This window comes from Dipodomys spectabilis, unplaced genomic scaffold (assembly GCF_019054845.1).
Source record: "Dipodomys spectabilis isolate Male_0828 unplaced genomic scaffold, ASM1905484v1 ptg000178l, whole genome shotgun sequence".
NCBI classification, from domain to species: Eukaryota; Metazoa; Chordata; class Mammalia; order Rodentia; family Heteromyidae; genus Dipodomys; species Dipodomys spectabilis.
The window spans coordinates 731,940-1,020,297 of NW_024870855.1; the positions used below are offsets into that span (position 1 = coordinate 731,940).

The 288,358-nt window shown below is 47.7% G+C and overlaps 2 protein-coding genes across 2 annotated transcripts; one reads left to right on the forward strand and one right to left on the reverse strand.

Annotated features, from left to right (window-relative positions):
* Nucleotides 1–27,921: 27,921 nt before the first annotated feature.
* On the reverse strand, nucleotides 27,922–229,578 carry Tns3 (tensin 3). The gene is given in 32 exon segments (XM_042694968.1): nucleotides 27,922–29,249; nucleotides 30,691–30,717; nucleotides 30,809–30,877; nucleotides 33,612–33,780; nucleotides 38,004–38,081; nucleotides 39,058–39,135; nucleotides 39,956–40,051; nucleotides 41,885–42,016; nucleotides 45,020–45,106; nucleotides 46,058–46,355; nucleotides 46,357–46,696; nucleotides 47,591–47,762; nucleotides 75,413–75,493; nucleotides 75,579–75,693; nucleotides 76,657–76,826; nucleotides 85,944–87,203; nucleotides 114,177–114,281; nucleotides 116,088–116,153; nucleotides 116,951–117,080; nucleotides 128,418–128,493; nucleotides 129,179–129,239; nucleotides 129,840–129,952; nucleotides 134,414–134,497; nucleotides 137,698–137,762; nucleotides 143,207–143,329; nucleotides 146,266–146,316; nucleotides 148,452–148,623; nucleotides 150,468–150,520; nucleotides 182,076–182,114; nucleotides 199,560–199,597; nucleotides 215,619–215,730; nucleotides 229,513–229,578. Coding segments are annotated over 27 exon segments (4,359 nt in total). The 5' UTR covers nucleotides 148,620–148,623; nucleotides 150,468–150,520; nucleotides 182,076–182,114; nucleotides 199,560–199,597; nucleotides 215,619–215,730; nucleotides 229,513–229,578; the 3' UTR covers nucleotides 27,922–29,104.
* A 32,924-nt stretch (nucleotides 229,579–262,502) lies between these two features.
* Nucleotides 262,503–271,299, forward strand: LOC122120787 (heat shock factor-binding protein 1-like). Its single transcript, XM_042695021.1, has 2 exons — nucleotides 262,503–262,530; nucleotides 270,755–271,299. Exons 1-2 carry the CDS (start codon nucleotides 262,503–262,505, stop codon nucleotides 271,027–271,029), a joined length of 303 nt encoding a protein of 100 aa, XP_042550955.1. The 3' UTR covers nucleotides 271,030–271,299.
* Nucleotides 271,300–288,358: the final 17,059 nt, after the last annotated feature.

The window sequence follows — 288,358 nt, forward strand, 5'->3', positions numbered from 1 at the left end:
AAGTAACATTTTTTTAAATGCAGAACTATAAATAGCACTATCTAGAAAGCTAGAACCCATAAACCTAGATTTCATGACAAAAAAAAACAGGAGGCAAATTTAAATTAGGTGGTATTCTATAAAGTTCCTGACTAGCATGCCTCAGATTGCCAGCACCTTCAAACCTAGCTCACACTGGGGAGAAAGGATGACCAAATGCCATGTAATAAATATCTTGAACTAGATTCTGAAACAATCAAAGGGCATTAATAGCGAAACCGGTGAATTACAAATAACCAACTTTCCTATAGATCTAAACTTATTCCAAAGTGAAATACTTGGTTCAAAAAAAGAAATTGAGAAGTAGTGCTGTGGCTCAAGTGGTAGAGTGCTAGAAGCTCAGGGACAGTGCCCAGGCCCTGAGTTCAAGCCCCAGGACTGGCAAAAAAAAAAAAAAAGAAAGAAAGAAATTGAAAGCTAAGGCTAAGTATGGTGGTTCACACCTGTAATCCCAGCTAATTAGGAGAGAGAGGTAGGAGGATCATGGTCTGAAGCCAGGGAACATCAGCAAGGGACCACATTTGAATAAACAAACTAAGAACAAAAAGACTGATGGTATGGCTTCAGTCATGGGAATACTTATTTAGCAAGCACAAAACCCTAAGCTCAATCCCCAGTATTGAAAAAGAAAGAAAAAAGTAAGAAAGAGAAAGAAAGAAAGAAAGAAAGAAAGAAAGAAAGAAAGAAAGAAAGAAAGAAAGAAAGAAAGAAAGGAAGGAAGGAAGGAAGGAAGGAAGGAAGGAAGGAAGGAAGGAAGGAAGAAAGAGAGAGAGAGAAAGAGAAAAGAAAGAAAAAAGAAAGAAAGAGAGAAAGAGAGAGAAAAAGAAAGAAAAGAAAGAAAGAAAGAAAGAGAGAAAGAGAGAGAAAAAGAAAGAAAGAAAGGAAGGAAGGAAAAGAAAAGAAAGGAAGAAAAGAAAGAAAGAAAGAAAGCTCAACAGACAGACTACATTAATATTATGAGGTGATGGGGTTGGAGATTTAGCTCAATGGAAGAGTGCTTGCCTGACCAGTGCAAGGCCCCCTGAGTTCCATCCTCAGCTCGGGTGGGAGGGGGGAGAATATATATTATGAGGTGAGATTTAAGAATAAGAAAAATTACTAAGGATGATAAGGAATGAATTCCCTAAAAAGACTTAATAATTAAAAATGCAGAAGCACCTCACCTAGGATCCAAATACATGAAGTGAAACCAACTGACCTGAGAAAGAAGTAGTAGTCAATGCTACAGTTAAACCTGGAGACTTCAGAACTCCTTACTTCGTTATCAATGAAAATAAGAGATGAGAGAGTTGGAGGTGTGACTCGGGTGGTAGGGCACCTACCAATGAGCAACAAATACCAGATACCAAGTTCAAATCTGGTCTTGGACAAAAGCGAAAAAAAGAAAAAGAAATAGGAGACAATAATTCTCAAGACTTTAACAGATTTGAACATTTTTTTCTTATGCACAAACTTGACTTGATTGACATTTCTAGAGCACTTGCAACATTCACCATCATATAACTCACCCAGCTCCGAGAAAGAAACATTAATAAATGTGATAAATTGGAATCATACAACTTGCATTCCCTAGCAAAAGTAGAATTAACCTAGAAATCAAAAACAAAAGAAATCTGGGAAACGTCCCAAAAAGTTAGAAATTAAATGACACACTTCTAAATAATGCAGTCGTCAAAGCAGAAGTCCCCAGGGAAAATAGAAAACATCCCAAGTTGAATGAAAATGAAAAGACAACCCATAGACATTTGTCATGTTCTACTAAAAACTTTCTTAGAAGGAAATTTGTATTAATAAGTAATTATCTTAGAAATAAAAGCCAAGGAATAGCTCAAATGGTACAGCACCAGTCTAGAGAGATCCAAGCCCTGAGTTAAAGTCCCACTACCCCAGAAAATAATTTTTAAAAATTATTTTTTACAAACAAAACTAAAGAAATAGAAATCTCAAAGCAACAGTTTAGGCTTCTAGACAGGAAATACACAATCGCCCCATACCAAACAGAAAAAAGAAAATAAAAATAAAACCAGTAACTAGTGAGATTTAAAACACTATGCAACAGGGAGTTCTCAAGATGGCGACGGGGCAGTAGGGAAACGCCACAGCTCTCTCCAACCAAAAAGAGAGTTCGAGTTCCAACCTTTAATCTCCCCAAGAGACCGACAACAACAAAAAGACGAACACTCAGAGAAAAACCAGAGGTGGAAAATAACAAAAAAAGAAAGAGAGGAAAAGAAGAATTTCAGAACAGAGAAGAGCGAAGACCCCTCCCCCAACCTTTACTGGCCGCGCGGCAGTGCGCCAAGCCGCCGGCCAGCCGGCCCGGCAGGGGCTGCCGGAGCCACAGAGACACAGGGGGCTGCTTGCAGATCACCAGGTACCAGATTGCAGAACAGCGGATCGCCAGGAACAGAGAAACCTACCAGCCGGGAGTCTCCAGGAGGATCCCACCCCACCCATCACTCTCCACCGGAGCGGAGAGGCTCCATCCCGCCAAAGCCGCCCGGCACCAGCAGCGCCACAAAGGGACCTGTCGCAATCGCAACGACCCGGCGGGGGGCCGCCCTACCCAGCCCGCAACCACCCCAACTGAACTCGGACTGCAACAACAACTGACGGACTGCAACAACAACTGACGACCTACAGGGTGAGTACCCATCAGGGGACAGGGAATCCATCAAGGGAGACCAGAGCTGGAGGGAATCCCCAGACCCTGACCTAGACTCCCTACCCCAACACCCGGACCACAGGACCCACTAAAACTGGGAACTGTTCGAGAGCCCCACCAGCCGGTGGAGCACACTCTGCTGGCCAGGCCAGAGCAAGAGCGCCCCGGGAAGGGAGCTTAAATGCTCAAGCCAGGAACAGTGCCCCTGGGTCAAGACTACCAACAGTAGAAGAAATTTGAACTGTGTCCTCCAGGCTGCATAACCAAGGTGGTATACACATTAGCACAGGCCTAACGAGCGCGCTCCAGGCTGGGGCCGGAACCAGGCCAGGGGACCGGCGCCTGAACAAAGCAAAAAGGGTCAGAAGTGGGGCTGTGGCTCAAATGGTAGGGTGCCAGCCCTGAGCTGAAGAGCTGAGGGACAGCACCCAAACCTAGAGTTCAAGCCCACAACCAGCCCAAAACAAACAAAAACACATCAGGAGCCCATAGCAGACTCCAGTATTTGGGAGAGTGCATCCAGAGCATCTGATCTTCCCAAGAGCACCCGCAGGAGCAAACACAAGCAGTCTAGGCTGCTCAACCCTTCCAAAGGCGGGAATTGCTACAGCAGAGAGCTGAGAATCCTAAGTGAATAGCAGCTGGAAATAGGCTCCCAACAGAATCCAGATCAGACACAGACTCTCTCTACCAATAGAGAATCAGCAACCAAGCAAAGACAGACACACCAAAACAAGATTGAAGAGCAGTCTCCTGAACCCCCATGCGAAAATCACAGAGAAAAATCACAAGGTTTACCACTACCCAGGACAGCAAGCTCACCTCAAAAGCCAGCAGCCACGCAGGGGAGAGCCCCAGTGGGAGCAAAGCAGGAATGGAAGACAAAAACTACATCCAAGGGTTGCTGGAGGCAATGACTCAAGAAATAAAGCGAGAAATGGATCAGAAATTGAAAGAGCACAAGGATGAACTATCAAAAGATATACAGGATATCAAACAAAAATTGGATGCAAAAATAGAAGCTGCACAAACCTCAGTAAGAAGTGAGATAAACGCCAAATTAGAGGTAATGCATACTGATATCACCTCATTGAGAGGTGAGATCAGTACTCTGAGAACCAACATTGAATCCATAAAGGGATCCATTTCCATCATGCAAACCACAATAGAAGCCACGGTCAACAGAGTGAATGAAATGGAAGGTAGAGTGTCAGATACAGAAGACAGAATACACCAACTGGACCAAAAAGTGACAGATATGGAAAAATCACTCAAATTAAACCAAAGGGAAATTCAAGAGCAAGCAGATAATGCTAAAAAATTTAACCTTCGCATAATCGGAGTGGACGAAGGTGAGGAATTCCAGAGCAAGGGAATGCAACACCTATTTAACAAGATAGTCAATGAAAATTTTCCCCACCTCAAAAACGACCATCTTAACTACATCACAAAAGCTTATCGAACACCCAACAAGCAAGATCCCAGGAGAAACACTTCTAGGCACATTATAGTAACAATGATGGATCTGAATAATAAGGAAACAATCCTGCATGCAGCAAAAATGAAGAAGGAGCTATACTACAACGGGAAAAAAATTAGAATCACTGCAGATCTCTCCACACAAACAATGAATGCAAGAAAAGCCTGGGAAAGCACCATACGAGCCCTGAGAGCCAATAACTGCCAACCCAGACTGATATACCCGGCAAAGCTAGCATTCACATTCGATGGAGAACTGAAAACTTTTAATAGCAAAGAAAAACTAAATGAATACATAAACATTAAGCCAGCATTACAAAGAATTCTAAGAGGGGGGACACAACCTGAAGAAAGCAACCAGGAACTGGGACCTGCCCCAAACAGGCATTACTCAAAGTCTAACTGAGCAAGCACAGGAGGAAAGGAAAGAAGAAAAACTTAGGAAAACGGAATGGCAGGGACAACAATGCATCTCTCTATACTTTCTCTTAATATAAATGGGCTGAATTCGCCAATTAAAAGAAAACGAACTGAGGACTGGATCAGAAAACAAGACCCATCCATCTGTTGCCTTCAGGAGACCCACCTCTCAGCCAAACATACAAACAAACTCAGAGTGAAGGGGTGGAAAAGGATCTACCAATCAAATTCCCCCAATAAGAAAGCAGGTGTAGCTATCCTGATATCTGACAAAATAAACTTTTCATTAAAATCAGTACAGAAAGACAAGGACGGACATTACATATTAATAAAGGGAACAATCCAAGAGGAGGATATAACCATCATCAACTTATATGCCCCAAATATCGGTGCACCCAGATATGTTAAACAAATGCTCTCAAACTTACAGAATAAAATAGATCCCAATACGATAATACTAGGAGACTTTAACACGCCACTCTCACCAAAGGACAGGTCTACCAACCAGAGGATTGGCAAAGAAGCTACCGAATTAAGTGAGGCCATACTTCAAGCGGAATTAACTGACATCTACCGAGTATTTCACCCTAAAACAACACAGTACACATTCTTCTCAGCAGCTCATGGAACTTTCTCCAAAATAGACCATATCATAGTTCATTCAAGGAACTTAAGCAAATACAAAGGGATCGACATAATCCCCTGTATCCTATCTGACCACAGTGGAATCAAGCTAGCTCTCAATAACAAAGCATACCGCAGAAATTTCTCTAATACATGGAAATTGAACAGCACACTCCTTAACAAGGCCTGGGTAACAGAAGAGATCAGAGAAGAAATAAAGCATTTCCTAGAACTCAATGAAAATGAAAACACCTCACAAAGAAACTTGTGGGACACAGCAAAAGCAGTCCTGAGGGGCAAATTTATTGCCCTCAGTGCCCACATCAAGAGAATGGAGACAGACCAAGTAAATAATCTCATGTTGCAACTAAAACAGCTAGAAAAACAAGAAAAAATGGGACCTAAAGCTACTAGACGAAGCCAGATAACCAAATTGAGAGCAGAGATTAACCAATTAGAAAATCAGAAAACCATAACCAAAATAAACCAAACAAAAAGCTGGTTCTTTGAAAAAATAAACAAAATTGATGGCCCGTTGGCAAGATTAATTAAAAAAAGAAGAGAGGAAACCCATATTAATAGGATTAGGGATGCCACGGGAAACATCACAACACGTACCCAAGATATCCAAACAATTCTAACAGACTACTTTCAAAAGCTATACTCTCTAAAGGAAGAAAATCTGGCGGAAATGGATGCATTTTTAGAGAAATACAAGTTACCCAAACTGAGCAAAGAAGAAGTTAACCAATTAAATAAGCCAATATCCTATAATGAGATACAGGAAGCTATCAAAAGTCTTCCAACAAAAAAAAGCCCAGGACCAGATGGATTCACAGCAGAATTCTATAAGACCTTTAAAGAAGAACTAATACCCATACTCCTCAAGCTCTTCAGAGAAACAGAGAAGGAGGGAGCTATCCCAAACTCATTCTACGAAGCCAATATCACACTCATCCCCAAACCAGGCAAAGACCCAACCAAAAAGGAGAATTACAGGCCAATCTCCTTGATGAACACAGATGCAAAGATCCTTAACAAGATTCTAGCTAACAGAATCCAGAAACACATAAAAAAAATAATACACTATGATCAGGTAGGCTTCATCCCAGAGACACAGGGATGGTTTAACATACGTAAGTCAATAAATGTAATCCAGCATATCAACAGAGCCAAGGTCAAGAATCACATGATTATCGCCACAGATGCAGAAAAGGCCTTTGATAAAATTCAACATTCATTCATGCTAAAAGCTCTGGAGAAAATAGGAATAGAAGGAACATTTCTAAAAACAATAAAAGCCATTTATGACAGACCAATAGCCAATATTATACTTAATGGGGAAAAGCTACAACCAATCCTCCTAAAAACAGGAACAAGGCAAGGATGTCCACTGTCTCCACTCCTCTTCAACATAGTCCTAGAACCCTTAGCCAGGGCAATAAGGCAAGAAAAAGACATTAAAGGGATCCGCATAGGGAAAGAAGAAGTGAAACTATCCCTTTTTGCAGACGACATGATACTATACCTCCACGATCCCAAAAACTCCATCCCCAAACTTTTAGAAATCATAAGTCACTTCAGCAAAATAGCAGGATACAAAATAAACCCACAAAAATCAGTTGCCTTCCTATACACTGATAACGCACAGGAAGAGAGGGAAATAAAGGGAGCAACCCCATTCACAATAACCTCCCAAAAAATAAAATATTTAGGAATTAACCTAACCAAAGATGTAAAAGAACTATTTAATGAGAACTATAAAAAGTTAAAGAAAGAAATTGCAGAAGACACTAGGAAATGGAAAGACCTCCCATGCTCCTGGATAGGCCGACTTAATATAGTAAAGATGGTGATACTTCCAAAATTAATATACAAATTCAATGCAATTCCTATTAAAATCCCAATGACGTACATCACTGAAATACAGAAAACAGTCCAAAAATTTATATGGAACAACAAAAGACCTAGAATAGCCAAAACAATTCTAGGGGATAAAGACAATATGGGAGGGCTATCCATGCCGAACTTCAAACTCTACTACAGAGCTATAATCACAAAGACAGCATGGTACTGGCACAAAAACAGACCCGAAGACCAATGGAACAGAATAGAAGATCCAGATATAAATCCACAGGCCTACAGCCAGCTGATATTCGACAAAGGAGCCAAAGACATACAATGGAAGAAACACAGCCTCTTCAACCGCTGGTGCTGGGAAAACTGGGCAGCCACATGCAGAAAACTAAAAGTGGACCCCAGCCTATCACCATGCACCAACATCAACTCAAAATGGATTAAAGACCTTAACATTAAACCTGAATCTCTGAAACTACTGCAGGACAGAGTAGGAGAGACACTTGAACTAATAGGCACAGGAAGGAACTTCCTGAACAGAGTCCCAGGGTCACAACAAGTTGGAGAGAGACTCGACAAATGGGACTACCTTAAAATAAAAAGCTTCTGCACAGCTAAATCTATCGCAACTAAGCTAGAAAGACAACCAACTAATTGGGAAAAAATATTTACCAGCAATATATCAGACAAGGGGTTAACATCCTGTATATACAGGGAACTCAAGAAACTAATCCCTCCCAAACCTAACAAACCAATTACTAAATGGGCAAGGGAACTAAAGAGGGACTTCTCAAATGAAGAAATAAAAATGGCAAAGAAACACATGAGGAAATGTTCATCATCCCTGGTGGTGAAGGAAATGCAAATAAAGACAACCCTGAGATACCACCTTACCCCAGTCAGAATGTCCCACATCCACAAATCAGCCAACGACAAATGCTGGAGGGGATGTGGAGAAAGAGGAACCCTATTACACTGCTGGTGGGAATGTACACTTATACAACCACTTTGGAAAGCAGTCTGGAGGGTCCTTAGAAAGCTAAAGATTGACCTCCCTTACGACCCAGTCATACCACTTCTAGGCATCTACCCTGAACAACAGGAACCAATATACAAGGACACGTGCACCTCCATGTTTATTGCAGCACTGTTCGCAATAGCTAGGATATGGAAACAACCTAGGTGCCCCACCACAGATGAATGGATCCAAAAATTGTGGTATCTATACACAATGGAATATTATGCAGCCATTAGAAATGACAAAATAATGGCATTTGCAGGGAAATGGATGGAGCTAGAAGGAATCATGTTGAGCGAGGTAAGCCAAGAACGAAGAGACAAACGGTACATGGTCTCCCTCATAAGTGGATGCTAAATCCAAAAGGTTAGTGATACGACAAAACTAACAGGACTTAAGAAACAAAGAACTCCCGCTCATCTGGTTGAACCACTACTAAATATCCTCATGCTGCTGATCACAAATATGGTATATAACATGTGAACACTGTTATATATTACAGACTGTGGTAGACAATTTGCTCCAGGGAAGTTAGAATGAACTTGTGACTTTGAAATTATGTAATCATTTAATCACAATCAAAAAAAAAAAAAAAAAAGAACCTCGGGGAAGGGAGGGAGGGAGGGGATGGTAGGGGGAAAACAATGGAGGGGGTAACAATGTTCAAGAGGAAGTGTACTCATAACCTCACTCATGTAACTGTGACCCTCTGTATAATAGCTTTACAATAAAAAAAAAAAAAAAAGGAAGAAAAAAAAAAAAAAAAAAAAAAAAAAACACTATGCAACAGAAGAAAGTGTAAGACTTCAACTTCTTTGTTCTTTGAAAACATCAATAAAATCTACCAACAAAGAAATAAATGCAAATGAGCAATAATAAAAAATAAATTAATAATAATAAAATATATAAAAATCCCAACAATAAAAAAGATAAAAACAGGACAGTCAGCCTTTGCCTATATATCTGAAAAATCTATTTAGGTTATTTTCTGTTTACTTATTTTAGTGCTGGTACTGGGACTCGAACTCAGGCTTTCATGTACCTTCAGATTTCCCACTCATCACTGATGCTCTACCACTTGCGCCATGCTCCATCTCAAGAAATACATGTAGATATTACAAAAGACACTAATTCCTTGAGAAACATAAATACCTCACCCTACTTTAAAAATTGTCTAAGTAATTTTATACATATGAAAGAACTCAGTTGTTTTGGTAAAAAAAACTCTTCTAATCTATACCAAAAAAACTTGTATTTTTTTTAAAAACCTGTCAGACTAAACTAACTTATAAAGATTTCATGATGCAAGAGTAACATATAAACTTTATCCATATTCTATTACACTATAATATAGTATATTATATACTACTGCAATATGTAGTATATTGATACTACTTATACATAAATTTTATAAACCAATAATGAACAATCACAATAAAATTAAGAAAGTAAGTTATATGACTTACACTCAAAAAGAATAATATACTCAGAAACAAATTTAACACTGAACATTGAAGTCTGCAAAATACTGATGTAAAGAAATGAAATATCTAAATAAATAGGAAGGCTCTTCATGTTTATGGGGGACACACCATCAGATCTTCCCAATGTTAAGTCTAAAGAAGACAATTCTCTTTCATGTGCACTGTAGATTTAATTCAATTCCTGTCAAAGTTCTAGAAGGCTTTTCTGAAGCATTTAGATAATAGTACAAATGTATGTTGAAATGCACAGATTCTAGCTAATGGTTAACAACTCCCAACAGTCACCCACACCCTCCTATAAATGCTCTGTGTTCTGTAGTACACAGGGTTGGCTGTCACAGGAACTGAGAGTTGAGGCAAGATGGTCCAGAAGAGGCAAATGTCTCCAAAAATGAGAACGAGGAGGGCATTATGGTTCAAGGGGACAATGAGTGACAGATCACTTGCCTAATATACAAATTATGTTCAGCAGCCCCAATCTGGGGCAGGCATGTTTGCACAAACCTATAAATAATCCCAGCTACTAGGGAAATAGAGGTGGAAGAATCACAGCCCATGCCCAATCTAGGCAAAAGACTGTATCCATGGGGGAGGGTAACAAGATACCAGGAAACTGCCCATGGGCTACACTATGCAGCACTTGAATCACAAGCTGGGAATGAGGCTCCCCTAAGGTAGTAGGAGACCACTGTGTGCTGCATGCAGTGGACCATCTGGGTTCTGCCCATCATTACAGTACTTCTCTGTGCTCAGAAAACTCGCAGGAGCTGGCCCCTCCAACCTAGGCTAGTGGAGGTGGTAGTCAGTCCCGCAGCCAGGCATCCTGGACCGCAGGTGGTTTCTTGTTTGTGGGGTTGACTCTCATATTCTTTTCTCTGTGTGCAGCAGAGTAGACAAGAGAGCTAGCTTAAGATCCAGATTTGAACTACAAGTGTTTACTTTCTTGTAAGACTTCAGCTCCATCATCTGCTCACCTTCTCTATATATCAAAGCTCCATTCTGGAAGCCTCTTTAGCCTTTACTTTTAAAATGTATCTCTTGTATCACTCAGGATTCCTACTGTGTAGTCAAATAACAAAAAAATCTAAGCTATGGAAGCTTACATATTTTATAAGTTTGCAGGAGTCCAGGGGCAATGACATCATCTTCTACTACAGCATCCTCAGCTTGCACTCAAATTTCTGTATATGCCAGATACCCAGGGCACCTCCATGCCTCATGCTCTCCTTACAAATGGGAGAAAGACAAACAATCCAAAGACCAAGAGAGAGGTAGACCAGTTAGCTGTGCCAGCACACTCTCCTAGATTTCCCACTATAGGTTTGTTCTTGTATACTGTGGGCCAGAATTGCACTGAAAGAGCTTAGAGGAAGGCAGTGACCACATCCCGGGAAGCTCTGAGGGAAGAGGGAAGGCAGAAGCATCCCTGGGTGCCACTGTACTTCTGTAGGCCACCTAGGGGGTCACTGTGATTGTATCCCCATGAGGATCCTTCCATTCATGTCATTTAGGAGCAGAGTTCCGTTCACTAGCACCCTCCCCATTGGAATGCACAAATTTAACCAGGAAATATTATCTGCCTGTTCAGATATGAAGGTGCCTGAAGTCTTTTACTGAAACTACCTCTCTCCTACAGGTTGCCTGTTGCTCTCTACTGGCAGCACAGGGTGGTTCTGGGCAGAGCAGGCTGGGGTAGGGAGGCACAGATCTTACAGGCAGGTGAGACAGACACTAAACTCAAGCTTCATAATTGCAAGAGCCGTCGGCTTTCTAGGCAGCAGTACTGGAGGACAGAATTTCCCTGGATTGCTCAAAGCTGAGTGTTGGGCATAAGAGGTGGCAAAAAATACTCTTAAATTTTGGTATCAAAATTCTGTAATTTGACACAAATAAGTATCAGGATATCTTTTATGATTGCACTTTTGTATTTATCCATCCAACTTTAAAAAATGGATTGTCATATCCTCCCATCCATCATCTCCAGATGTTTTCGTTTACTTGGTTCCTGATGGTTATTCTGAAGCTGTTACTACATTTGACCTCTTTTTGTTGATTTTTGGAGGATCTTTATTTTAAAACTAAAGTAAAAATCAGGATAGTCAAGAAAGATTGCATGTATCCCAAACTATGAAGCTCTGTTATTTCCAGATTTGTTCTTTTTGTAAATGTGTTTTCTTTCTCCCTAAGCTTTTCTCCAGAGGTTATATTGTCCCAGATCTTTCCAGCACTTGGAATTGACTTGAACTGCACACTTAACATTCTTCTTTAATTAGGAAGTTGGAATAAACATCAGCGGATGCCAGAACCCAGTTGCTGATAGGGACCAAAGTGCACAACCAATGGGGAGAGGGAAGCCCATCTTTCTGTGACCACTTGCTGCCACACGAAATAAAAATGATGGATCATCTATATCCTCACCCTTTGAAAGGACAAGTTTCCATTTTGGCAATGGTTTTGTTTACAAAAAAGGAAAGGTGGGAGAGGCACGGGTTCCCACGGCACACTCAGTATTTCGTAACCTCTTTGCAAAGTTGCTAGGGAACCAAGGCTTTTGCTCCTAGTGAAGAGTCCTAAGGAGTAGTGTCACTCAGAGGGCCAAGGCTCAGTGCTTGCTGAACTCTGAGCTGGCTCTAGGTACTATCTGGAACGTGCATGGGTAGACAATGTGCCACGAGTAGTTATCAGTAGTCATTGGTCTCTAGTTCCAATACGTGGGGCATCCTTACCCCCTATAGTTACATGTGGAGTTGTGTCCCATGAAAATCACAGAGGGAAGCCCTAACCTTTTACTTATATCTACAGATAGGACCTTTGAAATGTAAGATTGAATAAGTTATGAAAGGGAAGGCCCTGGTTCAGTAGGACGAGTAGTCCTATAAGAAGAGAGATGTTGGAATGGGCGCTTTGAAAGAAGATTGTGTAAAGACACAGGTAAAATGTCTGTGAGCTAAGGAGAGAGGCTTCAGCGAACCCAGTCTGCAGCCTTCTCGCCCTTGGATTTCCAGCCTCCAGGCCAGTAAGATGATAAGCATCTGCCAGTGAAGCCAGCCAGGCTGTGGTGCTGTAAGAGCAGCCCTTGCCCACACACATGATAACCCCTCTCCTCCACAGTGGTCTCTCCTTCCATCAGAGGCCCTCACTTCCCAGGACCAGCAGCAGTGCACATCCTGTAGCCATGGTGATAGTGAAGAGCAGCAGCAGCACCTTCCTTGCTGCCTTTCGTGTTCTTGTCCTCAGTGGAGAAATCAAATATTCCTTGTCTCTCATGGTTCCTAAGACTCCCAGGCAATGAACTCACCCCCCCCCCCCACACACACACACATACCCGCCATCATCTGGAAGGCTTTGTTTAATGCAACATACAACAAAAATAAAACTAAAACCCCCACCAGATGTAGTAGAACCCAATGTGTGGCAGGGAATGGAGTCTGACAGTACAATGATGTGAACAAGCACCCTGCCTGCCAGTCAGTAGGTGCCAAAGCTCACCCCATCAACCAAGACCCCAGCGAGATCTGTGGCAGGACAAGTTATCGTTTGTTTCTTTGGACAACAAATGTCAGTGAAGGCCCAGCATGGGAAGGCCCTGGGCTCATTGAAGGAAACCCAGCAAGGAATAATACCAGCTCTAGGAGGAAGCAACAAGAATCCCATAGTAAATAAATACAGTTAGGGTGGTGGAAGTGAGCACTAGGAAGGAAAATGAAGCAGGCTGTGATACTGGCCCTCAACCCCTGCCTTGTACCAGGGAGCCACACTGGGTATTAGCTAACAAAGAGAAGCTGGAGGGGTGGGATTCCTGCTCCTGGTCCCCCAGCATCCGAGGAGTTCTGGAAACATCCAAATTCGGGACTTTCTCAAAAACAGATCTTAGTAAGCACAAACTTTGGCTAAACAGACCACTTTTTAAAAATTTTTAATAATTTTAATTTTTTTCTATTTTCTCTCCCTCTTTCTTCATTCACAATTATACCTTTTTAAAATCAAGCATCAACAGTGCTTTTCTGTCTAATAATATTTACAATGGACTATTACAGGATCGGACATGGATAAAACATCAGTTTTTCAAGAGCTTTCCCAGAGCAAACACATCTAACCAACAACAAAGGATATTCTAATAAATATTTCTTCATCTCTTTTTTTTTTTTGGGGGGGGGGGGTCCAGTCGTGGGGCCTGAACTCTGGGCCTGGGCACTATCCCTCAGCTCTTCAGCTCAAGGTTAGCACTCTACTACCTGAGCCACAGCGCCACTTCCGGCTTTTTTCTTTTTGCTTATGTGGTGCTGAGGAATCGAACCCAGGGCCTCAGGCATGCAAGGCAAGCGCTCTACCACTGAGCCACCTTCCCAGCCCTTCTTCATCTCTTTTTACTTTTACATTTTATGATACAGAACTAACAAGAATATGTCAAGCAGGCATGCGGTTTCACATGTATAGTCCCAGCTGCTACAGAGGTAGAGATTGGGAGGATCCGGGTTCAAGGCCAGCCTAAGCATTCCCTCTCTCCCCTTTTCTCGTAATGAATATTATGCCCCACACTACAGTGAAATGCATGTGGGGAAAACTGAATACCTCTGGAGCCTAAGTTTTTCATGATTCGTTTCACTCCCAGGGGGCGCACTGAAGCCATCTATTTATGGAAGTTCTTAAAAGATGCACATTAAACACAGGATAATTGTCAGCACAGGGAAAACAAGTGGGGATGAGCCTGGCCAAGTGGGATTGAGGCTCTATGTGGAATGCACAAATGAGAAGATGCTCAAAATAAAATTGGAAGGAAACTGTTGGCTTGGAGCTTCCTAGCAGCCAAAGCAAATAGGCATAAGGTCAGTTATAACAGGCATCATCAGGAATGGCCTGCCGAGTCTCATATGACTCACCTGATTTCAGAGAAGAGTCCTGGATGACTAGGTGTGGGATTCTCTGTCCTGTCACACACCCACTCTTCTCCTCATATTCCTCCTGGAGACCACCGTCCTTACACTACATTCTGGACTCCAACGGAAGGGACTCTGGCCTGGTCAATCAGACCATTCTCTCTGATCACAGCTGGGTCCAGCACCAGGTGACCCAATCAACATCAAGGAGAATGAAAAGAAATGTAGACTCCAAAGCAGACGAACATGAGTGCTAGGGGAACTGCAATGGAGAGAATGCAGGATCTACACAGCTGTAGCCATATTGTTTCTGGCGTAGGCCGTATGAACTGGCCTGGGCAGAGAATATGAAGCCAAGGGGAGAGATGGGGCAGCAAGGACAGGCTGGCCCTGATCTAGCCCTGACTAGACAAAGCAAAAGAACAGGATAATTTGTGAGGTGGATGACCCTCTACAATTTCTTCTTCTTCTTCTTCCTCCTCCTCCTCATCCTCCACTTCCTCCTCCTCCATTTCCTCCTCCTCCTCTTTTTCTTTTTCTTCCTCTTCCTTTGCTTCTCCTCCTCCTCCTTCTCCTCTTCCTACTCCTCCCTCCTTTGCCTTCTCCTTCTCCTCTTCCTCTTCTCCCTCCTTCTCCTCCTCCATTATTATTATTATTATTATTATTACTAACTTCCCCCCCCATCTTTAAGTTCATTTATGAGTTTTCCCCAGTAGACCTTGGAAGACCATGAGGGAGACTGCATTATAGGCTACATCAAATTACCACCCACATGGTGTAAGCAGATCCCAATCCATTATCATGTGGAAGGAACAGATTCTCAGCCCTGGGAGGGAGTAACAACTGCATGACCTGCTGTCACCAATGGGCTGTCAGAAGATGGGACAAGGGGTGGGGGGCGGTCTCACACCTGCAATCCTAGTACTCCAGAGGCTGAGATCCAACATGGTTCAAAGCCAGATCAGGCAGAAAAAGTCCACAAGACTCTTATCTCCAATTTACCACACCAGAAAACCAGAAGTAGACCTGTGGCTCAAGTGGTAGAGCACTAGCCTTGAGTGAAAGAACTCAGTGACAACAACCAGGCCCTGAGTTCAAGCCCCACAAGCAACAAAACAAACAAAGATGGGGCAGGATTGATGAACTTTCAAAGACAGGGTCACCACCATTTGTCACCACACTTCCTTTTCTCTTTGTTTTGAAAACAAAGTGTCCTAGAGAGACCCTTGGTCCCTGACTTCAGGAGGAGGAAGGATGGACAGAACCACATGGAGCAGAGTGGCCATTACCATGGCCCTGCAGGATAGAGGTGGACATTGGTTGGAAGGGACCTTTGGTGAATGATGGCACTGATTCATTGACCAATGATAGCTGACAATGCAGAGCCCTTCTGTGAGGGTGGTTGGGCCCAGACCCTCGCTGGAAGCGGATCTCCTGAGTCCTGCCCTCCCCCCCACCTCGCCGACCCAGGGCAGTGGGGTTTCCTGAGTGCCTTTCCCAGAAGGGGGTCTCCTGAATGCCCCCTGGAGGTGAGGTCTCCAAGTTCCACTCCCAGAAGTGGGGTCTCCTGAGTGCACCTCTCAGCCACTGGAAAGCAAGGCCGCCCCAGCTCTGTCTTGGATGCCTCTTCTGTCTTGGCACAAGCAGCTTTCAGAGCGGACTTCATTGGCAACATCAGCCGCTGACACTTTCCAGAAACGGGTCGTAAAAAATAAATGGCTAAAACTTGTCAAAGCTCTTCCCTCACTCTTTCCAGCTGCATGTTTTTATCACATGACACCAAGTTCTACCATCTTCAAATGGGTAGTGAGTCAAGAAAATACCTATTACTGCTGGCTGCGGACAGACACTGCCTTCTGAGGAGCAGAAGGAGCCCGAGAAAGGAGCAAAGCCCACCTTGAAAACCTTCGGGGAAAGAAAGGTGAAAGGAAACTTTTTAGGACTCTTGCAGGTAGGGAGCATGTCTGGACAAGCGACAAGTGTTTTACAGAGCCAAGCAAATGCACTGAACCCACTTTGGTTCATTAGCACAAATAGGGTCATGAATAAAAAACAGAGCAAACAAAATGGTTCTGAAAGGAGAACAAAACTCTAGGAAGACTTGTTTTCAGTATGCCACAGTGGTGAGCCCGGATCACCACTGAACACTTGCAGCCTGCGGTCTCAAGAGCTTCCTGGGAGGCGAGGGGCTAAGTGCCACCTGAGTCGTTTTGGTATTTGTTTTTGGTGTGTGTGCATGTGTGAGTGTGTGCGTGTGCGTGTGTGTGTGCGTGTGCGTGTGTGTGTGCGTGTGCGTGTGCGTGTGTGTGTGTGTGTGTGTGTGTGTTACATTTTTCTGGCAAAGAGGAAGAATAATCACTATAGGGCTGGTAGGTTTGACAGGTATCTGCTACTGTATACAGCCCACTGCTCAGGTGATAATTCTTAAGCACCAGGAAGAGGCCAGAGCTCAGCCTGCTCTGGTGGGAGCCATTCCCTCTCCTCTGGGGTGACCCTTTGGTCCTCCATAGATTCCTTCCAGGACCTCTGCATTGCTCGATGGCACGCCATCCCAGTTTTCCTGCAAACTCCTACCAGTAATCCTAGTCTGTCCCAGTTTTCCTGCAAACTCCTACCAGTAATCCTAGTCTGTCCCAGCAGGCCTGGAGTATTTTCACCAGCAAGCCAGCTTCCTGTCCTCCCTTCCCACCTCTGGTGGCTCCATTCCCAGCACTGATCTCCTGAGGCCCGGAGGCCCTGTTACTGTTGCCCTCAGGTGCAGACATCCTCCTTGCTGTCTGGTGTCTGAGCTGGGTGAGGCCTTCCCTCCTCATGGGCACCCAGATTTCTGGGACCCAGACTAATGCTTCCTGTTCTGAGCACAATCATTTCTACTCGCGGTCCTACCCCACCCCAGGACCCAGCCATCTTCTCTCTATAGACCAAAGACTCTTGACCACACCCAGCAGGTCCTCCATGGACCAAAGATGCCTGGCCACGCCCAGCATGTCTTCCTAACGGGGAGCCCTTGGTCATACAATGAGCTCACCATTGCTGCTGCCTTCCTGGAGCACAGCCCATGAACGCTGAGAGGAGACTAGAGATCACTACATGTGGATCCAGCACTGGGGACAGCTCAGTCTCACCTGTATCCCACAGTAAGGCTGTGAAGCCACCCGGAAGGCCACTCTATTAGGTGAATGTGGAGGCTCTTGGCCAGAAGGCACAATGGGAGAGGCTAACCAGAGGGGCCTAGGTGTTACCTGGGCAGCACCCAAGAGTCTCTAGGAAGAGCATGGGGGTAAAAGGACTCTGGGAAATGAACCTGCAGGCAGCTGCACAACTCATGGTTAAATTCTACATAGACTAGGTAAAGTGGTTCTTAAGGTCAATCTGATGAAAAGCCAGATTCATGTGTGTACTTTTAGGAGGCTGACAATGGGAGAATCAAGATTTGAGGTTACCTCAGGCAGAGAGGTTTACGAGAGGCCTCCTCCCCTCTTGTCCTAACCCAAGCTGGGAGTTGTGGCATACCCCTGTCATACTAAGAGGGAGGCTGAGATACGGAGGATCACAGTTCCAGGATAGCAAGACAAAAAAGTCTGTGAGATTCACCAGAGGAAAGCTGAGCATGGTAGTACACACCCCTCATCCCAGCCAAGATGACAGGCCTAAACAGATTGTGGTCTAGGAGTAATACACTTGAAAAGGAAACAAATCTCTATCTCAGTAATAACCAGTACAAATCAGGATTGGAAGTGTGGCTCGGTGGAAGAGCACCTGCCTAGCAAACAGGAGGTCTTGAGTTCAAATCCTAGGACTGACAAAATAAATAAACTCAACCTCACATACACCAAGTTCTCATCTCACCAAGCATTCAGGAGATTCATTCTAGATGGTGGAGATTCTCTTCCCTCATGCCAAGCAGTGGTGTCAGGCGCTTCTGATGGTCTAGGACACCTGAGAAGAGCTTCAGCTCCCTGCTCACAGGTACTCTGTGCTGAATCTAGCTCCTAGGCTATGGCCTCTTGAATGCTGCCGAGCATAGATGCTGCAGGCCAAGGGCCTGTGTTCAGCTCCAGCACCTTTCACAACTCAGAGAGGCAGGGGAGAGTGCCAGCTGTCCACCAGAAAGGCTGCATCAGCACCTCACACTCCTCTAAGACTGTCTCCCATGTCCCATATCTTCTAACTCAGACATCCCCTCCCCACATCTGGGACCCTTGAATGTCATCACTCTAAAGAGGGTACACTCTGAAAGACAAGTCAGCAAAGGAGTGTTATACTGTGAAGTGTGTGTGTGTGCGTGTGTGTGCATGTGTGTGCTAGTCCTGGGGCTTGAACTCAGGGCCTGGTCCTTGAACTTCTTTTGCTCAAGGCTAGCACTCTACCACTTGACTCACAGACCACTCCTGGATTTGTCTGTTTATGTGGTACTGAGGAATTGAACCCTGGGCTTCATGCATGCTAGGCAAGCACTTTTATCACTGAGCCACATTCCTAGCCCCAATGGACTTCTTTTTTTCAAGGCTAGCACTCTACCACTTGAACCACACCACCACTTCCGACTTTTTCAGAGGAGTATATTGGAGATAAGCGTCTCACAGACTTTCCTGCCCTGGCTGTCTTTGAACCATGATCCTCAGATCTCAGCTTCCTGAGTAGCTAGGATTATAGGTGTGAGCCATCAGGGCTGGGCTAACTGTGAAAATTTCTCCTTTCTGTTCCTCAGTCCAAAGTGCCCTGAGCACAGAGCACCAATGCTGCATCGTGGCCCCAGAGGAGAAAACACATCTGTGGCAAAGAAAGCAAGGTAGCAGCAGGCTAAAGCTCCCTAGCCTGCACTGTCTTCTACTTGTGACCACAAGGAGGCGTACTAGAGCCACCACACAGAACATGGTCCAACTCCCCTTCTGATAAACTAAGCACCTCACCCATGCAAAAGAGTATATGAGCAGTGCACATTGCTTGTAAATACTTGCAATAAAATCATTAAGTCCATCAGCATGACTTATTGGGAGGGTAGTTGTAGTAAAGTGAGTTCATTTCTTGCAAAGATTTCTCTTCAGTGTACTTTAAATTCACACTATTAAGCAGGAATTGCTTTTCTCACCCCTCCTCTGCAGAGCTCAGACCAGCACCCAGGAAGGGCTCGCGCTCCCCCTACTGGTCATATTTGGAGTCCTAGGTGGACAGGGCTGAGGCGAGGTGGCAGGCAGATCTCTCATTCATTCATTCACTCAGATCTCGGGGTGCAGATGAACCTCAGGGTGCAAATGCACAGGGCAGGCTCCAATACAGGAGTCCTGTGGAAATCAATTAGCTAAGCTCATGGTGGGCCTTCAAAGTGCTAACAAAGGGGACATTGTGCTCTGACCATGTTATTTCCATTTTCCTTTTGTTTTAACATATCATGGCAATAATGGACAGATACCTGCCAGGGTCTGCAAATCTTTTCTAGGATAGACCAAAACAGAAAAGATCCTTAGATACTGGATGGGGCAGATTGAGCTGACATTGACCCCAGGAAGCCACAGGGAATTAACTATCATGGCTCCAGGAATATACATGGGTTTTGTCTTCTTTTTGTGCTGGTATTGGAGCCTAAACTCAGGGCCTAGGCATTAGCACTCTGCCACTTCAGCCACACCTCTAATTCCAGCCTTTTGGTCATTAATTGGAGATAAGGGTCTCATGGACTGTTGCCTGTGCTGGCTTTGAACCTCAATCCTCAGATCTCAGTCTCCTGAGTAGTTTAGGATTATAGGCATGAGCCACTGGTACCCGGTGGTATTCTCTTTAAACTTAAATGTGATTTCAAGCTCACCATCTTCCGATCCATGTTAGGCTCAAACTCTGTCTACTGTTCTGCTGCACCCCTGTCTGAGGCACACAAAGGGACACAGGGGTCCCCAGCTTCCCCCAGTGAGCAGCATGGCCAATCACTGAGGAGCAGACCTTGAACATTAGTGGGTTCCCATTGATCGGGATCCATCACTTGTCACTGAGCCTGTTACACTTAGACAGTGATAAGGCAGACTCTTGACAGACATGCGCAAGCACGGGCATGCTCCCCCCCCCCGTAGATCAAGTCCACCAACTCTGCATGCCCTGCCCTCATTGGTAGAGAGGGGAGGAGAAAGATGAACCCTGGGGCCAGCTTGCAGTGAATTCTTATCATTTTGTGTGGCTTCAGGGATTGACTTTGAATCTAGGTTTAACTTGCTTATGCCACAAACAAGGTGTTTACCCCGAACAGTTTTTTCTTTTCTTTTTATTGTGTGTGTGTGCACATGCATGTTTGAGAGCGAGCGAGAGAGAGAAAGGGAGAAAGAGAGAGAGAGAGGGAGCCTGTGCTAGTACTGGAGGCTTGAACTCAGGGCCTGGGCACTGTCCCTGAGCTTTCCCACTCAAGGATAGTGCTTTACCATTCGAGCCACAGCTTCAAGCTTTTTGGTGTTCAACTGGAGATAAGAGTCTCACGGACTTCTCTGCCCAGGCTGGCTTTGAGCTGTGATCCTCAGATCTCTTCCTCCTGAGTAGCTGGGATTTCAGACATGAGCCACTGGTGTAAGGCAATGTCTCATTAACTCCCCACCACCTGCATATTCTTCCACATGTTCATTCTGGACATCTCTGATTTATTCAGCCACCTCCTAGTGGCCCTGTGGGACAGTTCTAGCCTCCCAGAGTCACTCCATACAACCCCCCCCCCCCCAAGAGCCATGCTACAGCAGCCCAGAGACTGCCCTGGAACACGGCATGACTCCCTTTGATTTCAATCCATCAGTCACAACTCCCCTTGGAAAACCTGCTTGGACAACACACAACAAAGGTCTGACCCTCAGGTCCTTCTCTGTCTTGCTCCCTGGGGGAGGTGAGTGTCCTGGACTGCTCTTCTTCTCCTTGGTCCTACCAGGCCTGCTTTCCCTTCCTCTCCATCCGTAAGGAAGACATAGCTTCTGTCACCTGACCTTACTTCTCTCCTGGTCTGGGATCTCAAAGAGCAACCATCTTGGAAAGAATAAACCACACACAGCTGAATAAGCAAGAGCCAGAGGTGTCCGTGTTCAAGGGACACCTGGTGGCAGGCACGTCAGCACTGGGTGGGTGATCTGCCAAGATAAAGAGGGATCTGGATAAATGAGTATTTGTGAAGATGTCTGTTGTAGGAAGCTGTGTGGACCACTAGGGGGCAGGCGCACCTCACTGCACTCTCAGCCACCACCTCTGGCCAATGGCATTGCCCACCCAAGTTCAGCTGGGGGTCTTGCTGTCAAAATCTCCCCTGCAGAGGGAGGGCACCATTTGGCAGGAAATGAGATGGGAGGAGATGTGGGTACAGAGCTGTCGCTGCACTTTAGCCAAGGGGTAGGACCTGCTATCTAGTGGGTTCTATGTTCTTGGAGTTGATCACTGCTGAGCAGATGCCTTGAGACAAAGAAATTAAACCCAACTACTCAGAAGGCTGAGATCCGAGGATGGTGACTCGAAACCAGCGCAGACAAAAAAAAAAAGAAAGCCTGTAAGACTCTTAGCTCCAATTAACCAACAAAAAAGCCAAATGTAGAGATTGGCTCAAGTGGTAGAACACCAGCCTTGAGCAGAAAAAGGCAAGCGAAATTACAATACCCTGAGTTCAAGCCCCAGTGCACACACACACACACACACACACACACACACACACACACACACACACACACACACACCACGACAGTATGGGGGGGATAATTATAAAACAATTGGGTTTTTTCCATGTCTTCTCCCCCCCCACTCCCCTTTTCTAGCCCCACCCTTTACGGTCTATGCAGAGGTAAGATGAGTCACGGCTAGGCAGCTCTGGAGAGGAAGCATGCCAGCGGCGTGGGCACAGTAGACTTCTCTCCTCAGAGAGAACTCGCCACCTACAATTGCTCCCATCCAAGCAGCCAAGGTCACCCAGCCTTCACTATGGGAGCAGCCACGGTGGCTGTAAAAAGTTAATCATTGAGCCAGATTCTGTCTCACAGGGTGCGGTTGTTTGCAGTCTTATCTGCCTGAGATAAACAGGTAACCATGCTGATTTGCACTGTGGGACCCTAAGAAGAGGGAAAATGCTTCCACGCACTCTGCTTCCTGGCCAGGCTGGAGATCCCAGGGCCCCTCAGCACGGGTAGTGTAGGCACATGTACTGCACTAATACCATAGCATACGACCTGCATTTGGAGAAAAGACCCTCTACTAAAGATTTAATATGGTCTATGAAGCTAGGTAAGAGGTGCTTTCCAGTATCTGCCCTGTGCTAAGCCCTACCTATAGGGCCTTTCTTTTTCTTTTTTCTTTCCTTCCTTCCTCCCTCCTTTCTTTTTTCTTTCTTTCCATCTGTCTCTCCTCTTTTTCCAACATGGTGACACTTGATCAACAGGTATCAATCACTTGCCTGCAAGAACCTTGATCCTGACCTTCCATGACAATCTTGAGGGCATTTCCAGCGAGAAGTCTTTAAGAATAAAATAAGGGCTGGGAAGGTGGCTCAGTGGTAGAGCGCTTGCCTTGCATGCCTGAGGCCCTGGGTTCGATTCCTCAGCACCACATAAGCAAAAAGAAAAAAAGTAGAAAGTGGCGCTGTGGCTCAAGTGGTAGAGTGCTAGCCTTGAGCTGAAGAGCTGAGGGACAGCACCCAAGCCCAGAGTTCAGGCCCCACGACTGGACCCCCCCAAAAAAAAAGAAATAAAGCCAAACTAACTTTTCTTTTAATAAATAAGCTGAGTACAACTAGACACAAGTACACACATAAGAGCTAATTTTCAGTCAACACACTCCAAGAAAGAGAATAGCACCAAGGTCTCCCTGGCCCCTCAAACCTGGTCCCCTTTCCACGATCATCCTGCCTTTCTTCCCCAAAGACCACCAGTCTGCCTGGCTGAGATGTTTATATTGTGAAATTATATAGTAAGCCCTCCTTAGCATATGGTTTTTCCCCCAGTTCTTGTGTTTCGGTCTGATCTTTACCCATCTTGTTACACAGACCTTGCCTGACAGTACCTCAGCTGGCAGGTCTCAGTAACTCCTGATCAAACACTGGGTATTTGAGCCTCCTTCACTAGATTTCTGCAAGTGCTTACAAATAAGCTATCCATTCCTCAGCCCTTGAAAAATGTAGGGTCCTTCACTTCCTGCTGGCCTTTGTAGTTTGACACAAACTCGCTGCCATTCAAATCAGTGGTCACACATGCAGCCATTGTTTCTCTCTAGACAACCTTTGTCAGAAGTTTTATCATAATTGTTGGTTTGGTTTAGTTTACTCAGCTTCTTGAGCCTATAGATCTGTCATTTGCCAAAACTTGGATCTATTGTGTTTGTTATGGTACTGGGGATTGAACCTAGGGACTCATGTTTTCTAGAATGGTCCTCTACGCCTTCAGCTCAAGTAGATGGTGTTAAGGAAATGGAATCTCTCTGGCTTTCCTGCTCAAAGCAACTTTGAACTACTCTCCTCTTGATCTTCAACTATGAAATTGAACCCTCCCCCCCATTTTCAGATTGAATGGATTCTATTGGTGTGTCACTAATCAAATCTCTCACCACCATTCTATGCTGCTGCTGAACACATCTAGGAAGTACTTTGTTATTATACTTTTTATTTTTGCAATTCGGTCTGGTACTTCATTGTTTTTTGTCTTTTTATAATTTAAAAATCCTTTCAACAGAATTTACATTGGGTTGTGGAAGCCTTTTTGTATTTAAAAGTCCTAGCTGGGTATTGGTAGTTCATGCCTATAAGCTTACTCAGGAGTCTGAGATCTGAGGATCATGGTTCAAAGCCAGACCGAACAGAAAAGTTTGTGAGACTTTTATCTCTAATTCCCCACCAGAAAACCGGAAGTGGTGTGGCTCCATGTGGTATAGTGCTGGCTTTGAGTGTAAAAACTCAGGGACAGCTCTCAGGCCCTGAGTTCAAGCCCCATGACTCATGTTCTTCCCCCACTCCACCCCCCCAAAAATAATTCCAGCATCCAATTTATTTCTATCAATATCAAGGTGTTGATTACAGTGCTGACATCAGCCATCTTGCACTCACGTTAAATGTAATTTTCTCAGAATCCTAAATGGTGGGTCCTACCTTTTTGGTACCAGACCTGGGTACTGTGTCTGAGAACCTACGACTCCCTCTTAAGGCAGCGAGCAAGAGCCCAGCAAAGTCCAGCTCCCATCCACTGGGACATTGACCATCAGTCTCCTGGGGAGCTAAGGCCAGTCAGGAGCATGTGAGTGTCCTACGAGGCCAGCATTGAAGCTAATGGATTGTTCTGGACATCACCTCCATCTGACCAGCACTACATCAGTACCCTCCAGACCTCACCAAGATCATGGCCAAGACTCAGGTGGTGGCCAGCTTAAGGGGGTGGGGGTCCACTGGTACCCTCCTGCTGGACAACACTGCATCTGCCATTGTCGGCATCATCATGCTGTGAGCATCACCACGACCTGGACATCTCAGGCCCATGTTTCTAGAGTGGAGATGAAGTGAGAGGCTGAGCTCACAGTGGAACTGGGGTCTCCAGGGCCAACAGTGCAGAGGGAACACTGACCACCGAGACAAGCAGCTAACTGAAATCTTGATTACTGGTCGTAATTGGCCTGGGCTCCACATGTCACTTCTTTCCAGACTGAGAGCTGAGGGGATGAGTTAGTGGATAGACTTGTGCCCTGCTACCTGACTCGGGAGGGAGGAGACAGCCCTATCGGGCAGAGAGCTAGCAGGACCGGCAAAGCCCTCCACAGACAGCAGGGAAGGACCCTGCAGGAGGAAGGTCTCCAGTATCTGCTTAAGGCTAAATTCACTGAACTTTCAGTATTCTGAGCGGAGGCCAACACCATCAGGGGATATCCTGTCACAAAGTCATCCTCCTCCAGCCAGGGGAGGAGTGGGTAGTTATAGAGCATCAGAAATGTATCATAGCCAGGCACCAGTGGCTCAGGCCTGTAATCCTTGCTACTTAGGAGGCTAAGACCTGATGACTGTGGTTCAAGGCCAACTCTGGCAGGAAACTCTGTGAGACTTTTAATTAACCATCAAAAAGGCAGAAGTAGAGGTGCGGCTCAAGTGGTAAAGCACTAGCCTTGAGCAAAAAAGGCTCAGAGACAGTGCCCAGGCCTTGAGTTCAAGCCTCAGGTCTGATACACACACACACATTATAGATAAAGATATAGACAGATCTCTCTCTAAATATATATGGAGAGTGTGTGCACGCATATGTATACATGCACCAGTACTTGAACTTGGGGCCTGAGTGCTGTCCCTTAGCCACACTTCCACTCCCAGCTTTTTGATGATTAATTGGAGGCAAGAATCGCATGGATTTTTCCTGCCTAGGCTGGTTTTGACCCATGATCCTCAGATCTCAGCCTCTTGAGTAGCTAGGATTTACAGACATGAGCCACCAGTGCCTGGCTATAATATATTGAGTGCCGAATGTGAATTGATTATCTGAACACACGTCTTTTAAAAACTAAAACACACACACACACACACACACACACACACACACACACAGAGATTTAAAAATAAAGCAAAATAAAAGTCAGGCGCTGGTAGTTCACATATATAACCCTAACTACCCTAAAGGCTGTAATCTGAGGATCAAGGTTCCAAGTCAGCAGTCTGTGAGACTCTTAGCACCAATTGGCCAACAATAAGCCCAAAAGGGAGCTGAGGCTCGTAGTAGAGCCAAGTAAGAGAGCAAGATGCTGAGTCCAAGCCTCAGTACCAGCAGAGAATACAAAAAACAAAACAAAAACAACCAGGCACACACAGAGAGACATATACAACACATAGTGTGAGTCACACAAATGCCTGTCTCATGAGGCTTAGCAAGGTCATAATTTTTATTATTATACTCTGAATAGAGATGGTATTTAAAGAGCAGAGAAAATGACTATACAAAGGATTTATAGAACAGTCATTTACATACTGGATATATATTCTTTACAATATCAGAAGAGTAAAAATAAACGCTAACAAGTAAGGCAGGTGAGGATACAGTACAGGGTCTTGGGCACTGAGGGTAACCGTAGTGAACATTTAACATGGCTATCACTTACCACTGGAGGAATATACGCTTGAGTAGGTTAATAAGGACCCTGGTGAGTACAAGTGTTGGTAGGACATGGTTATTGTGAACTCACTGCACTGACTCCCAGGACAGTGTTTAAGCCGGACTAGAGCTCCAGGGGCAAAATGCCCAAGGAAAGGTCCTGAGCACACAAACGGGAAAGTCTGAGACTTGTTCCATCTAACCCACAGTCACTCGAGGAGTAGAAAACCTGCCATACCATGGGAAGGAAGGTAGCTTCCCATGGTTCATCAGAGGGAGCTGTGTGTGCTCAAAGGGAATTCCTAGATGGCCTTGATCACCTTTACCTTTGAATCAAACTCACACCTGGCCGATCTGGTGGAAAGGCAGTGAGGGTTGCTTCTTGAGTGCACTCTACAAAGGCCTTCCTAGAGGTCCTGGTGTCTGAACACAGCTGCACACTCCTCCTGCTCTCACCATTACCAGGCCCCCGTCTATTCAAGAGGGATATGGGACAGGGCCTGGGGTCTTGGGTCCCCTTTGGGTAGAAATCATCAGTGGGCAGACTCAGCTTCCCTTGTCAGGTTGTCTGCAGTGGAAGAAAAACTGAAATGCTAGGAGCCTCAGGGAAACATATCAGGGCCTTCCAGAGAATGCCAGAACATTCTCTAATAGCCACAAGGTGGTCTGTGAAGACCAAGGCAAACATTTGGCACAGAAAGGAGGCACTTGGCTTTTGGTGCATCAAATAGGAGCTAAAAAGTGGAGTAATCCTCCAGTTCACGAACACCCTCACACTCACACACACTCGCTCGCTCATTCCCTCACACACACACACACACACACACACATACCATCCTCATGATTCGATTGCTTCCAGCTCTGCCTGAAGCTGTACCTTCCTCTGCCCATCACTGAAAACCTACTGAGCCCATTCCCCCAAGCCCATCTTGGTAACCTGTGTGCCTGTGGCCTTCCAAACACTAGGAAGAACAGGAATTTCAGAATGGCTCATAATGGGGGTGGGAGGCAACTGAAGCTCCCACAAACCACAATGGGTTGTGCGGGAAGGAGCCTGTAGCTTTGGCTCCACACGGCCTGGTTCCGTCTCTCAATACTGGTAAGTCCCAGGCTCACCACAGCTCCCAAACCCATGACAGCTGCAGGTGAGCAAGATGGCTATTGGAAAATGCACTTGAGCATGATCTGTCACTGTCACACCCAATTCCATGGCCAGGATGACACAGAGAAGTGTCACCGATCAGAGCCTGTAAGACTGGTATTCCTGTTTTGTTTTGTTTTTTTTTTTTTGATGGGTAGTGGGCTTGAACTCTGGGCGCTGTCCCTCAGCTCTTCAGCTCAAGGCGAGCACTCTACCACTTGAGCCACAGCGCCACTTCCAGCTTTCTGGTGGTTTATTGGAGTTAAGAGTCTCATGGACTTTCCTTGCCAGGGCTTGCTTTTAACTATGATCTTCAGATCAGCCTCCTGAGTAGTTAGAATGATAGGCGTGAGTCATCAGCGCCCGGCTGGAATTCTTGCTCTTTTCCCCGAGTGTCATGTGACACAGGGAAGCTGCAGGTGCCACCCGAAGCAGCAACGGGGCACCTTACAAAGGTCATTCAGGCCTGCACAGGACTCCAGCCAGGACCACAGTGGGTGAGAGGCTCACCCCAGCATTCCCAGGACTCGAGGCAATCAGCCTGGAAAAGGCATGTCCATATACAAAGCACAGGTTGGGCTTCTGAAAGCAAAGCCGCCTGTTCGGAGTACCGCAGGTGGGGGACTCTCAGGTCACCCCCATACCACTGCTTGTCTTCTAGAGGTCAGGGGTCGGGGGCCCATGAGGGGACAAACATCTTGAACACTGCAGCTGCCGTCAAACAATGGCAAACTGTATAAATAATTTGGCATTAAGTAAAATATAAATTATACAGAAATGGCATTTTTGCTTCCCTCTTCTCCCTTCTCCTTCCAGGTCCTTCCGGGCTCTCTCCAGTCCAGCGCTCCATCTATGCACAGAGCCAGAGTCTCCCCACGAGCGGTAGGTAGGTCTCTTGACTCTGCACACTCCTCCATGCCTGGTATCCAGCCGCCCTCATCCTCGTAGCCCACAGTGCTGTCCCCTAGTCCACGGCTCCTCCATTTCTGGAAGGGTCTGACCTGCTCGAACCTTCTTCAAACATGCGTCCCTTTCTCAGTTTCATCCGCATCTCAGTGGTGGGAGGGAGGGAGGGAGATGCCGGCCTAGGGCGTTGATGCACAAGATGGCTCCTGCCCAGTGGGTTCAGTACTCTGCCCTCCCCGAGGCTGGTGTGCCAGAACACGGGGTACCTCGCATTCCATGCTCTCTCCTGGCACAGCACTTTCCCCTGGCTTTCTGGCCAGGAACCCCTGGGCCAAGTTCCTTCTACTCCAAAGTGCTTTACAGACAAGTGGCGGATAAGTTCCTCTCAGGAAAAGGTCAACCCTTGCTGACATTGTTCTTGTTTGTGTGGACTGTCAGGATTATTGGGGTGTTACAAAGTGAGGGCCTTGCCTCATCCCACTGCCATTGTGAACATCTCAAGAGGCATTTGGTGGGGGTTCTGGGCTAGGAGGGGCTCTCAGATCTTCTTTGGGGAGCCAATCATGACCTTTGACACGAAATTGACTATGGCGCTGGCTGGCTGCTCCGGGTCGTGTTCTGCAAACAGGTGGCACACGTTGTCTGTGGCACTGCCCTGCTTTCGGGCCACAAATCCAAAGACTCTGCAGGAAGAAAAGCTCAGATCAGAGGAGAATCTGGAGCTGGGGAGAGCAAACTACATCCCCTGCCCGAAATCAAAACACACACTCATCTTAGTGTACTCCACCCACAGCTTGCCCATGGGGTAGGAACCCAAGTTCCTAGGCGCCGGTGGACATGGGGGACTCAGGGTCTCAATGGTGGGGGTCCTACAGGTCTGGGAGATGACACAGAAGTCCCATCCCACCCAGTCTTGCTGTCCTCACCCATTGGGGCCCCAGGGAAATAGGCCAAGACTTCTCCTCAGGTCTCCTAAGCCTCTTTGGCCACATATACCCAGTTTAGGAAGCTGTACCTAGTTCTTTCTCTAAGAAATTCATTTCTCTAAGAAAACCATCATCTTAATAGGCTTTTCAAAGTCTGAAGTTTAACACAATCAGGATCATTCCTTCCCACCCCCCCACCCCCCCCCCCCGCCAAAAAAAAAAAAATAATGCCTATGATCTCTCTGCTTTTTCTAAGAAAAAAAAAGGAGTTTCTGTTTCAGCTTAGTTTTCACACCACGGAAGGGTTAGGCCACTGACACCCCAAATTACAAGCCTGAGGCCCAAGGGTGTTGGGAACATGGTCCTTTGGAGCTCAGAGGAGGCTACCAGCACTCACCACACTAATGGGGAGTTCTGGGAAGAGATCAAAGGGAATGAGGCCCACAGTGGACAGTGAGGTTATTAAAACTGGGCAGAGGACAGAACTGCAGATAGCAGGGTAGGACAGAGTCCCTTTGTTCCCCCCAAAGGCACATTTCCTGGGAAAGAATCCTCCCAGAAGAATGTCTGAAGAAAACACACCTCAAGCTGTGCTCTTCCTCCCAGCTCTGAGCACCACACCCCACACTCCCACCTGGCTGGAAAGGATGAGCGATCTGTTTTATTACTCACGTCCTGGCCAGCAGGCACAATTAGCTCTATCTATCTATCTATCTATCTATCTATCTATCTATCTATCTATCTATCTATCTACCTATCTATCTACCTATCTATCTATCTATCTATCTATCTATCTATCTATCTATCTATCTATCTATCTATCTATCTATCTATCTATCTATCGTCAGTCCTGGGACTTAAACTCAAGGCCTGAGCACTGTCCCTGAGCTCTTTTGCTCAAGGCTCACACTTGAGCCACAGCTCCAGTTTTGACTTTTTAGAAGTTCATTAGAGATAAGAAAGAGTCTTATGGACTTTCCTGCCTGGTCTGCCTTTGCATTGTGATCCCCAGAATTCAAACTCCTGAGTAACTAGGATTACAGGTGGGAGCCACCAGCACCTGACCTGTTTGTATTTTCAAGCAAACAATCTTACTGATCTGACTCTGGTTTTCATACAAGGAATCTCTTTTGGAAAGCTGGAACTAAATTCAACTTTGGACTATGATTCTATGTGAAAAATAAAGGCGGTGACTTACTTGGAGGAAGGGCCATCTTTGATCCACCTTGAGAATTAAAGAGAAAAGAGGTTAATTTTTAAGTTAAAAAGGTAAAACAAAGGATCTGTCTCACTTAATTAAAATGTAAACTTCTTACTTCCGGTCTTGTGGGTCCAAAGCACAGAAAATCACGCTGCTCACGGGGTAATGCCTCCGGAAGAAGAGCCTGTGGGGTGCGTGGGAACAGAGGGATGCTCCTGTTACTGGGGTACTAGGAGGGATGGGTGATGTGATGGCTCCCCATCTCCCCATAGGTGAAGATCGGTGGGGGTAGAAACCATTGGATACTTCCCCCTTTGTATTTTAAGGAGAAAGGCAAGCTTTGTGCTTGGGAAGAGTCAACAGGCCATGTGGTATGTAGGACAGAATCAAGGAGCCCCAAGGGGCTTCAGGGGAGACATGGGCAAAGAGAGGCATCCTGGGCCCCCAGACCTGTCCAGCCTCAGTCTCATGGCCTATGAAGACAGCATCCTAAGACATCCTGATGCTTTCATAGCATGGTACCCACACGGACACAGGGAGTGGTTGACACAGCTTCAACTCAGCTCACGAGGCCAGGCCAAACCTGGCGTTTTTCCTTTGCTCTTCTTATTTGTGTTGCTGAATTCCCAGGTTTCCTTTTTGTGTGTGTGTATGTGTGTGTGTGTGGGGGGGGGGGGGTCTTTTGGTGCAGGTACTGGGGCTTGAACATAAAGACCTGGGTGCTGTCTCAGCTTTCTTACTCAAGGATGGTGCTCTTCCACTTTTGAGCCACAGCTCCACTTCCAGTTTGGGTGGTTAATTGGAAGTAAAGAGTTTCAAGGACTTTCATGGCCAGGCTGGCTTCGAAATGGGAATTCTCAGATTTCAGCCTCACAAACAGGATCATAGGTGCAAGCCACATGCACCCATCCCCAGGTACTTTTGTGTAAATGTGAAAGATGAAGAATTCCAGCACCAGAGAAGGAAGCAACTTGCCCATGTTCACTGCTGGTAAGCATGGAGAGAGAGCACTGAACTCGGAGTCAACCAGCTAAGCCCAAGGCTTGTCTCTGATTCCTGTCTTACTGGGTGAAGGAATATGAGCAAAATCTGCCCAAACTTACTTCATCCATTCTAAAATAATGGTTGGAAGACTCCGTCTTCAAATTCACCCAGTTTAGGCAAGTGAAAACTATCCAGAGACAGACCAGGAGCAGGCACTGTTGGGGAAGGAAATGGCAAGGGAAAATCCTGTACAGAATGCTGTGGTAGGTCTGTGTCCTGTGCGTATGTCTGTCTGTCTTCTAGGGTTCCTGCCACCTCCCTGTGACATGGCTAGCAAGCTGCCTTCCTTGTTAATCACACAGGCTAGGACCCTAACTAACACCTGACAGTTATGTCCTGACCTTGGGCCAAAGGCACCATGCACCTCCCAGATAACTGTGGGGGGTGAGGCAGAGGGGCGTGAGCCTGTAACGGTGTATTCCCCACAGCCCTGGGGATCAGTCAATGCCTGCACCAGCATCACCAAAGCAGTAAGCAGGAACAATGAAGGCCTATGAGTTCAGCCAAAGGGAACAATTTGTACCCAGGCCCCACTCTCACTTGAAACACTATGAGCATCAACTACTCACTAGACACTACATTGAAATTGAACTACACAACTTAAAGGTGGGGATGGGAAGTAAAAACTGGGAGAGAGGGAGGGAAGGAATGACGCCCAAAAGCAAATGTTCTCTTTACCTGACTTACATAAATATAACCCCTCTGTGCATCACCTTTATAATACAATTTTAAAAACAACAACAATGTTAGCCAGGCATGCTGGCTCACATCTGTAATCCTAGCTACTCAGGAAACTGAGATCTGAAAATCAAAGCCAGAACAGGCAAATTAAAACCACCACAAAGCCGGGCGCTGGCGGCACACCTGTAATCCTACCTACTCAGGAGGCTGAGATTGGAGGACTGCAGTTCAAAGCCAGCTCTGGCAAGGAAAGTCCGTGAGACTCTTATCTCCAATAAAGCAACAGAAAACCAGAAGTGGCGCTGTGGCTCAAGCGGTAAAGTGCTCACCTTGAGCTGAAGAGCTGAGGGATAGCGCTCAGGCCCAGAGTTCAAGCCCCACGACCAACCAAAACTAAAAACAAAAACAAAAAACTACCACAAGACTCTTATCTCTAATTAAGCAGCAAAAGGCCAGAAATGGAGCTGTGGCGCAAGTGGCAGTCTTGAGCAAAAAAGCTAAGCTAGAACACTAGGCCTTCACTTCAAGCCCTAGTACTGGTTCAAAGAGGGAAAAAAAATAATGATGCTGAAATGGGAAATACCTTTGATCAGTCTCACAGTGTTTCTAAAATAATGACTAAAGTCAGGCACTGGTGGCTCATGCCAGTAATCCTAGCTATTCAGGAGGCTGAGATCTGAGGATTGAGGTTCAAAGGTAGCCCAGGCAGGGAAGTCTGTGAGACTCTTATCTCCAATTAACCACTAAAAAAGCTGCAAGTAAAGCTGTGGTTCAAGTGGTAGAGCACCAGCCTTGAGTGAAAAAGCTAAGGGACAGAACCCAAGCCCTGAGTTCAAGCCACAGTACAGGTTTGCACATGTGTGTGCAAACCTAAAAGACTAAAAAGATCTATGCATTTGCATATGACATGGAATATTCAGAACCCCAAATACTTTTTTAAAAAAAAAATATGGATTCTTAAGATAAAAACCTTTACATGTGAACGGCTTACATACAGTTCCTGAGACCTTCTTAGTAACAGGAACAGCCTAGAAGAGGCTGGCCACCGAAGACCTCAAAGGCTGCTAATGACTTACTTAAGACAACCATTCACACAAGAGAAGAGCAAGCAGCAGCTATGGCCCTGCAGGGAGAAGGACCCTCCCACCTCCCATAGGGATCAGGGCCCACCCCAGCTCCCTCTTAGAACTCACTTCCTCTGATTGTCCGTCAGGGTGATGCCCTGTGTGGACACTTTGAAGTGCACCACCGTGGACACCGGGGCTGGCTCTTGGGCCAAAGTCATGCTCAGGGCCTTCTGGACCGCCTGGTGACCTGTAAGGGATTCCATCTCCACAGAGTTCAAGTACCACACATTGCAGGCTGGAAGACAAGGGGAGAAGCAGGGGCCTGTCAGCCATGACAGCTGGTATACACGGTGGAGGCAGACAGGCACAGGGTGGCTCATCAACAGCCTGCACAGGTGACCCGGGCTTGGTGCATTTCACAGCAGGCATCGCGGGTCCGCAAGTCTGATGACATGCACAATAATGACCAAAGGCATTTACTTCAATGGCAAGGTGGTGAAGGAGCTTTTCCAAGACATTCTCAGGGAGGCAGCATGTGGTAGATTCCAAAGAATTCCCCGCCCCAGGTCCTATTGAGGTGACAATGCAGGATGCAGAGACAACACAAGCCCATCAGAGTAGACAGGTCTATCTGCAGATAGATCTGTCTATCCTTTGTTTTGTGCCAGTACTGGGGCTTGAACTCAGGGTCGCACACTCTCATTTGTTTTTTTTTTTTTGCTTTTCTCAAGATGGGTGCTCTACCACTTGAGCAATACCTCCACTTCCAGTATTTTGCTGGTTAATTGGACTGCCTTCAAATGGAGATTAGCAGATCTCAGCCTCCTGTATAGCTAGGATTACAGGTGTGAGCCACCAACACCCAACCCATTCTCTCACCAACCTTCTGAAATAAACATAGTAGCTAACAAGGAATTTTAGAAGTCAGTTCCCCAATTCAAAAGATGCTTGCTAGGGCTGGGAAGGTGGCTCAGTGGTAGAGCGCTTGCCTTGCATGCCTGAGGCCCTGGGTTCGATTCCCCAGCATCACATAAGCAAAAAGAAAAAAAGCCGGAAGTGGCGCTATGGCTCAAGTGGTAGAGTGCTAGCCTTGAGCTGAAGAGCTGAGGGACAACGCCCAGGCCCTGAGTTCAGGCCCCACGACCAGACCCCCCCCCCCCCAAAAAAAAAAAAGATGCTTGCTCTCTTAGGAAACAAAGCATAGCCAAAGATGGGGAATGCCCTCTCACAGAGAGCTTTGATAAAAGCTGGTGTCACTTGGGCCAACTTTGGCTGATAATGTGGCCAAACTTACCAGGAAGACCCTAAACACCTAGAACTAACCTATAAGTCCCAGTGCTGGGAAGACTGAGAAGGAAAATAGACCCCAGCCAGTGGTGTAAGTCAACTACAGAAGCTATTGGGACTATACAGCTATTACAGAGGGCAAACACTGGAAAGAGATTCTGTCCAAAAAAGAGAAGCTTCAATTTGTCCTCCGGGGAAAATACTAAGCAACCAGCAAACAGCAACCAGGAAAATTATATAGCAACATGGAAAAAGAAAAAAAAAAAAAGGCTCACAGGTAATTGGAAAAGCAGAAGAGTCTCTACTATGAATAGAACTGTAAAGTAGAAAGCATGTGTGCCCATAAAACCCCTACTAAATTGAAAGCAGGTTTTAAGAGGGTAAATATTTTACCTGTGTCTTCTACACAAGACAAGTTGGAGAGAAGAGAGGTGGAAAAAGAGAATTTTGACCCAACTACCATGAAAATGGCCCCATTGGTACAACCTGGAATGGCATTCACATGGACCCCACTGGCAAAACAGAGAGACAGAGCAAGCGTGGGTGCGTGCGTGTGGGGGGGGGGGGGGGGCGGGGAGGAGGTGGTGTGTGTGACTGGGGCTTGAACTCAGGACCTGGATCTTAGCTTTCTCTGCTCAAGCTGGTGCTCTACCACTTGAAACATACCTCTGCCCCTGGGTTTTTGGTGGTTAATTGGTGGTGAGACTCATAGACTTCCCTGCCTGGGCTAGCTTTGAGTCATGATCTTCACACCTCAGTTTCCTGAGAAGCTAGGATTACAGGTGTGAGCTATCAGCTATCCTGCTAAGGAGGGGATTAACTGACTGGTGCTGCAGCTGTCCTCGAGCTACCTGAGCGAGGCCTGGTCCAGGCCCATCCAATTCCAATTCCATAGACTAGTGCTGGGGCAAGGAGAGAAGATCTGGAAGGCAGTGTCTCATGGGACATTAAGCAGGGCAGTACTCACCAGGCCCATGGGGGGCGGGGCGGGGGGTGCTACTTCACAGTATGGAAGCAAGGCTCAGACCAACATATTCTGACCTTGGAATCTCACTTCTGCCAATGTATCTCAAGACAACGATGTAGAATGAAGAAAAACAAAGCCAAAGACAGATGAAATAGACAACCAGATAATTGAATTACAAGATGGACCATTGTATAATCATTAAGAAATGTGACCTGGATCATGATTGTAAAAAAAATCATGCAAAATTTGTAAGGGAATATGAAAGACCGATCCACTGTATATGTGTGTGTGTGGAGGGGGGGAAGGGGCACAGGAGGTCCAACCCCAAGAATGAGAGGTGACAAGACTGATCTGTGATGTTCTTCCTCCCAGTATGAGAAAGAGGTTTTCCTTCTTTCCTGTATTACCTTACAGAATACATGTTGCTTTTATAAAGAAATCATACTTACAGAACACCAAGACGAAAAAACACATCATGCCGGGTGCTGGTGGCTCACACCTGCAGTCCTAGCTACTCAGGAGGCTGAGATCTGAGGCTCTTGGTTCAAGCCAATCAAGGCAGGAAAGTCTGTGAGACTCTTATCTCCAACAACCAGTAAGAAGCTGGAAGTGGAGCTGTGGTTCAAGTGTAGAGCACTAAAAACTCAGGGACCACCCAAGGCCCTGAGTTCAAGACCCATAAGCGGCACAAAAAAACACATCACATTTTGGTACTAGTGGCATAGCCCTGTAATTCTAGCTATTTTCAGAAGGCTGAGATCCAGAGGATCTCAGTTCAAAGCCTGGAAAGAGAAGCATGTGAGACTCCATCTCCAAAATAACCAGCAAGGCTCAGGAGGCAGAGCACCAGCTGAGCAAGCAAGCTGAGTGAGTGTGAGGCTCAGAGTCCAAACCATGCAAAAAACAAAAAATACGAAGAACAACAACAAAACTCCCACCATGTTTATAGGAAACCTTAGATATCTGATAAAACCATTTTTCTTTCCAGGATTATCCTACATTCCTTCAGCACAAGAAGAAACAATTAAGAACAAGTTTAAAGCACAAACAGCACAAGAAGAAACAATTAAGAACAAGTTTAAAGCACAAACAGAAATTATACAGAGATTGGATCAAAGTCATCCTGGCCTCCTCAGTATCAAATGACGTGGGGTTAAAGCGAGTAGGATTACATTGATTCCCATCCTGTGAGCTGTCTGACTGCTACTATGTCTGAGTCTTGGCTTCTACTAGTGAGACTATGGGCCCGGGTGATTTCAGGGAACTTTCTATCCCAGAGTCCGGGATCCTGAGTGAAGCGGAATGCAGTTTTAGCAAAGAAAACCCACTTGCAGAGATCAGAGACACGGCAGCCTCACTGCTGTGATGCAGCAGCTACCTGGCACTGACAGTGCCCAACCACAGCTGATCCTGCAGGCAACGCTGACACTGACTGGGGCCCAACCAGATCCATGCTTCCCTGGAAGCTGCTCCCCTACTCCTTGCCTCAGCAGTGTGGCTTTCGATATGGTAGCAAAACAAGAAGATACCAAACTGAAGGTGCAGCTCAAATGATAAGAGTGCCAGCCTTGAGCAAACAAACAAACGAGAGTCCCAGAGTTCAAGCTAAAGTACCAGTACAAACAAAACAAAACAAGGAGATCTCTTTAGGCGTATTATACCTTATCATAGCGTTGTAGCTATAAAGTATTATATAGATATGTAATAAAACACTGAAGTATTTCTAATACAAACGTCCACTGGAACCAAAATTTCCAACATTTCTGCAACTACCTGTGTAAAGATCTCCTTTGCAAATGTCTCTTCCCCCCCTTCTAAACAAAATGTACAATCTTCCAAAGACACGCCCACAAAGCAGCCTGGTCTCTGCAGAGAGCTGGGGGTGGGGCCTCTCTCACCAGGCTGATGGCAGTGTGGGCCCCATGGTGACTCATGTCTACTGATGGTTGAGTCACACATCTTGGGAACGTTTTTACATTCACAGCTGGCAAGACAGGTCACCACATCCTGTCTCACTGCACTTCCCTCCCAACCCCGAACTAAATCCAGGACTCACCACTATTCTGCTGAATTTGGTCTGGTCCTAAAGTAATGTTTCCAGGCTGTGATACCCTGGGCCCGTCCCCTGACAACTGTACCCCACCCAGCTCTGTGCAAGCTTCTAAAAAAGGAAACTTCCTTCACAGTCCACAGGGAAGAAAGAAACCTGAATAAAGATGGTGCCCAGACACCAGGGGATGGGAGAGGAAGCTGTGTCCACTGACCTGCCCCCTGCTTCAACAGCTCCGCTGCTGAATTGGCTGCAGTCTGGGGAGAATTCTCTGTCATTTCCTCCAATGGATCTGCAGGAAGGAGCAAGAAAACACAGTTGTGAGTCCTCAAGAAAAGATCAAGACACGGATAACAGAAGTTCCGGATGGTGACATGAAATGGCTTTGCAGAATGAAGTTTCTCTTCAGGACAAATAGATGCTCAGAGAAACGGATCATATTCTGAGCCAAGTGAGGGAATTTAGCAATCAGACTATGATCTCTAAATTCATGGATATGAGTAGTCAACTTTTAAAAGGCAAATCCCAGTTGCCTAATATATTTTGGGGAACTCAGAACTCTGTGCACTTGCTTGGCTCTTTCCCTCAAGGCTGATGTTCTACTGCTTGAGTCACACCTCCACTGCTGGCTTTTTGCTGGTTAACTGGTGGTAAGAGTATCACAGACTTTCCTTCCTGAGCTGGCTTCAAACTGTGATCCTCAGATTTCAACCTCCTGAGTAGCTAGAATTACATGTGTGAATCATCAGCACCTGGCTCATCCATATTTTTAATTAGATAATTTTTACAGAGAATTATCTTTACATGGAATTAAGGCGGCTTGAGAAAGTTGGGCCATAGAGTCAATCACTAACGATATGTTCTGCTATTTTTAAAAAAATTATTACAGATGTTTCCGAACAAACATAAGAAAACAGTGGACCCATCACTAACATTCAGTGATATCCCATTTTGTCCATGTTTGCAGAATGACAGTTAAATCTAAATGGCCCTACGTCAGGTGTGCTATGTGTATGTTTGATATTGCCAGCTGCCGAGAGTCATCTCCATGGGAACCATGAGGTAACCCCAGGACATCTGTTTGCAGGCAGTGGGTGCATCTCCTCCTCTCCCCTCAGCTCGGAGGAACTCTGTGGCTCTCTTTGGGCTTACTCAAGAAGACATGTCAGAAGACAAAATCTAGTCTACCACCTCACAGCGTGCTCCTCCCACAACAGTGTACGGACAGCTCAGGCCATGCAACGCCGAGGCCCAAGCAGAGCACCTACCTCTCTCTGGAATAAGCAGCTTGCAGGGCAAGGCCAAGGGCGTGATGGAGTGCTGACATACCAGGGCTGTCAGGCTCCCTGAAAAGGAAACAGAGGCACACAGCATCAATAACCTCTTCTCTGCAGTATGCTCACCAAATGTAGGAGGGATGAGAAGGTAACTCCAACTGTGTGTGTGCATGTGTGCGTGCGCGCGTATGTGTGTGTGTGTGAAGGTAATTCCAACTGTGTGTGTGTGTGTGTGTGTGTGTGTGTGTGTGTGTGTACACAAGTGCCAGTCCTGGGGCTTAAACTCTGGGCCCTGTACTCTCATTTAGCTTTGTTTTACTCAAGGCTGGGGCTGTAACACTTGAGCCATATTTCTACTTCTGGCTTTTTGCTAAGATCAGAGTCTCATGTTCTTTTTCTGCCAAGTCTGACTTCAAACCATGATCCTCAGATCTCAGCCTCCTGAGTAGCTAGGATTACAGCCACGAGCCATTAGGCTCACTGGGTTAACTCTGACTCTGATCTCATACATTATCCCCACTAAGCAGAACTCAGGGCTTTGCTAACAAGTATGCTGGAGGTGTGCTGAGTGGCTCTCCCCTTTCCAGGAAGGAAGAGTGCCCTAGGCTGGGTGACTTGCCCTTCCCGGGAAGGAAGGGTGTTCTAGCCCTGGTGAGGCTCTGTGCTCCTTGTGCCTGGGTTTGGAGGTCACCTTGATGGTACCTTGTTAACACACATGATTTCTAGTCCTGATGTGGTGGTGTTTATCTGGCTTAACAACACTTGGCTCTCAGATCTGAGGACCAAACTGAGTGAATCACAAAGTGCAGATCATAAATCTTGGGTGGGCTGACAGAGGTATCTGAAGCATAGTGTTCAAGGATTCAAGAGCAAATTCGAGGGGACTCACCAAAATACGGCTCATTGGAGCAGCCTTTCAACCGCACTCCTTTTGGGGTACACTCGATCAGAAAGTGCCGGACAAGTTCATTAGACAAATCTCCAGCTGTGAACAGAAATTAAAGTAACAATTTTGCAGCCAACGCTGGTGGCTAATAGCTATAATCCTAACTTCTCAGAAGGCTGCGATCTGAGGATCAAGGTCTGAAGCCAGCCAAGGTGGAAAAATCCTTGAGACTCCTAATCACCAATTAACCAGAAAAGAAGCCAGAAGTGGAGCTGTGGTTCAAGTGGCAGTGTCAGCCTTGAGCCAAAAAGGACAGCAAGAGAACAATACCCTAAGTTTGAGCCTTAGTACTGGCAAAATTAAAAGGAAGAAGAGAGGGGAGGAGAAAGGAGAAGGAAAGGGAGAGGAAAAGCTCATGAATTCACCAGATACATTTGCTGGAGAACTGACTGCTGGAGAGAATTAACTAAAGAGTACAGTTTGTGCTCAGTTCTCTTCTGCATACCATTGTCAGGTGTGTGTGGGGAGAGGTAGGAGGGGCGGAGCTGGGGCAGGGAAGAGTGCAGAGCAAGCTAGAGAAAATGGGGCTGCTCACAGCCCAATGCAAACACACCCAAGGGCACTGGGACAGCCTAAAGGGCACCAAGGAGCCAAGTCTGGGGCTTCTGAAGTTTTCCCAAACAATGTGGATGATCCCGACACAGCTGGGAGGAGTGTGGAGACTGAGGAGGGGATTTCGGGCCCCGTTTGCTCTCCTGGGCTGCAATTCCACGTGCTTGCTTCAGAGTTAGTTAGTTGCAACATGTAAACTGGCCATGTTGCTTGCGTGCTTTTAATGGTGATCATTAAAACCCGTAAAGCTTTTATACATCTTTATGAATGGAGTTGTACTTCAAGACCAAAAGTGGCTTTAAGAAAGGAAAAGTACAGGACTGCCAGGACATCACTGGGCTCCTCTCTGCTCTCATCAATGGTGCAGGAGCAGCAGGCAAGGGCAGGCACGCACAGTCCTTTACGCCCAGAGCTGATCATGATCATCTCATGACTCTAGGCTTATATTCTCGCATCACTGTATTTTCGTGTTTGTTTTTATTTTGGCACCAGGGTTTGAATTCAAGGCAAGCTTTCTACCTACCACAGGAGCAACTGGTCCTTTTTTTTTTTTTTTTGTGGGGCGGTGGGTCCGGTTATGGGGCCTGAACTCTGGGCCTGGGCACTGTCCCTCAGCTCTTCAGCTGAAGGCTAGTGCTCTACCACTTGAGCCACAGTGCCACTTCTGGCTTTTTTCTTTTTGCTTATGTGGTGCTGAGGAATCAAACCCAGGACCTCAGGCATGCAAGGCAAGCGCTTTACCACTGAGCCACCTTCCCAGCCCGCTACTGGTCCTTTTGAGAGATCGTCTCAGTGTTTGTTTGGGCCTGTCTACACTGCAGTCCCCCTCTTAACACTTCCTACCAAGGCTGGAATGACAGGCATGTAGCACTATGCCCCTTTATTAAGATTACAGGAGTGAGCCACTGCCACCTGATGTTATACAGCTTTTAACCAACCTGAAAGTGCTCTATTGGGAATATATTCGAGTAGTACAAATGAAGTGCTACTTTTTCTAGAGTAAGAAGGGAAGTGGCCATTTGTCTGTACGGATGCCACCAGTGGAAAACCACTCAGGAAGTACCCTGGATGGGCCCCAGGGAGCAGGAGCTAAGGAGGTCGATGGGGCTGGTGACCAATGAATTTTTCTGAACAATGGAGTGCATTACCCACCATCACAAACAACAGATTCATAAACCTAACATTCTTCCTTGGACAAAGAGAATACTTGGGAAAATATACCTAAAAAATAAGAGATACAAAACAGAAAATCTGTGAGCATGGCGGTCAGTCACTTACTAACTTATTCCCCACAGACAGGATGATGGACGAGGCCCTTACCTTTCTTGTTCAGCTGCAGGACGGAGGGAGGGGGTGTGGCCACCTTCATGGCCAGCCCATAGGCCCCTCGGAAGGAGTGGCTGTCCCGCACAATGAATGAGCCAGGCTCTTTGTCCTTCAACATGGCAATGGCTAGAAGAAACAGAGGTCAGATAGATAAAAGATGTCACCCACTGAGGTCCTTGGCAAAGTTCCTGCTGAGGCTGAAGTATAGCCGGGTACGCACTGGGATGTGATCCTAGTGCCACAATGGACAGACTCCGTTGTCTGGGCATAGATGTCCACTCCAGGACTAGACTAGTCATAGTGAGTGATGGGGCTTTTACAAAGCAAAGGTTTCAGTGTTCTCTTCTCCCACCCCCCCCACCCAGCCCTGCACATGATCCCTGGACTTGATTCTCTACCCAACACAGTGAACCCTTCACAGACAGCCTGAGAAGCAATGGCCTGATACAGAACAATCGGAACTATAGTCATTTCTATTTTACTTTTTGCTTCCTCTTTCATCTGGAAGTGTTTCTATATTTACTTTACAAGATCGTAAGACATTAATCTTGGAACAGTAACATGCAACAAAGCATGGCTCCTTTCATTTTGTTTTTGGAAGTCTTGGCATCAGAACTTGGGGCTCACACTTGCTAGGCAGGCATGTTCTCCATTGAGCCAAGTCCCCGGCCCTTTTTGCTTTAGGTATTTTTTTCAGGTAGACTTTCATTTCATACTTGTTGCCTGGGTCTCTGATCCTCACACCTGCACTTCTCGAGCAGCTGGGATTATAGACTTGCACCTCCACACCTGGACTCTTAAATGTTCTTTTCTGTCCTTTTGCACATCCCTAAAACATCTTTGCAGTTTTTTCCAGGAGAAGCAAATCGCATAGTTATAAAAGAAAAACCAAAGAAGCCCAGGGATTGCCTTGTGGCACTCAGAGTAGCTGGCACACCCAGCAGAATGTAGACTATTACTCTAAGATGTGGAGGAAGTACATTATGTTTTCGAGTATAAGTGGAAAAATCACCAACAATGTACACACTGGGCACGTTAGATGAGAACAAATCTTTCTAAAATGGCCGCTAAAGGTCAGGCAAACCAAGATACTACTGTTTGTCTATTAATGTTCCCAAAGGCCCCTGTGGGTAAAGATTGGTGCCCACAGCCTGCCACTGGAAGTGCTGGAAATTTTAATAGGTAGGCCTGCCAGAAGGTGCTTCAATCACCAGGTGGGCTCTTAGAGGCTGGGACACAAAGCACTTTGCTGGGCACGCACTTCTTGCATGGGGGGACACCCATGCCAGTTGTGGGACAAAGCCAGAAAGTAATGTGATCTTGGATCAGAAACTCCAAAACCAAAAGACAAAGTAAACCTTTTTTCTTCATAAGTTAACTAACTGTCTGAGGTACTTCATTATGGTCATGGAAAGCTGACTAACACAGGTGACAGGGTGCCATACCATTTCTTGTTCATCTATCAGGTACCAGAAGTAGCCAGAGCTCCCCACTCAGTGCCTAAGAGGTACTCCAGGTTATCTCCCCGGTCTGTCTGCTGGAGGAGGCCTTTGCTGCTATGGTCCTTACACAACAGGAAAGAGTAGCTCAGCCCAGCCCAGCCCAACCCACCTCCATAATCCAGAAGACCAATGCTAACCAGCAGGAGGGTATACACAGAGCCCTTTAGAACATAACACCTCCTAGTCCATCTACATAGCGTTAAATAAAGTACTAGGGCCACCATCATGAAGCTGGGCTGGTGGCCAAGAGGACTCAGCCCCTAAAAGCACGGAGCCTTTAAACTTGGTAAGCAGATTTTCACAAAGGTCAATTCAGGGAAAGGCAAGACTATGGGACTGCTTTTCTTCTTTCCCTTCTCTCCTATTAAAAACAACAGCTTCATTGAGCTCATGGGAAGAAACACACATTCTCATAATTTCCATTATCTTTATAACCGAGTGGCAGGATTTCAAGGAGAAAGCCACTTCACTATTCATCTCTGGGCATTCCTGAGGCATGAGTGTAAGGAGAATGGGATGACTTTCTTCTGACCTTGAGATACCCAGGCATAGACTAGCCAGGTGGGTTCCTGCTGGCCACAGGTACAAACCACTTTCCCCCTTTTGAGTCCACCAAGCAGACCCTGGCTTTCCTTCTATTCCGAGGGGTCCAATCTGACCCCTAGTTGCTACGGACATAGCCACGGGCTTCCCACACCAAACTCTCTAAGGGTCACCCCCTCCTCCACCCTCAGACCAGAGCTCCACCCCCTGCCCACAGCAGCCTTCCATGGACCTAGCCAAAGGACAGCAGCTTCCCTAGGCAGAGGGTGGAGTTACAGGCACTTGTGAACTCAAGTGCTTGTCATCAGGCTGGGAATAGCCTGCCAGCCCACATTCAGTGATCAGAATTGGGCTAAAAAATAAAGGAGAAAGAAGTGGCAGTATTCCTCAGTATTGCCAATAACTTCATGATATACATTTAGTAAGGTAGGAAAGCGAATGGCCCCCTTGGTTCATGACACATGACCTAGGTGTATTCAGTATATTCACCCGCATAAACTATAGGGGTATTAGGTGTCAATTTAAAAAACATTGAAGACAGCACTGATTTCAATTTTTTAAAAACCATCTTGAGGCTGAATCAGGAAGATAGATGCTCTATCTGGTTTTGCATTAGGTTAAGTCCAAACAGATATTAAGTGCTTCCCAAAGGGAGCCAACCCAAGTGTCCAGAAAATAACGGGGTCTCTGACTTCCTCCAGCAGGACAGTGAAAGAGGGCATGTCTCTCTCCTTCCTGACCTTGTCCCAGCCAAGATGGTGACATGGGTGGTATGTTTCTCCCCTAGTAGGCAGCCCTGAGCTGGCCTTGTGGCGAGCTGGTGGCTGGTGGAATCAGCAGTGATTATACTCTGCACATGGCTGGGACTCATTCCTCACCAACTCCTCATGAGCGTGAGTTTTCCCCATAAGCCCCAAGGTTATGGCATTCCCTGAGAAACACACAATGAAGAGGGTCTGGTTCTAATCCACCGACACCTCAGGCGAGGTCCTCTCACAGTCCCACCGCAGGACCCCTCAACACCAAGCTGCCTGCACCCCACCCAGCACGGGAGAGGTCCCAGGAGGCCTTGCCTCCCACCTACCTTGCTCCCTTGAAATATCCGCCTTGTACCAGAACTTGGAAGTGTCTTGAACAAACTTCACCATCACAAGTTTATCACTTGGACTGTCTATGAAAGCAAAATGTAAAAGAGTGATTGTGACAGAAGTATGGAGGGACCTCCTGCCTGTGAAGACCTGCCAAGTCTGAAAACCAAGCCCCCAATAAAGGAAGAAGGGAATGTTCTAGAATGTTCTAGACCATACCTGATCTGGCTTGGGTTGGCAAGCTAGTCATGGGTCTACCAGACAACACTGGGCTTGGATACTTTATAACACACTTTTAACTGTACTTTTTTTTTTTTGTCTTTTCTTTTTTGGTACTGGGAATTGAACCCAGGATTTCACACTTGCTATATAAGTGTTTGCCACCAAGCTACATCTCAACCCTACAACACACTTCAAATACATCCAAAAATGGGTGTCATCTGACTGGTATGTCTTACCATGCCTTGCATATTTGTAACACTTCATAACTAAATTCTGGATAAATCTATAATATGAAAATCAAAGTAACTGAAAAAATCTGTTTGCAAGGCAAAGGGAAAAGGGGAGCAGGTGTTCTTTCTTCCATTGAGATGATTCTCAGGTAGACAATAGCAGAAGTAAAAAAATGAGTAGGCACAGAAATGGTGGGACAAAGGATGAACAAATACAGCAGTGGTACTCACTGGACACTATGCCAAAAATGAACTAACTGTACAACTTGTGGGTGGGGATAGGATGGAAAAACTGGGAGAGAGCAAGGGAAAGGGTGGCATTGTCCAAAAAGAAATGTACTCATTACCTGACTTAGGTAACTGTAACCCCTCTGTACCTCACCCTTTATAATAACAATAACAACATTTTTAAAAGAATGAATGGGAAATATTGAAAGCATATCTGGCTTGGGACCAGCAATATGGCTGAGACTCTTTTTAAGAACCCTGGCCCAGCCATGGAAATGCACACGCAGGCCAGCTCACACAGCAAACCCCAGACCCTTTCCTCCCAAGTGGTAAAACAGAAGTGGCAACACATACCTGGCAAAGGTGAGGCCACTTCGGAGGACTTGGAGAAGTCTGGAAGGACATTTGGGAAGGGGATGCTGATGGTGCTGCCGCTGTGGGGGCTGGAGAAGCCACTGGAGGAGGGGGAGACTGAGCCCAAAGAGCGATCACCCTCTGAGGCCCGCTTCTTCTCAGGGAGGGGTGGCTGCCCGGGCAGGGTCACTCCCTGACCCTGCAGGCCTGGGCTGTGGTGGCTGCTTCGTCCAGGGGACATCGTGAGGAAGCTATGGGGTGGGAAGCTGCCATCCACAGCCCCCGCTGAGGCCAGCGGGGGTACCAGGGGCTGGTGATGCCCCATGGCAATTGGCCAACAAGGTCCCTGGGTCCTCACCAGGCAGAAGGCCACCTCCCACAGGGGCAGTGCTGAGACCTAGGAAGGCCTGGCTCCCTGTGGGGGGGAGGGCATCTTGGGGCTCCACTGCAGACAGCTCATGGCTGTGCATCGAGGGCTGGGGCGCTGGCGAGGGAAAGCAGGGCCGCCCTGGAGAGTCCTTGCCAGAGCTGGAGAACTCGTTGGTACCCAGAGGGCTTCCTGAGGGCCGACGGCCCCCCAGCAGGGTGACAGAGGCTTTGGGGCTGCTCTCCGCCCACTGGCATTCTGCAGAAGGCAGACTGTTTGAAAGACAAAGCCAAATAGCCATTAGAGAAGGTGAGTTACCTGAAAATCTCTAACTAACCTGGCCTGTATCTACCTTATAGTTACTCAAGGAGAGCTATGGTTTAAAACTATTAAGTGGGAGATAGCAGAAGTGAGTTTCCAATCACATGCCATTCTGAGTACTGTGAGGAAATCTCACCCCTTCCTACCCCCATCTGTTATTCAGTGTCCCAGTAAAGTCACTAGGCATTCCTAGTGACACAGGCATTTTGGATCAGCCATCAAATACTTGTGTGAAGTTTATCACAGAGGCATAGGAGAAACCATAGCTGATATGGGATTTGGTTCTCTTCATGGTTTTAGACATGAGGCTCATGGACTGACCATCTTCTTCAGATGCAGGTGGAAGACTGAAGTGGAAACAACCACCCATTTAGGAATACAGAAAGATAGGTAAAAATACAACCCACATGACACACATATATTTAGATTAGCAAATAATCAGGTAAGTCCTTATTGTAATGAGAAAGGAGAAAGAATTAGGGGTGGGAAACAGAAAACCAGGTGCCCGGGGGTAACCTTTAAGGAATTTACTTCAACTCTGGCCAGTGGTCCCCCATTGCCTACTATGGACCTCTGCTGGGTAATGCAGGACCTTCTTGTCTTACTTTCCATTCTTGCCATCAGTCTCTCTGCCACTGGGTTTCTCATACTTCCTATAAATCCCATGTCCCCCTGAGCAGCTGGAGACAGCTACTCCCCAACCCTCAGGGTCACTTCTGCTCTGGGCTGGAACATCCCTCTGTGGGCGTTGATCTGGGCGTTGATTCTGGCCACAATCCAGAATCCTGCCTCTCCCCTTCCTCCCCTAGAGCCAGTGCCACTACCAGCTTACCCTACTGTCCTACCTCTCTCTCCTCTGGCCAGGGCCATTGCTTGAAATCGTACAGGAAGATGTGAATGCCTGCTGAAGGCTGGGTGTGGAGGCCACGTCAGCCCGAAGCATGGCGGCTTTGGGTCCAACAGGACTCTCTGACATCCCCACGGTGTGGCTGAGAATTTCTGGGCAGCCTCGTGGCTCTGCAGGAGAAAGCCGAAAGCGAAGACTGAATATGTGATCCAAGGTGTCCAACCTCAACCTTCAGTATGTGCTGTAAGGAATGGCTTCAGTATCTTAGGCTTTCTGGGACTCCTACTCCTTATAAAAGCTGAAGGGGGTAGCTTCCCATCACCATGCAGGATTGCCAGCAGTGTTTCCAGAGATAGCTGCTTGCTCAGGGCCTATACACAGTGCTTCCCATGTTACCTCAGCTGAATGAGTGAATGAATAAATGCCCCATGATCACCCAGGGTCACAACTGGTCTGTTTAGAGGAGAATGTCGGTCTCCTGCTGAAATCAAGTGCATTTGTTTTTAGTGCCAGTCCTGGGGCTTGAACTCAGAGCCTGGGCACTGTCCCTAAGCTCTTTTGCTCAAGGCTATTAGTACCAGTTGAGCTCTACTTCCAACTTTTTTTGGTGGTTAATTGAAGATGAGAGTTTCATGGACTTCCCTGCCCAGGCTGGCTTTGAACCTCAGTCCTGAAGATCTCAGCCTCTTGAATAGCTAGGATTACAGGCGTGACTCACTGGCAGCTGGCTGACATTTTCTTACAATGACTTGACCATCTCCTCCCAGAAAGACCACAATGAGCATTTTAAATTAAATGGTGAATTAGATAACTGTCTTCCAAGTTCATCCATCATGTTTCCCATGGTGCTGGGGATAAAAACACAAAACTATACAGTATTTCAAACTATGCTCTGCATGACTGATTTTCTTTCATATTTGACCTTTTTTCTCAGCGTTAAGGGGATCAAACTCTGGGCCTCTTGATCCATATCCTCAGTCAGTTTCTATTTCCCATCGAAAATATATTTGCTGAACACTAACTCTGCAAACAAAGTTTAGATCCATGGGAAGGTAGAAAAAGAAGGGCCAGGCGCCAGTGGCTCATGCCTGTAATCCTAGCTACTCAGGAGGCTGAGATCTGAGGATCTCGGTTCAAAGCAAGCCCAGGGAGGAAAGTCCATGAGACTCTCATCTCCAATAAACCACTAGAAAACTGGAAGTGGCGCTGTGGCTCAAGCGGTAGAGTGCTCGCCTGGAGCTGAAGAGCTGAGGGATAGCTCTCAAGCCCAGAGTTCAAGCCCCACGACTGACCAAAAAAGAAGAAAAAGAAGGAAAACACACAGGGGTGGGGGGGAGAGGGAGAGCGGGAGAGACAGACTGAGAGACACAGAGAGAGAACAGCACTTCTGCCCTTGGCGGGTGAGAATCAGAGGTGAGACAGCAGGTGAACACAGCCTGTAGGCCTCAGAGACGCATCTTCAGGAAATTCCTTTCTTCCTGGAAAGGCATTAGAAGGCTTCCAGGATTCTGGAAGCAGGAAGGACAGGATGGGTGGGTTTTTGATGAACACTATTCCACAGAAGCCACTTCACCATTCACTGCTGTGTTTCCAGCACTGAGATGGGCCTTGTAGGCATGCCATGTTGGGAAGGTAATGAATGAACCAGAGTGAATGAAGTGAGCAACAGCTAGCTGAGAGGTTAGAGGGGGGAAAGTTCAAAGCACTGTGCCCTGGGGCCTGACTCTGAGGAATGAGTAGATGAATCAGAATAGCTGTTTCACCCCTCAAGTCTCAGGCACCCGTGGGCCAATGAGGAACAGAACAGTCTAGGCAGGTGAAGTCAGTCACTCAGCAGCTCCTCTCATGATTGGCATCACTACCAGAGATCCCTAGTGCCTGTTTTTATTGAGCCTAAAGGCCACAGAGATCAGAGGAACCCATGCCAGGACTCGGCTGCCCAGAATACATTCACAAGGCATGCCAGAGGTGTTCACCAAATGACAAGAGACTAGCGAAGAATGAAACCCTACTTTGTTCCAATTATCACACTTTTTGGCTCAGAAATCAGCAAGCACAGCACTTCTCATGAAAGTGGCTTTGTTTATCTCCCTGTTAGCACCAGCTCTGGGGCAGGCTCTGTAGCTGTGTGGTTCTCTCTGTTCCTGGCCCAGAGTCAGAATTTAACCCTTTAGAGGAAGAAGACAAAAGCACCAGGTCCCGTGTTGATGCCTGTCCCTCAGCACAGAGGGGCTGGCTGCTACTTCTACTCCATCTGCAGAGCCCCAGACCCGGCCTGTGCTTACAAATGCAAGCAGGCAAAGGAATCTCTACTCGGCCAATGCCACAGCAACCAGTCATGTGCTAGATGAACCTCAATTATCACATCCATGGTTACTACCAAGTCCAGGGTGGGGTTGCAGGCAGTAAGAGAGAAATACTGGTGAGTGACCCCACTCTACACAGCACGGGAACCTTACACACCTCTGCCTCCCAGGATAAGGGGGGGGGGGGGGGGTAAAAGGGTTGGGTCCAGTCTCTGGACTGGAGAGCGGAGGACAGTAAATGCACAGGCATGGGAAGTGTCTGCAAATCTTACTCCCACAACTGGTATGTCCGGCAGGCCTCCCCTTCTGCACAAGCTGCAAGAAGTTCACTTGTAACGGAGCAGGCAAGGCAGGGCTATTGGCGCTGTGGCTTAAACTTGTATAGCTGAGGACATAAAATATGGAAAGTGCGAAGGGTGGGCAGGCTGAGCAGGCCACCCCAGGGCCTCAGTCACCCAGCATGAGCCTAAGGATGACCTGGAGCTGGGGCAGTGGGGACAAGGAAAAGCCATGACCTCCGACCTCCGATGCCTTGTGCAGAGCAATAGAGAGCCATTAGATGCATTGCCACTTTCAACTGAAAATGCAGTGAGGGGCCTCCTCTGCTCCCAGCAGCAGGGAACACAGGGCCAAGCACTGAGGGCATGATGGCTCCTTACAGCTACTATGAAAGGGCTGAGGGCCAGGCACCTTCCTTCTAAAGGCAAGCTCTGTAATATGGGTTTCCAACAGCAATGTGGGCACCCATAAGTCCGTTGCAGGCAGCGGGTACCTGATGCCCCCCACAGATCATGGGCCCTGAGCAGAAGCTTCCTGGCATCCTCCTGACACAATGTCACTTCTGTTCCTGATTGTCACAATCATCTTACTACTGGGCTACCCAAGCCCAGAGGCATTACCACACAGCTGGTGTTAGGAAACCCAATCCCATCTCACTTTCAGGATCTCTTTGAAGCCAGAGGCTGTCACTGGCACGCTGTGGGGCTGGAGATAAGATGCCCAGCAGAGATGCTGCACTGCGCCCAGTGGCCACTCCAAGCTGGGCTGGAACTGGGGGCTGGGGTACACCCAGTTCTCCTGGGATCTCAAGAATGCTTGCACTGCTCTCCTTTCTGCTCCCACTTCCTCTGCTTCCTTTACCAGATACAAGGGTGAGGGGGTCACTGGCTTCCTGCCAAATGAGCTATTTTTGTGCTTTCTTTCAAGCCGTGGGAGGAGGGCTCCGTGGGAAGCTGGACACTCCTCCCTGTCCACTGGTGCCTCCTGGTTAAGTCACCAGAGGAAATCACTGTACACACACAGCCCTGACAGGACTATTCGCGTGCACCCCTGCCAGCTAGGCTGGAGCCCCACAAACTAAACAGGAGAGACCTGCCACACACTAAAATTTATGAGTGACTTAGAGACATCACAGTCCATCCTTGGAGATGTAGAAACCTACAATACTTCCCAAACAAAACTTAGGCCCAGTGATGTTTAAAACAATCACAAAACTAACGTTTTCCTGTCTTCTTAATTTTTTAACAATTTTACCAACACATAAAAATTATCCACCCACACATATATTAGGTAGTAATGACAAATTGTCTTTTAATAGTTTACATCATCCTCAGTGAAAAACAAAATATATATATAGCAAGGGTCAGTATTAGAATATCCTGTCCAGGTAAAGACAGTTTGTTAAGTAACTACCTAAAAAGTCATTCTCGGCTGGGCACTGGTAGCTGTAATCCTAGCTATCAGGAGGCTGAGATCTGAGGATCACAGTGCAAAGCCACCTGGGGAAGAAAGTCTATGAGACTCTTATCTCCAATTAACCACCACAAAAGCTGGGAATGGAGCTGGGGCTCGTGTGGGAGAGTTCTAGCCTTGAGCAAAAAAGCTGAAGAACACTGTCCAGGCCCTGAGTTCAAGCCCCAGGACCAACACACACGCACACATGCACACACACAGGTATTCTCAAAACAGCCTTTTAAACACAAGCTAGACTATCCATCTCTCATCTATAACTATTGGTCTCTGCTCTACCACCTTCAATTTCTAGCACTCTTCTATCTGTATCTATCAACTGATTATCTTTCACAATAGCAATGGATATATCATATGTTTATTATCTATTACCTGTCATTTCTCTGTTTCTGGGACAAGGGGTGGAAGTGCTGGTACTGAGGCTGGAACTCAGGACCCAGACACTGTCCTTTAGTTTTTGTGCTCAAATTAGGGCTCTCCCACTTGAACCACACCTCTACTTCTGCTTTTTGATGGTTAACTGGAGACTAGAGTCTCACAGACTGTCCGGCCTGGGCTGGCTTTGAACCAGGATCCTCAGATCTCAACCTCCTGTGTAGCTAGGTTTACAGGTATAAGCTACCAGCTGGCTTGCTATTTGTCTTTTAACTACAGCTAGCCATCTATTTACCGTCTGTCTTTCACACATTTCTGCATCCACATCCTTTCCCTGCTGCTTGAGTCTCCCTTTCCACCATTGGAAGGAGTCCCAAAAAACAAGACATGAAAAATTTCTTTGCCTCCCCCTTTCATGCTGTTTCCAGGTGTGGATTTCAGGGCCACTGAGGCAGACAGCAGTTCTCTGGAGTCCATCAGTCTGGACTCCTTGGCTCAAGCAGCAAGGCCCAGGGCACATCCTCACCGTCCATAACCCCTTGTTCAATTACAGACTCCCACCCACTGGAGTCAGATGAGAGGATTTCTAAGGTCTCCTAGGTCTTCTGAACATTAACATTCAGTTTTTAAAAAGCAAAACTGTAGAGCTAAGTGTCAGAAACCTACCTACTCAACACTGAGATTTAGATCTAGTGCAGTTCAAAGCCAGCCAAAGATAAGTCTATAAAACTGTCTTCAACATGACCATCAAAATGCAGGGCTGAAGAAATGGCTCCAGTGGTAAAGCACCAGACATGTGAGCAACTTGAGGCCCTGAACTCAAACCCAGTGAAAGAAAGAAAGAAAGAAAGAAAGGAAGGAAGAAAGAAAGAAAGAAAGAAAGAAAGAAAGAAAGAAAGAAAGAAAGAAAGAAAGGAAGGAAGGAAGGAAGGAAGGAAGGAAGGAAGGAAGGAAGGAAGGAAGGAAGGAAGGAAGGAAGAAAGAAAGAAAGAAAGAAAGAAAGAAAGAGAAAGAGGAGGGAAGGAGGGAGAAAGAGAGAGAGAAGAAGAGAGGAAGGAAGGAAGGAAGGAAGGAAGGAGGAAGGGAGGGAGGGAGGGAGGGAAGAAGGGAGGGAGGGAAGGAGGAAGGGAGGAGAGAGAAAAAGAGAAAGAAAAAGAAAGCAACAACAAAACACCATAATTTGTAGGGAAGTTTGATAGTAGTAATAACTTTAGAGCCTTAGTAATAACTTCAGAAAAATGTCTTTAGAGCCAGGTGCCAGTGTAGCTTACATCTGTAATCCTTGCTAAGCAGGTGGCTAAGACCAGCAGGAAAGTCTGTGAGACTCTTATCTCCAATTAATCACAGAAAAGGCCGGAAGTGGCATCATGGCTCCAGTGGCAGAATGCTAACCTTGAGCAAAAAGGAGCCCAGGGACAGCATCCAGTCCCAGAGTACAAGCCCCAGAACCAGGGGGGAAAAAAAGAATGTCTTCAATTTATCATTCATCTGTTACCTTTCTATGATAAACAGGAATTTAGCCAATCTTTCTCCAAGAAAGAAAAAAATGAGTAGACAGCCAGACCTAATGAGAATTAATTCTTGGAGACTCAAAGAGCTATGTGCTTTCTTTCCTCCTTCTGCCTTCCCTTTTCTCCTTAACAATAATGGAGCTTGAACTCAAGAGCCTGATACTTGCGAGGCAGGTGCTCTACCACTTGGTCCCTAACCTCAATCCTTTATACTTTGGTTAATTTTCTTCAGATATGGTCTTGTATTTTGTGCCCAAACCAGCCTGGAACTGTTATCTTCCTATCTTTCTACCTCCCACAGTAGTTGGGATTACAGACAGCTTGTTTACTGAGATGATCTCTTGCCAACTTCTTCTCCCAGTTGGCCTTGAACTTTGATCCTCCCAATATCCTTCCTGAGGCGTGGTCCACCATGTCTGGCCCATAAATGTTTCTTGGTAAGAAGCAAAGTCCTACATTTCAGTCTTATTGATGCTCCACATTCCCAGGAACAGCCACCTGTAAGTGGATAAATGCTCGCTTTCTTGGTATCAAGCTTTGTTTTCCCTGTGTGTATATGGGGGGGGGGGGGGGGAAGGTCTGGGTACTCTCCCTGAGCTTCTTCTGCTCAAGGCTGACATTCTACAACCTGAGCTACACCTTTACTTCCAGCTTTCTGGGTGATCAACTGAATATAAGAATCTCCAGGACTTCCCTACTTGGACTGGCTTTGAAACTGATTTCAGCCTCCTGAGTAGCTAGGATTACAGGTGTGAGCCACTAGCTCCACGTGGCTTGAGCCTCGTTTTTGTTTTTGTTTTTTTCTAAGTCCTAAGGTCCATATCACATGATAAACTGCCTCTGTCCTCTCAAAGCAAGCCAAGTTCTCAGTCCCTCAGCAGGGCCGGGCTAGGATGGCCCAGCCATCACGGTAGTATCATTCCCATGTGTCCACAGCATCAGGAAAACCAGGCTACAGCCTTTCCTTCCACCAGCAACACAAAAGGAAGCCAAAAAATGTGGATCCAAGTTCATTAGGATTGGAGCCCTGTTTTCTCTGATTCTTTGGAGATGTCCCATTTACAGACCCAGGCTTTCATCCAACACACTGGAAGAACACCACCACCACCACCACCACCACCACTTACATTTACAGGGTGGTGTGCAGGGAATTTTAATATGAAGATGCTGAAAAGCTGTTCCCTTCAACAGCAAGTGTTCCCAGGGTAGTTATAGCCATGGGGACAGGATACGAAGCCACTTCCCCGTGAGGGCTGACAGTCCCTCAGGAGCTCACCACACAGCAGCCTTGGGAAACCTGGTGCTTCAGTTCTAGTTCTCAGGGGACGCTGGGCAGCTGCCCTTGGAAAGGAACAAGGGAGGCTACACGGTGCGCACACAGAGCCGAGGCTAGGGTAAAGGCAGCAGAACTGAGAGACCCACTTGCTTTGTGACAAGAGTCTTCATGAAACCCAACTGGAGGCCTGGACCCCTATGATGCTCACTCAGCTATATGGCCACTGTGACGGCTTTCTGTGACAGAAGAGCATGGCTAAAAACCAGCAGCATCTCCATTTTTAAGTGCCCAGTGTGAGCATATAGTGCATCCACATTGTTGCCCAGCCACTCCAATCAACAGCTACAGAACCCGTGCTGGCAAAATTCTGTCCCCCTTAAACATCTCCCCCCTACCTAGCCCCAAGCCCTCTTGTACCACACCCAGTCAGCTCCTATTCTGCTCTGTGGGTTTATAAATTCCACTGCTTCAGAGACACCCGCACTTTTAACTTTATTATTTCTCAGATACGGTCTTGCCCCAGCCAGCCTGGCCCATGGACCTTTCCCTGCCACCTGCAGGCGTGAACTGCCATGCTCAGCTTCTTGGTGGAGATGGGAAGGGGGTCCAGGTTAGCCTCAAACCCTAGTTCTCCCAATCTCCGCCTCCCAAGAAGCTGGCATTCAAGGTAGGAGCCACCACCAAGCCTAGACAACTGGTCAGATGCCTAAGCAATCCCCTAACAGGGACTTCCAGCTCTTATTGTGAGCAACAGTGTGGTACAGCAACACCCTGGTTAAGTTCACTTCCAACAACTCAGCTAACACTCTAGCTAACAAAAGGGTACAGTCTCGCTGTCAGACCTCAGCTGATGAGTTTCAGGTGGATGAGCAGCAAGTTAACATACACAGAAATAGTTCATAAATTATCAGTCAATTATGATCATTTACCAGTCACTATCGATCCGTATGGTACTTGGCAGGTGGTTTACTTAGCGGTGAGGAGAACTGGCAAAGGTCCTGCCAGCAGCCATCCAAACACACTCCCTGGGCATCTCCTCATGGGTTCAGTAGCAAAACCTTGATCCTGTCCCCTCTCAATGCAGCTCCACAGGTAAGTCTCATGACTTGGCACCTTAGCCAGCTCAGTTATTTGTTGAATTTGTGACAAGCAATCTGTGGTACTTGTGATATTTACATCACAGATGGACATGGGGAGGCAAGGGACAGCTGAACAGCTTGTGTTGTTCCTTGTCCTGGAGGCCAGAGTGCTACGGTCAGATGTTAGTGGGCCTTGCTTCTCCTGAGGGCTTGAGACAACTGTTCCTCTCCCTATGGCTGCCATCTGGCCATCCCTTTATCGGTGTCCCCCGGCCATCCTGGCTCGGGTCAGTAGACCCTCCCCCCGGAAGGGACCACTCTGCTTCTGTGTTGACTCCATCTTCAAACACTGCACATTTGGAGGCTGACTGTGGTGTGTGACTCTGGGCAGCTGTGGCGTGGGGGTAGGATGTGAGGAAGGGCAGTCTCATGGACAGCAACAGGATACTGGCAGGGTCATCAGGAGTACGGCCGGGCCCAAGTGGGACATGTACGTGTGATGTGGCTGACCCCCAGCATCCCTGCCAAGGGAAGTCATGCCTGCATGGGTGAAACTAGGGTGTAGAGTAGACCACACACAACTTCTTAGGTGTCCTTTCTGGGAGAGTGGTACATTCTGACCAGGCTGTGGTAGGATCCCCAAAGAGCAAAGTGTGTGCCGCGGGGGTGGGGGCTTTGGGGTGCCCAGAGGAGCTAGCTTCTTCTCACCTGATTTCTTGGGGCTTCCTGCCATGAGGTTGAAGAAGAAGCAAAGGAGGCCCTGAGTAGTGCATTTTGGTTTTCTGCATGCTAGCTGCTTTGGTTTTGGTGTGCAGTTCTGCCTGTTTCTAGCTTGTGGACTACCGGTGCTGACTGATGCAAGACTGGCAAGCTCAGCCCACTTTCCTGCATGCAGTGCAGGCAGTGCAGTGCAGCAGCCATGCAGGCACACCCAGCTCTATAACCCACAGAGACCACTGGCTCCGGGCAAGTTCAAACCTTATGGAGCACAGCCCCCCTGTGCTGCTAAAGGCCACCAAGCTGTGTCGGTATTTGGCTGGACGTCCAGTGAAGCTCTGAGCGTATCAAAATTGTTCCATAGGCAGCAATGAAGCTAATTTATAAAAAGCTGTAGCTTCTGCCACAGGCAGTCTTGCCCCTGCTGTTCTGGGCAGAATCTGTAAAGCCTGGAGGGCCTCCACAGCCTGAGAGACAAAACCACTCTCGCACTGGGTGCTAGAGGCTCAGAGCTATAATCCTGGCTACTCAGGAGGCTAAGATCTGAGGATCGAGTTTCGAAGCCAGCCCAAGCAGGAAAGTCTGTGAGACACTCCAGTTAACCTCCAAAAAGACAGAAGTGGAGCTGTGGCTCCAGTGATAGAGCAATAGGCTTGAGAAAAAGAGGGGGGGGGAGGGAGAGGGGAAGGGAGAGGGAGAGGGAGAAAGAGAGAGAGAGGGAGAAAGAGGGAGCTGAGGGACAGTGCCTAGGCCCAGATCTGGTTCAGGCCCCATGACCGACAAAAAAAAAAAAAAAAAATAGGGCTGGGAAGGTGGCTTAGTGGTAGAGTGCTTGCCTCACATGCATGAGGCCTTGGGTTCCATTCCTTAGCACCATAAGCATAAAAAGCCTGAAGTGGTGTTGTGGCTCAAGCCTGGAGCTGAAGAGCTGAGGGGCAGTACCTAGGCCCGGAGTTCAGGCCCCACGACCAACAACAACAACAACAAAAAAGCAAAACAAAAAACACCTTCAGGGATAGCACCTAGGCCTTGCGTTCAAGCCCAAGGTACCCTCCTCCAAAAAGAAAAAGTCATCCCTGGGGAAGGGGAGACAGAGGCAGACATAACCGCCTTGAAACAAACCAAACTGTCCTGCCTGCACCAGTACTCTTCTCTTCCACAAGGTCCAGCTGGTTAAAAGTCCCCAGCAGAGGATAGAACACCTGCTGTCTCAGGCATAGTCCAAGCAGCAACTAGGGGTGGGTAGCCTGTACTGAGGCCCTGCAACCCACAGTGACTGAAAACAAACAGTGCTGATGCTCCCAGGGAGAAGAGCACTGTCACGCCTCACAGAGAATGAGCGCATCCTTGGAACTGGTCCCCACCCAGGAAGCAACAATACACACTCACTCACTCACATGTGCATTCACACACAGAGAGAAAATGGGTAAAACTAAGCTATGAGTACAAGACACTATGTTGAAAACACTTTACAACTTGGGGAGGGGGAAGGGAGGAGTTGGGGAGGTGGGCAGGGAAGGGATGGTAGGGGAAAAACAAAGGAGGGGTAACAATGCTCAAGAGGAAATGTACTCATTACCTTACTCATGTAACTGTAATCCCTCTGTACAGTATCTTTACAATAAAAAAAAATTTTTAAAAACCTGAGTGATGAAACAGACATTAATCCCATCTCCTGCCCCCTCACGGAGAATTTTCAGAAGTAGGAAGGTGAGGGGAAATGTTTGTTAAAAACCTATCTGTGCAGTGGGGTGACGTGGATTAAGATGCATTGTACTCATAAACTGACATGTTTAACTGAAATCACTTTGTACAACTAAAATATTAAAATTTATATTAGTACATTTAAAAAAAAATCTATCTGTGGCCAGGTGCCAGTGGCTCATGCCTATAATCCTAGCTATTCAACAAGTTTGAAGCCAGTCTGGACAGAAAAGTCTATGAGACCCTTATCTCCAATTAACCAGCAAAAAGCCAGAAGATGAGCCGTGGCTCAAGTGGTAGGATGCCATCTTTCAATAAAGAAAGTTAAAAAAAAAAAAAAAAAGAAAGAAAGAAAGCTGAGGTACAGTGCCCAGGCCCTGAGTTCAAGCCCCAGTACAAGCACAAAAAATAAATGACAGGCTGGCTGTTGACAAACATAGAGCTAAGGGCTATGGCTAAATATTCTAAGGAATTTACAAAAATAGCAGTGGGAGATAATGGCAGGAGGTAGAACCTTTAAGGGGAGGGGCTAGTGACAGCTTTATTCATTAGGGGCATACCCTCCATGAATAGCCCTGTCCAAGTCCAAAATACAGAAGAGCGCACATACTCAAGAAAACCTAGCTTGAGGGGGTTCCTCGGGCTGAGGCTTAATGTAGCCGCAAACCTGAACATGGCCACAGCCCACACTGCAGGACCACTGACACACCACTAGGTCAACTTCACCTGCTCGGCACAGAGCCTGCCCAAGCACCCCACACACCTGCAGCTGACCTTACGATACACATCTGCAATGGGCATTCTCATACATGGCACACCATCTGGCAACACTCCCGCCCTTCGTGGTCCCTACGTGCCTTGGATAGGTGGAGAGCAAAAACCAAGGAGGAAGCTGGGCACCGTAGCTCACACCTGTAATCCCAGTTACTCAGGAGGCTGAAATCTGAGGATCACATTTGAAAGCCAGCTCAGGCAGCACAGTCCATGAGATTAGGGCCAATGACCCACCAAAATTTTAAACTGGAAATAGAGTTGTGGCTCAAGAGCCCAGACTTGAGCCAAAAGCTAAGGGACAGTGCCCTAGCCCTGAGTTCAAGTCCTAGTACCAGCATCAAATAATGTAAATAATTTTTTTTTTAATCTCAAGGAGGCCAGAGAGAGGAGGCATCGCACTGTTGAAGCACTGGAAGACTATATATCCAGCAAAGCACTCCCCAGGAAGGAAGGGAAAATGAAGACATGATGAGGAATTTAGTTGTTTGTGAATCTACCCTTCGGGAACGGCTACAGGAAATTTTCTAAACAGAAAGGAAATCCCAAGGCTTGGAACTTCCCAAAGGAAAGAACTCTGGATGGGTAAAGTCAGGGTAGATATAAAAATCTCCCTTCTCCTCATCAGTTTTCCATGCAGCTTTTATATATAGTTAAAGCACAACACTGGCCTGTGTGGCACCTGACATTTTCTTTTGGTAGTCCTGAGAATTAAACTTTGGGCGCACTTGAACTACACCTCTAGCCCCATTAGTACACACTGGTTATCTTTGATTAAGAGACTTGCTTTATGCCAAAGGCCAGCCTGTCCTATGATCTTCTTACCTGTATTTCTATGCATCACTGCACCCAACTACGAATTGAGATCCAGTCTTGGAAACTTCTTTCTGAGCAGCTGGCTTCAAGTTGTGAATCCTCTATTTCTGCCTCTCACATAGGATTACAGGCCTGTGCCATCACCGATTTAAATAATCTTAATGTGGGAAGAACTGAAACAAGATGTCTCACTTTCCTGATGTTAGCAGATTAGAATAACTAGCATATGCATGTTGTAAGCTACCACGAAGAAAAGATAGATTCCACCCCATCTCCCATCCATATTTCAGAAACACTCAAGGCAAGCTAAGACACAGGGAGAGGAAAAGAGGAACAAATACCTTGCCATGAAGAACTGAACTTATGTCATATCCTGATCCACTTTGCTGGGTGGAGCACCAATTCCCCTTTCTGAATGGGGACCTTCTCAACTAAACTGGGAAGACATGGGGCAGCTTTTCTCTACCCTCTGATCAGATCTGTGTGGATCTGTTCTACATGTTCACCTCTTTATCTGTTACTATACTACAGATCCCAAAGAGCTTGGCTTCCAGTGGGAGCTACTAACAAGTGGAACCTTTAAGGGGTGGGGCTAATGACAGCTTTGCTTTTTAGGGATATGCCTTCCAAGGGACTGTGGGGCCCAGTCCCTTACTCTTCCTATATCTTCTCTGTGTTACAGATACAAAATGAGACATTTTGCTCCACCAGAAGCTCCTGCCATGACATGCTAACTTGCCACTGAGCCAACCAATCAGCCTGGAACTCCCAAACAGTACCACACAAATAAACCTTTCCTCTTGCACGGTGATCTCAGTACTTGCTATAGAGACAGAAAGCCAGGGGACACATGGGCCGGGGGTGTGAACTCACCACTTGCTGAATTCTCTACCTTCATGCCAAGTCCTTGCATCTCCTCACATGCATCCTAGTGATTTGGATCTTTTTGTTGGTGGTGGTGGTCTTGGGGCTAGATCTTGAAGTCTGGGTGCTCTCCCTGAGCTTTTTCACTCAAGCCTAGCATTCTACCACTTTGAGCCACAGGTGCACTTCTGGTTTTCTGGTGGTTAATTGAGGTTAGAGTCTCATGGACTTTCCTGCCTGGGATGGCTTCAAACCTTGGTCCTCAGTTTTAAGCCTCCTGAGTAGTTAGGATTACAGGTGTGATCCACCAGTGCTCAGCTAGGAACTTTATTGAGTAAATTCTGAGTCAATTGACCAAGTTCTACTTCCACAAAACAAGTTGGTGTTTTTATTGGAAATGAATTAAATGCATAGATAAAAGTGAAAATTTAAAAAAAATCTATGACACAATCATCTGATCCCTGAAAATTTATTTGTAACTTTTTTTTTTTTTTTTGAGTCCGGTCGTGGGGCCTGACCTCTGGGCCTGGGCACTGTCCCTCAGCTCTTCAGCTCAAGGCTAGCACTCTACCACTTGAGCCACAGCGCCACTTCCGGCTTTTTTTTTCTTTTTGCTTATGTGGTGCTGAGGAATCGAACCCAGGGCCTTGAGCATGCATGGCAAGCGCTCTACCACTGAGCCACCTTCCCAGCCCCTTATTTGTAACTTTTTAAGTGTCTCCTACTAATAAGCTTTGGCAATCTTTCCTGTGGCTTCTCCACCTAAACCCAGTAACCCCAAGACCCCAGAGAGACATTCCACAGGTGACCACTGAAGAGCCCCACCCTACTGTCCCAGGCCCTTACAGACCCAGGCAAAATCCCAGGTATGTGTGAACTTTGATGTGCAGGCAGGGCAATCCACCTGAGCCCAGATGTAAACATCCCATTGTGGGCCCAACTGAAAGGCCCCCATCTTCCTTGACCTAGTGGCTTTTTCATTAACCTCTGCCTCCTTGCTTGGACCTCCTATAAAAACCCAGCTCCTGTCCCAACTCTCTGACACAACCTCCAAACCCCAGGGAAGGTCTGTGCCCCTTGCTGTTTCTCAATAAACAGTCCTCGCCTGTTGATGAGTGAGCCCGGCCTATTCCTTTTCCGTTCTCCTCCATTTTCCCAACAACCACGGCTGCCCAGGTAGAGTTCTGCTTTCCTGTTTGCAGACCAGGTACCCATCTTTTCCAACTGGACATCAATCTGCTCTAGCTGAGGTTCATCAAGAAATCACATAACTCCACAGAAGCCACAACTCAATACCAAATATGGGGCAGGGCTGGAGGTTGAACCCCCTACCCCCTGCTTCTCAGGCTTTGTCCTGGCAAAATGACAGCAAGCTATGGGACAAAAGAACACGACCAAGGTGAGACCTGTGTCTTAGGTATACCTTTCAGTCAGTCTCGGGTGTGATGAAAACAAATGAGTGCACGGGTTTCAACATACCCTAGTATGTGGGGCCACCCCAGACTCACCTCCTGCTGGCCATAGGACCAGGTTCTGTTTATCACCAGGCCCTTGTGGCCTCTGGACCAGATCCCATCTCAGTGGGATGACTTAGGCTGGGTTTTCAGCTTGTTTGTTTTCAATAGCACAGGGACAAGATGAACAGAGCAGCCACAGATAAACCAAACTCACTGCCAATCACTGTCAAATCCCAGAATCTGCGGTGCTCACTAGTTCCCAGCTCCTGGAAGTCTCACGGGATGAGGTAGGGGTGGGGGTAGGGGGAAGAAGAGCACTCAAATCTGAATACTGACAACTTTCAAATCACATAGTCCTCAGAATCACTGAGAAATTCTGGGGGCACTGCACACAATGTTCCCACAGAGAGAGAAAAGGGGAGGGGGGAGGGTTAGGAGGAGAGAGTCGTCGTCGTCGTCGTAGTAGTAGTAGTAATAGTAGTAGTAGTAGTAGTAATAGTAGTAGTAGATGGGAGAGTGTGTGCTCAGCCACGTGTAGGCGCAGTCTGCACTCTGCACGCCCTCCAGAAGGCATTTCCATGTGCTAATGACTGCTTCTAGCAACACGAACCAAGAGACAGAATCTGAAAGGTGAGGTTCAACCTGCTCAAAGATGCTATATAGATCTGTCTCCCAGAGGCGATACCTTAAAAATCAACCCCCACCAGAGCTATCTTTTTTTTTTGACCCCTCAAAATGTGATATAATTAATGTTTGTCTCTGAGAGGACAAAGAACCTGTCACACAGGTTTGTCCCACATTGAGGAAAGACACCAACCCACTGTGTCCTCTTAAAGATTTCTGGCCCTGTAACTATGGATGATGCTCAGAAAGCCTCAAGAAAACACAGCTCTGGGGGAGGGGGTCCCCAGCACCATGCTCTTGCAGGCTGAGCCAGAAAATATACAACTCTCTGCTGACACAGAGGAACCAAGATTTTCTTTCCATCTCTGTTGGACACAGAAAATGATTCCCATCCCAACCAGACCATTTCAAATCCAGGGACATGCATGCAGAATCCACAGAAAATGAGAGGACTGTATATAAATTCATCAACAGGACAAGAAGTCGGGTGCTGGTGGCTCATACCTCTAAATCCTGGCTCCTCAGGAGGCTGAGGTCTGAGGGTGGAAGTTAGAAGCCAGCCCAAGCACGGAATTCTGGGACTCTTAAATCTCCTAAGAACTGCCCTAAAGCCAGAAGTGGACTCTACCCTCGGGTCTTCGGAAAGGACAAGGCATAGACTTCCATCCAGGAAAAGCAGGCTGAACCCACCTCACCAAGAACAGTTGGGATTTTCTTCTTCTCTCCCCTAGTCTTCTCCCCATCCTTCCCACCCATCCACAAGCCTGCTCCACAGGGGCCAAAGAAAAGCAGATACCCAGATCTCACATCCACGGAGAAGCAGCTCCTGCCCCAGCCCAGCCCCAAGAGGAAACTGGCACGCTTTGGTATAGACAGGCAGTCAGTTAATATACTCTAAGCAGGTTATTTCAGCAAATGTCAAAGTCATATTTAGAAAGATTCCTTTTGAGTGCTCCAACCACAGGAAAGACAAGCCGACCTCACTGAAAACCCACTGTCTGCTCCAAATGCTTTCTTTCTGCCTCCAGGAGGAAGGATGGCTTCTGAGAGGTCCTGCTCCACAGAGGACTCAGCTTCCTGGGCCTGGGAGGTGTGGTGCCAGGGCCTTGGGCACAGAGCAGGAAGAAGCCGTGGCTCAGTGTAGCTGCACATCTGTAAACCAGGCTTGAGCCCCCCTCCCCCAGTGAATCTCTTCAAGAAAAGAATGCTTTGTCTTGAAGAGAAGTAGCCTTCCCCTCCTCCCCTAGGGGCTCAGGCTGGGGGGTATGTCCTAAAGCCTGGGACAGAGCTGTCACTAAGTGATGGGGATTCAGTAGCTCCCAAGCCCTATCCAAGAGGCTTCCTGGCCCCTCTACCATCCAGGACCTCTTGGACTATCCACCATCCAGCTGCATCCCCCACTTCACCACCCCCCACCCCAGATCAGATTTCAACAACTGGCCTTGACTTGGGAGAAGTGGGAAGCCCTAGGATGAGACACCAGGAGCAGGGGATACATGCAGAAAGATCCACCAAGTTCCTCTGCCCGACTTACCTGGGCACCTGGGGCCTGGTCAGTCCATGCGAGCGCCGGGGAGCCGAGGACCTGGCGGTGGCAGCCCTGGGATCTATCCCCAGTAGCCTGGGTGGGGAGTTTCTGTCCCCGCGGAGTCCCCCCACCCACCCAGGGTGTGCTCTGTGTTCTGGCCTGTCCCTGGGGGCCTTAGGGCTGGAGGCGGGGCAGCCACCTCAAAGAGGCCCATTCAGAGGGGAGAGCAGGCTGGGGAAAGAATCCCGGGATTGTGGGGCGGCGGGCCGCCCGGGCTGCTGCGGGCTGTCTGCCCAGTCAGTGCCTCCAGCACTGGCCCCGCCTGCTCCATGCTGCTCCGCTTCCTTTCATTCCCTTTCCCTTTTTCCTCCCCCTCCCCTGTAGCAGTGACTCTTCCTGCTCCGACCCACCACGCCTACCAGCAGCCCGCCAACAGCCGTGCCCCCCACACCCACTAGGTCTGCCCTCTCTGTGAACAGGAGGCTGGGGGGGGGGGGGGCGGCTCAGGCAGCCAGGAAGGCCCTGCAAGCACGCTGGGCCATCCAGGCACATGCATGGCCAAGTCCCAGCCCCAATGGGCCACCCACCCCTCAGGCCTCTCTCACACACTGCAGACTGCACCAGGAGCCCCAGGGGACCTTCAACTGCAAATCCCACAGGTCCAGCTCTACAGGCTTTTCTCTTGACTACAGCCAGGTCACCTTGCACTACACCACAGGTTGCTGGCAAAAGTCCTCTCTGTTGAAGTAGCCCCTTTCTTCTTCCTTCTCTACTCTAGTGCTTTCCTCCATCTGAAAAATCAACCTCTCAAGCCAACTAGTGAACTCCTTTACATTCTTCAAAACCCCTTGCAAATAACGTATTAAAAAAAAAAAAAAAAAACAGCGGGGCTGGGAAGGTGGCTCAGTGGTAGAGAGCTTGCCTTGCATGCCTGAGGCCCTGGGTTCAATTCCTCAGCACCACATAAGCAAAAAGAAAAAAGCCGGAAGTGGCGCTGTGGCTCAAGCGCTAGAGCGCTAGCCTTGGGCTGAAAAGCTGAGGGACAGTGCCCAGGCCCAGAGTTCAGGCCCCACAACAGGACCCCCCCAAAAAAAACAAATAAACAACAAAAAAAAAGCGTTTGGAGCCTGGTGCTGGTGGCTCACGCCTGTAATCCTAGCTACTCAGGAGGCTTTGATCTGAGGATCTCGGTTCAAAGCCAGCCTGGGCAGGAAAGTTCGTGAGACTCATCTCTAATAAACCACCAGAAAACTAGAAGTGGTGCTGTGGCTCAAGTGGTAGAGAGCTCGCCTTGAGCTGAAGAGCTGAGGGACAGTGACCATGCCCAGAGTTCAAACCCCACGACTGACAAAAAATAAAATAAAAATAAAACAAAACAAAACATATATATAGTATTTGGGTCCCAGTCTCCTTCAGTCAATAGAAGTCAGTGCTTGGTTCCGAAGGCCCCAAATCTGACCCTGACAGATTCACAGGTGACTGGGAAACAGGCACATCACTCAAGGTCCTACTGGGACTGGAGGTCCTACCCATCTGGAGAATCCCACACCGTCCCAAATGGTCTGGGCTTCCAATGCTAGTGTTTACTCCTTCCCACTGGAGGAGAAGGTATGAAGTACAACTCTCTCACTCTCTCTCTCTCTCACACACACACACACACAATGCTGCTTCTCCTGCATGTGGGCCAGCACTGCCCGTAGTGTATCTTGAGGGTGGGGGTGGGGTACACAGCCACCCATGCAGGCCTCAAGCCCCCACCCCCACCCCCTGCCACGTATGCATCTTGACATCTAAACACCCTCAGCACCCGCAGGAGGCTGCAGGAGGCTGGTCTCCGCTCACCAACCTGGTGGTGGAGAGCAGATAGCTATCTCTCGCCAGAAAAGATACAGCTTGCCCAGGCTTCTTGGGCCCCATGTCCAGGGCAAGGCCAGGAAGAGCCTAGCACGTGCCCTCCCTCCCACGGCCGGCACTGCACAGGGCTTCCCCACAGCTGTGTGTGTGTGCCCACTGGGCAGCTGCTCCCACCCGGGAGGGAGGTCAGGCAGCCGGAAAGGCCTGACTCAGGGTGGAGCAGTGACCCAGGATGGAGCAGGCTCGGCAGAGGAAGATGGACCAGCCTTTCCTGTGGCCCACTCCTCCGGAACAAAGGGAGGCAGGACCACAGAGAACCAGGCCAGGAAGGGCGGCCCTTCCCTCCCAGGCTGGTCCTGTCCCCTGCACAGATACCAAGGCAGAGGGATCCAGGGCAAACCCACGGGGAACAGTGGGGAAGGAAGAGACAAGCCCCTTGCATCCATGTCCATGTCAAGGCCATGACCCAAGCAGTTCTGCATGGGGCAAGAGTTTCCAAACAGTTAAAAATGTCCTATACACCCCCCCCCACCCCCACACATATATACACACACTGTGCTGCAGCCCCAGGCCTACATGCTTTCGTGGATCCATCTTACTGGGGAAGAGCAAACAACCAAAATGTTCCTGCATCTCCCCGCCCCATGCCAGGATCTGCACCCTTGATAGGATATGGCTGCTCCTTACCTGCAAGACGCTGGCCACAGGAAGACCACTAAGCCAGGTGCCAGTGGCTAGCTACTCAGGAGGTTGGGCTCTGAGGTTCCCGGATCAAAGCCAGCCCAAGCAGGAAAGTCCAGGAGACTCTTATCTCTAACTATCAGAAAACCGGAAGTGGAGCTGTGACTCAAGTGGTAGAGCGTTAGCCTTGAGCAAAAGAGCTCAGGGACAACACTCAGGCACTGAGTTCAAGCCTCAGGACCAGCTTGGGGGGGGGGGGGGTGGCTAAGGCCTGAGATACAGATTCCCAGAGGTCTGGAGCCCCAGGACAGGGCAGGGTCACCCTCCCCCTCCCCCTCTCCCACTCCCAAGGAAGAAGGCTGCAGTCCCTGCCCACCTGGGGTTCTCCTCCCCACACTCAGACTGAGGCCCTCTGCAAGGCTGAAGCACTGGTTCCCAGCAGTGAAAGCCAACTCATTCCGGTCCTCCTCATCCTTCCCTCCCTTCCCTTCTCCTCCCTCCCCTTCTCCTAGTCTCCAGAAAACAAGCCCCCCTCTCTTCTTCCCTTTCCTTTTTCTTCCTCTTGTGTGTATGTGTGCATGTGAGTGTGTATGTGCTCACACGTGTGCGTGTGTGTATATGTGATGCTGGTAACTGAACCAGGCCTTCTGCACTGAGCTCTATTCCCAGCCTTTGGTTTTTTTCGACACAGGATCTTACAATATAATCAGGCCAGCCCTGCCTCAGCCTCTCCAAAGCTGGGATTATAAGCAGACACCACTGCATCTGTCTCAAAAGTTAACTTTTGTCTAGAAGCTTCTGTGCTAGAGGCTAGGGCACAATCACTGCCCTTCGAAAATTACCAGGCTGACAGGCTGGGTACAAACTCCCTAAGATTCCCTCTGAGGTCACAACCACCTATCTCCCCCACTCCTTCCAGGCAAATGGGGCTGGGGTCCCTTCCAACATGGAACACAGACTCTGGACTCCAGAAAACTGAGGTAAGAAAGCCACAGAGTGTGGCAATAGGGAATGAGGCGTGCACTGGGGTGGCCTGAAGGCCTGGTCCCTTTATGGAACTGTGCAGGGAGAAGAAAGGAGGGAGGAAGGAGAGAGGCCAGAGGAGCTTACTTCAGTGGGGAGAAACCAAACCTGGTGGCCATGGATAGGGCAGCAATCAATAGGGAGAAGGAACCACACGGCCAGCTGCCAGGCCAGAAGTATATCTGAGCCTACCTCCTTGGCCCTTCTGTGTACCGCAATTGAGACACGAACTCAGGGCCTAGGCACCATCCCTTAACTTTTTCATTCAAGGCTGGCATTCTACCACTTGAGCCACAGCTCTTCTTCTACCTTGATGGTACTTAATTGGAGAAAAGGTCATTACAGACTCTGCTGCCAGGCCTGACTTCGAATCATGGTCCTCAGATCTGTGCCTACTGAGTAGCTGGGATTACAGGTGAGCCACCAGTGGCCAAAAGAGCCTGGCCTTTCGAAGACCCCATCTAACGCTAGCTCAGGAAGACACTCAACAGCCTGGCATATATCCCAGCACCCCACTCTGCTGAACTCAAGGACGTTCAGGAAATAAAGAGAATAGCAGCTCTGCCAACCACCCATGCTGCCCAGTTAGCAGGAACACCTTAGGCCTCAAGGTATGGCCTAGTGCAGGGTAGGGAGTTGCTTTGCATGCAAGCAGTCATGATTTGGTTTATGGGTATCTCTGTAGACACGGGGTGGCACTGGGCAGCATGGAAACCGGGTGTTTGAGGGGTGCAGGTCCTGTCTGCTGCAACAGGCTTGCCCCAAGTCAAGGACGATGTGGATCTTGTAACGTCCAGAATTACAGACACAGAGGACTGAACACCTCAATCTGAAACTCCTTGGAAATCATTTACCACCAACCTCAGGGGCGGCCCTGGGTTTCTGAGCACCACACAGATTGGGAGTAAATGTTTTCACATAAGATAGAATGCCAAAGCCAAAATCGGGCCTAGCTACTTGGGAGGCTAAGATCTGGGCGAATGTAGTTTGAAATCAGCCCAGGCAAGAAAGTCCAAGAGACTCCATCTCCAAAACAACCAGCAAGCAAGCAGCCAGGCTGGAGGTATGGCACAACTAGCAAAGCCAACAGCCAAGCAAGCACCAAAGCCCTAGAGCTTCAAAAAACAAACACACGCAAAAGCAGATCCCCACATCTCTATCTTCCCTATCCTATGGTCCTTGGCCAACAGTGAACTCACCCAGAGCCTCCATCGGGGTGGCTGAGACTGGGGGGGGGGGGGGGGGGGGGGCACCACATTCACCTGACAAGTTCCCCAAGCACTGGATCATTCCTACAGCATCAAGAATGGCTTTTCCCCCCAAAACAAAGGGGTTGCCATTTGTCAGCCTTTAGTTTGCTGTAGTCTTACTCATTAGCTCTTTCTGCATGTGCAGATGCATGGCATTTGTTCCTAAGATGCAGATCCCCAAGCCTCAGCCTGACAGGGGGTGTGCCTGCAGATCCCCAAGCCTTGGCCTCACAGAAGGGGGTGGGATGGGGGGAGGGGTGTCTGCAGACCCCCAAGCCTCAGCCTGAAAGGGGGGCGTGTACACAGACCCCCAAGCCTTGGCCTCACGGGGGGGGGGGGGGGTGGAGGGAGGGGTGTCTGCAGACCCCCAAGCCTCAGCCTGACAGGGGGCGTGCCTGCAGACCACTATACCAGACAGGCCCCTCCAAGGCCACAGCATGCAGCAAGGATGCTGAACACATTCAGGTCATTTTTCTCATCTTTCCCTCTTTTCTTGTTTATCCCCTGTATAAGACAGTGTAATAACTCAGGTATAACATCATCCAGAGATGACTTAAAGTCCACAGAAGGAGATACACTCACACAAACACCACAACAGTGTGCCCAGACACTGGGGTCCATGCAGGGGGGAGGGTTCCCAGAATTAACCCCATAAATACTGAGGGACCGCTACATGCACCAGCATGCAGTAAGTTTTAAGCCAGGTGGGAGTGGCTCACATCTGTGATCCTAAGCTACTCAAAAGGTTGAGATCTAGAGGACTGTCATTTGAAGCCACCCCCAGCGGAAAAATCCAAAAGATTCCCATCTCCAATTTACAAGTCAAATTCCAGACTAGAGGTAGGGCTCAAGTGGTAGAGTACCAGCCTCGAACAAAAAGCTGAGTGAGAGAACAAGGCCCTGAGTTCAAGCCCCAGTAACACTCCCCCCAGCCCCTCCCCTTCCCACACAATAGGATTTAAATAAAAGATACAGGCTTCTAAACACAATCAGGCTGGCCACACCACAAAAGTTCTGAACCAGCAGGCTCCAGACAAGCAAGGGCCACGAAGAAAGTGAACCCTGTCCTCATATCTCATTGTCCCAAATCCTGTGTGTCCATTTCATCAAGACATTCTGGCCAGAAATACCAGCCTGCAGGGACAATGGCCACCATGTCTGAGAAGACTGCAGAGATTTTACTGACGCCCGCAGCCCACCTACGTGATCCAGAGATTGGGGTTGGGGTGAAAAACAAATGGCACAGGTGAACGTCCGGTGAGGATACCGCCATCCAATTGTGTCTTGCTGGTCCCCCAGGTAACTCTTCCAATGCCATCAGGCCCTGGGAGGCACCACTTCCTGGGCACCACCCTTCCCTGCCTAGTGTCTCAGAAATAAAGAGGTTATGCAATGGGCAAACTCACAGAGGCAGAAGCGTGTGTCACCAGGCCTTCCCAGGGCTGATGAGAGCTGAAGGCCTGTTGGCAGCTGTGTCCCAATAGCAGTGACAGGATGTTATTTAAGAACAGCCCATCAGGAGGAGGTCAAGAATGGAAAACCCTTCTCGGAACCCAAAAGTAAGCAAATCAAAGAACACATTCAGCATGGACCAGCTCCCAGCCACTGTGTGTGCATGCATGCATATGTATGTGTACATTTGTGTGTGTGTGCCAGTAGTGACATTTGAACCTGGCTCTTTCTAACTGGCCTGCTCTAGCCCAGTGTCTGCAAAGTTTTCTGAGCAAAATTATGTTCTCATCTCACCTGACTCCTAATGGCACATGCGCCAGCCAGTGCTTTATCCTGACTCTGAGAACCCATCCCTGATATTTACTATACTGTTAAGCCCATTTTAGAACAGACTGTATTTCTCTATTCACATCTCACAGGAGGCAGGGTACGGCAGCTTGTGGTATTTGCTGTGTGAGTCATCCTTTACACATTCTCCTTCTATCTTCTTTTTTTTTTTCTTTTGGGCCAGTCCTAGGGTTGAACTCATAACCTTGGCACTGTCCTTCAGCTTGTTCACTCAAGGCTAGTGCTCTACTACCAAGCCACAAACTCCACTTCCAACTCTTTGCTGATTAACTGAAGAAGATAAAGCCTCTCACGACTCTTCTACCTGGGCAGGCTTCTAAGCTATAGGTGTGAGCTACAGGTGTGAGCTACAGTCACATGGCCCAGATCATGTTCTTTGGCCCAGATCAGAATGCACAGAATATCCTAAGCATGGAAACAGACGCATCTGTTGCTACCTGCTCCTGTATGCCTATTCAACATTCCTGGGGCTTAAACCCAGAGCCTGGGTGCTGTCCCTGCGCGTTTTTGCTCAAGGCTTGTACTCTATCATTTGAGCCTCATCTTCACTTCTGGCTTTTTGCTGGCTAACTGGAGTTAACAGTCCCCTACAGCCAGATTCTGGCTGGCTTTGAACCTGAAGATCTCAACCTCCTGAGTAGCTAAGATACAAACATGGGCCACTGGGACCCAATTGTCAATGCTTTTTTAAATAAAAATAAAGGCACTACTGTAAGACAATCTGCTTTTCTGCTCCCCTCTCTCCTCCTGTATTGCTTTCTGTCTCTGACTTCGTGTCTCTTTCTTCTGGCAGTACTAGAATTTGAACTCAAGGCCCTGAACTTTTTTTAGAGAGACATGCTCCTTGCAGCCCTTTGCTCTGGTTATTTTTTAGATGGGGTCATGTTTTTTGCCCAGGCCAGCCTGGAGAGTGACCCTCTTATTTTAAGCTTTTCCTCCACAGCTGAGATAACGGGCATGTACGTACCGAGCATAGCTTTTTCTGTTGAGCTAGTTTCCTTTGAACTTTTTCCACTGAGGCTGACCTGGAACCACAATCCTCACAATGTGAGCCTCCCACGTAGCTGGGATTACAGGTATGAGCCACAGGTGTCCAGTGCGTGCGTGCATGTGTGTGTGTCTTAAGAGGTTCCCAGACCCTCCTTTTCTCTACCTCTGTCAAGCAACTTTCCTTTCAGACCTTCAAGGTTTCTGTATGCAAGGGGTCCCTAGGAGCAGTCCTGAGACCAAGGTCCCTGCTCTGAACCAGCGAAGGAGTCTCTGCATGCTCTTGTGCCCCTAGGCCTGCAATGAACAGATGGACCATGTAGCCTTCAGGCTCTCCCCCAAGGCCTGGGTCCACCCAGGAGACAGGATTAGGAGCCACTTGGCAGCAAAACCAAAGCATTTTGTAGAAGCAAACAAACATTAACAGCAAATCATTTTCACGGAAGCCAACAATCCTCAGCCACATTACTGTTAAGCTGTTATGTGACAGGAATGTTATGGAACTACATAGGGGCCATGGTTGCGGGACCTTGTAGATGTAACTCAATGCTTTTGAATCACTCACTTTCAAGTAGCTAGTTTTAAGTTAAGAGATTTTTGCCTCCAATTTAAAAAAGAATACACAACAATTTCGCAAAAGCTCAGCTATGTTAGAAACAGATTTTTTTTCATCATGCTTTTGTCTTTATGATGAAACTATTTCATATTTTGAAACCATGAATGCTAAGTATTAGACACAAAGCATTTACAAAAACAGAAGAATGATTATTTTTTTCTTTTTGCAGGGGAAGCAGTTCTGGGGTTTAAATTAAGGGCTTTACACTTGCTAGACCCTACCTTGTACCTGTTAGGCCATTTGCTAGTGCTCTACCACTTGAGCCATGCCTCCAGCTCCTTCTGTTTTTGTTTTTTTTTCAGATAGGATCTTACTTTGCTTTTGCCAGGACCAGCTCAGATCAGATCCTTCTACTCACACTTCTTATGTAGATGGGGTAAGATGCGTGCATATCAGCTTGCCTGGCTTTGTTGTTGTTATTATTGTTGAGATGAGATCATGCTGACTATTTTGCCCAGGCTGGTTTACTGTTAACAATCTTCCCAATCTCTGCCTCCCAGGTAATTAGGATGACAGGCATGAGTCACTGTGCTTGGCTTACAAATAAGTTTTGTATGTTGATATTAGCTCCTACAAACTTGCTGAATGCATTCATTCAAATTTCAGATTCAATTTTCCTACATGATCACTTCATAAATCATGTCATTAGCAAATAGTTTTATTTCAGATTGCCCTCCAATCTGTGGTCAGATTTTGCTTTAGTGAATCATTCCTCTGTAAGACTTCTAACATATTGAATATAGTTGGCTAAAGGAATTTTTAGACATTCTTTATCCACATTTGACATGTGGATGAGGAAACTACCCTCCCTTCTATAAGGAATTGTTAGACTTGAATGGGTGTGAATTTAGACAAATTCCTCCTCTACCCCACACTTTGCATTAGTGGATATAATCATGGATTTTCTTGCTTAGTTAATACAGCAGGACACATGAGCAGATTGTCAAACGTTGAACCAGTCTTGCATTCCTGGAAGAAAGGCTACTTGGTCATGGTATGTGAAAAAACTTCTATAAACTTGAGTTCTGTCCATCATTTTTCACTTATATTCATGAGGAATATTAGCCTGTGGTTTTATTCTTTTCCACTTCTTCCTCTCCTTCCTCTTTGTCCCTTTCTTCATTTCCTTTCTGGGGAAAAGTTGGGGGAGCCAGTCTTCTCTGAGGGCTTTGGAGATACAAATATAGAAGACTTATTATATTATGGTGATCATCATCATCACTATATCTGCTCTTATATTTAAAAGCAAAAGCCCTGTCTTTTCTGCATGGATATTTATGTGCAGAAAGTAGGTAAGATGTGGGGTGTACTATTCTATGCTGGGATGCAGGGCCCCATCCTATTCTCAATAGCCCATTTCCAAGCCAGCATAAACCAGGCAGATCCTGGGCACCCCAAAGCCTTCTAGACCTTTCTACAGTCTAGAGGAGGCTCAGTATTCTCCTGACACTGGATACCAGGGGACCAGAGGTCTACATTGTGAGCTGTTACTGAGCTTCAAAGTTCTTTCTAGTATTTTCTTTCCTTGAGGTCATGATTCACCTTGTATACATGTTTGTGGTCTGGTGCTGAATGGAATGAAGAAGTCCAAACCAGAGGGCTGTTTCCACTCCAATCCAATGTATACACTGCCTTGAGGAATCAAGTATGGTTGACTGATGAGGAACAGAATGTAGCAAGTAGAGGGACACAAGACATCTCTATTGGCCTCCACATACATTACCAATGACTAGAAGAACACATTTGGTCTATGTGTGTGAGTGCCACAGACAAATGCACATCAGAATGTCCACTCTCCTCCTTATGCTCAGGCAATGTCCAAACAGAAACAAAGCAACACTCATTATATACCTTTTTTTCCCTTAAATTTCAGGTCATTCCTGCTAAGAAATACAGATAACTAAGTGCTCAATGATGTAGGTAAAAGAAGCACTATGGTCCTATGCAAGTAAACTCTGAAGTTTCATTAAAAGTCCTTTAAATGATCTATACACTAGATGTGCTATGGACAAAAGGGCCAGATGAGCTGACAGACATTTCTGTGACTGCTTCAGGTTGAAGACAAGGGTGACATGATTTAGTGAAGATCCTTCATTCTCAGAACTAATGGAATGGGGCTCCTCGCATGCCCTTCCCAGGTCAGCAGCTGCATGAAAAATCTGCACATGGGGCTTCAGATGAGTCACGATCCTCTACCTGTCAACCTTTGGCTTCCCTGAAGTGCAAAAGACCTTGGTCTTCATGTCTGTCCCTGTTACCACTCCCTTCCAGGGATGGCTGTGCAGATGGACACAACACACAATGCCAAAGGTGTCCCCAGGCTCTCCTGAGAAAACCCAGACTCAAGGATCACACATCAAGGGATCAGAAGAGCCACAGCAGGGTGCATGGGCAGCTTCAGCAGGATGCACACACAGAACCTGCTCCCAGTCCCTGGGTCCCGCGTGCTCTGTGAATGGGGTGGTGTGCTGGCCGCTGCCTCACTCCGACTCTGGCTCCATGCAATGCTGCATGAATGTTAACGTTGCCTCTGCCAGCTGATAGCCACAAGCACCCCGGCCTGACCACAAACGCACATTTTGGGGGACAAAGGGGAAGTGTTGAGCAGGAACACCTCTGCAAGATGGCTGGAAGCCACTCCACGTCCTATGGCTCCCACATGCACACACACATGGTGTATCCCTACCAACGTATTTCCTGGTGAGACAGGACCTCATCTGAGACTTCTGAGCTATGCAGTAGAAACAGAAACATTTGCACAAGGAGATGCCCTTGTGGCAATGACAACCATAGCACCAGGGCTATGTATACCACATTCCAGGGGTTCCTTACCAAGTCCTTTGCACAGATTGACTGGGCCGCTCAGCTGGATGTCAGGTGGGCTGAATGGAGGGTATCGTGGAGGTGTCTTCACTGGAAAGGAGAACACAGCACAGCTGCTGTCACTGGACTCTTTGCAGGGGCAAGTTGTATACACTTAGCTTTACTGGGTTCTTACCATAAGGTGTTTCTGGAGACACAGGAAATGCTGGGGTCGAACACGCAGATTCCTTGCTATTTAAAATCCTGCCATCGATCAGATCAAGGTCTGGGGGATAAGCGGCGACCATTGTCTGGAACCAGCATGGGGAGAAGAATGGAAGAATGAGGAATCCTTCTTTCTGGCCTATGTTGCTGAGCCTCTCAGAGTAGGGACAGGAAGAGTCCTGAGTCTTGGTGCTAAGACAAAGGCTTCTTATGCTCACTAGTAAAGGGAGAGGGAGAATCTTGATACCTGTCCTCTTTATCTGGCAGGTGATGCTTAAAATAAGCCAGCTGCTTCATCGTGACTGTTAACAGGGAAGTTAAAACATCACACAGAATAGGAGACATCCTGAATAGGAGTGATGGTTTTACGTGGGAGTTAAGACTATCAGTGACAGGTGGGCACCAATGACGGGCTCGTGCCTGTCATCCTAGCTCCTCAAGAGGCTGAGATCTGAGGATCTTGGTTTAAAGCCAGCTCAGGCAGAAAAGTTCATGAGGCTTTCATCTCCAATTCCCTGGGAAAAAATTAGAAATGGAGCTGTGGCTCAAGTAGTAAGAGCACCAGCCTTGAGTGAAAAAGCTAAGGGATAGTGTCCAGGCCCTTACTTCAAGTCCCAGTACCTACTGGCACAAAGAAAAACAAAAAGACTACTAGTTACCTTTTCACACAGTTCTGAGGTTTTAATTTTCAAGTTGAGAATGAAGCTCCAATTTGAAAGTGCTAGTCAGGCTGACCTGTCTTTCTGATTCTAGTAAGAAGCCACACCAGCCATCACAGAAGAGCTGGAGGTGCTCTTTCCTGCAGACTTCCAAGGGGTCACTGTCCTGGATGGAGAACTTGGGGCCGGGTATTTTCCCATTCTGCAGATCAGCTCACCAAGGCTCACGGAGAGGCGGCCTCCACAGAGCCATCTCTGGGGTGCAGTAGGACCCCACCATTGCCCATCAGTGAGGAACTATGTCTGGAGTTGAGATGCAGCCAGAGATGGGAGGCTATGGCACCTGGTACAGGCACCAGGCCCAGCCACTGCCCTGAGCCCAGTCCCTACCTCTTTCATGTCTGCTGGAGATGGAAATGGTGTCATGCTTGGCGCTGGATCCACAGCAGCTTTTCCCCATCCACACTTGGAGAAGGACAGCTGGCACGCAGCCTCATTGTCATACTGTCCAAGGCTCAGCTTCCGGAGTCTTCCACCCAGTGGCTCATCACTGGAAGAGCCTGTAAGGAGAGAGAGGGGTGGTCATGGCCATCACAGAGGAGTGCGGTCAGCTCCTGAGCGGATCCCAAGGCTCCTCAGGTAGATCCGAAAGCTGGGGCCATGTTCAGATGCACGGTGATGAGCCAGGCAGCAGCCACTGCCCCAAGTGGGCATCTTCCTTCCAGGGCAGGCTTCCAGGGGCAGGGCAAGGTAGCAGGACTCCCCCCACAGCACTGGGACAAGGCAGACAGGGCTGAGCCTGGAAGGCACCTGCTGTCACTAGCCTCAGGCCCTGGTCTGGGAATTCTTATGACCACTTATCTGCAGCGACAACCAGCAAACCCATGGCCCTCACCTGACAATCTGAGTCTTCACAAGGAGAACTCTGCTACGGAGAGCCCAAGGGGCCACCTTTGGATCACTGGGGTACCACTAACAACCCCGAGCCAACACCCACAGTCAACATTTCCTACCGGAAACAACACAGGCTTTCATTTCTCACACAGACACCATGCTGCCCAATTTAACCAAATCGGATTCTCCTTACATGTAGAAAGGCAGGGAAGAGGTGGGGGGGGGGGCGGGGGGGGCAGTGTACAAGAGTGACAGGAGCTGGAATCTCTTACCATTTGGGGGGGGGTCAGTTAAGGGCCTGGGTGCTGTCCCTGAGCCTCTTTGTACTCAAGGCTAGTGGTCTACCTCTTAGACCACGTCGCCACTTCCGGTTTTTGAGTGGTTAATTACATATAAGAGTCTCACAGGGACTTTTGTGCCTGGCGTTGGCTTCAAACCACAATCCTCAGATCTCAGCCTCCTGAGTAACTAGGATTACAGGAGTGAGCCATTGGTGCCCGGCTGTTACCATTTTTTAATAGGTGATACTGGAGTTGAATACTGGCCTTGTGCTCACTCGACAGGCTCTCCATCCCTTGAGCCACAGTCCAGTGCTGTCTGCTATGGTGACTTTTGAAATAGTCACAATGCCTAGACATGATCTTCCTATTTATACTTACATAGCTGAGATGACAGATGTCTACCACTATGCTCGGCTTTTTACTAGGATGGAGCCTCATAAACTTTTTGCTAGGGCTGGCCATTAACTGCTGCAGCCCTTCCAACCTCTGCCTCTTGAGGTTATAGGTGTGACTACCATACCTGGTATTTTGTTTTGTTTTGTTTTAAAAGCACTTCTTCCAGGGAATTCTTATCATTAAGCAACTGGGGAAAACCTGGGGCAGGCTAATAAGATGATAATGCTGCAAATAATATTGTAGTCTGAAAAGGTACACCCAATTCATTTCTCTACATTCTAGATTTAAGTTAGGAATACATAATCCGGCTCATGTCTGTAATCCCAGCACTCAGAATGTGGAGGCAGAAGGATCTCAACTTTCAGGACAGCCTGGGCGACACAGAAAGACCCCGTCTCAGGAAAATAAAAATCTGGGTGTGGTGATGCATGCCTGGAATCCCAGCTATGTATGTGGAAGGCAGACCAACCTTTTTGCCAGACCAGCCAAATTCCAGACTTTATCTGGAAAAATAAAGCCAAAAGGGCAAGGGGCTAGGGCAGTGGCTCACACCTGTAATCCCAGCAACTCAGGAAGCTGAGATCTGAGGCTTACAGTTTGAAGCCAGCCCTGCAGGAAAGTCTGTATGACTCTTATTTCCAGTGAACCAGCAAAAATCTGGAGGTAGAGATGTGGCTCAAGTGGTAGAGCACTAGTCTTGAGTAAAAAAGCTAAAGGACAGTGCCCTGGCCCTGAATTCACGCCATAGTACCATCACACACAAAGAAAACCAAGGATGTGACTCCTGTGGTAGGGTGCTTATTTGGCCTACTCAGTCCTGAGTTCACACCTCAGTACTGGCAAAAGAAAAAACATGACATGAGTTCATACCTTGGTATTGGCAAAAGAAAAACATGACATACACTTGTAATGGCATTCTAGTGACAGGCAAGGAATTCACTGGCAATGTAAGGACCACCTTAGGGTGACATTGCTCAGTACAGGCTGAAGGCAGGGCCCCAGGGAAGAGCTGTACCCAGCCCCTCACCTCTCTTCACTCACCCCAAGACTGAAACAGCTCTGAAGAATGCAGAACCAGCGCAGTGGAGAGAAGGTACCAGAACAGGGACGGGATCACCATTTGGAGAAGGAAACAGCTCTTGTCACAATCTGTATGGTGAGTTCCATCACCCAACCCTCCAGCTTCAGGCACTTAGATAGGCCTCCTGGGGTCAGCTCCTTCCCTGGGCTAAGGCCTGGCTGATGTCCTTTCTGCTACATGGGACACAGACCCAGTGCCACTGTGCTATGCTTGAGCAGGGGAAGGAGAAAGGGAGGCTGGAAGGGCAGCAGTCAGAAAGGGCTCTTTCTATCCTAGGAAGAAGATGGAGTTGTCCAAGACAGGCTGTCCGAGGTGGTAGCCTGCCAGTCCGGAGCCCATCCTGGGGGTGTCTCTCTCTCCTTCACATTTTACCTCATACCACGCATACTGGCCTGGCTCCAAGCCAGGTTGTACAGGCTGCCTAGATGCAGCCAGGGTCAGGGGCTGCGTGTGATACCCTCCACAGGGCTTCTGTAGGCCCTCACTTCTGGGTACTACAAGCTTTCTCAGGGTGGTGGAAACGTGTCAGGAGGGTGAGGGGCTGGGCACTTGTGCAAATGAGCTCCCTTAGAGAATCTTTTTGGCGCTCTCCTTCAAACAGCTCCAGGGACCAAAGCTCACCTTTAGAAAAAGGAAGTGGCAAATACAAAGCAAGGCAATAGGCCAGTACCCCTGGCCTTGACTTTTGGGGTTCCCCTGCTGCCTGTACCAAAAGGCTCTCTTATAAGATCTGGTCCTCCAACCTTACCTAGCTACTAGGAGGAACAAAGCAGGGGAGAAGCCCCTCAGAGGAAAGATGGCTGGCTCTGGGCTGACCTTGGATGGCCAGGGAGAGCACACAGTGCGAGGCATGCACCTGGGCACAGGTCCACTGAACGTGCATGCTGGGGTCTCCCCAACTCCCAGAGGACCCGACACAGACCCTGGGAGTTTCATAGCTGGGGGGAGGGAGGAGGCTGTACATATGACATGGAACTAGACGCATCCCATCCCCAGCAAACCCAGATGGTTGGCTGCCAAAGCCAGCAGGTGCCCTCATCTCTCCCAATGCCAGCTGCTCCATGCACAAGTCCCGTGTCCCCACACCCAAGTCCCCTCCAGATTCCTTCTTTGTGGAGTGGAAGCATGACCTCATGACAACCCATCTTGCCCAAATGCCACCCACCAGTGCCTGAGACACAACCACAGGCCCATAACACACTTGCTAGCTGCTGTGTCAAGTGGCCTCCGAGGGGCTGGTGGCTCATGCCTGTCACCCTAGCTACTCAGAAGGCTGAGATCTGAGGACTGTGGTTTGAAGTCAGCCCAGACAGGAAAGTCTGTGAGATTCTTATCTTCAATTAATCACAGAAAAAGTGATAGAGTGCTAGCCTTGAGCACAAAAGCTCAGGGATAACACACAGGCTCAGAGTTCAAGGCCCAGGACAGGAAGGAAGGAAGGAAGGAGGGAAGGAAGGAAGGAAGGAAGGAAGGAAGGAAGGAAGGAAGGAAGGAAGGAAGGAAGGAAGGAAGGAAGGAAGGAAGGAAGGAGGGAGGAAAGGAGGGAAGGAAGGAAGGAGGGAGGGAGGGAGGGAGGGATGGAGGGAGGGAGGAAGAGAAAAAAAGAGTGGCCCTCCCTGACAGGACAGTGACAGCCCAAATGTGCAGGCACACAGCCCTGTGTAGCCAAGACACCAGGCAGAGCCTGGCGGTGAGGCTGTCTGCTAGGCTAGCCTCACTACCTGCCACAATCACCTGGTACTCTGTGCTCAACACCAACCTCAACATAAAACTGCCAGTACCAAGGGCTACTGGTGCAGTTTGGTGGGTCTTAGAGAGAAGTCTTTTCCCAGACTGTGTCAGTGGAACAATGACCCCATGGGATCAGGCACAGACCTTTTCCTCTCCACATCAGGCCTCTCTCCCCACCATCAAAGCTGGCAGAAGTAGCCACTTTCTGAGCCCTAGCGCTCCTTCGGTGCTCACATTTGCATCCTCTGGTTGGATGACGGCCACAACTAATCAACTGTTAAAAGTGGATGGCACTGCTTGTTTCTTGGCTTCATAGGCCATGGAATCTGGGAGAGTACTAAGCAAGCAGACGCCAGGTCTGAAGAATGCTGCAAACCCTTGGGGCAAGAAGGCCCCGGCACGCTGTAGACACACAAGCACCTGCCAGGTTCCTGTCATCGCCGGAGTGATGGTGACGGAACATGAATAAAATATTTTGACAACACGAAGCCAGAAGCCCTGGAGGTATGGAAAAAGCAGCCCGCTCTTTGCTTCCATGGACCCATCCATTCCATAGGCCGTCACTGTTCTCCTGTCTCAGGTGTCACCTATTGAAATCTCTTCCACTGAACTCTCTTCCCACCTGAGAGCCCCATTCATAGGCAGCTGTGTCAGAGCTGTGAGGCTGTGAGGGGCAATGCAAGCTGGGGGCCGGACAACATCTGAGACCCTCCACAGGGGCCAGAGGAGGGAAGGGCCTTTAACTGAGAACATCCCTCCCTGCCCCCGCTGCTTTATGGGGGTCCCTCACTGCACCCACCCCTGGCTGGCCTCTCTGTTGCCCTGTGGTGGGGATGGGCGATCCTACATGTCCCTACATGTAGACACCTCCGTGTCTACATGGCAGCCCTGTGGGGAGACATGCATACTTCTACCTACCTGGTGGCCCTTCCTTTACTACACTCCAGGTGGCTCATGCCTCTCATCCTAGCTACTCAGGAGGCTGAGATCAGACAATCACAGTTCAAAGCCAGCCTAGGCAGGCCAGTCCATGAGACTCTTATCTCCAAATAACCACCAGAAAAAACAGAAGTGGTGCTGTGACTCAAAGTGGTAGAGCACCAGCCTTAAGCAAAAGAAAGCTCAGTGATAGCACCCAGACCCTGACTTCAAGACTCATGACAACAAAAACAATGGAGGAAGGTGAGGGTAGCAACAGCAGAGCAGCTGGGAGAGGGGGAGAGGGGAGAGGAGCTCTGTTGTAAGTACTGGGGGGGGCTAGAAGACAGTGAGCCAGTCAGAATGACATCATCACCATCATCACTATCACCACCACCATCACCACCACCATCACCATCACCACTACCATCACCATCATTACTATCACCAGCATTTTCTGGGAAAGGAAAAACTAAAAATACTGCTCCTTACAAATAATATGTTCATCTATGTAGAAAATCTCAGAGAATCTGCCCCCCCCCCAAAAAGAAAACATCCTACAATAAGGGAGTCCAGCAAGATTTCAGATTATAAGGAAGGTGTTAGCTTTCTATCCCGATCACAAATACCTGAGATATCTAGCTTATGAAGAGAAAGGGTTAACGTACAGTTTTTGGAGATTTCTGTCTGTGTCAGTTGTGGTCCCATTGTTTTCATCATTGTGGAGGATATGGCAAAGCAAAGCCACAACCTCATGACCAGAGAACAAAAGGGACAGGAGTTCTCCTCTCCTCTTCAAGGGTACAACACCGATGACCTGACCAAAGACCTCTCATTATGCTGAAGGCTCCACCATGTCCCATCAGCATCTTGCTGGGGAGCAGGTCTTCACCACACAGACGCTGAAAACCCAACCATTTGCAATCAGCGCCACTCCCATCATTGTGATCAGCTCTTCAGCTCAAGGCTAGCGCTCTTCCACTTGAACCGCAGTGCCACTTCCGGCTTTTTTCTTTTTGCGTATGTGGTGCTGAGGAATCGAACCCAGGGCCTTGAGCATGCAAGGCAAGCGCTCTACCACTGAGCCACCTTCCCAGCCCTGCTGGTTAGTTTTGATATGAAGTCCTTCAAACTGTTCTGCCCAGTCTGGTTTTTACCCACAATTCTCTGGACCTCGACATCCTGACTGGCTAAGATTATAGGCGTGAGCCTCTGGCGCCAGGCACATGTACTGAATGGCAAGCTAAAGATCAGGACTGTTCTATCTCCCTGCCAAGGGAGGAACATTCCTTTCTCTGCCCAGTTGGAATAGGTACATGAAGAAATATTCTCTGTCCAGACAAGATAGCCTGCAGTGAGATCCAAAAGCTAGCTTGCAGGTTGTTAGAAGGCTGTCTCCACCCCAAGGAGCTAAATTTTATCACAACAAGAACATGTAGTGTAAGGCTCAAGACCTACTCCATCTCCCAGCTGAGAGCTGGGAAGGTTCATTCTGGAAGAAGGGTGTCTAACTCAGTTTACTCCACGGCTGAGCCTTTCTGCAATGTCCACTCTTTTTGTGCTGGCACTGGGGCTTGAAGGTAGGGTCTGGATGCTGTCCCTCAGCTTTTTAACTCAGGGTGACACTTATCACTTAAGCCACACCTCCATTTGCAGCTTTTTGGTAGTTAATTGGAGAGAAGAGTCTTACAGAGGAGTCTTACAGACTTTCCTTGCTTAAGCTGGCTTCAACCCTGATCTTCAAATCTCAGTCTCCTGAATAGCTAGAATTACAGCTTATGAGCCATTGGTGCCTAGCTGATACCCTTGCTAGCTTATTTGCAACAGGATTCCTTCAGGAACGTCATTCTTGAATTTCAAAAGGATTTAGGAAGAGTAATAGCCAGTTTGCTTACATATAATCTCTATAGTTTTAGTATCAGAAAGCTGAAACAAAATTGTAGGGGAGCAACAGGGGTTGGGCAAAGTGGGTTAATGAAGGGAATAGGAGACAAATTCTGACAGACACGTGATGGATGAAGTGGAAAAGTGACATGAGTCTGGGGAGGGAATAGACGGGATTGGAGAGGATGACAGGAAGGTATGAACTACACACACACACACACACACACACACACACACACACACACACACACACACACACACCCACCACCCCCACCCCCACCACCCCCACCACCCCCACCCCCCCCCACCACCCCCACCACCCCCACCCCCCCCCCCCCCACCACCACCACCACCACCAGGAGGGTGGGAGAGAGGGAGGGAATTTAAAAAGGGTCAGGATGCTTTAACATCAATGGATTAAAACCTTTTAAGTTTGTATGACAAAGTTGTATTACTTTTTTTTTTTCCTCTACTGATCCTGAGGCTTGAACTCAAGGTCTGGGAGCTGTCCTTGAGCTTTTGTGCTCAAGGCTAGTGCTCTACCACTTGAGCCACAGCTCTACTTCCAGCTTTTAGGTGGTTAATTGAAGATGAAAGTCTCATATACAGACTTCACTACTTGGGCTTGCTTTGAACCATGATCCTCGATTTCATCCTCTTAAGTAGCTAGGATCACAGGCGTGAGCCCTTGGGCACCTGGCTATAATTACTTAATCACCTGATCTCCCAGGTTTATGCCTGTTTTGTTTCAGCAAGAAACAAGAATGGACTGAAAAACACATTAACCTAGAGAGGCCACTGAGTGCTGACCTGAGCAAAGTCCTCTCCCACAAGCACTGACATGCCACAGCCGCTTCCACATTGCAGGAGGGATTGTACCTGGGAGAAAAGCCTTATTGCTTAATTCTTTCAAGCAAATTCTTTCAAGGTTTATTGTCAAGCACTGTAATAAAGATAGTTTTATTCTTACTAATATCTTTTTCTTAATCTCAAGAATGTCCAGAGTATATTAGATTCAGTGAGAGGCACTGAATAGAAAGGCACTGTTACTATTGCTGTAGTGATGGTCATGTGTTATATTACAGAGGCTATTCAGGGGAGACACCCCCAAACCCCAGACGGATTGGCCACACCGTGCCCAAACCTCAGGGCCATGAGGTTTTTCCATCACTGTTATCTGGACACTTGACACAAGAAACAGAGGGAGAAAGCAGGAAACAGTGAACACTCCCTTTCTTGCAGGGCCATTGTGGTCTTTTACCTGTACAGGTGATCCCTCTCTAGAACCAACCTAGATGCAGACACCTCTTCCCAGTGTCCTACACCTTGTGAGCCCCTGCTCCAGAGGGCCTGATTTCCATCCCGTGCTCCTCTGCCTTCTGGGCCTCCTCTTTGACCAGCAGCAACCACAGCCAGTATGCACTGCCTTGGCCTTTTGCCTCCCCAGCATGAGAAGCATCTGACAGTAACTCAATCCCAAAGTCCTCACTGGGACACAGCCAGTAGACTCAGACAGAAATCACTGCCATCCACTACCACCAACCTTGGGCCTTCCCAGGTCTTTCATCTGGGCAAGAAGACCCTACCTGGTTCCCAGTTTGCCCTGCTTCATGGGGGCACATACAACCCCTCCTTGCAGTGACCTGACTCCCACATTCAGGGGATGCATAAAGGTGACCCTCACACCTGGCTATCACCCTCTACCACACACACACACACACACACACACACACTACACAGAATGCCTGGCCTCGTGGTTCTGGCTAGAGTTCCTAGGCCTTATGCTCCTAGGCCTGCTTTCTCTGAGCCTCCCAGGGGCCTGGGTGCCCTTTCAACCTCCCAGCCCACACACCTGCCTAACTTTCTCTGCCCTCTGGCCTCCTATGAACAGCCTCCCTCTCCAGCACAGAGTCAGCTCAGATGTAACTCTTTGTCATCAGGTCATTTTTCTGCCCAGGCTGCCTTAAGGACCAGATGCTTCTGTTCATTCCCCAAATCTTCAGACCACCTAGTCAGTTTCCTGACCTGTTTCCAAAAAGTATGAGCCATAACACACACATCCTTTCCTTGCCTAGCCCAATTCCTCAGCAAGGAAGCTTTCACCATTAACCTCAATTGGCAGAGGTGGAAACAAAGGTTCTGAGAACAGAGAGCAATGGGCATCAGTCAGTCTGGCTCCAAACGCTCTCTGCTGATCGCCTGTGAAATAACAACTACCTATGAAGTGAAGGCATGGCCATCCCCTTTGAGCCAGCTGGACACAGTCCCTGCTCTATGCCAACGTCACAGGAAGGCTTTGGGCCCCATCCTTCATCCTTTGCAAATCTGCTATCCAGCTCCCCTGGTGGCACAGGTGCCACATTGATCCAGAGACAGTATATGCTGAGAAACAGCAAAGGGAACATCCCACTAGGGTGGGCTTTGGTCCATGCTGGCCTTCTAGTAGGCTGATTTCTTGTCAGATGTCAACATTCCACAGAAAGCTAGCTTACCTTGCCTCCCAGGACTCCTGCCAGGGCCGTCAGCAGTGCTGGGCAGCCTGCCACTTCCCCGGAGCCCACCACCCATGCTGACTGGACACACGGGGCCATTAGCCGAGCTGCCCAGGGCATTCATATGGGTGGGGATAGGCTCAAAAGTGGGGTCCAGCTCTAAGATGAGTCTATTGAGTTGCTCGATTGACTGGTCAATATCCAAGGTAGGTGATCCCGGGGTGGGGCCAGAGCTCGGCTCTGGATGGGCTCCGTTCACAGCTCTGGCCTCTGGGAACCCAGTGTGGAGCGCTCTGCTGGGGAAGGATGGTTGCATGTCAGCAGGGCTGGGCCCATGGTTAATGCCCCTCTGGACGGCCACTCTGCTACTGGCTCCACGGCTGGGGGTGACTGGAACCTGGGGCAGGGGAAGCTGGCCAAGGCCAGGATTATCTGCCGCACCCTGGTCGCACAGCCTGGCCTCCCCATTGGGGGCAAAGCTGTAGTGGTGCGCAGCCACCATCTGCTGCTGGCGCACCCAGGTCTGAGTGGAGTAGCTGCTTGGCCCGTAGGCCTGCCCCGGGGCGGGCACCGAGGGTTTCCTCAGCACAGGCTGCAGCTGCTTGGGCTCCCGGCCTCCAAACATGGGCTCCCGCTCATAGATGGGGTCCCCACCGAGGCCCAGGTCAAGAGCCAGGGCACCACTGGAGTCATCGCCAGCATTACTGTTGAAGCCGTCGGACAGGAGGGAGTTCTGGCTGCTCTTGTGGCAGGTGAAGGCCCCCACATGGGCAGACTGCGGCCCCTCTGACGACGACAGTGTGCCCAGGCTGTCCACACTGTGCAGGTCGTGGTGCGGCACTTCATCATCCAGGATGTCAGTCTCCCGGTCCTTCAGGGAAGCGTCTCCGTTCACGTGGACCTGCGCCGGCACCACATGGCGGGTCCCACTGTATTTGCTACGAGCATCAGTCATGTCCTTGAGGGAGCTTCCCGAATCTTCCAGACCAAAGCCACTGAGCAGCTGGTCCAGCTCAGCCTTCTCCTGGGGGCTGAGGCCTCTGCGGGTCCCTGGGGCTGGACGTTCTTCTGTCTTATCAGTCCTGGCCGAGGCAGTGGAGTGGCCCGAGTCGCTGCTGACAGACAGGGTGTGGTCACTGTGGTCGGGGCTGCTGGTGGCTGGCCCGGCCTGGGAGATGCCAGGTCCACCAGGATCTGAGGCGCTCTTCTTCCTCACCTTGGCATAGAGGCTGCCATCCACTGGGCCCTGTGTGTGCAGCACTGTAAGGAGAAAGCAGGAGACAAGCCATGAACCGGGGCAGAAATGACACCACACAGCTGGAGGAGATCCCTGAATTCACACAGGACTTACAATCAACAGGGACAAAGACTTACCTGTATCTGCCATGTTCCATGATCTTCTGCAGAGTGACAGCAGTGAAAATGAGTTCAGATCATCGATAGAATCATTTCTACCTCTCCAGGTTGAACACACACACATACACACACACACACACACACACACACACACACGGACACCCCCCCACACACCACCACCACCACCACCAACCACAACCTTCCGTGTGTGTGTGTGTGTGTGTGTGTGTGTGTGTGTGTGTGTACCAGGGCTTGAACTCAGAGTCTCTTGTTGTCCTTTTAACTTTTTTGTTCTAGGCTGGCTCTCTATTACTTGAGCTACCCCCCTAATCTGGCTTGTTCCTGGTTAATTAGACATAGGCATCTCATAGACTTCCCTGCCCAAGCTAGATTTGAACAATTAACCTTAAATCTCAGCCTCTTGTAGCCAGAGTACATGTGTGAACCACCAGCACCTGGCTTCAGACTCGTAGCCTTCCAGTGATGCTCTAGGATGCAACACCCTTTGAATCATGAATGCAACATTATATTGAATGCAGAGATCATAAACCCCCAAGAATCCACTGCATCAATCCATTCATGCATCGACCATTTGCTGAGTGGTGGCTAAGTGCAGGGTAACCAATTCTCATTCAATGGAATGTCGCATGAACAAACTTGCCGTCCACTCAGCATTCTTGGATCTGTTAAAATTCCAACTATGTAACTCACCCAAAAAGAAAAGGGCAGAGGTGGATCTTGGGCTTTTCTGTTTAGCATATGGGCCATGGAGGTGCTTGATGGCTGTGGCTGGTCAGAACCACATGCTCCTGAGGCTGAGCCTCATGCGCTGACTTCCAATCAGGCACACAAAACCCAGACCTACAGTGTGGGCAAAGGACACAAACCCTCTGCTGCTATTAATTAGGGCCCTGGCAGCAGCCCCCAGAAACTCCCAAGCCACAATCTGCTGACTGGCAGCCCTTCATGGCTGTAGCCACATGGCGCCTCACAGCCAGAGCTCCACAAATACACTGGAGCAGAGCATGCAGCCAAGCGGGCCTCTCCCATTTTGACTTTCTGGATTGTGACATTGCATACATTCCACAACAGGGAACTGCTGATGGCTGCATACCCAAGCTGAGGGGGAAACGTGGATTTGGAGAGACATGAGCCAGGGTAACTGACCCAGATCCTACTGCATTCTCAGAGAAAAAGTACCAGGACAGTCAGAGAGGGTAAGTACAGGACAAAGGCTTGGACTAGATTCTGAAGCTACCTGAACACCAGCCCCAGGACATGTGACATCCTTCTGACCCTGGGCCGGGCTTCAGTGCAGACAGTACCTCTGTGGTCCCGCTATCCAGACCAAAGGACAACTGGAAAGAGGGCTCTGAGTTAAAGAGCACATACAGATGTCAGCTGTCCAGGTCCTTGAGTCTACATATAACCATTTAGGAACCATTTAGGAAGCTCAGGCATCAGATAGACCTGGGTTCAAGCCTAGGATCTACCTAACACTCAACGCAAGATCCTACCAGCCAGCGTGCTCACCTGGAACTTCAGTCTCCCAGTTATGAAACTGGGGTGTAGATGGATGGCTCATCTGAGAAGTAAATGCACCACAAAAGCCTCCAGTAAATACCAACTTAATAAGTACAGCCTTCTGTGCAGGAGCTCCCCTGCCAAATACCTGGCAGCTCAGCCCTTTTATTCTGTACAGCATGAGAAGCAATGGCAGCAGAGGGGACTCTAAGGAACAGTTTCTGTTATGTAATAATCAGAGAGGGTGCTGGGGGCTCTCAGACAAGTTCCTGAAGCAAGGAAACAGCCACAGCACAGAGCACTGACCACATAGCCTGAGTCTGCTCAGCACAGGAACACATTTCATCTATTAAAACTGTACACTTATGACTTCCATACGTTCAACATAATTCTCTACATCTGAACTAACTAGCACAACAATTTCAAACAAAACAAACACACAAAACAAAAGCCAAACACTAGGAATCCAAGAACATTCTTCTAATGTAGCCTAAGCATGCCTGTTTGCCATCCTTTGGCTGTGTCCACAGCTGGAAAGTCATGAATAATCCTATTGAGGGTGTGTGTGTCTGTGTGTCTGTGTGGCACTGGAGATTGAACTCAAGGATTCCTGGCTTGCTAAACAGGCATTCAGTCACTTGAGCCATACCACCTTCAGCCCTTTTTGCTTCTTTTTTTGTTTATTTATTATCTTTAAGTAGTTGTACAAAGGAGTTGCCATTTAACAAAGCAGTTTATGAATACAATGCCTTCACCATTCTTTATTTTTGAGGTTTCATCCTGGCTACAATTATCTCGAAAGGCAGAGATGGGTGACCACTCAGATTTCTGTGTCAAGATGGGGGTCTTTCATTATGTTCCCCCCCCTAGGTTAACTTGAATCCATAAACTCAGCTTCCAGAGCAGGTAGAATTATAGGCATGAGCCATTGGTGACCAGGTCCTATTGTTTTTCTTACTTGTGCTGTGGTAGAAATCTTAAAATGATAGCAGACATACTAGAAATAACACGTTTTCACCCACGATGCCCTGGGCACTATGGATCCGAGCAGAGCAGGCAGGGGTACAGTATGTTCCCATGGGTGGAGGGGACTGCCCTGCCCTTTCAGAGACCCTGCTGGGCTTTCTGGAACTTCCTGCTGGATACCCAGGCAGCTCTCAGCATAAGAGAATGTCCAAAAAAACCTATAGGAAATGCTTATGAAATACAACTACTTATTCATAAACAGCTTATGACAGATTCACCAGCCCTCTGGACCACCTGCTAGGAGCACAGATGTTCCTGGAAGGATGGAGTCAGGGATATGACCTAGGCATCAGCATTCCTGCCCTACTTGCTCTCCACTAAAGCTACCATCAATAAGATGAAAAGACTAGAACTGGGCACGAGGGCTCATGCCTGTAATCCTACTACTCAGGAGGCTGAGGAATGTGGTTCAAAGCCAGCCCGGGCAGGAAAAGTCTGTGAGATTTTTATTTCTATTTAAACACCAAAAAACCAGAACTGGAGCTGGGGCTCAAGTGGCAAAGTGCTAGCCTAGAACACAAAAGATCAGGGACAGTGCCCAGGCCCGGAGGGTAAGCCCCAGAATCCACATTAAATAAGAAGGGCTTGAACCTGAGCTTTAGGGGTTCCTCCATCTCTCTTCATCCTCAAAGACAGGCCTCCCAGTCAGCCACATCTTTGTATGTTCCTGGTCATGACATTCAGAATATTGGAGCCCCTGGCTCTCCACTGACAGAGTAATTATCCTAGCCGTCAACTGAAGTTGTAAGAACTATAGAATACATGTGTCAAGTTCCCAGCTCATAACCCCCTAAGAAGAAGCCCTTAAGTACTAATAGAAGCTCCTTCCTGGTCAGGCATAGTATCACACATGTGTAATTCTGGCTTTATAGGTGACAGAGAAGGGAGGATCATGGTTTTCAGGCCAGCCTAGACAAAAGTTATAGACTTCCCACCTCAACAAAACCAGTCAGGCAGGGCGTAGCTAAGGCCTGTAAACCCCCACTCCTTGGGAGATGAGAGTTTGTAGGATCATGGTCCCAGGTCAGCACTAGGCCAAAAGTGAGAGCCTTTATCTAAAAAACAAAGTTTCTGGGAATGCAACTCAAGTGGTAGAGCATGTGGGAAGTGCTGACCTCGTGTCCCAGCGATGCCCCGTTGCTCACAGAGCACAGAGACATGAGCCTACCCCAGGGCCTTGCCACCCTCTGCCTCCAGGGAGCTACCCCAGCCCATCTCCTACCTTCGCTTGTCCCTAACCTGCCGCCCTCTGCGGAGCCTGAGCCACAGCCCTCATCCTCCTCTACTATGTAAGGTATGCTCGGATCCCAGGGCTCAGAGGTAAGGTCTTTGCTCCCTCTGCTGCCCCAACATGAGAGAGAGAAGAACTGTGGCCCCTCATGAACACACAGTCATAGAGACCCAATGTCCCCGCTTCTCACACGACACAACCAGAAATGCTTCTTTGCAAAGTCTCAGGTCTGGATCATATATAAGGAGACCAGCTGCATCTCAATGACATGCTTTCAATTGTTTTTGCTGGGGGGCTCAGTGAGAGACTGCCAGTAGCCCAAACCCCTTGTTCTACAGCCAGGGAAGGGCCTCACCCATCAACTACAGCTTTGTAGCTGCAGACAGAGCCAAGATAAGAACCTAAGGCCTTCCCATCCAAGGTAAGCAGACCCAGAGCAAGCCTGCTGATGTTTCCCCCATGGCCAGGGCCTAGTTAAAAATCATACACAAAACACACATCAATCAGTGTGGAATAGCTTCCGGTGCACCACATGCTGGGGAGGTTTCTGATCTGGAACAGACCCAAACGGAAGAAAATAGAGACTGACCTCCTCACCTCTACCTGTAGAGACCACTCCCACATCCCTAACCCTACCTTTAAAATGTGGCTCTTGCTGGATGCTGGTGGCTCATGCCTATAAACTCAGGAAAGTGAGATATGAGGACTACAGTTCGAAGCCTGACTTTTTTTTTTCCATTTCCTGGAGTTCATTTCGATTAATATTATTTAATATGATCGGAGGCAAAGAGGCATTGCACCTTTATGTTCCTAAGAGTATCTCCCTTTTCAGTGAGACTCTCATTTCCAAAGAACCACACCAAAATGCCAGAAGTAGAGCTATGACTCAAGTGATAGAGCGCCAGCTTTCCCATAATAAGAGTTCACCAGTGATCAAAGAAAGTGGAAAAGACCAAAAGTAAGAAGAACAAAAGATGAAAACATCCCTTCCATCCTTACTTATGTCAACCTGTGCTCACAGACACTAGTCTTTATTTCTGGTCAACATCATCAGACATTGGAAAACAATGTACCACTGGCTTGTAACAAATTAAGTACCCACTGACCAGACACTGGCAGCACACAGCTGCAATCCTAGCTAAGAACTGGAAGATCACAGTTAGAGACTCCATTTCCAGTAAAAAGCTGGGCTGGAGTTATGGCTCAAGTTAGAACATCATCTCAGCAAGCCATCAGAGCAAGTGTTCAAGCCTGATACTGGGAAACATACACACAGACTTGAAACAAAAGAAGAATTAGAATAACAGATCCATGAAACTGCCAGGAATCTTTGTTTCCTCTAATTATACTTTATGGGTCTTAAGTTCTATCTATTTTTGTGACACATTTGCTTAAAAGGCAACGTTTTCATTCAAAAGAAGTTAGTCCTTGCAAATCTTCAATGAAGAAACCAGAACCCTCTTGTCCATGAGAGTTAGTAAGGGCTGACTAAGTACACGCTCGCTGCCAGCTGGATATGGGATATATCAAGAACCTCACCTTGCCCTACTGTGTGCTGTAAATGGCCTGAGAAACAGAGAGAAGCGAAGGACCAATGGGCAGTGGACTCAGGGACCATGGACGTATCCACAGAAGAGGAAGCTGGATGCAGACAGAATAAACCACTCAATAGGGCCATCGACCCAGTCTGCCTGTCACCAACCGTCTTGTCTGCCTGTTATTCTCAAGTGACTCATACAGCTGGATCAACTCCCCATATCCCATGCCCATGCAGGACCCTGGCACTGCAGCCCTGCTCCCAGGCAGCTGAGGAGACAGTACTCTTGTGAACAGGTAAGGCTCAGTCATTCATTGGCTGAGACCCAAAGGCTCCACCTGTGGGACTCTAGGGGAGGCCTCCTGGGAAGGCTGGCCTGGACACAGGTTGGTGTGGCTAGAAAGGGGAAGGGCTTGCATGGAGGTGTTGGCATGGCCTGGGCAGTGGATCTTGTGCTAGGACCATCCATGCAGAATGTTATCGAACTCACCAAAGTGAAGCTTACTGGAGGAGGAGTCACACCTCAACTAGAACAACCATCAAGAGATCCAGGCAGTTCCCTAGGAACCCCTCCTTCCTTCCCTCCCTTTGCCCTTGGACCTCTTCCCTGCTTCTTCCTGTGCTTACCTCCTTCTTCCTACATTCCTGAAATTGTAGAAATGCTATTCTCCTCGGATAGCTGACCTGGGTCCCCTGGGTCTCCCTTACAGGCCCAGAGCGTGGGGGAGGAGAGAGCCACTGAAATGGTTTTCTTTCCCTCCCTTCTAGACTGGCATTATCCATCTGGACTTGAGAGTCTTGGCCACAGCTGTGTAACATCAGACACATGACTCAATCTCTCTGCACCCCACTTTTCTTGTGGCTAGACCAGGGATTGGAGAGGAGAACAATCCGTGTCAGTTCCTGAGACCAGAGAAAATAATGCAGAGAACATGGCCCACACAGGCACCGGGCTGACAGGAGATTCTGCACTTTGCTCCTTGTTCTTGGAGTGAAAAGCTACCAGAACTCACCTATGATTCATGGCTGTGCCCTGAGGGGTGAGGCTGGAGCAGAAGAATGTTTGCTAAGTGTGTGGTTAGTGAGTCCTCACAGCTCGGGTCTGCTGACTTCGTGGTTTGGGAATTATATGGATGAAATGTTTCCTAAGATATATCTATACTAAAAGATTAGTTTACTTTTCAGTTTATCTGAAAGTTCTATATATCATGGGTTGACTTGATTTGAATTATTCTAGGCATACATTTTTCTGTCCATACTATGTACCTTTATGGCCGCTCTGCCAACTTTCTCACAGCTGGCAACTAACTGGGTTTCAGTTTCATACTGTTTCTATTTCCTAGGTGTTAGGTGATTGCAAGGCAGCCATGGTGTGCTGGACACTCAAGGTCATGCCTCCACTTCTGGCTTTTTGCTGATTAGAGATGAAAGTCTAAGACTGAGCTGGCTTCAAGCTGTGATCCTCAGATCTTAGCCTCCTGAGTAGCTAGAATGAGAGGCATGAGCCAGCAGCACCTGGATCTAACTTTATGCCTAATGCCTCATGCAGTGACTCTACATGCGGATCCTGTGAGCTAAGAGGGACTGAGACCATGCCTGGCTCTCCAGGAGCAGGAGCAGCATGACCCAGTGTGCCTCTATCACAGGCCAAGGTGCTGTGTCATCTGACCTCTCTGCCGTTTCCCAGCAGACCAGATGGCTGATGGATCCAAACCTGCAATCCACAAAGCAGTCAACAGCAGCTCCGGAGCTCTGGAGCTGGAAGGCCCTGTGCTGTCATTTCTGCTCATGGAAAAGCCACGCCCACACCAGGTGGGCTACACTCAGAGTACAGGTCACAGCAGAAGTGTTAGCAGGGGCCTTCTTGAATCTGAGATGGGAGGTGCAGGTGGCTCTGGTCATGTTCCAAAGGTACTGATCCCTGGGGCTTTTTGAGGGCTGCATGTGGCAGAGGCCTCATCCTTAACCATCAGGAGACACATACCAGGACATTTCCTCTAGAAGGGAGTTGGTGTGTCTCACTGGTCATATTCCTGGAAATCCTTCTCTTTTTCCATGTGGGCATGTATAATTAAAGTCTTTATAATCTCCAACAAACAAAAAGTTAGGTTTTATTTTATAGCAATAGGATTCTGCCTCTGTGCTAATTAAAGATTTCTCTCATGTGTACTAAAGCATTTTCCATTCTACATAAAAAGCAGGAGTTGAGCCTGCCTTTTAACAACACTATTTCTAGAAGTGGAGACATGGCTCAAATGGTAGAGCACCAGCCTTGAGCAAAAACAAAGCCAAGCTAGAGTGCAAGGCCCTGAGTTCAAACCTCAGCAGTCCTTACCCCCAAAAAAGAATTCTACCAGCGGGGCACCAATGGCACGCCTGTAATCCTAGTTATTCAGGAGGCTGAGATCTGAGGGTCGAGGTTCAAAGACAGCCCAGGCAGGAAAGTCTGTGAGACTCTGTATCTCCAAGAAAAACCACTCTGAAAGCCGGAAGTGGTGCTGTGGCTCAGGTGGTAGAGCACTAGCCTTGAGCTGAAGAGCTGAGGGACAGCACCCATGCCCAGAGTTCAAGCCCCACAACCAACAACAACAACAAAAAAAAAAGAATTCTACCTTTAATTTGCAAAATCAGACTATGGCTTCGATGCATTTCAGGGTAGAATGAAATGTGTCCTTTTTATCTAATTCTCTCTCTACTTTTCTCCCTAGACACAATTCCAGGAAGAACTGCCTTCTGAGACTTCTTTCCCTGGGTGGGTCAGCCTTGCTTTCCCAAGTCCCCAAGCTACCCTTCAAAAGCTACAAAGTAGGGCCTGGGCATGTGGCTCAGTGGTAGAGTGCTTGCCTCACATGCATAAGGCCCTGGGTTCGATTCCTCAGCACCACATAAACAGAAAAAGCTGGAAGTGGCACTGTGGCTCAAGTGGTAGAGCATTAGCCTTGAGCTGAAGAGCTGAGGGACAGCACCCAGGCCCAGAGTTCAAGCTCCAGGACCGACCAAAACACAAGAAAAGCTGCAAAGCAGAAGCAGAGAGGGCACCTGCAGGTGGCAGTAAGAGGATACCTGGCAAGCAAAAAGACCTCCCCAAGAGCACTGGAAATTTTCCCCTGGGGCACACAGCACAGTTTTGCGCCCACAGATGCAAAATCAGGCAGCCTGTCAACTTGTGGAGAAATACCGAACAGGAAAAACATAATGAAAGCAAGGCATGGGCCTTCCATACAGACACGCCCACTGGCCACAAACTGCCTCCCGGAAAGGGCTGCACCCCACTTCAGCCACATGCTCAAGTCTCCTGGGTGAGGTTCTAGAATGTGACCTTAAAGGAGGGCTCTGGATCCCAGGGGCTTAGAACAGGCCAGCCCAGAATGTGACCCAGCTGGTCCCTGCTAAGTGATACAGGCATCTGGGCTGGCCAGAACAGGATACATTCTCCGCCCCCCTCCCCTCCCCCCCACACACCTGGTGACCAATGCAAGCTGGCTACAGAGCTGCCTCACCTGTCTGACCATACAGCCCAGCTCCCATGGACACTCTAGCTAACTGGTGTCTTGGGGACACCCAACTAGCTGGAAGTTCCAGCTTAGGCAGAGAAGCAAGCAAGAGCTCTTTTCGTCTCAGGAAAAGCCACCTGAGCAGGCCAGAAGATCTCCAACCCCAGAGAAGCAGGGAAGTTAGCCTCCTCTGCTTGCAAACAAATACAGCATTCCCAAACCAGTCCTGCAGGTGCACTGGCCTGAGCACCAGGTCCTCCCCCACCACCACTACTTCATGCCACAACCCCCATGGCGCCACACCAGCCCCATATTTCTTTCCCACTAGGAGTCTTGGCAAGTCTCAGAGGGCGTGAAATTTGGCTTCCGGTACCTGGAGCCTTTCCAAAGCCACACTTGTTGTGTGCCATGGACACAAGGGCAGGCATGTGCGCACACGCACGCACACACACGCACACGCACACACACACACACATACACACACGCGCTCACTGCTTACCTTCCTTCACAACACCCAACAGCTCTCTAAGTCAGGATGGTCAGCCTGTGTCCCTTGGGACACGCCTTCAGCAGCATCTTGGGTGGGGACATCCACCTCCCTCCCCTGGGTGCCTGCCTCCCAGCCCCAGCTAGTACAAGTAGTAAGATCAGGCCGCCAACACCGGGACTTGGAATCAGCCAAAAAGAAAAAAAAAAAAAAAAACACACCCAGCACAATGTAAACACGAGGGCGGGGTTTGGTGCAATCAAGTTTAGGGAAATCTGAACTCTGCAGGCTTGAGAGGCGGGGCAAAGGCTCCCCCAGGCTCCCTCAGCCTGACTCCGGCTTCTACTCTTTCTCTCCTCCTAGGAAAGGGGTGCTGGAGCCAGGACACAAACCACAGTTTTTTTTTTGTGGTTTCTGTAAAAAGGTGTGTATGGGGGGAGGGGGGGTGCGTGCGCTGGTGCATGAACACCAGTACTGGTTGAACTCAGGGCCGGGACACTGCTCTGCTCAAAGCTGGTGTTCTATCATTTTAGTCACAGCTTCATTTCCAGCTTTTTGGTGGTTAATTGGCCATTAAAAGTCTCACAGACTTTCCTGCCCCAGCTGGATTTCAATCCTCAGATCTCAGCCTCCTGAGTAGCAGAGATCATAGACCTGGGCCACCAGCGCCTAACAGTAGATGATTCTTTTCTTGTCAAGCCTCATTACAAGCACCTTGGGTGGACTCCACCCCTTTACTTGGGCTGATTATCAGTCATGGGGCCTCCACACATGGAGGGAAAAGAAGCTGACACAACAAGGAAAGCCCCTTCTAATATTCATCAGATTCCCAACACTCCATGTCACCATTCAATCAGCAAGAACAGGGGGAGCTGCCTGGACATTTCCTCAGTAAATCCACCCTAAACATCAGAGAGGTACAAACGGCTTACAAGGTCACAAGATAGACTCCTCACCCTCCCAGCCCCAGGAGAAAGGGTCTGTAAGTGTGCTCTTATGCAAGAAGTTCTGCCAAGCTGGCACCTTGCTATCAAAAAACAGCATATTACTAGCTCCCACTCAGCAGATAGAAACACTGCATTAAAGGCAGGTTCTAACTTACCACACATTCTGTTTCTCTTCCAAAGATAAGCTTGGGGGAGGCAGGGGGAGTGGATCACGCCTTGTAACACTAGCTCCTAATAGTCTGAAATATGATGGCCATGGTTCAAAGCCCGCCCCAGCAGTAAAGTCCATGAGACTGTTATCTTCAGTTAAGCACCAAAAGGCCAACAGTAGAGCTGTGGCTCAAGTGGGAGCCCCAACCATGAAGGGAAAAACCTAAGGAACAGCTGTAGGAAAAATGGAAAAGGAATAGGCTGGACTTGATCATCAACCGGCAACAGATGTTTATTGAGGAACAGCGAGGGACAAAGACCTTTCCACAGGATGGGAGGTTGTGGATTTGGGAGTGGGCTTATATAGAGCTTAACAATGAAGCAGAAAATGAAAAATGGGCTATCATCTCCTTGGGATCAAGGGCAATGCCCTTGGCCAGGCCCACAGTGGAAGCTGGGTGTGGGGGCTATTGTCTCCTGGAGCCAAGGTTGGAACGGCCTGCCTTTGGACAAACACATAAGCATGCACCTAGTGCTTTGCTTGACCCGGGGGAATAAGGCTGGACTCAATCCTTCATATTCCATCTTTAGATACATAAAAAGACTGGTCCTAGAGAGGAGAGGCAGATCCTTCAACCCAGGCTTTGAATTCAAGCCCCAGTATTGGCACAATAACAATAATTAATAATAATAATAAGACTAGGAACAGAATTTGAACAACCTGGCTTGAAGATGGAAACAGACATGGTTGTTCCTCAGCATATGTAACCAGTCTACATCCAGTAGGGGCAGGGCCAAGCCTTAAACACAGATCTGACTGCACAAAACAATAGCTCAGGTACCACTAACATGAGAGAACAAAAAATAGTCTTCTATAGACTGACAAGTGTAAGGTCTGCCCGGGCCATGCAGACCCTGTGCAGACACTTCCCCACCTCTTGGCTGTTTCCACCCAGTATCTGTTACCTAGGTAACACCAGAAAGCAGTCACCTCCTCTGGCTAGGTTATATCCTGGGCCACCTCTGGTCACAGGCCTCCCATCTGACCTTAGGAGGGTCCCAGACCCTGAGGTCACATCTGGATCCAGTGTGGCCACACCTTTCCCCACCTGGCCACACCTCTTCCTGTCCCTGGCCTGGATAAGTCCTGGCCCAGAGGTGGGTCACCCCTTCCTTTTTCAGTGATGCCTCTCCACCAAACATGGCTGGTGCAGCAGTTCGGTAAATAAACTTCTTTTCCTGCCTGAATAGCCCATGGTGTTCTCTTCACTGGCTACCTAATGAAACCTACCTATTTAATATACCTTACAACAAGTAACCTCCTTTGTACACTTTCAGTAGAAAGGAATGTCAGGGTTATGTTTCCTGAATGGGGCATTTTCCTTCCATGTTGGCTGGGCTGGGTTATTTCAGGGTTCAGAATTTGTCACTTTTTGTTTCTGTTTTTTTCTTCAGTACTGTTCACCTGGAAGTGCTAGAGCTTGAACTCAGGGCCTCTTACTCTTGCTTATCAGCTTTTTTGCTCAAGGCTGGTGGTCTACCACTTGAGCCACAACTCCATTTCTGGCTTTGTGACGGTTAATTGAAAATAAAGAGTCTCGTAAGCTTTCTTGCCCAGACTGGCTTCAACCTGAGGTCTTCAGATCTCAGCTTCCTGAGTGGCTAGGATTACAGGCTTTACAAGCATGAGCCACCAACACCCATTCTTGAGGACAGCTTTATACATGAGGTATCATGGGTCCACATAAAGTATCTGTCAGCTTGGCTGATCTAGGCTCAGCTCTCCCTGCTTACATTGCCACAGCACAAGGAAGTACCCAGGTTCCCACCAGGTGGGCTATGATTACAAGGCCTTCCCTGGCTGTTAGTATTAACTTCTCATGAAACAATTTGGTATTGTGAAGCATTGCTGAAGTTTAGCCAGAAGGTAGCTCTGTGGATCCCAAGGTTTTGAAAGGCTTCAAACCTTTTAACCCTGAAAAGTTACAATTATGTGACTGGGATTATACCTAATGAAGGGTGTGGGGGGGGGGAACAAAACTGGACTGGCTTTTCTCAAATCTGAAAGAAGCTTGCTGAATTAGGAAGAGACCTGCAGTGTGTTCAATGTGATTCTTGTTTAGGACTCTGGAAAGGCAGGAGAAACCCAGCTGAACAGATGGTCAAAGATGGGAAGGTAAAGGGCCTGAGAGTCTCCCATGTAGAAGAATGTGCATAAACAACCCTATTCATATTAGTTAAAAAAAATTCTAATACTTGGCTCTGGTGGCTCATAACTGAAATCCTAGCAACTCAGAGGCCGAGATCTGACCATGCAGGTTCAAAGCAAGCCTGGGGGACAAATTAGAGATTCATCTCCAATTAAACAGGAAAAAAAAAAGTCCAGAAGTAAGAAGTGTGGCTCAAAGTGGGAGTCAGCCTGAAGTATGTGGTTTTTTTTCTTGTTGGTTTGTTTTTGCAGGGAGTTAACCCCATGGCACAACAGCTGAAGAACACAATGGTCCATCATACAACAGAACGTTATGAATTCCCAGCTGATGCTAACCTGGGCTCACATCAGTGAAAGGAACATCACAGCAGGAGAGGTCATTTGACCTCTCTCTAGTGGTCAGGATTCCCTATTCTAATGCAAGTCTCAAACTCAGTGGGGTGTGGCTCACCACCCGCCATCAAGAGCTTGATAGCACCTGCCAAAGGGCCAGGGTAGAAGTGTGCTGGAGTCCACAGGGAGCCTTTAGCTCTCCATCCAGATCCATCTCACTCAGCTCCCATCTGTAGCATCCAGCATTGTCTCAGCTCTGCGGGAGAGGGAGGAGGAAGTCAGGGTATCCGGAGGCCTGCAGAGCATGTGGCCCCAAGGGTTTTCTCAGGTCACTTTTCCGGGTGGCTGCCCATGTCTTTGGACTCTCGCAGTCCAAATAGCAAAATAGGGTAACTCCAACATGTCTAAGCTCCGCAGATTTCTTATCATCAGCACCCAAAATTGCTCCTGCCCTAACCACTTAGCCTAACTTCATTGAGAACAGATTCTAAGTAACAAATCAGCCCACTGGTAAAAATAAACACTATTCCATTTCCAAGCAATGTTCTTACCATCAAGCCTAAATTATTTTAGCTTCCCATAATGAAGTAGCAAACACCGTAACATCACAAGAAACACCATTTTTGCTACCTATTGTTTGCTCTCTAGTTTTTTGTTTTGTTGTTTTTTTGTTGTTTTTTTTTTTTTGCTCAGCCCCTCTCCCTCATGAGATTCTCCAGACTTCATCAAGAGAGTTGTCTCCTCCAGACTTCATCTAAGGACTCACACCTACCAAGTGACAGCTGCTGCCTGCTGCCTTCTCCCAGGGGACCATATCTCATCCTCATACCCCTACTGTCTTCGCCCCTAGCCAGCAGGAAGTAGCCAGAGAGAATCTTTGCACTTTTTCGTAATCATGAAAGGCTGGAATGTAAGGTCTGAACAGAGACACCTCCCTCCCTCTTGGCTAAGTTTCCGCCCAGTATCTGTTACCTAGGTAACTGGCAGACCTGGAAGCAGTCACCTTCCCCTCCTGCTAGGTCACATCCTGGGCCACCTCTGGCCACATGCCTCCCATCTGACCTTAGGAGGGTTCCAGACCCTGAGGTCTTATCCAGATCCAGTGTGGCCACACCTTTCCCACACCTGGCCACACCTCCCCCCTTTTCCTTTTCAGCCATGCCTCTCCACCATGCATGGCAGGGGCAGCAGTTCGGTAAATAAACTTCTTCTCCTGCCTGCATAGTGTGTGGTGTTCTCATCGTTTACCTAATGAAACCTATTTAATATACCTTACACCTATGAATTACTATATTCACAAAAACAAACATCAAATGGATGGAGCTAGAAGGAATCATGTTGAGCGAGGTAAGTCAAGAGCGAAGAGACAAACGGTACATGGTCTCCCTGATAAGTGGATGCTAAATCCAAAATGTTAGGTGATACGACAAAACTAACAGGACTTAAGAAACAAAGAACTCCCGCTCATCTGGTGGAACCACTACTAAATATCCCCATGCTGCTGATCACATGTTTGGTGTATAACATGTGAACACCATTATATGTTATAGACTGTGATAGACAATTTGCCCCAGGAAAGTTAGAATGAACTTGTGGCTTTAAATGAGCATCATTATTCCACAATACTGTGAAATTCCAGAAATTATGTAATCACTTAATCACAATCAAAAAAAAAAAAAGAACCTCGGGGAAGGTAGAGAGGGAAGGGATGGTAGGGGGAAAACAATGGAGGGGGTAACAATGTTCAAGAGGAAGTGTACTCATTACCTCACTCATGTAACTGTAACCTTCTGTATAGTATCTTTACAATAAAAAAATAAAAAAAAAAGAAACAGCCACATCGCTGGCTATTGGTATATAAAAGAAATATCCTGCCAGTACCAGTGACTCAACACCTGCAATCCTAGCTATTTAGGAGGCTGAGATCTGAGGATCATGCTTCAAAGCCAGCCCTGGCAGGAAAGTCTGTGAGACTCTTATCTCCAATTAACCACCAGAAAACTGGAAGTGGCACTGTGGTCTCTAGCCACAGGATGGAGGGGGGGGAGGGTGTCGGGAAGTTCAGTGACGGCACCAGGTTGTGAGTTCAAGCATGGAGGGGGGGGAGGGTGTCGGGAAGTTCAGTGACGGCACCAGGTTGTGAGTTCAAGCAGTGGGTAAGTCAAGCCTATCCAGGCCTGTCAAATGGACAGAAGTCATCAGATTTGGCACCTACCCCAGGAGGCTATGGGGGAGGGCATATCAGTATTTCTCAGGACATCCCCACCCTTGTTCATGAGCCTGCTTCCCAATCTCTTGTAGCCAATGGCTTTCCCTGCATTTCTCCTTCAGCTCTCAGGCCCTCATTGATGCCTTGACTCTGTGTCAGCCAGAGCACCTGCATGGCCCCCAAATCGGCTCCTTCGTGCCAGGACTCCCTGTAGGGAAATTAGACACACAGGAACATAGCTACACTGGGGCCACACAGTTCGGGGCAAAGGGGAGAGGTGCATTGTGTTGTTCTGTCCAATGTGCACCTTCTGAAGAATGCAACACCCACAGGAGAAAGGAATCCTCTAGAGAAATACAGCTTTACTCACAGAGCAAAACCACGTCCATTCACAAATAAACCAAGCAGGTCTGAAGAGCCCAGAGGCTCACTTTTCTTATACAGCATTAAATAATGCTATTAAAGTCACCTGGTTCTTCAAAGAAATAGCTGGTTGCTTTACCAAAAAATGTTTTCCACAGTCCGTGCTGAATCTGTTCAGTCATTCAAGTGAGCAGTTGCTCCCTTGGCTGTCCTGCTCTTTGTCTTAAAAGTCTCAAACCCTGCCAGCCCTTTAAAAACATCTGCCTTTCAAACACATGTTGCAGAACTGCAATGGAATAAAGTTACATCCATTTCCAAGGCTTATGGTGGGAAGCTAAGACTTTGTATACAATTGGGTATGTTTGACAACAAGGGTTTGTGTGTTTGTGAGTGTATGCACACTCATATGCTGCTATTAGGCTTATACGCTCACTTGGCTTTTTCCCCCTACTTAAGCAAGAGCGAGAGGCCCTGAATTCAAGTCTCAGTACCAGCACACACCCAGTGCCCTTGCCAGGCACTGGTGGCTCATGCCTATAATACTAGATACTCGAGAGGCTGAGATCTGAGGATCAAAGTTCAAAGACAGCCCAGGCTGGAAAGTCAGTAATACTCTTATCTCCAATTAACCACTAGAAAACCAGAAGTGGTGCTGTGGCTCAAAGTGGTAGAGTGCAAGCATTGAACAGAAGAGTTCAGGGACAATGCCCAGGCCCTGAGTTCAAACCCTGTGACCAACAGAAAGGAAAAGAAAGAAAGAAAGAAGGAAAGGAAGGAAGGAAGGAAGGAAGGAAGGAAGGAAGGAAGGAAGGAAGGAAGGAAGGAAGGAAGGAAGGAAGGAAGGAAGGAAGGAAGGAAGGAAGAAAATAGTCCATGGTTGGATCACAGCACCTAATTCAGAAGGTTAGCCTCTCGTATTTGATACAGAAGCAACCTTTTATACCGTACCACGCATGAAACCCTGCTCAAGTGCTACTGCTAGAGCCAGGGCTCAACTGGGGGGCACCTTCGGGACTCCAGCTACAGAGGCTTATAGATTTGATTAATAACTGAGGGAGGAAAGGGAGGCCCAGAGCAGGGCAGAGGCCAGACGGCACTTACCATGGCCTATGATATATGACAAACCATTTCCCCTTAACTGTCCCTCTCAACATGCAGCACCTCAGGGAGCTTGCCTGGGAATGTGAAAGTTGTCCAAATGAATCAAATAGTCCCCCATGTAAACTACATAGAAAAGAAGGGAGGTTATGAGGAAAGAGCTCTCTTACAACACTGCTGAAATGGCTGGGCTCTACCTTCCTCAAGAGTCACCACAAACTTCCTAGAGCAAAAGTCCTGCAAGGATATCTGCCCCACAACTTTCTGTTCCACTTCAGACCTGCATCACTTCATGTTCTTAATGGTGATGGCCAGGGATCAGGGCCTCAAAATGTTGCACGTTGCTTTAAAACCCTTCCCCCTTTAACAGGTATGGTGGCATACACTTGTAATCTCAGCACTTGGGAGGATGAGTCCAGGGCAGCCTGGACTATATACATAAGGGGTTTTAAGGCCAGCCTCAAAGAAACAGTGATTCCCTGTTATAAAAACCTGGAAACAAAAATCAAACCAACCGAAATATCTCTTTACTTGTAATTAACTATGGCCATTTCTATCCCCAAATAGCTATCATTATTCTTTGGTGAATCATACTCTTTTATTTATGTCACCGAGGTAGATCTAAGGAAAGCTTTCCACTGGCTGGTGCAGGGTCAAACATCCGCTGTGTGGCCACTGGGGCCAGACACCAGTGGAGAAGGATGGGCTTCTGGACACTGGGGTAGTGCACCAACCTTCCTATAGACAGGAGGACTGTGCATGCCCAAGTAGTGCACAGAAGGCAGAGCTTGGCATGAGGCATATGTGGCAGATTCCAGTGGCCTTCCTGCCAAAACTTACTTTGCTTTCCCAAACCTAGAAATCCTCCAATTTGGGGGAGGAAAGCTTCTAAATCCACTTTCAGAACAGCAGCACGTGAATGATTAGAGCCCATGGCTAACCTCAAGCACAGCTCGGTCAAGCACACCTCAAGATCCAACTTGCTCTCATCAGCAGCCCAGTCCTGGGAGCCTGGCAGGGCATCCTGAGCGGAGAGCAAGGTTATTTCAGGACTGCACCTTACAGCAAAGATGCAGAGCAATCCCGAGCCCCTCAGACTGTCTGCTCTGCAGCCACCTTGAGAGTTCTAGACAATTGTGGTTGTCTGGGAAGCCAAGCTGAGTGCTTGGAATGATTACAAAGGTATCCATTTAAAGTGGCAGAGCCCAAACCCAGTAAGGCAAGGTCCTTCATGTTGCTCACCTTTGAACTACAGCAAGGGGTTGTGGCCAGAAAGCCTTAGGTCAAGACAAGGTACTAAAGTAACAGAGCAGTTCTGCAAGCCCCATGTCCAACAGTATGGAGGGCACTCTTGACATTTCCCTGCCTCGCCAGGCACCTGTGGCTCACACCTGGAATCCTAGCTACTCAGGAGGCTGAGATATGAGGATCACATTCAAAACTGGGCTGGACAGATGAATCTGAGATTCTTATATCCAATTAACAACAACAACAACAACAAAATGGAAGTGTAGTTCAAATGGCAGAGCCACAATACCATATGAACAAACAACAAAGCCCTAGTACTGTAGTACTACACAAAAAGGGAAAGGAAGGAAGGAAGGAAGGAAGGAAGGAAGGAAGGAAGGAAGGAAGGAAGGAAGGAAGGAAGGAAGGAAGGAAGGAAGGCAGGCAGGCAGGCAGGCAGGCAGGCAGGCAGGCAGGCAGGCAGGCAGGCAGGACGGCCTTTTGGACCTGTGGTCAAATCTTATTCTCCATCTCCTGGGGAACTAAAGTCCCACTCCCCTGCATCCTCAGAGATGTCTTGCTCTATTGTGGGATGGGGGGAGGGGCTTACTCCCCCTTCACTACCCTCCCTACCCTCCAGACTTGGATGCTAGAAGGACATCCTCTGGTCTTCCAGCACTGTGCTGTCCTTCTGGGTCCCCCAGCCCTGCATTTTCTCCCAGCATATACCAGGCCTGACACATCCCTGCTTGGTAAATATGACCTGCTGAACACCCGTCCCCCATCCCATCCGCCTTCCATCCTGTATATGAACATGCTCCCTACAGTACTTCCTGCCTGGAAGGGCTGTCTTCTTCAGAACTCTCTCTACATGGAAGAAGTAGAGCTGCTCTCTTCTACTCTTTAATTCCTGACCATATACCTCAAATTATGGCCCATTCTAAGGAAACCATAGATAGATAGATAGATAGATCGATAGATAGATAGATATAGATAGATAGATAGAGAGACAGACAGAGAGACAGATAGATATAGATAATGTACAGTCATCCTGAAGGCTCTGAATTCATAGATTCAATCAACTGTGAAGCTAGGCACCGGTGGCTCATGCCTACAATCCTATATAACTGAGGAAGCTGAGATCTGAGGATTGTAGTTTGAAGCTAACCCAGTCTGTGAGATTCAAAAAGCCTTCTGGTGTGACTACAGCTCAAGTGTAGAGGGTCAGACTCAAGTGAAAAAGCTAAGGGCCCAAGATCAAAACCAGCACCAACACAAATAAACAAGCAAACAAAAAGCAACTGTGAGTAGAACATACTAAAAACAAACAAACAAACAAACAAACAAAAAACACTTGCATCAGTACCAGACATGTGGACTTTTATCTTGTCATTACTCCTTAAGCAATCCAATGAAACAAGTATTTACATTGTACTAGATCAATGTAACTGTTAGTAGTCTGGAGATGAGTTAAAGTCTATGGAAGGGTGTGTGCAAGTTCTATACAAGTACAATGTCATTTTATAGAGGGGACTTGGGCAACCATGTGTGTTGGCTGGGGGGGGGGGGGGGGGAGGGGGGAGGGAGGGAATGTCTTAGAAAGACTTCCCTGAGGATACTGAGAGAAAATTGTACATTCAATGTGTTCGTATTGATAAAGAATGCAAATGGCATGCACAATAATACAAATCTCCAAACTGGCTGAGCACCAATGGCTCATACCAATAATCCTAGCTATTCAAGAGTCAGAATCTGGGGATCAAGGTTCAAAGCCAGCCTGGGCAGGAAAATCTGTGAGACTCTTAAGCAATTAAGCACCAAAAAAGCTACAAGTAGAGCTATGACTCAAGTGGTAGAATGCTAACCTGGAGCAAAAAAGCTTATGGACAATACCTAGGCCCTGAGTTCAAGCCTCAGGACTGGTACCCCTTCAAACAAACAAACAAAAAAATCTCTGAATTGAAGGAACATGTGTTTAGACCATCTAACTAAAGCCAGTGTGGAAATGAAGGCATGGCTCAAAGAAGACAGCTAAGCTTTCTGTGGGCATGGCCAAGGGTATGGACAATGTGGAGATCAATGGAGGTGAATCTTGTTCCTGGGCACTGGTGATGTGGGATCTGAGAGCGCCACACAGAATCACTCAGAGCAATGTGGGAAGAACGAAGTGTGGACGCCAGAAGAAGGGAGGAGAGACAGCAGGACTTGACTCTCATGTAAGAAAAGACCAGATTGAAGGAACAGGAAGGAGATGGGATTGTAGCACGGCACCCCAAACAGCACACTGCATGTTGGGGCAGAGTGAAGCTTGAGTCTCCACTACACTGGGCCACAAGAGGAGACAGGACCTGTCCTGTCTATTGCTGGTGGTAACATGCCATGTTGAGAGCCATGAGCTCTTCTGGGGCCAATCACTGATTCTACTAGCCAAGTAAAAGCCCCCACCCCCATCCCTGCTGGTTGACAAGAAAGTATGAGATCCTGGGACACTCAGCACAATACCCAGCCCCAAACGAGGAAGTACACCAACCAAGAATCCTGTCCTGTGCCACCCTGAACCTAAGACGACCCTGTCTGTGCCTGCCGTCGGGACCCCAGGCCTCTTTCCTTCTTGAGCTTCCAATTTCTCTTGGAAACTGCTTCTTAGCCTTTCAAATGGAGCTCCTTTAGCTTTAAAACTGTCCTGAGACAATCTTTCTTGTTGAAGGGGAGGGTTTGGGATAAGCGTAGGGGGTTAAGCACCCCACCGCCTGCAAGCAGAGCAAGCCACAGCCCTCCAGGATGACAGAGTTACAGGACAAAAGTGACCCTGACCACATTGTGCCTTCAAGTGGAACCATTGGGCTGGATGGCCCATGTTAGAATAGATTCAAGGCCGGTTCTTCTCTTCATTTAGAAAGTAGGGCATCAGGGGCTGGGAAGGTGTCCCAGTGGTAGAGCACTTGCCTTGCATGCCAGAGGCCCTGAGTTCCATTCCTCAGCAACACATAAGCAAAAAGAAAAAAGCCGGAAGTGGCGCTGTGGCTCAAGTGGTAGAGCGCTAGCCTTGCGCTGAAGAGCTGAGGGACAGCGCCCAGGCCCAGAGTTCAGGCCCCACGACTGGACCCCCAAAAAAAAAAAAAGAAAGAAAGAAAAGCAAGTTGGGCATCATGCTCAGACAGAAAAGTCTGTGCTTTTCTCACAGAAGGCAGCAACAGAGGGGCCCATCCCAGAGTGACAATACTTTCTAGAGATAAATGCAGCTTATGTCAACATTTCTGTGTTTTTTATAACCAGTAAAGATTAGCAGTAGAGGTGGGAACAGAAACATTTTCCAGCAAACAAAAGGCATTTCATAGGCTGCCAAACCTTTCTCAACTCCCCAAAGCTCCAGACAGCTCTTAGGACTAATGCCACCATAGGGTTTTGGTTGAGTTTGACAATCCACTTTCTGCTTGCCAGGGCCATGCATTTACCCAGGGACAGAGGACAGGAATCAGACTCCAAGCAAGAGTGGAAACTACAGTCAGCTGGAAAAAGCCAGTCTCCCCAGACCCAGGGTTCTGGGGAGAGCTGGAGCTGGGGAGGGAGAAGAAAAGGCAGAACAAAATTCTCCATCATGGGTCACAATTCTGCTCTAGCACTGGCTGTGGCCTTGGTGTTACAATGAAAATGCAGAAGCCCTGGAAAAGCACAGCAGTAGGATCAAACGCACTGTTGGTCACCATTTTAGTGGAAACCTTTTTTAACATGCACTTTTATGTTTACATACATGGGCTAAGTGAAAATTCAGGTTCTAAAATAATACTGACCTGCTCCTGTCCTGATCCATTTAAACAGGATTTGGAGACCAGGTATAACATACCAAAGGTAAGTGTTTTATCTAGATAGGGATTTTCCTTCTTTCTTTATCATAGTTTGCATTTCCCCAAAATCTCATCAAAACACCAGCTAATAAAAAAAAAAATCATTCCATTGAATTCCTTTCCCAACCCAGGTTTCTGGAAAGTTAAGTTGTACTGGAACAGCCAACAGGATACCACAGCTGCAGGGGTTCAGAGTGGCCTCTAGTGAAGCCTTTCTGCTGTGCCCTGGGGAGGAACCAATGGGAATCACGGGCAGGGGGACCCCCAGAGTGTGGGTAAGGGGTTCGTGTAACATGTCTTCAACAGCTCCCTGAGCAGACTTCAGTAAAACACCACACAAAGCCAGGTACCAGGGCTCAGGCCTGTTCATCCTAGCTACTCAGGAGGCTGAGATCTGAGGATCAGAATTTGAAGCCATCCCAGGCAGAAAGTCCATGAGACTCTCTAATGAACCAGCAAAAAGCCAGAAGTGGAGGTGTAGCTCAAGGAGAAGAGCACCAGCTTTCAGTGAAAAAGCTATGGGACAGCGCCCAGGCATGAGTTCAAGCCCCAATATATGTACCACACCATCCTACAACCTTCTGATCAAAGATCCCCATACACACATATGTGTTCTAGCACAGCCTCACTTACATGTGTAAGTACTTTATGGCATTTGCACAGCCAAATCGAAATGTGTTATATTGAGATGTGTTAGGTGGAGACACACCCCTGATGTTAACAGCTATGCGTGACCAAATTTCCATGGAGGTAAGTTCATTCACAAGAACACTGATATGAAGGATTGAGTCCTGCCTTATTCCCTAGGGTCAAGCAAAGCACCAGGTGCTCACTCACGTGCTTGTCCACAGGCAGGTCATTCCAACCTTTGTTTTGCCAGTCTGAGAAGTCTTAGGCCAGCGCACTGGAAGAATGGTTGACTCAGATGGTGTTTTTGGTAGGGACGTGGTCTTTCTCAGCAGCAGCCTATTTTCCCCCAGTGGCCTGATATTTTTCCCCAGCTATCTACTTCCTCCAGTGACCTGACACACAGGGCACAATAGCCCCTCACCCCAGGTAGAGCATTGGTTTTTTTTAATTTTCTGCTTCCTTGTTAAGGCCTATGTAAGCCCACCCCAATATCCAGTCCCTCACACAACCTCCAAACCCATGGAAAGGTCTGTGCCCCTCGCTGGCAATAAACAGTCCTCACCTGTTGAGGATCGAGTCCAGCCTACTTTTCCATTCTCCTCCATTTTCCTAACACTGAGATTTAAGGTGAAGAAGCAGGGCTATCTACCCCCATTCCCAACCCCCATGCTATCGCACAAGACAGCTATGAATCTGGCTGCAATGCACATTTCTCTCTGCCTGGCACCCTTGCCACAACCCCACAACCCCACCCTCTCCCATGGGCATCTGTCCAATTCTCCCAGTTTCTTTCACACACCGCACATCTGCCCCTCCTCTGATTGCTGTTAGCCCTTCTGTACTCACACCCAGACCTACCTGTTGGCAGTTGGTACACCTGTGTGGACTCTCTGGGGCATCCATCCTCCTGGCCCCTGATACCTGGCAGTCTACCTACACAGCCTGCAGCATGGGACATCCATCCCATTTATACTGGCCAAACCCATTCCACGGGGAACTGCCACTTGTCACATCAGAAGGCTAGTATCTGTTTCCCTCCACATTTCTTGTATCGAAACCTTAGCTCCAATTAGATGGCATTAGGAGGTAATTAGATCAGGAAGGTCAAGCTGAGGGGGAAGGGGGGGAATGGGGAACTGGTAAGTAAACAGGGATTAAAAGAGGCAGATTTGTGCCTGATAATAAGGGGCTCATCTCGGTGCTTCTGGTCCGGTAGTGCCTCAGCTCAAATGCTTCTTCCCAAAATGCCCTAGGTGCCCTACTCAACCAACAAAAAGATCCAGCTCAGCAATATGTGTGAAGCCCAGGGGAGAGGACGTGGGAGGAAAGCCCCCATACTAAAACAAAACAAAAACAAATGCCCCCCCTCCTCCCCAGGACTTCACTTGAAGCCTCTTTAGGGCAACTTTATACTCAAGGCTCTCCTTTCACTTTCAAAACCGACTTACTGTTTAAACACTTCCTAGTTTTTCATTCTTTAATGGCTGGAGAAAATGACAGCCTCAGAGACCTGGTGAAGAGGTTGATGTACTTTTAGAATAGGCCTCAGTGAGCTCTCTCACTGTCTTCCTGCCACAGAAGACAGCAGCAAGACCTAGTGATGAGTGACCAGAAGAGGCCCTCGCCAGAACCCGACTGTGTGGCCACTTCGCACTTGAACTTTTGGCCTCCAGAACCAGGAAAGCAATTCTTCCTTAAGCCAGAGAGGCTATTCAGTGCAGCATCACAGAGTGAGACCATGCCACATAAAAAGAGAGATGAGGAGACATTTCTGGGGCCATGAGTAGTGTCCACTTTCTGACTACTTCAGCGGGGTATACAAAGGGCAAGGCTCTGGTAATGCATGCAGGTATCTGCTGTCATATGGATCTGGAATGTTCTGCTGAATGGTGTGGCTTTAATATGCCCCCTGCCCCAAGGCTTGTGTGTTGAAGGTCTGGTCCTAGTGTAAGCACTGCACAGTTTGGGGAAAGTAATTGGATCATGAGAGCTCTGCCTTTGTCAATGGGCTCATCCTGTCATGGACTCAAAGGGTGAACAGAAGTGTGAATAAAGCAGAGGGAGATGCTAGAACTGTGAAAGTGTGGCCTGATCCCAGGAAGGGTTGAGCTTGTGAAGGATGTGTCTTGTTGTCCCCTGCTCCTCTTTCTCTCCCTCTCTCCCCATTTCCCCCTCTCTGCTTCCTGGCTGCTGCCATGAGAGGAGCAGCTTTCCTCAGCCAGGCCCACCCACCATATGCTTCTGCCTTGCCAACAAGCTAAAAGAAATGGGGCTAGCTGATCATGGACTGAAACGGTGAGGTTTATAAAATAGATAAAAGTCTCCTTTGAATCGTTTTTCTTGGGTATTTGTCACAGCAATGGAAAGTCTGAGTGATATATCTTCCCAAAGGCCCATGTTTTGTTAAAGGCTTGGCCCCCCAGGGTGAAGCCAATGGGAGATGGTACCTAGTGGGAGGAATCTAGGCTGTTGGGAACTGCCCTTGAAGGGAACATTGGGTTCCCCTGGTTCCGCTGGTTTCCCTCTCTCTTTTCTTCCTGGCACCATAAGATCTCTTTGCCAGGTATTCCATCTCACAACAGGGCCCCAAACAACACAGCCAATTAAATGTAGACTGAGAGTCCCCCACCCCTTAAACTGTGAATCAAAATAAAATTTATATTCAGTTGTTTGTCTCAGGTATTTTATCAGTCACAGAAAAGTAGCCAACACAGTACATACATATGCACTCGTGTGCGCACACACACACACACACACACACACACACACACTTCCATACATTTTCTATAAATTCTCATGTAAATCCTAAAGGGCAAAAGAACACTCAACTGGTTTATTGTCTTTGTTCTTTCTATATAAAGCCATATGAATCTTTAACAGATTCTGTATTATATGGCCCTGGGCCCCTGTCAGTGCTGAGTCTCTGATTGTAAAATGATAAACCCTGGCTCCAGGTGGGCCAGAGGCTCAGACCCAGCCCAGAGACAAGGCCAGAACACCTGCAGAGGGGCTCACAAGAGCACATCTCTGCTCTACAGCAGATTCCTCACCCAGATCCACATGGCCATGCTGCCCACCAGACATCTACCACCAGCACATAGACTGCCCTAGGACCTGCACTTCCAGACACCCCTTCCTGTGGTCATGACCCCTCCCAAGCCACAGCAGTAAGAGGGCTTCTTAGCTGGGTTCTGAAGACTTGTAATGCCTTCTATGTAATATTATTACCTCACCAATATTACCTCCTAGGTTACATTCATTACCTCACCAATATTATCTCCTACATGGTATTCATTACCTAGGAAGCTGAGATTGGGGGTGGATCGTGGTTCAAGATCGTTATAAGTATAAAGGTGAGACCCCTTCTGAACCAACAGCTGGGGGTAGGTGGTGTGTACCTGTCATCCTAGCTGAGTGGGAAGCTAAAAGTACACCTGGTGGCTGGGATTGGCAGCTCATGTCTGTAATCATTGCTACTCAGGAGGCTGGATCTGAGGATTATGATCTGAAGCCAGCCCAAGCAGAAAAGTCCCTGTGAGACTCCAATTAGCCACTCAAACAACGAAGTAGCGCTGTGGTTAAGTGGTAGAGAACTAGCCTTCAGCACAAAGAGGCTCAGGGACAGGACCTAGGCCCTGAGTTCAAGCCTCAAAACTGACCAAGAAAAAAAAAAGTATACTGGTAGATTTTATAAAGGCTCATCTCCTCTCCAGCTGCCCCCTGACCTCCAAATTTTCACACCTATAGCATTCATACTCCAGCCCTGAATCCAACTCAGGTTTATGTGTATCTAATATCCCAACAATTCCCTCTACTAAAATCTCAGCCTGCACAGCCTGGGAAGCCACATGCATTTCCCTGGCACACGCTAGAGGGGAGGCTGCTGTCCCATCCAAGGACACAACCAGCATCCCCTGCAGCGGCCACAAATGCCACCTTCCCGAGTCTCTGTCAGCTCAGAGACACACAGGATGTGACACGCCTCTTCCCACACCAGCTCCTGAGCATCTGGCAGTGGACGGAATGGAGTTCTCCAAGAATCTATTTCGTGGTAAGTCATCCTTTGAATAACCCCTAGATGCAGATGATTGTCCATTCACTCTTTTTCTGCCTTGAGGTGCACATTTTATACTCTGTGGACAGCAAATATGTTCACCAAGACAGACTTATACTCACAGAGGCTGAAGTGGTATAGTCCCAGGAAGGTGACGCCCAAATTACAAGCAATGAGGACCCAGCCAAAGAGGTGCAGCTCAACAGGAGGCAAGAGGCTGAGACCAGTGCTTGTAATTCCTCACACACAACCATGACAGGAGAAAAAGAAGGGCACAGGCCCTTGACCAACGGGCCCTACCCCTCTCCTCCCTCACACCACCTCAGCAAGGAGGGGTATGAGTGTTTTTTTACTGACGATCCACTCGCTATGACAGAACCAGAGTAAGCCCTGACTTCCAAGCCCCACGCCTGGTCTTCAGGAACACATGCCCTGTGCCTTCTGACTCTAGAAGGATGCCCATGCTCCCTGCCCCTCCCCATCAGCCCCTGCTTGTGGGATAAGAGCACACACCTTCTCCGTCTGCACTCAGGTTCTCGTATGAGTCCCAGCGGATGAGAGGGTCAGCCGTGTTGTAATCCACAATTATCCCGTGGTCGCTGTGCAGGTGCTCAGACCCTGTGGGGCACATGGGAATGTCAGTCCTGGCAAGGCCCAGCCCCTTTGGCCTCCTGACACAAAGAGTAAAGGGCTGCTAAGGTTCTGGACTTGAGTGCACAATAATGACAACTACACTTGCCATCTCTCCTCCCACAGCAGGGAGCTAATCACAGGCAGAAGGCAGGATTTCTGACAAATATAACAACAGTTAAGACAGCTCAGGGAAACTGCAGGATGGACAGGGGTCATTTGTGGACTGTGGTTCAGAGCACAACTTCGGGATCATCTGACAGGTGAGGACAAATGTGCCTCATGCCAGACTCTGAGCATGGCCCTGAGAAAGCCTTCAGTCGGTCAACAAACACCAACAGGATTGCTCACATAAAGTCTTGGGTTTGTGGTTCCTGCCTAAATCTATGACAAGAAACCTGGGAAAAGGGTAATTATTACCTAAGGTATTAAAAATGGAGGGCTGCAGAAACGACTCAAAAAATGAAAGGCATCAGTGGCTCATGCCTGAAATTCTGGCTACCTGCGAGGCTGAGATTGGGAGAATCATGGATCTAGGTTTGCCCAAGTACAAAAGACTCTGAATGATAGGCACTGCATGTGGTGGCATGCACCTGGCATCCATTCCAGTGGAAAAAAAAGGAGGATTACAGCTTAGGTGTACAAAGCCAGGCAGGAAGCAAGACCCTAGCTCAAAATTAACCAGTGCAAAAACAGAACTGGAGGTGTGGCACAGCAATGCAGCACCTCTAGCAAACGTATGGTCCTGAGTTTAAAGCCTAAGTGTATCTCCCAAGAAATCTCAGCATGAAACATTCACAAATAGGATCCCCAGTGTCAGCTGACCTAAATGACAGGGTTTAGTTTTCATTTATTTGTTTTGTTAGCTGTGGGGCTTGAACTCCAGGGTCTGGGTGCTGTCCCTGAATACCACTTTAAGCCACAGCACTACTTCCCTGTTTTCCGGTGGTTCATTGGAGGTAAAAGTCTCAGGGACATTCCTACCCAGGATGGCTTTGAACCATGATCCTCTGATCTCAGCCTCCTGAGTAGATTACAGGTGTGAGCCACCATTGCCCAGAATTTCGCTTCTTCCAAAATGGGCTTCTATGAGACAGGTGAGAATCTGTCTTGTACTCAGGTATTTGCTGTGTTCTGTCTTGTAAGTCCCCTTTTTAAATGTTGTTTGTTAATGTAAACATTTGGCACAAGCTCATAGGAGGTGGAATGTAAAGCCAAAAAACCATCAGAGCCCCTTCAGGACACCCCTGCCTGAAGGGGTCCCTGGGTTGTTGGCAGGTGACCTGAAAGGGTCACCAGGGACATGGTAGGGCTCCCCCAATCTGAAAGGGTCCCTGGAGCATCCAATGGGTGACAGTCTCTGTGAGCTGCCCAATATCTGCTTGTCTTTTTGTTTTTTTTTCTGCTTGTCTTCAAAATGTTATTCAACAACTGGGCTCTGTGGCTCATGCCTGTAATCCGAACTATTCAGGAGGCTAAGATTTGAGGGTCACGGTTCAAAGCCAGCCCAGTAGCAAAGTCTGTGAGACACTTATCTCCAATTAAACACTAGAAAACCAGAAAAGGAGCTGTGGCTCAAAGCAGTAGAGTGCTAGCCCTGAGCAAAAAAGATCAGGGACAGCACCCAGGCCCTGAGTTTAAGTCCCAAGATGAACAAAATAACTAAAATAGAACACTACTCAAACTTTCCACATACTGCAAAGGTGGGAGTTCGTATAGCCCCCAATGCTGCCAGGATCTTTATCCGCTGAGGACAACACCCAGCCCCGCCGCTGCGTCCTTCCTACTACCTACCTTGGATCTTCTCAGGTGTGGCTGAGAACACTAACTCAACCTTCCCGTAGTCAGGAAATCGATCATCTGCATAAAAGAAACAAAAAACACATTACAGCATGTGGGGAGATGAGGACCCCCAAGTATGCACTGTATGTGTGCTGCCACATCCATCAGTACAGCATTGCACCCAAATATGAATGTATAGTAGCTGTGCTTCCATGCTGTCTTTGTGGTCTTCCTTCACAGATCAACCATCAGCTTAAAAAAAAAAATTTTGTGTGTCATTCCTCCGACTTTTTTTTTTTTTTCCAGTCGGTCATGGGGCTTGAACTCTGGGCCAGGGCGCGGTCCCTGCACTCTTCAGCTCAAGGCAAGTGCTCTACCGCTTGAGCCACAGCGCCACTTCTGGTTTTCTGGTGGTTTATTGGAGATAATAGTCTCACAGACTTTCCTGCCCAGGCTGGCTTTGAACTGTGATCCTCAGATCTCAGCCTCCCCAGTAGGTAGGAGTATAGGCATGAGCCACCAGTGCCCAGCTTTCTCGGATTTTAAATCTGGACCTGAGCTTTGTCCCTTAGATCTTTTTACTCAGTGCTCTCCCACTTGAGCCACAGCTCCACTTCTGACTTTTTGCTACTTAATTGGAGATAAGAGTCTCATAAGACTTTTCTTTCTTGTCCAGGTTAGCTTTGAACCATGATCCTCAGCTCTCAGACTCCTGAATAGCTAGGATTATAGGCATGACCATCAGTGCCCAACAGTTTTTCTTTATATTGGTAAGAATTTTGTCAACAAGCATAATGTGAAATGAAGAGAGTGTAGGAAGGACAGAGAAGAGCATCCCCAGGATTCCCCGTGGACAAGGCCAGCTCCCCACATACCTATACAGGCATTGTCCAGCTCCTCCTTCCCAAACAGGAGCCTGTAGCCCTGCACAGCCCCAGTGTGAAACTGCAGACGGAAAATTACGTCACGAGTGGCCGACCTGTACTTTTTATGGTAGCATTTCACCTGAGAAAGAGAGAAAGAAAGGGAAAACAGGTGAGGAAGAGCCTCATGGGAGAGCCCACCACTCAGAGGATGGGCTATGTGCCTCAGCCTCCACCTCGGAACAGATGCAGCCAATGAACACTGACATGTGCTGGAGTTTTGTGAATGTGAGTCTGAAGATGCCAGGACGGGAGAAACACAAGCACATGGCCTCTGCTGTGACAGCGAAGACACCCGAGTCACCTCCCTGAGATCCTGTGTTGTTTCAATGGAAGCAAAGTTCCAAAATACCAGGATCAGCTCAATGTGAGACAGGCCCACCTCCCTGTGAACCACAGAAGCGGCCCCTAGGGAAGTCTGAGCAGATAGTCTGAGCGTTAGCATCCTGTGGTTTCTTTATTTCCAGATTCGAACAACCCATTGTGATGAAGCTTACCTTTCATCGAAAATCTTGTTTTCAATTCTGATTTTCCAATTGAAAACATTTAAGATTTTTCTGCTTTCAGATACACTGCAGGGCACCAGTGGCTCACACCACCAGGGCAGAAAAGTGCACAGCAGAAAAGTCCGTGGGACTCTGATCTCCAAGTGAGCTTAGTGAGCAGGACAGCACTCTGCACATGGGAGATGGACAGGATGCCTCCCTGATCAGCCCCTTCCTGAAGACCACATTTGATGGTGCCAGGTGGCTTGGAAACTTCACAGACTTTACAAAGCTAAATAAGAGGCAGTATAGCAAAAACATGACCCACAACCAGCCATGCTGTTCACTCCTTGGGTGACAGCATCATCGCCCAGTCTCCAGAGAAAACATTCCACAGAAGCAACAGAAAAAGATGCCCAGGAAGCCAAGGAAGCCAGGGAAGCTGGGCACCAGGGCTGGCAAGCAGGCCCAGGACTTGTGTACATTGTGCTATCAGCCAGGAAACAGGTTGATAACAGACATACCCAGGGCCACACGCAATGTTCCCTGTTGACAAACACAAGCTGATCGCTTGCTGCATACCAGGCGCCACTGGACTCCTGTAAACATGTAGGGATAGACACAGGCTGGCCCTCAGGGTCTGGGCTTAGCAGACTGCCATTGGCAAGCAGCACTGGGAGGAATGAGAAGGCCTCTATTGGCTTCCCAATGGCCGGTGGCGTCCTGACTACAAGTCTTTTCTCCTCCTCTGTGTCCTGGAGTCTGACTTTTCAGGAGAACTCAATCAAAGACTGCTCTTGCAGCCAGCTATCCTTCCAGAATGTTCTGGCTGCATCCGAATCCTCCTTAAAACCCTTATGATCCATACTTGCCATTGGCCCAATGCTTCAGCCCAGGCATAGGAAGGAGACTAAATCCACACTCACCACCTCCCATGGATACATGGGTACCAGCAAGAGTGGGAGATGACACTGGGGAAAGGAAGAAAGCCCAGATCTGAGCCAGTCTTGCTCTCTCAAGTTTTTTTGTGTGTACCAACTCAGGACTTAGGCACACTGTCCTTTAGCTTTTTTTGCTCAAGGTTGGTACTGTACCACACGAGTCATACATTCACTTCCGGCTTTCTGGTGGTTAACCGGAGATAAGAGTTTCACAGACTTCCCAATGGGTCTGGCTTCAAACCATGGTCCTCAGATCTCAGCCTCCCAAGTAGCTAGGACTTCAGGCATGATCCACCAAGGCCTGGTTCAATTTCTATTAATACATGGGAGAATCAAAGATTGAAAAAACAAGGAAGTTTCAGATTGCTGACAAAGAGGAAAAGAGGCAGACTCGAGTACAACACCAAGCACAGCTCTGAGTGGAAGCTGGGAGGACCCCCTGGAGGAGGTGACAGCTCATTTCTTCGAGAACATTCCTCCTCTTCAACCTGCTCTGAGTGACAGGGGCTCACTTGCTCACTCACCATGCAGTCGCCTCCCCAGCCTGCACAACTGTTTCTAAGTCTGAGCCTCTTGCAGGCCCGCTGGGTCCTGACCACCTCCCCCAGGAGCTCAGGATGCCTGGGCAGTGTAGTTTCTGCTCCAGGTGCTCCAGGTGCTCCTGGCAGCTACTCACAAACACTGAGACTCACCCCATAGAATCCTGACACTTCACACCCCAGGCCTGAAGGGTGAGGCGTGGATCTGCACCCCAGAGTAAAGAAAGACAAGACAGTTCCCAGGTGCCTCACAGGAGGCACCCTCCAGGCTCTATGATGCTCCTGCTTGCAGAAGACTATGGGTTGAAATCCAAAGTCTGTTGGCAAATCCCCATGCCAGGAAATACCTGCGGTGCCATATTCCGGAAAGGTCCACAGGTAAGATGGCTGGCATGCACGCCTGCACACACTCTCTGCCTCCCACCCAACTTTCCTTCCTGGCCAGCAGGTGAGCTCTGCTCACCATCACAGCAGCCCCACCACACCATGGACCAGTCCTGGAGCTGAAACCTCCAGCCAAAGACCCTGCCCTGGTGCCCTCCAGAGACTGCAAAGTCGAGTCATTATCAATGTCAAGAAAATTTTGTGGCATTATTGGCCAGAGATCAGAAGTGAGCCCCTTACACTCAGCAAGCAAAGCAAGGCTCTGTCTGATATAGGAACCAGGAGCCTGTGACTCACACCTGGAATCTTAGCTACCCAGGAGGCTCAAATAGGAGGCTCATAGTTCAAAGCCATCTAGGACAGAAGATGCTGTGAGACACATTTCCAATTAATCACCAAATATCTGGAAGTGGAGGTGTGGTTGGGGTGGCAGAGCACCAGCCTTGAGCAAAAGAAGTCAGGGAAGAATTCAAGGCTCTCAGTTTAAGCCCCAGTACATGTGAACACATGTGCGTGCGTGCACACACACAGAGTCTATACTAAACATATTCCGATATTGCTGCTGTCGTTATACCCTAAGCAACACAGGATAATGATTATTTATGTAGCATTTACATTGTATTAGGCATTGTAAGTAATTGAGGGATGACTTAGAGAGGGGTGTAGATAGGCTATGTGAATACTGCCCCATTTTATATATGATCCAAGCATCCTCAGATCCATGTGGGTCTTGGCACCAACCTTTGTATTTTGAGGAACATCTACTGCATTATCTAAAGGGTCTCCAGAGAGCAGGTCCTTGACATTCAAAACTCTCTCTGCTGAGAGCCCAGAGGCCATGACTCACACTTATAATCTAGCTACTCAGGAGGCTGAGATCTAAGGATCACTATTCAAAGCCAGCCAGGGCAGGAAAGTCTATAAACTCTTATTTCCAATTAACTACCAAAAAGGCCAGAAGTGGAGCTGTAGCTCAAGCAGTACAGTGCTAGTCTTGACTGAAAAAGCCCAGGTATGGAGCCTAGGCCTGAACTGAAGTCCTCCTCGATCCCCCTCCAAAATCACTGCCGAGTAACAATGTCCACCAATGCTCTGAACACACCTTGCTCCCTTTCTGTCTAAGGATACAGTGTGGAAACCTTGGCCTAATCTAATTCTCTTATAGTAGTAGAGAGACAAGCCTGGGCCCTTCTCAGGATGTTAAGTTAATGGTAACAAGGTGCCAGGTCCTGCTTTGGCCCCTGGAAGTACACCAAGTAGAAAAGGCAGGCACGTGGAAGTCTCAAGTGGAGGAAGAGCCAGCCCACTTGGACATTAGGGAAAGCTGAAAGGTCAATACCCATGCTTAATTCTTAAACCACAGGGATACATTTTTATTTCAAACTCTCCAAGTGCAGGAGAAACAGCACCTAGCATCAAGGACATCAGCACTAAGGCAGTAATCCCAGGCTGGTGGCCTTGAGTTCAGAAGTTAGCTCTCCCATGTGAGTGCCGCCTCCCTGACTCAAATCATCACCAGTAGCCACTGTTAAGGACAATACCAAGTTAGAGGCACTCCAAGCAAAGTCACAAAGAACCCTTAACAGAAACGGCAGCCACACTCTCATCCATCTCTGCTGGTGGGGCTGAGCAGGCCTCAAGGAAGAGTAAGACTAGTAATAGTTGAAGGTCAACTGCAGTTAAACCTTAAGACAAAGCACCTACCTGGTGCACACTGACAAGAACCATGATCATCCTTAGAGCTGGACAGTAATGATTTTAAATTGCCTCCACATTGCAATTCGCAACCCCAAAAATGTACGCAATCCCAGCTGTTGGGGGGGGGGGGTGTGGATGGGGAGAAAACCTACTGAGCTCATAGTATGGAGTGGACAGAGTAGAGGAAGACCTACTCAGGCTGAGGAGACGCAAAATAATCATAAAAGAATGCAATGGTCAGCCTGGGAATATGGCTTAGGGGTACAGTGCTTGCCTAGCATGTACTCAGTACCACATAAACAGAAAAAGCTGGAAGTGGCACTGTGGCTCAAGTGGTAGAGCACTAGCCTTGAGGAAAAGAAGCTCAAGGACAGTGTCCAGGCCCTGAGTTCAAGCCCCAGGACTGGCAAAAAAAAAAAAATTTAACCCCTCTGTGCACTATTTTTACAATAAAAAACATATTTTTTAAAAAAAGAAAAAATATATCAGCTGGAAATAGCCAATTTTTTCTTCACAATAAAACCTAAGAAAATATTTTTCTGAAAAAAAGTGAAACTACTTAAAGATAATAATAATAAAAGAATGCAATGGTAGGTACAACAGCTATCTTCCCACACAGTTTTCCTGGGGTAGAGAGGGGACATTTCTACTCTCCCTGGTTTCCTACAAGGTAGAAACAACAAACAGCATTGTTCTTCCTCTTGAGGACACTTCATTGAGTGAACAAGTCCAGGGACTCTGACAAGGTCCCAGAATAGCAACTACAAAGACAAAAAACAAGTGGCTATGGTTTGCCCAGGTAGGGAGCAAGATGGAGCATGTAGGCAGAAAAGTGTTTACAAGCCCTTGACCTAAGATGTGCGCTGGGAGGGGGCAAGCTAGATCAGGCCCTGGGCTCCCAGCCAGCCCCTGCTGGACCTGAGCCCATGCGAATTCCAGAACAGGGTTGCATAGTGAGCAAGCAGCCCTCCCCAAAGTGCCGCCTCTCACCTGTTGACAACTGAGCCGCTCCAGGTCCTTCCTATCTAGGGAGGGGTGAACTGGCCTTTTATGAAAAGGGAGTTATAAAGACAGGAGGGAATCCAGCGCCAGTGACTCACATCTGTAATCCCAGTAGGCTACCCAGTAGGCTGAGATCTGAGGATCAGAGTTTGAAGTCCAGCAGGAAAGGCCATGAAACTCATCTCCATCTATCCAGGAAAAAGCAGGAAGTGGAGCTGTGGCTAAAGCAGTAGAGCTCCAGCCTTGCAAAAAAGCTAAAGAAGGGGCTGGGAAGGTGGCTCAGTGGTAAAGCACTTGCCTTGCATGCTTGAGGCCCTGGGTTTGATTCCTCAGCACCCCATAAGCAAAAAGAAAAAAGCCGGAAGTGGCGCTGTGGCTCAAGTGGTAGAGTGCTAGCCTTGAGCTGAAGAGCTGAGGGGCAGCGTCCAGGCCCAGAGTTCAGGCCCACGACCGGACCCAAAATAAAACAAAACAAAAAAGCTAAAGAATACCATCTAGGCCATAAATTCAAACCCCAGTACTGGCACATGTGAGCGTATGCGTGTGCGCGCGCACACACACACACCAGAAGGGGTTGGGTGTAAGAAGGGGCAGAGGGAATGCGCCAGTGATGTGCAGGCCAATGCAGACAAAGGGTTAATGTCAGCTGCTGTTACCAGTAATAACACCAGTTGCTGGTTTCTAAAATCAGACAAATAACAAATGGATTTCTGCTTTCCCTTTGCATCCTTATGAACTTAACGACACCAACCTGATCTCTACCAACATACCGGAGGGTACAGTCTCTCATGAGCAAAGATAGACAAATTTACCTGCCCATAAGACAGGTATGATCAAATCAAGGGGGCCCTGCTAGACTGAAAAGGACAAGACGCTGGGTGGAAGTGGGAAAATGAAGGCTCAGAAGTCAACCGGGAGATGACTTTGACCTTACCCAACAAGCCAGCTTAATAAGCAAGCCAGAGAGCAGAGCAGCCAGAGACAATGTGTGAGAGCAATGGGGTGTGTGTGTGTGTGTGTGTGTGTGTGTGTGTGTGTGTGTGTGTGTGTGTGTGTGTGTGTGTGTGTGTGTGTGTGTGTGTGTGTGTGTGTGTGTGTGTGTGTGTGTGTGTGTGTGTGTGTGTGTGTGTGTGTGTCCCCGTCCATTTGGGGGCAAGAAAAGACTACTCTTGCATTACACTTCAGGTCAGCTGAACCAATTCAAACATCTCTCCCTAGAGAGCCATGACAACAAGGGGCATGTGCAAGCACAGGCATTCTTTCTTCCTGGGCTGACCTCTGAGGTCCTTCTCAGGTGGATCCATGGCATCAAGATGTTTGAGTTTGGGCACATCAACTATAGAGCTGAGTAACTGCTGACTGTGACAACCTGGCTTTCCTCTGAATCACAGCTGCCAGCTCTGCCCTGAAGCCGCTCCCGGTACAGCCTGCAGGAAAGGGTCTCTTTTGCCCCACATTCAGTTCTTTATGTGTGAGTTATGTCCCTGCTCATCTGTTAAACTACTAGAACCTCGATTCAGGGAGCTGGGCCTGAGTGTGTCCCTACATATCCAAACCCCACAGGCCACAGGTTTTGGATATTTGCTCATCAGTACTTGCTGGTAACAAACCATAGCTAAAGTAGCCAGGTAACCAACAACACTAGGTCCCTGTCTAAGCATTCTAGAATAGCTCAGTTAAGGAGCAGAGGCATATGGCTGAATTTTGTCTTCCTAGACTTATAAGTAGAAAGGCTCAGGAAACAAGATTTTTATAAAGCACTTTTAGTTGACATAGGCCATTGGCATGGGTCCCTGGGAATTATAACTGCTGTCCTTAGGACTCAGAGACAGAGGGTAGGTCGTGGAGAGGGGAAGGGACTGGCATCCACAAGCACAACGGAAGGTCTATGGGGAAACCTACTTTCTGATACCTTGACCTAGAACTTCCAGCTCCCAAAACTATGAGAAAATAAAACCTTATGGTTTAAGAAGCCCAGTATGAGCTGAGCACTGGTGATTCATGCCTGTAATCCCAGCTACTCAGGAGGCTAAAATCTGAGGATCATGGTTTATAGCCAGCCTAGGCAGACAAATCTGTGAGACTATTATATATAATTAGCTGGCAAACAGCAAACATTGGAATTGTGGCACAAATGGCAGAGCAGCAGTCTTGAGCAAAAAAGCCAAGAGGAAGGACAAAGCCCTGAGTTCAAGTCCCAGTAGCGCGCGTGCGTGCACGCGCGCACACACACGCACACACACACACAGAGTAATGTTGTAGTAATGTGCCTCAACATTAAGCAGTCTAAAACAATACAATGGGTTAAAAGTGCATTTAAGTTTTCCAAGATCAAGACTAAACCTCTTGGCCACATCTAAGAAGGGTACCTGGAAACGTGCCCCTCTACGATGGAAACATGCCCCCTCAGCTGTCACCCACATCACCCAGCTCCCATCTGATAACACTGCAGAGAGCAAACACAGAGTGGACAAAACGGAACCACAAACACAGGAAGCATAAATCAAACCATAATGCAATCCTAAAAATATTCCATGCGAGGAATGAAACTGGGTGCAGGAAGGAAATTATCTTATCAGAAGCTATTATCTCCTGTGCAAAGATCTACAATCTCCCATTTGCCAGCATTTCTAATGGAAACAAGCCATCCATGGATGAGGTGCCCTGTGGCATGAATTCACCTCCAGAGACACCTGGCTCCACCCTATGCCCAAACTCCAAACCTTTGGCTCCCCAGTTCTACCAACAGGTCTGGTTTCTGCTTCTCTGTGGACAGGCCTGGGCTCTGCCACCAAATCACAGCCATATGGCCACTGAACAGCGGGTGCTCAACGGGGAGGCCTGTAATATCCCTGGCATAAGGCTGGCTAACATAAACATTCTTCCAAGAAACCGGCATGGCTAACTGGCTGAGAATGTGGCCCTAGCTAGTTAATTGTCTACTCAGCTACAAGGTGGTCCTGGATGCAGAAGGTGATCATGGCAATTATGGACAGAGTAGGGACCAGCCCTGAGTCCAAGTAACAACCATTCCTCTCTTCTTGTGTTTCTCAGGTCTCTCAGAGCATCCATCTCTTCCTTTGACCTTGACCTTGACCTTGGATGAAGGAAAGCATTGAATCAAGCCCCGCCATTACAGAGGCCATAAGAGGCATGATTCATGGAGTGACAAATCTGCACAGCTGAGATTTGGGCTAGTGGGGTATCAGAGATGAAGGAAGTTCAAGTTTCGAGTTTAGGTGGGCAAGGAGTCTCAAAAAACGGCGAGAGAGTGACAGGGTTAAGTGAGGGTGGCAAAGGCAGTGGGTAGAACTCAGTGGCTGAGGATATAAGAGTCTGAAGCAAGCAAAGACAGGGCAGCTGAGAGCCAGACAAGGTCAGAGGATGACAGTGTGGACAATATTAGTTCAGGTGCAGCTGGGAAAAATGACCAATGGTCTCGGGGCTGGAGATGGGGCTCAAGGTGAGGGCCACAGGCCAGTTAGAGGATCAAGCCACTGTTAGCAGATGAAAGGAAACTGGGCCAAACAGCAGGCAGGGGACATTAGATACAAACTGTCCTTTCATGAGCCTACGGCAGATAGAGAAAGAGGACAAAGAAAGGCCAAGTGCTGATTAAACCAGAAGCAAAGAGGCACAGAGAAGAGCCAGAAAGGACTCAGCCAAGTTAGGCAAGGAAAGAGCACAGAGGAGATTGACAGGCACTGCTGGAGACTGAAAGGCGTATTCCTCAAGTCCAGATGCTAAAATCTTCAGCCCCAGGGTGACAGCATTAGGAGGTAGCGGCCTTGGGTAGTGACTAGGTCAGGAGGATAGACTTTCATAAATAGAACTAGCACCCCACAAGAAAGGCCCTCCACCACCACGTGGGGACACAGGGAAGATGCCCTCTCAATCAGAGTAGATCCTCATTAGATTCAGACTTCTGGCCTTAGAACAATGAGGAACAAGCTGTCCCTTACAAACTCCCCAGTCTATGGCATTTGATAAAAGCAGCCTACGTAGAACTAAGCTAGCTTTGAAGATCACCATAAAAAGGAATGGGTGGGACCCTGTGTGTACTAATACCCATACCAACACGGTCCTTTCTTCCTGAGACAAAATCTGCACGAGGCTCAACATCAACTCACGCATGACACTCACTCACAAGACGCCCATACTTGGCCTGCATACCCCTCTCTGTGCCTCAAAGAACTCACATCTGGGATCATCTGGAACTGCCAGCAACTCCCACTTCCTGCTCCTAAAGCACTCCACATTGTACTGCTGCTCCCTCCAAGGCAGAACTGCACTCATGGCGTTCCATTCTAAATGGGCTCCTGCCCCCTCCCATGACAACTAGAAAATGGCACGCGGGGCCTGAAAGTGGCATACAGGCCCCACACAAGGACCTCAGAGACCTCAGATGGTGTGAAGAGGGATACCCACCTAGCCCCACCCACAACTGCCCTCAAATCCCAATCCTAACTCAGTGCCTCACTCCTAGCAGAGGAGAAAACAGAAGCTCACTGGGATGTCCCTCCCATCCATGGCCTCACAGGGTCTCTCCTCAGTACCAACTGGACTTTCGTAAGTTCAAATGAGAGCCAGGCATCAGTGGCTCATGCCTGTAATCCTAGCTACTCAGGAGGCTGAGAGCTGAGGCTCAAGACTTGGAAGACAGCCAGGACAGGAAAATGTGAGAGACCCTTTATCTCCAATTAACCACCAAAATGCCGGAAATGGAGCTGCGCAGAGTGCTAGCCTTGAGCAAACCCAGAGACAACACCTAGGCCATGAGTTCAAACCCTTGTACTGAAACAAAACAAAAAAAGTTGAAGTTAGAAACTAATTTGGGAGGAGAAGATTCAAATATCATTGATCCAGACTTCCTGCCAAGGACCAGAGCAGTTACTGAATTCAGGCAAATGGGCTCTTTAGCCCAAAGAGGTCGTAATACTTAGGAAGAGCTTCTGGTCAGTGACTCGCGATGGGGGCTGCCTTTCCCATAGCCTCGGGTGCCTCTGAGGAGGCCTCATCTGTTACCGGGACAAAACCAGCTGCAACACACAGCAGCAACTGAGCTTTCCCGATCTTGAGCAGCAGCTGGCTCCGTGAGCTCCCAGATGCCCCTAGCCAAGTTTAGGGTGTCTATCTGAGAAGCTCTCCTTCACCCACTCCTGGCTCGTCTCCTCTCCAGCTCCACCCCCACTCACTCCAACTCTAAAGAGGCCCCCACATTCCAGGGGCCACAGCCAGGCTCACAGGCTATTTCATGTACTCAGGCTGAGGGGCCCACTACAGGGCAGGACAGGGCTGGAATGCAGAATGATGTGAGCAAGAATGTGGGGGAACACTGCCAGAGTCTCACCCGGCAGGAGGAGGCGATGGCTGCCCAAGGCTGAGTCATGGTCTCTCTGGTGGTGATGATGGATTGCCATGCTTCAGGGCCATATGACATGGCCTTGAACTTCTGGGTGTCCTGTTCTAGATTTATGTGAGCTCACTCACTTGATCCTCACAAAACTAAATGTGTGCTGGGCACTGGTGGCTCACGTCCAAAATCTTTCCGGACTTAAGAGGCTGAGATATGAGGATCCCTGTTTGAAGCCAGCCCCAGCACAAAAGTCTGTGAGACTCTGGTCTCCAATTAACCAGCAAAAAGCCAAAAAGGTAGTTATGGTGCTAGCGGCAGAGCATCAGCCTTGAGTGAAAAAGCTAAGGATAACTAACACCTAAGCCCTGAGTTCAAGTCCCAGTACTGGCACCAAAAAAAAAAAAATAAAATAAACCTTTCCTAAAATTATTTTACATGTATGAATTCTTCTTTATTCAAGACAGATTAAGAAGAAAGTAAGTCTCCTTCTCTAAGAACTAACACACCCAAGAAACAATATTATCTAAAGAAATCACTGTTGTAATCATAGCCAAGTGGTAACAACACCTTTTGTACTTGGCTCCTAATGCTAAACACGTATTTTAGTTTTCCAGTGGCACTCTGGGAGGCTGACAGTCATGTGACAATTGCAAATTAGGTCAGGAACCAGGAAAGCTCACCAAGGTAGTGGCAGAGTTAGGATGTTATTTTCAAGTTTACATATATCCAGTGTCTCTATAATAACTGATAGTCAAGAACAGTGGGTTTTTTTTTTCCTTCTCCTTTAATTAAAATACTTTTACTCCAAAACTAACCAAAGGCCTTGAAATGAAAAGCTAGGTACTTTTCTTATGCCTGCAGGGTTGTCTTTTCTCTGTGAGTGGGGGGGGGGGGGGGGGGGGGGGGGGGCGGGGCGGGAGGGAGAGGGTGTTACAGTTCTAAGATACAATCGCTCTTTCCTTCAACGTCACCATTTACTGGAAGGCGAGCATGGCTGCAGACATGGGCACTCACCATGATGTCCCCCTTCAGCAGCTGGGCTGGCTCAATGACCATGCAGATCCTGCTTGGGTTTTCTGGGCCAACATTGCTTTGGGATAACAAGAAGGTAGATTGTTAGGCAATGCCACGATTTCATAGGCAGAAGACATGTTGAAAAACGAACCACACATTTGAAAACTCCTAAATTAGGCCCAACATTCCCCTTGTCCAAGAATCTCCTTTCAGAGAATCTACCCAGTGGAGATGAGATGAGAAGGTTCAGAAACTTCCTGGGCCAGGGTGGGTCCTGACAGCATCAGCAAGTGTTGAGACTGACTGGAAGGCCCCAGCAGAGACTGACATAGCTCAGACAGAGGAGCTAGAGCTGGGGGCTGATGGCATCCATGTGCACAGGGTCCAGTTCGAACCCAGTGATGGGATAATGGCTCTTTTTTGAGGGTAGAACACTGGTTCTCTTTATTACTCATTTTCCATTCATGCTCACAAATCACATAGAACAAAAACTCAGACAAATCTGAGAGTATGTATGCCTCCTTCATCTAAAATGCAAAGGAGAGAGAAATAAAATCCAGAAGGAAACCCTTTCCAGTATCTCCACTGCCAATCAGCAATGGCCCTCCCTCCCTGGAGGATCCAGGGCCACTAGAGCAGCAGCCATGGGACACCTGTGTGAGCCGGGGGCAGAGCTACCCTAGGGCTTGTGCCCCTGGCATCCTCCACAGCCCATGCACCATCATCCCTGAACCATCCACAGACCACACTTGGGCACTTACTAGATTCCCGACGTGTACACAGGCTGCATGGCCTGGTAGAGCTTCAGGAAGGGCCGGCATGCTGAAAGAGACCAATACCCCTGTAAAAATCAAATCACTACTCCCCCACCCGCCCCCCGCAAGCCCAGCTCACAGACCTTCATCTAGAGAGCAACTCTATACAGGAGGGAGAGAGGGTCAGAAAGACAGAGAAAGAGAAATACAGAGAGCGAGAACACACACCTATCTGGATGGAACCAGGGGAACAGGGTCTTGACCCCATCCCTACACTATGGGCTTCCTCATGGCATCAATCTAAAGAGGAAGGAGGTTGAGCTCTAAGGCCTTGTCATGGTGGGTCACACAGAAGAACCTGGAACCAAGTGCATAGATGACCCAGGACAGCACAGGCCTTCTGGAGTCCCTGTCCTGGGTGTGTCTGGGGTCCCTTTGCTGGTTGCCTGCTCCTTATCTGTTCAACTGCTTAGTGGGGTCCCATCAAGCCTGAGCTCCATGCACATGGAGAAGGGCTGCCATGTCTATGGCCTGGGAGCCCAGACACAGAGATAGGCATTGCAGACAGGAATGGAAAGCTTGTTTTCAGCCCTGGGGACCAGGATCAGCCCCCGCTGGGCTGGGTTGGGCTAGAATTTGGCAGACACCAGGCATGAAGGCCACTCACCTCCCCCTGTGTCGAAGCTTGGGGCACCATGCAGGATGACAAAATGCAGGAACAGGGGAGAGGCATTCATCTTCACAGAGCCGGACAGGAGCCCGCTGAGAAACTGCACGTACCTGCAGGAAGGGAGTGATCAGCGTCCAGCCACAACTCCCACCGCTGAGACCAAAGCAAGCTGGAGGGGCCGCGTAGGTCACCCTGTCCACTACACACAAATCATGTCTCCCAACTCACACCCTGGCAGGGGCTCCATCCACACTTTTAAGGGACACATGTCCCATCCGCAGGTGCCCACAGAAGCCTCTTCCTCTACTCATTCTGGCAAGGCCAGCACCTGGGACCCAGGCCCTGCTGTGTGAGAAACAGCTGTAAACCACTCCACCCTATGCTCCAGCCAAGAGGCTCTTTAACCTCCAAGACCCTAGGGCTCTTGCTGTATCTCACATCCCCTCCTGTGCTGTCCCCTGTCTTTATATCCTGCCTCCAAGCCTGAACCACTCAGGGGAACCATGGCAGGGAGTATGGGAATTTTCCTCTCTGAATTTCAGACTCGGACCTCATGCCTCCACAGATGAGATGAACCCTTCCAAAAGGAAAGTTTATACCAGGATTACTTGGTCACAGGTGCTCATGAGGTGTTATGTGGCAACAGGGGTGGAACACATTTAGATCCAGATCACACTCTCAGCTCCCTGTGCTTTTCCCTCATTTCCTGTGCACTGGGGAGCCAGAGCCAGCCTCTACACCCAGGTCACTCAGGATGGGCCCCGTTCCCCAGGTACAACCCCCATCAAAGCCTAGATGCTGCCTTTTTTTTTTTTTTGGTCAGTCATGGGGCTTGAACTCTGGGCCTGGGCGCTGTCTCTCAGCTCTTCAGCTCAAGGATAGTGCTCTACTTCTTGAGTCACAGCGCCACTTCTGGCTTTCTGGTGGTTTATTGGAGAATAAGAGTCTCACAAACTTTCCAGCCCAGGCCGGCTTTGAACCGCAATCCTCAGATCTCAGCTTCCTGAGTAGCTAGGATTACAGGCGTGAGCCACCAGCACCCAGCTCCTAGATGCTTCATTATCTTCCTCCCCCAGAGTCTTTAAAGGGGGCAGGGACCCAGATTCCAAAACACCAAATCCATTCACCACGTATGCATCTCTGAGACTGACAAGAGCCCTACACAGGAAGCAACAGACACCAGAACACATCCCGGAGGGAGGTTAGAACCATCACCTTTCAGGATGGACGTAGTCACAGCCCCAAGCTTACCTACATGAACATGCACTAATGTGCAGACCCAGTTAAGATCCAAGAAGCTGAATCTGCAGACAAAGCTAACTAAGCAATAGGAAATAGCTAGTACATATATTCAAAATGGCTAATACCACACGTGGTAGCACATGTCAGTAATCCCAGCCTCTTAGGAAGTGGAGATCAAAATATCCTGATCCAAGGCCCATTCCAGGCACAAGCACGAGATCCTATCTGAAGACCAAATTTAAAAAACAAAAAGGATGGGGTATGGTTTAAGTGGCAGAGCTCTTGCCTAACCAGTGTGAAGACCCAAGTTCAATTTCCAATACTGTCAGAGAAACAAAGAGAAAGAGATGAGAGACAAGACAGAGGGAGAGAGACCAACTTATAGTCAATGCTCTAAAAAAAAAATCTTTATAGAGAAGTACATCTGTTTAATTGTAGTATAACTCGCAGAAAAAAAAAAAAACAGGATGTTTTGGCCTTTGTGGCAGCAAATTGCTCTTCTCTTTTGGAACCATAAAATTCACACAGGAGCCTATGCCTCCAGAAGGCCAGATTAGCAGCCTATGGCAGCTTGGCCTCCTCCCAGCTCCTTTTGGGCTTTCCCTGTGGTGTGCTTTGGAGCTTGGCTCCAAGCTCCTCACCCCCATTGTACACACATACAGAAATGGGAACCTGTCTACTTTCGTCATCTAAGTCTCATACTGAGGAACTTTTGGCTATCTGGCTCAGCGGCCATGAGCAAAGGGAATGGAATTGGAAGAGCCTGCATGGAACACCGGAGTCACCCCTAGTAGGACATTCTTCCCTCCCTTCAGCACTGGCAGGCCCTCAACTATGGGAAATGCACATCCAAGGTCAATCTTGGCCATGAGAATCCCCTGGGCACCTGGACTAGGTATGGGCAGGAGGTCTGCAGGGAGCAGCAGGTAAGACAGCCCTTTGTGCTCTGTGTCTGCTCAGGACCAGTGTGCACCCAGACCAAGAGATCGGCGTAGACAAAGGGCTGCTGATGGTTCTGTACAAACACTAAGCATTCGGAGACTCAGGAGGCTGAGGAGTCACCTGGGGGTAGAGCCAGGCAATCCTCATGCCCTGAGGTAAGCCTCACGCCACCTTAGGATGTGGAGGCTGGGACAGAGGCCACTAGCTCCTGTCCCAGGCTTAGACAGCAAGTCTCCCTCTGTGCCCTCTGGGACTGTGGTCCACTTATCACACTGCACAGAGTGGTCTCTTCCAAGGAGGAGTAGCAGGGTGATGGCAGAACTGTTTCCTCTCAAAGGAGAGCCACCTGTTCACTGATGGCTGGTTACACAGGAGGAACGAGGCCACCAGGGCCAGACTGTCCTCTGAAACTGGCTCTGCAGTCACCACCTTCCCAACTGTCTGCAGATTCAGTTCACAGCATAAGCTATGCAGAAACAATCACAGGTAACCCTATGAGTCTAGAAGTTGCTACATCACAAATTCCACCAACCTCAGAACAAAAATATTAGAGAAAGAAATGTGTGCATACATGCGTGCATGCGTGCGTGTGCGTGTATGCATGTGTGTATATGTGTGTATGTGTGCTGGTAACAGTTACACTGCAGGAAATAACTGGAAGATGGTTTAAAAAGTATATGGAGTGGGGCTGGGAAGGTGGCTCAGTGGTAGAGCGCTTGCCTTGCATGCATGAGGCCCTGGGTTCGAATCCTCAACACCACACAAGCAAAAAGAAAAAAGCTGGAAGTGGCACTGTGGCTCAAGTGGTACAGCGTTAGCCTTAAGCTGAAGAGCTGAAGGACAGCGCCCAGGCCCAGAGTTCAGGCCCCACGACCAGACCCAAGGAAAAAAAAAAGTATATGGATAGGTAAGGTACTGGTAGCTCATGCCTTTAATTCTAGCTACTCAGAAGGCTGAGATCTGGAGATCAGTTTGAAGCCAGCCTGAGCAGGAAAGTCCATGAGACTCTTATCTCTAATTAACCACCAAAAAGATGGAAATAGAGATGTGGTTCAAGTGGTACTCTAGCACCCCCATTGATCAAAAAAGCTTAAGGACAGTGACCTGGCCCTGAATCTAAGCCCCAGTACTAACACATACACATATGTGCATGCGGCACACACGTGCACACACACACAGAAGATGCTTCCATCTACTTAGAGGTTCTGTAAAACTCCTCTGCTATTTCATATGACTTGAGAATATGCAATTGTTGGTATTATGAATATTCTAGAACTAGATTTTTTTTTGGGGGGGGAGGGGGCTGTGGGGCTTGAACTCTGAGCCTGGGCACTGTCTCTGAACTCTTCAGGTGTGGAGGATCCAAACTCCTCACACAAAAGGGTCAGGAGGACAATTATCCCATGCCCAAGATGGAAACTGTTTTGCAACTATCTGAGCAATTCTTGGGTCAATTCTCTAATGTTTGGCTTAAAATAAAACCGCAGGGATGTGAGCTCTGTGCTTGGCTCCATGTATGCAAAGGAAAGGCACAGAGGGAGAAAGTACTTTCCTACTGCCTATCACCTCAGCTCAGAAGGGCAGGCAGTACAGGAGAAAATTCTGCTACTACCTGGCTATTATCGCCCCCCTCCCAACAATTCCAGGGGCCACTTCAAGCAATATTCCCTGAAAAAAGAAAAACTCTCCTTAGCTTCAGGGAGAGCTGCTATAGTACAGGAGGCCTATGATGACAATAAAGTTTTTTTATGTCAATAAACTTTATGTCAATAAAGTTTTATTAGAACACAACCACATCCACCCATTTCCATACTGCCTGTGGTAACAAAAATATCAAACTATAAGGCCTGAAGCATCCACCCTCTATCCTCTGATCAAATTCATTGATCTCTGCAAAAAGAAGTTCCAGAACCATGGAAATCAAAACTCACTCACTCCATTCAGAGGACTGAATGGAATGAGAAGAGGGTCACCTGTAAGGCAGGTAACCATTCTAGATGCTGGATGGCTCATTCCTCACTTCTGGTGTGACCAGCTCCCTCCCCTCATTTTTTTTTTTTTTTGGTGGGAGGAGTGTCAGTCATGGGGCTTGAACTCCAGGCCTGGGCAGTCACTGAGCTCTTTTTGCTCAAGGTTTGCACTCTACCACTTTGGGCCACAGTGCCACTACCCATTTTCTGGTAAGTCTCACGACCTTTCCCTCCCAGGCTGGCTTCAAAGCGTGATCCTCAGATCTCAGCCTCATATTCTTTAGCATCACCCAAAGGTTGTGTTGTGTGAGGATGGGAAGCAGGGTAGACAGAGCACTCAGCCTTCAGTCTTCATTTGTTTAAAGGTAAAATCCCATTCACTTTTCCCCTCCTTTTATCCAAAGGACAGATACATACCGCTTCTGGGAAGGCTGCATTAAAGCTGAAACTTTATCATCATAAAACTTCTTCATTGCAAATCTATCCAGGGCTTGGTCAGCACTGGGAATAGAGGGGGTTGGGAGAGAGAAAGAGAGAAAATGTTTAAGTCTGTAGCATCCCGGCCTGTCTGGAGTCAGGGCTAAGACAGGACAGGACATAGCCCATGGCTATTCATAGCAACCAGCTGCGCCCCTACACCAGTCCCCCAACTCATCCTTGGTCCCTCAGGACCAAGAGGACATAGGGAGCAAATTTGGAGCATGCCCATCCGTGCTTACAAACATGCCCATCCATGCCCACCTCGTGATTCGGACCTGTGAGCCACTGCCAGGAACAGGCAGGACATGGTTCAGGATGGGTAGCTTCAAAGGCTGAATGGCTCAAATGGCTCTATGGAAGGTAACTTGCCTTCCAACGGCCCATCTGCCCTTCAACTCCACCTCCACTCAGCCACATGCAGTGTCCACAGAATCTTCTAGAAATCTGATTGCAGAGCATTACTGGCTTTCAGAGTAAGCGGTGGAATGTGATTGCATTTAAGACTTAGTAACTCAGACCTGTGTGAGCCAAAAGCTTTTTGGAAAATCTGATAGGCAGGAGAGCCTCTTCAGAAACATGATCCATTCAGCAATTGTGGGGCATGACAACAAAGATCCCAAAAACAGCAGACATAGGCAGAAGGACAAAGGGGAAATATTCTAAATGAATGTGATTGCCTTTCAGAGAAAGCTACGTGGCTAACTTGCTGTGTGGATGTGTCTGAACTAGGGGCTTGGCACAAATGGACGGAGCCGATTAGGCAGCGGTGTTTTACACACTTAGCGCACACACTGTATCTTTTAAGATGAGATGTGCATTTACATGTCCACCCATTGACTGTGCTCTCTTTTCCAAAATTCACTGGGTTACTTTAATGCTGACACATCCTTATGGCCAGTGTTTACCTTGAATAGCATCATTGGTATTAATATTAGTTCTTTCTTTGCGCTGTTGACAGCTTATGATAAAGGCTTAAACAGGAAGTGAGCAAGACCTCATTTAAGCCAATAATTATGCTGGAGGCCTACCTGCCCCAGGCAAACACAAGACCCTATCTGAAAAATAACTGACTCAGAAAGTGCCAGGGGAGTGGCTCAAGTAATAGAACACACCACATGTATGCACACATGCAAACACACACACATACACACACACAGAGTAGATCTAAGAATAGGTTCAACATGACAAGCCCTGAAGAAGAGAATAATAGGAAGCAACTTAAATTTTAAAGAAAAACTGTAGCAACCCAGATTGCCAAATTGTCAAGTGCTTAAAAGAATGATACAATATCCACAAAACAGAAACCTGGCCAGCAGGAGACACAGCACAAGAACGTCTGTCCATTGAGCTGAAAAGCACTTACAATGGCACCTAGCCCTCAAAGCACCAGCATCAATGACTGCTGGTACCCAAGTTGTCCTACAGGGAGCTGCCAGAGAGCACTCAAGAGAGGCCTGGCTCTAATGCCCACCATCCAGGGACTAAGGCTCAGAGATGCATGCATACTTCCTGACACGTGCAACTGGAGGGAAAAAATGGGGTTTCCAGACAGAGTTCCAGGGACATGATGTAAATGAGTCAAGTTCTTCTCCTCTGAGTTTCCCCAGCTGCAGCTCTGCCCACAGTTCAGGCAGAACTGCATTCTGGGAGTGGACAGAAATGCTCGGGTGGTCTCTGTACAGAATCAGCCAGGCTGCATGTGGTTATGCCTTTGGCAGAACTGAGGGGTCACTGTCTCCAGGAATCTCAATGTGTCTGGCACACACACAATGCTTGCTCTCACCCAGCAAGGGGGGAGTGGGCTCTAATTTTCACTGGGGTGGGGGGTTGCGTTTCCTCCCTGGCAGGCACCACCAGCTCCCCAATTTGTTTCCAGAGAAAACATTCCAAAAGTCAATTTTCCCTCAGCGCTGCAGAGAAGGTCTGTGAGGTAGGATGAACAGGCTTCCATTTGCTCGGGTGCCACGGCTCACACTCACAAAGCTGCCATAGAGAAGTGGGGAGGGTGCCAAGGCAGACCTGGGAGGGGTGGTATTTTCTTTTCTTTTCTTTTTTTTGGTGTTGTTGTCCTGGGGATCAAAGCCAGATCTTTGAGCTTACTATGCGAAGCAATCAAGCTACCACTGAAGAACCCAAGGAAGTTGTTTTCTAAGTGAAATTTCTGTTTGAGTGGAATAGATCTTGGCTCCCCAAGGCAGGAAGACTGGACTAAGACCGAGGTCCTTATGCCGTCTCAGAGCCCAGCTGAGGGGAGGCAGGTGGCTCCTCAGAAGTTCTCAGCATTACTTCTCACCGCCTAAGAACTGAGCCAATCCTGGCTTCCCTCTCTGTCTATTCAAGGGCATAAGATCATAAGGATCTACCAACATCTGAGCCTCAGTTTCCCTATCTGCACCACAGGAATGGTAATAACCGCCTCACAGGTTCACTGGGAGAATAGGCAGACATTCAGTGCTACAGCATGAAAAAACTGATGTCACCCATTATTGGGGTGTGATGTTCAGAGACAACTCTGTTCTTTGTGTGTGTGTTGGTCCTGGGCCATGAACTCAAGGCCTGGGCACTGTCTGTAAGCTTTTTCTCTCAAAGCTCCACAGCTGTGGAGCCACAGCTCCACTCCTGGCTTTCAGTGGTTCACTGAAGGTAAGAGCCTCACAGAGGGGCTGGGAAGGTGGCTCAGTGGTAGACTGCTTGCCTCACATGCATGAGGCCCTGAGTTCGATTCCTCAGCACCACATAAGCAGAAAAAGCCAGAAGTGGTGCTGGCTCAAGTGGTAGAGTGCTAGCCTTGAGCTGAAGAGCTGAGGGACAGTGCCCAGGCCCAGAGCCCAAGCCCCACAATTGACCAAAAAAAAAAAAAAGTCTCACAGACTTTCTTGCCCTGAGCTGGCTTCAAACTGTGATCCACAGATCTCAGCCTCCTGAGTGGCTAGGATTACCGGCAAGCGAGAACTCTGTTTTTGTCATCAGTAATAGTATCCAATCTACTTCATAACTGCCTGAGCTTACTTTTTTTTTTCCTTTCTGGAAAGTTCTTATCAACACACATAGTAGGGCAAATCAAAAGATGCCATTATCTCCAGTATAAACCTAGGATCTGGGGATGAGACACAGAGCAGTAACTGAGGGACAGGGGAACATCCAGGAGGAAAACCACCCCCAACCCTGTCCAGTCTCAGCTTCCACCACCCCAAGAGAGCCAGGCCCTGTGTGCATCCTACCTGGCTGAGACATTGGTGAAGTGCATGTAGGAAGATATGACCACTCCAATGCGTCCTTTCCCGCCCTGAAAGAGACAAAAGTTGCACCCATGTTGTCTAGAGGCAGACAGACAATTCAACCATGAACAGAATGCCAGAGGAGCCTGCATCCACCCCTCCGGCTCCCTGAAACTGGAGTGTGAGCCCCAGTACAAGCGGAACTTCCATGGTAGAGAACCTGCAGGCCAGGGGCCCCTAGCAAGAGCAGGTGCTGTTAATTGGGGCGTCTGTGAAGCCCCAGAAGGCACAAAGAACCCTTCATTTCACCACCTCCCAATTAGGCTACTGCAGAGTGCCAGAAACAGCAGTAATTAGCATGACTTAATTACCCAAGGGAAAAAGGAATGCCTGCCTTGGGGGTAACAGTGACAAGAGTGGCAAGACCAGTACTCCAATGCACCAAGCTCCAAGGGGCTGCCCTCCCCAATCTTCCCACCCTCCCCTGCCAGTACAGGAATCCTGTCCCAGGCAGGTCTTCATGGAAATGGAAATCCCTTAACCCATAACCACGAACAGGTATAGCCCCTCACAGAACCAACATCACCACCAGCAGAAGGGGAAACTACACAGTAGGCTAGCATCAGAATCACAAATAGACCATGCCTTCTAAAGCATTCTGTGGTGACTCACTACAGAAAAGTCACAGCTTGCAAGCCAGCTACAACCACCACCAGTTCTTACCCTACAAATTGGTAAACTAAAAATTCAGATTCTGAGATATGGAAAGCAGATTCTGAGATACATAAACATTACACAAAATTTTTATGTCAATACCCTCCTTCAAGTCTGCTTGGACTCTGGCTAGCCTCATTACACACACACACACACACACACACACACACACACACACACAAACATGCACTATACTCTACCCCACAAAAGCAACAACAGGTGTGAAAAATTTTGGCAAAACCACATGGCCTGCAAAGATTACTTGGCTTTTAAGAAGAGTTTGCCAAACCCTGATCGAGAGTCACAAAACCAACTAGCAACTTCCTAACTACTCTTTCCTCCCTCCCCCTAGCAATGCTTGGGTGGAATCTGGGCCTTGTGCGTGTGAGAAGCTAAGCATTGAGCTGCTCCCCTGCTCCCTAATTGTATTCTCAAAGAGGAGTAACTGATCAAATTCGTCAACATCCACAAAGGAACATCCTTTCCGCTGCACTTGGCTAATCCATGACACAGGAATTGTAGTACATAAAGCTACCAACCTGTTTCTTGCATGAAACAATTTGTTTTAAGAAGAAAAATTCACCTAAAACAGCCTATCAGTCAAAAGCCAGGAACTATGGGGTGGCATTCTCCACTGACACCTTTAACCTTCCACTTATGCAGCAGTCATTAGATGTATGTAAAGTAAATGTTAGAAGATAGAAGTGTTGCTCAATTAGTAGAGTGCCAGCCAAGCAAGCATGAGGCCCTGAGTTCAAATCCTACTCTTCCTATGCATGCAAGCCACAAGAAAACAAACACTAAGAGGTAGAAAGCAATGGTGGAGACCAAGTCAAGAGGCTGAGCAGGAGGAGCTCAAGGTCAAAGCCAGCCTGAGTGACATAGTAAGACCCTTCCTCAAATAAACAAAGACAAAAGCCGGGCATGGGGGCTCAACCTGTAATCCTGGCTACTCAGGAGACTGAGATCTGAGGATTGTGGTTCAAAGCCAGCCCAGGCAGGAAAGGCCATGAAACTCTTATCTCCAATAAACCACTCAGAAAACCAGAAGTGGCACTGTAGCTTAATTGTAGAGCACTAGCCTTGAGCTAAAGAGCTGGGGGACAGTGCCCAGGCCCAGAGTTCAAGTCTATGATCTAAATAAATAAATAAATAATTAAATAATGAAATAAATACGGCCATCAATATACCATTTTTGACAACAGACAGATGAACCAAACAGGAAATCAATAAAGAAGCATCAGGTCTGAATTGTACTTTGGATCAAACAGATCTACCAAACATACAGAAAACATTCCATCCAACCACAGCAGAATGTACATTCTTCACAAGTGCGCCCAGAACATTCTTCAGGGTGGATCTTATGTTAGATCACAGAGCAAGTCTCAACAGATGTAAGAAGACTAAAATCATATCAAGCATCTCTCTGACCACCAGGCATCAGTTAACAGGAGAAGTTTTGGAAAATTCACAAGTATGCGAAAGCTAAACAAAGTGCTTCTGAACAGCAGTGGAGAGCAACAATAAATTGTGAAGGAGAAACATTTTAAACATCCAGAGACAAACAAAAATGAAAACAACATTCTAAAATTGATGAGACACAGCAAAGCAGTCCTAACAGGGAAGTTAGAGCAATGAATGCCTAGAAAAGAAAAATCTCAAGTAAACAACCTCACTTTTACCTCAAGGAACTACAAAAAAAAAAAAAAAAAGTTTGGATGGAAAGTTACTGGAAGGAAAGAACTTGCAAAGCTCTAAGCAAAAGAAACTAGAGACTTGGAAAATAGTAAAGGTTAATGAAGCTGGAAGCCCATGGATGACACCTATAATCCTAGCAGCTCAAGAGGCTGAGATCTGATGACCATGATTCAAAGCCACCTGGGCAGAAAAAAGTCCATGTGACTCTTATCTCCAATTAACCACCTAAAAGCCAAAAGTGGAGCTGTGGCTCAAGTGGTAATAGTGCCAGTTTTGAGTGAAAAAGCTAAGAGAAGGCCTGAGTTCAAGTCCCAGTACCAGCACAAAAAGAAAACAAAAACAAAAACAACAGGGAGACAGGAAAAGAAACTAGAGTTAGTGTATTAAATATAAGCAAAGCAAACAAACTTAAGATGAGAGAGTCTCTCTGCACATCACCTCACATACCCTCTGAACTCACAGGTTGTAGGAAAACAGGTGTTAGGTGGAATTGCTCTCGCTGTAATCTTTTAATACAAGCAGCAAGCTTTTGAACTTGAATCTATTGGTCTGATTTCCACCAAAGTCACCAAACCACAGAACACTATTTGCTGTGGTTAGTGGTCATCACAGATCCCAAACTAGGGATGACATGAGGAGAAAATTTCCAGAATAAATGGGAGCCTAGCCTATTGCTGCTCAACCACCAGTCAGGTGCCTGCTGAGGGAGGGTCAACTTGAGTACACCCAGCAGCCCCTCTGTGGTAAGTGGGGGAAGGGCCGCTCCTGCCTGAGTTGAGGAGGCGGACCCAGCTATGTCAGTCATCCCCGGCATGTGCAAAAGGAAATGCACTCTGCAGAGCAGGCAAATTCCAGCCAATGTCAGCAAGTCCACCCCCATGTGAAGATGATGATGAACTTCTGTGAGTGTTGACATTCCAAGTTTCAAGAGGGCTTATCTCTCGTAACATCTTTAGTTGTGTGTGTGCCAATACTGGAGGTTTAAATCAGGGCCTCTCACTCTTGCTGAGCTTTCTGGCTCAAGGCTGATGCTCTCCCACTTGAGCCATGCCTCCAGTCCAGGCATTTTGGAAATGATCTGTAAATGGGAGTCTGGAGAAAAGCATCAAATTGTAATATCCAAGCACCTCTTTACCTGTATATAAAATAACAGGCATACTGAAAAGAACCCCAAAGATAAGGAAACAAAGGACCTCTTCTTAATTTGTCTTATCATTTTTAGATGACGGTATTCTTTTGTTGTTGTTGTTGGTGGTGGTGGTGGTGGTGGTTATGGGGCTTGAACTCTGGGCCTGAGTGCTGTCCCTCAGCTCTTCAGCTCAAGGAGAGTGCTCTACCACTTGAGCTACAGAGCCACCTCCGGTTTTCTGAGTGTTTACTGGAGATAAGAGTCTCACGGACTTTTCTGCCAGGCTGGCTTTGAACTGAGATCCTCAGATCTCAGCCTCCTGAGTAGCTAGGATTACAGGCATGAGCCACCGGTGCCCGGCATGGTGTATACACATGCACATCTGAAGAAAGGTAGGAGCAGAGCACAGAACCAGTGGAAAGCGGGTGAAAAAAATACAGCAGAGGGGCCCATCATCTGCACTGGATATTGATGAAAGCGAACTAAGCAAGCAACTCAAGGGCAGTGAAGGGAGGGAGAGAATGAGGAGGAACAGCTGATACTAAGTAAAAGGGAAGACATGTACATAGCATCTGATTTGTAAAATAAACAGTTTCACTGTTAAAGGTCATAGAGTTCATAAGCAGTGTAGATTAAGATAATGATGACTATCATTGTGAAGATTAAAAGGTGTTTTTTTACTTTAGCTAAGTAGAATTATGCCACAGTATTGTGAAAGTTGTGTAGTCACATAATCTCAATAAAGAAATATTTGGGGGGGGGGGGGAAGGGGAGTCTCACCAACTTTTCTGTTCCAGCTGGCTTTGAACCTCAGAGGCCTCTAGATAGTGTGCCAAGCAGCTGAGATTGCAGATTTGAGCCCGATTTCATAGCACATGGTGTCTCAACTAGTGTCAAGCAATAAACACAGCACTGTGGAAAACTTTCCATGTGCCTGAGAAGTTGTATCAGCTGAGAGACGAGTTGCTTAGAGAAAGGATGCATTTTGGAGATCTCTTGATGGTCACCACATCACTCCTGTTCCCCACATTTTGGGGGGGGGGGGGTCACTCATGGGGTCATACATTTTAATTACTACTACAACTTAATTTTTTTTGGTGGGGTCTGGTTGTGGGCCTGAACTCTGGGCCTGGGCTCTGTCCCTCAGCTCTTCAGCTCAAGGCTAGCGCTCTACCACTTTAGCCCAGCGCCACTTCCGGCTTTTTGCTTATGTGGTGCTGAGGAATCGAACCCAGGGCCTCAGGCATGCAAGGCAAGCGCTCTACCACTGAGCCACCTTCCCAGCCCACTAGTACAACTTAATTTTAACTTCATTATAACTTGAACAAGTGGAATGGAGTGGATGAAAAAACTAAGGGCTTAAAAAACTTCCCAGCAACACCAATGACCCCAAGCCTATGAATTGTAAAGACAAACTTTGCATACATGCAAAGTCTGGGGAAAAGAAAAGGGAACTGTTCGGTAGACAGGAATAAGAAGTGGCAGACACAGCACGTGGAGATTAACACATGGCCTGTCATGGAACATCTTGTTCTCACAGCACCTTGGGCTCCTGCCCAAACACAACGTCCCACAATGCTCTTGGTGTCCATTCAACCATAAGAAGAACAGGGGCAGGACGTGCACCAGCCATGAAGCAATCAGGGGACTCTGGAGCTTCACTCTTTGGGGCTCCTCTGGCCACTTTTCCTGGCTTGCCTTTCACTTTCAAATTAACTTACTTTCTCTGCTTAAACACCTACTCATCTTCTGATGTTGTAATGGGTGAAGAAATAAATCTGTACCCCCAGATGGCATTGGCCCTTTTTGTTCCACCTTGAGAACAAATAGGAAAACCTAGTAGTACACCCAGGCAGAGCACGTCCTACCAGTTGAAAGTGACCCCTGAGCCCCAGCTCCTGCGCTCCTCCGTTCTGCACACTGCAGAGGCCCAGCAGGAGCCCCGAGCACACAGCAGGGGGCGACACTCACCCTGCAGTGGATCACAACCACGTGCTGCGGGTCGCTGTTCAGCCAGGACTCCTGTGCCTTACATATGGTGCACATCTTGTCCAGAGGTGGTGCATGCAGCTCTGGCCAGCCCACGTCCATGATCTACAAGGGAGAGAGAAGAGCTGCCTCAGTTTCTACCTGCTGGAGCCTTCAAATGTAATCTTATGATGACTTTCTTCATTTCCTACAATAATTCACTTGAGAATAAAGAAGGTTGCCAAGACAGGTAACAGTGGCTCACACCTGTAATCCTAGCTACTCAGGAGGCTAAGATCTGAGGATCATGGTTGGAAGTCAGCCCGGGCAGGAAGTCCATGAGACTCCTATCTCAAATCAACTATTCAGAAAAAGTCGGAAGTCATGCTGTGGCTCAAGTGGTAGAGCACTAGCCTTAAGTACAGAGAGGCTCAGAGACAGAGCCCAGGACCTGAGTTCAAGCCCTAGGACTGGCAAAAAAAGGAGGAGGAGGAGGAGGTAGAGGAGGGGGAGGAGGAGGGGGGGAGGAAGAAGAAGAAGGAGGAGGAGGAGGAGAAATAAAGATCTGAGGGACATATGCACAAGCCATTAGTGCAAGGCCCGGGGGGAAGATATGAGAGGAGACCCCTACTCTAAAGCCACCCTCCAAAAGGACTTGGCTGTGGGGCCTTCTCTGGAAGGAACTTTGCTTTGTTTGCTTTCAAATAATTTTTTTTAAGATGTCTTGTATTCCTTTCCTGAAACAAATGAAGAGTCATAACGGCCCAGGCACACAATTCTTCTAGCTGTTGATCTGCTCTTTTGTAGTTGGTTAAAATTCCAGAAAGGCCTTTCCCAGGGTTTCATTGTACAAGATCAAGTGGGGAGGGACCAAGGACCTCCAGATCTACCACAGGGGCCCTTGATCCTAGCCACTGCCAAATCTTGCCCTAAGGGGCAGGGCACTCTGGCGTTTCCCTATTCTGTGAGGCAGGTCACAGGGACAAAGGCCTCTCCTAAAAGCTCAGGACACAATGTCCCTGAAAAATAGAAATGTTCCCAGGAAGGAGGAAGCATCTTCAAACCCTGACTACAGTTGGGTCCCCAAACTGAAAAATCACTGAGTTGGCTGTGCTCAGAGCAAAGCTCAGAGCAACCCAACATAGCCCTACAACCCACAATGGCCACAGGGGGGTGTTGCTTTGCTTTTATTTGCTTTTCTTAAGGCAGTGGAAAAGCTGAACTGTCTGTATCTCAGAATGTAAGCTGTGGACATAGTTTGAAATGGGATGGAAACTTAGGAAAATATCCAGAAAGCAAGAAAAGTCAAGTACTGCCCGATCCATCAGAAGTAAGTACTATAACATATCATAAATTCCTTGGTCCCTTTTTGTAGACAGATGAGCCACCACTTGAGCTATGTCTCCTGTCCTCTTTGGTGTCTTCTCCTGGGTGTATCTAGCAGAGATAAGACTTGTTTTGTGTCTGTGTTTGTTTGGTAGAATGTTTGCATGCACATAATAAAGTATGTTGAAGATGACAGATAAGGCTAGGATTCATTTGTTTTATATTTACTTTATCCACACAGCCTAAAGCTAATTTAAATAACCAGCCTTTTAAGAAAATAATTTGGTGGGTATGACGACACGTGCCTGTAGTCACAGTACTTTGGAGACTGAGGCAGAAGGGTTTTGAATTTGAGGACCATTTGGGCTACAAGAGAGTTCCAGGGGCTGGGAAGGTGGCTCAATGGTAGAGCGCTTGCCTTGCATGCATGAGGCCCTGGGTTCGATTCCTCAGCACCACATAAGCAAAAAGAAAAAAGCCCGAAGTGGTGCTCTGGCTCAAGTGGTAGAGCACTAGCCTTGAGCTGAAGAGCTGAGGGACAGCGCTCAGGCCCAGAGTTTAGGCCCCACGACCCAAAAAAAAAAAAGAGAAAGAGTTGCAGCTATGAACTCCAAACCATGGAAACAAGAGTTCTTCTCTTTGTTACCATTTTTGTTTTCTTTATTTGTTCATTTATCTGCCTTTGGAAAGGAGGAGGGCACAGAAATAGAAGGTTAACAAATGCAACAGTGATACTTCCTAGACACTATGTTGAAAATGAACTATACAACTTATGGGTGGGAATGGGAGGGAAAAACTGGGAGAGAAGGAGGGAAGGGGTAATGCTGTTCAAAAAGAAATGTACTCTTTACTTAAGAAACAGCAGCGGGCTGGGAAAGTGGCTCAGTGGTAGAGTGCTTGCCTCGCATGCATGAGGCCCTGGGTTCCATTCCTCAGTACCACATAAATAAAAAAGCTGGAAGTGGCACTGTAGCTTAAGTGGTAGAGTAATAGCCTTGGAGCTGAAGAGCCTCAGGGATAACACCCAGGCCTAGAGTTCAAGCCCCATGACTGACAAAAAGAAAGAAGGGGAGGGAGGGAGGGAGGGAGAGAAGGAGGGAAAGAAAGAAAGAAAGAAAGAAAGAAAAAAAGAAAGAAAGAAAGAAAGAGAGAACAGCCCCTCTGTATATCACCTTTATAATAACAACAAAAAAATTAAACAAAAAAGAGAGAGAGTTCCAACCAACGAAGGAACATGTTGGTATAGAAGGGCCAGAGCCAGAGCTGAGTGGTACAGCAATTGTGGGAAGCCCAGGGTTCAATCTCAGTACTGCAAAACCAAACCAAGCAAAACAAATAGAAAAAAAAAAAAGTTTATGTAGGAAACCAAGCTTCACGGTGGTGGGATTTTCCACTCATAGCATCATTACAGAAGCTCACAAAGTTCCTGATTTTGAAGCCTTACAAATTCCAGATTTTCACATTAAAAACTGCTGTCCCTGGGGGAAACTGGATGAAGCATACTCTGGGGTCCCCATTATTTTCAGAGCTTCCGAAAACTATATAATTATTCCAACTTAAAATAAGGTTACTTAAAGAAAAACAAACAAGGAGGCACAAGGGGGTATGAACAGTTCCTATTACTTCTTATTCGGTCACATTTCACAAAAGCTTTTAACAAAACACTTTTGCATAAGCAAAGCAGGTTATCATTTACATTCTACCAAATTCAGGATTTAGAGGAGTAAAATTCATACCTTTGGGTTAAGTTTTGCAAGGTCATATCTCTTTTCTGAAAGGTTTAATACCTAAAAAAGAGAGAAAGAAAGCTTTTAGACCAATCACCCATCCCCAGAGACAAAACAGGAATCAGAACTGCATTTTAAATATGTTTACCTTCAAGGCAGGGAGGTTCGGGAAAGGTGGAGGTAATGTACAGATATATGCATTGTAACAATTAAAAAAAAAAGTAATAGACAAGTATGGCACAATAAAATCCATATAAATCCTACAAGAATTCTATATTGTTTTGGTTAAGCAGAACAAAATCAGAAATCTGTTATTTTTGTTTCATTGTGATGATTGCAAATATTCTACTATAATAAAGTATCTATCCACTGAGCAGGACTTCTGGTCATGTTCAAGATAAAGTGCCCCAAGGTGCACAGGGTCTCCCTCTGGGATGTGGGTAAGGCCCATACAAAGCAAGGCCTGAGTTTCTGATCAGACCAGAGCCTCCACTCAAGCTCTGTGTGGATCTGTACTAAAATAACCAAGGAAAGCAAAAAGCCTCAAAGAGGAACTGAACATCCTTCTCACCCCAGAAATAGGGCCTGTGGGAAATCTTGAGGAGAATCTTTGCCAGCCTACCCTGTGAGTCCTGCCATGTGTGCCTTGCAAGGGTACCCAGCTCATTTTTCACGTGGCCTCTGCTGTCTTTTGGGCCCACTCAATAAACACTTCCAGAACCACAGCTGTCAAACACCCGGGTCCCAGGACGCTAAAGTGTGACAAGATACATCACCAAAGAAATCCTGCCTAAATGCCTGCAGTGTGGGGACTGTTTTGTTGAAAAAAATCTAATTGTCAAGTATATATGGAAAAAGAAATGGCTCAACAAGACACACACAGGCGTCTTTCTGTATAGTTTTCAAAAAAGGCCCTGTCCCCAAAGCAAGCTAATGATCCCTGCCCCAGTCAGTCTGAAGGAGAACTCTGTTCCTGACAAATTCCACATGAAAAGAAAATACACTCAGATAGGTCCAGTGCCCAGATCCTGGTCCTTCACATGATCTAATATGGATGGCAAAGGTGGGGGCTTGAAGAGAAGTCTTGGGGTGCCCTGGCCAGTCCAGATGTGGCTTGTCAAGGCTGGAGTCCTGCAGAGCCTACCTCAGTGGCAGGTTTGTGCCAATGGCTCTTGCCTGTCATCCTAGCTACTCAGGAGGGTCAGATCTGAGGATCACATTTCAATACTGGCAAGGGCAGGAAAGTCCAGAGACTAGCAAAAAGCCAAGAGTGAAGACATGGCTCAAGTTGTAAAGCACCAGCCTACATCTACAAAGTCCAGCAAGAGCTGAAGGCCATGAGTTCAAGCCCCAGTCAGGGCTCCAAATAAAATAAACAAACAAATGTGAAGGCAGCCCTGGAGAGGAAGGAGTCTTGAGGAGTAGTGTGGCTATTCTAAGGGATTGAACACCACTACCCTAAGTCAACAACCAGCCCCATAGCTAGGATGAGCCTCGGGCAGAGAAGGTGCAGAGCCTCTAGGAATCTAGGGACAGGAAGGGGTCTGAGTATGCTCCTACAGAGGAAACTTCTGGAAGCAGTGCTGCGCCAGGTCGGCTGCTAGGAGGTTGGAGAGAGGCTGCATCCCATTATGTTCCAGCTCCAGTCTAGTCACTGGGAAAACAGATAAGGTGACAATGACTGCCTTGTTGGGTAGGGTGGGATTAGCTGGAGACAGATAAGGTAACAATAACTGCCTTGTTGGGTAGGGTGGGATTAACTTGAGGCAGATGAAGCGGCAACTTCAGAGAAACTGCAAGGAAACAGCAATGTAATCCAAACTGTGATTACAACACACAAGAAAAAAACAAGAGACTCAGCACGGGCTCCTAACCCTGGGAACGAAACACACGGGCCCAACTGGGGTATGGGGGTGGGGGGGAGCCGTTCTTGTACATTCTACCCAAATGTACCACCTGTGTTTAGAGACTGAGCTATCAACCAGGCTAATCCTAGCTACTCAGGAAGCTGAGAGCTAAGGATCATGGTTAGAAGCCAGGCCCTGCAGGAAAGTCTTAAGCAAAAAAGCTAAATACAGTATCCAGGCCCATGGCTCAAATCCCAGTACCCACACACAAAAGAAGGGAGGGAATGGCTATCACTACCCAGAGTGACCTATGCCATGTTGGAGCTAGAGTGAGCCCTACCCACTCACCAGATAGTTGTCCCCATGCTTGGACTTGAGCATGCGAGTGACCTCCTGTAGGCTGTGTAGGTAGGACTCCTCAGAGCAAGTGGAGGGGAAGGACACCGCGATGATGCGCTCTGTGATGTAGGTAAGATCCAGCACATGACTGTCCTCCATGGTGGAGCTCAGGATCATAGGCCTGCAAGACAGAAGGGCCGGCTGGTCAGCAAAGGGGAAAAGGGGAAGAAGACGAGCATTTGCACTCCCAGGTTTTCACAGAGAACCTGCAGCATACTTGGAATCCAGCTCTGTGCATCTTCTACACTTCCTCTACCCCCAGGAAAGCACAGGATGAAAACTTCCTTGCAGAGTGATATAAGCTACTAGCTACTATGGAGTAAGCAAAGAACCAGAGCAGTGGTGGAGGATGCAGGCACCTGGGGCAGGTGTGCAAGTGTGAGGCAAGGAGAGATGGAGGAGCAGGGAGAGCAGGTGGCTCACATCTGTAATCCAGCTTACAAGGCTGGGATCTGAGGATCCTGGTTCAAAGCCAACCCAGGCAGACAAATCTAAGGGATTTGTCTTATCTCTGATTAACCAGCAAAAAGCTAGAAGTGGAGGTGTGGATCAAATGATAAGAGCACCAGCCTGGAGCAAAAAAGCTCAAAGACAGTGCCCAGACCCTGAGTTCAAACCTCAAGACCAGCACACACACAGAGGAAAAAAAAAAAAAATCAAGACCCTACCAGTGAAGAAAAGGAATGGAGGCATGGTTCACATGATCGAGTGCTTATCTAGTTCAAATCTCAGTACCATCAAATATAAAAAAGAAGTTCTCTGTTGATTTTTACAAGCTAAGAACATAGTTAGTAAAATCTCTACAATGCCTTCATTGTATAATTTGATGTTATCAATAGCACCAAGTGTTCAACATCATAAATTTGGTTTATTACAGCTGACTTGTTCAAACATCTCCTAAGATGTTTCTCCCCACCTTATCTATCAGACATTCATCTTAAAAAGTTTTGATTATTAAAAAAAAAAAAGCAAGTTGAGCCAGGCACCGGTGGCTCCCCACACCTGCAATCCTAGGTACTCAGGAGGCTGAGATCTGAGAATCACAGGTCAAAGCCAATCTTTAAAGATTCTTACCTTTAATTAACTACCAGAGAAGCCAGAATGGAGGTATGGTTCAAGTGTTAAAGCAATTGCCTTGAGCACAAACAGGGACAGTGCCTATAAGTTCAAGCCCCAGGACGGGCACAAAAATAAAGCAAAATAAATCTTGGGGTATTTTGGAACACTGATTGAATACCATACTGTGCACTCCCACAGCCATGACAATCTAGAGGACTTGCATGTGGACTCGAGTGCTGGCTGCAAGCTCCTCCCCAGACCTGAGAGGAAGGGTCATCCTAGCAATGCACTCCAGCCGGTTCTAGAACCCTCCTCAGAAGGCCACATACCATCAAGACTTTACAATGTAGCCATCCACAGACACAGTGTGTGCAGAATCCAAGCTCCAAACACCACAGGTAATAAGAAAATGGAAATCGATGCCATGGCTCACACCTGTAATCCTAGCTACTCAGGAGGCTGAGATCTGAGGATAGAGACTCCAAGTCAGCTTAGGCAGGAAAGACTGTGAGACTTACCTTTCAATGAACCACCAATAAGTCAAGAATGGAGCTGAAGCTCAAATGGTAGAGCATCAAGCCTTAAGTGAAAAAGCTCAGGGACAGTGCCCAGGCCCTGAGTTCAACCTCAGTACTGAGATAAAAGGAGTGCGGCAGGGAGGAAGGAAGAACGGAAGGAAGGGGAGGAAAGGGAGGAAGGGGAGGAGAAGGAAGAGGGGAAACGTGAGGCAAGGGGAGAGGAGAAAGAGGTGGAGAGGGAAGAAAAAGAAAAAAGAAGAGGAGGGGGCACAGAGGAAGAAGGAGGGAAAAAGAAAAGGGGGAGGAGGAAGAGGAAGAGATCACCATGGAATGACACACTGGTCAGGTCTTACCCTCTCCGGGGAGATGGCTACCCACGAGCACTCACCGTGGAGGCTTATCACAGTGGAGAGCTGAGGACAGAGTGGAACTCCCAGGAACCTGCAGAAAACAAGACACAAATCACAGGACACCTGCGGGGACGGGGAGAGGGGTGACGACAGGGGGGCGTGATGACAGTTTCCACAGCTTAATCATCAATGGGAAGTCAAACATTGTCACTGCTGGCCAACTTTATCACCTGGGGAAGTCAGATCACCTAACTCACCCACAAGCAGCAAGATAGAACACCATGGGAGACAGCAAGGCCGCCCTCCCACCAGGGCTGGACAAGCACAGGCTCAGTGCTACCAAAGCCTGCATGGGAGCCACCCACAGGTCGCCTGTGACAACCATGTCTGATGCTACTCAGAGGAAGGTAAGGGGGGCGGGGAGGAGGGGGCGCACCACAATCTGGAGTCATCTTCCAGCTCTCATCAGGCAACCACACCAAGGGGGAACAGAGCCAGGCAAGAGGTCACAGCACTCTCGGTCCAGTCTGCAGTCCACTGGCACTGGCCCACAGAGACCCCAAAAGCAATACACACCCTGATGTGCTCGTGGGAGCCCCACGGAACAGAAAATAAACTGCACAGCAAATTCAGGGACCAACAAGATGGTTTTTTTTCCTAAATCCTTCCCAAGGCAAAACTTCACATGGGCACCAAAACCTCAAGAGGCTCACCTGGAGTCCCCCATACACCCACTCAGTGCTGTACATCAAGGAGAAGTCACGTGACCATTCTCTTTACTCCTTTTCCCGGTGTGAGCCCTGCTGTTCCTCACCAGGATCCCTCCCTTCCAAATGAGCCAGTGTCTGAGCCAGTGCTGTCCCAGTGGGCTTGCTGGGATGTTTCCCAGGATCAATGGAGCTCTGCCCCACACCAGAAGTCCACAGCTACCACTGGCCAAACCTGGTCAGGGAAGTCCTTCTGCCTCACATTCTACCACCTGACCTCTGAACCCATGCTGACCTCTGCCCACCCTGCCTGTGCCCTCAAAGCTGTGCCAGACAGATCCTGAGGTCCCTCCAGACTTAAACTAGTAGACTTCAAAATGATATTACAGGCTCATGCCCGTAATCCTAGCTGCTCAAGAGGCTGAGATTTGAGGATTGTGGTTCAAAGCCATTCCTGGGCAAAAAAGCCCATGAGACAATTACTAACCACCAAAAAGCCAGAAGTGGAGCTGTGGGTCAAGTGGTAGTGCACTAGCCTTGAGTACAAAAGCACAGGGACAGTATCCAGGCCCTGAGCTCAAGCCCTGGGACTGGCGTACGCGTGTGTGCACATGTACAGACAGACAGACAGACAGACACACACACACACACACACACACACACGGGGTGAGGGGACAGCACTCATATAAACATCCAAAATATTTTTCCATTTCCAAACAATTATTATATCAGACTGAATATTTTGTTTGAACATTAAATATATCTATCTACATTTGCAATCCAAAGTTACTGAAATTTGGCGCGCACGTGTGTGTGTGTGTGTGTGTGTGTGTGTGTGTGTGTGTGTGTGTGTTTTCTTTAACATACTTCCGTTTTCTAGACCCTTTGGCATAATTTTCTGAGGGTGTTCAAACTGCCATGATACAGGACAGGAGAGAAAAGGGGGACAGAGAGACCCAATGACCTGAACACCCCCATCTTCTCTGCAGCTGTGATCTAGCCACACTTCTGGACCACTGTCCCCATGCCACCCTCGGGCTCTTTCCCACCTTCTGCTCCTGTCTGTCTGGCCCAGGTGTGAGACACAGTAAAGTTCCTGAATTTTCTCTGTACTGGGCACCAGGGTCGAGTAGGGGCAGACCATGTTGTGTTTCCAGCTAACCAGGTGATGGCGGTCATTGCCTTTCTGGAGACCAGGCCTGTGGGATTCCCTTCATAACTGCAAGATGGACGCATGAATGTGTGGGAGCACACGCAAGTCCACATCTGCCTCTCCAGCTCCGAAACTGCATTCATGTTTGTGCTTGAGCCACCATCCTCATGAATATCAGCTTCCCCGTTGTATAAAGCAGGCAGTTTGGAGGGAATATGGATTCTCCACACTTGTTCCAAGGGTTTGACAGTTACTATGTATCCACTGAATTTTAAGCTAAGTATACACTATCTTTTATACTATTGTTTGATAATGTAAGAGTCAACAGGCCCAAATGAATGCACAGAAATGAGCTCCAAGTAAGCAAACAAGAGGGCTTGGGGTGTGGCTCAAGTGGTAAAGCACCTGTCTGGTAAATATGAAGCTGTGGGTCCAAACCACAAACTACAACAGAAAAGAAGGAGGAAGAGGAGGGGGCAGACAAGTGATTGCAGCAGAGGCTTATTTTGGCTGAGTTGATCTATCTGAACTGGTAAGGCTAAACATCAAAGCAGAATCATTCCTCATACAACTCTCACCTTACCAAGAGTCTCAGTCAGCTGTACTGAGCAAAAGAAAAATGGACTGATACTCATTGTCCATCAGAAAATAGACTGACACTCTTTTTCAATTTCTTCCAGTATCTAGTAGTTTCAGGATTTACATCATGCATGCAGTTTTACTTTCATAGAACTTACCAACAAGCATTGTAACAGCTCATTGGTCAAACTTTATTCTCACCTAGCCCCTCACACCAAGGTGACATCTGCACAAACACTGTGACTGTCGAGTTCCAGTGCCAGCATGGCAGGGGCAACGGTGTGACAGGGGGCACTCTCCCTTGAAGGTCTCTGGAGGCAGGAGGGTCAAGGGACCATGAGGAAATACAGGGCTTGTTTCTTAGCTTAAAAGTGAGGAGAATCCGGTCATCAAGGACTCACTACTGTAATCCTCGCTACTCAGGAAGCTGAGATCTGAGGATGGCAGTTCAAAGCCAGGCAGGCAGGAAAAGTCCGTGTGACTCTTATCACCAGTAAACTACTCGGAAAACAGAAGTGGTGCTGTGGTTCAAGTGGTAGAGTGCTAGCCTTGAGCACAAAGAGGTTCAGGGATATTACCCAGGCCCTGAGTTCAAGCCCCAGGATCAGAAAAAAAAAAAAAAAAAGGTGAGTAGATAGGTCAAACAGAGACAAAGTCTGTCCTGTTCCAATATCCTCTGAATTCAGCGTCACACTACACACAGTCTAATAGAGGGTGTGTATGCCAAATGGCATACAAACTGAATCAGGGACAGCATAATTTCCAAGGTAAGAGCCAAAAAGAAGAAATACTCAGCTATCACCACTAGAAGTCTAAGCCTGACTGGTACAAAGTCAGAAAGAGTTTAACTTCATGTAGGTGGCCTGCAAGAGTCCATGGGAGCTCATCTCCTCTCTGACACTGACCAAAGGAAGGCTGCACATAACTTCTCTATAAAGAAATGAGCACAGAAAGAAAAGACTCAGCCCACTTAGGACTAAAGCAAAAGCCAAACAACTATCAGTGACTCACGCCTGTAATCCTAGCTACTCAGGAGGCTGAAATCTGGGGATCAAGGTTCAAAGTCAGCCCAGGCAGAAAAGTCATATGAGACTCTTATCTCCAGTTAACCACTACAGAGCTGCAAGTGAGGTTGTGGATCAAGTGGTAAAGTGCCAGCCTTGAGTGAAAAAGTTAGGGATGGAGCCCAATCCCTGAGCTCCAGCCCCAGCACTCCCACCACAAAAACAAACAAGAAAAAATCTGAAGCAAATCCCAGCACTCCTCAAGGTCATCTTTGGGGATCACAGAGAGTTGCGTGCCCATGTGAATCCACAGCCCCAGCCCAGCAAGTGCGGGTCACTCAGCTTCCTCTCAAGGCACAGCCCAGGCCTCCCCAAGTCGTGGACCAGCCCAAATCCTCTGATGCAGACAGCAGCACCCTTGGGTCAAAGGTCAGGTCTGGTGCACGCTATGCCTAAAACCACACAGCAAAGCTGACCCATCCTAGAGCCCCCAGGGCTCACTAGCCAATCCTGGAGGGCCTATCTCAGCTCCACGAACCCTCAGACAGAATAGAGACCTTCACTGAGGGACAGTCCAGCCCTATGCCAAAGAGAAGAGACAAATTGTGCCAACCAACCCATCTTTTCTACACCCACTTCTTTAGTCTTGTGTGCAGAGCCATTCCTCTGAATCACTAGGGGGTGTCACTGAGGTGGCATCACTTTCCTGGGGTCAGGGCAGGGCTCTGACATTCCTTGAGGAAGCTCTGACATAGGCTGAAATGACAAGAATGGAGTCTTAGCTCCCTGTTGCCTGAGGATGGTTGCCAGCAGTTTCTGAAGCAACCTGCTTGATGACACTATTGGATAGGAAGGACTAGACCTAGATTTGAGATGCATTTATCTAGCACACAATACATTGCTCAGCTTCCAGAGGGTGACATGCGAACATGTACTGAAGTGTTCCCAATTCTGACCATGACCTTGGGAAGTCCCTACTTAGAGACACCAGTCTTGCAGATCTGCATGTCAAGTTCGCTTCCTAGGGTGCTCAGACAAAAAGGTCTGCAGAGGCCTTCCCTAAGGCCAGGCTGACCTTCCTGAACCCATTAGCTGCCCAGCACCCTCAACAGTGCTCCCAGGAGAAGGGAGCCCCAGGGCCTTGCTAGGTCAGGAGGAAAATCCACAGGCAGCCCAGTGCCCTGCCAGCCTCCACCGGCCCATACCTCCCTTACCTGCACCCTGCTTGGCAAACACTTATCACAGCCTTCATTTTCCACAGGTACCTGGAGAAAGGGAGGGGGATGGGAGGAGGCTAACTCCACGGTGAAGGTCAACCCTGCAAACCACAGACCTGCCAAGCCTACCCTTTCCAGCTCCCAGCCTGTCAAGCCAGTAGCCTTGCAGTCTGAGGCTCCCCCACTGTGTGATCACATGGCCCCGTGGACCAGAGTCACCACCATACTAACACTAGTAAACTTACACCAGTAGCTCAGACAGTTTAGCCTTCCCTCCACCCCCAAGAATGCACAAGTTAGCTAAGATGCAAAGAACAAAGAATTTAACCAACGGTAATTTTCATTTAAACATTAATATTTTGGGAAGTCATTCATACCCAGTCCTTGCTAAGGATTTTACTATTTGGAGGAAACACAGCAAAAGGGATGTGGCAGCCCCATGAGCTTCCAAATTAGTGCGCAGACTCCAGCCAGGCACCGGCAGCTCACGGCTTCGAAAGCTAGCTAATTAAGAGGCTGAGATTTGAGGATCGTGGTTTGAAGCCAACCCAGGGAAGAAAAGTCCATGAGATTCTTTACCTCCAATGAAGCAGCAAAAAGCCAGAAGTGAATCTGCGACTCAAGTGGTAAAGCCTGGAGGGAGAAAAGCTCAGGGATAGCACCCAGGCCCTGAGTTCATACTGGTACACATACACACAAAGAAAAAAAGAAAAAGTATAAAAAGAGGCAAAATCCTATCTACGCTTCGTAAGTTACAAACAGAGGAGAGGATCCAGGCTGGAAAGTAAAGGGTATGGAAAAAACAAACCCACCCTTTGTTGGCAGAAACTAAGTTTGGCCTCCGAGTCTTTTCAGTCCCCAGGTAAGGTCCTCTGCCTAGATTAGAGGTGCCATGATCCTCCCAGGGCTATTGTCCAGTGCTGCCTCAGCCTAGGGCTGCCTCCTACATGGCTGATAGAAAAGCTGCTATTCACAGAGTGACCACCAGCACCCAACCTGCACAGTGTCACAACCCACAGTGAGACACCATCCTACAGAGATGCATCCTCTGGGCCTGGCCCTTTGCCCCACCTTACAGGGCCCCACTGTCAGGATTAAATAAGGAAAGATACAAAGAGTGTAGCACACACCTGGCTGGTAGGTAAGTGCTGGGTAAATATTAGATACGGAACCAAATCATCTCACTGTATACCAAGCAAGTGCTGGGCTTCTAATATGCACTTTCCCTACCAATTGTTAGGGTTATGTAGTCTTCTGGGTACAGTCACCAATCCACTGCCTATTTTGCAGATGGAGGAATAAGAGAGATCGATAGTAGGTAGCTTCCTAGCAGTCACATAGCCTGTAAAATGGTTAACTCCCGTAAGAATTAAAACCCTGAAGTTTGAACTCCAGGCCTGGGTTCTGTCCCTGAACTTCCTTTTGCTCAAAAGACAGTGCTCTACCACTTGAACCATGGCACCACCTCTGGATTTTTCCATGATTAACTGGAGATAAGAGTCTCATGGACTTTCCTGCTCAGGCTGGCTGATTGTGGTTCAACACAATCCTCAGATCTCAGCCTCCTGAGTAACTAGGATTATAGATGTGAGCCACCAGCACATGACTACAAACCACTGTGTTTTAATTAATAACAATTCAAAAGGAAAAAACCCAAATTATCTTATTACAAATTCCTTGACTCGTACTTGGTAAGTTACCATCAAGACATTAAACAGATGGCCTAAAAATTATCTCTAAGTAGGTTATATATCCATGACTGTATTGGTGTGGGGAAAAAAAATGATGGTAGCATGAAAAAGCTGCAACTTAAACTGTTAAAAACAAAAAAGAATGAAAACCCGACATAAATTATCAGAATTGTCAATCAGGATGTTTTGTGTTTCTTAATTGCTCACGAGCAATGATGATAGAATAGTCACATAAAGTAGAATAGAACAGAATAATGTCATTTTATCACTGAGCTCAACTATGAAAATGAAAGTCATGCCCAGACTGACTCATCTGCTGACTCTCCCGGGGTCCTGTCCCCCTCTGTCCTGAAGTCCTCACTAGGTTACAGCCATATGGTAGGGCAGGCCAGGGCTGGCCAAGAAGAAGACCCAGTGTGAATATTTATAAGAAACCCCAGGACTCGCCTTTGTTCTTTGCACAGAATAAACTTCCCAGGAAGGAGCCATCAGCAACAGTGGGTGGCAGTGTGGCTGGCCACCCTTGGGGAGACAGCCAGGGGCAGGGAACTTACTGCGCTGGGCCTGGGCAGCATGGCTGGTGCTGCTTCTCCTTCCATAGTGGCCTTGTCCTAAGCCATCACTGCTGGCTCCTCCTACTGCTGATAGTCACACTCACAGTCCACTCAGAGCAGAAGGGAAATGGGGTGGCCAGGCAGGCGGTGGAGCCCTGCAAGAGTGAGAGGCTCAAAGCCACAGACTGGAGTTGCAGGCAGGTGCACCCAGCCAAGACCAGACCAGCCGGCATGTTTGCTCATAGGCAAGGCTGCGGGCCAGGCTCCCAGGGCTTCTAGAATAAGAGCCTAGTGACAAAGAGAACCTTTCTGACCCGGAAGCTGAGCCCCTGTCCTGGGGAACAGCCCAGACCTGGCCACCAGGAGATCCGCCCTCTGGGGTGCACAAACAGTGGGCTTGACTATGCAACTTGTCCTGGGCACAGGAGGGTGGGGAGGTGGGGAGGTGGGGGAGGGGCGAGAGGAGGGGAGGGAGGGGGGAGAACAATACTAACAAAATAAAGTAAACCTGCTGTGAGCTCCAGGGAGGGCAAGAACTTGCTTCAGTGCCCTTAAACCACACACAATGCCTCCTGCCAGCGCCCCTGCCACCCTCCTCACCTCTCATCTACTTTCCATTCCTTGACTGAATCTCATACCAAGCTGAATTTGAGAGGACTTTCCCAATGATGACAAATATAATTAAGCAAAAATAGTAAAATAAAAACAAACCAGTGAACAAGTAGACAGAACCAAGGTCAAAGACAAGCTGGTTAGACCAGAAAAGAAAGAAAGGTCTGTGTGGTAAAATCTTGGTACTGAAGGAAATTGGTGCTCAACCGGTTCCGACTGGCCTCCAGGCCAAAACATAAAAGGGAGATTGTGGCTGAGGGCGACAGAGCTTGGTGATAGCTAGGATGTTAAGGACACTCACCTGAGGGAGGGGAGGCTTAGCTGTCACCTGGCACTCAGGGCTGGGAGGAAGGGCACCAATCCTCCAGCTCATTCTGGTCACCAGCTGTCAGACCAACCAAGCTCAAAAGCAGCTTCCTTATGACAGGTCTTCAATTCACAGTGAGGTGGGTGTGTACATACTCATTTGATGATGGGCCTTACATACAGTGCTGTTCTTCTCATTTTATTATTTCATACAAAAGCATGTATTCACCTAAAAAGAGATGGAAAGCCAGGCACTGGTGGCTATAATCCTAGCTACTTAGGAGGCTGAGCTCTGAGGGTCGTGGTTCAAAGCCAGCCTACGTAGGAAAGTCCATGAGACTCTTATTTCCAATAAACTACTCAGAAAAAGCTGGAAGTGGCACTGTGGCTCAAGGGGTAGTGTTAGCCTTGAGCACAAAGAGGCTCAGGGACAGTGCCCAGGCCCTGAGTAAAAGCCCAAGGATCTGCCAAAAAAAAAAAAGAGGTGCAAGGGACCACCAGTGGTTCACATCTGTAATCCAAACTACTCAGAAGGCTGAGATCTGAGGATTCATGGTTCAAAACCAGCCGGGGCAGATAAACCCAACAGATTCTTATCTCCAACTAACCAGCAAAAAAACTAAAAGTGAAGCTGTGGCTCAAGTGGTAGAGTGCTAGCCTTAGCAGAAAAGCCAAATGAGAAGCCCCCCCAAGAGAAGAGAGGAGGAGAGAGAAGAGGAGGGGAGAGCTTGTTTGGCCCCTAACCCATCTCTGGGCATTTGAAGGCACCTGCAACACAGGAATATAGCTTTACCTTCCTGAGCTAATGAAAGATGCCCCACTGTCCACTTCAGGGCAGAAAAAGCCATAGTTTTGGAGTCTAAATAGGACAGTTAATTCCTTCAGCAGTCATGGTGGCATTAGATTGGGGACACCAACTCCTCTGAGCATGACTTTTCACATCTGTGCAATGAGTTGATTCCCACTAAGAAGGATGTCTTCAATGCCCAAAACCCAGGGCCCCGGGTGGCCACCAGCCCATCAGAGGGAAGGTTCTCATCTTACATCCTAGCCTCCTTCACTTTACCAATGAGCACCAAGGCAGTAACCAGAGTGAACAGGCAGGACCCTGACGACAATCTGGTGACAAAAAATGAGGGGCTGGGAAGTTGGCTCAGTGGTAGAGCGCTTGCCTTTCATGCATGAGGCCCTGGGTTCGATTCCTCAGCACCACATAAGCAAAAAGGAAAAAGCCGGAAGTGGTGCTGTGGCTCAAGTGGTAGAGCGCTAGCCTTGAGCTGAAAAGCTGAGGGACAGCGCCCAGGCTCAGAGATCAGGCCCCACAACCGGACCCAAAAAAAAATGAGTTCTGGAGATCCAGGCTCTCGCAAATGCCTGGTAGAGAAGCACATGGGAACAGGTATAAGTGCTAGCTAACAATAACCAAGTGTACATCTCAAAACTGGGGAGGAGGTTTCAAAAGTTCTCACTACAAAGACAGGATGAATGGATGAGGCAGAGAGAGGCTAATTACCCTGATTTGTTGGTTACAAGCGGTATACAGGGGCGGAAATATCAACCAGTATCCCATGAATAGGTACAATGATTATATGTCAATGAAGAAAGGAAAAAAAACCAGCAAAGCATCCTCACAGCACAGATAAACCTGAGGAGGGCTGCCACCCACAGTGTATGACCCACTCCAGAAGGAAGAGAACGTTCCTCACAGTGCTATAATCTGAACACTCTGGTGGCAGAGGTGGCCACCTACGCTGAGTCCTTCAACATCCTAGCAGATGGCCCTGCAGAGTGCCTGGAGACCCATCTTCAGGCAGAGTGCAGGTGGCCACCATGGATGAAAACAGTAGTCTCCAGCAAGTAGACGTGGAGACTAGTTGCATGGTATATCAAAGCAGCTTACTAGCTGAGATAGAGTCTTGCTGAGGGGAGAGGAGAGAGTCTGCATGATGTAACAGGACAGCTTATTGGCTAAGAGGGGGTCCTGCCAACTTTTTTTTTTTTTTTTGCCAGTGCTGGCCATGATCTCTAGTTTATAACTGTTGCTTTCCCCACTCTCCAATAATTTATTTACCGCTTCTGCAAAACAAGTTTCCAGAAGTCCATTCACCATCATAATTTTCAGCTACTCAAGCTCTGAATGCCAGTGGCTCAGGCCTACAATACTAGTTACTTAGGAGGCCAAGATCTGAAGATCAAAATTCGAAACCAGCCTAAGCAGGAAAGCCCATGAGATTCTTTTCTCCAATTCACCGGGGGGGTGGGGGTAGGGGGGAGCCAGGAGATAGAATGCTAACCTTGAACAGAAAGCTAAGAAACAGCACCCAGGCCCCAAGCTCAAGCCCCCGTCCTGCTACAAAAACAAAACCCCGAGAATGGTTTCCTTCGCTCTGTGGAACTTCAAATGAGTTGCACTGTTAAGATGTGTCAGCTACTACAGATCCCCACCCTGACCCATCTGTCCCCAGGCCATCATTTCATCACAGCACAAGGAAAAGCCAGAGGGGAGGAATGGGAGAAACGCTGCAGGGATGAAACCAGGGCGTAAATGGGATGAAACCAGGGTGTAAACACTAGCTCGGCCTCTCAGGACTCAGCCAGAACAGCTCTGTTCACCCCATGTCCTTTCTGAGAGAGAGAGAGAGAGAGAGAGAGAGAGAGAGAGAGAGAGAGAGAGGGAGAGAGAGAGCAAGAAACCCCAACCCACAGCGGTCCTGGGAATGCCATGCCCTTGCTCCTAGCCCTGGGTACACAGACATTCTTGCCCTGAAGCCTCCTGCTGGTTTTTCTGACGAGTGCCTTGTTCTGTGCCCTGGGACCTTTGAATGCAATTCTTGTCTACACTGTCCCCTGACAAAGAAGAGCCAAGCAAGGGTCTTTGAGAAGAACATGGAGTTTTAGATCCATAGAACACTGATACTCATCTAGAAAAATATAACTTCTCAAATCAGCCTCAAAAGTTACGGGTGAAATAAATCTCATGGCCCAATAATGTCAAAACTGCACATACACTAGTTAAGAATCCCCAAATCAGTTCTTTACTGAAACACTCCTTTTTTTTTTTTTAGGGAACAAAGTCCCCTGATGAATCAGGAGCCACAGCTGCCCTGGATGACATATGCATGAAACAGCAAAGCCACCTGCAGCTTTGCATCAGGGCAGCCCAACCAGCTAGGCACCTCAAGGTGCCTCAAGCCACAGGCACAGCTGCGTCCTCTGAAGAGTTAAGACCAAGGATAGAACAGCAGTGACTAGGTTGGCGGATTTTTTGTTTTGTTTTGTTTTCATTTTTCTACTGTCAGAGAGCCCAATATAAACTTGTTCTGAGAGCAATAATAAAATAAGAGAAAGCCAGGTGCCAGTGAAACACACCTGTAATCCTAGCTACTCAGGAGGATGAGATCTGAGGATCATGGTTGGAACCTAGTCTAAGAAAGTCTTCAAGACTTTTACTTCCAATTGACCACCAAAAAGGCAGAAGTGTAGGTGTGGTTCAAGTGGCAAAGAGGAAAAAAAAGTAATGGACAGTACCCAGGCTCTGCATTCAAGCCCAAGTACTGCCATAAATAAATAAGCAAACAAATAAGATGAAGTCAACCTTCCTGGAGTTACAGAGTCAGAGCAGGCCGGGTGCACCAGAACATGGTACAGAGGTGAATTGCAAAGTGTGACCTTCTGCAGGGGACCAGTGATCGCCCTAGTCCTTCCTGCAGGCGCCCACCCACTGCTCTGGAGGGAGGCAGAACGCCTCTCTAGCCAGCCCAGTGCTCAACAAGGGCCAGCTGTAAAAGATCCACAAAGGCTTTGTTTTTGGGTTTGAACTCTGGGCCTAGCACAGTCCCTTAGCTCTTCAGCTCAAGGCTAGTGCTCTACCACTTGAGTCACAGCACCACTTCCGGTTTTCTGGTGGTTTATTAGAGATAAGAGTTTCAGGGATTTTCCTGCCCATGCTGGCTTTGAACCACGATCCTCAGATCTCAGCCTCCTGAGTAGCTAGGATTTACAGGCATGAGCCACTGACGCGCAGCTCACAAAGGCTTTTAAAAAAAACAAACAGTCCTCTGTTTGCTTTCCTATGATATACATGTTATTTTCTCATAGGAAATTTAGGAAATGAAACTGAAACAGAGTTGGTCCACTGCTCCCCATACCAAGACACTCTGCCGAACCACACCAGGTGTGTAACTCTGACTTTATTCTGTGCATTTGTATTTAGAAGCAATGTTGTACCACACATCCACACCATACCATTCTCTTATGCTATGTTTCTTGTTTGCATGCTCTATAACTCCTGGGGCTTGAACTCAGGACCTGAGTGCGACCCCGTAGCTTTTTTTTTTTCCTCAAAGCTAGCACTCTACCATTTGAGCCACAGTTCCACTTCTGGCTTTCTTGTTTGTTTATTTGTTTGTTACTGGTTAATTAGGAGTAACAAGTCTCATAGACTTTCTTGTCTGGGTTGGCTTTGAACCAAGATCTTCAGATCTCAGTCTCCTGAGTAGCTAGGATTATAGGCATGAGCTACCCGTGCCCGGTTTCAATGTAACTTAACATCTGAGACATGTAATGGTCTAGCTGAACCAGTAACTCCCTGTATCTAGGGACCATCTGGGCTCCAACATTCCACTCTTATGATAATGTTAGGGGAAGGGAAGGAGCATTCTAGTGCTCAAAGCCTTCAACACCCTCACAGCTATCCAGGGAACAAGCACTTGGTGGTAGCATGTACTTTGAGATCTCATCACCAAGACTCTTCTTTGAGAGAAGTCATGTCATTTCTAAGACCATGCATGTTACCACAGAGCATATGAACTACCCAGAAAGCAAAGAGGTCCCTCCTTTCCTCTTTTCTGCCTCTTAAAAGAACTTAGGAATATCTTAGTGGTCATGAGTCCAAAGTCCCAAAGAAAGGGGCAGGGAGGACAGAGTAGCAACCCTATCGTCTGCCTGCAAATTCCTTCATTCCTTCCCAGGATTAGAGCTCCAGGACAAGATGCTCTATGCCAGTAGAATGCACTCTATCACCAGAGCCAGGTACAACTGGCTCAGGTCTACAGTCCTAGCTACTCAGGATGCTGAGATCCAGAGGATCAAGTTTAAAGCCAACCTAGACAGGAAAGTCCCCTAGACTCCATCTCCAACGGGGCAGAGCAAAACCTAGTAAGTGTGAGGCCCTGAGTTCAAACCTCAGTACCACCAAAACAAGTAAGTAAGCTCCATCACCAGAAAGTCATGCTGCCCTTCATATCCCCAGCACACAGCTGAGCATCTGACATGTGAAACCCTCAGGAAGTAGTGTGCATCTGATATGTGAAACCCTCAGGAAGTAACTATTTACAAACTTCACCGATTAGTGAAGGAGGATGTATGCAGGGGTGAGAGCATTTGCTCCTCTAATCTTTTCTAAGTAAGACCATACTGTCAAGATGCTTACTGCCAGGTGCCAAGGGCTCACACCTGTAATCATAGCTATACAGACAGCTGAGCTCTGAAGACTGTGCTTGAAGTCAGCCCAGGCAGAAAAGACCATGCAACTCTTATCTCCAATGAACCATCAAAGGGCAAAAGTGGAGAGATGGCTCAAGTGGTAGAGCACCAGCCATAAGTAGAAAAGCTAATCATGAAAGTGAGGCCCTAAGTTCAAGCCCCATTACCAGCGCATACACACACACACACACACACACACACACACACACACACACACACACACACACACACTATGAATCACTGAGGCCCTAAGTTCAAGCCCCATTACCAGCGCATACACACACACACACACACACACACACACACACACACACACACACACACACACACACACTATGAATCACTGCTTTGCAGTTTGTGAGAGTATCTGTTACCATTTCTTAAATACTGAAATACATTCCCCACACATTCATTCACATCTGTCTAGAGATAGCGCCCAGATACAGGGTGTTAGAAGAATCTCAGAATGTGGATTGTATTCAAAGATGTGAGTTTTAGGGAGGTGATGCAAGTTTTATTGTTGTTGTTGTTTTGGGGTTTTTGCTGGTCTTTAGGTGAGCCTCAACTGAGGGTCTGAGTGCTGTCCCTGAGCTTTCTTTTCTTTTTTTTTTTGGGGGGGTCCGGTCGTGGGGCCTGAACTCTGGGCCTGGGCGCTGTCCCTCAGCTCTTCAGCTCAAGGCTAGCGCTCTACCACTTGAGCCACAGCGCCACTTCCGCCTTTTTTCTTTTTGCTTATGTGGTGCTGAGGAATCGAACCCAGGGCCTGAGGCATGCAAGGCAAGCGCTCTACCACTGAGCCACCTTCCCAGCCCTCCCTGAGCTTTCTTACTCAAGGCTAGTGCTCTACCACTTTGAGCCACATTGCCAATTCCAGTTTTCTGGTGGGTACTTGGTGATAAGAGTCTCCTGGACCTTCCTGCCCAGGCTGGCTTTGGTCCTCAGATCCTCAGATCTCAGGTTCCTGAGTATAGTAGGTAGGGCAGCCTCTAAGCCAGTTTGACTGTGGTAGTCTATACAGAAAAGGAAGAGATTAGGGCACAGACACGCGAGAAGACACTTATCTACAAGCCAACAAGGGACTGTCAAAAGGAACCAGGCCAGCCCACATATTCAACTCCAGTTCCAGCCTCGGCACTGTGAAAAGTAAATGCCTGCTGTTTACACTGTCCAGTGCCTGCCCAGTGCCTGCCAGGTACTTTGTTTCAGCTGCCTGATTTGAGATACCATCTTAAAGATTGGAAAAATCCAGCAGTCATTTGGAAAGTGACTAAACAAACCAGTCTCCCAAGGTGTCTAGAGGGGGTTCCCCTACTTTCCCCCTGCCCCAGGGTCCCCTGATGTTGCACAAAAGATCCCCTTCACCTTTCTGAACATGGGTACGAAAAACTAGCTGGGGGAGAGACGTGTGGAGGGGGAGAATGGCTGATACAATTAGGAAGATCCAGTAGACCTGTAAAATGATGAAAGGGAGGAAGGGGCTAAGGAAATAGGACATCCAAGTGCTCAGAGCTCTTTCCGCTTCCCATGGCCTCCGGCTTAGGCCTAAGGACCATCTCTGTGAGACTGACACCAGGGATCACATTATGCTTTTGCTATCTGAGACCTGTCACAGCCTCTGCAAGAAAGCTTATTCATAGAGCAATACTATCACTTTATTTTCCAGGACTTATGGGTGTCTGGTTCACTGCCAGTACTAGAGTTGAAATATCATTGTGAATAATAAGTCCTTAATATCACAAAATATCTAGTCCATATTCAAACTTCTCTGGCACAGTGGTTTTGCTTTTCATTTTTGTGTCAGTCCTGGGGCTTAAACTCATGGCCTGGGGGGCTGGGAAGGTGGCTCAGTGGTAGAGCGCTGCATGCATGAGGCCCTGGGTTCGATTCCTCAGCACCACAGAAGCAAAAAGAAAAAAGCCAGAAGTGGCACTGTGGCTCAAGTGGTAGAGCGCTAGCCTTGAGCTGAGGAGCTGAGGGACAGTGCCCAGGCCCAGAGTTCAGGCTCCACGACTGGACCCAAAAAAAAAAACTCATGGTCTGGGTTTTGTCCCCTGAGTTTTTTGTGCTCAAGGCTAGCTGTGGCTCAAGCCACAGCTGTACTTCTGGTATTTTGCTGGTTCATTGGAAATAAGAGTATCATGAATTTTTATATTATGAACTTTCTTTCTCAGGCTGGCTTCAAACCTCAATCCTGATAGCTCAGCCTCTGAGTAAACAGGCCTGAGCCATCAGCACCCAGCAGTTCCTTTTCCAAATAGTTCTTCTTCCTCCTCCTCCTTCTCCTTCCTCTTCCTCTTCCTCCTTCCTACTCCACTTCCTCCTCTTCCTCTTTGTCCTCCTCTTCCTCTTCTTTTGCCAACTCGTTTTAAAAGACTGAGATTTTTTTTTTTTTTGTCCAGTTGTGGAGCCTGAACTCTGGGCCTGGGCGCTGTCCCTCAGCTCTTCAGCTCAAGGCTAGTACTCTACCACTTGAGCCACAGTGCCACTTCCGGCTTTTTTTTTTCCTGCTTATGTGGTGCTGAGGAATCAAAGCCAGAGCCTCATGCATGCAAAGCAAGCTCTCTACCACTGAGCCACCTTCCTAGCCCTGAGATTATTTTTGTCTTTAGAATTTCCCCATTCCTGATGTTGCTGGCCCTCTCTTGTTACTTCATAGATTGTTCTGGGCCCTGGCTTCCTGCCAGAGGCTTGCTGCAATTCTGGGTTGATTTCTGGTAAGGATTAAAAAGGAGGCACATGACTTGCACCCACTTCCCTTTTGCAACTGTAGAGACCACTTAGGATCTTAGGGCTGCAAAGTCCATTGTCCAGTTATGAGAGTTCTGCAGTTATTTCTCAACTCTAAGAGCTGAAATTCCTCTTTCAATACAACTTTCCATCGTCCTTCATCTGGAAAGCCCCGAGGTAAAGGAAAGGAAGCGTGGCTGAGGATATAATAGAGTTAAACAGAGCTGAGCTCAGTAGTAGAGTATTTGACCTAGCGTATACCAAAGCCCTGGGTTCAAATTCCAGCCTCCCCACCAAAAAAAAAGAAAAAAGAAAAAAAAAGAAAAGATAAAGCTTTCATTGCTTCTCTTTACTGACTGATTTTTAGAGTGAGTTCCTAGCATCCTTCCAAAAGGAACTGAGTGTTTAACTTTTTCAGGGCTTGAAATCAGAGCCTGGAGTCAAGCTTTCTTTTTGCTGTCTCTCTCTTGCACTCTTACCACTTGAGCCACGGCTCTGCTTCTGGCTTTTGGGTAATTAATTGGAGATAAGAGTCTCACAAACTTTCCTGCCCCAGCTGGCTTCAAACCACAATCCTCAGATTTCAGCCTCCTGAGTAGCTAGGATGATAGGCATGAGTCATGCACACCCCAGCAGGGAGCAATTTCAAATAAAGTCTTTTGTAAATAAAGTCTTTATTTTTAAATAAACTCTGTTGTACCAGTCAATTTTGTGTCCCAGCCCCAAACAACAAAACTATCCATCATTACAAGCTGAGCCTAGGTCCATCCTGTCCCTCTGAAGGCTTGGTTCTCTGCTCAGAGCCTGCTCTCAAGCCCCCTTCATTTTAGAAAAACTGGCCAAGACTGCCTGTCCTGCATGCAGGCCAGGGGAAGGCAGAGGTGGAGTGTGTCATGGTCACCCCGTCACCCGGCTGAGAAAGAAACTGCTGTCCAGATGGAGAACACTTCACCCAAATGGAAAGTACAGAAGCGATTACACATGCAGTTGAACAGAACGCTCTGCATTCCTTCTGTCTGCTCAGCCTCCCCATGTGACTATTTCCAGTCAACACAAAATTATCTTTTTTTTCTCTTCTGCAGTGAGTGTTTTTCGAGGGGAAATACACATTTTAAACAAATTTGTTACCAATGCACTCGGAAAATGCCATTGTTCCAGCAGCCAAGCCAGGGCTAGGTTCCTCAAGCAAGCACCTGGCTTTCAGAACTGACAGAGGGACATGATCCCAGCCCTAAGCAGTGGACAAACAGAGAGAGGCCTTGCAGGGGCTCAAAGGCCTCTTGGTGCCCAAGGAAACAGCCTCTGCACCTGCTTCTGAACACAGGAGCCCCAATGTCAGGCTAACAACCACATGAGACAAAAAAACAGGGCCCCAGGTCAGCTAGGGAAGATCCAGCGAATTCTGGCTCCAGGGCTGGCTCTGAGTTGTGGATGCAGATTCGGAAGACAGAGTTAATTTTCATGCAGAGTATCCTCTCTGATAGGTAACACATGCTCAGGTATTTAAATGCTATGCCAAACACAACGAGCCCGCTGATCTGCAGTCAGAGTAGCACTCAGCCACATGCTGAGAGGTCTCCAATTTGGTCTCTTCTTTTCTTTTTCTTGGTCCAAGACCAGGACTCAAACTCAGTACCGGATGCTTTCACTCATTGGCTAGTGGTCTACTACATGAGCCACTCCTCCAACCCTGGTCCCCAATTCTAAGTAATAGAAAGATGCAAACACCTAGACACCAGTGGTTGACACCTGTCATACCTGAAAGGCTGAGGCTAGGAGGCCTGTGGCTCCAGGCTAGCCTGGGCAAAGAAGAAGCTGTGGAAGAAGCTGGGCATAGTGGCATGTTAATAGGAGAGTCAGGGTCTATCATAGACCAAGGCATGAGGTGAAACCCTATCCCCAAAACAACCAGTGCAAAAAAGGGCTGGAGGCATGGGTCAGGAGTTAGAGCACCTGCTTAGCAAACTCATGCTCCTGAGCATATACCGCAGCACCAAAAAAGGAAATAAAGCAACATTTGGTTTACCTGGTTAGTATTTATAGGATATAGCCACCCTCCACCTCAACCCTGCATCGTGTGGCCACTACCTTCAAAGCCAGTCACATGAACACACATGATTCCTTTTTCCTTATTCATTGTGGACAGTAAGCCAGCCAGTGGATTTGGAAGCATTCACTCATTCATTCATTCAAAGCACTGCTTCAAGGCAAGCACCTGTAGCTCACACCTATAATCCTAACTTCTCAAGAGGCTGCGTTCTAGAGGATCATGGTTCAGAGCCAGCACAAGCACACACACACAAAAAATCAGACTCTTAAATCTCCAATTAACTAGTCCAGCAAGAAAACTAGGCAAGTATGAGGCTTTGAGTTGAAAGGGAGGAAAGAAGGAGGGAAAAGAGGGGTGAAAAGGGAGAAGGGAGAAAAAATTGGAGAGGAGGGAAAGGGAGGAAAAAGAAAGGGAGGGGCCAGAGGGAAGGGGGAAGGAAGGGAGGGGAAAGTCATTGGAGGGGAGGGAGGGAGGGAAGGAAGGAGATTGGCTTCCAGGCTTCCTGTCCTGGGGACTCAAGTTGGTATTTTAATTTTGCTTTAGCGAAAGTGACTCTGGATGACACCCTCTTGAGGGCCCAGGAGAAGGTGGGTCCAGGGTCCAAAGAACTCAGATGTCCGGCTGGGAAGGTGGCTCAGTGGTTGAACGCTAGCCTTGCATGCATGAGGCCCTGGGTTCGATTCCTCAGCACCACATAAGCAGGAAAAAAAAAAAAGCCGGAAGTGGCGCTGTGGCTCAAGTGGTAGAGCGCTAGCCTTGAGCTGAAGAGCTGAGGGACAGCGTCCAGGCCCAGAGTTCAGGCCCACGACCGGACCCCCCCCCCAAAAAAAAAAAAAAAGAACTCAGGTGTGCTGGCCTCACCTCTTACTTCACAATGAGGGTCCCCAGGCCCAGGTACGAACATCAACCCCAACCCCACAGACACAAGTGAGCTACCATGCCTGTGGGAATTCTGCCACAGACTGGATCTGCTGCACCACACACCTGGTGACACAGAACGTGGTCACCACGGGTGTGACTCAGGCCTGTGGGCTTTTAATCATTAGCTAAGGCTGGGTGTAAGGTAACACCACCCAGGTCACCACCTTCTTTGAGTGGAGGCCTCTCCATTCCCTTCCTCTGTGGAGGGGGACAATGGCTGTGGAGGGGATCAGTTACAAAAGGGGGGGGGGGGAGTCCTCAATGCCTTTTCTTTCAGGTGTAGAAGGTTTTCCAGATTTCCCTGTAGAAAGTAGACTGCAAGCGGGAAGCTTCTGGCGACAGAGGATACCAGTAAGGCTGCAGCCAAGGAGCTCAAAACAGGGTGCCTTTCCCAGAAATCCAGACAATTCCCGCCCTCCAAGCTGGAAACAGCCACAGGCCGGCTGTTATTTTAGGTGTGGGAGGGGATGGCAAGATCAAAGAAAAGTATAGATCAAAGTTTAGCCTGCAGTAGGCGAGAGCCACAGACATCCAGAGTTCTGCCTGCTAGCTCACCAGGCCTCAGGGCGGCCTAGCTAAGACCCTGCAGGAAAAGAGCTGAACCCTTCTAGAATCATCCATCAAAACTGGCCTGGCTCCAGGAGCCAATGGCTTATGCCTGTAATCCTAGCTACTGAGAAGGCCTAGATCTGAGGATTGTGGTTCACAGCCAGCCTGGACTGGAAAGTCTGTGATACTCCTATCACTGGACCACCAAAAAGGCAAAAGTGGAGCTGTAGCTCAAGTAGTAGAACACTAGCTTTAAACAAAAAAGCTCAAGGATGGCACCCAGGCCCTGAGTTCAAGGCCCAGGACTGGCACAAAATAAAAACAAAAACCAAAAAACCACTGGCCTGACTCCTAAGCAAGCATTCTCTGCTGCTTCTTGCTAGGTGCTGGCAAGCTCACACCCATAATCCTAGCTACTTAGGAGGCTGAGATCTAAAAACGTCTCAAACCAGCCTGAGCATGAAAGTTTAAAAGAACTTTATCTCCAGTTAACCACCAAAAAGCTAAGAATAATGAATGCACAAGCTTTGAATTCAAGCCCCAATACGGACACCAAAATTTTTAAGGTCTCCAGTCACTATGTTTAAAATGAACTATACAACTTGTGAGTGGGAACAGGAAGGAAAAACTAGGAGAGAGCGAAGGAAGGGGTGGCACTGTTCAAAACGAAATGTATTCTCTTTACCTAACTTACATAACTGTAACCCTTCTGTTCATAATATCAATGGATTTTTTAAAGTCTCCAATCAGAGAAACAATTAAGTATTGTAGTTTTCATACAACACCCCCACCATCCCTACCCTAGCTCTCAGTGTTTACCTTAATATTAAGGAATGCTGACTAAACCTCCCCAAGAGACTTGCTCCAGGACCCAGAAGAAGTTGGACCCTGGTCCCATTTTGAAAGACCAAATGGGACTCTGGTCTCAAGGCTGCCTCTAAGACCCAGAGCTAGAAAAAGCCCTGAGGTTCTACCATGCGCAGGGACAGCACTCTAGGAACTCTGGGCTTACATTAACTCCAGGCATGGCACACCTTAGTGAGCCTAACCTAATCATACTCTCCTAAGCTTTTCCATCCTGTCTGCATCGCTGCATCTTCCTAGTGTCTCCCCACCTTTTTTTTTTCTTAAACTGATACTAGGGCGTGAACTCAGAGCCTGAGCACTGTCCCTTAGCTCTTTTGCTCAAGGCTGATGCTCTACCACGTAAGCCACACAGCCTCAGCTTTTTGCTGGTTATAATTGAAGATAAAAGTCTCTCAACCTTTCATGCTCAGGCTGGTTGGGAACCACAATCCTCAGATCTCATCCTCCTGAGCAGATAGTATTACAGACGTGAGCCACCAGCACCTGGCAAGTCTCCCTCTTACCGAAGCCCTCCAAGGTACCTTCCAACGCGCCCATACTTCATGCTCAGGTTAACAATAGCATTTCTCTACGATAACTATGATGTGCTGAGTTACAATATATATTTGTTATTATTATATTGTTGTTGTTGTTGTTATTATTACTTTGAGGTCTCACTTGGCTTTTGCCAAAACAGAGATGTGCAATTTGGTTCCCTGAGTCAAATGGAATGCATGGTCTTTAACCTAAGAGGCCCCATGAGCTCAAGATGACTGTAGCCAAATCCATTCATGTGTTGACACACGGACACATGTCCTGTAGGGCAGTTTCGAAGGACAGTGGTAAGCACATAGCTAAGACTTTGCTGTGTATGATGTGCCAAGTTTTTGTGTGCTAGAAGTTTGCCGTGGTGGTAGAAGACACTGGCTACCAAGATATGACCGATGTCCAAATAAACACATGATTTGGGAGGCAGAAATTCATACACAGGGATTTTTATATGAAGGCATTTGGGATAAAATTCACACAGTAAAACCACTGTAGGAGAGACCTCCTCAGGCCTCAAGCTCTGGGTCACAAGGCTGACCTCAATGACTCGTTCCAAGCCCAGAAATGTAAAGCTTAAGTGCTGGAATTTGCTGTTACTATATTTCCTTCCTGCCTTCCTTCCTTCTCTTTCTTTTCTTTCTGGTGCTGGTACTGGGTCTTGAACTCAAGGCCTAGGTGCTGTTCCTTAGCTTTTTTGCTCACGGCTGGCGTTCTATCACTTGAACCACAGGTCCACTTCCGGCTCTTTGGTGATTACACTTCCGGCTCTTTGGTGGTTAACTGGAGATAAGAGTCTCACAAACTTTCCTTTCCAGTTGGCTTCTTACTGTGATCCTCAGATCTCGGCCTTCTGAGCAGCTAGGATTACAGGCATAAGCTGCCGACAGACGCTCTTTTCACCAATTTACAGCCTCTACCCAAGCACCTGGTGGCCATTCTTTCAGAAATAACCGGGGACCTTAAAGAGACTAGCATGGGTTTCTGGAAAATGTAAGGAGAAGCAGATTTCTGAATAGTCAGTTTGTCCTTCATGTGGGACAGCAGTTATACGTGGTCTTGTGAGTTTAAACAAACCTTCATGAATAACGTACCAACAGGCACATTCAACACACATGCATTTACAAGAGTGACACAGACACAGAAACATACACACCACGCACTGTGCGACCATCTCAAGGACCACACAAAAGACACAGACACGGAAACACATGCCAATCGTATACACCCATCTTAGGGACTTCACTGGCAAAGCCAAGTTTGAAAACTCTAGCCTTACCCTGTGTAACTCTGGGTTGCACAAACAGCCTGGCTCATTAGCTTCCCTTGAAGAGAACTCCAGTCATTGTGACTTAGAAACTATTCTCATATGCCTCTCTTCCACATGACAAATGAGAAAAGCAGTCTGTGTGGGCATGCTCCTGACCTGTGGCTGCCACTGGCCCACACACGGCCACCGGGAGGCCACCAGGAGGCCACCGGAAGAAGCCAGGAATATAGGCCAGGCCTCTTTCACGACCACTCTGTAAATAGTATACTTCCGCAGGGCTGATCCAGCAGTGACGGTGGAGACTGGACCACATGCGTGGACTGCAGGATATCCGCCCAAAGCCCACATCCACATCCCGGAGTGAACTGATACACATCAGCTCACTTGGATGGCACATGAAAACAAACACAAGATGAAGGAAGAACTTTGCCACTGAAACTAGATGAAGATCTGTCAGGCCACTGTCAGCCACTGTCGGAGGTCTGAGGAAGGATCATGGAAACCAGCAACTACCAACTGGGGGTGAGGGAGGGTGCAGGCAGAACATGGGTTCTGGAGGATCGCAGGACACAGAGCAATCTAAGCCTGCTCAGTGATAGCTCACCCCCTCAGGAAGCAGAGGATGCAGGCTGGAGCTCACCCCACTGGTTCTCTCCCATCAGATGGCAAGAGAAGAAGAAACAGAAAACATATGGCAAGGCTGAAGAAAAACTTCGCTATCCTCCCAACTCCAAGGAATGGCTTATCAAGCTCTCTCCGTCCACCATGTATTTCCTGCATGCATAACCGTAACCCACACTGGGGATCTTAATACATTGTTACATGCGATGGAAGAGCAGAGCAGGAGCCACAAGAGTGAAAGGACTCAGATCAAAGTCACAGGGTTATTGCAGGCCTGCATGTGATGTGAGGAACTTTCTCTTCCATTCACAGAGAATCCTATTTTCTAGAACACCTCCACAGTGTGATGTAAGCAGGTGAGAAAGCTGCCCTGGTCCCTATACAGTTCTAAGATGCGGTCACTGAAAGAGAGAAGCTCATTATAGCTTTTGCTAAAATAATTATGGCAGCACACCTATGAACAGACAGAAACATCTGGCCTATAGCTCTGAGCTCAGCGCCTACTCACAGCAACTGAGTCAACACATTCCAGACCTGCCTACCCACAGGAGACATTTTCTCTGCTGGTTCGTGCTTTATTCTCTCCTTTCAGATAAGATGCCTGTCCATAACAGAGATTTCCTTTTCCCATTGGCTCCCAAACAACTCAGTGCCTGGTTAATTGGCAAAGGCAGGCCTGCTCCTGAGCTCCTATTACCAATCACACTGATTGACAGCCTTGCTCAAACCTCAGCTTTACACTTTCATAAGCAACAGCTATCAACCAAAGAAAATTCTGCCCCTGGAAAAAGAAACAGAAAAAAAAAATGTCCCAGGTAAACAGCCACAGGATCAATGCACCACTCCCTTGGGAAAGGTTTCCTCTCAAGTCATAAAGCCTCCCTCCTCCCTCCCCACCCTAGATGCTTATGGGGACACTGCTGTCCTTACAAGTAAGTCACAATACATCAACACATCTGGCTGGTGGGGGTCCTTCACTGCCTCTTCTCTGTCAAAGACCAAATGATGACAGTTTCCAAAATGTTGTACCCCAAGCCTGGCAGACCTAGAAGCTCCCTGTATTTGGAATACATGCGGAGGAAGGTGGCATGAAGCAGGCACAGGACCAGGCAGAGGAAGGGCCAACCAGGGTAGAACAGAGCAGGCAAACAGCTCTTAGCATCCAGTAGCTCACTCAAGGGAGTTCAGATCCTTGGCAGCAGAAGCACGTCCACAGTGCTGAACACTGGCCATGGCTGTGATGGGACATCAAGCAGGAACATGCTTCCTACTTGCAAGGCTGGGGAATCACAGAGCTGGATTAGCGCATCAACATGACCCCCAAAGGCATCAGAGGTCAGAGGGGAAGAGAAAGGGGGCCGGAGGAGGCACCTGCCCACCTCAGCACAGGCAGCACAGAGACCAGACCATTGGCTGGCTGGCTGCCTGTCATCAGCAGCCAGAAGCAATGCAACCATGGGCAAGCTTTCCAACCCCTTGTCCATCTCCGACCTGTTCAGAGAACTGGCAAGACACAGAGGCCCAGAAACTCAGTGATTCTTACTCACTGGATACCGGGTGGGGGGGGGGGGGGGGGAGCACCAATGACCAATGGCAGCATCTTTATCTTTAGAAGTACAGCCACAGCCCGGCACCAGTAGCTCATGCCTGTAATCCTAACTACTCAGGATTGCAGTTAAAAGCCAGCCCAGCAGGAAAGTCCAGGAGACTCTCATCTCCAATTAATTAACCAAGAAGCTAAAGTAGAGCTGTGGCTCAAGTGGTAGAGCACTAGCTTTGAGCCAAAACAGAAAGAAAGAAAACTCAGGAATGGTACCCAGGCCCTGAGTTCAAGTCCCAGCGCGCGTGCGCACGCGCACACACACACACACACACACACACACACACACAGGTGCAGCCATGGCTGGGCCAAGGAAATCAAAGCTGGGCCACGGCTGGCCATGTGATTGGCCTGTCTCACTGGCTATGACCTTGGAGACTTCCTTCGCTTCTCTGACACAAGGCAGGCACTCATTGGATGGCTATCAAGGAAGATAAAACCCATTCTCAGGTAACCTAGCCAGGACCCACACAAGTCCAGTGACTCTCAGGTGCCACGCCAGGATATGGGTGTCAGACAGTGTGCCAATTCAAACTGCCAGGGCCTGTGCCAGAAGATTCTCAACCCATTCAGTGCCAGGAAAGAAAACAAGACTGTTTGCTCTCTGTCCAGAGAAGTAGCACTGGGCAGGCAAGAACCCCTTCATCCTAGTTCATCTCAATGTGAGAAGACTCCACCCACCCACAGAGACTCCCTCCCCACAAGGCCCATGCAGGGACACCACACCACAGGGGCGACTGGGCTGGGGCTACCTTCTCCACCTGTGTTGATTCCTCTTGCAGCTAGGAGGAAGCAGCTTTAGGAAGAAAAGCTACGTGGAGGATAAAATATAAGAGAGCTCATCTCATTCTTAGGGTGACTAAGAAGGCCTGGGACACCCCGTGTCCCCGCCCTCCCTCCCACCCCCCCAAAGCTGGTGGAAATAGATGTCTCTAGCTCCAGAGCTCCAGCTGCTGCAAGTTAGTTTTGGCTGGCCTGGGGAAGTATATTTCATTTCTTGCAGTTCCCATGCAACACTGAGATGGCTGGCCCAGGGCTATCCTTTAAGAACTGCCAGTCACAGAGAACTATGAATGGCCAGTTCACACATGCTGTATAGTGACACATCAGTCAGACACAGACCACCCTGGTTCCGAGAGGCTACACTGGAACAGGCTATAGGAGCTCATACCTATAATCCCAGCTACTTGGCAGGTGGAAATAAGGAGGACTGTGGCTTATGCTGGACCAGAAAAAAAAAAAAAAAATAAGAAAGGACCTCCCCTTCCTCAACAAAAAAGCTGGGCAAGGGAACCTCATAGCTGTAATTTTAGCCCCTCAGAGGGATAAATGGGATCAGGGTCAGAAACTGGCTACAGTCAAAAACCTCAAGATTCCATTTGAAAAACTAAACCAAAGCAAAAAGGGCTGAGAGCAAGGCTCAAGTGGTAGAGTAGCTGCCTTTCTGAGAGTACAATAGAGTCAAAAAATTCTTATTTTGGGCTGGGAAGGTGGCTCAGTGGTAGAGCGCTTGCCTTGCATGCATGAGGCCCTGAGTTCGATTCCTCAGCACCACATAAGCAAAAAGAAAAAAGCTAGAAGTGGCGCTGTGGCTCAAGTGGTAGAGCGCTAGCCTTGAGCTGAAGAGCTGAGAGACAACGCTCAAGCCCAGAGTTCAGGCCCCACGACCGGACCCAAAAAAAAAAAATTCTTATTTTGGGGGGCGAGGGGAGGATGGGAAGGGATGGGAAGGGGAAACAAAGGAGGAGGCTACAATGCTTGATAAGAAATGTACTCATTATCTTGCCCATGTAATTGTAACCCCTCTGTACAGTATTTTCACAATAAAAAAAAAATCTTATTTTCTAGTGATACCCCAGCCTTCCTAACATACTGATTTTCAAGGAACCCACATATGTGTAGGGCTGCTGGTATTAAAGCAGAGCACATGCCACCCTGTACTTCTCACCATGTTCTATATGCCCTCTGACTTCAGTGTCACCTATAAAACCCTTCCCCCAGCACAGCATGCAGAGGGCCCTGAAGGCATATAGAAGGCCAGCAGACCCGAGGTGGAGGGGATGTCGATATCCTGACAGGGGACAGGCCTGGTCCTGTGTGTGTGCGTGTGTGTCTGTGTGTGCCAATTCTTTTTTTTTTTTTTTTTTGGTCGGTCGTGGGGCTTGAACTCTGGGCCTGGGCGCTGTCCCTCAGCTCTTCAGCTCAAGGCGAGCGCTCTACCACTTGAGCTACAGCGCCACTTCCGGTTTTCTGGTGGTTTATTGGAGATAGGAGTCTCACAGTCTCTCCTGCCCGGGCTGGCTTTGAACCGCGATCAGATCTCAGCCTCCTGAGTAGCTAGGATTACAGGCGTGAGCCACCAGCGCCCAGCAAGGGCAGTTGAAAGCATGAAAGCATTCTTATAAAGTAATAATATAAGCCAGGTGCTAGAGGCTCACATCTGTAATCTAAGAGGCTGAGATCTGAGTATCATGGTTTGAAACAAGCCAGAGCAAGAAAGTCCTTGAGATTCTTTTCTCTTAAAAAACACCAAAAAAGCCTCAAGTAGAGAGAGCTGTTGCTCAAATAGTAGAGTAGCCTTGAGCAAAAGCTCAATGACAGCACCCAGACCCTGAATTCAAGCCCCAGGATCAGCAAGCACGCACGCACGCGCACACACACACACACACACACACACACACACACACACACACACACACACACACACAGAGCAATATGACCCAGCCACCAGACGCCTGTAATCCTAGCCTCTGAGGTGTCTGAGATCTGAAGATCACAGATCGAAGCCAGCCTGAGCAGGAAAACCCAAGATTCTCATTTCCAATTAATCACCAGAAAAGCTGGAAGTGCAGCTGTGGCTCATGCTAGCCTTGAGCAAAAATGCTCAGAGACAGCACTCAGGTCCTGAGTTCAAGCCCCAGAACTGACACACAAAAAAAGAACAGAAATGATGGGAGTAGAGGTGTAGCTCAAACAGTAGAGCACCAACCTTAACCAAAAAAGCCAAATAAATATGAGGTCCTCAGTTCCAACTCTAGTACTGATACATATATACACAACATAACAGTTACTATGCTATAGTCTAGGAGCATAGTAGGCTACACATGAGTACACTCTATGTTAGCACATTAAAATCACTCAAGTACACACATCCCAAAAGCTATTCCCATCCTCAAGTGACATACACATAGCTTCATAGAAACCATAAAGATCACATGCATAATAGGTACACGTAATAGATGGATTACAATTATATACAACACATAGAAACTCATGTACACAGCCATCAAAAATCACATGCTAAATGCATACACATATATATATATGCAAAATCATATACAAAATCACATACAATATATACGCAGATATATCTAATAGTTACAAGCATAATATAAACATCTACACATTCACATGCAGAACTACACACATATATCCACACACAAAAAACAATTACTCAGAACACGTTCATATATGCATGCGCAGCACATGCTTGTCTATACAGCGAAATACAAACAATGGCACATAGTAGACACACATTCACTCATTCGCACACTGAGTGGCCAGAATGTGTGCAAAAGCTGGGCCAGGCCCCTCCCCTACATAAGCATTGAGGTGTGTCCTGATGCAGAGAGAGGTCAGGACAAGCTCCTCACCTTTGGGCAGGGCATCCTCAACTCAAGCTGCCAAGGCTGGTAACCAGTCTTGTAGAGACCCCTTTTTTGTTTTGTTTTGGTTTGGTTTTTTGTGGGTCGTGGGGCTTTAACTCTGGGCTCTTCCCTCAGCTCTTCAGCTCAAGGCAAGGGCTTGTAGAGACCCCTTTAGGCCTGGATTATAAATACAACTTTCCACCAGGGATGACATGATGTGGGGGGAGGGGGGCCGGAAGAGTTGGGGGGGTTGGGGGGAGAAAGAGACTTGTGGACAAATCTGGACACAAAAAGCCTTTAGGCAGGAGCAGAGCTGGAGCATTGTGGGAAAATGAGAGCAGCACCCCTTTCCCCACCTCCCATCAGTCACGGGGGCAAACCACAGCCTGTCCAAGTCGAGTGCTAAGCAGTCTTACTCTGCACCCCCCACTTGAGTCCAGAAGGGAGAGGGGAGGTTACCCAGAGCAGGGCTGGACACCATGGGCAGTGTGGATGGGAGCCAGTGCCCTCCACCCCCAGGGCCCTCAGCTCTCAACACTACAATGTATTTGTATAACCGGGCTCATGCCTGTAATCCTAGTTACTCAAGAGAGTGAGGTCTGAGCATCATGGTTCAAAGCCAGCCACGGCAAAAAGTCCATGAGACCCTTATCTCCAATTAATTGCCAAAAAGCAGGATGCGGAGCTGTGGTCTGGCTTTAGTGAGAAAAACTAAAGGACACTGCCCAGGCTCTGAGTTCAAGCCCTAGGACACACGAACACACAAACACACGCACAATTTTCATCATTTTTAGATACTTAAGCTTCCCAGTGAGTTTTCTTTGGTCTCTCTTGTGACCTAAACTGCACACTTTGTGTTCCCAGAAGTGAAGAGAGGAGGTAATAAACCCCAGACTGTGGATGGGACATTTGTAACATATATCACCTGTCCTTCCTCTACCTGTCAGCCAGGTTAGGAGGATCCCATTCCCATGGGAAAAAAAAAAAAAAAACAACTGGTCCGGCGCTGGTGGTTCACACTTAATAATCCTAGCTACTCAGGAGGCTGAGATCTAAAGATCATGGTTCAAAGCCACTCCTGGTCAGGCAGTCCATGAGACGCTTGTCCCCAATGAATTATTCAGAAAACTATTCAGAAAAAGGCAGAATTGGGGCTGTAGCTCAAGTGGAAGAGTGCTAGCCTTGAACACAAAGAGGTTTAGGGACAGTACCCAGGCCCTGAAGTCAAGCCACAGGACTAGCCAAAAAAAAAAAAAAAAAAAAAAATGGGGGGGGGGGGGGGATGAGGGGGGGGGCTGGCAGACCAAGGCTCAGCAGTAGGTCCAGGATCTGGGCTCAACTTTGTCAGGAGAGCTAGGTGTCTGTCATACTGCATCCCACAGGGACTGTGCCCATGAAGGACAGGACCAACATCATCACAGACACAAAATGCCCAGCAAAACCAAGTGGATGTGGTATGTGACAAAAATCAGTTCTGAAGGCCTGATGCCCTGTCATAAGAGAGACAGCAGCAAATAGCAAGCTAAGGGAGGTCCTTCTTCGGTGGGGGGGGGAGGGGGGAGCAGTGAGAGGAGGGTTCCCAGGTCTCTAGGTATTATCCTGGAAGCAGGTAAGTCATCAGGCACAAGGGTTAAAATGTGGGACAGATGCGGGGGGGGGGGGGGGGGGTGGCCTGGAGTTTCATTAAAAAAAAAGTAGATCAGAATTCGTATTTACCTAACAACAACCCCAAGTGTTATTGTATGTTTACCTTTCATCAGATAAAAATATGGCATCTGTCAGGGCTGAATGTCTACGAATCATTGCATCATGCTCAACACATTGCCACCTGTGACACAGGTTCACTGAGTATGTTGCTTTATCATGAGGACAGGAAGGAGAAAAGCTAGGGAACTCAAGCCCTGAAGGTTAATTTTACTGAACCCAAAGGCAGTTCCTACAAAGGGACATATGGATTCTCTCCTTTTAAGGAAAAGAAGTCCAAGTGTTGAGAGGCCAAAGGACCTACAGAGCTCTGGCCTAGGGAAAAAAAGGCTCCAGAAGATACAACTTATAACTTAAAGAGAAACATCTCTGAAGAAGAAATAAGAATGGCCAGTAGACATATGAAGAAATGCTCAACCTCTCTAGCCATAAAAGAAATGCAAATCAAAACAACATTGAGATTCCACCTCACCCTAGTTAGAATGTCTATAATCAAGAATTCGAATTCAAGCCCACTACCGACAGAAAAAAAAAAAAAAACTCTAATAACAACAGATGCTGGAGGGGATATGGACAGAAGGGAACCCTCTGCATTGTTGGTGGGAGTGTAAACTTGTTCAAACACTTTGGAAAGCTGTAGGGAGGTTCCTCAAAAGACTCCACATAGAGCTCCCCAAGACCCAGCAATCCCCTTTTGGGCATTTACCCAAATGATCACAAACAAGACCATACTAAAGCTACCAGCACAACTATTGTTTATTACAGCATTATTTACCATAGCTAAGATATGGAACCAACCCAGATGCCCCTCAGTAGATGAATGGATCAAGAAAATGTAATACACACACACACACACACACACACACACACACACACACACACACACACACACACACACACACACACACACACACATATGGAATGCTATGCCTCCATCAGAAAGAATGGCATTGCCCCATTTGTTAGGAAATGGAAAGACTTCGAAAAAATTATATTAAGTGAAGTAAGCCAGGCCCAAAGAAACATAGGTCCCATGGTTTCCCTTACTTGCAATAACTAGTATATGTCTGGGACAAGCAGAAAAGGTCAAAAGCTATGTACATATGACCAGATAAGATGATGTTAAGTGAAATGAACCCCAAGGTAAAGATACAAGTGTTTTTTTCTTTCTTGATATTGTTCGTAAGTATTTATAATGTACCATGTGATTTTTTTTTTGTTTCTTTGTATGTTCCTCCCCCACAGTATAATCTGTTTTCACTGTATGTGATGTCAGTGTCCTGCATCTTGTATACACTTCTCTAGCTTAGGGAGGGGAAGGGGGAAAAAATGCTTAAATAGGGACAGGTTAACCCATTGTAACAATGAGATGTACAAGACACTATGTTGAAAAATGAACTTTACAATTTAGGCGTGGAGGGAGGGAAGGGTAGAAGTGTAGTTGTGGAGGTGGGAGGGAAGGGATGGTAGGGGAAAAACAAAGGAGGAGTTAACAATGCTCAATAGGAAATGTACTCATTACCTTGCTCATGTAACTGTAATCCCTCTGTACAGGATTTTTACAATAAAAAACGTATTAAAAAAAGATACAACTTATAAAGACAGTCCAAACAAAGCATCTACATTGCTGCTCAGGAAGGAGGCTACAATCCAGAGGATGGCAATTTGAGGCCAACCAGGAGAGAAAAGTTGGCTTGACTCCATCTCCAAAATAACCAGGCTGGAGGCATGGCTCAGATGGTAGAATGCCAGCTGAGCAACAAGGCCCAGCAAATTTGATATTGGTGAGGGGACACGACAGACAGACAGACCTACCACCAAAGTAAAAAGGCCCCCAAAAGAAACACAAAGGACTGACCTGTTCCCGGTGGACTTGTACACAGCAGGGTGTCACCACCTTAAAGGGAGAAGAAAGAGGTAAGCCAGGGGATTCTCAGAAAACTTAGCTTGAGAAAGCGCAATAACTGAAAACAACAGAATCCAGGTTTTGTTAACTTTGGGGAAGTTTGAGTTCTTTTTTAAGGCTTTCAGAAAAAAAATCACAGGGCCTCCCATGAACAAGGCTATCACTCAGAGTGCCAACTTCTACTGCAAGCAGCTGGTGGCCCCAGGGCAGAAACTTCCAGACCCATCAGCCCTTTGGCACTGAAGCACCTGGGAAGCTGCATTCAGAAAACATGGAGGGATCTGCACAGTGGGATTCAAGCTGTCCCCAAGCCACCCCACCTCAGACCCACACCCGCGCACACTGCTCTCCAGAGTGGACTGCCCTCTGCAGGTGGAACTGAGAGCGGACAACAGGTCCTTCCGGTGGCTCTACCACAGCCCTCTGACAGCCAGAGAGCTTCTCATTAAGAGGGGCCAGAGGCTCACGCCTGTCATCCTAGCTACTCAGGAAGCTGAGACCCTGAGGATCACAGTTTGAAGCCAGCCCAGGCAGGAAGGCCCATGAGACTCCATTAAACTACCAGAAAGGCCAGAAGTGTGTTGCTCAAGTGGAAGAATGCTAGCCTTGAGCACAAAAACTCAAGGACAGCACCCAAGCCCCAGTACTAGTATTATAAAAAAAGAAGTAAAAATTAATTAATTAAAGGGTTAAAATGCAAGGGCTGGGGATGTGAAACTGTCACCAGATGCAAGCACAAGGCCGTGAGTTCAAAACCCAGCTGGGGGTTTGAGGGCAGAGGAGCAGGGGGTAGGAGAGGAGGCTTACATATATCAGGTCAAAATGGTAAGACTCAGGCCTGAAACCCAAACAGAAAAGGTCACCATCAGGCATGACTGAGCCAATGGAGACAGAAGGCAACTTACTCTAGCTAATTGCCATGAGCCTCAGTTTTCACATCTGCTATGGGGAATATCAGTCTCTTCCTCTGCAATGTCTCTGTGAGGCTCAAGAGAGTAGGCTCTGAAGAGTGCTGACACAGAGCAGGGTCTCTGCTCATGAGAACACAGAACATCCCATATTCATGTGGGGTTAGGGGGTCAGACTAGAACCTGACCAGAAACAGCATCTGCGGGAAGGAATCCAAGTCTGGCTCCCCCGCTGCTGTGCTCAACTCATTTTCTTTCTAAAAATGTGGAAAGGAGGGGAGATGCCAGGGAGCTGACTAACTGTCACTGCAGCTGGAAGTGGGCGGCAGCATGACCCTGCCTCTTCCTTTGGCAATTATTTATAGCTCTCTTGCTTATCTTCCTCAATTAAGTTCCTCAAGGAATATGTGAATGGTCATTCTTCTGTCTGGGACACATTGCTCCACCAGGATTATGACTCATGTTAGCTGGGGGGCAGGGATCTTCTGTCCTGGCACCTGATCTTCCCTCTAGCTAGCTATCCCACCTGCGCATGCACACACATGCGCTCACATACACACAGCACCTAATAAGCAGAACACGTGGATTTTTATCTGTGTGTTCTCAGTTCTGCAGGAACACGTTGCAGTTTGAGGAAGGGAAGAAGGAATGAGTTTCTAAATGGCTTTGGAAACAGACAGAGCCTTCTAAAACAGAAGCCATTAAGAGATTCAGCCCAAAGCCCTTATGCGTGCTGCATCCCAGATGGACCACATTCCAGGACCAGAACTAGGTGGATCTGGACAGCTGACCAAGGAAGGGCATCTCGTAAGAATGGAGAGCAGGTGATGGATCCAGGGTGGCACATCACCTGCTTGCTCCATCTCCAATTCTGGCTCTGGCTGCGACTTTTCACTCGGCAGAAAGGAAGTGTCATGGGCAAGGTTTGTTTGACTAACCTTCCTTGGCATGAAGATGCTGATGTCCCTTTAGGGTCTCAACCCAGCCATGGACAGACCCTGAAAACTCAGCAGTAGCTGGCTGACACTGAGAGCCAGTGGGAGGCACCTAGCTGGGCTCTGCCCAGGCCACAAGGCAATTTTTTTTTTTCAGTTGTAGAGCTTGAACTCTCAGCCTGAGCGCTATCCTTCAGCTCTTCAGCTCAAGGCAAGCACTCTACCACTTGAGCCACTTCTGGTTTTCTAGTGGTTTATTGGTGATAAAAGTCTCACGGACTTTCTCGCCCGGGCTGGCTTTGAACCATGATCCTCAGATCTCAGCTTCCTGAGTAGCTTGGATTACAGGTGTGAGCCACTGGCACCTGGCGGTAATCTCTTTTTTTAATGTCAGTCATGTTGAACTCAGAGCCTGGGCAATGTCCCCCAAGGCTAGCACTCTATCACTTTGAGCCATAATGCCACTTCCTGTTTTCTGGTGGTTAATTAAAGATAAGAGTCTCATAGACTTTCCTGCCTGGCCTGGCTCTGAATCATAATCCTCAAATCTCAGGCTCCTGAGTAGCTAGGATTACAGGCATGAGCACCAGTGCCAGGTTGATAAGGATAAGGCTGTCCTGTCCAGGGTCCCAGAGCTCCGTGACCACCGCCCCCTCCCCTCAATGTAGCCCTTCTGAGCAAGCCACATCAAAGCTGACAACTAGCTGAGAACACATCAGGACAAACCCCCAGGAAGGCCCCTCCATAGATCAAACCCACAGACACGTGACCACAGGCCCAAGCACTGTCTGCAAGCTTTCATCCTGAGTCAGACAGGGGTTACATGCAAACCCTCGCAGAGTCTGACCAACTACAATTCTCCTAAAGTCCTTGGAAGTCAGCGACAAGAGGTGACTGCAGTGGGGGTGTGGAGAAAGCACAGCGCTCTCACTGGCAACCAAAGCAAAACCTCCAGAGAGAGCCCTGGACTGTGAGCTGTGAGTAGGGGCACTGGGCCCTGGCACTCCCTCTCCTGAGGGTGGCCAGGCTCCTTGGAGAGGCCTGCGTAAGAGCCACTTTATGGCCTTCTCTCAGCTCTGCTTGGGGCCTAATCTATAGTTACCACGGACAACCACAAACAAACAAGGCTGTGCCCAACCCACACCTGCTTATGTGGGCGCCTGGATCTCCTGATGTCGATAACTCTTGTCTCCCAGCCAGCAGGTCAACAGGAGGGAGGAGAGGAGTGGGGGGAAAGGGACAACTGCACCCCAAGGGTGGGCATGTACATCAGGGGGAGTGTCTGAACATGAGAGTGGATATTTAAAGTGAAGCAAGGTCCCTGGGTCTGATCTCTAGCAACACAAGAAATAAAAGTGAATAGACCTGGAAAAAATTATATTAAGTAAGCCAGACCCAAAGAAAAGTAGGTTGCGTGATTTCCCTCATTTGTAAGAACTAGATAGAGTATGTCTATGATATTCTAAACAAGATCTCAATAACCCAGCTGCTTAGTGCATGAGACCATATGTAATGAAGTATGTCCACATGAACTACAAGATATGGAAACAAGAGGTTCTTATTAGACCCTGTATGTTGTTTGTTCTGTTTTTCTTTTCATTTCCCTTAGTTTTCTGTCCCTTGTGTCTTGCATATAAGATTATCCAATATGCGGAAGGAAAAGGGAATTGCAGAAACAGCTGGACAAAGTATGAACATTGATACTCACTTGACACTATGTTGGATAGGAACATTACAACTTGGGGGGGGAGAGGGGAATAGGGAGGGGTAAGTGGGAGATAGGGAGGGATGGGGTAACAATGATTAAAAACAAATGTACTCATTACCTTACTTATGTAACTGTAACCCTGCTCATCACCTTTTCAATAAAAATGAAATATTTTTAAAAAGGGAATAGAGTGGGTTAGTATAACAGTGTGTTAGTGTGCGCATGCACACACGTGTGTATCTGCATATCTATATGTGAGGGGGGTTGAGGGGGGTTGCAAGTTCTCAACAGTGAGTAGCTGAGTGTCTGTGGCTGTGTGAACGGGTGACCATGTGTTTGAAATGTGTTTCTGTGTGTCTGTGTCTATATCTACAACTCTGGTGAATGGCAAAGCTCCACCCTACCCCACAAGCACACTCTCCTCTCAAAAAGGCCTCAGGTTCAGAGATAGGGCTACCTGGCCTACTCCCTCTGGGAGACCAAAGTCCCAGGGGAGAAAGGACAATTCCATTCAACACAAGCTTGGCAGACACAATTAAACTATAAACTATGCTTTTGTTGTTACTATTAAATTTTACCTTGGACAAAGCCATACAAAGCTGGATGCTGGTGACTCACACCTATAAGCCTGGCTTGATGTTTGAAGTCAGCCTGGACAAAGGGTCTAGGAGACTCTTGCAACCAATTAAATAGCAAAAAACTAAAAATGGATGTAGTAGAGGGCCAGCCTTGGGGGGGGGGATGTCAAGGGAGAGAGTAAGGCCCTGAGTCAAAGCCCCAGTACCAGCATTTAAAAAAAAAAAAAAAAAGTACATAGCAAGAGTGAGATTTTTTTCTAAAAAGTCTCTAAAACTTCATGGCTATAATCACTAGCATTATGAAAAGAGTCAAGGTAAATTTGAGTTTGTTCAGCCATCTGTGAATCATCGAAAATTCCAATCATGTTGGGTCATATAAATGAACTTTCTAGAACCCCACAGAAATCTGAGAGAACCCACCAATTCCCAGCATGTTTTCACTCGTCCCCACACTACAATGGAAGCCGGAGGGCTTGCTTCCTCCGCCTGTTACTTGGCTGCTTGTTCTCCACATAACTCTGTCCCACCCCTCGGCAGAGCTTTCCCCAAGCTGGCATTGAGCAGGCAATAGGCCAATCGTGTGTTCATGCCAGGATGGTAGAAGGTGAATCAGCTAAGGAGCCTCATACAACACTCAAAAGCATTCAATAACTACACACAGAAACTGATGTGTAGCTCCATGAGAGAGCATGATGACAGACCCCAGAGTCTGGAGAGTTCCAGAGCACAGAGTCTGATCCCCAGCACCAAAAGAAATACATAAATAAGGGGAAGGTGGCTCAGTGGTAGAACGCTTGCCTTGCATGAATGAGGCCCTGGATTCGATTCCTCAGCACCACATAAGCAGAAAAAGTAGGAAGGGGCACTGTGGCTCAAGTGGCAGAGCACTAGCATTGAGCTGAAGAGCTGAGGGACAGCACCTAGGCCCAGAGGTCAAGCCCCATGACCAACAAAAAGAAAAAAAAAGAGTGGGCTGGGAAGGTGGCTCAGTGGTAGAGCACTTTGCCTTGCATGCATGAGGCCCTGGGTTCGATTCCTCAGCACCACATAAGCAGGAAAAAAAAAAAGCCGGAAGTGGCGCTGTGGCTCAAGTGGTAGAGCGCTAGCCTTGAACTGAAGAGCTGAGGGACAGTGCCCAGGCCCAGAGTTCAGGCCCCAAGACCAGACCCAAAAAAAAAAAAAAAGAAAAGAAAAAAGAAAGAAAGAAAGAAATACATAAATAAGCCAGGCAATGGTGACTCACCCCTGTAATCCTATTCAGGAGGCTGAGATCTGAGGATTATTGTTCAAAGTCAGCCCAGGCCCAGGCAGTAGTCTGTAAGATTATTATATCCAATAAATCACTCAGAAAAAGCCACAAGTGGAGCTGTGGCTAAAGTGGTAGAGCAAAGCTCATGAACAGTGCTCTGGCCCAGTGGCTCACTCCTGTATTCCTATTAAGGAGGCTGAGATCTGAGGACTGTGGTTCAAAGCCAGCCCAGGCAGGAAAGTCTGTAAGATTATTATATCCAATAAACCACTCAGAAAAAGCCAGAAGTGGCGCTGTGGCTAAAGTGGTAGAGTGAAGCTCATGGACAGTGCCCGGGCCCTAAGTTCAAACCCTAAGACCAGTTTAAAAAAAAAAAAGGTTTAAGGTATATAACATATATATATATTTATATTATATATAGTTTATATATTATAAATATAATATGTATGTTTATATATTATACAAATTTATATATTATACATATGTAATGTATATATAGTATTATAACCAAATGCACACAGTAAGAGCTCCAGCGGCTCAGGCTTGTCATCCTCACTTCTCAGAAGCCCCAGGTATAAGAATTATGGTTCAAAGCTAGCTCAGGCAGAAAAGCCCACAGGACTCTTATCTCCAGTTAACCAGCAAAAAGCCAGAAACTGAGGTGTGGCTCAAGTGAAAGAATTCCAGCCTTGACTGAGAGGGTGAGGCCCTGAGTTCAAGCCCCAGTACCCTCACACAAAAATAAATTCGTTTAATTTTTTTTTAATTCACATAGCCCTAAAACAAATTCATCAGCCACCATTCACATACAAATGGGGCAAAGAAAGAAGGATGAGCCAACAGCATGTCTCAGCCTTGCTTTTTTAACTGTGACTTTTTTTTTTTTTTGGTCGGTCGTGGGGCTTGAACTCTGGGCCTGGGCGCTGTCCCTCAGCTCTTCAGCTCAAGGCGAGCGCTCTACCACTTGAGCTCAGCGCCACTTCCGGTTTTCTGGTGGTTTATTGGAGATAGGAGTCTCACAGTCTTTTCTGCCCCAGGGCTGGCTTTGAACCGTGATCCTCAGATCTCAGCCTCCTGAGTTGCTAGGATTACAGGCATGAGCCACCAGCATCCAGCTTTAACTGTGACTTATTTAATGACTTTTTGTTGTTTATGTAGTACCCAAGGACCGAACTCAGAGCCTCATGCATGTTAGGCAAACACTCTACCACTAAACCACAATCCCAGCCCCCTCTCAGCCTTTTGAGGGGGAGGAGAAGCAATTCAATGAGTTAAGCCAAGTAAACAGACGTTGCTATGCACAAGTCCTATCATGACATAAAACAGAAAATCTGTATGATAAGCTGCACAAAACTAGAGGTAAGGTTCATTTGTGGTTTATCTTTATGAAGAAACTTCATCATGAAGCCAGAATGGCTGCATTCTCCTTCCCAAACCATAAAAATAGGAAGAGAGCTAGCTGGGCACCAGTGGCTCACAGCTGTAAGCCTAGCTACTTAAGAGGCTGAGGTCCGAAGATCGTCTGAAGCCAGCCTTCAAAGCCAGTCCATAAGACTCTGTATCCAATTAACCAGAAAAAAAGCCAGGAGTGTAGCTCTGGCCCAAGTGTTAGAGCACCAGCCTTGAGCAAAGAAGCTCAAAGAGAGGCCCTGAGTTCAAGCCCTGATACCCACAATCAACCAATCAATCAATAGATAACAAATACACACGTGTACATATATATAAACATGTACATGTATGTACATTTATATATATACATGTGTACACACGCATGTGTAATACATATATGCACATATGCATGCATGCATACACTGAGAGATGACCTACCCCTCTCCTAGGCCTGGGAGGAATGTACACAGACTGCAGTGTTGTCTGACCCTGGGTCCCACAGGGTTATGGTGATGGAGGTCACCACTCCCATCTAAACATAGAGCAGCAGTGTGAGTGGAAGGAGGGCATGGTAATTTATAACTTAGGTTATCGATTACTGAACAGTGAAATAGCAAGAGGTCTTTATTTGCTCAGTATGACAGACTGGAAAAAGATAAACTACTTAACAATCCTCATTTCAGTGGTTATCATTTATTATAAATAGGGAGAGGATGGAAGTCAGACCTTCCTCTAATGCTGTCACTAAGGGAAGGGTCACCTTTGTCTGAGTAAAACCCCCAAGCCCCAGACTGGGTGCTTGAACAACAGGAATTTTATCTCCTTAGAAACTTAAAGACTCTGTAAGACTGAGGCCAGGTATGGGTGGGCAGAGTGGGTTGCTCTCTCCTAGGCTTGTGGATGAAGGCATTGTCTCCCTGCTTGTATCTCTCTTAATCTCTTTTTGCAAGGACACCAGTCAAATCCAACCCTAAAGACTTCATCTTACCTTAATCACTTCTTTGAAGGAGACCCTGCCTCTACACACAGCCAGAGCCTCAGATCCACAGGGCTGGGAGGGGGCGGGGGGGGGGGGGTGCAGTCACAATTCAGCCTCTAACAATAACCAAAGATCTAACAGGTTGAGAACGTTGGCAGGGGCTGAGTCCCTGTGCAGGCATCGTGGTTGGGGCAGTCTGTTTCCCAGTTCAAGGCTGTCGAAAGCATTTGTGGAGTAGAGGAACTCCTCCAAGGAGTGGGAGCCCCCCACTGCCCCACCTAGGGTCAGGCTTTCATCCGGACCCCACAGACAACAGGGATGTGTACAAAGGAGGAGAGCTCAAAATGAGGGCTTTGGAGACTTTATTAACTTGCCTTGCTTCCTTCAAGAGCTCTCCCTAACTTTGCTTCAGGGTCCTCTTTGTCAGGCTTGACCCTGGGATCTCTAATTAGGTTCACATTCCTCTGGAAGCCCTGTTACCCCACCAGGCGTCAAAGCCCAATTTAGCCTGCTCTAATCCCCATGAGAAACACTGCCTTGCAAAGACAATTAACCTCCCCAGACTGCCAGCCACAAACCAGCAAAGCAGCCAGGGAAGTAGGGAAGGGGGCAATACTGGAATCATGTCTTTCTATTTTTCCTGACACACAGCTTGTGAAGCTCATGCTTTTGGCACAGAGAAAGAACTTAAAAAAAAAAAAAAAAAATCTCAATATGTTCAGCTGAGTTGGTCAATCCCAGCATTCTCAGCTCCAAGCTTGCCTCTCTTTGTCATCTCAGGTCCCTGCTACAGGTTAGCTCTGGGATGCTAATCACTTTCAAGAAAAAGAGTGTGTGCCTATTCCTAGCAGAATTAGCTTGATCCATCTAAAATCTCCTTTTTTCAATTCAGGCTGTGGCTTCCTCGGGGACAGGCCTAGAACTTTCTTGACTTTGGGCAAACAAGACACTGCCAGTAGGGAAAGCAATCAAATCAAAACTCAGACAGGTGCTTATTAACATGCAAGAGAGGCTGAGATCGAAGAATGTGGTCAAAGCCAGCCAGGGTAGAAAAAGTCCATGAAACTCTTAATTTCCAATTAACTAGCAAAAAGCTAGAAGTGATACTGTGGTTCAAGTGGTAGAACACTAGCCTTGAGAAAGCTAAGGAACAGAGTCATGGTTCTGAGTTCAAGTCCCAGTTACCAACTCATGTACGTGTACACACACACACACACACACACACACACACACACACACACACACCACAACCAAAACATGCTCCTTTGCATTCATTATATTACCAATATTTGTCCCAGATCAGAAACAGAACTGAGTCTATTACTTCAGGCAACTGTTGGGAATTCTTCTCAAAGTGGCTGGGAAATTTCCCCTTGAGACTGCTCCTGCACCCACTGGAGCAAACTTTGGTAAGAACTACAGGGCAAGATCAATTGCTCAATGACCTGCATACAAACATATCAATGGAGTCTGTCTCAAAGCTAGAGGGGACAGGAAACCCAAGGCCCTGCTAGACACTCAGCATATAGTTCAGAAGCTGAGGTATCTTGAAAGCGCAGGCCTATCCAAAAAATAGAGCTGGATGTGGTAGTGCATGCTTGTAATCCCAGCTACTAAGGAATTAGGAAGCCAGTTGTGGCAATGTTAGCAAGACGCTATATCAAAAAAAAAAGGAAGGGAAAAGACTGGGAGAGATGTGGCTTAGGCTCAAGTGGTAGAGCATCGGTGAGGTTGTTAAGCATCAGTGAGGTTCTGGGTTCAATCCCCAGTAGAAGGAAAGGAGAGAGGAGGAGGAGTATGGGAAGAGGGAAAGGGGCATAACCCCAATCATTAGATAAGACCAGAGTCAGGGTCTATATAAACTCTTGGGACAACACTTATAGCGTCTCATCATTTTTTTTTGGTTGGTCAAGGAGCTTGAACTCTGAGCCTGGGCACTGACCCTGAGCTCTTCAGCTCAAGGCTGTGGTACTACCACTTAAGCCACAGCGCCACTTCCCGTTTTCTGGCGGCTTATTGGAGATAAAAGTCTCACAAACTTTTCTGCCCTGGCTGGATATGAACCATGATCCTCAGATCTAGCCTCCTGAGTAGCTAGGATTTCAGGCATGAGCCATTAGCACCCAGCTTCATATCTTATCTTTCTAAAATGAAAAACAAAGATTGAATGATGATGGATGAATGCTAATGGCTTCCTAAAGAACCAGGAAAAAAAAGTCACAAATCTCACTAGCTTAAGTCTTTTTAAAATCTTTTTCTTTGGGTAGAGGGAGGAGAGAAGTAAAATATCAAGCAACTACATCAGAATGACTGAATCCATTTCTACAAGGAAAATGGGGATCTCAAAACTTATTATCAGCTACATCCTGATCCACCTAGAAATGTGTCATGATCGATTTGTAATTAATAATAAAGCATACTCGTGGAGTTGATGAATAAGTCATTTCAGCTAACTACAAGAGATTGACATTACCTCTATGGTCACACCCCATCCTTACTCCCTACCTTCCTTGAATAAGAAGAGCTCAGTAGGTTGTTACTTTCTACAATGTACTTGCAACATTAAGCCAGATGCCAGTGGTTCACAGCTGTAATTCTAGCTACTCAGGAAGCTAAGACCTGAGGATCTCAGTTTAAGCCAGCCCTGGCAAGAAAGTCTGAGAATCTTATCTCCAATTAACCACTAGAAAACTGGAAGTGGCACTGTGGTTCAAAGTGTTAGAGTGCTAGCCTTGAGCCATAAAGCTCAGGGGCAGCACCCAGGCCCAGAGTTCAAGCTCCAAAAACTGCACGCGCGCGCACACGCGCACACACACACACACACACACACACACACAAAGATGGCGACAGCATACAGCCTCTGTGATGAATCTTTGCCAACTCCCACGTGAAGAGGTAGACTATTTCTTCCTCTTGAATCTGGACTTGCCCCAGGTTTGACTGGTGACCTTTCATAACCAATAGAACACAATAGAACTTCAGAAGCTGAGCCCTAAGGGGCTGCAGCTGCTGCTTCTGCCTGAAGAACCCATTGGCACATCCAGCCACCATGATGAAAGAAAGCCAGAGTATCCACAGAGACATTCACCAGCCACCGCCAACCATTAGAAATGGGAGACAAGGTCTAGCAGTCCTAGGCTACCTCTACACTCCCCTCCTTGTCAGCCCTCCCCTACTCCCTGTGATAGCGTTATCTTCCTTAAGCCTCATCTCTAGGGCTGGGAAGGTGGCTCAGTGGTAGAGCGCTTGCCTTGCATGCATGAGGCCCTGGGTTCGATTCCTCAGCAACACATAAGCAGAAAAAAAGAAAAAAGCCGGAAGTGGCTCAAGTGGTAGAGCGCTAGCCTTGAGCTGAAGAACTGAGGGACAGCGCCCAGGCCCAGAGTTCAGACCCACGACCACCCCCACCCCCAAAAAAAAGCCTTATCTCTAGTTATGGCAGGCATGCTCACACACACTCTACACGGCAGGACATAGCTGCCCACGGGGAGACAGGGATGCGTGCAGCTGTGACCCCTCAATTATATGAGTCCTAAATAAGCAAGGGTGTGCTCAAGGTCATTGGAAGGGAAACAAGAATGTTCCAGAGCAAAAGATAGATATCATGTGGAAAAACCATGAACCCCAACCTGAGAGTTTTCTAATGACTCCCTTCTCAATACAAAGAAAAGTTGAAGGAGGCAATATTTTTAAAATAAACCACTGTTCTGTGTTTCCCCAGAGGCTGTAAGAGGAACATGCACAACTTTCCCTGTGGAGTACTCACGTGGGAGGAACTCCTGCCACAGTGGCTTCACTCAGAAGCAGTGGCTTCCGGTCACAGGGCTCCAGAGAAGCTATGAATCTGCCAACAAGTCCTCCAAGGAAGCAGCTACCCCTGAAGCTTGTTCAGAGGACACTGGGATCTGAGATTTTTACCTGAAACTGGCAGCTCTGGATCTAGTCATCTTATTATTTTAAGTGCTACTACTGGGGCTTGAACTCAGGACCTCAGGCTCTTAGTTATTTTTTTTCCGATCAAGGCTGGTCCTGTACTACTGGAGCCACAGCTCCACTTTTAATGTTTAGCTTGTTAACTGAAGGTAAGAATTTCATGGACTTTTCTGCCTAGATTGGCAGAACTCCAATAACTGGAATTACACATGTGAGCCACCAGCACTTTAGCACACTGATCTTCTGAAGGCAGGGCAGAGGCAGAGACCAGTCTGCCCCTGCTTTTCAGGGGCTTGTAGGAAATCACAACATGAATAGCAGACCATGAGGTGACCAAGCAGTTATCTTGACTGCATGATCAATAGACCGGGACCAGCATAATCCTTCCTGAGGCAGACTACGGCTGTGCCAAATGGGTATAAGAGCAGGACTCTGAGGAGGGATAAGCAGACAAGACAGACAGACAGACAGACAGACAGACAGACAGACAGACAGACAGACAGACGGAAAGCTGGAGGACCCAGGTAGGAGGACACAGAGCTGGACAGGAAGGAAAACATGGAGGAGGCTGGCAGATGAAAGAGCAAACAGTTGCAGATTTGTTTCAGGGATGTCCTGAGGCCTACCTTATTTTCTGATACACAGTGATGTGACAACTTAGCCTACACTAACTGGCAGATCTTCTCAGTATAGTATTGGTTTAAAGCTAACGTGTAATCCACATAGACGTTTACACAGACACGCATGGCTGCAGGATGGAGATGCATTCTGAGAACTGTAAGCTCCCGGCTTTGTCAGTGTGAGAATACCAGGCAGTGTGCTCCCATAATTTAGGGCTGCCACGTCACCACTGCATGATGCCACCCACGGCCACTGTCACAGATGCAGTCACTGTGTGGGGCGATAGCTGTCATCCCCTTTGGCCATTTGTTGGGGTGGGGTTAGTAAATCCTAAACAAACACAGTTTCAACCTAAGCCATCCTAAAGAACAAACGTGACCACAAAGTGACATTTACATTGGTAACTACACAAGATGACACATTCTTGCCAGTCTGGCCACAAGCTTACAAGAATAGTGAGAAATCTGTGCTTCTTAGAAGGAAGACACTAGCTTCACTAGGAATCTCCTGGAACAGAAGCTTCTAACACATGCTACACTGCACCTCAATCCTAAAATGCTTTCAGGCAAGCAACTACATATTACTTTGAAATCTGCCATATAAGCTAACAATCATATATGCATATGTATATATATATATATATATATATATACATACATACGTATTTGACCCTAGCTTAGCTAACTCAGACATCTTAGACTGAAAAAAAAAGGGGGGAGCACTTCTAAAGGGCAAGGGTGTCAATATCTGTGTGAAAATGAAGGGAGACAATGCCCAGGGCATCCACAGGGTTAAATATACTCAGGCCACTTTTGGGGGCAATCCCAGAAATCCCCATACCTCCTTTTCCTCCTTTCTTCCTTACCAACATCTTCCCAAAACCTGCTGTATTTTTCCTTTTTTTTTTTTTTTTTGGCCAGTCCTAGGGTGTGAACTCAGGACCTGGCACTATCCCTGAGCTTTTTGCTCAAGGCTAGCACTCTACCACTTGAGCCACAGCACTCCTTCTGGCTTTTTCTGTTTATGTGGTACTGAGGAATAGAACCCAGGGCTTCATAGATGGTAGACAAGCATTCTACCACTAAGCTACATTCCCATCCCTCTTAGGTCTTTTATCCCTTCTGTCAATTAGTCAACCAATGGCAGGAAGACATCAGGTCACATAACTTAAGCAGCTCCTGTGTTCAACTGGACACACCCAGCATTCCAGGAAGCACTTGAGGTTCTCAAATGTTCATAGATCACTGCACTTCCCCCAGAATTTACACAGTATTATCCCAATCCACAACTGAGAAAAGAGCTCTTTCTTTCTTTTCTTTTCTTTTCTTTTTTTTTTTCCTCAGAGCTGAGGATGGAACTCAAGACCTTATACTTGCCAGGGAAGTGCTCTTCCACTGAGCTAAATCCCTAACCCTCAAAAAGAGTACTTTTATGTGTATTATATAGAGTACTGTCACTAGTTCACACTGAAGAACGAGGCCTATATTAGTCCATATAGGCTGTCTTAATGAAATAGCTTAGCCTGGGAGGCTAAATTCTAAGTAGATGAGATCTAGAGGCTGAACATCCTGAGATTAAGATACCAGTATTAGCCGGCGCCAGGGGCTCACACCTGTAATCTTAGCTTCTCAGGAGGCTGAGATCTGAGGATCGCGGTTCAAAGCCAGCCCAGGCAGGAAAAGTCTGTGAAACTCTTACCTCCAATAAACCACTAGAAAAGCAGAAGTAGCACTGTGGCTCATGCAGTATAGCGCTCGCCTTGAGCTTAAGAACTGAGGGGCAGCACCCAAGCCCATGGCCCACCCAAAAAAAAAAAAAAAGACACCAGTATATTTGGTGCTGGATGGGAACCTGCGCTCTGGTTCACACATGGTACCTTCTCACTGTGTCTGTTCAATGATGTAAATGACAGACAAGGAAACTCTCTGGAGCCTCTTTTATGAGGGCACTAATTCCGTTCACAAGGGACCCAGCCACATGGCCTAATCACCTCCTAGAGGCAACACCTCCTAATTACAACCCTTTGGGGATAGGGTTTCAAAATATGAACTTCAGCAGGTGGCACGGATACTCAGATTTGTAATCTTAACTTCTTAGGAGGCTGACATCTGAAGATCAAGGTTCAGAGCCAGCACAGAGAGACAAATGTGAGAGAACCTTCTGTCTACTTAGCAACTAAAATAAATCATAAGGGGCGATGTTACTCACATGGTAGAGTGCTAGCCTTGAATAAAAAAGTTAAGGGTCAGCACTCAGGCCTGAGTTCAATGCATGCAATGTATGTGTATGCACGCGCACAAGCACATACACAAGAACTCAAAGATATGCAGAACATTCAGAGCACAGCAAGTGGGCTGAATCACCTTCAGCCAAAATGCACCAAGGAGATCAAATTTCCAAGTCCCTGCCTCTAGCTGCCCGTTGAACCCACAGTCTGCCCTGAGGAGCAGCAGACCCAATGGCTAATGAATGGACCTTTGGTCCAGCAGAGCTTCTAGTGTGTCTGGGTCTCCCTGCTGAGCCCCCACCAGCTACGCAATGCTCTTTGCAGAACAATCTCTCCAAGTCCTCATTACTACCAAAACCTGCAGGACTGGATGGGAGCCTGTGCTGGTGGTCCTCACATAACAGGTGATTGTCAGGGTATTCAGGTCTACCTCGCCCACCATATGCCTCGGGATGTATGCATTCCTCACAGAGCATAGACCATCACCCAGGCAGGCAGCAGCAGGGAGTGCAGGTCCAACAGAAGACCCTAATCTGCTTGGCATCAGTAGCTCGCACCTGTAAACTTAGCTACTTAGGAGGCTGAGATCTGAGAATCAAGATTCAAAGGCAGGCAGGTAAGTCCAGAAGATTATTATCTCCAATTAATGGGGGGAGAGAGGGAGGAAGAATGATTGAATTTGGAAATGTGACTCCGATGGTAGAAAACCAACTTGAGTGAAAAAGAAGCTTGAGGACAGCACTCAGATCCTGAGTTCAAGCTCCAGAACTGGCAGAAAAGTCAAACAAAAAGACCTAAGACTATAGTGTTCAATTTAGGGGACTTGCCTGCTAGTCCATACACCACAAGGAGTCATAAAGAGCCCAAAACCTAAGTGTGATTTATGATACACTGTGTAGCAAAGCTGGCAGGAAAACCTCATTCCAATGCTCGCAGGACTGTGCTGCCTGCAGGGCCATGGAGCCCCACCCCACCACATCTGAGCCATGCAGGGGCCACTGAGAATTCACAGCCCTCATATATCCCCAACAACGAAGGCATTATTGTTTTAGAATAAGAAGGTGCTTTGTTGCTACTGGTGACATTTTCTCCTGCTATTCAATGCTGTATTATCAAAAAAAAAAAAAAGAATCCAGATACATTTCTCCCTGGCAGGAGCTGATAGGAGTAAAAGCTGATCTATCCAATTGCTGTGGTTAGAAATACCATCATCAGTGATACTCTTGGAATATTTTCTTTGAACCCAAGAAATCAACATCTCCCTCCCATACCACCACCCCCCCCCAAGCTGCCAGAAATGGTAAAAACAAGGGGAAGGCTCATTTCTACAGCTCAGCCAGGGGAGGGAAGGTGACAGGCCAAGCCACTGGAGCCCATCTCTCGTACCCACTTCAGTGACAAGACAGGGCCCATAGTCAAGAGAAGGCTCCGGGGTAAGGGGAGCATTTGTGTCCTCTGAGAGGGAGGAACCTCTTCAAGTCTATGACATGAAGGTGGAGGAGGGTCATTCACATCAGCCACACCATCCTCTAGAGGAAACAAGGAGCCATCTGTGACCCAAAGACCTAAAACACGCCCCAGGATCAGACATCAGCACCTGCTTCCTCTGCCGTGTGTGGATGCCCCCGGAGGAGGAACTCTTCTTCAGAGTAGGGGGAAGGCAGAGCAGAACTGCCTGCCACCATCACAAGACCCACACAGTGCACCACGGGGCTTCTGAGAGAGGCAGGTGGTGGGTTGGAACAGGCAGGAAGAGGGGCAGCTAGTTTGGGGCTGGGGAGCAACTATACTAGCAGCCCGGGGCCCCTGCTCTCTGCTTCTGCCCAGTCTGAAACTTGGTAGACATTTCAAGAAAACTCGTATCTTGAACACATGGGTTTGTGTGTGCATGGGTATATGTGTATACATGTATGTGAATAAGTACATATGTGTGCCTGTGTGTGTGCACATGTGCACGTGCACATGGTGTACTCACCATGGTGAGTGAAGAATATAGGCCCCGCTAGTCCTCATAGGGAAAACACAAGCTGGTCCATAGCACCATGAACTCTGCTTCTAGCCCAATCTTCAGCTCTGAAGCTAAGGACAGGCTAGGAACCTAGAGGGATGACCACCCACAAGCTTTCTAACAGGAACAAAATCCCAAGTCTCCAAAACCTCATCTCCCCAGTTTACAGCTCCAGTAACAGTAACCAGTAACCAGGCCCCCAGAGACTGCTGGCCATCAACAGGAGTGAAGCTCTGAAGCCCCATTATACAGCTAGGGAACCCAGAGGTGCAGACACTGCAAGAGGAAACTTCCAACTCTTTCCCAAGCACCCCTGCAGCTCCCTACCCATCACCCCAAATCCAGCAAGACACAGCAAGGCCATAGCCATTGGGGCCCCTCAAAATGTAATCTCTCTTAAGGATATGCAAAATCAGTCTAACCAGCCTCATGCCAGGGTTCCAGGATCTTTGTGGCAGCTGAAATTGCCAACCATTCTGGACACAACTATCTTCAAAGCAAGGCAGCACAGTCTCCCAAGCCAAGCGTGGTCCCTGGGTCTCCTCTCTGTCTACGGACCAGGTGCCAATGGAAGGAGAAAGCAGGGATCGCTTGTCACTGAGAAAGATCTAGTGGTGGCACAGCCAGGAGAAAACTACTATAAATTCTTATCTGAAATCCAATTCTCAAGAATCATTTTCTATAATTAAACACATGTGTTACAAACATCTTCAGTTTATTTTCCAAATGAAAAGTATACGCTGCATTCTGAGAAAGCCAGTACCCACCAGCCATCTCTCCAAACAATTCTCTTTCTGTGGCTGGGATCCAAGAGTCCCCTCCCCCAACCTTCTCCACATATCACCCAACCAAGGCCAGCCCGGCTGCAAGAAGTCCCACGGGAAAGCCATACACCACTTACCTGGCCTTCACATTTCTTGTGGCAGGAATATTTGCAGGCTGGGGGGGAAAAAAAAAAAGGAGAATATGAATGTGTGTCAAGCAGTCTCAGCAGCAATCCAACCTCTCCAAAATCACTTGTTTCTTCAGAAAGTCCAAAAGGAGCTGGGCACTGGTGGCTCCCACCTAGCTACTCAGGAGGCTGAGATCTGAGGATCAAGGTTCAAAAGCCAGTCCAAGCAAGAAAGAAACTCTTATCTCAATTAACCACCAAAAAACCAAAATGGAGCTGTGACTCAAATGGTAGAGTGCCATTCCTGAGTGAAAAAGCTCTAAGGGACAGCACCCAGACCTGAGTTCAAGCCCTAGAACCAGCAAATACATATATATATATTCCAAGAGGAAAATCAAAAGTCTCTTTGACTTCCTAAGGATAGGTGTACTCTTAGGACACAAGGCAGGAACAGTAGGTGACCAAGGACACAGAATATGAAAGGACAAGGGATTACAGGACTAGGGGTCTATCTGAGCATCAGAGCATGTGTGAGACCCTGTGTTCAATTAAGTGTGAAAAACACAAGTTGGCACTACTCTTTAAAATTAAAATGAGGCAATGACTCAATTGGCCCAAGTGTAAAATTTGTCATGATTTGTTTTTCAAGGGGGCACATCAAGGCAAATTGAATCCCTAAAGAAGAAAAGGCAGTAAGTTTAGGTAGTAAAAAGCATTCACACATGCCTACAAAAGAGAACTCGTTCCAAAAACAAAAACAAGAGAGGAAAGACAATGCCCACTAAATGATCCACTGCAGGCTTTACAGGAATGAGCAGGTCACACACTTGATTTCTGTGCTGTATCCACTTCCGGGCTAGCTAAGAAGGGACTGTCAGAATAAATTCATGTCTAAATTCCTGCAAGAGAATCCTTCCACAGGAGTCATTGTGTGAACTGAGCCAGTTCTGTGTCATGGGAGACCCTAACAATGCAGACGTGGGGGCTGGAACCAATGCAGATTTCACAGGCCCCTCCCCCTGTCCCAGAGACCACAGCTGTGCCCCTAAGGCCTGAGAGCCGCCACCGTGGGGTGCAAGGGCAGGAGGGGTGAACATTAGGGAAAGAAACAACTGCACAAGAAAACCACCGCAGCTGCTTGTGAGAGCCCCAAAGGGAGGGTGGGTACCTTCCCTCACTCCCCCCAACTCTGGCAGACAGGCAGGGACACTTGAGCAGGACTTCCTGTCTGGGATCTGTGTACAGGTTCCAGGACCTCTCAGGCTTTCTATTTCAAGTGTTATGGTGGTGCTGGGCACTGGTGGCTCATACCTGTAATCCCAGCTACTGAAGAGGCTGAGATCTAAGGACTGAGGTTCAAAGCCAATCCAGGCAGAAAAGTTCATGAGACTCTTATCTCCAATTAACCACAAAAAGCCAGAAATGGAATTGTGGCTCGAATGGTAGAGCACCAGCTTTGAGCACAAAAGCTAGGGCATTAAACCCAGGCCCTGTTAAAGTTCAAGTTCCCAGCCACCTCAAAATATAAGAGTTTGGGGCTGGGAATGTGGCTTAGTGATAGAGTGCTTGCCTATCATGCATGAAGCCCTGGGTTCAATTCCTCAATACCTCATACACAGAACAAGCCAGAAATGGCACTGTGGTGCAAGTGGTAGAGTGCTAGCCTTGAGCAAAAAGAAAGCTCAGGGGCAGCACCCAGGCCCTGAGTTCAAGCCCCAGGACTGGCAAATAAATAAATAAATAGTTTGGTTGAGAGGTGAAGTCCTGGAATTCAGGAAACTTTCCTCTGAGTCCTCACACTGTCTTAGGTGGATGAAGTCACGAGGATTAAATGAGTTCTAATGAGGATAAAACAGGTTAAATATGCCATGGGTCTAAGAGTTAGGAAACTCCAGTAGCTACTAATAAATTTTTATCTTTGCAAGATCTCATTCTTCATCCCTCTCTTTTTCTTTCTCTCTCTGTCTCTCTCTCTCTCTGTCTCTCTCTCTCTGCTTCAAAGGACTGTTAGATTACATACCCACGCAAATATTTATTCCTCATTCTCTACCACGTACAATACACAGGGATTTGAGAATCAAAATAGGCTTCCACTTGGGAAAAAAAGGTAGGGGCAACTTTTCCATGATATTAAAATCCAGACACAGGCATTCTGGCCTGAGAATGGCAGGAAGGACCAAGTCAAAGCCCACGAACCAGTGAGAACCAGAGGTGCAAGTGGGGAATCCTGCAGTCACAGCCAAGTATCTGCTCTACACCATGCCATGCTCAGGCTTGGAGACAGTTCCCACAACTACTGAGTTATGGCCGGTCTGTTTGACACTGAAGCAAGGCAGAAGGGACAAGGTGACTCCCCTCTGCAAGAACACTGGAACAGCCCTGGGCCAGGCTTCCATTCCACAAGGTCCTGAGGCCTAGCACCCAGAGGCAGCACGCAGCGGCTAGTCACCTGAGTACCATCTAGGAAGCAAGCTCCAGCCCCAGCAGGACCTTTAGGTGACCCCAAGCCAGAACCAACCCCCAATTCCTGATCTACAGAAAAGGCTGGACATATAACAGATGCTCGCTGTTGTATGAAGTCATTAACGTGTGCAGTAAACTGTAACACAGCGGTAGACAATAATACAATAGGCCAGCTCAACCCAAAATGGGCTGGTTGGTGTGCCACATTCACGGTGCACAGCCTACTCAGCCTTGGAGGAGGCCACTGGCCAGTGCAGGTCGAAGTCATGACGGTCACTAAGCATGGGGGTATAGACAGATTCTACAAGGATCTCAGCTGTGTGGACAGGAGATCCTCGACGTTTATGGATATAGGGACTAAGTCCTCAGAACTGGACCTCCAGCCAGTCCTCTAAGGGCTGACCACTCGCTCCAGCCAGCTGTGCGTGATCAGGGCCCTACACACTCTTGTCTGCCGCACACCATGTGTGGCATGTGATCAGGTCTCTAATACCCTCATGACATGGGGTGACTTGACGGACAGGGTAGCCACGAAGCATCGCAGGATTCCAGGCACCTCTGCCCCAGCCTCAGTTTCTCAGGGCCACATGCTTGCTGATTTTCAGAACAGCCAATCACAGGAAAAGCTCAAACTGACTGAGCAGATGTGCTTAGTGGCCTGGTGCTGGCAACTCTCCCTGTGTCCTCTATCATCCAAGGTGGACAGCTGACTCTATTCATCACTGTGACCATCCTGTGCTGACCCCGCAGGCCCAATCGTCTGCCCCTGCCATCAACCCCACACTTGGCATGCAGGACCATAGTCTCAGTGGACCCTCTTCCATTGACAGGCTGCAAGGTGATAGGGTTTTGTTGTTGTTGTTGTTGTTGTTTTTGGTGCCAGTACTAGAGCTTGAACATAGGGGTCTTGCACTCTTACTTGGGTTTTTCTAAGGGTGGCACTCTACCACTTGAGCCACACCTCCACTTTCACCTTTTTGCTGGTTAATTGAAGACAGAAATCTCACAGACTTTCTTGCCTGGGCTGGCTTCAAACCATGATCCTCAGATGTAGGCCTCCTGAGTAGCCAGGATTACAGGTAAGAGCCACCAGCCCCGGCCATGAGGCTTTGTTTTAAATCCTGGACTTCCATCAGTGCCAGTTGACTGTCCATTGTATGAATGGTTGAAATACTCAGAGTCGATGGGGAGTCATTTTCAGAACATCCAGCAGACCCCCAAGGAACAGAATCCACACAGATTCTAGCTAGACCAGAAGCTGGGGGTTTAGCTCAGTGGAAAGGCGCCCGCCTGGCGAGCGCAAGGCCCTGGGTTCAGTCCTCATCCCTGGGGAAAAAAAAAAAAAGCTACAAAAGATTCTAGACCAGAGACCCTCACTCAGTTTCCTAGAGTAAAATCAGCTCACAAACCCATGATTTCTAGCAGGCTACATAGTGTTCTCAAAGGTTGAGTTCCACCTCCTAAACCATCTGCTGTGGATTGCAATTGTAAGAATATAAAAGGCATTGGAAGTGGCATTGTGGCTCAAGTGGTAGAGGGCTTGCCTTGAGCTGAAGAGCTGAGGCACAGTGCCCAGGCCCAGAGTTCAAGCCCCACGACCTACCAAAAAAAAAAAAAAAAAAAGAATATAAAAGGCATGTTCACAGGGAACTTGACGGAATGTGATGATTAAGACAGATGGTGGAGAACAATGAGAGCAATGACACCAATCAACATGTACAGCATTCATAAACTGCCGTGTTCAATTGAAACATCAACTCAAAGCAGTCTATACAATTACGTAAAGGTAATTTTTTAAAATTACATTAAACTGGGATAGAGCAAGGGAAGAGTGACATTGTCCACACAGAAACGTACTCTTCACCTAAATTATGGTAACTGTCACCCCTCTGTAAGTCACTTTTATAATAACGATAAAATATTATATTAAAAATAAAATGTAGGCACAGTGACTATGTACACTGAAGTTTTGCCCAGTATATTCATTTATTATGGGAAAAGAACCTAGCTTATCATAATTATAAATACAGATGTAGTTTTCTTTAACCAAAGGCTTGTAACTAAAATGTTTCAGATTTCAGCTTTTCCCACTTATGGAAAGTAGACACAAATTTCACTAATTAAGTGTCCTTAATCAAGTCTAAAATCTGGAATACTCCAATGAGAAATTTGGGGAAATTACAAGTTTCAGATTTGGAACTATTCTGGATTACAGATTCTCAGATTCAAAATGATCAACATGTATGTCCCTTTCATTAAAAAGAGAGCTCATGCCTGTAATCTGTTACTACTCAGAAGGCTGAGATCTGAAGACTGTTTTTCAAAGCCAGCCAGGCAGGAAAGTCTATGAGACTCCTATCTCCAATTAACTAAAAAGTCAAAAGTGGAGCGGTGGCTCAAGTGGTAGAGCACCATCCTTGAGCAAAAAAAAAAAAAAAAAGCAATAGTTCCCAGGCATGTGTTCAAGCTCTAGTACCCATCCCTATCTACCCCTCCCCCCCCAACACACACACACACACACACACACACACACACACACACACACACACACACACAGTCACTCACTCACTCCTGGCTAGAAGCATGGCTCAAATGTTAGAGCATCTACCTCTCAAGGGAAAGGCCCCAGTACTGCCACCAAACACACATATACTACATTAAAAGTAGGTAGCTCTAAAACAAACCAGATCTTACAACTTCTGAATGAAGTATAATAAACACAACCTAGAAAAAGAGACAATAGCAAATAGCTGTAATGTCTGCAATACATAAGATAAAAAGATAAGAAATACCTATTTGGGATTTTTATTTGGCCAGTCCTGGGGTTGAACTCAGGAACTAGGCACTATCCTTGAGCTTCTTTTTGCTCAAGGCTAGCACTTTACCATTTGAGCCACAGTGCCATTTCCAGCTTTTCTGTTTATGTGGAATTGAGGAATTGAAACCAGGGCTTCATGCATGCTAGAAATATAATATATATGTACATATTTTACTTATATATAAATATGTATCAACAGGTTCCACATATATCTTTAAGAGATTTAGTATCCTTGTCACTTAGAAATCAGGATGAAAATAAATGTCACCTAATTTTCCAACAAGCAAAGGCCCGTTTGTTCCAGTAAAAAGAACTTATACCACATAATAACTAGATAAATTTGAAAAGAATGCCACTTCCCATCCAACTACTTGCAAAAGTGAAGAGCTTAAAAGTCTTGAAGAGTGTGAGAGCTGATGACACCCAATGCTTGTAGGCAGCACTCCCAGTATTTCCCTTGAGAAGTTGGTTCCTGGTCTAGCCCTGCTCAGCCTCTGTTGTGTGAGCACAGGCAAGGGGCTATGAGGAACCTAGGGGTATTTCTGACTCCACAGCTTGCAGATCCCGTCTGCCTTCCCATTGGGCTCGGCAGCTGAGGCCCTGCAGGCGACAGGTCAGCCCCTTCATCAGAGGGAAGCTACCAAAGAAAGCCATGTTTAAAAATTCTGGCTCCCCCCTAATCTCTTTTGGCATCAGAGCTGCGTGGCTCCAAAAGACCCTGACATTGTTAGATGTTGTCTTGGAACTGCTATTCTTCAAAATGTCTCTGTGGGCCTTGGGAATCCTGGCTGTGGCCTGATGAAGCTGTTAGAATCTTTTATATAACACTCTATACATATTTACCTAGTAAGAAGTGAGCCCCTGAGCGAAACCAACTTTGGTTTCTCACATTCTGAAGCTTCCATAGGTCCTGGGAATGCTGTGGGCTATGTCCACAGTCTTGTCATCTCTACGGGGCTCTGCTGCTGCCCCTTCTAGAAGTGAGCCAGAGAAAGGACATGCCTTCTGGCCCACAGAATGAAGCTATGGCCCCTACCTGGGTAACATGTATATCCAGACCAGCATGCAAAGACATATAGATACATTGTAAAACAGAGCACTCTGAAATGTCTCCTTTTCCTTTGGTGGTTCCTACATAGTGTATTGTGTAAAAGGAATCTTAAAAGTGAAGTATTTCCACCTGCAGAAAGTAATAATCAAAACACTGAGGGGAAACAGCATCCAACAGGGAATAAGCCAGTACTTCATTGCTGGGCTCCTGTCTGCAGAACCACAGTGCCTTCCTAGACCCAGATTCCAGCTCAATAAGCAGCCAACTTTGCTGGAAAGCACCATGGATGGCCACAGACAGGGAGGAGCCAGGCCAACCTCTCCCAGAGAGGCAGCGGAGATGATTTCCTGTGAAGACACACAAACCCCAGCTGCTCGCCGCTGGACACCACACATGGGCCTGGTCTGCTTTTGCAGGTCTTTTTCCCTCCAAGTGTCAGCAGCTGTGATAGTTCTGTCCTCCTAGAGCTTGGCTAGGAGCTGAAGACAGGAAAGCCAGGCTAACCCCACAATATGGGTCTAGCTGTTCTTGTTTCCCGGTTATCTCCACAAGCCCTCTTCAAATCCTATTCATGAGAGCTCATAACAGCCCAGGGCGACCCTACAGCCCTACTGCAGACAGGGGAACCTGGGGGAAAGTTTAATTGTAGAAATCTCCATTAGTGAGACCCATTCACAGGATAGGACACCCCTCAGAGGTTAGAGATCATTGGTGCTTCTAACTGAAAGGTTAAAGGAGGGCTCTCTGCAGAGACCTTCTCCAGCCCCAAAAAAGCAGGTGTTTTTCAAGTACAAAATTACGGCCTGGGCCCACAGCTCAATGATAGAGCACCTGCCTCAGCACTGCAAAAACAAAAACAAAGTAAATCCAACCAGTTAAAAGAAAGCTCACTAAACATTTTCTACCTGTTGCTCCCTCCTTAATTTAACAGATATGCACTGACCCCTACAAATGAAGCATTCTTTCTACAAAGTCTAGAAATCTATACCGTGCACTGACAACAGGAGAGGGAGGGAGCTAGATCTGAGAATCAAACATGCATGCAAGACACGTACCGGTGGCTTGAGCCTATAATCTTAGCTACTCAAGAGGCTGAAATCTGAGGATCAATGCCAGCCCAGGCAGGAAAATCTATGAGACTCTTATCTCCAATTAACAAGCAAAAAGCCAGAACTGGAGCTGGGACTCAAGCGGTAGAGTGCCAGCCTTGAGCAAAAACACTAAGGAGGGGCTGGGAAGGTAGCTCAGCAGTAGAGTACATGCCTTGCAAGCATGAGGCCCTGGGTTCGATTCCTCAGCACCACATAAATAGAAAAGGCCAGAAGTGGCGCTGTGGCTCCAGTGGTAGAGCACTAGCCTTGAGCTGAAGAGCTGAAGGACAGTGCCCAGACCCAGAGTTTAGGCCTCATGTCCGGCAAAAAAAAAAAAAAAAAAAAGAGAGAAAAAAAAACACTAAAGGAAAGCTCAAGGCTCTGAGTTCAAGCACACACACACACACACACACACACACAGCAAAACACACACACACATACACACACACACATAGGTAGCTGGAAACCCCTGTCCCCTAGGGGTTCCCTCTCAAGTGAGCATGGTTCTAAGTGCTGCCACTCCGAAGGGATCCTCCTTCAAAGCTCCCAGACATAAGGATATTATCTTCCTGCTCCAGAATGAGAAAGCCGAGGCCAGGAGCCTGGGATAGAACTAACAACCTGAACTCACATCTGCAGTGACCATAGGCGGAGCCTCTACACCTGGGGGAGGGGGAGAAAAAGCAAATAATAAAAAACAAATGGCTACAGGCAGCTTCATCTTCAGGAGCACGCTGGTACACCACTGACTAACATTCACACAGCATCACAGACCTGACCCGGTGCCTGCAGCCACACAGCATGGCACACACTCACTTCTCACAGGCGCACTGTCTCTCTGCCCTCATCACAGTCTAGAGAATGAGACTGAGTCAGTGTGGCTCCTGAGGGTCCACTACCCCCAAGCTGTTTCTCTCTGACTTATAGGCTCCCTGTTCAAAGCACCTCTATCCAGTACAGGACACTGGTGGCTCATGCCTGTAATCCTCACTAAAGAAGTGGAGATCTGAGGATCATGGTTTGAAGCCAGCCTGGGCAGAAACGTTAGCCACCAAAAAGATAGAAATGGAGTTGTAGCTCCACTGGTGGGGCACCAGCCTTGAGTGGAAAAGCCAAGTGAACTCAGAGCTGTTGGCACAAAACAAAACAAAGTGGTGAATGCCCACCCTGCACAGCACCCAACAGCTGGACAATTGCTAGCCGCAGGGAGCCGTCTGGACAACAGCCACACGTTGCAGTTTATCCAAGATGTCTCCCAAAGGCTCCTACATTGGGGAGCTCTTAGGAAAATTGGTCCTAATGGCACTGACCTAATCAATGGAGTAATCCTTTGATAGATTCATAATATGGTCTTGAGAGAGGGTAGAACCAAGGACGAGGACGTGGGGCTCCCTGGAAGAGGTAAATCCCTGGAGACATCCCCTAGGGAAATGTTGCCTTGTCCGCTGACCCCACCCTGTTTCCTGGCCATCAGGAAGTGAGCAGCTTTGCTCTACCAGGCCCATCCACCATGATATCCAGCCACATTCTGCCTCAAAAACAACTGAGAGCCAGGCACCTGTGGCTCACGCCTGTAATCCTAGCTACTCAGGAGGCTGAGATCTGAGGATCACGGTTCAAAGCCAGCCTGGGCAGGAAAGTCCATGAGACTCTTATCTCCAATAAACCACTAGAAAACTGGAAGTGGTGCTGTGGCTCAAGTGGGAAAGCACTTGCCTTGAGCTGAAGAGCTCAGGGACAGCGCCCAAGCCCAGAGTTCAAGCCCCACAACCGAGACACAAAAATTAAAAACTTAAAAAGCTGACCAGGGATTGAAACCTCTCAAACTACATCCTTCCTCTTTTTTTTTTTCTGTCAGTCGTGGGGCTTAAACTCAGGGCCTGGGCACTGTCCCTGATCTTTTTCACTCAAGGCTAACACTCTTACCACTTTGAGCCAGAGCACCACTTTTTTCAGGTGGTTAATTAGAGATGAGAGTTTCATGTACTTTCCTGCCTGGGCTGGCTTCAAACCACAATCCTCAGATCTCAGCCTCATGAGTACCTGGGATTACAGGTGTGAGCCACCAATACCCAGCTCCCAAAAGGTTTTAAAAATTAAAATTTGCCTACAAAGTAAACTAATGGAACCTAGATGTCTCAGGCTTGAAAATATCAGGTGCAATTTATCCAGTTGCTCAGTCTCCCTTCTCATGCTTCTGGAAGACTCAGTTTCCTTGCTCCCTCTGGAAATGACAGAGTATGACTAGAAGGGCATAGCCAACAGGATTTCAGGGGGGTCAGCACAAAGAATCTCTTTGGGGAAAATTCAGGGAACTGTGGATGGTGGCTGGGGGAAAGGGTCACTGTGACTGCTTTGGAAAGAAGTGTGGCAACAATACCTGTAGTCATTTCACATGGACTGACCTGAAAAGAGCAGTCAGATGAGCCAGGCATTATCAGCCAAACTCAGCTCTGAGTTCTCCTGAGCACTGGGGAAGGGGAAACTTACAACACCAGGAACCAGTAGGTATAGCACAAGGCTTCTGCCCTCCCAGCATGCAGGCTGCCAAATAGCCCATCGGAGATCATCTGCACTGCCCACCTTCCTGGAGTTACCACCTTTTCTCTGTGCCATACCTCTACTAATGCAAGCCAGAGAATGCCTCCTGCCTACTAGACACAGCCTGGGCAAGTTATAAAGAAGTTTATTTTGGCTCATCATTCTCATCCAAGGTTAGGGGTCACCTAAGATACGACAATATCTTTTCTTCTCTTCCCTCCTATCTCTCAATCAATCGCTCACTCTCGCTCTCACTCTTGCGCTCTCTTTCTCTGCAGGCCTTGGGGCTTGAACTCAGAACCTGAGACTGTTTCTGAGCTCTTTTGCCCAAGGCTAGTGCTCTACCACTTGAGCCATAGCCCCATTTCTGGCTTTTTTGGTCATTAATTGAAGGTGAGAGTCTCATGGGAAATTTTCTGCCCAAGCATATGCTGTACACACAGACACACAGCCCTCTGTATTTATAGATTCTGGATTTGAAATAAAAATTGTAAAAGGACGAGCCACGGAGCCATCATGCATGTACTGTTCTTGGTCTTTGCTCTTCTGAATGCCTGGAAGCTGTGGCATGCAAGTTATTGGCGATGGCACATCTTGGAGTACCTTCTTTAACAAATGAATGAAGCTAGCAAGAACATCTTCCTCACACAGAACACGGTCCAGTCCCTCTTTTCTCTTTCTTTCTTTTTTTTTTTTTTTCGGGGGGGGGGGTGTCCAGTCCTGGGGCCTAAACTCTGGGCCTGGGCACTGTCCCTCAGCTCTTCAGCTCAAGGCTAGCACTTGAGCCACAGCGCCACTTCTGGCTTTTTTCTTTTTGCTTATGTGGTGCTGAGGAATCGAACCCAGGGCCTCATGCATGCAAAGCAAGCGCTCTACCACTGAGCCACTTCCCAGCCCGCCTCTTTTCTCTTTCAAGCACTAAAAGCTCCTCCAGAAACTCTGTCTCCAGATGACAGATTTTGTGGAGCAGAGTAGCAGAAGTCAACCAAGTTCCCTGAGCCCTAGAGATGCATCACTGGAGTCTCCCTATGCTCAAGCAACTTATGCACAGACACATGCAGACACATATACACACGCAGCACACAAGCAACCAGTGATGCATATATGCATCCAACATTTATGAACATACAATTACACACAATGCATTCCACACATGCATGCATACATGCTAATGCATTTACGTTCACAATTATACCTGCATGTACTCACATACATCTACACTCATACTCAGAAACACAGAACCATGCAGGCACACGCAATCATACCTGCACACACTCAGGCACACAAAACCATGCATGCACATAATCACACTTGTGTGTACTCACAACCACACCCAAGCACACACAACCACATACACACCACATACTACCCTGACAAGCTCCCCAACCTATTCTAACATTTCACATCCCACCTATTAAAATATGCCATAAAACAGAGTTCATGGAAACCAAGCAAGCAATGTGATGAGATTGCATAGCCATTCACAGGACAGAGAGCAAGGCAGAGCCAGCCATGGAAGGTGCTATGCCAATACCTCTCCTCCAGAACAAGAATGAAGGCAGCGCGCAGCTACCCCTGGATCTAACACCAGGGCTCTCCCAAGAAGCTCTTTTACTGGCTCTATTCAACTTGAAACTAGTATGAGCTGCTTTGAGGACTTCTGGGTAGCCCCTAGGTAAATGTGAGCCTCATTTATACAAAGACAAGAAGGAATGACTTAGTCTTCAAGTGGGATACTCAACACAGTTCAAGTCAGCCACTGTGGCAACTATTGGCAAGCAAAGCCCTTCCCTCCATCACAGCCAGATTACTTGCGGTGCCTATTTACAATTCATGCATCCACACAGAAACACGACTCATGTGGGTGTCACACACAGGGAACTACCCAGTACAATGTCCATCGGGGGCAATGACAAATGACTCCAACACCAGCAACCAAGCTGAGATTCTCCAAAGCTGGCCACAAACCTCCTGCCCACCCTATTGAGGCCTCATCATTACCCTGGACTCTATGCTTTTAGGTCAGAAGAAGACTCAGCACTTATGGGTCAAGGACGGATCCAAGCCCAGGCCTGTATGCACTCAATGATTCTCAATCACACGCTTGTCTCCGGGTCACACAACACCCCCAGAGCTATTCAGAGACCTCATTTCACAGAGAAGCCCACGTTCCTTTCAAGCATGACATTCGTTCTCTTTATTTTCACACCTTCGCGTCCTATTTATAGACTCAAATCCTGAACACAGGGGCTTTCCTCTGATTCATTGAAGATAAAAGTCTCATGGAGTTTCCTGCTGGGGCTGGCTTTGAATTAGGATCTTCAGCTCTCAGCATCCTGAGTAGCTAGGATTACAGGCCTGGACCCCAGACACCTTACAAAAAAAAGGAACATTTCTTTTTTATTTTTTTGGTCCGGTCGTGGGGCCTGAACTCTGGGCCTGGGCACTGTCCCTCAGCTCTTCAGCTCAAAGCTAGTGCTCTACCACTTGAGCCACAGCGCCACTTCTGGCTTTTTTCTTTTTGCTTATGTGGTGCTGAGGAATTGAACCCAGGGCCTTGAGCATGCAAGGCAAGCGCTCTAACACTGAGCCACCTTCCCAGCCCAAAAAGGAACATTTCTTGAAAGCAGAGATTACAACACACACACATATGGCAGCCACTGTTGTCTCAGTATTCCTGGAGGCGCATAGGGCTGCTGCAGCCCCGGAGGGTGGATATAGACACACTGCACAGGAATGGCTGGTGACTGGGGTGAGAAAAACTGTCTTTTCTATCAAAGTGTGTTGCTTAAAAGTTCTGCTTTGGCTTGGTGGCTTGGCTCTTATTAACAAGCAAAATAGGAACTGCCTTGGGATTTTTTTGAAATACATTTTTGAAATACTAAGGTTTTTGTCTTAAACTGGTTTCTTTTCAAGATGGGCTTAAAACACGCCTCAGATGTTTCAAGAAACAGCAGAGCCTGTGGGTATAGTTTGAGATTATGAACTGTTCATTTTATGTCAAAATCTCATTTAAATACATTTTACCCACTCAAACTAGCCAATTACAAGCAGAGTTGTGAACCGAGCTCAACCAATCCAAGCAGAGGGGTGGGACCTGCTGCATTAGGGATAAATATCAGAGCAGACTGCCTGCTCTGTGTGCTTGCCAGAGCCAGATTTTTGGCTGATGGTGCACCCTTCTGCAGGAGTAAATATTGCCCTGCTGAGACAATTCTTTATTTTCGTGTCTATCCTTGTGACTCTAATTATTCTTAGAGAGCATATTTAAAACACCAGCCACAGACCCCCACAGCAACCAGGTTCTCACGCAGAACTGTTTAAAAACACAGGCCAGAATGTCATACCAGTTGTCTGGAAATAGACAAAAGAGACCCAGACATGAACTTGAGTGGATTCCCTAGAGAGCCCCCACATATAACTTCTGGAAGAACTCAGCCCTGGAATGCTCCAGAGGTCATAGCCACAAAGGTCAATAAGGCTGGACAGCAGTGAATCATACCTGTAATAATAAAGGTAAGATCAAAACCAACCTAGGCAGGAAGGTGTGTGAGACTCTTTATCTCCAGTCACCAAAAGGCTAGAAATAGAGCTGTGGTCAAGTGGTAGAGTACTTGCACAAAACAGCTAAGAGAGAGAGAGCCAAGGCCCTGAGTTCAAGCCACAGAACTGGTACATGCATGCCCTCTAAAACACCAATGAAATGTCCTCCCTCACAGTGTCACCACTACTGGCCAGCCAACCAAAGGTCCCTGTCCTGGATGCCATCACTTCAGCTTCTTTCTTCTTTTGTCAGCACAATCCTGAGAGATCTGACATCTTCTGCTCTCAAATCAACTCCTTCAAAGCAGCCCCTGACCACTCAGGGGGGAAGAGCCCACCTCTGGGAAGAAATCCCTTGTGTCCACTTCACTCTTCCTCATCACTTTCAAGGCTGAGGACACTCCCTGGCCCAAAGCTTTGATATATCACATGAGGATCTGCTAAAGCAGAAAATGAATGAAAATGATCCTAGTCAAGGGGCTGAGATCTGAGAATTGCAGTTCGAGCTAACCCTGGGCAAATCCACTGACTCTTATCTCCAATTAACCAGCAAAATGACAGAAGTGGAGATGTGATTCAAGTGGTAGAGTGCCAGCCAGGAGTGTAAAGGCTAAAGAAGAGTGTGAGGCCCTGAGTTCAAGTACACACACACACACACACACACACACACACACACACACACACGGGCATCTAGTGGGCTGAGGGGAGGAGGAAACATCTGAAGGTTCCAGAAGAGGGTGGATGCCTAAGCATCCTAGTTGGAGGGGTACCTGGAGGCCTGGTGGTGGGAGGAGACACCTGAGAACTTGGATTGAAAAGTGTTAGCTCATAGGAAGCAGAGGGAAAGAGAAGAAGCGGTAGGTACAGTGCCACCTGCTCACAAGTACATTCTTCAGCACTGAGTGTGAAGATGTTTTCAAAGAAGAAAGAAGCAAGCAGCTTCATCATTCTACACTGAAAGGACTCCAAGCGACCTAGAGGAGCTTTGGGTTGGATCCCCAGCCCCCTGAAGCCTGACAGCTGTGTATCTCCCCGCCTCTACTCCAAAGCAGCATGGTGGTCCAATGAAGAAACCAAGAAGTCTCAGGGCTGGGAAGGTGGCTCAGTGGTAGAGCGCTTGCCTGGCATGCCTGAGGCCCTGGGTTCGATTCCTCAGCACCACATAAGCAAAAAAAAAAAAGCTGGAAGTGGCGCTGTGGCTCAAGTGGTAGAGTGCTAGCCTTGAGCTGAAGAGCTGAGGGACAGCGCCCAGGCCCAGAGTTCAGGCCCCACAACCAGACCCCCCCCCCAAAAAAAAAGAAACCAAGAAGTCTCAATGTGGCAGAAGACCACCAGCCAAAACGGTAGGCTTTCACAAAAGCATTGCTGAGTATGCTGGTACATGTCTGGAATCACAGCACTGGAGAAGCTGAGACAGGAGAACTACAAGTTTAAGGTCAGCCTACTCTATACACAGCAAGATCCTGTCTCAAAAGATTAAGTGGTGCTCCAGTGGTGCACACGTGTAATCCTAACTACTCAGGAGGCTGAGATCTGAAGATCATGGTTCAAAGCCAGTATGGGCAGGAAAGTCCATGATATCCTAATCCCCCAATTTACCAGGAAAAAGCTAGACGTGGGGGTATGACTCAAGTGGTAGAGTGCCAGCCTTGAAGAAAAAAACTAAGCAAGAGGACAGGGCCCTGAGTTCAAACCCTAGTACCAGCACACAAAAAAATAATAAATGAATTCCACAAATGGGAGTGTTAAACCCTACAAAGAAGTGGATAACAGCCTCCACTATGTGCCAACCCCAACAACCCAGACACACACCCATTCTGCAATGCACAGTACAACATAATTGAAAGTTTCACTAACTACAAGATGTGTAAAAGCATCAAGAACCCAAGTTAGTGGCTTTACGGACAGTAGCAGTGCCACATCACACAATGAACCTAACTCTGAAGAACAAATAACTTTATCAATAGATTAGAAAGTCCAAATGAATTAAGTGAAGGAAGAACACTATGGAGAAACCACAAAGCACCGGGCACTGGTGGCTCATGCCTGTAATCCTAGCTACTTAGGAGGCTGAGATCTGAGGATCGCTGTTCAAAGCCCATCTGGGCAGGAAAATCCCCATGAGACTCTTATCTCTAATTAACCCCTCAAAAACTGAAAGTGTTGCTGTGGTTCAAGTAGTAAAATAGTAGCCTTGAGCACAAACAGGCTCAGGGACAGTGCCAGCCCCAAGTTCAAACCCCAAGACCAACAAAAGAGAAAGAGGATGGGGAGAGGGAAAGGAGAGAGAGAAAAAAAAAACAGAGAGCAAATCACAAATCACCAAGAGCTGTTTTCTCTCCCATCAGAGTAGCTCTGCTACTGGAAAAATCTTGTGGGCACATACCTCTGTAAATACGGTAGGTTCCTACAAGTACAGGTCCAGGGGTGCAAGGAGGCAAAAAGAGGGAAATTCCACTATTTAACTTTTGGCAACTCCCAAAAGAGTGTTTTCACTTTTGCTTTTTGCTTGTTTGGCTTCAGTTTAGCCATTGCGAGGAGAATCAGAAGCAAGGACTTACCTCGGCACGAAATCCCTTGACCGTCAATGGTTTCTTTGCAAACACCACAGGCTTTGGATTTCTTAAAGGCCTTTTTCTTAAAACTGTGCAGACTTGCAGTCAGTTCTTCAGCCTGCAAAAGTCAAGGAGGAAACTGTCAACACTTCAAATCATAGTGTGTGTTTTTTTTCTCTTTTTTCCTTTCTCTTCCAGGAGATAATAAATCAGGTGGAATCTGCACACACATACACACACACACACACACACACACACACACACACACACACACACACACACACACAGAAACAGAGAATGAGAAACCATCCTGCAAGGCTGGAATTCCCAAGATGAGCCACAGTCACCAGTCAGTAGTCTGGATCTGAGAGTCCTTGTGGGCAGCTAACTCTCTATGTGACGGCTCTGAGTGGCATGATATCAATCGCTGTGGCCTAGGTGATAATATGCTCTCATCCACACTTGTGGCTTACATCTTCTACTTCCAAAAAGCAACCCATTTCCAAAATTGTGTGTGTGTGTGTGTGTGTATGTGTGTGTGTGTGTGTGTGCTGGTGCTTGAACTCAGTACCTCTAGTTCTCATTTAGATTTTACACCAAAAGCTGGCACTCCACCACTTGAACTACACTTCCATTTCCCACCTTTTGCTACTTAACTGGACAGAAAAGCCTCACTGATTGGTCTGTCTGGACTAGCTTGGAACATGGATTCTCAGATCTCAGCCTCCTAAGTAGCTGGGATTACAGAAGTGAGCCACCTGCACCCAGTTCACACTGCTAGTATCTTTATGCTTTTTCTTCTGGAAGAAATGATCAGCTAACTAATTTTCCCCTCAAAGATGTTGTTAGATGCCAAAACATTACCATTCAGTTGGAAGCCTTGCCAAGCCACATCTTTTCTGCAGAACAGTCGTTAAGACTCCGCTGAGATACACAAGCGATCTGGCAAGGATTAAGACTGAGAAGAAATTAACTACTCACCCACTAAGTTCATGTCTGTAAAGTCTGGGATCATGGCTATATCTGATGACCTTCTAATTCAATGGCCTTAGAAATCAGATAGCAGCCTTATACCTAACTTGCTGATCTGTGCTAGTGAACAACCAATGCTAGCTACGTGGATGGTCACCAAGGCCATTACTCACCTAACCAGAATAATTGAAACTAAAAAGACAATAAGCTACCATAAAATACAACTTTGATGAACAGCTTGTATTTGCAAACATGCACTTACCCTGTGATCCAGCAATGCCATTCCAACACACAATAAAGATATAGCAGCCTAAAAGTGCCCACAACCAGGTGCTGGTTGCTCTCACATGTAATCCAACCTACTCAGGAGGCTGAGCTTGACAATCAAAGTTCAAAACCAGTCAAAGAAGACAAATCTTTTATAGATAGCTATCTCCCATTAACCAGCAAAAAGCCAGACTATGAGCATGACTCAAGTGGCCAAGCAACAGCTGTGAGTAAGCAAGGCAAAGGAAAGCATAAGGTCCTGAGTTTAAGTCCCAAGATGCAAGAACTTCTAGTGGTTCTATTTAAGATGTTCATGAGCAGGCATGTTCATCTCTATTAACATAAGCAACAATAGTACAGTCCCCCTCTGGAGCACAAACTCATTGCACAAAGTGATAGATAAGGTCTGGTGAAGAAGGGGTTACTTAGGGTGGTGTCTATGTGGGGGACACATAGTTAGCATCATTATCCCGAGTGCTTCAAGTTTTTACATTTTACTCACTAAAGTTTAGGCCTACAAAGGAATAGGTAAAAGTTAATAAAATGGCAATCCTGAGATGTTGTCAATTTGGTCTTGAAGATGAGTTAAACAATGTTAAGTACTGTTAAGGGGAAAGAGATTAATAGAGGCAGAGAGACAAAGAATGTGTGTGTGGTGTGGTGTGGTGTGTGTGTGTGAATGTGTGGTGTGCTAATAAACAGGATCTTCTATTTCTGATACAGATGTAGTGCCAGAAACGGAATTGATCTCCCACCTGAAATAACCAAAAAGGTCCCCCCACAGTGCAAAAAATATACAATGTGGTTAACATGCTGAAGCAGAATATGAAGAGTAGTGATGAGGATCCCTTGTTCAACAGTTCAACTCACAGAGGGTGGACTCCTAAGACTAACAGAACCGAAAAATTCCCCCAACCGAGCAATACCATGGTGACCTCAATCTGTACACAGTGACCACATCACCAGACCTCGAATCTCCTAGAATGTGTACTCGGCATAAAGGACACACAACCATATTCAGGAAGGAAAACAAAACCATGAATCCCATGGTTGTCAGCTCCCTTCCCCTCCCCCACAGGCTACCTTAAGAGATTTTCTAGGCTGCCTGGAGGAAAGGAGAAAGCAGGCAGAACCTAGTATACTACCTGGGCTGAGGAAGGCAAGGTGAATTTGCTAGACAGAATCTGCACAGGTCCCAGGATCCTTAAGATCTGCACAAAGGCCAGGCACCAGTGGCTCACACCTATAATCCTAGCTATTCAGGAGGCTGAGATCTAAGGATCTCAGTTACAAGGCTGTAAGACTCTTATCTCCAATTAACCACCAGAAAACAGGAAGTGGTGTAGTGGTTCCAAGTGACTGCGCTAGCTTTAAGCACAAAAGCTCAGGGACAGTGCCCAAGCTCTGAGTTCAAGTCCCAGGACAGACAAAAAAAAGCGGGGAGGAAAAAAGAACACACACAAAAAACCCTCTTAAATGTTTACCTCAGTATTGAGCAGGGGGAAAACAGACACAGAGAAACCTAAGAGATGAGGCCCCGTAGGAAAAGAACCACCAAACAGGGTTAGAGGTGACAGTGCTTGACATGCACACAGAGCTGGGGATGGGGCCTGGTTCTACAGCCAGACCAAAAACATCACAAAACCCAAGCACAGTACTCAGAAAACCCAGAAGGTGCATACCTAGGGTATGGGAAAGAATAGCCCTGGATAGAATAGTGTTCTATCTTACCCTGTCTGAAAAGCTCTACCCAAAAGGAACTGTTAACTGTTTCCAAGTAACGAAATTGCATTCCAGAATAAAGCTCGAAAGGGTACCAATACCAACACAAAATTTTTTCAGCATCCAAACACAGTCAAATACATGTCTGGCGGCCAGTCAAAAATTATCAGGCACTCAAGGAGACAAGGAAACAAAACCCGCATGGAGAATAATCCATTGAAACTAATCCAGAAATTACTGGGATCTGAGAACAAGCAGACAAGAATAGTTAGAGAGTTAGTACAATTGCATTGTATGTGTCCAAAAGCAGATCCTGGAAAACATACAAACATCCACATTAAATATCCACTGAAGGAAAGCAAAAGTCTCAGGTTAAAAAAAAAAAAAAAAACACTGGAAATGATTACTGGCCATATTGGAAAACAGAACAGTGAGGAGGACACCAGGAGCTCACACCTGTAATCCTGGTTGCCCAAGAGGCTGAGATCTAAGAACCCTGGTTCAAAACAGCTCAGGCAATAAAGTTTGTGACCCTTTGTTTCCAATTAGCTGGCAAAAACTTGGGGGTAGAAGCATGACTTAAGTGGTAGAGTACCAACCCTAAGTTTAAGCCCCAGTATAGAGAGACAGAGAGACAGAGGGAAAGAATAGAACTGAAGATATCACAATACAAACTTCTAAAAATTAAAGCACAAAGAAGCATAGGCATCCTAGAGCATCAGAAACCAAGAGAATATTGCATAATATCATGCATTCTGGGTCCCTACAGAGGACTAAGGTAAAGATAATTGAAAAACTACTGACTAAAACTTCTCCAAAATAGGGGGAAACTTGTAAACATGTAAGGCCAAGAACTGCACAAATTTCTAGAATAAGAAGTTAACAATAACTACACCAAGGCACATGAAAAACAAATTGCTCTAATCTAATAATAAAATTTCTAAAAAAAAAAAAAAATATATGAAGCATCACATTCAGGAAACCAAATATTAGGATAAACGAAGTTTTTCATTAAAAAAAAAAAGGTAAGCCGGGCGCTGGTGGCTCACGCCTGTAATCCTAGCTACTCAGGAGGCTGAGATCTGAGGATCACGGTTCAAAGCCAGCCCGGGCAGGAGAGACGTGACGTGAGACTCCTATCTCCAATAAACCACCAGAAAACCGGAAGTGGCGCTGCAGCTCAAGTGGTAGAGCGCTCGCCTTGAGCTGAAGAGCTGAGGGACAGCGCCCAGGCCCAGAGTTCAAGCCCCACGACCGACAAAAAAAAAAAAAAAAAAAGGTAATACAAGTAAAAAGACAATGGAGCAATATCAAATGCACACAGAAAAAAAGAAACCTGTCCACTCACTAGACACTATGTTGAAAATGAACTACACAACTTGTATGTGGGGATGGGAGGGAAAAATTGGGAGCGAGTGAGGAAAGAGGTGGTGACATTGCTCAAAAAGAAATGTACTCTTAATATATATATATATATATATGTATGTATGTGTGTGTGTGTATATATATATATATATATATATTTTTTTTTTTTTTTTTTTTTTTTTTTTTTTGCCAGTCCTGGGGCTTGAGCTCAGAACCTGGACACTGACCCTAAGTTTCTTTTGTTCAAGGCTAGCACTTTACCATTTGGACCACAGCGCCACTTCTAGCTTTTCTTTTTTTTTTTGGTGGTAATGAGGAACCAAACCCAGGACTTCATGCATGCTAGGCAAGCACTCTACCACTAAGCCACATTCCCAGCCCAGAAATGTACTCTTTACCTGACTTATGTAACTGCAGCCCCTCTGTATCACCTCCATAATAATGACAAATTTAAAAAATATAAATATAACTTTTAAAACTGTCAATCTAGCCAAAATATCTTTCAAAATGAAAAAAGAATTATAAATGTATTAAGATACTCAGAATCAGAACACTGAAATGCATTCGCATCCCTAGCTGATATATAAGATGTGCCATTAGGGAAAAGGAAACAGCAAACAGGCAGATGGAACTATGGCTTTATATAAAAGGATAAAAAGCATTAGGAATGTAATTATATATGATTTTCTTATTAAAGATCATTAAGAATTATCTGTTCAAATAAAAAATACACTGGGCATGGTTTCTACTCAGGAGGCTGAGATCTAAGGATCACAGTCTGAAGCCAGACTGGGAAGAAAAGTCTCTTATCAACAGTTAACCAGCAAAAGCCAGAATTGGAGCTATGGCTCAAGTGATAGAGCACCAACCTTGAAAGAAAAGAGATACTATCCAGGTCTTGAGTTCAAGCCCCAATAACTGGCACACTCTAAAGCAGCCACTAATGGGCTGGGAAGGTGGCTCAGTGGTTAGAGCGCTTGCCTTGCATGCCTGAGGCCCTGGGTTCGATTCCTCAGCACCACATAAGCAAAAAGAAAAAAGCCCGAAGTGGCGCTATGGCTCAAGTGGTAGAGCACTAGCCTTGAGCTGAAGAGCTGAGGGACAGCGCCCAGGCCCAGAGTTCAGGCCCCACAACCGGACCCAAAAAAAAAAAGTTTCGCTGAGTGCTAATGGCTCACACCTGTAATCCTAGGCTGAGATCTGAGATTACAGGTCAAAGATGGCCCAGGCAGGAAAGTCAATGAGACTCTTATCTCCAATTAACCACCAAAACCCATAAGTAGAGCAGTAGAGCAAAAAGAAAAAGGCTCAGGGACAGCACCCAGGCCCTGAGTTCAAGCCCCAGAACTAGAACAAAAAAAAAAAGTTTCAATTGTTCTAAATATGTTCAGAAGAAAAGCTGGTAACTAGCAATGATATCTCACACATCACTGAAATAATCATATTCCTATAGTCTAAACACCTCAATTAAAAGGTAATCCAGGCACCAGTGTCTCATGCCTGTAATCCTAGCTACCCAGCCTTGGCAGGAAAGTCCATGAGTCTCTTGTCTCCAATTAACCACTAAAAGGCAGGAAGTAGAGCTGTAGTTCAAGGGGTAGACCACTAGCCTTGAGCACAAAAACGCAAGGATAGTGCCCAGGCCCTGAGTTCAAAGCCCCAGAACCAGCACCAAAAAAAAAAAAAAAGGTAAATACTACAAAACAAATATACCACAGTGATATTAAACAAAGGGAATTTGTAGTAGCTAGATTAATAAGACAATGAATACTTTAGAATAAATATTACCAAGGACAAACAGAAAAACATTTTTCAATGAGCAAGAGGTCAATTCATCAAGACAAATGTCCACACCATGGCTTTGGGCTTCCTGCCAGCACTATAAGACAATGAATTTCAGTTAAGTCACCTTGCCTGTGGCATTTTATTATGGCAGCCCTGTAAACCTAAAGCACCCCTCCCTTAATAACCTAGTTAGAAAATAATGACATAAAAGATTTGAACAACATTGTGAAACACATTGACCTAATAAACATTTATAGAACACTTGACTCAATAGCATCAGAATACACATTCTTTTCAAGTACGGAGTGTTTACCAACATAAACCACACTGAGAACATTATTAGTCAAAATAAACCCCAAGGAATTCAAATCCTACTAAAAACATGTTCCCTGGCCAAGATAGGATTACATTAGGAAACAGAGAAATACCCAGACAATTCCCCCAATATCTGCAAACTAAATAACACATTTCCAAATAACCCATGACTTATTCTATACAGCTATATAACTCATATATAACCTATATAACTCATTGTATAATATATCATGAGAAGCTGGATTTATCCTAGAAATGCAAGGTTGGTTTGACACTGAAAAAGACATCAAAAAGTCAACCATTGGTGGCTCATGCCTGTAATCCTATCTACTCAGGAGGCTGAGCTCTGAGGATCTCAGTTCAAAGCCAACCCAGGCAGAAAAATTTCTGAAACTCTTATCTCTTGTACAAAATGGCTGGAAGTGGAGCTATGGCTCAATTGGTAGAGCGCTAGCCTTGAGTAAAAAAGCTCAGGGACAGTGCCTGAGTCCTAAGTTCAAGCCCTAGGACAATAAAAAAATAAAAAAAGAATGTCATATCCTCAAAGTAAATAGGACTCAAGAAACAAAGGACTTCCAGTCATTTTGTCATATCATTGCTAAATGACTCCCATGTTCTGGACCACATATATAGTTGTTTGGTGTGTAGGGGTGTGGATGCGTGCGCACGCGCATGTGTGCCCAACTGAGGGAAGCTAGGAGGAGGACACAGAATCAGAGGGAAATGGGAAATGTACAACAGAGGGGCCCATTAGCTGTACTGGACATAGATAAAAATGAACTAAGCAACTCAAAGGCAGCGATGGGAGGGAAGGAATAAGCGGGAAAGAGGAAACAGCTTATACTAAGCAAAAGGAAAGAAATGTATGTATCACCTAATGTGAAAGAAATAGTTGTATTGTCAAAACTCATAGAATTCACAAACTTTATAGACCATGATGACAATTTGCCTTGTGAAGGTTAAAATGTGTTTGTGACTTTAACCAAGTATCACTATTCCACAATTCTGTGAAATATGTGAAAATTATGTAATCACCTAATCTCAATTAAAAAAAAGAATGCCATATCCTGATTTCAAGTTCTAATACTGGTGTGTATACACACACACACACACACACACACACACACACACACACACACACACACACAAAATCAATCAATCAAAATTTAATAAGCAAAAAGCACACTGCCTTCTAGAACAGTGCAGAATAACTACTGACAAAATTTAACATCCATGTCTGATAAGTCAGAATCAGGCTAGGAATGTAGCTTACTGGCAGAGTGCTTGCCTAGCATGCATGAAGTCCTAAGGTCAATTCCTCAGTACCACATAAACAAAAAAAGCCGGAAGTGGCACTGTGGGTCAAGTGGTAGAGTGCTAGCTAGCCTTGAGCAAAAGAAGCTCAGGGACAGTGCCCAGGCCCTGAGTTCAAGTCTCAGGACAAGGAGGAGGAGGAAGAGGAGGAGGAAGAGGAGGAGGAGGAGGAGGGGGACAACAACAACAACTCAGAGTCAAGCAGGAATATAAAGGCCTACCAGACGTGGACAGAATGCATCTCTGTGAATCCCACAGCCAACAACTCTTAGTGATGAATGCTAAATACTTTCCGTTTAAACATCTGGAACAAGGCAGAGATATCTGCAATTAACACTACTATTCAACATTGTTGCTGAGATCCTGAACAGTATAATGAGGCATGAAAAAGAAATGAAAGCCATTACAAATACTTTGACTGTCCTGTTACTGACAGCATGATTGTCTAGGTAGGAAAATCTAATTAAATCTACCAAAAGCTTCTTGCATCAAAAACTGAGTATAATAGCAAAGGACTCAAGATCAACACACAAACTCGATATATGCATAATATATATTATATTACATATATGTGTATTTATGTATACGTGCATATATATATATATATCAATTTGAGAATCAATATTCAAAAACAGCCAGAATAGAAAAAATCTCCAATTAGGTGGTATATAAGTACACACACACACACACACACACACACACACACACACACACACACTGGACTTCAAAAACTGAATTTCAAAAAAAAAAAAATTGGGGCTGCGAAGGTGGCTCAGTGGTAGAGTGCTTGCTTTGCATGCATGAGGCCCTGGGTTCAATTCCTCAGCCCCACACAAGCAGAAAAAGCTGGAAGTGGCGCTGTGGCTCAAATGGTAGAGCGCTAGCCTTGAGCTAAAGAGCTGAGGACAGAGCCCAGGCCCAGAGTTCAAGCCCCACGACCGACCAAAAAAAAAAAGTAAATCTTTGAGCTAGGTGCCAGTGGCTCATGCCTATAAATCCTAGCTACTTAGGAGGCTGAGCTCTGAGGATCACAGTTTGAAGCCAGCCCAGGAATTTTAGTCTGTGAGACCTCTGATCTCCAATAAACTACAGGGGGGAAAAAAATTAAAAAAAAAAAACCCCTGGAAGTAGAACTATGTCTTATGTGGTAGAATATTAACTAGACTTGAGCAAAAAGAAACTCAGCTCTGGGACCAGCACCAAAAATAGTAATAGTAATAATAATAATAAGGAAAAAAAGAATGAATCTCTGACAAAAGGTATAAGAAGCTTGCAAACTAAAAATCATAAAGCATTCCTGAAAAAAAGAAAATGTGAATAACTGCAAAGGTCTAACATGTTCACAGGCTGGGAGACTCAATATAAAGGGCAATTCTTCCCCCATAGTTTATCCATCTCACTGAAAACCCTAGCATTTCTATACAAAGAGGTAAACTGTGAACTGCATATGTTAATACAAAACACTTAGAACTGCCAGAGCAATGGCAAAAATCTCACACAATCAAGCATACCATTTGATATTTTCCCTACTGCACATTGAAAAGATGTTCTCTAAAAACCCTGAACCAAGGCCGATGCTAGTGACTGCTATCTATTCAGGAGGCTGAGATCTGAGGATTGATATTCAAAAACAGCCAGAATAGAAAAATCCCTGACACTCATCTCTTTTTTTTTTTTTGGGGGGGGGGGGTCCGGTTGTGGGCCTGAACTCTGGGCCTGGGCGCTGTCCCTCAGCTCTTCAGCTCAAGGCTAGTGCTCTACCACGAGCCACAGCGCCACTTCCGGCTTTTTTCTTTTTGCTTAAGTGGTGCTGAGGAATCAAACCCAGGGCCTCATGCATGCAAGGCAAGCGCTCTACCACTGAGCCACCTTCCCAGCCCCCCTGACACTCTTATCTCTTAATCAAATGGTAGAGCCTCAGCTTTGGGCATAAAGGCTAAACTAGAATGGGAGGCCTTGAGTTCAAGGCCAAGTACCAGCACACACACAAAAGTAAGTAAGTACTAAAATAAATAAATAAATAAATAAATAAGAGCAAAGTGTGGTTGTGTGTAATCCCTGTAATGCCTGTAATCCCAACACTTGGGAGACTGGGAGAACAGAATCTTCAGCTGGGAGCCCAGCCTGGGCTACACAGTGAGACTTATCTCAAATAAAGCAAAGGCTTACATTCCAATTCAAACATACTCTTTGGCGTCCTACAAAACTAAAGATTACAAGATTTGGATCAAATGCTATGAATTCTGATTTTGATTGCTGCTGTAGCATATCTAGCCCTGGACTCCTCATTTTCAACAGAACAAATCCTCTCCTGAGATGTATCTCTTTCAAAAGGAACGCATATACTTAGTCCAGACCCCAACTCCTTGCTCGTTCACTCATAGCAGACATAGCCAAGAAATCACAATCTTGGTCCCTGGCTGGCCTTGGAACTCCAGGAAAACCACTAAAAGGATGTGATGTACAGAGGGGATAGATTCCAAGATGCTATTCAACTTCTAAAGCATGCTCCAGGACCATCCCTGTCATTCCCTGCTATTAAAGCTGTCTGATAACTTGTTTTCCTTCCTTCCTTCTTTCTTCCCGTGTGTTCCAGTACTTAGGCTTGAACTCAAGACTTGAGCCCTGTCCCTTAGCTTTTTCACTCCAGGTTGGAACTCTATCACTCAGGCCATACCTCCATTTGTAGCTTTTGAGTGGTTAATTGGAGATAAGCATCTTAGGACTTTCATACCCAGGCTGGCTTTGACCCAGCTCCTCAGATCTCAGTCTCCTGAGTACCTAGGATTATAGGCGGGAGCCACTGGTGCTTGGTTACTTGTAGTTTTCTGGCTTTTTTTTTTTTTTTTGCTTATGTGGTGCTGAGGAATCGAACCCAGGGCCTCAGGCATGCAAGGCAAGCACTCTACCACTGAGCCACCTTCCCAGCCCTACTTGTAGTTTTCTACCCAAGACCATTTCTATGTCTTCCCAGCCTCCTCTCAGTCCTTCTCAACCACTTCATGATCCCCAGCAGTCTTGATAATTAGTCACATTATCTCCCTGTGTATGTGATGATGATAAAATCAAGATAGATTTAAAAAAGAAAAAGGGGAGAGTGCCTTGAACCAAGCAGAAAGCCTTGGAAATGGTTTTGCCACCTATGATACAGGCTGAGTGGCAAGCCACAACCAATGAGAAATGGAGATAACCCTCCCCTTCCTTCTTCTCTTCCTGCCTCTTAACAGCCTGTCAAGGACCTAACAGGACACAGTGTAACAACACCAAGGAATAACCTGGGCAGTTTTAAAAAGAGGTTGGCCTGGGGCTCTCGGCCAGACCAATGAAATCTGGAGGTGGGGCCAAAACACTGGAAAGTTGTCCAAGCTCACTAGGGGGTTCTAAAGCAGCTGAGACCCCCTCAGTGTGGATGGATATAGCCTGTACTACAAGAGTCTCCACTTGTATAGGGTTCTGTGATTAGACTCCTTCCTATACTGCGTCTTGACTATTCCAAAAGTGAATACCTTACAGCTTTTACTATGGGCCCAACACCCTTCAAAAAGAGTAACCATACCATACTGCTACTAAAATGGAATTAGGAAAATGGAGGGGATGGGTAGGGTAGGGAGAATTGGTAGGAATGATGAAAGGAGTGGTATTAAGATGCCCTGTACTCATCACCTGACATGCTGATTAAAGCAAAACCTTTTAACACAACTACTTGAAAATAATAAAAAAAAAATCAATTAAATAAATAATTCTTAAAAGAATAAAGTTTCTATTTCAAGTTAAAATGGGACATTCACCTCAAGGGGAACTGACCACCAGACACTAATCCACCTCTCTGTTTTAACCATGATCAGTACCAGCAGCTGGAGATGGTAACACACAAGACATATACAACCAGTGACTGAGGGACAAGGTAATCCTAGCTACTTGGGAAGCTGAGATCTAAGGATCAGGCATGTTTCAAAGCCAGCCCAGACAGAAAAGTCCATGAGACTCTTTTCTCTGATTAACCAGAATAAATAAAGCCAGAAGTGGAGTTATGACTCAAGTGGTAGAGCACCAGCCTTGAACAAAAAGGAAGAAAGGAATTAAGAAAGGAAAGAAGGAAGGAAGGAAGGAAGGAAGGAAGGAAGGAAGGAAGGCCAGCCAAACAAGAGCAGGAGGTCCTGAGTTCAAGCCCCAGTACTGGTACTACCCAAAAAAAAAAAAAAAAGTTTGACAAATATCCTAGTAATGCCTCAGCTGGCATACTGGAGCTATTTAGAGCACATGCGTTATTTGCTTACTTGCCTTCTCTCCTGTGTGGCCATTTCCTAGATGCAGAACACCTGCTCTTCCCCCTTTGTCCCCTATGGGCTCTGCCTGGCTGGCAGACAGTGGACCATGGACTCCTCAGTTCATGTCTGTGCACCAAATGAACTAACCACAGGGCACCAGCCAAGGAGGGATACTGTGATCTTTCATTCCTTACAAACCCCTTTATTCCAAGCAAGGGGAAAGAAGTATTTCCCTGCAGTCTTCTTACCCCAGAGTCCACAGCAAGAGCCGCAGAGATGCAAACTGAGGTCCAGGCACCGCCCCTTCCACTGCTGGGCCCTGGGGAGTTTCGTTTAAAGATCATGTAATAACACACACAAACTCCCGGACTCCATACATAACATCTCTCCTGAAAGGAGACTGGACAGGATTGGACTGCCCTGGTCTTCACCTGATACACTGTTTTCATTTCTCCCACCAGTGGGGGGTGGGGGGGCAGGAAGCAATGTGGAGGCAGTTAGTTAGCAAGCTCGCACTGAAGAATGTAAATTGCATTTAATAGTTAAAGAGTCCAACTTTGGAAATGTAGCAAGCCAGGCTGCTGGTTCCACAAGGACTCCCTGAGGGCAACTCGGGTAATTAGTCTTGATTATGAGTTCTCTTTTGAGGGGAGGGGGGAATCTCCAAAATTAGACAAGGAGATGGCGCTTAAACGCGCATGCTCCATTCTACCCAAATGCAAAACCCGCCCAGGCAGGGACCTCCCAGCTAAGTGCTCCCCCACTAAAGGTCGATAGTGGCAAAATAGTTACAAACCCAACAACACTACGGGGCTCCATCTGCACAGACCCAGCTACATTTTCCTTTCAGGAAATATTCACCCACCACAGGAAGAGGATTTAGGGGCATTTGGGTAGCTGGGGCCCCTGCCTAGAATTCTGGGAGGCAGGCCTTGATCAAAAACACATTTCTCAGCTCAACTTGACTCTGAAATTAAACAGACACGAACACTTCCCACATCCTCTGAGTTGATCCCACATCTCAGAGAACTTTCCCATCCCACAGGGCCACCAGTACCTGGGGCAGAAGGGAAGGGGGTGGGGGGGTGGGAGGGGGAGAGAGCTCTGTATTCATCTGTTCCCTACGATTTCAACGTTCGTTCCCTACCATTCCAATGCGAGAGTTTGGCTGCTACACTGAAAATCAAAATGCAGCTGCAGTTCAGATCGAGTAAACTAGCTGGCATGTTGACAACCTTTCTCTCTCCGGAATTTTACGAAAGTTTCCAGGAACACAAACGCCAATTATGAAGAGATCCTTGGACTTTGAGAACACCCCCCACCCCCGCACACTGAAGGGTGGTGAGAAGTCACGCAGCTCCAGTTTAATGCCAACTGCAGGGCACATCTGTGGAGCTTGGGGTGCGGGGGTCCCCAAGGCCCAGCCTCGGCTTACACTACGCCTGTGTCTCAGCACATCCCAAGGCTCAAGCGCCCTTTGCTTTTGCACGAAACAAAACAAACGGTGCAGAGCATCATTAGTGCCCACGCCGGTGCCCCACGGCCAGTGTCCCACTTGCATTCCAGAGGAGGGGAAAACGCCAAGGAAACACAGTCAGCTAACCTGCACCGCCTCCCCGCCCCCTCCCCGCCCCCGCTGGGCAAAGCCGCGCTCCTCCGCTGCTCCGGAGAAGGGTGCAAAGCAGGGCGCACAGGACATGGAGACACGCACGCTGCCGCCGGGACACACACCGCCCGCGCGCGCCCGAACACGCGCGAACGGTCCACATGGCCCACAAGGATGCAGCCCGAAAGAATCCCGGGCCCCACGCCGCCCCCAGCGCCGCAGACTCTGCACCCCTAGGGACCCCGGTCCAGGTCCCTCCCTGTCCTCGCCCGGCGCGCACTCTCACCTGGCGCCGGCGTCCGCGCGCCCCGGTCTCGCGCGCGAACCTGGCCGATGGCCCCGGGGTCAGAGCGCGCAACCGCATGGCTGTCCCCCGCCGTCGGCAGGGGGGACTTGGCGGGGCCAGAACCCGCTCCCCACCCGAGCTCGGCCGCGGAGGTCTCCGGAGCCTCCTCCCTCTGCAGGTCCCAGGAAATGGGCAGAACGGAAAGGCCCCCCAAGGCTCGGGGAGGCTCAGCCCGTCCGCGCCGCGCGCCGCCCCCACGGCCACTCCTGGGCACCAGTCAGACTCCAGGAACAAAAGCCAGGCGCGAGCGCCCGGCCCCGCGCGGCGTCCCGGCATCTGACACGAATTAGCCCTCCCTCCCCCCTTCCTCCCCCTGACACAAACTAGTCCTCCCCCCCTCCCTCCCTCCTCCGCCCAGACCGCAGTGCTGGCGGCTCCGCCAGACACGGGAAGGGGGGGGGGGAGTGGGCGAGGAAACGCCTTCCAGGCAGGGGGGCCGCGCCGTCCCGCCGCCCTCGGACTGGAGCTCCGAGGCTGGGGGTTCTCCCTCCCTGGGATCTCAAACTTCTCTCCGCGCGCTGACCCACAGATTTCAAAGAACCCAACCCGGAACTTGGTTTCAGTCCTGAGGCGTGCGGGGCAGGGTCTCCCCGAGATCCGCACCACCCCGCAAGCTGCGCATTTGGAATAGAAAGAAGGAAAATGCGAATGCAAAAAGGGGGTAGTGGCGGCGGTTGTTCCCATTTTCCTCTTCAACGAAATAAAACCAAACAGGGTGCTCTTGCTGGAGAACATCGATGACCAGTGGGCATTTCGTGCAAAGCCCCAAGCAAATGCCTGCCCTCCCCAGCCACACCCCAGCACCAAGACAATCCACGATTCAGCCCTGGCTTTCGCTGCCTGCTTGAAATTTTAGAAGGAAATTAGAAACCTAGAATGAGGGAGGCCAAAGTTACAAGGGTGGAGGAAAAGCAAATTGGGAAACAAAGTGTGAAAGTCTCTTTAAAAAGCCAGGAGAGGTGGCAGGCACCGGTGGCACATGCCTGTAACCCTAGCTACTCAGGAAGCTGAGATCTTTAGACTGCAGTTGGAAATCAGCCCCAGTCAGTAAAGTCCATGAGACTCTTATCTCCATCCAGTTAATCACCAAAAAGCCGGAAGTGAAGCTGTGGTCTAAGTGGTAGAGCGCCAGCCTTCAGCAAAAAGAGCTCAGGGGACAGCACCCAGGCCCTAAGTTCAAGCATGGCAAAAAGGAAACAAAGGAAAGAAAATCCAAGAGGGGAGCATGGGCAGGATGGTCAGACTGCCACTCTCAAGACACCAGTGGGATTTCCACAAGACTGTGTTCTCAGGGGCATTTGTAGCAGACAGGGACCCCCCTGCAAGAAGCTGGGTGGCAAGTCTAACTTCTGAGAAAACTTGAAAGGCTGCTTTGAAGAAGGATGGTCTCAAGCCAAAGCCACTGTCTTGCATCTATGAGGGGAGCAATCAAGACCTCTGCACAGGAGCCTGAAGCTGGCTTTGGCACACAGCTCTAGCAATGGGGCCCTTGTGGCCTTGGCACCAGCCCCAGCCTATGAGCAGTTCTACTGATCTGTGGTGTCCCAGAGCTCAGTCTCTGAGGGTCTAACACTCAAACTTCAGGTCTGAAAGCCCAGATGCCTTCAACTAGTAGAACAGTGTGGGTGGGCTGTGCGGAGTCTTTATGGCTACCACATGTGTAAATTCCAGTCATCAATTCAATCTTTCAGGTTCTGGCACTAAATATCCATCTTTCCGTTTCTGCAGCGGAGTGGCAAAGGCTGCTCTTCAACTTTCAACCAGAAAGAAAAAAAGAAAGAGAAGCAAAACATGCTTCCTTGGCTAGAACACACCAGCCTGCGTCCAATACCTCCCTCAGTGATCACGTGCTCTCCCCATCAATCAAGTGAGACTATTATTCATCCTTGTCTGCATCCAGCCTTCATTCAGTTTTCCGCATTCATTCATCATTACTCTTTTTTTCCTATAGCTTCCTCAAACCTTTTAGCAGAAGTCTCTTGGTCTTATTCCTACATATACATTTTGCCCTCCAAATTCCTGAGGGACCCCTGAAAACACATCTGTGCTGGTCATTCTGTATTCCTCACTTCTAACCCAAGATAAGTGCACAACAGTGTCTACAAGCTAAGCTACTGTGCTGTTTGTCAGAGGTGTACACAGAACAAAACCTAGCTGGGAGCCACTGCATGGCTATTTAATTCAAACACCATGGAGAGTGGTCCTGTGACTCACAGGGCAGCAGTGGTACCCATGCTGACAGAGATGCTTGTATTCCTGCATCCCAACACACCCTGGACATCAGTACAGAGCTAAGGTGCCCTTAGCTTTGCAGAGAAGTCTGTGCAATGGTCAGCATCCCACTTCATTCCAGAGAAGGGAATAAAAGATCTGCATAAGTCAGTAGGCTCTGCCATCCATCCCCCTTGACAGGGAGCACATGGGAACCAGCCAAAGGAATCTTGAGTTTAGGTAGACAGCCCTCAAACATGATGATGAGAACGTGCCTTGCATGACAGCCCAGGCTCTGCACCAAGCAAGGTTCACTAAGAACTGCACTCAGGCTGGGTGCTGGTGGCTCCCTCTGTGTCCCCGTGCTCTCTCCAGGGTTCTAAGTTTCTTGCCCTTCTTATTGTTGACTAAAAACAGAAAGGACTTGGGAGACTCCATTGAAGATCCATTCTGAAAATCCCACCTAACACACTTCTACTCGAATCACCGATCATCCTGAAAGTACATATGGCTGAGGCTGCAGGCATAACCCATCCCTCCATGTGGTCTGCTGCCTTGCGCCTCCCATCTGCAAGCTTGAACCTTCTGCTGGGATTTTCCACACAGGGCATAAGCAGTGCTGCTCACAGCACCTTTTCCTTTTCTTTCTTTCTTTCTTTTCCTTCTTTTTGCCAGTATTAGAGCTTTAACTCAGGACCTGGGTGCTGTACCTGAGTTTTTTCACTCAAGACTACCACTCCATCACTGAGCCACATCTCTCCTCTCCTTTCAACTTTTTAGGAGTTGTTTAATTGGAGGTTAGAGCCTCAGGAACTTTCCTGCTCCGACAGCTTTAAACTGTGATCTTCAGATCTCAATCTCCTGAGTAGCTAGGATTACAGGCGTGAGCCACCAGCACCTGGATACAGAGTTCTGTCCAACACCTGATTTGCCTTGATCCTCTCTCAGATGAGAATATTTGTCCAATTCAAACCCAGCTTTGCCACATCCTCAGAGCTCATTGCTGCCCTGATGGCCTCTCCCTGGCTTCTGACACTTGGGATCCCCAAGAACAAAATGATGGAGGACAAATAGTAAGGTCCACATCAGCAAAGTGAGATCAATATGAGAGGCTAGGCAATCCAGGTGAGGCCCACAATGAGTCACACTATAATGTCAAATCCTCGAGTCTATCACTGGAAACTGGGACACATCCATTCTGCCCCACGCTCTCTCATTCATCCACATGTGGCACCAACAGGGGACAACAGAGTCCACAGATCACTGAGAATTTGACATCGTCTGTGACTTGAAGAGAAACCAGAGGTTTCCTAGGCAGGAAAAGAGCCAAGGCACTAAGACAAAAGTGAGTCACTGCATGGTGTTTTGGCCTTAACCTAATATGACTGGCTAACTAGCTGGGTGCTGGTGGCTCACACCTGTAATCCTAGCTACTCAGGAAGCTGAGATCTGAGGATCACAGTTCAAAACCAGCCTAAGCAGGAAAGTCCCTAAGACTCTTATCTCCAATTAACCACCAAACTGGAAGTGACACTGTGGCTCAAGTGGTAGAGCACTCACCTTGAGCTGAAGAGCTCAGGAACAGTACCCAGGCCCAGAGTTCAAGCCCCATAGCTAAAAAAAAAAAAAAAAAAAAAAGAATACTAAAGGCAGACAGGGCTCAAGAACAAGGCTTGGGGCCAATCCTAGCTACTCAGGAGGCTGAGATATGAGGATGGTAGTTTGAAGCCAGCCTGAGTAGGAAAGTCGGTGAGACTCTTATCTGCAATTAACCTCCCAAAAGCAAGAAGTGGAGCTGCAGCTCAAGTAATAGAGTACCAGCTTTTATAGAAAGAGCTCAGGGACAGCAGTCAGACCCTAAATTCAAGCCCCAGTACCAGCACGCACACACACGCACACGCACACACACACACTCACACACAGAGTAAGGACTGATATAAATGTGTGTATATAGCTATTGCACGGACATTCCCAGCTAGCAATGATCACCTTTCCTTCCTTTTGCCTCAATAGTAAAGGAACAGGAACACTCAATGTCACAAGGACCTGGGGCTCCTCTGAAGAGCCTCCCACTGGCCAAACCCCAGACAGCCTCAATATAAAATAAATGGTGATCAGATTGAATTGCAATCCACTGACCAGAGTCAGAATGCAAGAAACCATGAGTCTGCTGCTAGAAACATACAAATGAACACAGTGAAAGTCTACATGGTGTCATGGTCCTCACTGCCTTCATGAGAGGACAGAGTGACAGGAAAGCTATCTAAGGCACAGAGGGAGGGTAAAGGGGTAACATGGGCAGAGAAAGACAGATTCTGACTTCTCTCTTTGCAGAAAATTTCCCATCACCTTCCTACATTCATTAGAAAAAGAAAAGAAGAGGGTAACCTGAGGCTCACACCTGTAATCCTAGCTACTCAGAAGGCTGAGATCGGGGATCACCATTTAATGCCAGCCCAGGCAGGAAAATCTACAAGACTCTTATATCTAATTAACCACCAAATGCCAGAAGTAGAGCAAAAGAAGCTCAGGGATAGGGCCAAGACTGCTGAGTTCAAGCTCCAGGACTGGCACAAAAAAAGGAAGGAAGGGAGGGAGGGAGGGAAGACGAAGGGAGGGAGGGAGGAAGAGAAAGAGAGAGGAGGGGAGAAGGGCAAGTGAGCGAACTGGGCACTGATGGCTCACACCTATAATTCTAACTACTCAAGACCTAAGAATGGAGGTTCAAAACCAGCCTGAGCAGGGAAGTCCATGAGATTCTTATCTCCAATTCATCACCAAAAACAAAGCTGAAAGCAGAGCTGTGGCTCAAGTGGTAGAACACTAGCCTCAAGCTGAAAAGGCTCAGTTACAGTACCCAGGCCCTGAGTTCAAGTCCAGGACTGGCAAAAAAAAAAAAGGAGAAGAGAGGGAGGGAGGAACGGAGGGAGGGAGGGAGGAAAGAAGTCTACCATAGAAAAGACTAACCATCCCAGCATCTGTGTCCTCACCCATCTTCCACCCTATCAATCAAGGGAAGATGGCGGCCTTGGATGGAACAAGTCTTGGCCAGTGCCACCTGCAATCCCAAAGGAGAACGAGACACTCCTACAAAGTGCTCCTGCAAAGAGGCATCACCTGACCAACTCAAGCTCATATTAGCTAAGCCCACCTGAAAAATCCTTAGTCCTCTTGACCTAAGCTCAGAGAAACCCTCCCTAGCTGGATCCAGCCCTCCATCTTGGCCCAGCAAAATGATTGGGGCCTCTGGAAACTCTGGGCAAATGAATCCCACTCTTTGCCATCAGTATAAAATCTGACATGAGCCACATAATACAACTATAATCCTGGCTTCTCTGGAGGCTGAGATCTGAGGGTAACGGTGCAAAGCCAACCCAGGCAGAAAAGTTTATGAGACTCTCATCTCCAATAAACTACTCAGAAAATGCCGGGAAGTGGCTCTGTGGCTTAAGTGGTAGAACACTAGTCTTGAGCAAAAAAAGCTCAGGAACAGTGTTCAGGCCCAGAGTTCAAGCCCCAAGACTGACAAAAAAATAAAATTAAAAATCTGCAGCCACCAGGCTTCCTGCTGGCTGCTGTGGAGGGATGCCAGGGCTTGTCCTCACCTTTACCATCAAAAGACACTTTAGGTTAAGTGGTTTCTGACATCAGAGCCCTTGCTAATTTCCACCTTCAGAAGCCTGGCCTTCTGTCCTCATTCAGAGAGAAATGCCAGCCTGCTAGGGGGCAGGAGACCTGCATACTGCCAGGTCGCCAAGGCTCATCTGGACCTTGTTCAAGTTCAGACCTGGGCAAAGCTTCACTCTCAGGACTTTCATTCCCTGTGCAGCCGACTGTCCTCAGGGTGATACAAGGAACCTTCCAGGTGAATGACCACTAGCCAGGCTGTCCTGACTCCCCAGATCCCTCAGTGTGGCAGAAGGTGGCCCTGGGAGCCAAGTGGACAGAAATCTCGTTTTGAAGCTAGTCCATGAGACTCTTACTTTCGATTAACCAACAAAAGTTGGAAGTGGAGCTGTGGCTTCAGTGATAGAACACTAGCCTTGAGTGAAAAAGCTAAGGGACAGCGCCCACACCATGAGTTCAAGACCCAGGACACACACACACACACACACACACACACACACACAGAGTCCACAATGGCCTGGAAGTTCAGAATACCCCCAGGGCAATGAGCAAGCAAACAAGCACATCTTGGGGCTTTTTGTGTATATGTGTGTGGGTCCCAGGACTTGAACTAAGGGCCTGGGCACTGTCCCTGGGTTCTTTTTAGTCAAGTCTAACATTCTACCACTTCCAGTTTTCTGGTGGTTAACTGGAGATAAGAATCTCACACAGGGACTGGGAAGGTGGCTCAGTGGTAGAGCGCTTGCCTTGCACGCCTGAGGCCCTGGGTTCGATTCCTCAGCACCACATAAGCAAAAAGAAAAATGCCGGAAGGGCGCTGTGGCTCAAGTGGTAGAGCCTTGAGCTGAAGAGCTGAGGGACAGCACCCAGACCCAGAGTTCAAGCCCGACGACCGGACCCAAAAAAAAAAAAAAGAATCTCACAAATTTTCCTGCTCAGGTGGCTTTGAACCATGATCCTTGGATCTCAGGCTTCTGAGTAATAAGATTACAGGCATGAGCACCGGTATCCAGATATCTTGGGGCTTCTCTGAAGGAACAGATGGAACTGTCTGCCTCCTTGGTGGGGTGCAAGGGTCTGAGGGCCTGTGGAAGTACATTGGTTTTCATTTCCCCTCTTCTGGCCCTTCATGTATTTCCTTCCCCTTTGACTGAGAAATAAAGATAAACTGCTTAGCCTACAAATCTGCCTCCTCTACCTGGTTCTTCCCCTCCCTGTTCACAGCAGCCATTCTCCATTACAGATCAACAAATGAAGCCAAAAGAAGAACTGAGTCAGGCATCTCTGACTCCATCCCTGAAGGCCCTGCATCTGAAGGAAGAGTAGACAGGGGTTCCTGGATATGTCCTCCTAAGTTGGGGGTAACTGGACAGGCCAATGAAGAAAGCCAAGAAAGCAGGGTCTTTTTAGGGTCTCCTTCAACCTGGCGTCTTAGGGTTCTTCTCCACCAGGCCTCAAACAAGCCTGGATTGCCAGGCATCAGCGGCTCATACCTATAATCCTAGCTACTCAGGAGGCTGAGATCTGAGGATCACAGTTTGAAACCAGTCCAATTAATTCCAAATAAACACCAAACACCTAGAAACAGAACTGTGGCTCAAGTGGCAGAGCACTAGCCTTAAGCAAAAAAAGCTCAGGGACAGCATCTAGGCCCTGAATTCAAGCCCCAGGACTGGCTGGCGCATGCGCATGCTCGCACGCGCGCGCGCACACACACACACACACACACACACACACACACACACACACACACACACACACACACACACACACACACACACACACACACACACACACACCTAGCCTGGACTATATGAAAACTACCCTGCCCCCCCTCAATCAAACTTCAACCAAAGAAAGGACACAAATCCCTTTATTGCCTCTCACCATCATGTTCCTAACCATTAGGTGCAGTGTACCACCTTGTTCAAGTAAGACAACCGCCCCCCCTCCAGGATGGTCTAAGTCTCTGTGTATCCCCCAAAATTGCTGGATTGATGCCTCTCCCTCCCCACTTTACATGGAAGGAGGTGGTACCTTGGTAAGGTAAGCAGGTCAGGGAACCTTCTTGAAGGAATCAGTGTCTCTACTCCCAATGACCAACAAGCCTTCTACTAGGTGAAGACACGGTACGCAACACTAGCTCATCAGATGCCAAATCTGCCAGTAACTCCATCTCTGACTCCCAGACACCTGTGTGTGTGTGAGTAAGTGTGTGTATGTGTGTGTGTGTGGTCACAAGCCACCTGTCTCAGGCACTCTGTCCCAGAGTGAGTAAGACATCCACCTACATAATTCCAATCACCTCTCTCCTGGGGAAAACAATCTGTAGAAAGATCATTAAAGCAATAAATGTCTTTTTTATTTTTGGCATGAGGAGGACCTTCCTCTCTATTTTTTCATTCAAGGTGGCATACTGTCACCTGAGCCACAGCGCCACTTCCAGCTTTCTGCTGGTTAACTGGAAACATTCCTGCCTGGGGTTGGTTTTGAACCTCAATCTTCAGATCTCAGTCTCTTGAGTCACTAGTATTATAGATATGAGTCATCAGCACCCAGCTTAATTGATCAATTATTAAATGCAGTACATGTTCTCTGAGCATATTGAAAAGTTCAAAGGGAATGGTACTCCGAGATCTTCCAGGAGTGACAGACCTGAGTAATCCCAGAGCACTTCGAGTCCCTGATTCCTGGGGCTGGGAAGGTGGCTCAGTGGTAGAGTGCTTGCCTTGCATGCCTGAGGCCCTGGGTTCGATTCCTCAGCACCACATAAGCAAAAAGAAAAAAAGCCGGAAGTGGCACTGGTGGCTCAAGAGGTAGAGCGCTAGCCTTGAGCTGAAGAGCTGAGGGACAGCATTCAGGCCCCAGGACCGGACCAAAAAAAAAAAAAAAACAGAGTCCCTGATTCCTGCAGTCCCTAGGGGCATCCCAGAGGACAGCGGCAGCAGGACATCCTAAACACACATGTCCTCCTGCAAGGTGAGCTGCCTGGCCAGGCATTGGTGGCTCACTGCCTATAATCCTGGCTACTAGGAAGGTAAAACCTGAGGTTCAAGGTTCAAAGCCCAGGCAGAAAAGTCTATGGGACCTTTTATGTCCTATTAACCAGTAAAAATCTCGAAATAGAGCTTCCGTGAAGGAAAAATCCAAAGGTCCTAAGTTCAAGTCCCTTGTAGCAGCATTAAAAAACAACAACAACAACAACAACTGTGTGTTTCCACTGACTAGGCGGGTAGGGGGCAAGACCTGGTCTCCCCTCCTCAAGTTAGTACCACAGCCATTCTCAGGGAGCAAGAATTCTCAAGGACCAGAATTCTCAGGGAGCTCCACATGAGCCCCAGCCCTGCCCCACCCTTCCCCTGGCTCTGCAGCAAATGGAGACTGGGCCACATCTAGGAACTTGGGCAGGGATTCACAACAGATCTCCCTGTGGAGCTCTCATCCATAGCTAGGTTGTGAGGCCAGGGGTGAGGGACTGGGAGACAGAGCAAGGGAGGGGGCTGGGAGGAAATGGAGGGACAGGCCCCATGGATGCTCCACCCCACAGTCTGTCCACAGGTTTGCGATTCATTTCTCAGAGTCATGGTTTCTTCCTCTACTCATGGGGAAGACCAAATGTCAACCACCCTCCAGGACTTCGTGGGGAGCTTTGCTGTGATTCTGTCCCTTTCCAAGAGGGATCCCCTAGAGGAGGTGGGGGGCAGGGAAGCCTTCATGAGCAGTAGATAAATACAGTCTGCCCTGTTTTCCTCTATAGCAATAAGTTTTAGCTATTCAGTCTCCAAGTTTGTTTGGTTTTGCTTTTTTTTTTTTTTTGGGTCCGGTTGTGGGGCCTGAACTCTGGGCCTGGGTGCTGTCCCTCAGCTCTTCAGCTCAAGGCTAGCGCTCTACCACTTGAGCCACAGCGCCACTTCCGGCTTTTTTCTTTTAGCTTATGTGGTGCTGAGGAATCAAACCCAGGGCCTCATGCATGCAAGGCAAGCACTCTACCACTGAGCCACTTTCCCAGCCCCGCTTTTTTTTTTTTTAAGCAAGTTTTTTTTTTTCTTTTAAGTCTGCTGTGAATCAGCATTTTCAGTCTCAGGACAGAGGTGACCTTGGCACTATCTCCTCAGAGAAGCTGCACCCCACCCTCCCCCACTGATCACCTTCCCACATAGGTGCAAGCTGCTGTGGGACACACTCTGTGCTGGCTCTGGTCCCCATCTGAGGGCCCCAAGGTGACAAGGACTTGAAGTGCACTGATAATCTGGTCCTGCTCCCTGAAGATGCTGGGTCTCCCAGCCATCATCTCTCTCTGGCCTTGAACCTGCCCCTATTTCACACACACACACACACACACACACACACACACACACACACACACACACGCACACGCACGCACGCACACACACACACACACACACACACACACACACACACACACACAAGCCATTGATCCACTGGAGAAAGCTGAGCTTTCTCTAGACTCAACAAAATTAGGATCTAGGGGAGACTCTTAAATCTTTACAAATGTATTCATTCTGTGCCTTAAGTCCATGAAGAAACTCTTCTGGTCTAAAAAAAAAAAAAATGCCCTTTGCCAGCCTCTGGTGGCTTATACCTGTAATCCCAGCTACTCAGGAGGCTGAAAGTCAACCCAGAAAGTAAAAGTCCATGAACTTCTTCTTTTTTTTTTTTTTCCCAGTCGTGGGGCTTGAACTCTGGGCCTGGGTACTGTCGCTCAGCTCTTCAACTCAAGGCTAGCGCTCTACCACTTGAGCCACAGCACCACTTCCTATTTTCTGAGTGGTTTATTGGAGATAAGAGTCTCATGGTCTTTCCTGCCTAGGCTGGCTTTGAACCATAAGGCACCAGAGTGAGCCACCGGCGCCTGGCTTCCCAGAACTTCTTATCTCCAATTAACTACCAAAAAGCCAGAAGTGGAGAGGTAGCTCAAGAGGTAGAGCACCAGCCTTGAATAAAAAAGTACCTGAGAGCCGGGCGCTGGTAGCTCACACCTGTAATCCTAGCTACTCAGGAGGCTGAGATCTGAGGATTGCGGTTCAAAGCCAGCCGGGGCAGGAGAGACCGTGAGACTCCTATCTCCAATAAACCACCAGAAAACCGGAAGTGGCGCTGTAGCTCAAGTGGTAGAGCACTCGCCTTGAGCTGAATAGTTGAGGGACAGCACCCAGGCCCAGAGTTCAAGCCCCATGACCGACAAAAAAAAAAAAAGTACCTGAGATCAAGACCCAGTATTGGCACAGAAAGAGAGAACGAGAGAGAGGGGAAGGGGGAGGAAAAAAAGAAAGAGACACACACAGAGGGAGGGAGAGATAGAGGGAGGGAGGGAGGGAGGGAGGGAGGGAGGGAGGGAAGGGGAAAGGGAGGGAGGGAGGGAGGAAGGGAGGGAGGAAGGAAACACTGGAACAGGCATTGGAGCCACTGTCACCTTGCACACTCACCTGCATGTACCCCTAACCTGTCACATTCTTCTGACACACCTAGTCCATTTCTTCTTCAGTTATTTTTTCCCCTGAGGCTATTTTGGCTGCAAGATAACTCTTAGTAAAATAAAGAGGATTTGACAAATAAAAGGAATGCTTAAGGATGCCTTCAGAGTAACCTTGACATGCCAGGAAGCTGTCTAGTTTTCAGTGCCTGAGTGAAGTAAGAAACAATTTGCCTGGAAAAAGAAGAAAAACAATAATAATAACAAAATCCACTATCTATCTCCATTTAAGAAAGCAAGATATACTGGGCACTGGTGGCTCATGCCTGTAATCCTAGCTACTCAGAAGGCTGAGATCTGAGGATTGCGGTTCAAAGCCAGCCCGGGCAGGAAAGTCCATGAGACTTTATTTATTTATTTATTTATTTATTTACTTATTTATTTATTTTTGGTCAGCTGTGGGGCTTGAACTCTGGACCTGGGCGCTGTCCCTGAGCTCTTCAGCTCAAGGCAAGCGCTCTACCACTTGAGCTACAGCGCCACTTCCGGTTTTCTAGTGGTTTATTGGAGATAGGAGTCTCACGGACTTTCCTGCCCGGGCTGGCTTTGAACCGTGATCCTCAGATCTCAGCCTCCTGAGTAGCTAGGATTACAGGCGTGAGCCACCAACACTTGACTTCCATGAGACTTTTATCTCCAACTAACCACCAGAAAACTGGAAGTGGTGCTGTGGCTCAAGTGTTAGAGCTCTCCCCTTGAGCTGAAGAGCTGAGGGACAGCGCCTAAGCACAGAGTTCAAGCCCCATGACCAACAAAAAAAAAAAGAAAGAAAGAAAGAAAGAAAAGAAAGCGGGATGGGAAGGTGGCTCAGGGGTAGAGCGCTTGCCTTGCATGCATGAAGCCCTGGGTTCGATTCCTCAGCACCACATAAGCAAAAAGAAAAAAGCCGGAAGTGGCGCTGTGGCTCAAGTGGTAGAGCGCTAGCCTTGAGCTGAAGAGCTGAGGGACAGCACCCAGGCCCAGAGTTCAGGCCCCACGACCTGACCCAAAAAAGAAAAAAAGAAAAAGAAAGCAAGATATGTACATACCAGCATGCACACACACGCGCACACGCACATACTGTTATTCATGCCTGTGGGTGCCTGTGATACATACAAGCATGTGCATGCACACACATAAATGTATGTGTGCATTGCATGCATGCTCCCATATGCACACATGCACACTCATACACCCAACCATGTTCAGATAAAGGCTATGTACAGATTGTATGCTCTATTATCCTTAAATGCTCAAATAATCTTGTGGACCAAAGATCCCACAGCCTGTGAGCAGCCAGAGGACTAGTTATAAAGAAAGCTGCTTGCAGGAGCCTGAGAGTGTTTTTTGTTTTGTTTTGTTTTTTGGTCGGTCGTGGGGCTTGAACTCTGGGTTTGGGCTCTGTCCCTGCATTCTTCAGCTCAAGGTGAGTGCTCTACCAGTTGAGCTAGAGAGCCACTTCCGGTTTTCTAGTGGTTTATTGGAGATAAGAGTCTCACGGACTTTCCTGCCCGGGCTGGCTTTGAACCGCAATCCTCAGATCTCAGCCTCCTAAGTAGATAGGATAACAAGCATGAGCCACCAGTGCCCAGCTCTGAGTGTTTTGTTTTGTTTTGCTCCTTTCCAGTTCCTGGAATTCGTTTTGATAAATATTATTTTATACGATCAGAGGCACATAGGCATTGCACCTTTGTGTTCTTCTCCTAAGAGTGTCTCCTTTGGTCTCACTGTTTGTGAATGTCTAGATTCCTATATAATTTATCATGCTCCAGTGTATTTTAGGTCTAGCTTCAACATATGAGAGGAAGCAGGTGCTGTTTGGAGAGACAGGGGTTTTTTGGTTTGGGTTTTGTCAGTAGTGGGGCTTGAACTCTGGGGCTGGGCACTGCCCCTCAGTTCTTCAGCTCAAGACAAGCACTTTACCACTTGAGCCACAGCGCCACTTCCCATTTTCTGGTGGTTTATTGGAGATGAGTCTCACAGACTTTCCTGGTTTTGAACAGCAATCCTCATATCTCAGCCTCCTGAGTATCCAAGATTACAGGCATGAGCCACAATGGTGGCCCAGCTTGGAGAGACAGTTTTTTAAGAAGCATTTTTGTTTTGTTTTGTTTTTGTGCCAGGTTAAGATCTAAGGAGGGCAGTTTGCCTCTGGCCTGGATGGATAAATCTGAGAGACATATCTCCAACTAACCAGAAAAAGATCAGAAGTCTGTGGCTCAAGTTTTAGAGCAACAGCCAGTAGAAAAATCTAAGGGAGAGCTCTCAGACCCTGAGTTCAAGCCCCAGCGCTGGCACACATACAAAAGAAAACTGTGTCATGGAATTCCCCAAAGGACATCTGTGAATTGGAACGATGCTTTATTTAGGGCAGGTCTGATATAGCAGGTAGGTAAGTAGTTAAGTAGACATCTCCATTTATCCATCCAACCCTCTGGCCATCTGTCCATCCATCCATAGGTCAGGAGCCTCAGCCTCCATTCCTGTCTGTGTAGGCATGGCTGCCCTGAAAAGGGGGCGGGGCTCGCCACCCGCCTCCCCCAGCGAGGAGGAAGCCACTTCAGCCCTGTCAGCCCCGTGTGGGTTCCCAACATAAAAGGAAACAGAGAATTTGCTGTCCCAATAGGAGGAGCAAGCTTCAGCAAGCCAGGTGCCCCGGAGGATCAAAGCGGCAGGGCCACCTCCCAGGTAATCCCCGCCAGCCAGGAATGCTTCCCCCACGGCACTGTCTTTTCTTTTCTGACCCACAGGCTACAGGTACAGTTCCCAGTCTGGCAGAAGGTCTCACGCCCTCCTGCTGGCAGACAGCAGCACCCGCCTTCCCCAGGCTGTCCATCAACCTGACTTCAAAGGAGCCGCTTCAGTGCCTCCCTGCCCAGCAGCATTGCTGCTGCTGCTGCAGGGGGACAAGAAAAGGGCATCCGCTTTTCACTGGAAGGACCCTGGCAGACGCCCACCTCTGCCAACACGGACAAATTCCAGCCGGCTCGTTTCCTTACTGAAGAAACTGAAAAGATGAGGTGAGCCAGGGCACAATGAGCCAGGCAACAGTGGCTCACATCTGTAATCCTAGCCACTCAGGAGGCTGAGATCTGAGGATCATGATTCAAAGCCAGCCCTGGAGGAAAGTCCGTGAGACTCTTATCTCCCCTTAACCAATAAAAGCCTGCAAGTGGAGATGTAGCTCACAGGATGGGGCACCAGCCTTGTGTGGAAAAAAGCCAAGTTTCTCAAGGCCTTGAGTTCAAGCCCCAGCACCAGCACACAGTAAAGTGGGGGTGGAGGGGAGGGGGAGCAGGAAGTACAGAAAGAGAACGTGATAGAGAGGGTAAGTGTGATTGAGAATGTGATAGAGGGGGTGAGTTTGATTGAGAATGTGATAGAGGGGGTGAGTTTGATTGAGAACATGATAGAGGAGGTGAGTTTAATTGGGATCCATTGTATTCATATATAGAAATGTCAGAATGAAACCACTCTTGTGCAGCTAAAGTGTGCTAATAAAATAAGCATTAAAAATAGCTGAAAGGGGCTGGGGATGTGGCTTAGTGGTAGAGTGTTTGCCTAGTAAGCATGAAGCTCTGGGTTCAATTCCTCAGTATCACATAAACAGAAAAAGCCAGAAATGGCACTGTGGCTCAAGTGATAGAGTGCTAGCCCCGAGCAAGAGAAGCTCAGGGACAGTGCCAAGGTCCTGAGTTCAAGCCCCAGGACTGGCAAAAAAAAAAGGTAGCTGAGAGCCAGTGACCCACATCTATAATCCCAGCTATTCAGAAGACAAGAGATCTGGAGGATTGTAATTCAAACCATTTATGGGTAGAAAAGTCAGAGAGACTCAATCTCTAAAATAATCAGCAATAAAGCAGTCTGCAGGTATGACTCAAATGGTAGAACACTGGCTAAGCAACTACAAGGCCCTGAGTTTGAACCCCAATACAGAAGGAAAAAAAGTCATTTTAAAAAAAGATAAGCAAGGGGGCTGGGAAGGTGGCTCAGTGGTAGAGCGCTTGCCTTGCATGCATGAGGCCCTGGGTTCGATTCCCCAGCACCATATAAGCAAAAAAAAAAAAGCCTGAAGTGACGCTGTGGCTCAAGTGGTAGAGTGCTAGCCTTGAGCTGAAGAGCTGAGGGACAGTGCCCAGGCCCAGAGTTCAGGCCCCACAACCGGACCCCCAAAAAAAAAAGATAAGCAAGGGCTGGGATGTAGCTCAGTGGCAAAGCGCTTACCTAGTAAGTGCAACGTCCTGGGTTCCATCCCCAGTACCAAAAAAGAAAAAAAGTTGAAAAAAAAAAGATAAGCAAGCCAGGCACCAATGTCTCACACCTATAGATCACAGTTCAAAGCCAGCCCGGGCAGGAAAGTCCGTGAAACTCCTTTCTCCAATAAACCACCAGAAGCCGGGCGCTGGTGGCTCACGCCTGTAATCCTAGCTACTCAGGAGGCTGAAATCTGAGGATCACAGTTCAAAGCCAGCCCGGGCAGGAGAGACCGTGAGACTCCTATCTCCAATAAACCACCAGAAAACTGGAAGTGGCGCTGTAGCTCAAGTGGTAGAGCGCTCGCCTTGAGCTGAAGAGCTGAGGGACAGCGCCCAGGCCCAGAGTTCAAGTCCCACGACAGACAAAAAAAAAAAAAACCACCAGAAAACCAGAAGTATTGTTGTAGCTCAAGTGGTAGAGCGCTCGCCTTGAGCTGAAGAGCTGAGGGACAGCACTCAGGCCCAGAGTTCAAGCCCCACAGCTGACCAAAAAAAAAAAAAAGAAAGAAAAGATAAGCAAGTAGGCTGGTCTGAGATGGGAGGATCAGGCTTTCAAAAGACACTTATCTCTTAACTAACCATCAAAAACCCAGAAGTGGAGCAGCAGCTCAAGTGGTAGTAGATTGCTAGCCTTGAACACAAATGGCTCAGGAACAGTGTTCAAGACCTGAGTTCAAACCCCAGGGCCTGCACACACACACATACATACACACATACATACACACACATACACACACACACACACACACACACATATACACACACACACACAAGTTATGGGGAAACACAAGATTAGGAATGCAGAGGTCCTGGGGTGACTGGAGTGTCAGAAAAGAGCAGGTAGGAGGTAATCGCGGGCCATAGCCTGGGGACAACTGTTGGGACAGTCACTGGCCCTGTTAGACAGGAACTGCAGGAGCCAAGTCTCTGGAGGTCACTGGGTAGAGGGAGGTAGGGCCTGAAATGCCCATACCAAAGGCGTGTGCAGATGGGAGCCAGAGCCTCGGGTCCCCAGTGTGTGTGAGACACAGTGTGTGCTGGACGCAACTGCATGAAGGACTGAGGGGAGGAATGAATGAACAGAGGAACAGACGAAACACCCCACTCTGAGCCTCACACAGTCAGTCATTCATGCCACTAGGGCCCTTCCATTCTGAGGGCCAGCCTGAGGTTTATGCTTATGAGCTGCTGCTAATCTGCACTGGCTCACACAGATGGTGACAGAATGGTGTTGGGTACAAACCCAGGCAGATGTGGCGGGGAGGGGGGGGTTGCACCCACATGCCACCTGCTGTGAGTTTCACACTGGGCCAAGGCCAAGCACCAGCTGCTGGATACAATGGCCCTGAAGCGGGCTGCTGCCTTATAAGTAAGGACAATCACCAGCACAGGACCCAGCACATCCCACCAAGGCCAGCAACTCAGCCACGTGCTTCCAAGCACCGTGTTTATTACACAGACCCAGAGTTGGCAGGCTGCTAAAGTGCATTCTGTCCCCTAAAAGATAGAATCCCCAACCTGCACCCCAGAAGCCTCATGAGATCAGAGGCAAGTAAATGCACCAGGAGATTTATTTCCAAGACAGATCTACTGGTACCCCAAATCCTGGAGAACAAAACCTACACCGGTAAGTGCTCATACATCGCTAGTCTGGAATCCGTTTTGAGAACAAGATCAAGGAAATGATTCTTGCCGTTTTACCGTACAGATTTTGAGGAACCCTCACCACACACTCTGTCCACAGAGAATATTTTGCCATGCCACAGGCATGGTAAAATAACAGCTTTGTGTTACCACATTGGGGAGTTTTCAGGGGTTCTAGCGGGCAATGCCATTAACTGGTAGTAAGATGCAAACTGGAAACATAGCTACTTTCAAAGAAAATAACACTAGTCACCGGGCAAGGTAGCTCATGCCTGGAATTCTGACCAGCTTAGGCAAAAAGTTTGTCAGATTCCATCTCAACCAATAAAAAGCTGGGCATGGCAGTTCATGCCCGTCATCCCAGGGATGGAGGTGGGGAACATAAATAGGAGAATTTGGGCCTAGGCCAGCTTGAGCACCTAAGTAAGACCCTATCTCAAAAGCAACCAGAGCAAAAAGAGTAGCTGCTTAGCAAGCACAAGGTCCCAAGTTCCAATATCACAAATAAATAAATAAATAAATAAAAAGAACATTAGGCTAAATTCATAAATCTATCAGAGGCTCACATCAGTGGCTCACACCTGGAATCCTAGCTACTCAGAAGGCTGAGATCTGAGGATTGCTGTAGAAACCCATCCCAAGCTGGAAATTCTATGAGGGAGACTCTTATCTCCAATAAACTACCAAAAAGCTGAAAGTTGAACTGTGGCTCAAGTAATAGAGAGCTAGCCTTGAACATACAAGCCCAGAGGCAAGCACTTAGGACCTGAGTTCAAGCCCCAGCACTGGCACAAGAAAAAAAAAAGTATCTCAGGAAACCTAATGAAAGCACGTGCAAGCAAATCTCTTTCATAAACTAGGGAGATAAACTAGGAAGTTACCAGCAGTGTGCAGAACCTTAGGGAGAGGCCTCAATCACTGAGGGGTGGAACGGAGGATGGGGTGAGGCAATGCTTGGTCCAAGGACACAATGCTATCGGCCAGCAACTTCCAAAACTCTTATCACGCCTGTACAAAAGTATTTGCAGCCTTGCCCTTGTCCTTGTCCTTGGGAGTTCAGAACTCCAAAGGGAGAACATGATACAAAAGAACATGACACAACCACTCCAGCTTGAGTTGCAGGGAGGAGGGACCCAGCTAACAGGTTTGGGACCTTGAGTGTGGGGCTGATGATGTCAGCACCTGCCTCACACCACTGGAAGGGCTAGGGGCCTGTCTGCCTGGGGCTGTAGGCATGGGGCCACTGAGGTTTGCAACTTAAGGATTCTTTGAGGTTCAGTGTCCTGAACAAATGTATAGGAAAGAAAGGCAGCTGGGTGCTGGTGGTTCACACCTATAATCCTAGCTAGTCAGGAGACTGGGATCAGAGGATCGTGGTTCAAAGCCAGCCTGGGCAGGAAAGACCTTGTGACTCTTACCTCCAATTAACCACCAGAAAATTGGAAGTGGAGTTATGGCTCAAAGAGCTAGAGCTCTAGCCTAGAGCAGAAAAGTTCAAGGACAACAGGCCCTAAGTTCAAACCCCATGACTGACAAAAAAAAGAAAAAAGAAAGAAAGAAAATTTCAGCCGGGTGCCGGTGGCTCAGGCCTGTAATCCTAGCTACTCAGGAGACTGAGATCTGAGGATCGTGGTTCAAAGCCAACCCAGGCATGAAAATCTATGAGATCCTTACTGTCACTGAGCAACCAAAAAGCCAGAAGTGAAAGTATGGTTCAAATGGTAGAGCACTAGGCTTGAGAACAAAAGCTTAAGGACAATGTCCAGGCCCTGAGTTCAAGCCCCAGAACTGGCACCAAAAAAAAAAATAATAATCATCATAAAACCACCTGGTACCATAGGAGACAGAAAGCTAATGTTCCCACAACACACAGGCGCGAGAACAAACATAGTAGGGGCAGAGACAGCCAGCGAGTATAAATGAAAGGACAAGCGGTAATTCCAGGGGTGAAGGGGACGCAGGACAATGAAGATCACGGTCAAAGTCTCTGTCAGCTCCCAGCATTTATTTGCCCAGCCCATTTTGGCACTGGAAAGTGAAGTTCAGGTCTATGTGGAGCTTAGCTGGGTTGGTACAGGGTAGAAAGCTGAATTCAGCACTGAGGATGCAGCTGGACAGATACCAAGAGCCCTGGCCACACTGAGGAATCACAGAGCCACAGCCAGCACTAACAGCTCGGTCAGCAAGCAGCTGGCCACACAGATGGCAGGGCACACTGTACATGGTGTTCCAGGAGCCACTGCAGCCAAAAGGGCCACACCCGCCTGAGGCCATCTATGAGAAGAAGGCAACTCTCCTGGACACAACTGACCACCAGCCCTCAAGGGCCATCTACTGCTAGGGGTGAGGCTCACAGCTATGTGCAAAATCAAACAGGAAGCCTAAGTGGCATTGGGGTTTTCTGAAAGAGCCACTGACAAAGCAGCCTTGTGGCTAAGGGACCATGCAAGTTCTAGCCAGCACCCTAGGTTTTCTCGGGAGTCATTCCAGAGGAGACAGGAGAGGCTAGCAAGTGCTTAGGGTGGGGTATCAGTTTGTGGCAATGGCACACACTATGCTTCTAAAATGAAACACTTGCAAACACTAGACAGACTGGAAATCCAAATAATCCTGTATTTTGGTACAGTGTGAGAGAGCACTTTTTGGGGTTTTTTTTGTTTGTTTGCAGTACTTCGACTTAAACTCAAAATCTCACTTGTTTTGTTTTGTTTTCCCACTCACAGCTAGGATCCTACCATTTGAGCAACAAACACCTCCACTTCTGGCTTTTTGGTGATTGAGGAGTCCCAGGAACTTTCCTGCCAAGACTGGCTTCAAACAGTGATCCTCAGATCTATTCTCCTGAACAGGTAGGATTACAGGTGTGACCACTGGTACCTGGCCAGAGCAGATCATATACTTGTAAAAGTATATGATCTACAGCACTAGTCTTGAGCAAAAGAAGCTCAGGGACAGTGACCAGACCCTGAGTTCAAGCTCCAGAACCAGCAGGGGGGAAAAAAAATGACATGGTAAAAGCATGTGATCATCAATCCAGTTTCTTTGTCTTTTAATCATACACAAGAGGCCTAAAAAGCACAGTATGGGCTTATCTTGGATTATTAGTAAGTGTAGGCAGAAACTGAAGTTAAAGAGCAAGGTAAATCAATCTGTGTGGTCAGTGACATAGCACTTAAAGTTGTTCTGACCGCATCATCTGGCTAAAATCAGGCTTGCCAGAGGGAAAGGAAAAAGGTCTTTGAGGGACAGACAAGAGTGAGTGCTGTCCTAATGTGGGCTGCTGTGGTTTCCTTGGGTATAGTTTGAGTATGCCCTCCAAAGGCTTACCACACAGCGAACTCTCACATGAGGTGTTAAGCATCAGCGGGATCCTCTGGGAGGCAGAGGCTAGTGGAAGGTGGTTAGCTTATTGGGGAACTGAGCTGTCCCCGAGAGTCCAACCCCTGAACTGTAACCTGACTTCCTGTTTCAAGATATGCTGCACCCTGTCCCCACCGGAGGCTGAACCAACAGTGCCTCCTTTCTCCAATGTCAGCCTCCACAAGTGGAATAAACATTCTTTTCTTTATAAGGTTAACATACCTCAGGTATTTCGTTATAGTAACTCCTTAGAAAAAGTGATCAGAGCCTCACACTCTAGAGCTCACCCTGCCTGTCCTTACAGTGTATACTCACAGAAATGTGGATCTTCTCTGAGGATGCTTCCCAGCCTAAGAACTCACAGTCCTCTAGATCAGTGGGCATTGTTAAGATCTACAGCCACACTGTTATAAATACATGGGACACTGTCCCAGGTGGCACCTGTTTTCCTGGGTTAAGGAGTAAGCTGTCCACTCTTGTGTCTTTTGCAAATCCTCTTTGCTAGCCCAGGAACATCCCAGGTGACTACTACCCTCAGCTGGTCCTCTCCAGAGGTACCCCCATTCTTCCTTCACCCTAACATCCTCTTGAAAAGAAGCCACCATCAAGACACTAGTGGCTCACAAATGCAATCCTAGCTACTCAGGAGTCTGAGATCTGAAGATCACAGGCCAAAGCCAGCCCAAGCGGCAAAGTCTCTGAAACTCCTATCTCCAGTTAACCACCAGAAAACTGGCTCAAAAACACTGTGGCTCAAAGTGGCAGAGTGCTAGCCTTGAGCAAAAGAAGCTCAGGAACAGTGCCCAGGCCCTGAGTTCAAGCCCCAGGACTGGCAAAAAAAAAAAAGCAAAAAAGAAGAAACCCTCGCTGAACACCCCCCCTTCCCCACCCCCCACCCCATACCGCAACCATTTCCCTTCCCCAGGGCCTATGGGCCCACCTGGCCCAGGTGTCTAGAAGACTCTCAGTGAAAGGATGCCTGATTCAGCTCCTCATCCTTGCTCCAAAGTTGGCCAGTTCTGCAAATGACTTTGAGTAGTTCCGGTTCAACGTGTCCCAAGGAGCGTGTTGACATTCCTGACTACGGATTGTGAATGCATTCTTGGAGGGTAAAAATTAACCAGCGTCAGCCACGGCAGGCTGCTGGTCCCCACAAGCTCCTTGTCCTGATCAAAAAGGCTGCTTGATCCCTCCAGTGCTCACGGCCCCAGCACCACTCACAGAGCCAAGCTCCAACCACGGCCAGCTTCTACACTATGCCTTCCAAAACGCAGCCAAGGAAACCCTGTGTAATTGCTCTCATAGATCATTCACTCCAGCATGTGGTTCCCAGATTGAACCATTTATCCAAATTAAAACCATTCTCTAGAAACAACATCAGATCCTTTTAATTGAAAAAAAAAAAAAAAAAACAAGCAGCCCTGAAGGCTTTTTTTATTTTTATTTTTTTAATGAAAGACATTCTTCCTGCTTTCTCATTCCATTAATCACTAAGTTTACACAATCTGTCAAAATAGCTTGGTAAGAAAGCTCCTTTCTCCGATTTCTGGCAGTATGGCAGGTATAAACACAGAAGGTCTGAAAGTGGAGGAGATCTGTGTACCTATGCTTAAACACTATCTTTCTTCATAGCCAAAAGGTTGATACAACCCAAGTGTCCATCAACAGGTGAATGGACCAGCGTGATGTAGCATGTCCACACAAGGGATATGACTTGTCCTTAAAAAACCTCCTAATACATGCTACGGCGTGAACAAACTGCTAGGCAGTGGCTCACATCTTCAATCCTAGCTACTCAGGAAGTTGAGACTTGAGGATCCAGCCCAGATAGGAACATCCATGAGACCTTTACCTCCAATTAACCATCAAAGAACTGGAAGTGGAACTGTGGTTCAAATGGTAGAGTACAAAAGCTGGGGGACAGCACCCTGAGTTCAAGCTCCAGTACTGGCACAATAGATAGACAGACAGACAGACAGACAGATAAACAAACCTTGAAGAAATTATGCCAAGAAAACTAAGCCAATCACAAAGAACAAATTCTGTGTGGTTCCACCTAGATGAAGCCCATAGATAGTAGGATGGCGGTCCAGGTGCAGTGGCTTATACCTATAAATTTAACAACTTGACTTCCAACTGACATTGGAAGAATCCAGGTTTGAGGCCAATCCAGGACAAAAAGTTGTGGGTATCCTTTCTCAACCAATAGTTGGAACATGATAGTCCATTATTGTAATGTGAGCTGTTCAATAGGCTGACATCAGGAGGATCACAGTTTGAGGCCAGTCCAAAAATATCTGAGGATTCCATGTCAACTGAAGAAGCTGGGTGTGGTGCTATGCACCAGTCATCCCAGTTATGGTGGAAGCATGAACACACTTGGACAAAAAGCAAGATTCTGTCATTGTAACCCCTCTGTACAGTATTTTCACAATAAAAAAAATATATATTGGAAAAAAAAACCGCAAGACTCTATCAGTGCAAAAAAGAGCTGGAGGCATTTATTTTTAGGGCTAGAGCACCTGCCTAGTAATTATTAAACCCTAGTACCACCAAAAAAGAAAAAATTAAGTAGAATGACAATTGCCAAGGAGTCATCATTTAACAGGTAGAGCTCCAGTTTTACAAGATGAAGGAATCCTGGACAGATGGTTATATAGCATGGTAATGCATCCAGGCACTATTAATTGTTAAAATGCTAAATTTCAGCTGGGCGCCAGTGGCTCACACCTGTAATCCTAGCTACTCAGGAGGCTGAGATCTGAGGATCACGGTTCAAAGCCAGCCCGGGCAGTTAAGTCTGTGAGACTCTTATCTCCAATAAATGACTAGAAAACCAGATGTGGCCCTGTGGCTCAAGCTCTATGTAGAGCGCTCACCTTGAGCTGAAGAGCGCAGGGACAGCGCCCAAGCCCAGAGTTCAAGCTCCATGACCGACCAAAAAAAAGCTAAATTTCATACCATTCATATTTTACAATATTTTTTATTATTGTGAAAATACCATACAGAAGGGTTACAATTACATGGGCAAGATAGTGAGTACATTTCTTATCAAGCATTGTACCACAATATTTTTTAAGTCTGTGTTCTTTGATCTCCAACCACTGGCAATCTTTCCAAGAATATAACTAGCTCAGATCTTTCCAACGATCTAAATGTAAAGATACACACAGAATATACATGACCAACAGAGAAATGGTTAAACCCATCCTTGTGTCCCATTCACTCTCCACAGAAGAATTACTTACAAATTGGGATGTACTGAAATTGCTATGGTGATTTTAAAATGCAGGGTACAAAAATAATACAGTTTGACCTCAGCTGGGTCAATTCAAGAACACAAGAAAAGGAACATGTGAGCAAAGCTAACATAATAGCATCTGCGGGGTTAGAATTCAGCTCATAAGGGGGCTGGGAAGGTGGCTCAGTGGTAGAGCGCTTGCCTTGCATGCATGCGGCCCTGGGTTTGATTCTTCAGCACCACATAAACTGAAAAAGCTGGAAGTGACACTGTGGCTCAAGTGGTAGAGTGCCAGCCTTGAGCTGAAGAGCTGAGGGACAGCACCCAGGCCCAGAGTTCAGGCCCCATGACAAAAAAAAAAAAAGAATTCAGCTCATAAATGTTCTCCAGAAGCTCATGTGGCTCTGGGTTGACCCCAACCTGTGGCACTACTGAGAGATGTGGACCCTTGGGGGTGGGGCTTAGCGAGAGGAAGTTAGATCATAGAGGACATTAGGGCCTAGACACACTTTCTCTCTCTCTCTCTCTCTCTCCCTCTCTCCCTCTGTTTTCAGCTTCTCTGACAGCTGATCTCCACAATGAGTCTTTTACACACACACACACACACACACACACACACACATACACACACAGAGGCTAAAAGATAATGCAAACAACTGGCCATGGACCAAAATCTGTGATACCACAAATCAAAATAAATTTTGTTCTTTTTTTACCTTGACTTTTTTTCTTGCATTTTGTCGCACACTGGAAGATGAGAGTGCAGTAATATTTGAAGGACAATGTTCCTGCTTGTGTTTCCTACCTGTAACCGAGTCTCTGATGAGCACCTATTTTGTAAAAATTAGTCAAAAATCCCCCAGTTTGAAAGCAAAGACAGCCAGGCAGGCACCTGTGGCTCATCCCTGTAAGCCTAGCTACTCAGAAGGCTGAGATCTGAGGGTCATAGTTCAAAGCCAGCAGGACAGAAAAGAGACTCTTACTTCCAATTAAGCACAGAAGTGGAGCTGTGGTCCAAGTGGTAGAGTCCTAATCTTTTTTTTTTTAATTGTGAAAATACTGTACAGAAGGGTTACAATTACATGGGCAAGATAATGAGTACATTTCTTATCAAGCATTGTAGCCTCCTCCTTTGTTTCCCCTTCCCATCCCATCTTCCCCCCAGCCCCCCACTAGAGTCCTAATCTTGAGGGAAAAAAAGCTCAGGGATAGCATCCAGGCTCTGAGTTCAATCCCCAAGTCTAGCACCAAATATTAAAAAAAAAAAAATGAGTGAGGGAAAGCAAAGGCACACATTCTTAATCAGATTTTACACACACACACACACACACACACACACACACACACACACACACACACACACACGTGCACACACATCATCCTGAGCCCTGAGCCCCACACACGTGTATGAATCTCCTTTCCTCCATCCCTGGACATTGCACTCCGCAGCCCTTTCCAGACAAGCTGACCTGGAAGCACCTGTCCCCACCAAAGTGACAAATGCTTTTGTCACACAGGCCTCTGCTGTGTCACCAGTCTAGGCCAGTAGCCCCACCTCCCAACCAGGAGTCAAATAAGACCTCCAAGAACAGGGATGTCTTCGCAGCAGCGGGAAGGGCATTTTTCAGGCCCCCAGGCCAGGGTAATTCAGCAAAACCACAGTAGCTGTGGGCCTGGAGCAGCAGGCGCTGAAAGGAGGACAGACACACGAAGCAGCACCCCGCCTCCAAGCTCAGGGTTCCAGGCAGGTGCGTCCCACGCTGCAGGTGAGGGATGACCAGTGCACCCAGGACAAAGAGTGATTTTGCCCTCAGTTGGTGAGATGCCAGAGCTTGGACTATTTCCCTTTCTCCCAGTCTGAACACACCTTTGATCTACCTCCAAAATGACTAGTGAGGAGAGAGGTGGACGCCCAGGGAAATCTCTAGGAAAGGTGATGGATTACAAAGTGGAGAGGAACGCCAGGCCCAGGCCCAGGGAGGCCTTTGTTCTGGAAGGAATGTGCACAGGCGCCCTGGCTAATGGCCCAGCCTGGCCCCAGGGCCGCCAGTGGGCCCAGCCAGATGTGGTCTTACACAGTTTATTGGAGCTATGCTCCAAGGTAATGGGGGGAGCTCAGATTCCAGAATCCTCTGGTGGGAAATAACCAGCGCCCCAGTGCCTGGAGTGGGAGGGTCTTGCCTATTAAAAAAAAAATTAAAAAGCAACTGCAGACAGCCCTGATCAGCCCTACCCACCAATGAAGGAGCAATTTATTTATTTTATTCCTGCAGTGACTGCATCTGCATTCTCCTGTAGTCAACAAAGCAAGCACTGGCTCCTAGTTCTCAAAGCAGTTCCACAAAACCTATACACAAGCGATGCCACATTACATAGTCTACTCCACACTGTTGCACTGTGCAACACTGCTAAGATCACGAAAGAAGGTGCACGCCTTTGGTCCACTTGGAAGTGCCCCCAGACGCCATGGGGTGTGGCCTGGCAGTGCAGGTGTGTGTAATCATGAGCAGGCACTCAACTTCCTGGGTTTAACGGTAACACTAGGAAGCCAGGCACCGGTGGCTCACGCCTGTAATCCTAGCTACTCAGGAAGCTGAGTTAGCTACTCAGGAGGCTGAGTTATGAGGATCTCGATTCAAAGCCAGCCCGGACAGGAAAAGTCTGTGAGACTCTTATCTCCAGTAAACCACTCAGAAAACCAGAAGTAGCGCTGTGGCTCAAGAGGTAGAGCACTTGCCATGAACTGAAGAGCGCAGGGACAGCCCAGGCCCAGAGTTGAAGCCCCACAACCCAGAAGAAAAAAAAAAAAGGTAACACAAGGAAACACAAGGAAAGAAATGGGAAGGGGAGGGAAGGAGGGGAGAGGGAAGAGAGGGGAGGGGAGAAGAGGAAAGGCGAGGAGAGAAGAGAGGCTGTAATCCTACCTTCTCAGGAGACGTAGATCTGAGGATCACAGTTCAAATCCAGCCCATGCAGGAAAGTTGGTAAAACTCTTATCTCCAACAAACGGAAGTGGTGCTGTGGCTTAAGTGGTAGAGCACTAGCCTTGAGCTGAAGAGCTGAGGGACAGCGCCCAGGCCGAGTTCAAACCCCACGACCGACAAAAAAAAAAAAAAAAAAAGGAAGAAGGAAGGAAGTGGTAGAGCACTAGCCTTGATCGAAAACAGCTCAGGGACAGCGCCCAGACCCCAAGTTCAAGCCCTATGACCGACTCAAAATAAGTCAAATTGCCAGCACCAGTGGTTCATGCTTGTGTTCTGAGATCTGAGATCTGAAAATCACAGTTCAAAGCCAGCCCCGGCTGGAAAGTCTGTGAGATTCTTCTCTCCAATTAAACACTAGAAAACCGCAAGTGATAGAGAAGAGCCAGGTGTCAGTAGCTGGTGACTGTAATCCTAGCTACTCAGGAGGCTGAGATCTGATGATCATGGTTCAATGCTAGCCAGGCCAAGAGAGTCCATGACTTATCTCCAATAAACTATCTATCTTATCACCAATAAACTATTCAGAAAAATCCAGAAGTGGCTCTGTGCCTCAAGTGGTTGAGCTCTAGCCTTTAATACAAAGAGGCTGAGAGAGAGTACCCAGGACCTGAGTTCAAGCACCAGAACTGGCCAAAAGAGAGAGAGGGGGAAAGAGGGAGGGAGAGAGAGAGGGAAGAATAGAATAGCATCTTCCTGAGTGCTACCTGGACATCTTCTAATGCCTCAGAAACAGAAGAAGGCCTACAAAGGGTGTGGGAATGTGATTATCTCTCCCAAAAAAGAAGAGGAAGAGGAAGGGCCTGCAACTTCACGTGCCACAATTAGCACTAAAAGGAAGGAAGGAATATACAAAAGGGCTGACCTCAGTGTCTAAGGAAGCAGCTGGGGCTCAAGGTCTAGCTGGCAGTGCCATGGGCTCCGAGCCTGGATCTGCCCATTCAAGCTGGAGTTGGGTGGTCAGGGACTGGGGTAATCCCTGTAAGCCCGGCATACCCCGAATTCAAATCCAAACCTTGGCTTCCAGATGATGCATACAAGGCACTGAATGTTACCAACCTTGCAGAAAAAAAGAGGCCAGCAAGAGGACTTGTGAGATGAGGTGACAGATCAGACCCAATTAAGGGTGGAAAGTCACAGGCCAGCCCAGGTCATCAAGGATGGGGGTGGGTAGTAAGGCCAGAGACAAGGAGAATCTTTCTCCAGGTACAGTCCCCCAACAGAGCAGTTGTTCTTGATCTGATCAAGGAATGCTCTGCTAGAGAAAATTTTGCACAGACGTGGATCCCTTCCACATCATCTTTTATTAATTTTCCCCATTTGGGATAAAACATGCTAATACTAAAATTACCACACTCTTTCAAAAACAAAATCAGCACAGTTCTGTGGGCATTTCAAGGGCTCTTCACTGTGCCATCCCAGATGGCCCCTTTGTTGCTCACCCACATTGTCATGTGCAGTCCCCAGTCTGGGCCACTTTCCTGGAAACTCAGGGAGCAAGACAGTGGGTGTTCCCCAAGGAGGACACACCCTAAAGGGGTGAACTCAACACCACAAGAAATATGCACAGGATACATTCTGATGCCTACAGTTCAAATATTAAGTTCAAGATTTTACATTTCTTCTCTGGCAAGGAATTAATGTGAAGTCCAAGGGTAAGGCCCTCAGTCGGCCTGTGCCTCTGACCACCTGGTGGGTGTCAAGTATCTACATAGGGTTTCCAACTCTTCAAAAGGCAGAGCAGGTGCCCAGCACCGCCCACGTGCAAGACCAAGAGGCCTCCCCTGGCACTCCAGCTAGGAACATAGCTCAGACAGACCCCTAATGGCTCCAGGGATTCATTCAGAAATTGGCTAGGCATTTCCCTCCTCAGTAAAGTGGGTCCTTGTGCACAAGAGTTCTAGGGAGCCAGGATAGGTGATTGACAGATGGAGAACTTCTGCCTTCAGTCTCTCCCACTCAGTGCTCCTGCCCGTTGCCTCCTACCCAGATCTCAGCAGCTCCTACTGCAGCCCAGGAACATATTTTGACCCTTTTAGCTTGCAGGTCATATTTCCAAGTAGCTCAATTTTCAAAACATTGGATGCCAGAAGGTTACTTTGTAAAGGCTAGGAAATTTGCATGCGGGAGCATATTGTTCCACTTTCTCTATCTTCTGGGTGGTGTTTTCTTTCTTTCTTTCTTTCTTTTTTTAAAGAAATAACTCAACTGCTGATGCTTTGGCAGCCTCAGCTGAGAAGTGCTGTCCAGACATGCTTCCCAGTCCAACTGACAGTCAGATATGCAACCAGTCAAGAATGGAGCCAGGAACGCTGGAGTTCTGTCCCGGAATTCTAGGCTACACCACCTCATTTCCACATGGTGGGGGCAAGTGTCAAAGCCTTTCTTTACACTTCCGTACAATGGCGTGGTAGTCCCGTCTCCCTCCAAGAGCTGTTATTGGGGTGGAGTACAATGCATACAAGCAAAGCCTTTAGTACAAGCAACTGCTCAGCACTCCTTACAGCCTTTCTGTGACTTTGAGAGGCTACCAGGACTCTAAGGTCTGGCAACCGGCCAGTTCCCCCGGGTCAGCTCCCCAACACCCAGCTCCTTTCCGCCCCCCACCCCCACCCCAGAGCCACGTGCGGGGTGAGGGGGGGGCTCCACCACCAGCTGCATCCCTCCCCACCCCCTCCAGGCCCACAAGGACTCCACACAGAAAAGCCTTTCTTAATACTTGTTGATTGATTTGCAAATATAACCTCAGAGGCCCCCAAAGTGGGAAAAGGCGAAATCCCAAGGACGGACACCACACACACACACACACACACACACACACACACACACACACACACACACACACACACACACACACACACACACACACACACACACACACACACACACACACACACACCCCTCTCATTTAAAAGGGAAAAGTCTAAAGCACTTTAAAAAGAGTTAAAAGTGCGCCGATCAAAAGCCTCAAGAAACGAAGACCAAGGGTCAGAGAGATTTGTCTGAAGAGCTAGTGATGTTGGCGACGCTGTTTACACGCTCACGGAGCAGGCACTCAAGCAGAGGGGGATTAAAAACAATCTAAAAGAAAGTAAAGCAGGCAACAGCAAGCGTGGATGGGCTGCAACCAGGCGGAGGCCATGGAAGGGTCTCCCCGGCCCACGCCCGCAGCGCACTCGGCGGGGGGGGGGGGGGGTCTGGGCGGGCCTGAGGGAACCCGGGACCCCCGCGATCCACGGGTGCGAACGCAGCACGGCGCCGCGGAGAGCCCGGGACGCCAAGCCCCCAGAGGCCACGTGCCACAGGTGCCCCCGGCCCGGGACCCCGCCCCGAACCCCCGCAGTAAAGGAAGCGCCGCGTCTCCCGGCCGGACACTTGCCTGGAAAGGGCGGGAGACGAGTCCTGGGCTTCTCCACGCAGCGCGGCGGCACCGGGACGCCGACTCCGCGACCTGCAGCAGGGAGCGAAGTTCGCCCGGCCGCGACGGCGACGGCGACCGTGCGGCTCCGCCCTCGCCCGCCCCGCGGGGCAGCGGGGCCCTGACCCGGTCGGCCCGCGCCCCACCGTGTCCTCCCTCGGTCCCCGCCGGGCCCGCCCAAGCTGACCCCGTTCTGCCACCCCGGTCCTGGAGCTCCGGCAGCGCCCCAGCCCCGCGATCGCGCGGGCCCCGGAGCTCCGGTCTCTGCGGCCAGGTCTCGGTGCCTGCGCGCCCGGATCTAGGTCCCGGGCGCCCCGCGTCCCGGCTCCCCGCGTGCGGCAGTCCCCGCCCGGCCCGAAACAAAGAGTGCGGCGGCGCGGTGGTTGCGGTCCCCGGTACCTGGGCGAGCCCGCGGAGCGACCCGGCGGGGCGATGGCCGGAGCTGGGCTGCGCGCGGAGCTGCGCGCGGGCGGGCTGGCGGGCGGGCGGGCCCGTCCTCCTGGCCGGCAGCCCCGTCCTCCTGGCCGGCGGCCCGCCCGCCGCAAGGCCCCCTCGAGGCGACTCGGGCAATCGCCACAGCCGAGCCCCGGCCGGTCACCTGGCCTCATCACCCAACACAGTCTTGGCAGATGCGCCCCCTAAGAGCGCCCCTCCAAGTCCCCCGCCCTCGCGGGCCACAGTGGGGATCAGAAATTATTAGAAGACCCACAGAGCAACCCAGGCTCCCAGTAAGTAGGCTCACCGGACGGCGGAAATGTATCTGAGAAGGCCAGTTCGAGCCCCGGTTCCTGCAAAACCAGTTCACTCTTCTATCCAGGGTGTCTGAGAACCGCATCCGCCGGAGCAAGGCCCGCCCTGCCCTCCTGTAGTTTACAATCGAGTGCGGCAGCGCAAGCGTAGAGCCACGGCAGCAGCCGGGGAGGAAGCTCAGGTGTCTTCGAAGGCCCTGGGGGGTCTGGTTTGTGGAAGGCTGAGGTCAGAGAAGGCTTTAGACTGTCACATGAGCCAATCGAGCGGGATTGAGGCAAGAAAAAGGAATTTATTAAAGAGGAAGGCCGGCCGCCCTGGGTTCTCAGGCTCGCTGTCCTCACTTGGTACCTTTAAGGAGAGGATGCCAGGCCATTTGACCATGAGCATATAGATAAAATGAATGCTCCTAGCTGGTGGCTGACACCTGTAATCCTAGCTACTCCAGAAACTGAGATCTTAGGATCAGGGTGCAAAGCCAGCTCAAGCAAGAATGTCCATGAGACTCTTATCTCCAATTAACCAACCAAAAGCCAGAAGTGGAATTGTGGTTCAAGTGGTTGAGTTCTCCAGCCTTGAGCAGAAATGGTTAAGGACAGTGCTCAGGCCCTTAGTTCAAGCCCCAGGACCAGCACAGAAAGCAATAACAAAAATAAAAGTTTTTAAATTAAAAAACCCTGATCAGCCAAGTGCTGATGGATCCCACCTGTAATTCTAGCTCAGATCTCAGGAGGCTGAGATCTGAGAATCATAGTTCAAAGCCAAGTTGGGCAGAAAAGTCCCCAAGAGACTTTAATGTCCAATTAGGCACTGTGCTACTTCTGGTTTTCTGGTGGTTAATTGGGAGATGAGAGTCTCCTCCACCAGCCAAGAGCTGGGAGCTGGTGGCTCAAGCCTGTAATCCTAGCTACTCAGGAGGCTGAGATCTGAGGATCACAGTTCAAAGCCAGCCCGAGCTGGAAAGTCTGTGAAACGCTTATCTCCAATAAACCACCAGAAAACCGGAAGTGGCTCTGTGGCTCAAGTGGTAGAAAGCTAGCTTTGAGCTGAATTGCTGAGGGACAGCACTCAGGTCCAGAGTTCAAGCCCCATGACCGATAAAAAAAAAAAAAAGAGTTTCAGGGACATTCCTACCTGGGCTAGCCTTGAACTGCAATCCTCAGATCTTAACCTTTTGAGTAACTAGAATTATAAGCATGAGCCACCAGCTCCCAGCAGAGTGCCAGTCTTTAATAAAAAAGCTCAGGGACAGGGCCCAGACTTTTATTTCAAGCCTTAGAAACAGTGTATGCATGCACATGCGTGCATGTGCCTGTGTGTGTGTGTGTGTGCGCGCACACACACACACACACATCTGTAAAGCCTATTTCAAAAGCAGCCAACAGAAGCCATAGACACCACAAAAGGCTCCAGGATAGGAAACAGTGGACCTCACCAGGAGTCTGGCCCAGGCTTGCATTACATTCTACCTCCAAGTCAGTTAGAGGTACTTTGCATGAAGCCTTGCCCTACTAAGGAAGCTCTGGGAAATAGTAGCCTGGTTTCTCAGGCAGAAATTGGGCATTCATTCCTTCAAGTGGAAGTTTCTTGAGCCCCAGGCCCTGGGGGACTCTACCCTAACCCAGAGGACTTTCTGGGCTGAGGCATTTGATACCAGGAAAGAAGCCATAAGGGAGGGTGGGGAAAAGGCCACAATAACATAACACCTTGCTCAAGGTCAAGAGCAGAGCTTGAGACTCCACTGCTACCAAGCTCTTCTCCCAATTTCTTCCCAGTGGAAATTGGATTGTCTGCTTAGACATTCATGTATTTCATCTATGCTGCCTGAGTAACTATAGGAACTTTGAACTTTGCAAAGTGTTAGGGTGTCCCTTAGCAAGAGTTAATGCTTTGTGGCTCAGAACCAGGAAGACTCCATGCTTGTGTCAGGGCAGCCTGTGCTAAAGTCTCTCCAAATCCAAGATGGTCCCCCATGCCTGCTGCACCTGCTGCAGTGGCAGGTGTGTGCATGGATGTCTTGGTTACACCCTTGTTTCTAGTGGGACTTAGATGTTTCATGTAATGTCTATTCTTACATTTCCTGTGAGTGTCTTTCCAAGAAAGAAGAAAATCAAACTGCGTGCCATTGACTCATGCCTGTAATCCTAACTACTCAGGAGGATCTGAGGAGTGTGGTTCCCAGGCAGGAAAGTCCCAGAGACTCTTATCTCCAGTTAAGTACGTACCAGAAAACTGGAAGTGGAGCTGTGGCTCAAAGTAGCAGAGCACTAGCCTTGAGCACAAAAGCTCAGGGATAGCGCCAAAGCCCTGAGTTCAAGCCCCATGCCCAAAAACTAAAAATAAAAAGACATGAGTGTAGAGGGGAAGGGTGAGCAAATGCAGGCCTTTTTATTCAATGTGCATTATGTAAAGTTGAACTATATAATTTGAGGGTAGGAACAGGATGGGGGTAAATAGGAGAGAGCGATGACATTGATCAAGATGTATTGTACTCATAACCTAATATATGGAATTGTAATCTCTTTGTGAAGCCAGACACTGGTGGCTCAAGTCTGTAATCTTAGCTACCCTGAAGGCTGAGATCTGAGGATCTTGATTCAAAGCAGTCCTGGCAGGAAAGTCCATGAGACTCATATCTCTAACCACCAAAAAGCCAAAAGTAGAATTAGCTCAACTGGTAAAGCACCAACCTTGAGTGAAAAAGCCAAGGGAGAGCTGAAGGCCCCAAGTTCAAGCTCCAGTTCTAGCACACACACACACACACACACACATACACACACACACACACACACACACACACACACACGCTATTGTTTCTGCTTTTCTAATCCATTACTTTGATCTCCCTAAATGCACTCCCACCCCAACCTCTACAAACATGAGACCTGAGAACTTAATTGCACAAGCACAGGCTCTGATTCTTCATGTCACAATTCAGAATCCTTGGAAAGCAGGCGCTGAGATGCAATGTAGTGAGTTCACTCTACAAACATTGTAGTCCACACCCTGGCCCACACCCCTGGCTCTCAGCTTCTGGGAGCCTGAATGAAGTCACAATGGTGCTGGGTGGACCTGAGATCCCAGAATCATCTGGCTCAAGGGGCCCTTGGTCTCCACCCTCAAAGCCAGATGTCCGTACCACCATCCTGATGTAAGATCATCAGAACTCAAAGCCTCCAGTGACCACACTGGCAGCTTCACCTGCTGGGAAGTCCTTTCTCCAAGAGCTGCCTTAGCAGAATGAGGCCACATATGTTGTCACTCAAAGCCTAAGGACCCAAATGAGAGCACTGGAATACTACTCTGGAGCAGCTGCCTGAGAAGATGTTTTGCAAGGTGGCACTGCAAGGAAAGAATGTGGATTCTGGAGGGCAGATCACAGGACCTGATTGATGCCCCTCCAAGCACTTGGGAGGTGCTTGATCTTCACTGGCAGGGAGGGTCTGCAGGTAGCCAAAGGGGATGTGAGGACCAGTAACTAAAGGTTGCACACACTCACAGAGCTTTGGGGAGCCTAGAGGAGGGGTTATAGGTCCCAGGGCAGAAGGATGAGTGGAAGGTGCCAGATGGTCAGATGACTAAACTTGGGACTTCAAATGACTTTTTTTTCTTTTTGGTCAGTCATGGGGCTTGAACTCTGGGCCTGGGCACTGTCCCTGAGCTCTTCAGCTCAAGACAAGCGCTCTACCACTTGAGCCACAGCGCTACTTCCGGTTTTTCTGGTGGTTAATTGGAGATAAGAGTCTCACAGAGGCTGGGCGCTGGTGGCTCGCGCCTGTAATCCTAGTTGCTCAGGAGGCTGAGAATTGAGGATCATAGTTGGAAAATAGTAGGGGCAGGAAAGTCTGGGAGACTCTTTTTTTTTTTTTTTGTCCAGTCATGGGGCCTGAACTCTGGGCCTGGGCACTGTCCCTCAGCCCTTCAGCTCAAGGCTAGCACTCTACCACTGGAGCCACAACACCATTTCCGGCTTTTTTTCTTTTTGCTTATGTGGTGCTGAAGAATCAAACTCAGGGCCTCATGCATGCAAGGCAAGTGCTCTACCGCTGAGCCACCTTCCCAGCCCCATCTGGGAGACTCTTATCTCCAATTAATCACCAGAAAACTGGAAATGGCGCTGTGGCTCAAATGGTAGAGCACTAACCTTGAGCTGAAGAGCTGAGGGACAGTGCCCAGGCCTGGAGTTCAAACCCCATGAGCCACAAAAAAATAAGTCTCACAGAATTTCCTGCATAGGCTGGCTTCAAAACACAATCCTCAGCTATCAGGCCCTTGAGTAGTTAAAATTACTGATGTGAGCCACCAGCACACAGCTTCATTTATTTCTTTTTGTACCAGGGCTTGAATTTAAAGCCTTGAAACCTCCCTCTGCTTTTGCTGTCATGTCTGGAGTTTTACCACTTGAGCCACACCTCCTCAGCTTTTTTTTTTGAGGGAGGGGTTATTAGCGATAGGAGACTCACAGACTTTCCTCCTGGGATTGGCTTTGAACTACAATCCTTAAATCTTAGCCTCTTGAGTAGCTAGGATTACAGGTGTGAGGGCTCTGCTCACCTTTGTTTGCTAGGCACACACTGCACCAGGGAGCAATATCTCCAGCCAAACCTCGGTTTTCTAATCGGTAAGTTAAACTGCTAAAATTCCCACCTCAGGAGCTAGAAGTATGGAAGGTGTTGTAAACCTCAGGCGGGGAATGGGGGGGTTGAGGATCATGACATGAGGTCTGATACCCTGGTGATAGTGGATGGCTATTTAGAAATACACATCCTGGCAACTAGACCATTGGCTTGGGGCTTTGTGGGTTTGCTTTGATTTTTTTGCAATTAAGCAGTTGTGAATTAAAGAAGGGGCTGTCCACCCAATGGTGTTATGCTCACTCAGCAGCTACTTAGCAAAGAACCAGAGGCACTTGGCAGCTGTATGAAGGCCGAGGGCCGGGCTGGGCTGGGCTGGGCCCCATGTATGGAAAGCCAGCTCAGCAAGACCAGAGGACCCAGAGGACCCAGAGGCCCTTGCTGAAGAGCCTCTTCTGCCCATGTCTGCAAATTTTTTTTTTTTTTGTCAGTCATGGGGGCCTGAATTCTGGGCCTGGGTGCTGTCCCTCAGCTCTTCAATTCAAGGTTGGCACTCTACCATTTGAGCCACAAGGCCACTTCTGGCTTTTCTGCTTATGTGGTGCTGAGGAATCGAACCCAGGGCCTCAGGCATGCAAGGCAAACACTCTACCACTGAGCCACCTGCCCAGCCCAACTTTCATCAGACCAATTATTCCAAGAACTGCCCTCTCGTCCACCTAGTATGAACACTTACCTGGCCTCCCTCACCTGTGAGCACTTACGGTGTTTTGTTATCTGTTCCTGGTGAAGTCAGATCTAGTACATCTTGGTAATGATTTTCATCTCCTCAACAACCCTTTCCACATTCCTCAAATTTACCTCCTTTATTCAGTATACCTTGGTTTCTTTTCTTTTCGTCAGTCCTCGGGCTTGAACTCAGTGCCTAGGCACTGTCCCTGAGCTTTTTTTATTTTTTCTTTTGTCGGTCATGGGGCCAGAACTCTGGGCCTGGACACTGTCCCTCAGCTCTTCAGCTCAAGGCTAGTGCTCTACCACTGAGCCACAGCAGCACTTTCGGCTTTTTCTGCTTATGTGGTGCTGAGGAATGGACCCAGGGCCTCATGCATGCAAGGCAAGCACTCTACCACTGAGCCACCTTCCCAGCCCCAATGTTCCTGAGCTTTTGTGCTCAAGGTTTTGTGCTCTGTCACCTTGAGCCACAGCTCCATTTGCCATTTTCTGGTGGTTAATTGGAGATAAGAGTCTCACAGACAGCCCAAGCTGGCTTGGAACTGGGATCCTGAGGTCTCAGCCTCCTGAGTAACTAGGATTAGAGGCGTGAGTCACCAGCGCCCAGCAAATACCATAGTTTCTAAAATATAGGCCACACTTTCACAGGTTTATAAGGAGCTTCGCCTCTTCCAGACACGGTGTCTCCTGGCTTGGGTTGATGTCCATGAATCTTTTTGTGCTGCCATTTGGATAAAGGCAGTGAACTATACCTCTTCTGTTCCTGACCAACTCTTTCTCCCCCACCTCCAGCTTGTCCACCTAACTGTGAGCTCCCTGGATGCTCAGCCTAGGGCTAGACAGCCTTGTTGGACTTGAAAGGCCATTGGATTGCTGTGGTTTTGTCAGGATGGTGAACCTCTCTGTTCCTCAATCTAATCAATAAGAAATGGAGACGTTGAGCACCAGGACTAGCAATTCTGGCAGCTCACAATCAGAGGGTCGTGGTTCAAAGCCAGCTCAGGTAGGAAAATCTGTGAGGCTCTTGTATCTACCCAGCAGAAAGAAGAAAAAAAAAGAAAGAAAGAAAAAGAAAAAAGGGCGGCGGAGATGGGAGGCAGGGATAGGAAGGAGAAACAAAGGAGGAGGCAACAATGCTTGATAAGAAATGTACTCATTACCTTGCTCACGTAATTGTAACCCCTCTGTATGGTATTTTCACAATAAAAAAACATTAATTAAAAAATCAAAGTGGAAGTATGAGTCAAGTGCTAGAACACCAGATGTGTACAAAAAAGAGGGAAAGCTTGAGGCCTTGAGTTCAAATAGCAGTAGTACTAGCTTGTGCGCACGTGCACGCGTGTACGTGTGCGTGTGCATGCACACACACCCCACCTCCAGGGCCAAGCCTAACCTGGCTGTTCCAAATGCTAAATAAAGTACACAGCATGTTATAGGCTCTGTCCAGAGGTGGGCGTTTTGTTTGTTTTGTGAAGGTCTGGTGGCTTGAACACTGCCTGAGCGTTGTCCCTTACCTTTTGTATTCAAAGAAAGTCCTCTGTCACTTGAGCCACAACTCCACTTCCAGTTGTTTGTTTGCTTTTTCCTTTTGGCTGCTAACTCGAAGAGTCTCATGGACTTGGACTTTCCTGACTTTCTTGCCCAGGTTGACTTCAAACCTTAATCCTCAGGTCTCAGTAGGATTACAGGCATGAGCCATCATTGCCTGGCTATTGCCCAGAGGGTTTTTGTTTTTGTGGGGGTTTTTTTTTGTTGTTTTGTTTTGTTTTGCCAGTCCTGGGGCTTGAACTGGGGGCCAGGGCACTGTCTCTGAGCTTTTTTTTTTTTGTCGGTCGTGGGGCTTGAACTCTGGGCCTGGGTGTTGTCCCTCAGCTCTTCAGCTCAAGGCGAGCGCTCTACCACTTGAGCTTCAGCGCCACTTCTGGTTTTCTGGTGGTTTATTGGAGATAGGAGTCTCACGGTCTCTCCTGCCCGGGCTGGCTTTGAACCACGATCCTCAGATCTCAGCCTCCTGAGTAGCTAGGATTACAGGCGTGAGCCACCAGCGCCTGGCTTCTCTGAGCTTTTTTGCACAAGGCTAGTACTCTACCACTTGAGTCACAGTACCACTTCTGTCCTTTTCTGTTTGGGAACTGAGGAATTGAACCTAGGGCTTCATAGATACTAGGCAAGCATTCTACCACTAAGCCACGTTCTCAGCCCTATGCTCAGAGTTTTATAGGCTCTTTCCAGGTGGGGATTCAGCACTTGTGCCAGCCATTGAGACCATCTCACCCCTGTAGCTGCCCATGGGCTGACCTAGCTGCAGGTACAGAGCATGACAAGGTGTGACACCCACCCTCCTTCGCCCTCTTCTCCACTCACTACAGGCAGCAGCTTGTCGTTGCTAATGGAACCTTCTTCACTAGCCCACTGGCCTAGCTTCTCTTAAGCCTCAAATAATCTGCCTGAGGTGTGGATTCCAAACTGTCTAGGTGGCCAGCATGATTGGGCGGGTGGGGGGGGGGGGAGTGCTAAAGATTCAAATTCTTGAGCCCAGATGCTGAATTCCAGGACTGGGGCCTGGAATATTCTCTTTTTTAAAAAAGATTTCCTTGTTTTTGTAATGGCCAAGTAAGAAAAGCATGTGCATCCACAATTCTTATCACAGGGCTCTTATTTATTAACCAAAGCTTCTTTCTGTGTAAAAGACTATGTTTCATTGAGGGGGGGTGGGAGGGGTTGGGAGGGAAAAGGGGGTGGGGGAGGAGGGGAAACAGGAAATCTGGAGATTTCAAATCACTGCAAGAATTTAGCTGAGTACATTTCCAGCAGTTTCTTTTCTTTTCTTTTCTTTTTTTGTTTTTGGTCCGGTCATGGGGCCTGAACACTGTCCCTCAGCTCTACAGCTCAAGGCTAATGCTCTACCACTTGAGTCACAGTGCCACTTCTGGCTTTTTTGCTTATGTGGTGCCGAGGAATCAAACCCAGGGCCTCATGCATGCAAGGCAAGTGCTCTACCACTGAGCCAACTTCCCAGCCCCATTTCCAGCAGTTCTAAGGACAGAATTACACTCCATCCCAGAACAAACTGCACTGTCCACCAAGAATCTGAGAATCGGGAACTGGCCATGGCAACTGCCACCCAGCCCTGCAGGACTGGCACATAGACTGCAGGAGGGGATGGTGCAAACCTTTGGTGACTGAGTAGACTCACAGCCGAGAGCAGCCAGACGCACTAGACACAAGACAGTACATTGGTTTTTATTTTCAGGGAGACATTGAATGAGTGTCACTGAACACTTCTATACAAGGGCACTGGGGCTCCTCTGACACAAGGCCAAGGCTGTAAGTCCTTGTGGGAGTAGTTCTGTCCTTTTCTGACCCAAGAAGCCAGGATGACAGGCACAAACTACCATGTCCAGCAATGGTTGAAAATAGTTTTGTAAGGTCCATTCCTGGACGGCGAACAGATCTGGCCCAGTACTTGCGTTACCTAGGCAACTGGGACATCTGGAAGAGGTCACATCTGAATCTGCTGAGGTCACATCTTAATCTGATGTGGCCACACCTTTCTCCCACCTGATACCACTTCCCTTTACCTGGACACACCTTTCCCCGCCCCCTACCCTATATAAGGCCTAACCCTGGGGCCAGACGCTCTCTTCTGCCAGCCACGTGGAGTGCCAACCTTGCCTGGTCCCAGCAGGTCTACTGAATAAACCTACCCCTTACCTGAATACCACTTGTGTGGTGCTGTTCTTACTTGGCTACCTCTTTTTAAAAACCTAACAAGTCTTAGGCTGGAAATATGGCTTAGTGGTAGAGAGCCTGCCTAGCATGCATGAAGCCCTGGGTTTAATTCCTCAGTGTCACACCCAAAAGCCCTGGGTTTAATTCCTCAGTGTCACATCAACAGAAAACACTGGAAGTGGCACTGTGGCTCAAGTGGTAAACTGCTAGCCTTGAGCAAAAGGAGCTCAGGGTCAGTGCTCAGGCCCTGAGGTCAAGCCCCAACATTGGCAGAAAAAAAAAAAAAGAAGAAGAAGAAGAAGAAAAATGGTCTTGTGAGCTGGATGCTGGTAGCTTACATCTGGTAATCCTAGATCAGAGAAGGCTGAGATGGGAGAAATGTGGTTCAAAGCCAGCTGTGCCTGACAGTAAAGTCCGTGAGACTCATCTCCAATTAACCATCAAAAAGCATGAAGTAGGGGCTGGGAAGGTGGCTCAGTGGTAGAGCGCTTGCCTTGCATGCTCCAGGCCCTGGGTTCGATTCCTTAGCACCACATAAGCAAAAAGAAAAAAGCCGGAAGTGATGCTGTGGCTCAAGTGGTAGAATGCTAGCCTTAAGCTGAAGAGCTGAGGGACAGCGCCCAGGCCCAGAGTTCAGGCCCCACGACTGGACCCCAAAAAAAAAAAAAAGCATGAAGTAGCCCAGCACCGGTGGCTCATGCCTGTAATCCTAGCTACTCAGGAGGCTGAGATCTGAGGATCCAGATTCAAAGCCAGCCCAGGCAGGAAAGTCCGTGAAACTCTTATCTCCAATAAACCACCAGAAAACCGGAAGTGGCGCTGTAGCTCAAGTGGTAGAGTGTTTGCCTTGAGCTGAAGAGCTGAGAGACAATGCCCATGCCCAGAGTTCAAGCCCCACAATGGACCAAAAAAAAAAAGCATGAAGTAGAGGTGTGGTTCAAATGGTAGAGTACTAGCCTTGAGCAAAAAAGCTAAGAGACAGGGCTGGGAAGGTGGCTCAGTGGTAGAATGCTTGCTTTACATGAATGAGTCCTTGGGCTTGATTCCTCAACACCACATAGCAGAAAAAGGTGGAAGTGGCTTTATGGCTCAAATGGTAGAGTGCTAGACTTGAGCTGAAGAGCTGAGGGACAGGGCCCAGGCCCAGAGTTCAGGCCCCATGACTGACCAAAAAAAAAAAAAAAAGCTTCGCTGCCAAGCTGGGAACCGGGGAGATGGCTGACACCGACCCCAAGAACGTCCGACCCCAAGAACGTGCAGGACCTCACCTCAGTGGTGCAGATGCTCTTGCAGCAGATGCAGGATAAATTCCAGACCATGTCGGACCAGATCATCGGGAGAATCGATGACATGAGCAGTCGCATCGATAATCTGGAGAAGAACATCGCCAACCTCATGACCCAGGCTGGGGTGGAAGAACTGGAAGGTGAAAACAAGATTCCAGCCACACAGAAGAGTTGAAAGTTGCTGATGTTTTCCACTGAAATCTGGAGGATCGTCTTCTACGCCAGGAAAAGCAAGTGGCTTTCACACCTACCTGCCCTGCCTGGCTGGGTTTATCTTCCAGAGCACATTCTACCATGTCCTGTAAAGTTAGTTTATAGAGTCTGCCCCCCCCAAGTTTCCCAAACATGGTGTCTTCACATCTAGACACTTGGTCAGTTGTCACCTAATTATTAAACACTGAAACTTTGGTAGTTCCTGCATAAAGTTTTCCAAGTTTTTAGTGCATTTTGTGAAGTCATTTTCTCCTGCCATTCTTTTGTAGTAATTGCTGTTTGATACAAGTTACTGTGTAATTTTTATTAGAGAAATAGTAACTCCTTTGATTGTTCGGGAAAAAAAAAAAAAGCAGGCCTGGGAAGGTGGCTCAGTGGTAGAGTGCTTGCTTTGCATGCATGAAGCCCTGGGTTTGATTCCTCAGCACCACATAAGCAGAAAAAGCCAGAAGTGGTCCTGTGACTCAATTGGTAGAGTGCTAACCTTGAGCTGAAGAGCTGAGTGGCAGTGCCCAGGCCCAGAGTTTAAGTCCCATGACGAAGAGACAGTGCTCCAGCCCTGAAAGGCCCTAGTATAGGTCACCAGACAGACAGACGACTTACCTTGGGAACTTTTTACTCCAATATCCTCAAAACACAGTATCCGGGGCTGGGAAGGTGGCTCAGTGGTAGAGTGCTTGCCTTGCATGCTCGAGGCCCTGGGTTCGATTCCTCAGCACCACATAAGCAAAAAGAAAAAAGCCGGAAGTGGCGCTGTGGCTCAAGTGGTAGAGCGTTAGCCTTGAGCTGAAGAGCTGAGGGACAACGCCCAGGCCCAGAGTTCAGGCCCCACGACCAGACCGCCCCCCCCAAAAAAAACACAGTATCCCTAGTAGCTAGAATGGATTATATACTATAGGAGTGAGCCACCTTTGCTTGGTTAAAGTTCTTTTTTATTTGGGGGGGGGTCCAGTCGTGGGCCCCAAACTCTGGGCCTGGGTGCTGTCCCTCAGCTCTTCAGCTCAAGGCTAGTGCGCCACTTCCGGCTTTTTTCTTTTTTCTTATGTGGTACTGAGGAATCGAACCCAGGGCCTCAGGCATGCAAGGCAAGCGCTCTACCACTGAGCCACCTTCCCAGCCCCTGCTTGGTTAAAGTTCTATTTCTTTCTTTCTTTTTTTTTTTAGTGCCAGTACTGAGGCTTGAACTCAGGACTTGAGTGCTGTCCCTTTGCTTTTTCCCCTCAAGGTTACCATTCTACTGAAGTACCCAGAGACCGGAGACCCCCAAAAGACCACCAGAGACCACGATCAATGCAAACAGCAAAGAGTCGTTTATTGCAAGCTCCACGCACTTGGTAACCGGTGATGCTAAGAAGACCCAAGCATAGAATCAGCACAGTTTTTATAGTATTGAACAAACAAATTTAAGGAACTTTTACATAAGAAATTACATGATTAGTTAACATTTAAAGCAAGCTAAGCTGGGCCAGATTACAACTTATCTGTTTTATGGGTCAGTCCTTAACTGAACAATCAAGGTGCCTTAGGTTGTTCAGGGGAGGGAGACCTAGAGGCATTCTTTCCATTCCAAAAACGGCTGGTTGGAGCCAAGGTCGAGTTAACCTTGTTTAGAGGTTTGTTTCCCCCCCCCCCTAAAATCCCTAAAACAAAGGCAAAGCCTGGAAAGAAGCTGTACCAGCTCAAGTCTCCTCTCAGGGCCTACTTCACTACCGGTAGAGCCACAGCTTCACTTCTAGATTGTTTTGCTGGTGTTTAATTGGAAATAAGAGTTTCATGGACTTTCTTCCCCAGTCTGGCTTTGAACTATGATCCTTAGATCTCAGCCTCCTGAATAGTTAAGGTTCTTTCTTTTCTTTCTTTCTTTCTTTTTTTCTTTCTTTCTTTTGTTCTTTCTTTCTTTCTTGTCTGGAAACTACTATTCTGTGGTTCTGTGGGTTGAATCACAAGCTAATCACAGGCTAAAGGGCAAATGAGCCACCAGGGTTGACATCCATGTTCCTTCTCCTCTACTTGGTGCTCTCCCTTGGCTAAGTAAGCCCTTTTCCCAGGCCCAAGCATGGGGCCCTGGCCTGCAATCAAACTTGTTGCTAATGCTACCCGTCTTTGTTGAGAGCAAGTGAATGGTCTGAAACCTAATGGTCACCCTTCAGAGTGCCCCACCCTCCATCCTGAGAGATGTAATGATACTGGGGGTGGGGGTGGGGTGGGGACACAAAGCCTTCTGCAAATGAAAACTGTGAGCTAGTGGCTCACACCTGTAATCCTAGCTACTACAGTTCAAAGCCAGCCTGGGTAGGAAAGTCTATGAGACCCTCATCCTCACTAAACTATCAAAAAAGCTGCAAGTGGAGCTGTGACTCAAGTGATAGAGCATTAGCCTTGAGCAAAAGAAGTTCAAGGATAGTGCCATGTACAAGTCCAGGACACACACTCTCTCTCTCTCTCTCAAGACTCTCTCTCTCTCTCACACACACACACACACAAAGTGAGAAAGAGAGGGGGGAGTGAGGGAAAGAGGAAGGAAGAAAGGAAGGGAGGGAGGGGAAAGGGGGGAGCCCAAGGGGGTGGTGCCGGGTGACTCATGCCTGTAATCCTAGCTACTAGGAGGCTGAGATCTGAGGATGGTAGTTCAAAGCCAGCCCAGGCAGGAGAGTCCCTGAGACTCTTATTTCCAGTTAACCATTAGAAAACTGGAAGTGGCACTGTGGCTCAAAGTGGTAAAGCACTGGCCTTGAGCTGAAGAGCTCAAGGATAGTACTCAGGCTCAGATTTCAAGCCCCAGCACTGACAAAAAAGAAAGAAAGAAAGAAAGAAAGAGCCCTTCTTTCAATGCCACCCCAAAGTGATGGCCAAAATGGAAGAAAAACAAGATACAAACAGAGAGAGAGAGAGAGAGAGAGGGGAGAGAGAGAAACATCACTGAAAGGGCTTTAACTCTCAGCCTCAAGGTGAAGAGCAAGAGATGAAAAAAGACAACTCCAGCAATTCTTTTTTAGTTTACTCAGTCCTCTATCAGCACTAAAATCAGAGCTGCCCTGCCCAGAGGGGAGTGGTTTGCTGGAAAAGCTAGGAAGCTTGCTTCACTTTCCCTAGGACCCAGAGCCCTGCCTAAGGGCATATACATATAAAGACCCCTCCTTTAGGCCAGCACTTTCTAGGAGTTTGGAAGTGAAATCCCTGGAGCTGGATGGGTGGAGTAAGTGGTGCTTTGTTACTATAGAGACAGAAATGGATCAGCCTCCTTCTAGTCCCTGGGATTCAACCCCACCTGCTCCCAACCCCCAGGAAGCCTCAGTGGGGACAAACTCAGGCCTGACCTAGGGGTAGATCCTATGCAGGTTGCAAGGGACAAAGCAAAGCTGGCATTCCAGGAATGTCAGCTGCTACCTGCTCTGGTCCCTGGCCTAAGGTTTTTTTTTGTTTGGTTGTTTTGAGGTTGTTTTCTTTTTTTGGTGGGAGGGGCAGGTTGTAGGGCTTGAACTCAGGGTTCTAGGCGCTGTCCCTGAGCTCTTGTGCTCAAGGCTAGAGCTCTAGCACTTTGAGCCACAGTGCCACTTCCAGTTTTTGAGTAATTAATTGGAGATAAGAGTCTCTCTGGGGACTGGGAACATGACTTAGTGGCAGAGTGCTTGCCTAGCATGCATGAAGCCCTGGATTTGATTCCTCAGTACCACATATACAGAAAAAGCTGGATGTGGTGCTGCAGCTCAAGTGGTAGAATGCTAGCCTTGAACAAAAGAAGCTCAAGGACAGTGTCCAGGCCCTGAGTTCAAGCCCCAGGACTGGCAAAAAAAAAGTCTCTCTGGGACTTTTCAGTCAAGGCTGGCTTCAAACCATGATCCTCAGATCTCAGCCTCCTGAATAGCTACGATTACAGGTGTGAGCCATCAGCACCCATCTTGGTCTATGTTCTTAACACTCTGCCTAAGGGAGAGGTCAGAGTAAGGCTTAGATTCCATGAACCATCTGGGCAAAGAGGAGGGTAGATGCAATGGAAAACTGGCAATGCCAGACAGAATAAGCCTCCTTATAGCTGGGACAGCAGGACTGACCAAGGTGACAGAGCCCCATTAAAAGTGACCCCTAAGCTGAGCACTAGTGGCTCGCCTGTAATCCTAGCTATTCAGGAGGCTGAGAACTGAGGATCACAGTTCAAAGCCAGCCTGGACAGGAAAGTTCATGAGACTCTTACCTCCAATTAACTCCCAGAAAACCAGAAGTGGAGCTGTGGCTCAGAGTGGTACAGCTCTAGCCTCGTGCAAAAGAGCTCAGGGACAGCGCCCAGACCCTGAGTTCAAGTCTGGCTACTGACAACAACGAAGAGTGACTGACCCCAGAGGGAAGACCAAGACAGAGAGTTACAGCTGTCATTTGTTTCAGTACCAAGGCAGGAATGGAGATTGGTCACTGAGACTCACAGAAAGGGGGCTCCATACCCTGCTGACTATGCCCACTTCTGCATTGTCTGCCTGTGACTGCTCAAGGTATAGGACTATTCTCTGATACAGGTGCAACCATATTGGGCCACCTTCCCTGGTTTCCTGGCTTCCCTGGCTTCCATTTTGTCCCCTGACAGGATGAAACCTTCAATTCCTGGAGGTGATCAGCACTGCCCAAGATTTAGGCACCAAGAATGTTCAGGGCTCCTTGTGGTGAGAAATGTGGCAATCTGCAAACACTTCTTGAGGACACATTGTGGGTAGGAAGTACTATGCTGTATTTTGTTTTGTGCCAATACTGGAGCTTGAACTCAAGGCCTGGGTGCTGGGCCTTAGTTTTTTTGCTCCAGGATAGCACATTCTGGCACTTGAGCCACACTTCTACTTCCCACTTTTTAGTGATTAATTGGAGATAAGAGTCTCAAGGGTTTTCTGCCCAGGCTGGCTTAGAACCTGATCCTCAGATCTCAACCTCCTAAATAGCAAGGATTACAAGTATGAGCCACCAGTGCCAGCATGGTTTGTGTTTCCTTGTTTTTTTGTTTTTTGTTGGTCATGGAGCTTGAACTCTGGGCCTGGGCACTGTCCCTCAGCTCTTCAGCTTAAGGTTAGCGCTCTACCATTTGAGCCACAGCGCCACTTCTGGCTTTTTCTGCTTATGTAGTGCTGAAGAATCAAATCTAGGGCCTCATGCATGCAAGGCAGCCACCTTCCCAGCTCTAGTTTGTGCTCTTACACAGCTATTTTGTATATGCCTGGCATTCTCTACTTGAGCCACATTTCCAGCCTAGTATTTTTTTTTTTCCAGTCGTAGGGCTTGAACTCTGGGCCTAGGCGCTGTCCCTGAGCTCTTCAGCTCAAGGCAAGCACTCTACCTCTTCAGCCATGGCACTACTTCTGGTTTTCTAGTGGTTTATTGGAGATCAGAGTCTCATGGACTTTTCTGCCTGGGCTGGCTTTGAACTGTGATCCTCAGATCTCAGCCTCCTAAATAGCTAGGATTACACTGGTTTGCCATGTTTTTTTTGTTTTGTTTTGTTTTGTTTTGTTTGGGTCTGGTCGTGGGGCCTGAACTCTGGGCCTGGGCGCTGTCCGTCAGCTCTTCAGCTCAAGGCTAGCATTCTACCACTTGAGCCACAGCATCACTTCCGGCTTTTTTCTTTTTGCTTATGTGGTGCTGAGGAATCGAACCCAGGGCCTCAGGCATGCAAGGCAAGCACTCTACCACTGAGCCACCTTCCCAGCCCCCTCCCTGAGCTTTTTTAAATTCAAGGCTAGCGTTGTACCATTTTGAGCCACAGAGTTCCACTTCGGGTTTTCTGGTAGTTAATTGCTGATAAGAGACTCACAGGCTTTTCTGCTGGGGCTATTTTCAAACCACCATCCTCAGATCTCAGCCCTCAGAGTACCTAGGATTATAGATATGAGCCACTAGCACCTGCATATTCTCTAAATGATATATTCTTTTTTTTTTTTTTTCAGTCATGGGGCCTGAACTCTGGGTCTGGGCGCTGTCCCTCAGCTCTTCAGCTCAAGGCTAGCGCTCTACCACTGGAGCCACAGCGCCACTTCCAGCTTTTTCTGTTTATGTGGTGCTGAGGAATCGAACCCAGGGCCTCATGCTTGCAAGGCATGCACTCTACCGCAGAGCCACCTTCCCAGCCCTAAATGATATATTCTTATAACACCAGATGTGTCACTTCTTTTTTTTTTTTCCTCTCTTTCTCTCTTTTTATTGGCATTATTAGCCTTGTGTGTGCTAGGCTGGTGCACTATCATCTGGGCCACCACATCAACCCCAAGATACTTCACTTCTGAGCATTTCACCAGAGGCCCCGTGGACAGAGCTTCTGTAGAGTCTACTCTCTGCAGGAAACCTTCAACTCTTACTTGGCTCAACTGTGAATATTATTTCCACGGAAAGCAAACTTTATTTCTGTAAACCCAAGTGACATACAACAGCCTTTTCACCCTGGTCAGCTCTTGCCACATACTTGGCATGCCAAAATTCTTTCAAATAGCATGGAAAGTCCCAAGGACCAACCTAGACATTAACCTCTAAGTAAATAAATTCTCTTGCCAACATTCCTTTCTGGGGCAAGCCTTCCAGCTTCTTCATGATATTCAGTCTACACAGCATCAGGCCCTGTAGACTCTGAAGTACATACATAGCATATGTCATGAAGGGTGTGTGATCCAGTCCCCTCCCCCTCTCCCATCCTCACTTCATCCAGTGTGTGTGTGTGTGTGTGTGTGTGTGTGTGTGTGTGTGTGTGTGTGTGTGTATTGGGGCTTGAACTCAGGATCTCTCACATTTAGCGTTTGCCAAAAGCTCCAGTCTAGCATTTTTGGTAGTCAATTGGAGATAGGAGTCTCATTGACTTTCCTGCCTGGGCTGACTTGGAACCTTGATCCTCAGGTCTCAGCCTCCTGAATAGCTAGGATGACAAGTTGAGCCTCTAGTTCCCAGTGTCTTTCCCAGTGTCTTACTTCATCATTGAGAAGTGACATTTATTACAAAGAATCATAAAAGTAATCTACTTGGAAAGAAATGCAGGTAAATTTCTCCAGCAATGTGGTTCTTTTTGTTTGTTCATTTGTTTTTGTGGCCAGTACTGGAGCTTGAACTTGGGACCTCAAGCTTTCACTTTGGCATTTTTGCTCAAAGTTGAGTCTCTACCCCTTGAGCCACACCTCCGTGTCTGGTTTTAGCAACATGGCTCTTACTCCCTTTCCTTTTGGCAGGTATTCTTGGGAGAGAAGTTAAAAAGTGAACCTACATCATGCTGGGTCAGCTGAGGGCAATGCTGCCCTCTATCGGGTATGCTGTGGTTGGATGGAAAGATGGAGAATTCTAGGTATTCCTCAGTGAAGAAGAGGCCTACACTGTCCAGCATCCTAACTACACAATGACACAGCATCCATGATAACCACAGGTTCACTGAATGGCTTGGCGTGACTTTGCCTGGATTAATAGTTGCTTTGGTGGATTCAGGACCTCCAATAAGTCATGGAGAAGCCAATAGCCATGAGGAGTCTGGGACCAGATTTCTTTCTGGTAGACTTCCATGCCCTGTGTGAACATAGGCAGCCTGAACCACCAAACTTCACTGAGCACAGTTGTGATGGCCCACTGTTCAATGCCTATGATTGTGTCTGAATGGTTGAGCTATGTAGCTCATGCCTTTAATACAGCTTCTCAAGAGGAAGCCACCATGCTTCACAAACTACATATTTCCTTTTTCCTTTTTCCTTTTGGTTGGTTGTGGGGCTTGAACTCTGGGCTTGGGTGCTGTCTTTGAGCTCTTCAGCTCAAGGCAAGCACTTGAGCCACAGCACCACTTCTGGTTTTCTGGTGGTTTATTGGAGATAAGTGTCTCAGAGTCTCACAGACTTTCCATGTCAGGGATGGCTTTGGGCCACGATCCTCAGATCTCAGCCTCCTGAGTAGCTAGGATTACAGGCGTGAGCCACGGGCGCCTGGCTCAAACAATGTATATCTTTGTATTTTCTCTTTGTAAACTCCATCACATGCCCCACCTGCTCATTTCCTTGTTAAAGCCACGTTCCCTGGCCTGTGGCCTCTGTAGTAGAGCATGTGACTTCACATATGTGACATGTAAGCCCAACACTCATTCACAATAGCACTTGCCCCAGAAGCAAAGGGTCCTTGTCTAAATCTTCAAGCGATTCACCTGACAGATGTGTTTGCTGATCACTTGATCTCAGACTGAGGTCTCTGTTCTGACCAGAAGTTCATAATTCCCTTGAGAAAACATCTTACCTTTCCTGCCATCTTTAACCCATCTGCCTTCAGTAGGAAGGTCAGATCCACTGTATACGTGCAAAGTATTTTCTGGGCTTCTTGCCAGTGATCAGGGGAACGCTATCCTCCCACAACCACACCAGATATGTATCAGGTGGGACAAAGTTCCTGAAGCTGCATTTCCCTGAGTGGCCCAGAGCAGATGTCTACAAGACAGAAGCATAATCGGATTCTCAGTGCACATGATTATGACTTAAATCTTTCCTCTTAAAGTTTATTAAATTGGAAACTTTTTTTTTTTTTGGTCAGTTGTGGGGCCTGACCTCTGGGCCTCAGCTCTTCAGCTCAAGACTAGTGCTCTATCACTTGAGCCACAGCGCCGCTTCCAGCTTTTTCTGCTTATGTGGTGCTGAGGAATCGAACCCAGGGCATCATGCATGCAAGGCAAGCGCTCTACCACTGAGCCACCTTCCCAGCCCTAAATTGGAAACTTAATCTCCAAATACATGTTAATGGTAGCTAGGCATGGAGGGTCCCTTAATCCACTTGGGTAGACTGGGATCTCCCTATGTCTAACGTGATAGAAGTCGAGACTCAGCATCAGCGGTCACGCCTATAATCCTAGCTCCTCAGGAGGCTGAGATCTGAGGATCAAGGTTCAAAGCCAGCCGTAGCAGGAAAGTCCATGAAACTCATCTCCTTAAGCAAAAAAGCTCAAGGACAGCACCTAAATCTTGAGTTCAAGTCTCAGACCAGCACACACAAAAAAAGTGGAAAAAGAGAGAAGTCCATTTTCAGTGTCAGTCTTCTGTGAGCTTGGGGACACCATCAGGAAGAACCCAGAATGATGGATACCCCCTGGCTGGTCTGGAATGGAGCGCCAGCCCCAGAGCCAGAGACTGAGGTATTCTAACTAATCAGGCGTAATCTGTGCTGGCCAAAGTACTATGAGATAGCCAAGAGACCTGGGAGATGGCTAGCTGGCCTGTAGCAGCCTTTGGGAGAAGATAAAAGGGTCTACCTCCTTCCTCCCTCCACCTGCGGAGCTCCAGCCTGAGAGGCTGGAGGGCTCCCCTCCCCTGAGGGGTCCTGGAAGACCTGACTTCACTCCTCACTGCCTTCCCCAGGCTGTTCTAAAAGCAAAGGCAGGAGGGGAGGGTTAGGGGAGGGAAGAGGGGGGAATCTCAAGGCCAGTGAGGGCAGGCAGCCGACCCCAGCAAGGCCTGTCCCTCTCTCCTCGGTATCCTCAGGAACTCTGGCAACTGCTGCAGACCTGTCTCTATTTGCACGATCGGAAAAGCCATGTGTGGCCTTTGCCAACATTGGTTTGGGTGCCCTTTGTAATTAATTATATAACAGTGGAACACAGCAGCTTGGTTACAATCTTCTAGCTGGGAACTACTTATGGAGAGGAATTCCATCACAGGCCCGGGGTTCCTTCTGCACTGGCGCTCTCTGCTAGGTCAAACTCTGTCCTGCAAAACAAAACAAAACAAAATAATAATAATAAAAAAGAAGACAAAACTCTGTCCTGCTCAGCAAGCCCTTCTCATAATGAAATCATTATGAGCAGCTTGGCAGCACCAAAATTCTTCCCCTGAAGAGACCTACAGCTATAATGACTTGTCCCGTACCAACTCTTTTGGGGTCCCAGGGCATTCAAAGTAACAGATCCCCTACTAATTCCTTGTGTGTGTGTGTGTGTGTGTGTGTATGTGTGTGTACACGCGCACGTGCGCGCATGAGTGCATCACAGTAGAAAAGTGCTGTCAGAGCAAAACAGCCCAAGTGTTGTCCCTGAGCTTTGTTGCTCAAAGCTAGTGCTCTACTTCTGGAGCCACAGCTCCATTTCCAGCTTTTTTTGATGGCTAATTGGGAGTCTCACAGACTTTGTTGCCCAGGCTAGCTTCCAACTGAGATCCTCAGATCTCTGCCTCCTAAGTAGCTAGGATTACAGGTGTGAGTCATCAGCCCAGACTTTCTTTCTTTCTTTCTTTCTCTTTCTTTCTTTCTTTCTTTCTTTCTTTCTTTCTTTCTTTCTTTCTTTCTTTCTTTCTTTCTTTCTTTCTTTCTTTCTTTCTTTCTCTCTCTTTCTTTCTCTCTCTCTCCCTTCCTCGTTCCCTTCTTTCCTTCCTTCCCTCCCTCCCTTGTTCCCTTCCTTCCTTCTTTCCTTCCTTCCTTCTTGTAATTATACAAATTATACATCCATATGTCAGGCTATGAGTATAATACATATAGACCAATGTTACCCTTCCATTGTTTTCCAATATGTTTCCCTCCCATCCCTCAAGTTGAATTTCCTTTCCTTTCCTCTTGTTTGTTTGTTGTTGTTGTTGTTGCTGTTGTTAGTTGTAGGGCTTAAACTCAGACCTTGGGTGCTGTCTCTGGGATCTTTTGCTCAAAGCTAGCACTCTACCACTTTGAACCATAGCCCCATGGTTTTCTGGTAGTTAATTGGAAATAAGAGTTTCACGGGCTTTCTTTCCCAGGCTGGCTTTGAACCATGATCCTCAGATCTCAGCCTCCTGAGTAGCTAGGACTTACATGCTTGAGCCACCGGCGCCCGGGACCACTGGACACAGCACCTAGGAAGCCTGTTATGGGTCTGTGGTTGTGAACTTTTCTTTTCTTTTCTTTCCTTTCCTTTCTTTTCCTTTCCTTCCTTCCTTCCTTCCTTCCTTCCTTCCTTCCTTCCTTCCTTCCTTCCTTCCTTCCTTCCTTCCTTTCTTCCTCCCTCCCTCCCTCCCTCCTTCCCTGACTCTCTCTCTCTTTCTTTCCTCCTCCTCCTCTTCCTCCTTCCCCCCTCCCCCTTCTCTGTTTCACTCAGGGGGCCTGGGCACTATCACTGAGACTCTTTGTCTTGTCTAGGGCTTTACCACTTGAGAGCTACAACACCACTTCCAGCTTTTTCTGCCTGTGCTGTCTTCAAACCGAAATCCTCAGATCTCAGCTTCCTGAGTAGCTAAGATTACAGGCATGAGACACCGGCACCCAGCTGAATTGCTTATTTTTAATCCTGTGTATATACCATAAAATTATCTTGCTCCAAGTTGTACTTCCTATGCTCCCCGGTTTTTGTATTTTTAGAAGAGTTTTTTGGGGGAAGAGTTTTATTTCGGTTGGTTGTGGGGCTTGAACTCTAGGCCTGAGCACTGTCCTGGAGCTCTTCAGCTCAAGGCTAGCACTGTACTACTTGAGCCACAATGGCACTTCCGGTTTTCTGGTGGTTAATTGGAGATAAGAGTCTCACGGACTTTCCTCGCTGGCTTTGTAATCACAATCCTCAGATCTGAGCCTCCTGAGTAGCTAAGATTATAGGTGTGAGCCACCAGTGCCTAGCTTTTTTTTTTTTTTTGTCAGTTGTGTGGCCTGAATTCTGGGCCTGAGCACTGTCCCTGAGCTCTTCAGCTCAAGGCTAGTGGGCTACCACCACTTGAACCACAGCGCCGCTTCCAGCTTTTTCTGCTCATGTGGTGCTGAGGAATCAAACCCCAGGGCCTCATCCATGCAAGGCAAGCGCTCTACCACTGAGCCACCTTCCCAACCTGCCCCCCACCTTTAAAAAAAAACGAACAACAACAACAGTTTCTGCACCACCCCTTGAGTGAAGAATTACTGGGAATAGCTGGTGAAGAATCCGGAAAATTAGGGCTGGGAATGTGGCTTAGTGGTAGAGTACTTGCCTAGCATGCATGGAGCCTGGGTTCACTTCCTCAGTACCACATAAACAAACAAAAAAGCCAGAAGTGGAGCTGTGGCTAAAGCAGGAGAGTGGGAGAGTGCTAGGTTTGAGCCAAAGAAGCTCAGGGTCTGTGCTCAGGCCCTGAGATCAAGCTCTAACACTGTGGGGAAAAAAAAAAAAAGAATCTGGAAAAATAGTTTAAAGAAATGAAGTTTCGGAAGTGGCGCTGAGGCTCAAGTGGTAGAGCGCTCACCTTGAGCTGAAGAGAGAAAAGACAGCACCCAAGCCCAGAGTTTAAGCCCCATGACAGACTAAAAAAAAAAGTGCTGTCAATTATGGGCTGGGAAGGTGGCTCAGTGGTAGAGCGCTTGCCTTGCATGCATGAGGCCCTTAGTTTGATTCCTCAGCACTACATAAGCAGAAAAAGCCAGAAGTGGCACTATGGCTTGAGTGGTAAAGCACTGGCCTTGAGCTGAAGAGGTGAAGGACAGTGCCCAGGCCCAGAATTCAGGCCCCATGACTGGCCAAAACAAAACAAAAATAAAACAAAACAAAAAGAAATGAAGTTTCCTTGTTTTCAGGTTTGCAGATGTAACGTGCTTCCCCCTCCCCCTCTCTACTTTATATGCTGCTATTATTGGCCCCTGAGTCCTGACCTCCCATCCAGCCCACATCTATGACAATACCATTTCCAAGGGATAAATCTTACTGTATAAAACAGAAAATGTAGGGGCTGGGAAGGTGGCTCAGTGGTAGAGTGCTTGCCTTGCATGCTTGAGGCCCTGGGTTCGATTCCTCAGCACCACATAAACAAAAAGAAAAAAAGCCGGAAGTGGTGCTGTGGCTCAAGTGGTAGAGCGCTAGCCTTGAGCTGAAGAGCTGAGGGACAGCGCCCAGGCCCAGAGTTCAGGCCCCACTACCGGACCCCCCCCCCCCAAAAAAAATAACAACCAGAAAATGTTATGGTTGCGAAGACTGGAAGTCTTTTCTCTCTCTCTCTATCCTTCCTTCCTTCCTTCCTTCCTTCCTCCTTTCCTTCCTTCCTTTTTTCTTCCTTCCTTCCTTTCTTTTTTTATTTCTTTCTTTTTTCCTTGCCAGTCCTGGGGCTGGAATTCAGGGCCTGGGCACTGTCCCTGAGCTTCTTTGTGCCCAAGGCTAGTACTCTACCACTTGAGCCACAGCACCACTTCTGGCTTTTTTTGTTTATGTGGTATGGAGGAATCAAACCTAGGGCTTCATGCATGCTAGACAAGCACTCTACCACTAAGCCACATTCCCAGCCCCTACTCGATCTTTTGACCCATATGAAATACAAACTGCTCTGTTATATTCAGGAATGTTACACTAACTCTTAGATCCAGATCCTTTTAGATTTCTCCCTCCAACTTTTCAGGGTTTGAAACCCATATTGTCTTTTTCACAAATGAGGTCATCAAGCATAAGGAGATGTGATGGGTGAGCGTGAATATTCAGGGTTCAATTTCTGTCGGGAACAGGATGTCACTGGCAAGAAAAGTGAGCTGCTATGAACACTGTCCTGCCTGGGTAAAGCACTCCAGCCTGCCAGCAGCTTCAAACAGAACTCTGTTCGCATTCATCCCTGTTGCTTCTGGGGAATTTCCTACAGGCGGGGGCAGTTGCGTCATCTCATTTACCCCATAGTGCGGGGTCCCAAGCTCACTGCATGAATTCCAGCAGCCTGGCAAGTTCTGCACAGAGCATCCACATTTTCCAGGATCAAGTCATACTACTTCACAACTGTTTGTGTTTGGAATACTCCTGACCACTGTGGCAACCATGGAGTCCTTAATCAGAGCTTTCTAAGAACATACTGTTGCTATGTACCCACCAAGGGCACCACCGGTCCCCAGGTTATTTTGGAAAACAAGAGATGCCACAGAACTCCCCTCTCCTTCACACTATAGTGCAGAGCCAGGAATTATTTCAGGTAACTTCTGTGTTTGCTAAAGTAGAGCAAGCACACAATGAAACCCCAAATATAGCCAGGCACTGGTAGTTCCCATCTGTAACCCTACCTACTCAGTAGTCTGAAATCTGAGGACCTAGGTTCAAAGCCAGTCCAGGCAGTGAAATCCAAGAGACTCATCTCCAATTAGTCAGCCAAGGTCTGGGAAGGTGGCTCAGTGGTAGAGTGCTTGCCTTGCATGCATGAGGCCCTGGGTTTGATTCCTCAGCACCACATAAGCAGAAAAAAAAAAGCTGGAAGTGGTGCTGTGGCTCAAGTGGTAGAGCGCTAGCCTTGAGCTGAAGAGCTGAGAGACAGCGCCCAGGCCCAGAGTTCAGGCCCCACAACGGACAAAAAAATAAATAAATAAAAAAACAAAACAATTAGCCAAAAGCTGTGGTGTGTCTCAAGTGGTAGAGCACCAACCTTAAGCAAAAAGCCCAGTAAGAACTTCAGTCTTTCAAGCTCCAGTACACACACACACACACACACACACACACACACACACACACACACACACACACACACACACACACACACACACACAGAAAAGATATGGAAGACAAGCTACTCTCTTGTACTCATATTCCTGGCTTGTCTCTAAGGTGTCAGAGATTGAACCATAGCTTTGTTGCTCTGGTTGAATTGCTCTTTCTGGGGGAAACCAGCTCTGTATATCAAGCAGTTTCTTAGAAGCCAATATGGCAAGAAACTGAAGCCTTCAGCCAAGTTTCAAACCAAAGAGTGAATTTGAAGCTAAGTACCAGTGTCTTCCATCTGTCATCCTAGTTACTCAGGAGGCTGAGATCAGAGGATTGCAGTTTGAAGTCAGTACAGACAATCTGAGACTCTTAAATTAACCACCAAAACACTGGAAGTGGAGCTATGGCTCCAGTGGTAAAGAGCTAGCCTTGAGCACAAAAGCTCAGGCATAGCATACAGGCCATAATTTCAAGCCTCAGGACCTCTCCTCCTCCAACACACACACACACACACACACACACACACACACACACACACACACACACACACACACACACACACACACACACACACACGGGAATTTGAAGCAGGTCCAGCTCCTGTGGAGCCTTTGAATGGTACCCCAGCAGGCAGCTTGACTGCAGCTTCCCAAGCAAAGTGAGCTAGAGCCTGTTGGGTGGGCCTCGTCTTAATTCTAGGCCCACAGAAATTGTGTATAAATGCATTTTGTTGTTTTTTAGCTGGAAAGTGACAAAGTAATCTGTCATGAAAAAATAATCTGGGAAGGTGGCTCAGTGGTAGAGTGCTTGTCTTGCATGCTTGAGGCACCAAATAAGCAGAAAAAGCCGGAAGTGGTGCTGTGGCTCAACTGGTAGAGCGCTAGCCTTGAGCTGAAGAGCTGAGGGACAGTGCCCAGGCCCAGAGTTCAGGCCCCACGACTGACAATAATTTAGATAGATAGATAGATAGACAGACAGATAGATATTCACAAATATATGCATAATGCCAGGTATATACCCAAAATATGCTGTGTGTAGACATTCAGCCCATTGAAGCTAACAGTTGAAGAGACGTAGGAGTTTGTAAATGATCTTGCCAAAGAGAAAGGTGTCCTGAGGGACTGTGGTGTGGTATAGGCAGGGCCCAGCATCCAGGTTCTAACCTGGACTGGCCACAAGGCACAAGTGTGGGGTACTGAGCAAACCTTCCTTAGCTTGTCTTCCTGTACACATTGTTGAACACCTGTGTCAGAAGACTTGGTACAGCAGCTGACTTCAGGGAAGGTCAAGTTCACTGGGGAGACAGATGAATACACAAACAGCACAGATTAATAAATACCCTGATCACAAGTGTACACCATGGAATGGGAGCCTAAGAAGGAAGAAACTGGAATCCTCCAGCACTGGGATGCTCTGTGTCTTCTGTCTTCTTGGATCAGGAAGAGAAAGAGGTAGGGGCCTTCCTGGAGGGGGGGACCATGCAGGTATGCTGGGGGTGCAGGGCTGGGTTGGAGACTCTGAACCTTATGTACTTGGCAATGGGAAGGGAGCCTTGGAAAGGATTTGAGAGAGGGGTAGGTCTGTAATTGGTCAGCTCCATGCTTTAGGAAGTGGGCAGAGTGGGGTTAGAGCCAGGGTTAAAGGATTTCTGAAGGGAGGCTGGGAGATGAAGGAGAGAACAGTAACCATGCTCCTGTGCCAGGGAGAGACAGCAAAATGGACCAATTCCCCACTTTGGGCTCACATGTAAATTCTAGTTGTCTATGTCCAAGTTCTTTACTCTCTCATAACCTCTGACCATCGCCTCTAGACTGTCAAAGTGTACATACATGCAAATAGAGAAGGAGGAAAATAAGTCCAAATTTACTGAGGGCTCTTTATACAGTAGCTATGGTAAGGTTTCACTCTTGCCTTAGTCTTATTCAACTTCCTTCCTCCCTTCCTCTCTCTCTCTCTCTCTCTTTCTCCCTCCCTCCTCTCTTCCTTCCTTCCTTCCTCCTGCCTTCCCTCCCCCCCTCCCTCCCCCTCTCCCTGCCCCCTCCCTCTCTCCCTCCCTCCCTCTCTCCCTCTCTCCCTCCCTCTTTCTCTCCTTCCCTCCCTTCTTTCTCTTTCTTTCTTCCTTTCTTTCTTTCTTTCTTTCTTTCTTCCTTCCTTCCTTCCTTCCTTCCTTCCTTCCTTCCTTCCTTCCTTCCTTCCTTCCTTCCTTCCTTCCTTTCTTTCTTTCTTTCTTTCTTTCTTTCTTTCTTTCTTTCTTTCTTTCTTTCTTTCTTTCTCTCTTTCTTTCTTTGTCGGTTCAGGGCCTGAACTCTGGGTCTGGTGCTGTCCCTCAGCTCTTCAGCTCAAGGCTAGCGCTCTACCATTTGAGCCACAGTGCTACTTCTGGCTTTTTCTGCTTATGTTGAACCCAGGGCCTCATGCATGCAAGGCAAGCACTCTACCACTGAGCCACCTTCCTAGCCTCCTTTTCCCCTTCCTTCCTTCTCTCCTTCTCTCCTTCCTTCCTTCCTTCCTTCCTTCCTTCCTTCCTTCCTTCCTTCCTTCCTTCTTTCTTTCTTTCTTTCTTTCTTTTTCTCTCTATGTGTGTGTATATATCTATATCTATATATGTATTATTTTTCTGCACTGGGGCTTGAAATTAGGGCCAAGGCGCTGTCCCTCAGCAATCTTTGCTCAAGGCTAGCCTTCTACCACTTTGAGACATAGCTCCACTTCTTGCTTTTTTTCAGTTAATCAGAGATAAGAGTCTCTCAGACATTCCTGTCCAGGCTAGCTTCAGTGATCCTCAGACCTCAGCCTCCTGAGTAGCTAGGATTAGAAGTATGAGACACTAGTGACTGGTTTCTCTTATTTATTTAGTGCCAGTACTCGGGCTTGAACTCAAGTCCTTGAGTCTTAAGTATCCTTAAGGTTCATGGACATTGAGAAAGGAGAGGAAAATGTTGTTCAAACATTGTCC

Excerpts from the sequence above, each read along its gene's own strand:
- LOC122120787 (XM_042695021.1), top strand. The coding sequence starts at position 262,503 with ATGCCTGCTGCACCTGCTGCAGTGGCAG. Across the intron at positions 262,531-270,754 it reads TGCACCTGCTGCAGTGGCAG|CTTCGCTGCCAAGCTGGGAA; the intron begins GTGTGTGCATGG and ends AAAAAAAAAAAG.